This window comes from Sphaerodactylus townsendi, linkage group LG13 (assembly GCF_021028975.2).
Source record: "Sphaerodactylus townsendi isolate TG3544 linkage group LG13, MPM_Stown_v2.3, whole genome shotgun sequence".
Classification (NCBI taxonomy): Eukaryota; Metazoa; Chordata; class Lepidosauria; order Squamata; family Sphaerodactylidae; genus Sphaerodactylus; species Sphaerodactylus townsendi.
The window spans coordinates 2,391,276-2,676,632 of record NC_059437.1 but is presented as its reverse complement, the minus strand read 5'-3'; the positions used below and the strand labels follow the sequence as shown (position 1 = coordinate 2,676,632).

At 53.9% G+C, this 285,357-nt stretch overlaps 5 protein-coding genes and 1 non-coding gene across 7 annotated transcripts; 3 read left to right on the top strand and 3 right to left on the bottom strand.

The window, feature by feature from the left end:
- Window positions 1-13,809: 13,809 nt before the first annotated feature.
- Window positions 13,810-21,933, bottom strand: LOC125442804 (UDP-N-acetylglucosamine transferase subunit ALG13 homolog). Its single transcript, XM_048514519.1, has 4 exons — window positions 21,733-21,933; window positions 18,466-18,628; window positions 15,644-15,782; window positions 13,810-13,984 (listed from the first exon to the last, which is right to left on the bottom strand). The coding sequence occupies exons 1-4, from the start codon at window positions 21,811-21,813 to the stop codon at window positions 13,876-13,878; spliced, it is 492 nt and encodes a 163-aa protein (XP_048370476.1). The 5' UTR covers window positions 21,814-21,933; the 3' UTR covers window positions 13,810-13,875.
- Window positions 21,934-56,067: 34,134 nt separating this feature from the next.
- Window positions 56,068-118,718, top strand: MTMR8 (myotubularin related protein 8). Of its 2 annotated transcripts, XR_007246013.1 has the most exons (16): window positions 56,068-56,184; window positions 63,875-63,997; window positions 67,632-67,794; window positions 70,811-70,968; window positions 73,019-73,147; window positions 75,844-75,978; window positions 78,834-78,966; window positions 81,321-81,430; window positions 82,695-82,820; window positions 84,387-84,436; window positions 85,899-86,099; window positions 87,467-87,595; window positions 90,147-90,273; window positions 91,647-92,180; window positions 114,418-114,425; window positions 118,708-118,718. XR_007246013.1 is itself a non-coding variant. In XM_048513995.1 (14 exons), exons 1-14 carry the CDS (start codon window positions 56,161-56,163, stop codon window positions 91,935-91,937), a joined length of 1,899 nt encoding a protein of 632 aa, XP_048369952.1. In that variant the 5' UTR covers window positions 56,068-56,160; the 3' UTR covers window positions 91,938-92,784. The 2 variants fall into 2 exon arrangements, 1 of the variants encoding a protein (XP_048369952.1); XM_048513995.1 differs by lacking the exons at window positions 114,418-114,425; window positions 118,708-118,718 and having other exon boundaries at window positions 91,647-92,784.
- Window positions 115,698-185,598, bottom strand: ATP7A (ATPase copper transporting alpha). Its single transcript, XM_048513994.1, has 23 exons — window positions 185,470-185,598; window positions 168,150-168,290; window positions 156,281-156,770; window positions 152,572-153,309; window positions 150,216-150,440; window positions 139,648-139,811; window positions 138,178-138,339; window positions 137,223-137,299; window positions 136,705-136,930; window positions 135,115-135,348; window positions 134,225-134,316; window positions 133,753-133,880; window positions 131,737-131,891; window positions 131,267-131,401; window positions 127,688-127,882; window positions 126,914-127,096; window positions 126,012-126,222; window positions 124,499-124,645; window positions 123,427-123,569; window positions 121,140-121,343; window positions 120,155-120,272; window positions 119,259-119,361; window positions 115,698-116,978 (listed from the first exon to the last, which is right to left on the bottom strand). The coding sequence occupies exons 2-23, from the start codon at window positions 168,267-168,269 to the stop codon at window positions 116,702-116,704; spliced, it is 4,527 nt and encodes a 1,508-aa protein (XP_048369951.1). The 5' UTR covers window positions 168,270-168,290; window positions 185,470-185,598; the 3' UTR covers window positions 115,698-116,701.
- A 2,804-nt stretch (window positions 185,599-188,402) lies between these two features.
- On the bottom strand, window positions 188,403-195,873 carry LOC125443113 (cytochrome c oxidase subunit 7B, mitochondrial). The gene is made up of 3 exons (XM_048515027.1): window positions 195,715-195,873; window positions 188,948-189,072; window positions 188,403-188,621 (listed from the first exon to the last, which is right to left on the bottom strand). Exons 1-3 carry the CDS (start codon window positions 195,752-195,754, stop codon window positions 188,544-188,546), a joined length of 243 nt encoding a protein of 80 aa, XP_048370984.1. The 5' UTR covers window positions 195,755-195,873; the 3' UTR covers window positions 188,403-188,543.
- Window positions 195,874-196,077: 204 nt separating this feature from the next.
- On the top strand, window positions 196,078-196,194 carry TRNAL-CAA. The gene is made up of 2 exons: window positions 196,078-196,115; window positions 196,149-196,194. It is a non-coding gene; the product is annotated as a tRNA-Leu (tRNA).
- Window positions 196,195-201,126: 4,932 nt separating this feature from the next.
- Window positions 201,127-230,638, top strand: MAGT1 (magnesium transporter 1). Its single transcript, XM_048514807.1, has 11 exons — window positions 201,127-201,267; window positions 203,514-203,683; window positions 205,663-205,780; window positions 207,527-207,667; window positions 209,678-209,818; window positions 217,769-217,858; window positions 218,549-218,612; window positions 221,081-221,155; window positions 222,572-222,662; window positions 228,237-229,928; window positions 230,073-230,638. Exons 1-10 carry the CDS (start codon window positions 201,178-201,180, stop codon window positions 228,250-228,252), a joined length of 996 nt encoding a protein of 331 aa, XP_048370764.1. The 5' UTR covers window positions 201,127-201,177; the 3' UTR covers window positions 228,253-229,928; window positions 230,073-230,638.
- Window positions 230,639-285,357: the final 54,719 nt, after the last annotated feature.

The window sequence follows — 285,357 nt, the reverse complement described above, 5'->3', positions numbered from 1 at the left end:
CCTGGCATGTATGTCGTGCATCCCCCTATCCAGTGGTGGGATCCAAAAATTTTAGTAACAGGTTCCCATGGTGGTGGGATTCAAACAGTGGCGTAGCGCCAATGGGGCCGGGGGGCGTGGCCAGCATTCTGGGGGCGGGGCATTAATAATTTCTCTGTTACTGTAAAAAACTTACTGTAAAAAAAAAGTTCCTAATTTCCAGCTGGTATCTTTCTGTCCATAATTTAAACTCATTATAGCAAGTCCTATCGTCTACGGCCAACAGAAACAACTACTTCTCCTCTAATTGACTGCCTGTCAAATACTTACTATTTTCAAATACTGAATTTTGTTTCTAGAAATCAAGAGAAGGATACTTTCCTTAAACAAGGAACTCTACCATATTTCTAAAACATGTTTTTAAAACAGCCCTACAGGGAGAATTATCCCGTTTTCTACCTTCGCTAACCAGCCACATAGGAAACAGCAGGACTTGATGATTTTTGGACCAAATGGAATTTCTAATGGAAAAGCGGACCCAATTAGTAACCCCCTCTCGGCACACACAAATAATTAGAAACCCATCTCTTGGGAACTGGTGAGAACCTGCTGGATCCCACAGCTGCCCCGATCACTGTAATTGCAAAGAGAAATCAAGGAAAAGATCAAGAGGCTACAGGAATGCATCAAAGAACCAACACAGTTTATTTCTTGCCCAGGTGCCTGATTTCTGAGCCACAGCACAGCCGCTGGAGCATGCAAGCTCCACATCTGTATTGCTAGTTCAGTCCACAGTCACAGCGAATTGTTTTAAAACCCACATTCGAAAACAGCATTGCAGAAGATTTACCCAGAAGACCCACGTGGCTGCCTGCCCACTCTCTCTCATCAAGAGTAATACGCACGAAGGCTCACGGGACGCCCAAACTGGAGAAAACCTCGGCTTTCCCAGCATCCCCTGGCTTATGCAAACACAGTGGATAGAGCTCAGGTACAAACCATGCTAAAAAGGGTTCTCCAGGTAAGCCAGGCTGAGGGACAGTCACCTAGGACAGTGGTGGCGAACCTTTGGCACTCCAGATGTTATGGACTACAATTCCCATCAGCCCCTGCCAGCATGGCCAATTGGCCATGCTGGCAGGGGCTGATGGGAATTGTAGTCCATAACATCTGGAGTGCCAAAGGTTCGCCACCATGGACCTAGGAGGAAGTACATTCAAAGACAGCCCACGCAGCGTTCCAACAATACTTTCTCTTACATGGCAGATTTTTCAAAGTTGCCGGTACAATCTTTCGCCTGTTGATGAGTCAGAAGCAACACCACAGCCTGGAAGCAGCTCTGCCCATAAAGGAAAGGAATTGTGATTCAAAAATACTTTGGACACAACATCCAGCTCATCATTGTTTCTCCCACCACCAGTGTTCTGGACAAAACAGGTAACCCCACAGAGACGGCTTTCCTTTAAAGGCAGAGCTTTCATTTCAGGCCTAGTTTGAAAAAATAGATAAGCGTTCAACTTTCAGGCATTAGAAGTACTTGCAAATTGTCGTGACGGCAGGAAGCCGATTAAGGACAAGAAGCAGGCGTTTATCTTCCAGCCACCCAAGCCAGCTAATTTCCTTGGCGGGAGCAGAAGAAAAGAGTTGACACGAAGCATCCGCTGATGTCAGCTCTTTCCCCTTTAAGGTACAGGTAGCTTCAATTATATCCAGGTGGAATGGAGTTTCCGTCCCCTCTCAGACGCAGTATCAATGCGGGGGGGGGGGAGAGATCACTCAAATCCTCTGCACTAACAACAAAAGGCCATTTGCAAGAATTCTGGACAAGCACAGCACTAGAACTAGTGTGGATAAAAGACATCATTTTAAAAACAACCTAAAAAGTATAATCAAAAAGTTTTATTTATCTGGTTTTTTTAATCCTAAAAGCACCAGTCGTTCAGCCCGTAGGCCTGCCTGCCTCTCTCTGTTCAAGGTGGGCGTCCAATCAGATGGGATTATTGATAGTTTTTTGGCAAGGGAGTTGCCACGATGCCAGCAGAAGCAGCTTCCGGAGGCGACAAGACGACCACTTCATCCCCTGAACTGCTAACCCCTCTTCCGTGGGAAGATGCTGGGACATTTGTCGGTGGAAGAGAGAAGGTCTGGGGGGGTGGAGTGTCCTCTTCTGAAGACGGCACATCGTCGCCCTCAAAGGTACCGTAAGAAGCAGTTGGGGGGTTGGAAGCAAGTCTCAGAGAAAGCTTACTCAGCCGGTGCCTTGGAGGACGGGTGGACCTCCGGGGTGGAGGAAGATCTTGGCCAGAGGGCCTTGCAGAAGTGTCTGTGCCATCGAAATTGAGCCTGTGCTGTCGAGCTTCAGCACGATTGCGAAAGTACAAGATCAGGTGAATACAGAGAAGAAGATCCAGGACCATGATGAACATTATTGCAAACAGCAGCAGGAAAGCGATCAAGTTGGCTGAAAAGAAAGTAGAATGCTCTTGTCAACAATCGCCAGAGTCTACTGCAGAACATATCTCCTCCCTCCCTCCCTCCTGCCCTCCCTCCGCCCTGCCCTGCCCCACACCTGGCTCTCCAATCTTCCATTTTTCTCCTCCTGCCAAGCAACCCTTTCCACCCACCCCTCCCCAAGTCAAATGCACAGATGCAAGAAGGGTAGGTCAGATAGCGTTGCCAATCCTCTAGGTGAGCACAAGCCTACTATAGTTCCTCCTGGAATTTTTGTTAGCATTTGGCAAGCAACTGTCACACAGTTCAGATATGAAAGAGTTCAGGGGTGGCCAACCTACGGTGCTCCAGATGCAGTGGTGGGATCCAAAATTTTTAGTAACAGGTTCCCACGCCAGCCCCCCCTCAGCAAAGGGGGCAGAGGCGTACCTAGGCAAACCTGAGCCCTGGGCAAAACCTGAGTTGGAGATGCTCCCCATGCAAGCAGCCACCCCACCACGAAACCCCCAAAAATTTTTTTTTTTTTTTTTTTTTTTTGCGCCCGCAGGTCATTTCCTAAATCATCATCACATTATAGAAAATGCCCCAACTCAGAAATCTGAACACAGCAAATGGTGGAAACACACAGGTTCTTTGATAGAGACTGGTGAGGATAAAAGGTACGATGCAGGCTGAGAATCCATGAATTGCAGGGACTCTGAAAGGGGATTAACCCAGTTCAGGGAGTTACATTATTGAGAGTCGCGATATTGCTACATATGGAACCTTCACAAGTTCAAAGGCAGGATGTACTCTCTCCTTAGGAGGCGAAAGGGCTGGAGAAGCGGAAAAAGCAGACCCAATTAGTAACCCCCTCTCGGCACACACAAATAATTAGTAACCCACTCTCGGGAACTGGTGAGAACCTGCTGGATCCCACCTCTGTCCAGATGTTCATGGACTACAATTCCCAATTGGCCATGCTGACAGGGGCTGATGGGAATTGTAGTCCAGGAACATCTGGAGCACCATAGGCTGGCCACCCCTACAAATGTTCATGCTAATTAGTTAGTGAGGTCAGAGTGTTTGTAACCAGTTTATTGAGTAGCTATTGGAGGGCTGACTCTGCATTGTATACAAGCAGATAGTCACGCGGCTAGAAATATAAAAGGTTGTTTTTGTTAAGCTAGCAGCAGGAGCACAATAGCGGTAGTGATTATTGCAGTTGTTAGAGCAATGTCAGATTAGAGTAAGCTTACTCACAGCTAGCATAGATAGAAAACAGTTTCTTTGTTTTCCCCAAAGTCACTTTTTCTCCCTTTATACTGATTAAAGTTTTTTCTAGATAACAGTAACTGACTCTGCATTCTTTATTACTTACAACTCTGCTAATCTACTTCAGATTTCAACGGATCTCCAGATTACTGAGATCACTTCCCTGGGAGAAAGCAGCTGCTTTGGCGGGTGGATTCTTCAGCATTATTCCCTGCTGGGATCCAAAAATTTTAATAACAGGTTCCGATGGTGGTGGGATTCAAACAGTGGCGTTCGCCAAGCACCTGCTACACGCACCTCCAGTCCCTATTGGGCAGGGAGGTTGCTTTAGTAACCCCTTCTCGGCACTCAGAAAAAATTAGTAACCACTTCTAGAGAAGTGGTGAGAACTGGCTGGATCCCACCTCTGATGCCACCCCAAACCTTACCTTCAGATCTCCAGGAATTCCCTAATTCAAGGCTGACAATCCTGTAAGACATAGGTGTCAAACTGGCAAGGGATGATGGGAACTGTAGTCCATAACATCTGGAGGGCAGCGAGTTTGACACCTGTGCTGTAAGACCACACTAGTTCATCTGGAGCAGGGGTAGGGAACCTGCAGCTCTCCAGATGTTCAGGAACTACAATTCCCATCAGCCCCTACCAGCATGGCCAATTGGCCATGCTGGTAGGGGCTGATGGGAATTGTAGTTCCTGAACATCTGGAGAGCCGCAGGTTCCCTACCCCTGATCTGGAGTGTATCTCATGCCACGAATAGGCAATGAACACTCAAGTCATTCAGCTTTGAAATGCAAGTATGGAGAAGGTGCCCAGACAGGTACATTGAATGGACCAAGTGCTATAAAGCAGGTTGGCTAAAAAAAACTGCTGCATCAAGGTTTTATTTAGTGGTCAAAAAAGCAGACATTTGTAAGAGGGCCAAGCTGAGTCATCTAGCACTTGGCTGTCACGCCAAGCAGTTTTGCCCCCGACATCTCCTGAGTCCAGCAGCAGGACTGGGAAAGTGGGGCTGCCAACCTCCAGGTTGTACCTGGAGAGCACCTGTTATTACCGGGAGGAAATGGGTGGATTCTATGACATTATACCCTACTGCAGGGGTGGCCAACCTATGGTGCTCCAGATGTTCATGGACTACAATTCCCATCAGCCCCTGCCAACTGGCCATGCTGGCAGGGGCTGATGGGAATTGTAGTCCATGAACATCTGGAGCACCATAAGTAGGCCACCCCTCCCCTACTTGGTTCCCACCCCCTCCTTAGTCTCTACTGCTAGAATCTCCAGGTGTTTCCCAAGCTAAAGCTGGCAACCCTATAGAACATAGGTGTCAAACTCACGGCCCTCCAGATGTTGCGGACTACAGTTCCCATCACCCCTGCCAGCATCATGCTGGCAGGGGATGATGGGAACTGTAGTCCATAACATCTGGAGGGCCGCGAGTTTGACACCTATGCTATAGAATCTCAGCTCAAGACCTTGGAGAGATGCTGCTGCCAAAAGCAGACCATCTTGAGAAGCAGAGAGAAACCATTTTACTCCATGCAAGACAGCTTCGTGCATTTGCTTTGAAGGACTATCTGCTCCAAGGCTAGATAGTCAAAAAACCATAAGCAGATAGGAGAGGATCCAACTAGAACCCACTGGCTTGTTTTGGAGACTACAGTAGCTGAACAGTAATGGATTCCTGAAAATTAAATATTTCTACATGCAGGCTAGATGGAGTCTTAACACCCCACCCTGCACACATAAACAGGGCTCAGTGCATGTTAGTTTCAGCTGTAGCATTTGTACAAGCCCACATAAATTATTTTGCCTGCGCAGGCAGACTTCTACATATTGGTTCTAGCACAGAGAAAACACCAAATGAACTAACTAACTGGAGCATTTTCCTTATGAGGAGAGGCTGCAGCGTTTGGGACTCTTTAGTTTGGAGAGGAGACGTCTGAGGGGGGATATGATTGAAGTCTGTAAAATTATGCATGGGGTAGAAAATGTTGACAGAGAGAGATTTTTCTCTCTTTCACACAATACTAGAACCAGGGGGCATCCATTGAAAATGCGGGGGGGAAGAATTAGGACTAATAAAAGGAAACACTTCTTCACGCAACGTGTGATTGGTGTTTGGAATATGCTGCCACAGGAGGTGGTGATGGCCACTAGCCTGGATAGCTTTAAAAGGGGCTTGGACAGATTTATGGAGGAGAAGTCGATTTATCCTCTTTGATCTGAGATTGCAAATGCCTTAACAGACCAGGTGCTCGGGAGCAACAGCCGCAGAAGGCCATTGCTTTCACCTCCTGCATGTGAGCTCCCAAAGGCACCTGGTGGGCCACTGCGAGTAGCAGAGAGCTGGACTAGATGGACTCTGGTCTGATCCAGCTGGCTTGTTCTTATGTTCTTAACATTCAAGTTCTAAAACAGTAATTCAGGTAGAAATACCAAATGTAGATTAGCTAGTACTGGGACACAGTATATCCTGGGGCTCTCAATTTTGTTGAGCCAGCAGGCACTTCCAGATTTGTGTAGGAGGGGGGTGAGAACCAGATGGTGGGCATCACTTACCAAACCCTCCCCCTTTGTTTTTGACATCCAGCCTGATGAAGAGTTCTGGAGAACTCTCAAGCCTGTGCTGTTGTTTTGGTTGGTCTTTATCCAAGGAATTACAGGGCTTTTACTTTTCCCCCATAGATCAATAAGGTTACTTACTTTTTTGCAAGAACGTTCACAACACTTGGTTTCAAAGGTTACAGGTGAGTTCATTATGGCACTTCACACATCCAGTGGCATTCCTGCCTAGGGACAAGGGGTACCCTATGTCCCCAGGCGCCCCCCATTTGGTCACGTGGGGGGGCGCCAACATTTCAGGGTCGTTTGTGTGTTTTTTAAAAAATTAAGTGTTTTTTCACGTTCCGGCCTGCAGGGGGTGCATTTTAAGGCTAGCGGCACCAAACTTTCAGGGTACCATCCAGAGGCTGCCCTGATGATACCATCCAAATTTGGTGATGTTTGGTTCAGGGAAAGCAAAGTTATGGACCCCCAAAGGGGGTGCCCCCATCCCCATTGTTTTCAATGGGAGCTTTTCAACTGGATGATGGGGCCACTCTGCATTTGAGGGACCATAACTTTGGATCCCCCACTGAACATAATCTCTTCACCAAACTTAGGGTGGCATCATGATAATAGTTAACAGATACGATTTACCCTGAAATGTTGTGCTTGTCACTAGCTTTAAAATACACTCCTTCCAGGCACCCCTGTAAGAAATTTGCTTGCTAAGATTCTTTGTTTTGCAGTGACTTTGCTCCATTGTAGCCAATGTGGCCAAGGCAAGGCTGCACATTTTTTGAAGATAGAGGCAACCAGACTTTCAGGAGAATTGGCCTCCAGGAGTGGCCTCCTGGTAATAGGCCATCCAGGGTTTAGGAGACCTTTTAGCTTCTGGGGGGGTTCAATTTTATGTAAGGCCCCCAAAAGGCTTTATTACATTTGTTCCCCCCACGGAGTTCCTGCATCATGAGAAGCTCTTGGTGTGGGCTGAGTTCTCCTCAGAACTCTCCTCTAATCCCCACTACAGCATCCCAGCAAAAAACCTCTTCCCACACCCTCCTCTCCTCCAGAGCAGCCATTCTTGGGGGGTTAAAGTGTGCTCATGACCAAAGACACAGCTCGTTTCAGAAACCACCCACTCATGTATCAGAGGTCTTCAAACAGCGGTCTACCTTGGTACAGGTGGCTGGTAGACTCATGGCAGCAGAATGGATGTTTTGCCCTCCAGCTTTTGCAGATAGATTACTATTGACCTGGTCAAGGTAATTGCGGTCCTCCAGGCCAGTATCAGCATACCCTGGGAGGCAGCTGCTACTGTGTTTCCCCGAAAATAAGACAGTGTCTTATATTAATTTTTGCTCCCAAAGATGCGCTATGTCTTATTTTCAGGGGATGTCTTATTTTTCTGTGTTCTGTTCGTCAGGCATGCTTCCAAACAAAAACTTTGCTACGTCTTACTTTCGGGGGATGCCTTACTTTTCGCACTTTAGCAAAACCTCGACTACATCTTATTTTCAGGGGATGTCTTATATTTGGGGAAACAGGGTAGAGATCCCTACCCACACACTCCCCTATCACCTGTCTGTACTGGTGTTTCCAACTGCCTGGCCTCATTAAGGACAGGCACATGAGTGGCTCATAATTATAGCACGGATATTAGCATGCCCAGCTGCATATTCTGGTCAGGGCTGTCAAGGAAAGGGTGTGAGGCAGGAAATTAAACATAGCAGTGAGAGAATTTGCGACTCAATTATCACTTCCTATTATCAGTCCTTAATAACGCTCTTTCCCTCTCAACATGGGAGGGGGGGGAATCTCAAAAAAATTGTCCGTCACCCATTGGGAGTTTAATGTCCACCTTTTAGAATGCCCCTTTGGGACCCCCTCCCTCCCCTCCCTTGCATGCCCCCCTCCCCTCCCTACACTAGGGTGGGTGGGCCATGTCCAGATGCCGGACCCCTTCCCTTCCTTCCCTTGCATGCCACCCATAGTGTAGAGCAGCAGTGGCGTAGGAGGTTAAGAGCTCGGGAATCTAATCTGGAGGAACCGGGTTTGATTCCCAGCTCTGCCACCTGAGCTGTGGGGGCTTATCTGGGGAATTCAGATTAGCCTGTGCACTCCCACACACGCCAGCTGGGTGACCTTGGGCTAGTCACAGCTTCTCGGAGCTCTCTCAGCCCCACCCACCTCACAGGTTGTGTGTTGTGAGGAGGGAAGGGCAAGGAGTTTGTAAGCCCCTTTGAGTCTCCCGCAGGAGAGAAAGGGGGGATATAAATCCAAACTCTTCTTCTTCTTCTTCTTCTTCCTCCCTCCCCCTCCCTCCCTCCACTAGGGTTGGAAATTCTTGGAAATTTTGGAGGGTGGAGTTTGGAGAGAGAAGACACCTCGGTGGGAGATAATGCCACACAGGCCACTCTCCAGGGCAGCCATTTTCTTCAGAGGAATTGATATCTGTAGATAATGGCTGTGCCAACATATCTCCAGGATCCACCTGGGGATTGGCAACCTTAAGGGCAGAAAGGCATAAAATCCTACACTTCAAAGGGAAAGGGGGCTTTCACAAATTTTTCTCAAAAAAAGCATGCAGCCCATTAAGATAGTAGGAGAAACAACTAAGAAACCTAGCTGTATCCTTCAAATTCCTCCCAAGTTTCCTGCTCCTCCCAAGGAGCAGCAGTGGCGTAGGAAGTTAAGAGCTCGTGTATCTAATCTGGAGGAACCGGGTTTGATTCCCAGCTCTGCCGACTGAGCTGTGGAGGCTTATCTGGGGAATTCAGATTAGCCTGTACACTCCCACACACACCAGCTGGGTGACCTTGGGCTAGTCACAGCTTCTCGGAGCTCTCTCAGCCCCACCTACCTCACAGGGTGTTTGTTGTGAGGGAGGAAGGGCAAGGAGATTGTCAGCCCCTTTGAGTCTCCTGCAGGAGAGAAAGGGGGGATATAAATCCAAACTCTTCTTCTTCTTCTTCTTCCCCAGAAATGAATGGTTTGACTCTTACTTGGGGAAGTGTCCATCAGCAGGTCCTCGGTGATGTTGGTCAACAGCTGCAGGCCACCAACTTGCCACCGACTGCCTCCGGGGCACCGATCCTGATCGAGCCGGGCCTCTCCAGAGGAACAGCAGTAGGGGACGTAGCAGGTTCCACAGCAGAAGTTGCCGTGGACCTCCTCGTGTTGCAGGGGACAATAGAAGACTTCCGTGGGAGCCTCCCACCCCTCAGCCCATTTGTGACACAGTTCACCTGCCCAAGCAATCCTTGGAAGCGACAGCAGAAGAAGACACACACCTACTCGCTCCATAATACTAAAATGATCTTAGTGGCAGCTCCAACACGCCACCCCCCCACCAAATAAATCCCTCTAGCAAGAATCCCTGAAAAGGCTCAGCAGAATAGGAAAAAAGGAACCACTCCCGAGCAGCTCTTATATCTCCCCAAGAACCTCTCCTTAATGAGGACTGGAAACCTAACGCTTCTTGGGTGGGTCAGTCGTTAAGGGATCCCCCAACCATCCACACCTGCCCTTGCCAGCGGTTGGCTCAGGTGCTTCCAGAAATGCCAGGTCCAAAGAGAAAATGAGCAGCTCTGTTGCAGTGGTTGCCGCCCCCCCCCCCCCCGACCTTCCATGTTTGCATTTCATTTAATGGGACTGATTCCCAAGCAACAGTTTCAGCCAATGTATATTTATGCCCAAGTATCCCCTATGTCAGTGATGGCGAACCTTTTCGAGACCGAGTGCCCAAATTGCAACCCAAAACCCACTTATTTATCGCAAAGTGTCAACACGGCAATTTAACCTGAACACTGAGGTTTTAGTTTAGAAAAAACAGTTGGCTCTGAGGCGTGCATTACTCGGGAGTAAGCTTGGTGGTAGTCGGTGGCTTTGCTTTGAAGCAACCGTGCAAGTCTTTGAATGGGTGAATCATGACTCTAGGAGGATTTACTCAGAAGCAAGCCCCATTTCCAGCAACCGGGCTTACTCCCAGGTAAAGAATTGCACTTTAGTTCTTCGCATGAAAATCAGTGGGGTTTAACAGCGCTCAACAGGGTTACCTGCACTGCTTCCCCAAAACTAGTAGGTTTAATGCTAATAATCGAGCCCAGTGGCCTAAGCCAGCCTAGTTGTGTGTGGGGGGCGACTCTATTTGCGCGTGCCCACAGAGAAGGCTCTGAGTGCCACCTCTGGCACCCGTGCCATAGGTTCGCCACCACTGCACTAAAACATGTTGGGTGGAGGAAAATAGGGTAATCAACAACTTGAGGGTGTGGGAGTCTTGTTTCTTTAATAGAGGATTAATATATGGAAGTAGTTGACCAAAACTTTTCATGAGATGGGGTTGAGTAACATCACCTGGACAGAAGACAGTTTGGTCAGCCTCTATTAAAGAGACAGGATACTTCTTCTGCAGATTGGTAGCAACCCTCAAGGATACCAGTATCAGCCACTCAGGGTCCCAATGGACAGGAAAGATAAATAAATAAATCTTCCAGGACTTCCAGGACTTGTGTCATATTTCCAGGGAACATTTTGACTGGGTTTATCAGCATTCTGTTACAGCCTCTTTAGGCATTTCCTAGGAAGAGAAAGCAATTTCTTAAGTGAACTTTAGTATGAATCAGGCGCTCGTGGCTGTTTTAAATCAGACGTCTTATTCAGCTCAGTCATGACAACTAAAGAAACGAAAGCAACAGATTCAGACACAAAAGGCTGAGATGCCCGTGGGTTCATAAAAAGCTGGTAGCCTTCTCTGTTGATGTGGTGGCCAAAAGTGCGATCAAAGCCAACTTATGGTTGGTCTGGAGCTATTAAAAGTTACCAGGCAGCGCGGTAACAAAGGTCAGGGATCGATGAAGTAAGAACCAATACAGAACAGTGAGACTTTTATCAGTAGTAGCTGTAAAGATCCAATTTTGCGTAGGTGGTTGATGACCAAGTGATAAAAAAACTACTTTCAGTGTTAACATTCGGTGCAGAAGAAACTGGGGGTCCTTATAGACTGCGTACCTGATACTTTGGTGACGTTTTCTTTTGTGTGGCTTTGGTGATTGAAAGACTTTTAAGTACTAATAAAATGTTGGTGTTAAAAGGGGGGCTGTGGTCAGCAGAGGGAAGGGAGCCCTGGGGTCCCTGTGGCCTGGGAGCACCCTGGGTGGAATCTGGGTGTTCCTCCATGGTGAGAGGATGCCAGTCGCACTGGAGATGAGCCCATCCCTTCTCCCAAAGCGGTTCTGAAGAAGAGCAGAATTGGAAGCTGCTGAGGATTCTTTGGGATTCTGGAAGTCAGCCTGGAGTCCTGTGTTCAGTTCTGGTCGCCGCATCTCAAAAAAGATATTGAAGAGATAGAAAAAGTGCAGAGAAGGGCAACGAGGATGATTGAGGGACTGGAGCACCTTCCTTATGAGAGGCTGCAGCGTTTGGGACTCTTTAGTTTGGAGAGGAGACATCTGAGGGGGGACATGATTGAAGTCTATAAAATTATGCTTGGGGTAGAAAATGTTGACAGAGAGAAATTTTTCTCTCTTTCTCACAATACTAGAACCAGGGGGCATCCATTGAAAATGCTGGGGGGGAGAATTAGGACTAATAAAAGGAAACACTTCTTCACACAGCGTGCGATTGGTGTTTGGAATATGCTGCCACAGGAGGTGGTGATGGCCACTCACCTGGATAGCTTTAAAAGGGGCTTGGACAGATTTATGGAGGAGAAATCAATCTATGGCTACCAATCTTGATCCTCCTTGATCTCAGATTGCAAATGCCTTAACAGTCCAGGTGCTCGGGAGCAACAGCCACAGAAGGCTGTTGCTTTCACCTCCTGCCTGTGAGCTCCAAAAGGCACCTGGTGGGCCACTGCGATTAGCAGAGAGCTGGACTAGATGGACTCTGGTCTGATCCAGCAGGCTAGTTCTTATGTTCTTATGGCCCACTGAGCCAGATTTCCATACTCCGTAATCTACTTCCATTGGTGGAGTCCAACAGACTGTTGGAATGTAACATTCTGATCAATGGCCACAGCTGAGTTGCTCTGGCCTCCAGCTAATGAACTTATTCAGCTACTGCCTCGGAAGGCTACAGAGAACCCAAAACAACGTTTTAACATAAGAACCAAACTTTTCTAACATGTCTGCTGCTAGGCTAAATTAGGCCTTTCTCCACACCTTCCTCATGCGGTCGCCATTTTTCTGGTATATTGCTGCTGTTTTAATTATGCCATTAAAGGTTTATATATATACCTTCCTCATGCAGCAGTCCAACCCACACACTAGTAGCCCATACTAGTCCATTTGCCCGGGGCAACAAATTCTCCCAGGGTTGGAAAGGCTGCAGCCAGGAGGGGAAGATCTCAGACTCTCGGTGGCTTCTGGTGGCTGTTCACAGGATCCCGGCTATTACGTTTACTGCATGATTTTACCCACCCTTCCCACCTCAAGATCTCTGGGTGGCATTTATGGTTCTCCCCACCTCTGTTTTGTCCTTACCACAACCCTGTGAGGTAGATGAGGCTGAGTGGGAATGACTGGACCCCGGTTAAGGCTCCACGGTGAGTGGGGATTTCAACCCCGGTCTCCCAGTCCTACTCCATCCTCTACCCACTACATCCCACTGCTAGCATACACAGCACCAGAATCTGCAGCATGTCTGTAGAGAAGCAGAAGGGCAGGTAGATCTGAAAATGGTAGGGTTTGGCTATCTGAAAATGGCAATCGGCTTGCCTGCCTCACCCACACACAGTGACATATCTAGGCAAACTGGAGCCCTGGGCAAAAGCTGAGTTTGATGCCCCCCCATGGGCGGCCACCCTCCCCACCACGACCAACAATGATTTTTCCCACCAGGTCATTTCAAAGTCACCATCACATTATAGAACATGCCCCAACTCACAAATCTGAACACAGGGATGGTTCCTGCCACACAGTGGAAATAATTTTTTGACATTTTCGAAATGCTTTCAAAATGTTTTATTACTGCTGAGAATTTAAAAGGAGAATCTGGGGAAATTTAGGAGGTGCCTGCTGTCAGGGGTGCAATTATTAAGATAGCAGCACCAAAATTTCCGAGTATCTTCATGAGAACCTACTGATGATACCACCCAGGTTTGGTGACATTTGGTTCCAGGGGGTCCAAAGTAATGGACTATCAAAGGTGTAGCACCCATCTCCTATTAGCTCCCATTGGAAACAATGCAGGATGGGGCACCCCCTTTGGGAGTCCATAACTTTGGACTCCATAACCAAACCTTACCAAGCTTGGGTGATATCATCAGGAGAGTCTCCTGAAAAATCCCTGACATTTTGGTGCTGCTAGTCTAAAACTGCGCCCCCTGCAGGCCAAAAATGGAAAAAACACTGAAAATATCAAAACCCCACAAACGAACCTGCATTTTTGGTGCCCGCCACAAGGGGGCGCCCTGGGCAACTGCCCACCTTGTCCATAGGCAGAAACGCCACTGCCCGCACAGTTCTCCCACTTGCTCTCTGTCTCAAAAGACCGGGGGTCAATGATTGATGCTATCTTTTGCCATATTGCCAGAAACACCTATGATTCGATACTGCAAAGGCGAAAACATATATACTTCTTTTAAACCGTCTTTACAAGTAAAGCCAGTTCCAAATGCGGAAGCTTCCTTCTACAGTTCACTTGTTTAAATCCCAACTACTTTGTCCAAGAACGCAGCAAATTTCTCTGGTTGTCCGGGAGGGAGGGGCTTCAGTGTCGACACGTCCATTGACTGGAGAGTCTCGATGAGAGTTCTGCAGAAACAAAACAAAACAAAATCATATCCTGGTCATTTCGGTGTAAGAAGTTAATGAACAAAGTTCGTTTTTCCTGGCGATTCCACGCACGTGTTGCTTTGTCCTCTCTCTCTTTTTGTTTTGAATGAGATATTTTTGTAGCTACAAAGACACCATTGAAGAATTGCAGCCGATCGGAGGGCTGGTCTACCTACATTCCCAAACTGTAACCTCCAAACAGCATTCGTTACCATCCTTCTCAGTGGTACCTGTCACGGACATCCAGGGGAACATATGCTGATCTTGACAAAAAGTCATGGAGAATGCTTCTGCATACAAAGAAGGCCGGTCTGGTTTCTCAGCTACAGATGCCAAACAGCAATTCCAGAGACACCAAATAGCCCCAGGGAGGGGCACAGAACAAAGGAGTATCAGAATAACATGGCCTTTAGTAGATTAGAAATCGTACAATTCACATCAATTGATCAAATGTGCCTGGGTCCAGGCAGAGAAGTGTCTGAGACTGGGAAGAAAGTCCAACTACGTACAGAAGTGAAGATGTAATTCAACAATGAGTGCATTGACTGGGGTCCAACATGAAATGATTTGTATGAAAAACCTGTGTTCCCTGTTTTTAACTTTTTTTTTCATTTTTAACTTTTTTCTTTGTTTTTAACTTTTTGTCATGACATAAAGCAGTGAACACAAACTCATATGGCTCGTGTACCGCTGAAGAAGCTATTTGAATATAGATGATTTATGTGATGTTTAAAGCGATAATTTGGTAGCCACAAACATGAACCTTTGAAGTCGTCACGGGCGACGCAACGAAGAGACAAGACGCAGCGATATCGACGCAACGAAGAGACGAGACGTGCTCTGGTCCCTGGCACCTTTTATTAGGGTTTTCGGGAGGCGGGTTGGGAGGCGGGAGAATATTGGGCAATACATGAATCATAGGGGCTGTGTACGTGCGGGAGGTAACGCTCCTGTCTGGGCCTAATCCATACCTGGGGGTATGCACCTTTTGTCCCTTTGTCCAGGACACCTGGTGACCCGTGAGTCATGGGGGTCTTGTGATCGGTGAGCCTGCTTGCCCGGAGGGCAACAGATGGCGCAGGCATTCCTGTGCACTTTCTGAGACCCTACGAGGTTCGCTGGCTCACCCCAACAAACCTTAATGAACAGGACAGCCGGCCATTGTTAGAAAATAGTTTTGAAAACCTAAAAATATGGAAAACAGGACTGATCAGGGGCGTCCTCTTTGAAGATACTCCTTGTGTGTAACCTGATTAGTTTTGATAAGAAATAACGGTTCAAGTAATTGCTCTCCTTTAATTATCTGTGCACAATCAATCTCAAAGTTACTCAGTGTTAAAAGACACAAACAGTTGTGTTGCTACAAAGTAATAAAAAGGAAAGCAATGGTTGTCAAATAGTATTGTACTATACCCCAAACGAACTAAAAAAAACCCTCTGCTGAGGTGTACCTCTTGCCAAGAGATAAATGATCAGCTATAGAAAAGCTACCTAGATGCCCAGGACTTCTCAAGTGCACGCCTATACCTGAATCTCACACCCAACCAGCGTCATCCAGAACAGTCTGTATCAGGGGAAGCCGGCAGGAGTCTGTACACAGGTTGGTTACACCCAATGGTGCTCAGAGGAAAACTGTACCTGCATGTGCAGTAAAAGAGATGTCCATCCCGGTGTAGCTGTCTTGCCAACTCCAATTGATGATTGTCCATCAGCTTGTCATTTACAACTACCAGTAACGGCTTCCCTGCTTCCAGGACCTCCAGGCAGCTACCTGCACCTACAGGAATAAAACAGCACGGAAGAGGATTACCAGATCACTGCATTTGTTCTAGCAGCAAAAATAAACACACAAATCACCGAGCCTCAATCCTAAAAATGCAGCGCGTTACATCTTGTTTCCATCAAAGGCATCCTCCTTTAACCTGTTGTCAAAGAGCCATTCTCCTGTACCCAAAAAACCATGACTGGCTGTAAAGGATTCTCACCCTAAGCAGATCTACTCATAGAATCATAGGCTCATTCCGCACCTGCAGAATAATGCACTTTCAAACTGCTTTCAGTGCTCTTTGAAGCTGTGCGGAATGGCAAAATCCACTTGCAAACAGTTGTGAAAGTGGTTTGAAAATGCATTATTTTGTGTGTGCGGAAGGGGCCATAGAGTTGGAAGAGACCCCAAGGGCCATCAAGTCCAGCCCCTTGTCATGCAGGAACACAGAATCAAAGCACTCCTGACAGATGGCCATCCAGCCTCTCTTTAAAAACCTCCAAAGAAGGAGACTCCACCACTCTCTGAGTTAGTGCATTCCACTGTAGAACAGCCCTTACCGTCAGGAAGTTTTTAGGTGGAATCTCTTTTCCTTCAGCTTGAACCCATCATTCCTGGTCCTGGTCTCTGGAGCATCAGAAAACAAGTTTGCTCCCTCACCAACATGACATCCCTTCAGATATCTAAACTTGGCTATCATGTCACCTCTTAACCTTAACAGACCAGGTGATCGGGAGCAACAGCCGCAGAAGGCCATTGCGTTCACATCCTACATGTGAGCTTCCAAAGGCACCTGGTGGGCCACTGCGAGTAGCAGAGAGCTGGACTAGATGGACTTTGGTCTGATCCAGCTGGCTTGTTCTTATGTTCTTATGTTCTCTTCACCAAACTAAACATACCCAGTTCCCTAAGTCTCTCCTCATAGGGCATGGATTCCAGACCTTTTATGCCCTACTCAAAAGTAAGCCCCTTTTTATTCAATAGGAGATACTCCGAGGAAAGAGTTCAGCCTAAATGACTGATGTTTGACCTCAAAGGCAACCGTAAAAGGACTGTCAATTACCACTGTGTTCACGTTTAACAGACAAGAGTCAAGAGAAACGACGTGTCAGTCAAAACAACCCAACACCAGACTTTCTCCTTTGCATTGGGGTTCTACCAGAATCTATCCTCACAACTACGTGTTATGGGTAGAGACGTGGCTTTGTGGCTATGCAGGCCTTAATTCCCGCCTCCTCCCCCCCCCCCCCCCCATAATGTTCCTTCATCATTAAAAATGCATGACATGATGCCCTCATTGTGCATGACTTTGCCTTCTCATGGTGGTTAATGAAGTGGGACAAAGGGGGTGACATTTGCAGCTGGAAGACCCCACACATTTGGCAGGAGGGGGAGAAGGGGAAAACACAGGGCTGCCGCTCGTGCGCAAGATGCGTCCAGCTTACAGTTATCAGACAGGACTTGATGTCTGTGGCCATGCCGAAAATACACATTATTTGCCAAATGGCTATTTAACTCACCAACTCAACATTCTTTGTGCGCAACACACTATCTCCTTTGCACGCTAAAATGCTGGAATGAAATCTGGCAGAATGCTAACGTCTCATGTTTCAAATCTGAATCCCAGTTTCAAATCCTGCATCCATTTTCAAAGATGAGAGGAGAATACAAACAGGAAATCTACTGAGAGATCACAACCTTCCTGAGACGTTTGCACCATAAACAGATGTTACAAGGTAGAATTCCAGCTTGACCTTCCGCACACATTTTCAAGGGGAGTCAAGAAAGAGGTAAAATATACAATAATGGAACTACGTTGAATGATTCATGCTGTCATGAGTCTACAAGGTGCTCTGCACTTCTGTTTTATTACATACATTGATCACATCATTCTACGTTTGCATTTAAAACACTAGGAGCAGCCGTGGCGTAGGAGGTTAAGAGCTCGTGTATCTAATCTGGAGGAACCGGGTTTGATTCCCAGCTCTGCCGACTGAGCTGTGGAGGCTTATCTGGGGAATTCAGATTAGCCTGCGCACTCCCACACACGCCAGCTGGGTGACCTTGGGCTAGTCACAGTTTCTCGGAGCTCTCTCAGCCCCACCTACCTCACAGGGTGTTTGTTGTGAGGGGGGAAGGGCAAGGAGATTGTCAGCCCCTTGGAGTCTCCTGCAGGAGAGAAAGGGGGGATATAAATCCAAACTCTTCTTCTTCTAATCTAGGATGACCCATGGTTTATTTGTAATCTAGAGATAAGAGATGCAAATCGTAATGCTGGCATTTCCCTTAAAGATCAAAACAACAGAGTGCAAGATACTGAAATGTGCGTGCTTTGGGTGGATTTTTTTTTAATCCAGCACAGAACATCAGCTTGATCCCTGCTCCTGTCTTCAGGGAGAACTCAAAAAACCACTACAAAAAACAGAGTCTCCCTTGAGCTCCAAAAGATCGCAATGAAATTCTTTAGACACCAGTATAACCCCAGCAGCCATTTCATCTCTATTTGTGAATCAAGGTCGCCCAAACATTGTACTTTGTATTCATGGATGATGCTGGCAGCTCACCTGTGACATGCAGCACCCAACCAAAAACCGTCATGAGGTAAAACCGTGAGTTTGGTTCAACATGCCCACTGGGCGACCTGCTTGTTTGGGGGCAACCAGGAATCTGCTAATTCAAATGTGAGAACTGTTACCTGCATGACTTATGATGAGATCTGCTTCTTGCACATCTTGCAACAGCGAGTTCTTGTACCTGTATACTTCTTGGGTAAACGCAGGTGTGCAGACTGACTCTGGAGCTACTGTGCCCCTGCCAATCTGCAGGACAAGTCGGCTGTAGCCAAGATCCTGTAAAACCTGTCGACAGAGAGCAATTGACGTTCAGATTTGTTCTGCCGTCAGTTTGATGCAGAACACACATTTGCCGTTCCAAGGGAGCCTAGCCAGAGAGTGGATGCAGATAACTGTTTACTTGGTAATGGGTTCCAGTGAGTTCAGCGGGCCTTCTCCAAAGTAAGTGGGATCGCAGCCAAAGTGTGGCAAAAGTCTTGTTCTTCCTACAATTTCATTAGGGTGAGTTAACAGTGAAGCTGAGCGGCAGCAATCAAGACGGTAACTACACAGCGGTTTGTCTGGTAGGCTGGAATCCGCAAGTGGAGCATTAGCCAAAAAATGAGGTAAAAAAACCAGAAACAAAACTGAGACAAGGAAAAGAAAGACAGGCAAACGTGTTTCCAAAAAGTCAAAGTGGGGGCATGTTGTGGATTTGGGCTAAAGGAGCGTCTAGGTCTGAAGCAGAATATTCTGTATACCAAGTTAATTGCAATATAGTAAAAATACAGCCCTGATCTGCATGTCCCAGACTAGCCGGTCACATCACATCCCAGAAGAAGAGCCGGGTTGGCCCTATGCAGTACCGGAATGGGAGACCAACCAGGAAGTCCTGTTTGCTGTGCAGAAGAAGGAAAAAGCACCTCTGAACATCCCTTGCCTTGAAAACCCTGTGAAGGGGGACCACAAGTTGGCTGCAACTTCATGACATTTTCTACCACCACCCAAAAAATTCAGGCTGGTGGACGTGGTGACATGAACTAATGGAGAGTGTAGCAATTAGCATGTTGGACCAGGAGCAAATCTCCATCGAGCCATGAAGCTCTCTGGGGGAGTATTGTCGAAGGTTTTCACGGCCGGAATCACTGGGGTGCTGTGTAGTTTCCGGGCTGTATGGCCGTGTTCTAGCAGCATTGTCTCCTGACGTTTCGCCTGCAGCTGTGGCTGGCATCTTCAGAGGATCTGATGAAGATGCCAGCCACAGATCCTCTGAAGATGCCAGCCACAGATGCAGGCGAAACGTCAGGAGAGAATGCTGCTAGAACACGGCCATACAGCCGGAAACCACACAGCACTCTGGGGGAGGTTGGTTCGGTTACTGTCTACCACCGTAGCTGACCTTACACAACTGTTGTGAGAGCAGAGGGTGGAAGAGCCATGTATCCCAGCCTGAACTCCTTGGGAAGAAGGCAGGAGCAACAGGCAGAAGGAAAATAGCATATAAAGACTCCATTTTGTGTAATGGTACTTCATCGCTGGGAGCATGCAGAGGCGGAAAAAACTGACTGGGCAGAGCTGTTTCCTCACAAAGCATGTGTATGAGTGACATGCTGGAAGTGGGAGAAGTTAGACCTCAGTCAGAGGTGCTGACAGGTATGTAGAGGGTGAAACTCTTGGATCCAAGTGGTGGTCAAGTGTGTACAGACCTGTGGTGTTGGCAGGGAAAGAGAATTTGGGGAAAAGGACTCTACTCTAGCTGAAGAGGGGAACAAACTTCTAGGGAATGAGGAATTCCTGTCCCACGTTCTCAAAACAGAGCTTGCTCATCTTCTGAACTGTTGGGGTAGAAGTGAGGGAGCTGTCTGAGTGGTGTCAGAGAGGGAAAAAGCTCTAGCCAAGATGGGAGTTAAAACTTTCTGTGGGAGAAGAATTCCCATTCCCTGTTCTGAGGTGAACTTACTTCCAAAGCTGTGAAGCAATCCTACAGTATGGGAAGTCTGAAAGGGAAGAGGGGGTTGGGTGAATACTTCATTCCTTCTAGATTTGGGGCACCAGAGTTAACATATGAATGTATTGCCAAAGGGTTTCACAAGCAAGAATCCACTGGCTGTAGTGGGTTTTCTGGACCCTATGGTCTGATCTTGTAGTTTTTGCTGTTGTTTTGCCTGCATCTCTGACTGGCATCTTCAGAGGCATGTGGCCACTTCTTACCATGGCATGCCTCTGAAGATGCCAGCCACAGATGCGGGCAAAACATAAGCACCAAAAACTACCAGATAGTCAACATATGAACCTCTGAGTACAAGTCTGAGTCAATGCCGTATAACAAATACAAAGTCTATCTTATTTCAAAGGAAATGGAAATCTGTAACATACTGAGATCTTATCAGCCAAATGCCAACTGAGCTGATAACATTTAAATATTTGTATGCAAATCTGCTTCTTTCCGTCTTACCAATTTCCCCTCTTATCCTATTCCCCTAAGGAGTTTAATAACATTTTCACATTTTATTGTTGAACTTTGAAAAGTTTGTAGTGTGATCATGAGTGGGGTATAACAAAAGGCAGGGGGGGTGGGGTGTCACCTCAGATCCTTAAGCTGGTTCAGTTATACATTTACTTAAGTAAGCCACAGGATGGGACAATGGAAGGAAACCCCTAGAACGGTGGTGGTGAACCTCTGACACTCCAGATGTTATGGACTACAATTCCCATCAGCCCCTGCCAACATGGCCAATTGGCCATGCTGGCAGGGGCTGCTGGGAATTGTAGTCCATAACATCTGGAGTGCCAAAGGTTCACCACCACTGCCCTAGAAGGTTACATAAGTAAAGCTGACCAGCAAGAAGATCAGAAGCAAAACTCTGAAGACTCAGCTCATGGCCTTTGGGTCTAGGGGGAGGGGCCAGCAGGTAGACAGGCAGGTGCTTTTATCGTTACTATTATAAAGTTAAGCATCCCCTGGCAGATCAAGCCCTGAGGCGGCAGGTGCACAAGCAGGCACCTAGGAGGCCTCTTGCGAAGGCTGCCAGCTCTGGTTGGGGAATGCCTGGAGATGGGTGGGGGTGGGGGTGGGGGTGGGGGTGGGGGCGGGGGTGGGGGCGGGGGGCTTCGGTCTCTCCTGGCCTGCGGGATAAAGTCTGGGGGCGCCTTTCCTCCCGGGGGGGCTGATCTCGTCGTCCTTCCAGGAGATCTCCAGCCCCCGCCTGGAAGGTGGCAACCCCGACTCCTGGCCCACAAGGGTTCCGCCTGAGCAGCCGCGCCCGGAAGAGGCAGCCGCAGAAACCCCCACGGCGCGCGGCGGACGGAGCGAGGGGGCGGGCAGGAAATGGGACCCCCCGAGATTCCTGGCAGCGCCGGAAGTGGCGCCGGTTGCCCGGAGACGGAGGCCCGCCCACGCCCAGCCTCACCCGCAGCGCCTCCGGGGCCGTCACGGCGGCGACCAGGTCGTCGAAGCTGGTGGTGCCCACCGTCACGAAGGCCGCCCGCATGGCGGACGGAGCGGCCCGGGCGCCGGGGGTCCGCGAGCGCCCCCTGCGGGAGGGAGGAGCGAAAGTGCCGGCGGCGGCGCCTCTCCTCCCCCTCCTCGCTCTCCGCCCGCCCCCCGCGGAGGCTGCGCGGCCCAGTGGTTGGAGCGCGTGGGTGGGGAGGGGTGGGAGGAGCTCGGGCCCAGGGGGCGTCCCCCTCTGCTGTGCTCAGCCGGACCTAGTCCTGCAAGTCTGAACCTCCCAAGCAGGCCTGACGCCAGCCCTGGAAAGACTAGAAGGCGGACAGTGCTCATCTCACTGCTCATAAGTATTGCTACTCCGCCTCATGCTCGTCTCCAGGCGGCTCCCACGGGCTGAAAACCAGTGGAAACCATAATGAAAACCTATCCGTTAAAACAGCCATAAAACCAGCATTAAGGACATTGCAGCCTCCTGGGCTAGCAGCGACCGAGGGGGCTTCCAGGGAGGCCGGCCAAATGCTGGGCAAAGAGGGATGTCTTCGCCATGCACCGACACCCCTAAAGGGTAGGCCCACATGACAGTGACTATCTGAGGGGAGACGCCCACCGGTCACCACCACGCTATGTAGGCATGTGTGGAAGCACCATTCAGTCCCACATGGCTCATGGTGACCCAGCCAGACATTCAAGGCAAAAGACCAACGGAGGCAGTTGGCCATTGCCTGACCCTGCTCAGCCACCCTGCACTTCAGCGTCTCCCATCCCAGGATTAGCCAGGGCTGGCTCTGCTTAGCTTCCGAAGCCAGTCTGGGCCATCCAGAGCAGGACACCCCTGTGCCTACTCTTTTGCAACCACAGTTTTGGCACAGGGATGTGTGCTCAGGCTTGGGGAACTCCTGGAGATCCAGGGGGGTGTCGTGCCCTTGACTTTTCAGAGTCTGGGGGCATCTTTTGAATTCTGAGACAGAATGAAAGCCATGGCCAAAAAATGACTGCCATCTTAGAAGGCAGAGCCAGCCAAAAAATGGCTACTGCTGTTTACTTTCTGTCACTCAGCAAAGTTCTGTCACTCAGCTGCTGCCAAACATAAGAACATCAGAATGAGCCAGCTGGATCAGACCAGAGTCCATCTAGTCCAGCTCTCTGCTACTCGCAGTGGCCCACCAGGTGCCTTTGGGAGCTCACATGCAGGAGGTGAAAGCAATGGCCTTCTGCTGCTGCTGCTCCTGAGCACCTGGTCTGCTAAGGCATTTGCAATCTCAGATCAAAGAGGATCAAGATTGGTAGGCAAAGATCAACTTCTCCTCCATAAATCTACCCAAGCCCCTTTTAAAGCTATCCAGGTTAGTGGCCATCACCACCTCCTGTGGCAGCATATTCCAAACACCAATCACACGTTGCGTGAAGAAGTGTTTCCTTTTATTAGTCCTAATTCTTCCCCCCAGCATTTTCAATGGATGCCCCCTGGTTTTAGTATTGGGAGAGAGAAAAATTTCTCTCTGTCAACATTTTCTACCCCATTCATAATTTTATAGACTTCAATCATATCCCCCCTCAGCCGTCTCCTTTCCAAACGAAAGAGTCCCAAATGCTGCAGCCTCTCCTCATAAGGAAGGTGCTCCAATCCTTCAATCATCCTCGTTGCCCTTCTCTGCACTTTTTCTATCTCTTCGATATCCTTTTTGAGATGTGGCGACCAGAACTGAACACAGGACTCCAAGTGCGGTCGCACCACTGCTTTACTGGACACTGTTAGTGGTGGCAACTGTTCTGAGTGCTTTTTCTTTAAAAAGCACTGAAGAGTTTGTACGATTGAGTTGTGCTGTATATATATACTCACTATATGTTCACTATTATTTATCCTTAAATGATAGAAAGTTGGGTTAAGATTAAAAGTTGGTTAATTTGTTCAAGCAATTTCATATTTGTTTGTTAAGCCACAGGGTGCTGTCATATATTATTTCCTACGTCTCCAATGGAGACTGATGTGGCCAAGGATAAGTAGGTTACACATTCATTTAGAACATATCTGTTTCTCTGCAAATGTATTTTATGTGAGTGATTGTTTTATGGATATACATATTGTTAGTTGGATTGTATTTTTATAATAAATGAAAAAAAAGAGTCAACACTCTCTTTGGCCGGGCTTTCCAAAGCTCATCTCCCAAAGGCACCTGGTGGGCCACTGCGAGTAGCAGAGTGCTGGACTAGAGGGACTCTGGTCTGATCCAGCTGGCTAGTTCTTATGTTCTTATGTCTTGAAAAGCTTCATACTTAGAAGGTATAACATATATGTTATGTTATATTGCTGTTGTTATTGCATTATTGTGATTTCATTTGATATACTATGTTACTGTTATTATGTAATTATCATATTGTTATTGTTACGCAATGTTATATTAATGTTGTGAAATGCTATATAAATGTTGGGGATGTTATCATAAGTTGTTTAACTTGCTCTGAGTTGTTAACCTGTTAATTTGTGGATCCACTGAAATTGATATTGTCTTTATATGTAGCCTTATGGTTTTGTATTATCATGTTGTTGTTATTACTATTATGTTGTACACTGCCCTGAGCCCTCTGGGGGAGGGTGGTATATAAATTAAATATCCTATCCTATCTTTGCAATGTGGGCTGGAAGAAGCCGCAGCTCAGCCAGGTTCAGGCTGCATGTGAACCAAGAAGGGAGCCCCTGTTCCAGTGGCTCGATTCAGCAAATCCGCACCACTTTGGCAGCACCGGTTGTTAAAACTGATGCTTGTAAACAATCAGTTGTTAAATTATTTGAATTCCCACCACTGCCCTGTTCCCGCAATACCTTGAGTCTCATCAGTGCCCAAAGGCACAAGGAAAATCCACAAGCCTAAGCTAAGAGCTTGAACTTGGCCAAGGTAATTCTAGGTCAGTGATGGCGAACCTTTTTAAGACCGAGTGCCCAAATTGCAACCCAAACCCCATTTATTTATCGCAAAGTGCCAACCTGGCAATTTAACCTGAATGCTGAGATTTTAGTTTAGAAAAAAACGGTTGGCTCTCTCTTCCTCCACCCCACCCGCTCGAGCAGGGGCCAGCCTGCTGTAGCCTCCAGCAAGTCCCATGTGCACCACTCTGTGCCTCTCTAGCATCTCTGCCTCCTCTGCGCCCCCCACCCCTCGGGCAGAAGCCACCTGGAGCACAGGCACCAGGCCCGCCAGCCGAGTCCTCCCTGCTCACCACGGTGCGTGCATGTTGTGCTCAGTGACCCAGGCCAGCCTATATGTCTGTGGGGGGGAGGGGTTGATTCTCCACCCCCCATATGATGAACTCTACGTGTGCGTGCCCACAGAGAGGGCTCCGAGTGCCACCTCTGGCACCCATGCCATAGGTTCGCCATCACTGTTCTAGGTTCAAGTAAGTAGCCCTGTTGCCACCCATAGCAAAAAGGGTGGGAAAATTTCTGGAAATTTGGAGGACTCTATGAACGGATATGATGCCATAGAGTCCACCACCACCACCCCTCCCCTCTCAGAATCTGCCATTTTATCCAGGGAAATTGATCTCTGTAGTCTGCAGATGAGTTGTAATTCTGACAGATCTCTAGGTCCTGCCTGGAGGTTGGCAGCCCTCATAGTAAGCTGTTGAGCTTGAACTCACTGGCCAAGAATGCATTAACCCCCCCATTTCTGAGAAGGGGAGAATGCTAGAAACCAGCCTGGATCCCCATTGGGGGAAGGGGAGAATTGATATATAAAGGGAATCAATGGCCCCTTCCGCACATGCAGAATAATGCACTTTCAATACACTTTCAATACACTTTGCAGCTGTGCGGAATAGCAAAATCCACTTGCAAACCATTGTGAAAGTGGATTGAAAGTGCATTATTCTGCGTGCGGAAGGGATCAATGTTGCTTTCTCCAAGTACACCCAACTAGTGCCCACTCACTCAGTGACCCCTCCCTGGTACAACAGTCACCAGCATACTGCCAACAGAAGCACGGAGCTCCCCTGCCTGTAAACTGGAGCCCCCTCCAAGTCACCCAGCGACCCATTTGAGCAAAGCCTCATACCTCAAAGCAGCAAACGGGGTGGCCCAAACATGGCAGGGAGGAGGACCCTCTTGGGCACAGAATTCCACCCCTGGTCAGTGACCTCTCCAACCTCCCCAAACTAATCCCAGGCTGCTCATTGGCTGCTACCAAATCCCCAGCTAAGAACATAAGAACAAGCCAGCTGGGTCAGACCAGAGTCCATCTAGTCCAGCTCTCTGCTACTCGCAGTGGCCCACCAGGTGCCTTTGGGAGCTCACATGCAGGATGTGAAAGCAATGGCCTTCTGCGGCTGTTGCTCCCAAGCACCTGGTCTGTTAAGGCATTTGCAATCTCAGATCAAAGAGGATCAAGATTGGTAGCCATGAATCGACTTCTCCTTCATAAATCTGTCCAAGCCCCTTTTAAAGCTATCCAGGTTAGTGGCCATCACCATCTCCTGTGGCAGCATATTCCAAACACCAATCTAGAGCACAGTGCAGACTCACAAGGAAGACCAGGGTCACCAGCCAAGTGAAGAAGGAAACACACAACACTTTTATTGGTGATTTGATTCAGACAGATACAGAGTACAGTTTCGATGACAATACAAAACATTTCCTGCAGGGCACAGGCGTCCCTGAGCGTCCACTTGACCTCACCTATATTATTACACTGGAAAGTTCAATATTAATACACTGAAAACGCCTAAGTTGGCGAAATCCACTGTGCACCAAGCAGCCGATTTCTCCACAGCACCTAGGCAAGCTCGTGTGGCAGGATAAACATTAACACTCAAGAACAGATGGTTACGAACACAATTCTTTCCAAGTAAGCCAGCCCGACGCACGAATGCCAGGAAGGTAAATACATCAGGGCTTGGTCCACACAAGGTCCAACAATACTTCCTCTTACACAGATTTTTTTTTTTTTTAATTGCGGGTGCATTAACGCTCTGCCTACTCACGGCTCCAAATTGAAGCCACTGAACTGTCCACAGAAGCAATTCTGCCCATAAAGAGAAGGAACTGTAGTGAAACACCCCTTTGGAGAAAAAAAAACAAAGACACCCTCCAATCCACCCCTTTCCCCCCCCCCCGCCCCCCCACCCCACCACCTGTGTTTTGAATACAAAAAGTAGCCCCATGTAGAAGTGAATTCCCTTTAGAGACAGAGACATTGCTTCAGGTTTCCTTTTGAAGACAGAAAAGCAATAATTGAGCATTTAACCTTCTGGTAAAGCATTCCCAAATGATCGATGATGCCACCGGACACAGACGGCGGGTTCAGGGGCCACCAAAGGCCATTTACTTCCCTGCACTGTCAAGAGAAATGGCGTTAACATGAAGTACCTCCCTTTTGGAACTCTGTCCCCCTCGAAATACAGGCAGCTTCGTTGATGTCCAGATGGAATGGAGCTGTGGTGTCCGAGATCAGCTCCTCTCTAAGGTGCAACTCTTAACGTGGGGGGGGTGGGGTGGGCGGCACTGAAATACCTCTGTAGCCACCCTACAGTTGCAAGAAGACCAGCAACATGGGGCAAAGAACGTACTAAAACACATGAAGATAAAAGCCTACCTAATGAATGAACTTAAAAAGCATAATCAAGAAAAAAAACACCTTAATCCTAAAAGCAGAATCATGTTAAAAAAAATCTTATTTCTAAAAGCAGAATCAGTTTTTTTTCTCTAGTTTCTTGACCCTAAAAGCAAACCACAGTTTAGCAGCATGCATTTAATTAAAAGTGGGTCTGCAGACAATTACTGGCCAACTGATGGGTCAGGTGGTTCCAGGGGACCCCCAGAAGCAATGACCTCTGGCAGGTCTGTTGCCTCTGGAGTACTGCCAGGTGGAGCCTCCTCCATCTGGCCACCTGACTGAGGTAAAATAACCACCGCATCATCTTGCGACTGAGAACCTGAACGTCGGAACATCACCACAGGACTGATCGAATACGGAGGTGGCGGTGAGTGGCTTCCTATAGGGTCGTCCCGAGAGTAAGGCGGTGGAGCAGCCCGACCCACATTGCGGGGCGGAGGATTGGGAGGATAAACGTGCACTGGACGATCAGCAGGAGGGTCTCTGCGAGTCAGGAAGTTAAGGATGGAACGGATCCATTCCTCTTCTGCGGCGAGGTCCTCTTCGTCGTCGCTGGGGCACAGTCTCTCACACCATTTGCTAGGCAGGCACCAAAGGATAATGCCCACAACAACTAAAGTCATGACCACGGATACAATGGCAACAGAAAAAGCCCCCATTTCCTCTGGAAATAGAAAGAAAGCCCACATCAGTCATAATCACAAACACCCCGGCCCAGCCTGTGGCATCTTTCGCCACCATTTGAACCCACCCCCACCCACCCCGCCAGGATCTTTTGCCCTGTCAGCACGAATGCCAATTCCTCTCCTCCAAAAGCCGAATCCAGAGGTGGGATCCAGCAGGTTCTCACCAGTTCCCGAGAGTGGGTTACTAATTATTTGTGTGTGCCGAGAGGGGGTTACTAATTGGGTCCGCTTTTCCGTTAGAAATTCCATTAGGCCCAAAAATCATCAAGTCCTGTTGTTTCCTATGTGGCTGGTTAGCAAAGGTAGAAAACGGGATAATTCTCCCTCTTGGGCTGTTTTAAAAACATGTTTTAGAAATATGGTCAAGTTCCTTGTTTAAGGAAAGTCTCCTTCTTTTGATTTCTAGAAACAAAATTCAGTATTTGAAAGTATTAAGTATTTGACAGGCAGTCAATTAGAGGAGAAGTCGTTGTTTCTGTTGGCAGTAGACGATAGGACTTGCTATAATGAGTTTAAATTATGGACAGAAAGATATCAGCTGGAAATTAGGAACTTTTTTTTTACAGTAAGAGTTTTTTACAGTAACAGAGAAATTATTAATGCCCCGCCCCCGGAATGCCCGACCACGCCCCTGTCGTGCCCCGCCCAGCCCCATTGGCGCTACGCCACTGTTTGAATCCCACCACCATGGGAACCTGTTACTAAAACTTTTGGATCCCACCACTGGCCGAATCCCACCTGTGCAGAGAAGAATAGCATTTTCCACTTAAGGCTAGGTAGGAGAGGAAGGGAGCTGGGAGAGGCATCTCAATGATACACAATCCAGAACTGCTCGACAGCACAACCAGCATCTCCCGTGCAGGCACTCAGCAGAGTTACCTCGTCATGCCTCTCCCAAACATTGCCTGGGACACTGAGAGGCACCTCATTAGGGCTGAAGCGTCTAGGCAAGCAAGGATCCAACAAAAGTCTGCCACCAACTCCCTGTTTAGATCTCATGAATTCAGGTTGGGATGAGGGCAAAAAAGTCACGTGGCAAAATCACCCATTAGTAACCCCCTCTCGGCACACACAAATAATTAGTAACCTACTCTCGGGAACAGTGGCGTACCTAGGCAAACTGGAGCCCTGGGCAAAACCTGAGTTTCATGCCCCCCCCCCCCCACAACAACAACCTTTATTAGGCATCGAAAGAATAAAAGAAAGAAATAAAGAAAACAAGCATTGGCAGGAAGGGGGTGGATTTAAAAGGAGAATCTGGGGAAATTTAGGGTGTGCCTGCTGTCAGGGGTGCAATTATTAAGATAGCAGCACCAAAATTTCAGAGTATCTTCATGAGCCCCTACTGATGATACCAGCCATGTTTGGTGAAGTTTGGTTCAGGGGGTTCAAAGTTATGGACCCCCAAAGGTGTAGCACCCATCTCCTATTAGCTCCCATTTGAAACAATGGGGGATGGGGGACACTCCCTATGGGAGTCCATAACTTTGGACTCCCTAAACCAAACCTTACCAAACTTGGGTGATATCAACAGGATAGTCTCCTGAAAAATTCCTGAAATTTTGGTGCTGCTAGCCTAAAAACTGCGCCTCCTGCAGGCCAAAACCAGAAAAAACACTGAAAATTCAAAAAATCCCACCTGCATTTTTGGTGCCCCCCACAAGGGGGCGCCCTGGGCAACTGCCCACTTTGCCCAATGGGAGGAACGCCTCTGCTCGGGAACCTGTGAGAACCTGCTGGATCCCACCTCTGGCCTTACCCAACAAGTGTCTCATACCTGGAGTTCAGAACCCAATAAGGAAGAGAGGTCAAGCTGATGCATCAGAAGTTCAGTCGGGTCACAACAGAGGCAGGCCACTCAGTATGACTGAGGACCTCACAGTGGGGCAAACAGCTTTGAGCTCAAGAACCCAACTGGCCATGCTGGCAGGGGCTGATGGGAATTGTTGCGGATGCTCACTGGGTGTTTATGGACCAGTCACATACCTTCAGCCTAACCTACCTAACAGGGTGGGTGTGCCATGAAAAAGGAGGCGTCTAATATAAGCTGCTTTGGTCCCCGCTATGGAAAAAGACAGTAATTTTCCAAGGCAGAGGCTGCTGGAGGGCAGGGGTGGAAAACTTAAGTCAGAGGGGCAGATAACAGTAGGTTGGCTGTTGGACGGGAGGGAGGTGGAGTTGCCAACTGCAGGTTGGGACAATCCTGGAGGTTTGAGGCATGGAACCAGGACTGGGCGAGGTTGGAGGAGGTGCGAGATCTCAGGAGGGTTTGGTGCCACAGGCTACATTCTTCAAAGCAGGCATTTCTTCCAAGGGGATTCCTGTTGCCATTCTCCAGGTGAGGGCCAAAGATCACCTGGGATTACAATTGCTCTCACGTGGCAAAATCACCCATTAGTCACCCCCTCTCGGCACACACAAATAATTAGAGGGAGGAAGCATAAGATACGAATTGGGCGGGGGAGCCAAGGTGGGGGGAATGGGTTGCTGCTCCCTCAAGTTTCTTGCAGGTCCCCACTTGTATCGAATAAAAACGTTGCTGCCATCTTACGTTTCTTCTTTGGCGCAGCTGTGGGAACAGCAGGAGTTGCTACACGATCCAGGGAAGCTCTCGCCCTCTGGGTCTCCTGCGGACACTTGCTCTGATTCACCCGCGGCTTTCTGGGCTGGCAGCAGTTGGCACCGTAACAGATTCTGCAACAGAGCTTGGCGTCCGCACCATCAAGCTCCGCTGGGCATTGGAGAGGGCTCAGAGACACTTCCTTCCCTTTGACCCAACAGTGAGTCACATTGCTCTCGTTCCTTACGGAGATGACCCCAAACAGGCACAAAAGGACTAAAACAAGTACAGACCCCTGCCCCATGACTCACTGAGACACCCCCCCTCCCCTGACCAAAAATCCCCCCACCCCCCAAAAAAGCTGCGAACAGAGGAGCTCTGCTAGCCAGGTTTTATACAGCCCCCACAGCTACACTTAATTAGCCTAGACCAACCCCAAAGGTGTCTACCAACCATCTTCACCTGCCCCACTAGCCACTAGCCCACCAGGACAATTAACCCTTCCCAGATTCAGTGATCAGCCTGCTGGGAAGAGCCCCACACAGCCCATGCTTACTCCAAAGTAATTCAAGCCTGTGTGTGTTTGCTCAGTAGAAAGATGGAACTTACTGCTTATTAACAGCTTGCTCATGGGCAGAGTTACTAGGACAGTGATGGCGAACCTTTTCGAGACCGAGTGCCCAAACTGCAACCCAAAACCCACTTATTTATCACAAAGTGCCGACATGGCGATTTAACCTGAATACTGAGGTTTTAGTTTAGAAAAAACGGTTGGCTCCGAGGCGTGCGTTACTCGGGAGTAAGCTTGGTGGTAGTCATTAGCTTTGCTTTGAAGCAACCATGCTTCAAACCATGCTTCTTCGAACCGGTGAATCACAACCGTAGGAGGGTTTACTCAGAAGCAAGCCCCATTGCCAGCAACCGAGCTTACTCCCATGTAAAGGAGTAGTTCTTTGCATGAGAATCAGTGGGGATTAACAGCGCTTAACAGGGTTACTTACACTGATTCCCCAAAACTAGGTCTTAGGTTTAATGCCAATAATCGAGCCCAGTGGCCCAGGCCAGCCTAGATGTGTGGGGAGGGGGGCGATTTCCCCCCCACATGATGAACTCTGTTTGCGCGTGCCCACAGAGATGGCTTTGAGTGCCACCTCTGGCCCCCGTGCCATAGGTTCGCCACCACTGTACTAGGAAGTGTGCCCTGCTGGGTTTACTGGGACTTACCTCTGAGGAAACTTCATCGCTGCATCCAAAATCTGAAGTCGGTAACCAAGCCATGTATTTTACATTTACTTGGGATTAAGTCCCATTGGCAGCCGTCAGAGAGGCAGCCAAGGAAACACGTATGCAGTGGTGGCGAACCTTTGGCACTCCAGATGTTATGGACTACAATTCCCATCAGCCCCTGCCAGCATGGCCAATTGGCCATGCTGGAAGGGGCTGATGGGAATTGTAGTCCATAACATCTGGAGTGCCAAAGGTTCGCCACCACGGATGTATGGGGTCTGACTGTAAAGGCAGAGATCCTATTCCTCTTATTGGACCCTTTGAGCTTACCTCGGAAGAAATATATTAAGCATAATGCTTCAGCACTGATCTACTAATGTCCCAAACTGTTTTCCTGAGAAAGACAGATATTCAACTGGGAGAGTTTCACAAGGCTCACCCATCACAATGCACCTGTTGAATGGTTGCCTGTCACACCATTCTTAGCCAACCATTTCTATGGGTGGAGGGGGGGACCCTATTACCTCACTACGAGGTGAAAGCCAGCTAAAAGGGAATTAGTAACCCCTGTAGAGATAGTGGAAGAGAAGAGTAGGAAGGGAAGCCCTGCCAGCTCAGAAGCCCAGAAGAAAATCTGGTGGACAACCATCCAGTTAATGCAGAATTCAGAGTCCAAGAGCTCGTTCACATCTGCATCTTGTACAACAGGTGATTTCTCTACACCAGCGATGGCGAACCTTTTTGAGACCGAGTGCCCAAATTGCAACCCAAAACCCACTTATTTATCACAAAGTGCCAACACGGCAATTTAACCCGAATACCGAGGTTTTAGTTTAGGAAAAACGTGTGCGTTACTCGGCAGTAAGCTTGGTGGTAGTTGGTGACTCTGCTTTGAAGCAACTGTGCAGCACGACCTTCGGAGGGTTTACTCAGAAGCAAGCCCCATTGCCAGCAACCGAGCTTACTCCCAGGTAAAGGATCGTGCTTTAATTCTTCGCATGAAAATCAGTGGGGTTTAACAGCTCTTAACAGGGTTACCTACACTACTTCCCCAAAACCAGGTCTTAGGTTTAATGCTAATAATCAAACCCAGCGGCCCAGGCCAGCCTAGATGTGGGAGGGGGCGACTCTATTTGTGCATGCCCACAGAGAGGGCTCTGAGTGCCACCTCTGGCACCCGTGCCATAGGTTCGCCATCACTGCTCTACATTTTTTGTTGTATACTGAGGCCTGATTCTCTCTCTCTCTCTCTCTCTCTCTCTCTCTCACACACACACACACACACACACACACACACACACACACACTTCTCCCTTGACAACTGCAGTTGCCAGTGGTAGGACTTCTCTTCAAACAGTGGCAAAATGTAGTGGCCACTGTCTGCAGACTCAATAGCCAAAAGAAGAGGAGCAGGCAGGGACTTTTTGTGGTCCTTTGGTCAACCCAGTGAGTGATCATTTCCAAGTAGGAATGGCCATACCTGAACCCCCATAAATGACACCCCTTTCCTATAACCCCAAATGCAAGACTTTGCAATGTTGGCCGCCAACAACCTGGAGGGGATATGCTCTATCTCTTTAACAGAGCTTAATGGGATCTGATTTGCCTCCACAACCTTAAAAAAATCACCTGCCCATGTCCACCCCTTAAAGGGACAAGAACATTCCCTCCAGGCCTGGTGGTAACCCTATCACATACAAGTCACCATCACTAGCTTATGCTATTATCAAGAACTGAACATCTAGAGCATTTTGATCCTGCTCTCACCTCCCGGAACTTTGGAGTGAGGTACCAGGCTATTCCATTTTGCAGACACTTATGAAGGTGAGAGTATCCAAGTCTAGTGGAGGTTCAAAAGGATAGAATGGAATAACAGATTATGCATACCCCAAGGCATTGCTTTGAGGAAGAGGGGGAGTTTCCTGTGATTCAACTTCTAGCAGCAGTGGCGTAGGAGGTTAAGAGCTCGTGTATCAAATCTGGAGGAACCGGGTTTGATTCCCAGCTCTGCCGCCTGAGCTGTGGAGGCTTATCTGGGGAATTCAGATTAGCCTGTACACTCCCACACATGCCAGCTGGGTGACCTTGGGCTAGTCACAGCTTCTCGGAGCTCTCTCAGCCCCACCTACCTCACAGGGTGTTTGTTGTGAGGGGGGAAGGGCAAGGAGATTGTCAGCCCCTTTGAGTCTCCTGCAGAAGAGAAAGGGGGAATATAAATCCAAACTCTTTTTCTTCTTCTTCTTCTATGACTTATTCAGTTGTGCTAGAAAATGTCACTTCTCACATACATTCCATGGTCTAAAAGCCAACAATTCACATATTGGTATCAGCAAAGGTAGAAAAACTACTTCTTTGCGTTCTTTCTGAAAATGTGCACCTACGCATCATGTTTTGATGTGATGACCAGCTCTGATTGGCAGCTCAAGCTTTCTATGATGTAATTATGATAGCCAAAGCCAATTTTTCCGAACTTGAGTGATAGCACATGAACTGAGTGACCAATTTCAGATTTTAAAGCACTGTTAAGAAGCTGATTCTGGCTGTTGTGGATTTTCCGGGCTATGTGGCGGCGATCTGGCTTTGCTCTCAATGTTTCCTTATGTAAGATTTGTAAACAAAAACAAATGCATATTCAGCAGTTGCTGAGCCCACAAAATTAAAATATGTTTCTTTGCAATAAGTTAGCTATTATCCAGGTACATTGAATAAAAACAGCAACCTGTGGATCCATTCTCATGTATTTAACTGTGACACATAATAATCTTTTTTCATGGCTGGTTGGAAAGGCAAAAGGATAAGCTACAAATATCTAATATTCTTCAGGTGACTATCTAGATTAAATAAAGTGCTATATTCCATAAACCTTACAAAATATAGAAAATATTGACTTTTTCTTTAATTGATGTCTTCCAGAATGAAAGTGATAATGGATAGAGGCATTATTGGAATCAGTTATTTGTAGGTAGATGTATTAGCTTTTCAAAAGTTCTTTAAAATTTGAAATTTGTCATTGGGTTCATGAATTATTACCCAAATTAGAAATGGTTAGGAAAATTGTCTTTGGCCATTCTGATGACATCATAGAAAGCTTAAGCTACTGATAGCGGTGTCAGAAATAAAGAAATCCATTTCTGATCTTTTCCAAATAAAAATAAGAGCTGAAATCACACCAAAAGCATTAAAAGTTACCCAGGTAGCGCAGTAACACTACCAATCAGAATGGCTTATTCCAGTGATGGCGAACTTATGGCACGGGTGCCAGAGGTGGCACTCAGAGCCCTCTCTGTGGGCACGCACAAATAGAGTCGCCCCCCTCCCACATCTAGGCTGGCCTGGGCCGCTGGGCTTGATTATTAGCATTAAACCTAAGACCTAGTTTTGGGGAAGCAGTGTAGGTAACCCTGTTAAGAGCTGTTAAACCCCCTGATTTTCATGCGAAGAATTAGAGCACGATCCTTTACCTGAGAGTAAGCTCGGTTGCTGGCAATGGGGCTTGCTTCTGAGTAAACCCCCCTAAGGTTGTGATTCACCCGTTGGAAGAGCTGCACAGTTGCTTCAAAGCAAAGTCATCAACTACCACCAAGCTTACTCCCGAGTAATGCACACGTTTTTCCTAAACTAAAACCTCAGTATTCGGGTTAAATTGCCGTGTTGGCACTTTGTGATAAATAAGTGGGTTTTGGGTTGCAATTTGGGCACTCGGTCTCAAAAAGGTTTGCCATCACTGGCTTATTTCATCAAAACATGAAACTGTCAGGGTCTGTTGCTCCAGTGTCCAGCATGAAATAATTTCTTTTGGTGTTAGATTCCTCATTCACAACAACATAAGCTGAGCCTGAATCGTGTGATGCTGAATCAGTCAAGCTTCCTGCAGCTCATTCCTGAGGCCTGAACTGGAAGGAGCTCAAGAACCCAATAGTCAAACAGGTGATAGTTTCAGACAGCAGCATTCGTGGGGGCAGGAAAATGCCCCAGCATCGTCCAAAATCCTCACCTAAGTGCAAACATCAGGCCCAGTTTTGCACTTGAGGATCTTTGTTATCCAAAACACTTGCTCTGCCTTCTTCCCTCATCCAATCCATCCTTCAAGACACTTGACAATAGCGTTGCTAAACTCCAGGTGGCATCGGAGATCTCCTGCCATTACCATTAGAAGAAGAAGAAGAAGAAGAAGAAGAAGAAGAAGAAGAAGAAGAAGAAGAAGAAGAAGAGGAGGAGGAGGAGGAGGAGGAGGAGGAGGAGGAGGAGGAGTTTGGATTTATATCCCCCCCTTTCTCTCTTGCAGGGGCTTACAATCTCCTTGCCCTTCCCCCCTCACAACAAACACCCTGTGAGGTAGGTGGGGCTGAGAGAGCTCCGAGAAGCTGTGACTAGCCCAAGGTCACCCAGCTGGCGTGTGTGGGAGTGCACCGGCTAATCTGAATTTCCCCAGATAAGCCTCCACAGCTCAGGCGGCAGAGCTGGGAATCAAACCCGGTTCCTCCAGATTTGATACACGAGCTCTTAACCTCCTACGCCACTGCTGCTCCACCTGAGAGGTCCAGAGACTTCAAACAAAAATCTGCTCTACCTGATCCCAAACCTTTTGTTGTTATTTGCAAGTCTCTGTCACAACCAGTCATGAAAGGGTTAACATCTGTTTGTATGTTAATTTTTCTGACCTTGTTATTCTGTTTTTCTGCTTTCTTTAGAAACAGGGGAAAAAATCATCTAAATATTGCTTTAAAACTTTCCTTGGTCTCATTCCATTATTTTATAAATTATTTGCAGGTCAGGGTTTTGGGATCCTTCACACACATACACACAGTCCACAGACATTTCCCATAAACTATCCCAGCTATGCCTGCATGTTTCACAGGATATAATGCACAGTTGTATGCTTTAAGCTTGTATGTTTTCTCCACTCAACATAAGCGTGATTCATAGGGGTTGTTCTCATTTTTGCATAGCTGGTATATTCAGTATTTTCTCATGACTTTATACTGGTGACATCTCCTGAAGGCCAACTTCTCTTCTTCTTGATCTTATTGTATATTTACACAATAATGCATTGCCATCTTTAGGTATAATTGTCTGCAGTACTGTCACTGCTGTGATTGGTTTTCTTCAGTTAACAAGACTTTCTTCTACCTTACTTGTTTTGTGATCTATGTAACTTTGCAAGTCATTGTATTGTCGAGGGCTTTCATGGCCAGAATCACTGGGGTGCTGTGTGGTTTCCAGGCTGTATGGCCATGTTCTAGCAGCATTCTCTCCTGATGTTTCGCCTGCATCTGTGGCTGGCATCTTCAGATCCTCTGAAGATGCCAGTCACAGATGCAGGCGAAATGTCAGGAGAGAATGCTGCTAGAACATGGCCATACAGCCCGGAAACCACACAGCACCCCTTTGCAAGTCATTGTTTCTATATGCACAATGAATAATTGTTGTTTATATATGCACTATAAATGTTCGTAATTTGCTACTCTTGTAATGAAGGTATATTAACTTTATGCATAGGTGCATTGCAATTTATTGTTTATATGTGCCAGAACAGTGTGCTATATTTGTTCTGGTTGTTGTAATTTGTACTGTGCACCTTTTTGTACAGTGTCCAAAGCTATACAAACCCAGCATATCAAAATGCCTAAGTACTAGCATTATACTACAATACTATACTACTTGCAAATACTATACTACTTGCAAGACGGCTGAACGTTTCTCTGAATAGAGACACTTCGCCATAGAGGCCAATGTCAGAATCCCAAAAACTGAAACAGACTCATGTATAAGAACAGTAGTTTATTGAGTCTTGAGGATCTTCTCTGGTCATGCCAGAACTGAGGTTTGTCCCCGCAAAACCCAGTAGTTAAAGTAGCTTGCACCTCCCCATCCTGGGAAAGTGCGCCCAAAAGAAACTGTGAAAGAGATAACAGCAGAGATGGCCAGGCACTGACCTTGAGCAGCACCTGGTACAGTATAACATCACACAAAAGACAGTTGAAAGTCAGTTAGAAATGCAGGTGGTAGAGACCTTGGGGGGAAGTGACTATGTTCTCCTAGAATTTTATTAATTTTTTTGCAATAGGGGACCAAGGAAGATTACAGCTGGTTGGTATAAAATTACAGGCAGAAAGGTACTTGCTAGCCATTAGGAAGAAATATTTTATAGCAAGTGTAGTTCAGCATTGGAATCGGCTCTCTAGGGGGGTGGGAAGAGAGAGTTTGAATTTATACCCCATCTTTCTCTCCTGTAAGGAGACACAAGTTGGCCTACAAGCCCCTTTCCCTTCCTCTCCCCACAATAGACACCTTGTGAGGTAGGTGGGGCTGAGGGAGTTCTGAGAGAACTGTGACTTGCCCAAGGTCACCCAGCAGGAATGTAGGAGTGGAGAAACACCTCTGCTTCACCAGATAAGCCTCTGCCACTCAGGTGGAGGAGTGGGGAATCAAACCCTGTTCTCCAGATTAGAATCCACCTGCTCTTAACCACTACACCACGCTGCTGGTGGTGGGAGGTAGTCAGCTCCTCCTCTCCAGCAGTCTTCAAGCAGCAGCTGGACAGACACTTACCAGGGATGTACTAAGCAGGTCTTGCACTGAGCAGGGGGTTGGACTAAATGGCCTGTGTAGCCCCTTCCCACGCTATGATCCTATGTGTGGAAGGTCTATCAGTGGCTACTGCAGTGGTGGGATCCAAAAATGTTAGTAACAGGTTCCCATGGTGGTGGGATTCAAACTGTGGCGTAGCGCCAATGGGGCTGGGCGGGGCACAATGGGGGCTGGGCAGGGCATGACGGGGGCGGGGCATTGCTGGGCGGGGCTGTGGCAAGGACGCAGCCGCTGCGCCGGTCCTTGGGTGGGAAACGAATGCACGCAGGCGCAGGCTGCCACGCACACCAGTGCACCTCCTGCTAGACTGCCTCAAGTTCTGCGCGCTACTGCTGAGAGGAGGGGCGAAACGAAGGCAAAAATCACCTGGCAAAACCACCAATTAGTAACCCCCTCTCGGCACACACAAATAATGAGTAACCTACTCTCGGGAACCTGTGAGAACCTGCTGGATCCCACCTCTGGGCTACTGGGAATGGCGACTAAAGGGAACCTCCACATTCAGGGGCAGTAAATGTCTGAATACTACTGCCAGGAGGCAATATTAGGAGAAGGCCCTGTTCTTGGCCCTCCAGAGGAACTGGTTGGCCCCTTCCTGGGACAGGAAGAATGCTGAACTGGATGCACCACTGGTCTAATTCAGCAGGACTCTTGCTATGCTTTTATGCTGCCCATAGTTTGTGGGAAGATGTTTAGTGACCTGTGTAGCTACCTGCATTGGGGAGGTTTAAGTTAAAGTTAAAAGTCACCAGAGGCTAGAATGCTGCCAATCTGATAATCAAGCCAGGTAAGGGCCCCGTTAGGCACCTCTTGCCATTTCACCCCTGAATATAGCTACAAGAATGATAAGCCCTAATCCAAGGGGTCACAGTAGTCCAAAATAAAACAGTTTCTAAGATTACTAGTCCAGTTTTCAGCTAGCAGTGGTGGCGAACCTTTGGCACTCCATATGTTATGGACTACAATTCCCATCAGCCCCTGCCAGCATGGCCAATTTCTAAGATCACTAGTCCAGTTTTCAGCTAGCAGTGGTGGCAAACCTTTGGCACTCCAGATGTTATGGACTATGATTCCCATCAGCCCCCTGCCAGCATGGCCAATTTCTAAGATCACTAGTCCAGTTTTCAGCTAGCGGTGGTGGCAAACCTTTGGCACTCCAGATGTTATGGACTATGATTCCCATCAGCCCCCTGCCAGCATGGCCAATTTCTAAGATTACTAGTCCAGTTTTCAGCTAGCAGTGGTGGCAAACCTTTGGCACTCCAGATGTTATGGACTACGATTCCCATCAGCCCCTGCCAGCATGGCCAATTTCTAAGATTACTAGTCCAGTTTTCAGCTAGCAGTGGTGGCGAACCTTTGGCACTCCAGATGTTATGGACTACAATTCCCATCAGTCCCTGCTAGCATGGCCAAAGGTTCGCCACCACGGAGCTAAGGCATGATTTGAAAGAAGATCCTTAAATTTCAAAGCATTCGTTGTTTGTATCCACCTACTCCGGTTCTCTGCAAGCACTTCTTCTTTTTGCGTGATCATCCTCAAGTGGGAAAAGGAAACGTGGGGGGGGGGGGAGTATTGAGCTCTCCTCCAAACAGACTAATAAACCCCTGTCGACTTCTGCCCCCTCCCTGAAGCAGAGTCAGGCCGGACCAAGCAGTGGACACGAACACCTGGTGCATAAAATTACATCTCTCGAAACGGACATCTCCAGCCTCCCAAAATGGTCACAGGTCAGTGGTGGCGAACCTATGGCACGGGTGCCAGAGGTGGCACCCAGAGCCCTCTCTGTGGGCACACATGCACAGAGTTCGTCATGGTGGGGGGGTGGAAAATCGCCCCCCCCACACACACATCTAGGCTGACCTGGGCCACTGGGCATGACGTGTACGTAACCCTGTTAAGTGCTGTTAAACCCCACTGGTTTTCATGGGAAGAACTGAAGCGCAATCCTTTACCTGGGAGTAAGCTTGGCTGCTGACAATGGGGCTTGCTTCTAAACCCTCCTAGGTTCGTGATTCACCTATTTGAAGTGTTGCGCGGTTGCTTCAAACCAAAGCCACCGACTACCACCAAGCTTACTCCCGAGTAATGCGCCAACTGATTTTTCTAAACCAAAACATCAGTATTCAGGTTAAATTGCCGTGTTGGCACTTTGCAATAAATAAGTGGGTTTTGGGTTGCAGTTTGGGCACTTGGTCTCGAAAAGGGTCACCATCACTGTCATAGGTTATTAGATACCCTATTAAGATAAAAGGTGGCCACATGACAGAGACCAAGATCATAAGCCATTTAAAGAAGGAAAGACACTCTGTTTTATTGGTTTTGCAGCTGGGACAATTACAGATTCAGTAGGGGTATTAAGACAATTTAACGCTGTACCAGAAAACATTGCATTCAGGGAACAAACACTGAGAGGTTTCCATTTTACCAGGTCAAGATAATACACGGGCATCACACACAGAATGGTCAAGCTGGAGAAAGCCTCAAGGTGCCAAGGGGCAGACTGGCACACGCCGCTTCCCCGGCATCCCCAGTGGGGCAGACATTAATGTTCAAAAACAGACAATCAGAAAAACAATTCTTGCCAAGTAAGCCAGAGAAAGGACTGTTGCCCAGGAAGAACCACATCACTGCATGGCCCAAAGCAGTGGTGGCGAACCTTTGGCACTCCAGATGTTATGGACTACAATTCCCATCAGCCCAATTGGCCATGCTGGCAGGGGCTGATGGGAATTGTAGTCCATAACATCTGGAGTGCCAAAGGTTCTCCACCATGGGCCCAAGGGGTGGCAGCCCAACCATGCTTTCTCCGACACGGCAATGTTTAAAATGAGTGAACTGCAAATACAGCATCCCTTGGCCAACTCATGGCTTAAAAGCGACACCACAGATTTGTGCAGAAAGAGCGCTGCCCATAAAGGGAAGGAATTGTCTCCTCCTGGCCATTCCTCCCCACTTCATGTTTCCAATACAAACAGCACCTGTGTAGAAGTAGTTTTCCTGAAAAGGCCGAGCCTGCTGACTCAAAACGAGGCAAGTCACTCCAGGTTGCGTTTTGAGAAGAGGGAAACCTTCCCTGAAGACAAGTAAGGCAAAAAGGGTTTCATCCGATACTGTGCAGTCCCAAGGCAAGCCATATGCAGGGTCTATGGCCAGTCTATGACCAGTCCAGGGAAAAGGACTGACACGGATCCCCTTGTTTCGATTCAATCCTATTTAAAATTGTATAGTGCCATCCGATATGGAGTCACATCTTCCTAAAATGGGTGCCATCAATTAGAAGGTTCGGCCCTGTTTGGAATGGCACGGTTGAAGAATCTATTGATGGACTGATGGTTGAAGGATCTATTGATGGTTGAAGGATCTATTGAAGGATCTATTGAAGGATCTATTGATGGTTGAAGGATCTATTGATGGGTGCCGTCAATTAGAAGATTCAGCCCTGTTTGGAATGGCACGGTTGAAGGATCTATTGATGGACTGATGGTTGAAGGATCTATTGATGGTTGAAGGATCTAGTGAAGGATCTAGTGAAGGATCTATTGATGGTTGAAGGATCTATTGATGGGTGCCATCAATTAAAAGGTTCAGCCCTGTTTGGAATGGCACGGTTGAAGGATCTATTGATGGACTGATGGTTGAAGGATCTATTGATGGTTGAAGGATCTAGTGAAGGATCTAGTGAAGGATCTATTGATGGTTGAAGGATCTATTGATGGGTGCCATCAATTAAAAGGTTCAGCCCTGTTTGGAATGGCACGGTTGAAGGATCTATTGATGGACTGATGGTTGAAGGATCTATTGATGGTTGAAGGATCTAGTGAAGGATCTAGTGAAGGATCTATTGATGGTTGAAGGATCTATTGATGGGTGCCATCAATTAAAAGGTTCAGCCCTGTTTGGAATGGCACGGTTGAAGGATCTATTGATGGACGGACCTTCTCTTCTCAAGATAGCCCGTTCTTTGGGAAGGTATTGGGGAGGAGGGGAGTAGAAGACCTGTCCTCTCATCCTGATCACATCAATTGCAAGAATGTGAACAGGTTTGGATATGTAAAGTAATTTAAAAGTTTTTAAAAAGCCTAGTACATACTAAAAACTCTGTCATGAGATTAAACTCACCGATCCCTAAAAGTATAATCAATTTTTCCCTTTTTAAAATCTTAAAACTGGGCCCCACAGATCTGCCCGGCCTTTTGGTTGCAGATGATCTCCTAGTTAGGCTCACGGACTGTCTTGCTGGCTCTCCAGGGCGCTCCTGAGCACAGTCTTGTCCGGAAGGGTCGACTGAGAAGACAAGGAGGCCGCCCCGTCTTCCAGCAGGCCTGGGCGATGGAATTTCACCACAGGGTATCCGGGATAGGGCGGGGGCGCACTCGAGTCACTTGGGGCGTCTTCCTCAGAGTAAGGCAGCACAAACATCCCCCGGGAGGGATGAGGCAAAGAAACGTCAGGGTGAGCCGGTCTAGGAGGGCGCTCGACAGAGAACAGGGCAGCAATCGGAACAACAGGCGGCGGCGGCTCCCGTCTCTTGCAGAACCTCCTACAGTGCCGGAACGCGTTACAGTAGGCTAAGGCAAAAATCCCAGTGCCCATGATGACAATCAAAACAAGAGGGAGCACAGCGTACATCAACTCACCTGGAAAGAGAGGACAGCAGGTATCATTAATTGCCCGAGACAACCCAATGCGTTACCTTGTGTCTACACCACCCTTTTATGGCTACCCCGAGATTTCCATGCAGGGGGCAGAACTTCATGAAAGGATCCTGAAAGTTGCTTGGCTCCAGCTGTTCCCCACTCCCACCCTCTGCTGCTCCCTTTAGACCAGTAATGGCGAACCTTTTCGAGACCGAGTGCCCAAATTGCAACCCAAACCCCACTTATTTACTGCAAAGTGCCAACCCGGCAATTTAACCTGAATGCTGAGGTTTTAGTTTAGAAAAAAAACTGTTGGCTCCCTCTTCCTCCGCCCCACCTGCTCACCTGCTCGAGCAGGGCCCAGTCTGCTCTTGCCTCCAGCAAGTCCCACACGCACCACTCTGTGCTTCTCTAGCATCTCTGCCTCCTCTGCCCCCACCCCTTGGGCAGCAGCCACCCGGAGCACAGGCACCAGGCCCGCCAGCCGAGTCCTCCCTGCTCACCGTGGTGCACGCACGTCGTGCTCAGTGGCCCAGGCCAGCCTAGATGTGTGTGTGTGGTGGGGGTGATTTTCTGCCCCCACATGACAAACTCTGTGCGCTTGTGCCCACTGAGAGGGCTCCGAGTGCCACCTCTGGCACCCGTGCCATAGGTTCACCATCACCGCTTTAGACCGATTTACATTGCTTAGGACCCATTGCTGAACCAATATATAGATGTGTTTCTATAAGGCAGTCATTTATCAACTCAAGGTCCCCCAACATGCTCTCGAGCACCACAGTACCAACACCTTTTCTGGCGTGCAAGGGTGCCCAGACAGCCAGGGGCAAACTTTCTTATTTAAGTCTCAAGAATCTGGGCTCGGAGGACAGGAGATGCCACAGCCATTTTGGAGAAACCAATTTTTTGGACTACAAGTTCTCAGGTAACAGTAGGGTGGGGCAAGAGAGTGACTTCTGCCCAATGCGAGACTAGCAAAAGGAGAGTGCCATCAGATTGCAACTGCTTTCTATGGTGACCCCATAGGACCGTGGTGGCAAACCTTTGGCACTCCAGATGTTATGGACTACAATTCCCATCAGCCCCTGCCAATTGGCCATGCTGGTAGGGGCTGATGGGAATTGTAGTCCATAACATCTGGAGTGCCAAAGGTTCGCCACCACTGCTATAGGATTTTCAAGGCAAGAGACCAACAGGACTTCCTTGGTGGCCTCTACCCCAAGTACCAGTAGCCAGGCCCTGCTGAGCTTCCAAGATCTGGGGGAATCATTAATAGCAAATTTAAGAACATAAGAAAGAACATAAGAACTAGCCTGCTGGATCAGACCAGAGTCCATCTAGTCCAGCTCTCTGCTACTCGCAGTAGCCCACCAGGTGCCATTGGGAGCTCACATGCAGGATGTGAAAGCAATGGCCTTCTGCTGCTGCTCCTCCTGAGCACCTGGTAATTTAGCTGCCGGGGGGGGGGGGTCTGCTTTCCCCAATTCCCCAGAGGACTGGGGGAGGGGGGTCGAGCCCATTCCTCCGATGTTTCCACATCCCCACGGCTCTCGGTGGAGAAAACCATCTGCAAAATGGCCAAGTGTTCGGAAAGGGGGCCCACGCAGAGGAGACCACCTAGGCCAGCGATGGCGAACCTTTTCGAGACCGAGTGCCCAAACTGCAACCCCAAACCCACTTATTTATTGCAAAGTGCCAACACAGCAATTTAACCTGAATACTGAGGTTTTAGTTTAGGAAAAAACGGTTGGCTCCGAGGCGCGCATTACTTGGGAGTAAGCTTGGTGGTAGCCGGTGGCTTTGCTTTGAAGCAACCGTGCAACTCTTCCAACGGGTGAATCACTAGGAGGGTTTAGAAGCAAGCCCCATTGCCAGCAACCGAGCTTACTCCCAGGTAAAGGATTGCGCTTTAGTTCTTCCCATGAAAATCAGTGGGGTTTAACAGCACTTAACAGCGTTACCTACATGTCATGCCCAGCGGCCCAGGCCACCCTAGATGTGTGGGGGGGGGGGGCGATTTCCCCCCCACACACACACACACATGATGAACTCTGTGCCCACATGCCCACAGAGAGGGCTCTGGGTGCCACCTCTGGCACCCGTGCCATAGGTTCGTCACCACTGACCTAGGCAGAGCAGCTGAGCTTAGCGTGGCCCCACAACCCGTGCTCGGCGGAAAGCCTCAACCCAGAGCAGCTCAAAAGCTGCGAGCCCCCAAGGAAGGGAGGAAGGACGGGACGGGACGGGAGCCTGCGATGTTCTCACCCGGCCATTCCGAGGCGGCCGCGACGTCGGGGCTGGGCTGGGGCGCCCCCTGCCGGTCCTCGCGGAAACAGGGCCGCTGGTCGAGGCGCTCCCCCAGAGACGCGCAGCAGTAGGATCGGGCGCAGGTGCCGCAGCAGAAGAAGGCGCCCGCCCCGTCGCTCTCCTCCGGGCACAGGAACGTGTCCGCCGGCACCGTGTCGCCCTCCACCCACCGGCGGCACGTCTCGCCCTTCCAAGCAGAGGAGGCGCCCCAAGTGAGAAACCACGGCAGCAGCAGCGGCAGCGCCAGCAGCGCCAGGAGAGCGGGTGGACGACGGACGCAGCGAGCACAGACAGGGCCCATCCTCCCCCGCAGGAGCCACGCACGAGGCAGGCAGTGCGCCCGCCCGCCCGCCAGCCAACTTTTATATGAGCCCGAGCTCCTCTGCACGATGAGGACTGGAAACTTAACTAGTCCTCCGCTCGCTGAGCAGCATCAGGCCGAGAGAGCCCCCCCCCCCCGCCCCACTTTGGCCCAAGGGGGCAATCAGCCTTGCTCACGGCCGGGAGCCCTCGGAGACCCCCCCCCCGTGTGCATTTACTCATAAGTAAGCCTCCTTGAGCCACGAGGAACAGCGGGACAGAAATGTTTTAAGGCAGTGATGGCGAACCTTTTCGAGACCGAGTGCCCAGATCGCAACCTAGAACCCACTTATTTATCGCAAAGGGCCAACAGGGCAATTGAACCTGAATACTGAGGCCTTAGTTTAGAAAAAACGGTTGGCTCCGAGGCATTCGTTACTCCGGAGTAAGCTTGGTGTGTGTGGATACATGATACTTGCTTTGGTGGTTTAACACTATTGGAACTGTGGTGCTTCTACACTCTAAAGCAGTGATGGCGAACCTTTTCGAAGCCAAGTGCCCAAACTGCAACCCAAAACCCTGTTATTTATCACAAAGTGCCAACACGGCAATTTAACCTGAATACTGAAGTTTTAGTTTAGAAAAAACAGTTGGCTCCAAGGCGTGCGTTGCTCGGGAGTAAGCTTGGTGGTAGTCGGTGGCTTTGCTTTCAAGCAACTGTGCAACTCTTCCAATGGGTGAATCACGACCCTAAGAGGGTTTACTCAGAAGCAAGCCCCATTGCCAGCAACCGAGCTTACTCCCAGGTAAAGGATCACACTTTAGTTCTTCGCATGAAAATCAGTGGGGTTTAACAGCGTTTAACAGGGTTACCTACACTGCTTCCCCAAAACTAGGTCTTAGGTTTAATGCTAATAATCAATCCCAGTGGCCCAGACCAGCTTAGATGTGTGGGGGAGGGGAGGGTGACTCTGTTTGCGTGTGCCCACAGAGAGGGCTCTGAGTGCCACCTCTGGCACCCGTGCCATAGGTTCACCATCCCTGTTTTAAGGAATCTGTGCAGAAAAGGAAGCCAGGCCTATGTGTGACAAAGGAAGCCTGGGAATAATCAATGGAGAACATTGAAAATAGTTGCTTCTAGGTAGAGCTACCTGAAAGTAATCCCTGCAGAGTTTAGCAGGTCTGACTTCCAAGGAAACCTGCTATGGCTCTAACTTGGCCCTCTTGTTGAGAACAAGCAGCTGTGAATATTTCAAGAGAGAGATTGGCTCATTCCGCACATGCAGAATAATGCACTTTCAAAATGCACTTTCAAAATGGCGAAATCCACTTTGCAAACAGTTGTGAAAGTGGTTTGAAAATGCAATATTTTGCGTGTGCGGAAGGGGCCATTGTTACAAAGACGGTCCATAGGAGAATTTTTGACTGTAAACTCAAATAATAAGAATTATATTGAGGGGCCTAAGAAGGCGTTAGGACAGTGGTGGCAAACCTATGGCACGGGTGCCAGAGGTGGCACTCAGAGCCCTCTCTGTGGGCGCGTGCAGAGTCCCCCCCACACATATCTAGACTGGCCTGGGCTCGATTATTAGCATTAAACCTAAGAACTACTTTTGGGGAAGCAGTGTAGGTAACCCTGTTAAGCACTGTTAAATCCCACTGATTTTCATGGAAAGAACTGAAGCGCGATTCTTTACCTGGAAGTAAGCTCAGTTGCTGGCAATGGGGCTTGCTTCTGAGTAAACCCTCCTAGGGTCATGATTCACCCGTTGGAAGAGTTGCACGGTTGCTTCAAAGCAAAGCCACCGACTACCACCAAGCTTATTCCTGAGTAACGCACGCCTCGGAGCCAGCCGTTTTTTATAAACTGAAACCTCGGTATTCAGGTTAAATTGCCGTGTTGGCACTTTAAGATAAATAGGTGGGGTTGGGGTTGCAATTTGTGCACGGTCTTGAAAAGATTCGCCATCACTGCATTAAGAGGTTAACTAGCCCCACCTTTTGTGTTTATTTTGAGACAGCTACGGATACATAAAATGCTATTTTGTACATTTGTGTACTTATTTCAAAATTGATTATGAATGTATGAAATTCTGTATATTATTACGTAAACTTCTTTATTAAATTGTTTACGAAATGGTTTATTTCACATTGTGGTTAAAATTACCCACGTTGTTGTGGTTTAAGCCACTGGACAGACTGTATTATTATTGCTGTGCCTCCAGCACAAGCATATGGGTAGTCATGCTTGAATTTACTCAGAAGCAAGTCCCATTGACACCACTGGGAGCTGCTTGCAAGGAAAGGGCACGGGATCTGGGCACTCCTTGCCAGTAAGACCCACTGAGCCCTGACTGGGATGACCCAGGTTAACCTGATCTCTTCAGATTCTAGAAGCTCAGCAGGGTCCGCAGAGGTAGGCAATAGCGATAGGATTGCTGTGAGTCAGCTGTGACTTGGCAACAAATAAAATAAAAAGAACTGCTAGACTTAGATGCATTCGTACGCTGAGTGTTGCGCTCAGTGGTGGGATCCAAAAATTTTAGTAACAGGTTCCCATGGTTGTGGGATTCAAACTGTGGCGTAACGCCAACAGGGCTGGGCGGGGCACGACAGGGGTGTGGCCGGGCATTCCTGGGCGAGGGTGTGGCAAGGATGCAGCCGCTGCGCCGGTCCTTGGGCGGGAAACGAATGCACGCAGGCGCAGGCTGCCACGCACGCCGGTGCACCTCCTGCTAGACTGCTTCGAGTTCTGCGCGCTACTGCTGAGAGGAGGGGCATAACGAAGGCAAAAATCACGTGGCAAAATCACCCATTAGGAACCCCCTCTCGGCACACACAAATAACTAGTAACCTGCTCTCGGGAACCTGGGAGAACCTGCTGGATCCCACCTCTGGTTGCGCTCCAGCACATATCTAACTGCCTTCTCCCCCGTTTTCTTCTGAAAGACAGAAAATCAACAGGGAGCGTTTTACCCCAGGCTTCCCACAAAAAATGCACGCTCCGTGGTTATGTGTCACACGTTCTTAAGCAAACAATCTCTACCCGGAATAAAACAGCCACTTTGCTAAGGAAATAAAGCTAGCATTAGGGCATTTGTCACCCCTATGGAGTTAGTGGGAAAGCAGCGCATAAAGAGCGAGCCCTCTTTGGAAAGGAAGATGACCAGCATTTATGGCTGTCCCCTTAGGATCACCAGCTTTGGGCTGGGAAATTTCTGGACATTTGGGACACGCAGCAAAGCGGGGAGGGACCTTAAAGGATATAATACCATAGAGTCCACCTTCCCAAAGCAGCTGTTTCCTCCAGGGGCAATTGTAATTCCAGGAGGTCTCTAGGTCCTAACTTGAAGTTGGCAAGCCTAACCCCAGAGGTCAGAACTTGTCTTTTCTTGCAGGTGTACCCAGCTGATTTCTGTTGATTCCTCATCACTGGGGGCTCCTTCACACCCAGGTGTTTCTCCCCTGGTGCAAATAATACCTATGGTTGCCATATTTTCCATGGACCCCTGCTCATATGCTATTAATACAGCACTCTTTCCCAGCCACAGAGGGTGGTACATTTTCTCTTCAAGTAGTGGCAAGTGTCCGTGGCCCCTTTCTGCAGATTCAGTAGCCAAAGGCGTCTCTGGGAGCAGACTGGGATTTTGTGGCTGTGTGCAGCTGTTGAGGCCTCTCTACATGGCAGGGCTTCCTGCAGTTTTCTTACCCCAATCACCAAAACGTGCCTTCCTTCAGGCAACTGGGGGTTTTGCATTTTTTAAAATGGTACTGAAATATCCGTATACTTTTGTAATAATGGGCATATCCAGTTCTCTGAATTCCCAGCTTTCATTTTTTTAAAGAAGTATCCACCCTTGCAACAATATGCCTTTTCCCTTATATCTCTGTATGATAGTGGCAGACTTTCTCCTGGAAATTACCAAATGCCAGTAGATTTCCTTCGTCCTAACATGTATATCCTGTATTGTATATGCTTTTTAATCTGTTATTATTGTTGTACTGCTGTCTATGCCAATAAAGGCTTGCTTCTCACCCTTTCCCCTTATATCTCTGCAAGGAAATGGGTTAAAGACTTACCTGGTTTTTAAAAAAAATAATGCTGAGAATTCAGAGAAGCTGCTACAACTATTGTTATAGTGGCGTAACAACATTATAGTGTCATTTTTTAAAATAATAAAAAGCCCCTCAGTGGCTGGGGGGACAAATGGCTGCCACATGGGTGGAAAAAATCCACATTTTCCCACCTGCACACAGCCCACCTGTTCTTATGTTGCAATTTTTTATTTATTGTTATTACTTTATTTTATTTAATATCCCACTCTTTCCCTACAATAAAATGGCTTTAAGCTTAGTGGTTTTCTCTTTATTTTTGGTATTTTCCCTGAAACTTCCTCTGAAACTTCAGCGTAAGACAGGTATGAGAAAAACTGGAGAAACTTCAGGGAAACCCCCAGATGTACACAAATGTGCTATGACGTTATGGGAAAGCAGGGATACAACCCCACTTCCCCAAAACTTTGAATTTGGGACAGAAACCCACCTGGAAGACAGCAAAGACACAAGAGCAGTCTGAGACAATTTTATTTCTGGTTAGTTGGCAACTCTGCCTCCAGTGATAAACTTCCTTGTGTGAAAAGCTGTCTCTCATCTAATGCAGCCTTTCTTGGCATGTTAGGTTTAAGAACATCAGAACATCAGAACTAGCCTGCTGGATCAGACCAGAGTCCCTCTAGTCCAGCACTCTGCTACTCGCAGTGGCCCACCAGGTGCCTTTGGGAGCTCCCTTGCAGGAGGTGAAAGCAATGGCCTTCTGCGGCTGTTGCTCCTGAGCACCTGGTCTGCTAAGGCATTTGCAATCTCAGATCAAGGAGGATCAAGATTGGTAGCCATAGATCTACTTCTCCATAAATCTGTCCAAGCCCTTTTTAAAGCTATCCAGGTTAGTGGCCATCACCACCTCCTGTGGCAGCATGTTCCAAACACCAATCACACGTTGCGTGAAGAAGTGTTTCCTTTGATTAGTCCTAATTCTTCCCCCCAGCATTTTCAATGGATGCCCCCTGGTTCTAGTATTGTGAGAAAGAGAGAAAAATTTCTCTCTGTCAACATTTTCTACCCCATGCATAATTTTATAGACTTCAATCATATCCCCTCTCAGACGTCTCCTCTCCAAACTAAAGAGTCCCAAACGCTGCAGCCTCTCCTCATAAGGAAGGTGCTTCCTCATAAGGAAGGTGCAGCCTCTCCTCATAAGGAAGGTTTCTCAGCAGAATTAATCAATAACACTCTCTTGGCAGCCAAGTGCACAATAACCTGGTGGAATTAAATAATACACATGGATGTGTATTATATAAGTGAGAAGAAACTGAATGTGTGAAATGTACTCAACTTTGCTGGTGATGTTGACATTCAATAAAAATGGCAACATTATTTAGCACTTCTAGGAAGAACGCCTAAGGAGGTCTACTCAGAAGAAAGTTCTTTTCTTTTTTTTCCAAAGAGGGCTTACTCCCAGGAAACTAGGTTTTCAGATGTAGGCTGCCATCCTAAAAACACTTTCCTGGGAATAAGCCCCCACTGACTATAAAATGGGACTTCTGAATAGGATTGCTTCCTTGGTATCCCAGGCTCTTCCCACGCATCTGCTAGCTTCTTCCACTTTCTTTCAACCCTTACAACAATCCTTTGAAGTAGAACAACATTATTAACTCTTACAGCAAGCTGCGGGGTACAGCTAAGAAAAGTTTTGTTTGCTTAGTTGCTTCACTTATAGTCCTCCTTTCTCAGTGAGACTTTGGGGTTGATTATTATTATTATTATTATTATTATTATTATTATTATTATTATTATTATTATTATTATTATTATTACACATAACAACACAGCACAAGTGTCTGGAATTCATCTCTGAATGTCGAGTCCTTCCCAAGGACCTAGGATATTAGAGGTATTTGCGTAGAATATGTGCAGTTCCTAGAAGTGCTGCTTTCTGCAGCATGTGGACTGATGTTCTGTCCAAGTTTAGGCTTTCCAGATGTTTTTCACGATTTCTTGGGATTCCTCCTAGAGCACTGACTACTAGTGGGATTACTGTTGTTCTTTTTTGCCACAATCGTTCAACTTCAATTTGTAGGTCCTTGTATTTTGTGATCTTTTCCAGCTCTTTGTCCTCTACCCTGCTGTCAACTGGCACAGCAACATCGATGATCCAAACATGTTTTTTCTCTACCACTGTTATGTCTGGGGTGTTGTGTGCCAGGTGTCTGTCTGTCTGTATTCTAAAGTCCCAGAGTATTTTTGCTTCTTCATTTTCTGTGGTCTTCTCTGGCTTGTGCTTGTACCAGGTCTTGCTACAGGGCAGGTATTATCATTATCATTATCATTATCATTATTATAATATTTATAAACCGCCCTCCCCTGGAGGGCTCAGGGCGGTGAACAGAACATATAGATAGAGCACAAAATAAAATCAATAATATCAAAATTAATTAAATAAATCATTAAGTAGTGGCTCCATGCATGTTAAATCCAAACCCCATTAAAATGCAGCGTCCTAATATCAGATATACAGATGGCGTCCTACTAACAAATCCCCTAAGAAAAAAGAGAGGGGGGACAGCAGGATCCACAGATATTATAAAAAAGGGGGGGCCATCAGCGGCCGGTCTCCCCAAAGGCCCGGTGGAACAGCTCAGTCTTGCAGGCCCTGCGGAACTCATGAAGATATTGTTAGACACAATACAACAGGAACAGTATAATGCAAGAACAATGTAGTAAAGCTAGATTACACAGTTAGATTTAAGACCCCATTCAATTGCATTGTTCATTATGTTTAAGGCACCTTTATGAAAATTCGTTGAAGTGAGATTAGAGAACTGTGCAAAAAAGGCCCAGTAAAATAAACATAATTAACAATGCTGTTACAGGTGTCTTGAATTTTCCAATCTGCCCAGGCAAGCTTGATCATTTACAGATCTTGGAAGCTAAGCAGGGGGGGTCGGTCCTCGTTAATACTTGGATGGGAGATTACCAAGAAAATCCAGAGTCGCTCCACAGAAACAGGCAATGGCAAATTACCTTTGCTCGTCTCTTGCCTTCAAAACCCTATGAGATCATTAGCTGTTACTTGATGGCACATTACACTCACAATTGAGTCTCTGTTCCCTTGATAAAAAGACCCTGCTGAACTGTTCTGTTTGGTATATTCTGGAAAATGATAGATGCGTGGAACCTTCAATGTAAATGAAGCATTATTCTGAAAGATCCTTGTTGCAATCAGAGGTGTAGCTACCAGGGGCCCGGGGGGGGGGTCACGTTGCACCAGGCACTCAACTGGGGGGGAGGGTGCAAAAAATTTCAGATTCGTTTGTAGTTTTTTTGAAATTTGTAAGCATTTTTTCAGTTTTTAGCCTGCAGGGGTGCAGTTTTTAGGCTAGCAGCACCAAAATTTCGGGGAGTTTTTGGGAGACTCTCCTGATGATACCACCCAGGTTTGGTGAGGTTTGTCTCAGGGGGTACAAAGTTATGGACTTCCAAAGGGGGTGCCCCCATCCCCCATTGTTTCCAATGGGAGCGAATAGGCAATGGGGGCTACACCTTTGAGGGTCCATAACTTTGGACCCCCTGAACTAAACTTCACCAAACCTGGGTGGTATCATCAGGAGAGTCTCCTAAAGATGCCCTGAAATTTTGGTGCTGCTATCTTAACAATTGCACCCTTGACAGCAGGCACCCCCCAAATTTCCCCAGATTCTCCTTTTAAATGCACCCCCTTCGGCATGGATTTAAAGGGAAAATCTGAGGTCCCCAGTTTAAACATTGAAAGTGATGCTGTTTCAGGGTGGGGGATAATCCATCCCAAAACAGCATCACTTTCAATGTTGTTTTAACTGGAGACCCCAGATTCTCCCTTTAAGGTGGATTTAAAAGGAGAACCTGGGCTCCCTAGAAATCAGAAAGCTGAGTTGAACATCGCCTCCGCTGTGTGCATGCGCTGATCAATAGAATCGAATGAGACGGGCAGCAACAGTTACATCCAATCAGAGCACAGGCTGCAGTAAGATCCAATCAGAGAGCAGGAAAATTGGCATGGCTTTGAAGACTCAAATCATCATGGCTTCGAATCTATGCACGCGTATTTACACATACGTATTAAAAACGGGGGAGCGTTTTCTTTGTGGAGGAGCCAAAACATTTTATTTTCATAAGCTGAAATGATGTCAGACCGTTTAAAAATGCACAATGCGGACAAAAAGAAAGAAACTGCTTCTTTTCCAAACATTTGCGAAATGTTTTGCAAACCTTTTAAAGCCTTTGTGTGGAATCGGCCTCTATGGGTATGCACATTGTTGAGGACACAGTGCGGCCTGCTGCCTTTATAAAAGCGCTTTCCTAAACCATTCTATAATAATATTCCTCAATTACCTTAATAATTAAGTTAAATTAAAATAACACATCTAAGTAGTTAGCTGTTGACCCAAAAAAAAGACTGAAGCTGAGGTCAGGTTAAATGTGTATATGTTTGCGTTTTCTGGTGTCACCCAAAGGAATTATATATTACAAAAACACAGTCGTGGGTCTTTTTTCTTATATTTTCGTCTCAGGAACCGAACACAGAGAGGGAGAGAAAGAGGGAGAAATTTAACCTGCTCTTCTCACACAGCTTCAAACCTACCTACCATCAATCACACATCAGCATAATTTCTCATAAATTATGATAACGAGCAATTTGGCCCAATCAAGAAATTTGGGCCTGCAGTCATTTTGGGGTCCTTTAATCCAAACTGAACTCGACTTCAGATCTCTTTGCAGCCAGATTAACAGTTCACTACTTAGCAGTGGCATTTGATATTATTTTTACTTTTGATGCTAAAAATAGCCTCTTCCCACAACACAACCTAAGCTGGCATCAGAGATAACGAACTAAGCCTCTCCAGATTTTTAATGTTGAGCTTTTAAATTCTTTGGGAAAGCTCTAGGAAGGATTACTTTGGTCCATAAATCAACAATTTTTTTTTGGGGGGGGGGAGGCTTTAACAGATCTGTTTTGATGCAAAATAATCTGTGAACCCAAGAAAGAAAACAAGTTCCTAGGATATGAATTCACTACAACCCTCTAGCCTCATTTATCAGATGCTTTCTGAATCCAACCTTTCTAACTGATTAGCATCTGTTGAAAGAAAAATTAGTTCTACTGGTTTACACATGGATTAATTATAGTAGATTTCGGCTGCTGAGGCCTTTAAAGCAATCAAATTTAGATTCTTGGAATCAGTAGCACAAAATCTTCATACTACAGGTGGTTGTGGTGGGTTTTCCAGGCTGGGTGCGGCAACGAGCCCACCAGGATTTTCTGAATTGACTTTATCTGCTATCCTTCAGCACCATTGCAAGATCTCATGGGAAGACGTTTGACAGCGGGATTTCGTAATCCCATTCAAAAGTTGTAATTGTATCTTCTTTTTGTATTGTTGCTTTCTCATTGGTGTTTGGTAAGGGACTCGCCCCCTTACCTTCCCTTCTACCTGCCCCCTTTGATGTTTGAGAATAAAAGTTCTTGCGCTTGTTTGCAAGGCGTGATTTCTCCTGCCTGAGCTGTGACCAGCACCTCCAAATAAAATCCTTTGCTTTGAAGAACGCCGGCTTCCTGCGCCTCATTATGTTGCTGAGCTGAAATCACTTATTGTTACCTGAGCAACAGCGGTAACAAATGCAGTTCCATTTTTTATCAATTGGAATAACCACAGAAATGTTATCAATAGACGAGTCCACTTTATACAAGATTTAAGTAAAAAGCAATGACATTTTTCTCAGTTGAAATAACCAAAGCAAAGTGATTAACAGATCAGTCCATTTTATTTATGCAAGAAAATGTATGCCACATGGGATGGATTGAATCTGAAAAGGAAGCCACTGAGTCACGAAACAGTGACTGCCTAAAATAAGAAGGTGGACAAAGAAACAATCCAGCCATTCTGAGGCCATGAATTATACTCTTTCCCACAAAAAGATGACAGTAAATATGTATATTAATCCACCATTTGATGGACCTTTATAGTAGAATGCTCTGTGGGGGTCCTAGTGCCTACCTAGTGCTAGGTAAGCACTAGGACCTCCACGGAGCATTCTACTACAAAGAAGGTCCAGCAAATGGTGGATTAATGTACATATTTACTGTCAACTTTCTGTGAGAAAGAGTAGTCCATAGCTTGACTGACATGAGACTGACGGACTTGGGCGCGCACGCGCAATGCGAGGAAGGGCGACTTTCCACTCCGTGCCTTGCGTAAGGGCAGGTGCGCCCGCACACAAGATGGCGCTCGCAGCTTCCCGCCTAGTTCAGAGTCTCGCGATGTTACTGGAGAAAGGGGGTGGGCGGGAGAGCTGAGTCGTCTCGCTCAGGCGTGGGCCAGGGAAGACGAGGCCCGGGCGAGCGGCTCGCGGAGCTGGGGTGGCTCCCACGGGCGGCCATGGAGCACATCACGACGCCGAAGGTAAGGAAGGAGGCAGGCTCGCCTCAGCCAGGCGATGGAGTAGGCCGCGGGGGCCTCTGAGCATGCGCAGAGTGCGGGGACCGGGCAAGCTTTCCAAACCCGTCATGGAGGGTCTCTTGGTCGGGCGGTTTCCTCAACCTCGCCCGCCCTTCGCTCCACAGCCCAACTTCCTGAATGCTAGCTGGGGAAGGGTGATCCGAGAGGGTGCATGTGCAGAGTGCAGCCCCCCTCCCTCCCCCCCCCCCGCAGCGCCACTGGGGTGGTTGCAAAGATCCAAGCCGTGAACGCTTGTCGAAGAGCGCTGTGTGAACGTGAACTCTTCGGGGATAGGGCGGTATACTAAATTTTAATAATAATAATAATAATAATAATAATAATAATAATAATAATAATAAAAATAAACTCGAGTCCCGGATGCTTGTATTGCACGGCTTTTTTGCTATTTTTATCCCCCTGTGTGTGTTTCTGGGAGCCGAGGGTAGATCTAGCAAAAAATGGACCTGACAAAATTACAACAGCAGCAATAAAATCAGTGTGCATTTCTGCTCAGTCTTGAAGATGCCGCGGGTTAAATGCCAGTAGCACGGCTTCCATCATCTTATCTCTTTGCATACCCTCCCCTTCCTCTCTAAATAGAGAGCAGAAGGGAATCATGGATTTTTGACCGTGTCTAAGTTGATTTTTTCTGCACAATAGCATATTTCTATTTGTTGGCTTTGTGTGCTGTTTTTCCCCAACAGGCTCAAGGCGGCTCGTGACATTTCAGATGTTATGGACTACAATTCCCATCAGCCCCTGCCGGCATGGCCAATTGGCCATGCTGGCAAAGGCTGATGGGAATTGTAGTCCATAACATCTGGAGTGCCAAAGGTTCGCCACCACATTTGAAACATAACCAATATAACCATAACATCCTAGCATGCATGCTGCTTCGTGTGTGTGTTTTAAGCCTTCATCAAACAGGACAATGTATGTTTGTGGTTAGTTCCTTAACAGTGAGCGACTGCCTTCTCTCCATTGTGAACACACACAGGCAGATGTGAAATGTAGCTCCTCTAAACTCGGTTTGGATGTAAGGTCATGAATCAGCCTTGTGCACATGTAACCCCCATGCTCAGAATTAGTTGACCCAGAAAGGGTGGAGACTCAAAGCAGCAGGAAGCTGCAGAGCTCATGTAGTTTGGAGGAGATGAGGCTACCAGACTCGGACCTCGATTTGTATAAGCCAGTGATGGCGAACCTTTTTGAGATCAAATGCCCAAACTGCAACCCAAAACCCACTTATTTATCGCAAAATGCCAACAAGGCAATTTAACCTGAATACTGAGGTTTTAGTTAAGAAAAAAATGTGATTTGGCTCTGAAGGGTTCAATCGATTACTTTAGGGAGTAAGCTTGGTGGTAGTTGTTGGCTTTGCTTTGAAGAAACCATGCAACTCTTCGAACTGGTGAATCACAACCCTAGGAGGGTTTACTCAGAAGCAAGCCACATTGCCAGCAACCGAGCTTACTCCCAGGTAAAGGATCACGCTTTAGTTCTTTGCATGAAAATCAGTGGGGTTTAACAGCGCTTAACAGGGTTACCTATACTTCTTCCCCAAAACTAGATCTTAGGTTTAATGCTAATAATCGAGCCCAGTGGCCCAGGCCAACCTAGATTGGGGGGGGGGGGGCGATTCCCTCCCCCCCATGATGAACTCTGTGCGTGCCCACAGAGAGGGCTCTGAGTGCCACCTCTGGCACCCGTGCCATAGGTTCGCCTTCACTGGTATAAGCCCTTAACACCTTGCTAAGGGTTTTTGTGGTTGTAATGGGTGAGAGTTCTCCTGGAAACCTTCATCATGTTGAATCCTGTTCATCAAGCCCTTGGAGTCTTCCGGAGCCAACCCACTTGCAAAGAAGAATTGGACTTGGCAATATCAGTAGACTGTAAATATAAGGACTTGAAAATGCAACTTAACAGGACTGTAACGTGTTAAATGTTAAAAGTGTTATTTGTTAAGAAAGTAAACCATTTTGTTTTAAATTTAGTTTCTTTGCAACTCCTTCCAAGTACTGCCCCACAGAACTCACAAGCTGAGGTTACACACACAGAGACTCGGTTTCTCTGCTGCAAAAGCTCACGCTTCCCCTCCAAACCAGAATGGCAATTGGTGGTTTACAATCCTTGTTGGAGTGAAGATGTCAGTTAGTTCTAATTTACCAGTTAGTAGCTATGGTTTGTGCTAAAAATGGACCTGAGCGTGCAGTTGGGCTGAAAGGAGGGTGGGGCATCGGAAGGCAAGGAAGGGTTTTGATGTATCTGCCACAATTTGGCGTTGTGTTCTTTATTCACACGATCTTGCTCTTTCTGCTACACTTTGGTATGATGTTGTGCTGTCTCCATGAAGTTTCCATGTATTGAAAACATTGTTCAGATGCAAATGAAAAATAAAATTAATAGGTTTGTTAGTAGCGGTTTGTTGAGTTTCACCAGACATTCCTCCTCGTTGATGTGTGTGGCTTTTTAAGATATGTGGAATAATTTGCATGTCGAAAATTCCAACTCGGTGTTTCCTAACCTGTGGGCTGAGACCCAAAAGGCTCTGAAGGTGGGCCCTGGGCCAGCCCTCGCTAGTGACTGGACCTACACTTTCTATTGCTCCTTTTTGTATTTTGGCAAAAAAGAGCCTGACTCTGAAAGCCCCATATTTCCTGTCATGCATCAGTTTCTTTTTTTCTTTCCTGCATATTCATACATGTTGATCTAGTAAAATGCATCCTGTTGGTTACTAGAGTGAGATTCTTAGAACTTATGGGGGGTTTAAGAAGGAGTATTGGAGAAGGAGAGGCTAGAATCTAACCCAGTGGTGGCGAACCTATGGCACGGGTGCCAGAGGTGGCACTCAGAGCCCTCTCTGTGGGCACGCGCAAACAGAGTGCCCCCCACATCTAGGCTGGCCTGGGCTGTTGGGCTCGATAATTAGCATTAAACCTAAGACCTAGTTTTGGGGAAGCAGTGCAGGTAACCCTGTTAAGCACTGTTAAACCCCACTGATTTTCATGAGAAGAACTAAAGGACAATCCTTTACCTGGGAGTGAGCTTGGTTGCTGGCAATGGGGCTTGCTTCTGAGCAAACCCTCCTAGGGTCGTGATTCACCTGTTGGAAGAGTTGCACGGTTGCTTCAAAGTAAAGCCACCAACTACCACCAAGCTTACTCCTGGGTAACATACACTTCGGAGCCAACCATTTTTTAAAAACTAAAACCTCAGTATTCAGGTTAAATTGCCGCATTGGCACTTTGCGATAAATAAGTGGGTTTTGGGTTGCAATTTGGGCACTCGGTCTCGAAAAGGTTCGCCATCACTGATCTAACCTCTGTAGGCAAAGGTCGAATGCCGCTGGTTTTGTTGATAGTGGGGACAGCGGCACCCTTAGTGGTTAGTTGGTTTCTGTCAGGCCTGGCGTCCCATGGGCCGGCCTGGCCCCTGCTGGGTCTGGCATTTCCTGCACGGTGCCCAAGGCCACACCTGGCTCCTTATCAGCACTTAGGGCTCGGATGGCTTCTCTATTGCCACACCTTTGTAACTAGTGATTCAGGCACACATCCCCCCATATCTCCCATTTCCTGGGACCAGGAGGGAGTTTTTGCAGGCTACAATTCCATAACAGTGCTTTCTCTCACTATTTCTGGTCTTGTGCAAATTGTTTTGGGAATGGAGGGGAGGGGGGGGGTGACCGAATGAGTAAATGTTTTCTGATGGCCCCATACGTCCCAACTCGGCCCCTGTGCTCAGCAGAGGCCAACTTGTTGGAGATCCTTGGCCCCTCCATGATGCGGCTGGCTTCCACCCGGGCCAGGGCTTTTACGGCTCTGGCCCCTGCCTGGTGGAACGCTCTCCCTCCAGCTGTCCGGGCCCTGCGGGACCTTAAGGAGTTCCGCAGGGCCTGCAAGACTGAGCTGTTCCGCCGGGCTTTTGGGGATGCCAGCCGCTGATCTGTGCACCCCTTTAAACATCGAGGCCCCTGTTGTCCCTCCTTTAGGGGAATTTTAAATTACGGGACGCCATCTGTATTTTTATCTATATTTTACTGTATTTAATGGAAAGGTTAAAATTTGAGCGCTGCTTTTAAATTAAGGACCAGTACTATAAGTTCGGAATTATTATATGTTTTATTGTTTGTATTTCTGTTGTGAACCGCCCTGAGCCCTCCGGGGGAGGGCGGTATATAAATTGAATAAATAAATAAATATATATATACCAGGGGAAGAAGGCAGAACTCCCAGCTCTGGCTTCTGGGACCTGGGGTACTGACACAATTCAATAAAAGCTCCTGAATCCTTCATGGGTCTCAATTATTGACTGGAGTAACAGGTCCTTACATTTTCTGTGAAACATCTGGTTAGCCACTGTAGAAAACGGAGTGCTGAATTAGGTGGGGCTAAGGTCATAGTTTGTCTTGGGGGGTTAAAAGCCCTTGCGTCAGCTCTGGAGGAGTCCTTCGGCCAAGTCAGTTTGGACTTGTGAGTCACCCTACCACAAAGGTTAGGAATTGTTTCTCTAATCAAAGATAAAGCCGTGGCTTTTTTTAGACAATGGAACTCCTGTCGCAGTTCAGCACAAGTTGTGTTCAGGCTAACAACTCCTTGTTGTGAAAGTTAGTTTAGTCTAGTATTGCCTTTAGTCTACTGAGAATATGGTACGTAATCAGCTGTTGGTACTACTGATGAGTGTTTCAGGGTTAGATGAACTACCCAGTTTGGGGCTTGTAATACCTGCATTTTTCTTGTTATCTTTTGCCATATTTAACCCTTTATTACAGCTGCTGAAGCGTATGGTGTGGACAGACTTCAAACCGGGAACGTTCTCATTCGTAGCCCAACCACTGCACTACTTCTTGAAAGCTTGGACTGAATTCTATGATAGGAATTTGTTCATGAACAAATTCCTATCATAGAATTGGCCATGCTGGCAGGGGCTGATGGGCATTGTAGTCCATAACATCTGGAGTGCCAAAAGTTCGCCACCACTGATCTAGACCATGCTGGCAGGGGCTGATGGGAATTGTAGTCCAAGAACATCTGGAGAGCCACAGGTTGCAGACCCCTGACCTAGACCACCGGTCAATATTATCAGGGCATGCACATGAAATAATTTTCCCTCATATATGGTGCCTGAGTAAAGATAAGTTCCTTTGTGTGCAGCTGCATTTTAGAACTCATGAGATATAAAAGCCACTATCTTATCAGACAGTGAAGGAATCCCAAAGCCGTTTTTCTTCAACCTCATGGCTTCTTATCTGCACAATGTAGATAAGAAAACCTAGCACTGTGTGAATGATTAATAGCTAGGCATTTGGCGATGAGGAACTCTGGGATTTAATCTTACTACAACCATGATATTCTGTGGCTTCCAGTTCTGCTGTCTCTTGGTTGGTAAAAGACCCTTTCGTTGATGACATCTGTTGATAATACTGGGAAGAAACTCTGGCCCCTTCTGCACACGCAAAAGAATGCATTTTCAAACCACTTTCACAACTGTTTGCAAGTGGATTTTGCTATTCCGCACAGCTTCAAAGAGCACTGAAAGCAGTTTGAAAGTGCATTATTCTGCATGTGCATAATGACCCTCAGTGTTAGTACTCTTCGGTACTGTTGTTATAGCAGTCTTGTAGTTCTTCATGGTTTATTCTAGCTAGCTGCTAGGCAGTTGGTCTGGCTTTTTTAATTCATTTGCAGCCTGCCCTTTCCCACATACTCTGGGGGGAAACAACAAAACCTCCCCATCCCCTCTGCAAAGCAGCATAAAATTTTAAGAAAGCATAACTGGCACTTCTTTCCCCTTTGCTGACTAAAAAATGTCCCCTAAAAGTTAGTCTGTGTGACTACCGTATATACTGGCGTATAAGACTACTTTTGAACCCTGGGAAATCATCTGTAAAGTGTGGGGTCGTCTTATACGCCGGGTACGTAGTCTTATATGGCGAGTATAACCCAAACTCTATATTTTTTTTTTAGAACTGGGAAGTGGAGATGAGTCTTATACGCCAGATGCGTCTTATCTGGCATTATATCATGGGGTACATGTATCTAGAAAGCCTAGGATATTCTCCAGCTGGAGGTATTGTGTACATTGAGCAAAAGCATCAGGAAAGAGTTGATCACAATCATGGCACACCCTATTAGATAACGTTTATGGTGCAGAGAAGATATTTTCACTGCCTGCCTGCCAATACATAGGACAGCCAGTCACTGGTGACACGTCGATGATTCTTTCATCTTTTGGAGGTGGCTCTTCCTTACCAAAGATGACTAGTTCAGCGGCTATTTAGCAGCCTGAACTAATGGGACCACTACCCCAGCAGGGCCATCAGAGGATGAAATACTTACTTGATTTGCCAGAAGATAAACATTATTTTCACATGCCCAGGAAACAGCTCTTCTGATTCCCAAGTGGCGCAAAGGAGGAAGTCAAAAGCATCTTCTCCACTCTGGCTTAGCCTGCTTCAGTGGTTGCTTTCCTCTGGAATCAGTTCCCTGGGAAAGTTTGTGCCCTCCCAGATCTTTCAGCATTCTTTTGGGCGTGTCAGGCTGCTTTGTATTGGGGGGCTATTGGCTAGTGTTGCTAGCTGAGGAACTGGCCAGTTATTTTATTTTCCAAATAAGTTTTGTAGCTGATATTTTTTAACTGGCTTTATTAATTGATTATTATTATTATCATTGTTATTGTTATATTGATACAAAAACAGTTATACACAGCAAACAAGATCAATATTCTGGATTTTGTATTACATCACATGTCGGACACTTCCCAAGCACCTAGAACTGTGTGATGTATTGCGGCCGAATAATCGTGCAGAGCGAGTAGGGTGGCCTTTTGCCGCTGACATATGGTGATTTTGTCAGCGCCCATTTTTTTTAAGTGCCGTCCAAGGTCTTTAGGCACTGCACCCAGTGTGCCGATCACCACTGGGACCACCTTTACTGGTTTGTGCCAGAGTCTTTGTAGTTCAATCCTTAAATCCTCGTGTCATGTAAGTTTTTCCGATTGCTTCTCATCAATCCTGCTGTCACCGGGAATTGCACCTTCAACAAATCAAGCTAGCTGCTGCTGCTGCTGCTTAGTTTATTTGTTGTTATTGTTAATTGTTATTGTTGTTTATTTGTTTGTTGTTATTTGTTATTATTATTATTATTATTATTATTATTATTATTATTATTATTATTATTATTATGTGTATTGAATGGGCCGTAGCCCACTCCCCAGAGGGCTCAGAGTGATGCGCAACAAATTAACAGATAGAAGCGCGGTTAAAATAGAACAACAACCATAAATAAATATATAAGGCTCTATTCACATTAAAATGCACTAAGAACCCCATTAAAAGCAAGCGATATCAATATACAGCAGATGTCATCAACAGTTTCAAAACCTTCCGAGAGGGAACAGCAGGAATCCATCGATGATGTTATGATGGAAGTGCGCGATCGTGGCCAGCCTCTCCAAAAGCCCGGTGGAACAACTCAGTCTTACAGTTTATTGGTTTTACTTCCATTTTATTTTTATTTAATCGACTTTTAAATGTCATAAGCCCCCTCAAGTCCCACGTGGGGAGAGGGTGCAGGGTATGAATGAATTAATTAAATATATTGTGTGTGTGCAACTCTGCTAGGTGACATATTCTAATTGGGGTTTGTCTACCCTTCAGGTGGAAAACGTCAAGTTACTAGATCGTTATACCCATCGAAAGCCAGCCAATGGGACGCTGTACCTGACTGCAACACATCTGATCTATGTAGATGCTTCGGCTGAAGTTCGGAAGGAGACCTGGGTAATGTTGGATGGGGGAGGGGGCTAGGGTGTTAAGCAACCCAAGCACTAATCCCTTCTTTACCTGCGTGCCCCAAAGTATCTGGTGTTCACAAGTGCTCTTGCCTTTTATTTCTTTTATTTATATTATTTACATATTGGATTTTACATATTGGATTATTTACATATTTATATTATTTGCATATAGGATTTTAAGGAGCAGCAGTGGCGTAGGAGGTTAAGAGCTCGTGTATCTAATCTGGAGGAACCGGGTTTGATTCCCCGCTCTGCCGCCTGAGCTGTGGAGAGGCTTATCTGGGAATTCAGATTAGCCTGTGCACTCCACACATGCCAAGCTGGGTGACCTTGGAGGCTAGTCACAGCTTCTCGGAGCTCTCTCAGCCCCACCTACCTCACAGGGTGTTTGTGGTGAGGGGGGAAGGGCAAGGAGATTGTAAGCCGCTTTGAGTCTCTTGCAGGAGAGAAAGGGGGGATATAAATCCAAACTACTCCTCCTCCTCTTCCTCTCCTTCTCCCTGCTCCTCCTCCTCCTCCTCCTCCTTCTTCTAAAACCATCTATTCCCAAAGGGCTCTGGGCGATGTACAGCAAACCAGAATCAACAATACACACAATAAATAAATCAAGGCAGATTAAAATCATTTCACAGACCCTATAAAAACATAGCAGCATTACAGATACAGTGCAATCAAAAGACAACAATAATGCAATAGTGGTGGTGCCCGATCTCAAGGCTGGGAGGGGACAGGCAGTTCTAATCAGATGTTATATCGGGTGTGCCAATGGTGGGATAGCACGCAGCACAGGGGCATCCTGGAGGGGGAATCCGCAGCCAGCCTCCCCAAAGGCCTGGTGGAACAATACAGTTTTACAGGCCCTGCGGAATTCCCCAAGGTCCCGCAGGGCCCGCACATCTGATGGAATGGTGTTCCACCAGGCAGGGGCCAGGGCCGTAAAAGCCCTGGCCTGGGTAGAGGCCAGCCGCATCATGGAGGGGCCAGGGGACCACCGGTAAGTTGGCCTCCACCGATCGCAGAGGCCTACCCGGTCACAAAGGTATGAGGGACCCGAGCCGCAAAGGGCCTTAAAGGTCAATCATGTTTGAATCACGTTGTTTCTCTAATGCTCTTGATGTGCTTTGGAGTGTGAATTAAACTCCTCTGCATGCTTTAAAGATGATTAATATCAATTTAAAGAGTAGGGGTAGGAAGTCATGCGAGCTCGAGAGCGCATCGCGGCTCTTCTGCTCCCGCGCTGTGGCTCCCACGAAGGCGAAAGCAGCTGACCCCATCCTTGCCCAGCCCTGCAGTGGCAGCAAGGCGGGCGCACCAGCTGCTGCTCAGCAGTCGGCTGGGCGGCTGCTTGGGCTTCCTCGCCTGCCCCAGTTGGAAAGCGGGGCATGTTTCCTGGCGCTCTAGCGGCGGCAAAGGCCGAGGCGCTGGCCCCATTCTGCCCTTTGCACTGCCCTGCACAGGCAGCAGGGCAGGACGATTTTATCCATGCTCTTCTCAAGAATGAGCGGAGTAAAAGGTAAAAAACCCAACATATACAGTGTTATCTTTTATTTTAAATGTCAAAAAATTATTTTTGCGGCTCCAAGTGTTTTCTTTTCTTATGGAAAATGGGTCCAAATGGCTCTTTGAGTGTTAAAGGTTCCCTACCCCTGACTTAAAGGTTGTACTTACAAAGGGTCAGTAATAATTACTGGCAAAACAACGTCTCCCAATTGATACCGACGCATTAGGATATTGATTAATTCAGTCACATCTTCTTGGAAGACAAATGATAGCATAGAGTCACTGTCTCAGGAAACCAGGATGGTTGTCTAAAGAACTGTCAATTGAGCTAAGGTTCAAAAAGGCCATGTACAAGAGATGGAAAGGGGGGGAAATCACCAAAGAGGAATTCAAACAAATAAGCAGGATGTGTAGGGAGGAAATCGGAAAAGCTAAAGCTCACAATGAGCTGAGGCTTGCCAGAGAGGTTAAAAACAACAACGAAAAAGGCTTTTTTGGTTATGTCTGCAACAAAAGGAAGAAAGATGATAGGATGGAGTCACTGCATGGAGGAGATGGCAAAATACTAACGGGGGGTGCAGAAAAGGCAGAACTACTCAACCCCTTCTTTGCCTCAGTCTTTTACCAAAAAGGAAATGGTGCTCATCCAGGAGAAAATAAAACAGAAGATACAGTAGGAGAAATTAGCCCAAAATAAATAAAGAGGTAGTGCAGGGATACCTGGCTACTTTAAATGAATTCAATTCTCCAGGGCCTGATGAACTACATCCCAGGATATTAAAAGATCTGGCAGAAGTAATCTCAGAACCACTTGCTATAATCTTTGAGAAGTCCTGGAAAACAGGAGAAGTCCCAGTGGACTGGAAGGGAGCTAATGTTATCCCCATCTTCAAAAAGGGTAAAAAGGAGGACCCTAATAATTACTGTCCTGTCAGCCTGACATCAATACCAGGGAAGATTCTGGAGCAGATAATTAGACAGACGATCTGCCAGCACTTAGAAGGGAATACTGTGATCACAAAAAGTCAGCATGGGTTTCTGAAAAACAAGTCATTCCAGACCAATCTTATCTCTTTTGTTTTAATAAAGTGACAAGCTTGGTAGTTGAAGGGAATGCTGTGGACATATTAAGTAAAGCTTTTGATTGTGTGTTCCTGCGTGGCAGGGGGTTGGACTTGATGGCCCCTGAGGTCTCTTCCCACTCTGTGATTCTATGATTCATTCTGGCGTTTTAATTTCTCTCAGCTTAATTTCATAAAAAAGAAAACTGGGGTGAAAAGCATCCTAGCTAGTCAGTTCTCCAAATTAACATAGACTCCCATCTGCCCTTCCATTCCTGTGGCTTCAGAGAAGCAGAATTAATTTTGCTTCCTTGGCTAAACAATTCTCACTGGCCTCTGGGAAGAGATTATTTAGAAGAAGAAGAAGAGGAGGAGGAGGAGGAGGAGGAGGAGGAGTAGTTTGGATTTATATCCCCCCTTTCTCTCCTGCAGGAGACTCCAAAGGGGGCTTTACATATCTCCTTGCCCTTCCTCCCTCCCAACAACCAAACCACCCTGTAGAGGTGTGGTGGGAGCTAGGAGAGCTCGAGGAGACTATGAGCTAGCCCAAGGTCCCCCAGCTTCAAGCGTGTGTTAGAAGTGCATTGCAGGCTAATCCTGAATTCCCCAGATCAGCCTCACATTAGCTCAGGCCTGGCAGAGCACAGGAATCAAGCCACAGTTTCCTCCCCAGATTGGAGATACTACGAGCTCTTAAACCTCCCTGCGCCACTGCTTGCTGGATTGAGGAAGTGTGGACATCAGGGCTGTTTCACGCTTCTATGGGAAACAAATGATCTTAGTGGAACACAATGATGTAAAGTAGCAACTTGAGCTGGCTAACACAGTGGAAATTAAACGTCTTGAGTGAAGTTAACTTTCCAGGCTGCCCGACCTCTTTTGGTTGTACATGCTACCTTTTGGGAGTTGTTAAAATATGAACGGTCACTGCTTGTATTTAGCACCGCGGGTTGATTCTGTTCCAGTTCCTGCCGCCTGGCCTCAGTGCCCGTGAGATGTGATTTGCAGGAAGTGGCTGAGGCCTTGCTCCTTTAACTTCCCTTCCTGTTGTTTCTGCAGATCCTTCACCACCACATTGAAGCTGTGGAGAAGCTGCCACTGACTCCATCTGGATGTCCACTGCTTATCCACTGCAAGAACTTCCGCGTGGCGCGCTTTCTTATTGGGCACGAGCGGGACTGTCATGAAGTCTACACCTCCTTGCTGAAACTTTCACAGCCAGGTATTCGGGGAGCGCAGTCTTCACCCAGATCTTGGTCATGCACTTGCAGGGGGCTGTGTGGGAGAGGAACTCTGGTTACGGGCTGGGTGGTTTCTCTTGAACTGGACAGGAAGAAGCACACTCTTTGTCTTTTCCTGGCTCTGCAGAAAAGGCCTTTATCTTCTTCTGCAGATTTTTGGCAGTGTTCCGGCAAAGCAGCTTTTCTGGAGGTTAAAGTGCTGTTGTTTTTGTGGCGGTGGCCGCTTGAAACCAAAACCCTGTCTAGAACTTCTGATGAGCTCAGCTGAACTCTGCAGTAGTGCTGGAAACAAAGTTTGGGAGCAAGTTGAGGTGATGCTGATAGCCCTCAGTAACTATAAGCCTGGAATAAAATGTTGACCTTAGCCAGACAGCAAAGCTGCACAACTGCCGTGGCCAGGGTTCAGTTCCCAGAGGGCGAGTTCATACTTTTTCTGTTCAGGTCCCAGAGGGCATAACCATAACTCTTCAGTCAAGCATTCTGTATCAGTCTGGAGCTGAGCTTTTTGAACAATTTGCTGCATGAATGCCATATTAGAAGGTTCTGTATTATTTTGTTGCAGGAAAGATACAAGGGCATCCATTGAAAATGCTGGGGGGAAGAATTAGGACTAATAAAGGAAACACTTCTTCCATGGCGTGTGATTGAGGTGTTTAACTTGGAATAATGCTGCCACAGGAAGTGGTGATGGCCACTAACCTGGATAGCTTTAAAAAAAAAAGGGAGGCTTGGACAGATTTGTGGAGGTAGAGTCCGATTTATGGCTACCAATCTTGATCCTCCTTGATCTCCAGATTACCGCATCAAAATGCCTTAGCAGACCAGGTGCTCCGGGGAGCAGCAGCATGAGAAGGCCAGCCCTTACTTTCACCCTCCTGCATGTGAGGCTCCTTTCAAAGGCACCTGGTGGGCCACTGCGAGTAGCAGCTGGACTAGATGGACTCTGCATCTAGCAGCTGGACTAGATGGACTCTGGTCTGATCCAGCTGGCTTGTTCTTATGTTCTTATGTTCATAAGCTGGAAATGAGCAGTTACTGGGACTTACTTGATGGCTTTATTCTTTTGTCTTTAGTATGCCCTCCCCACTATCCCATTTGGGGTTGTAGGTCTGTGCGCTGAACACCTAAGTTTCCAGATGCTCACTCACAAGTGAATATTGTCTCCGTGCTTTAGTGTATCATGACTCTTTCTCTTCCCATAGTTTAGTTTGGGTTTAGTTCCCTGCGTAAAATCTTTTCTATGCAGAGCACACAATTACTCATTATTTGCTGGAGGATGTCTGAAAGGTAGAGATTACCTGTTCGGCACATTGACTGCTTTATCAGATGCTGGCAGGGCCAGTTCACCCTCTGGACAGCCTGTTGCCGTGAGAGTCTGCAGGAAGTGTTATTGATTGGATCTCTGTTTTGGGAGAGAAAGAAGGGCCAGTGGGCATGCAGGGAAGCTAAAAGAAGGACAGAGGGATACCAATCCTAGCTCTGGGTTGACCACAAGGCTTGGAATAAGCACCTGTTTTTCCTGCACATGTTTGAAGTCTATTGAATCAGGAAATTCTAGGACAGTGGTGGCGAACCTATGGCATGGGTGCCAGAGGTGGCACACAGAGCCCTCTATGTGGGCACACTAGCTGTCGCCACAGTTTGGGCACTTGGCAGTGGCATAGCATTTTCAATGGATGCCCCCTGGTTCTAGTATTGTGAGGAGAGAGGAATTTCTCTCTGTCAACATTTTTCTACCACCCATGCATAATTTTATAGACTTCAATCATATATCCCCCCTCAGGCGCTCTCTCCCTCTCTCCCAAACTAGAAAGAGTCCCTGTAAACTAAAGAGAGAGTTTCATGCATTAACACCTCATTTTACAAGTCCTGAGTGCGGTTCCTAGTTTAGGTGTGTCTCATCTTTTTCCCAGCGCAGTCAAAATGACGTGTCTCTCTCTTCTTCCTGCCCTGTCCACCAGCAGGCTGGCAGCCATTTTTTTTCATTCTTCTTACTGATTGATGTTATGCTAATACTGAGGTGAGGTCACTTTGGAGGTAACTTCTCGGGTGGCATGCACCTGGGGAACTGAGTGAGTGAGTGTGAGTTGTCTCCCAGGAAGGCATAGTGGCATAGGCTGGCGTAAGAGCTGTGGCTAGAGCAGGTGCGCAATTCTGATCTGGAGGAACCCGGGTTTGATTCCCAGCCTCTGCCACTTGAAGTTAGCGCTCTTGAAGGCTTCTCTGGGAAATTCAGATTAGCCTTTATACTCCCCACACACACGCCAGCTGGCAGTGACCTTACTTGGGCGGCTAGATCCAGGAGTAGGAACCTGCGGCTCTCCAGATGTTCAGGAACTACGAGATTCCCATCAGCCTCTGTCAGCATGGCCAATTGGCCATGCTGGTAAAACTTCGATGGGATTGAACCGTTCCTGAGTATCTGGAGAGAGCTGCAGGTTCCCTACTCAGGTTCCTGGGCTAGTCACAGCCTACTGAGGAACTCTCTCCCAGCTCCCACCCACCTCACCTGCAGGGTGTTTTTGTTGTGGCCGAGGGGAAGGGCAGAGAAGTTAATGAAAGCCTTTTGAGGAGTCTCCTACAGAGAGAGGTAAGGGGAAATATATAAAATCAGAACTCAGGAGGGAGTGGAAAGCGTGGCTTGCAGAGGCTTCTTCTCCTCCTCCTCCTCCTCCTCCTCCTCCTCCTCCTCCTCCTCCTCCTCCTCCTTCTCCTTCTCCTTCTTCTTCTTCTTCTTCTTCTTCTTCTTCTTCTTCTTCTTCTTCTTCTTCTTCTGCCACCGTTGACAGAGAGAGATGAGTCTGTGTTATGTGGGGGAATAAACACTAGTAGCTTGATAATCCCTATTGGGAAAGGGGAGGAATGGTTAAAAGCCAAACTAACAAAGTCTGAAAATCTAAGGATGCCGTGAATATCTTTTTAGAGCGTGCTTTTCTGTGGTTTGAGCTGTGAGACAGGAACATTGATTTTTTTTTGCCTTTGATCTTGACATTCTAGTGAAACCAGAGGAACTTTATGCTTTCTCCTACAATCCGAAAATGCCCAAAGATACCCGGGAAATAGGCTGGAAGCTGATAGACGTTGCAGTGGACTACCAGCGAATGGGAATTCCCAATGACTACTGGGAAAGAACGGATGCTAACGAAGACTATGAGGTAATTCTTGCCTAGACTAGCTATTTGCAGCAATGTGTTGATGTTCTTTGGTAAATAATCTCAGGTGTGGCCTGTTTAAGGCTGACCTACATAAAGAAGCAGATTGTGTGGCAAAACCTCCTGGGTTTCACAGTTTCAGTTTCTAAGTGCAATGTCTGAATGCTCCCCTTGCGAAAAAACAAAGAAGCATTGTCATGTAGAAAGGCAGTATGCCGGGGAAAAGTTCACCCTACAACTGTTATCCTTGACCTTTAGCTTTCTGCATTCATTGATATTCTCTGTAATTCTCTTCCCCATTCAAAGCAGTAAAGTATAGTGACAGATTTATAAGTATGATGTGTTGTTTATCTGGACAGGTTATTTTTGCAAACCTTCTCTCAGCTTATTCATGAACATAAGAACAAGCCTGCTGGATCAGACCAGAGTCCATCTAGTCCAGCTCTCTGCTACTCGCAGTGGCCCACCAGGTGCCTTTGGGAGCTCACAGGCAGGAGGTGAAAGCAATGGCCTTCTGCTGCTGCTGCTCCTGAGCACTCTGAGATACTTAACTAAGAGGCATTTGCAATCTCAGATCAAGGAGGATCAAGATTGGTAGCCAGTGATCGACTTCTCCTCCATAAATCTGTCCAAGCCCTTTATAAGAACATAAGAACTAGCCTGCTGGATCAGTATTGCAGTGGGGAAAAAATGGGGGAAGGAGAGCCTGGTATCTACCCTGAGATAGACTCTTCACATGGAAACGTGCTGGATCAGTGCCACAGTTCATCTGTTCCATTGTCCTGTTTTCCAAAGTGACCAGCTGCCCTGGAAGGCCAGTAAACAGGGAGTTAGAGGTCAAAGCTTTTCTTGTCTTCCCCCCGTCTATCCGCATTTGTAACATGGATCATCCATTATAGTTAACATCTGGCATTGGACATGTGTTATGGCCACTATCCCTCCCCTGCATAATGAGGTTCCCCATGAAATTGCTCCAAGAAGCTCTTCCTTTTGCCTGTCCTGAATCCTGCTTTCCATAGTGAACCTTACTATTTCCTGTGAATAATGCTTGCTGCTGCAGAAGGAGGTGGTGATGGCCCACTAACCTGGATAGCTTTAAAAGGGCTTGGACAGATTTTATGGAGGAGAAGTCGATCTATGGCTACCAATCTTGATCTTCCCTTGATCTCCAGATTGCAAATGCCTTAGCAAATCAGGTGTTAACTCAGGAACAGCAGCAGCAGAAGGCCATTGCTTTCACCTCCTGCGTGTGAGTCTTCCCAAAGGCGTACGGTGGGCCACTGCGAGTAGCAGAGAGCTGAACTAGATAGACTCTGGTCTGATCCAGCAGGCTAGTTCTTATGTTCTTGTGTTCTTAACCTCATTGAGTCCCCCTGCATTCTGCTATGCTGTGGAAATGTGCACTCAACCCTTCCCCCCATCCCCACGACTCTATCCCTATACTCAGGGAATATTACTCTGTCCTTTCCCCCATATCATATCGATCTTTAATTGGGTTCTCAGTCTCCAAGGGTGAACTTAGTAAATTCCCAAGTTGTGTTCAATTGTGTTCAGGAAGCAGCAGTGATGTGGTGATTAAGAGCAGATGCATTCTAATCTGGAGGAACTGGGTTTGATTCCCCACTCTGCCGCTTGAGCTGTGGAGGCTTATCTGGGGAATTCAGATTAGCCTGTGCACTCCAATGCGTGCCAGCTGGGTGACCTTGGGCTAGTCACAGCTCTACGGAGCTCTCTCAGCCCCACCCACGTGTTTGTTGTGAGGGGGGAAAGGAAAGGAGTTTGTTAGCCCCTTTGAGTCTCCTACAGGAAAGGGGGGATATAAATCCAACTCTTCTTCTTCTTCCTCTTCTTGTTTGGACTAATGGTATCTTGCTGCTGCTGATTCTGAGCAGCTCTGTCTTAATGTTCCTCAGCTCTTACAGTAAATTTTGTTTTCATCTGAGCTAAGGGTTATTATCATCAGCAAGTGCTAAGTTGCAAATCTGTAATAAATGCTCCGGCAAGTTAATATTGCACCAATGAATAATTTAAGATGCCGCTCCTCTTTCCTTAGGTCTGCAGCACGTACCCTCGGGAGCTGGTGGTGCCCAAAGCTGCTACGAGGATGATGGTGCTGGGCAGCTCCAAGTTCAGAAGCCGAGGTCGGATACCCGTGCTTTCCTACTTCTACAAAGAGAATAATGTTAGTCATGCATGTTCTGCTCTCTATGGGGTTTTGTCTGTCCATCTGTGCCAACGGTCTGCAACCTGCGGCTCTCCAGATGTTCATGAACTACAATTCCCATCATCCCCAATTGGCCATGCTGGCAGGGGCTGATGGGAATTGTAGTCTATGAACATCTGGAGAGCCACAGGTTGCAGACCCCTGATCTGCCAGCAGCTCCATGCTTTGGAGTGGGAAACTGGGCGTCTCATGAACCTTGTTCTTGGGGCTGATCTGCACACGCAACATAATGAATCGGTGGAGTCCTGAGGCTGTCAAAGGAGCACGGCCAGAGGTGGGATCCAGCAGGTTCTCACAGGTTCCCGAGAGTAGGTTACTCATTATTTGTGTGTGCCGAGAGGGGGTGACTAATGGGTGATTTTGCCACGTGATTATTGCCTTGAATTCGCCCCTCCTCTCTGCAATGTAGCGCCAGAACTTGAAGCTTAGATCTAGCAGGAGGTGCACCTTGCGTGCATGGCAGCCTGCGCCCTACGTGCATTAGATTGCCGCCGAAGGACGGCATAGCGGCACCAGCGTCCTTGCTACAGCAGCCCAGAGATACCCCACCTGCGGAATGCCGGCCATGCCCGTCGTGCCCAGCCCAGCCCCATTGGCTCTGCGCCACACGTTTGAATCCACCACCATGGGAACCTGTTACTAAAATTTTTGGATCCCACCACTGAGCACGGCCATTTTTGAATGGCATTCGTTCTTCTGGAGAGTTCTCTTCCAGAGTAGGAGCTGGTGCCTTTGGGCAGTCCACATTGCTCAGGGCAGCGTAAGAGGTTTACTCTACTGTGGAGACCTGGACTGTGCAGGTTTTGGTCAAAAGCAAGTCTCAAAGAATTCTGCACCAAAGGTCCACACAGATCAGCATCCTGTTTTTTCACAAACACTTCTGAGAAGATGTCTTGTCGAAGGCTTTCACGGCCGGAATCACTGGGGTGCTGTGTGGTTTCAGACTGTCTGGACGTGTTCTAGCAGCATTCTCTCCTGATCTCCAGCCTGCATCTGTGGCTGGCATCTTCAGAGGAGATGCAGGCGAAATGTCAGGAGAGAATGCTGCTAGAACACGGCCACAAAGCCCGGAAACCACAAAGCACCCAAACTTCTGAGAAGCTTGCAAGCATGAAAGCAGCACCTGGCCTCTGTTGCCTGCCTCCAAAACCACTTCTGAAACTGGCAGTAAGACGCAGCTGTTGTGTCCAGTCCTTGCCATGTGCCTCTATAAAAATGTCTAATTGCTTGTTGAAGCCGTTTCAGATAACAATCACTGCCACCTACCCGCAAAGGATATGGCAGCGGATTCTGTAAGTGAATTATGCATCATGGGAAGAATGACCTGGATTGCCCAGGCTAGCTCAATCGCACCAGATCGTGGCTAGTAACAAGGATCAGCCCTGGTTATTATTTGGATGGTAGACCACCAAGGAGCAGCAGGGTTGCCGCACATCAGCGGGGCATGGCAAACCACCTCTGAACATCCTTTGATGCTTTGAAAACCATCATCATTTAGCCTTTATTTGGCATAAACAGTATAAAATCACATCTAAATCGCATCAAAATACAAACTTGCAACATATAACAAATGAAGTTGATTCATCCATACTGTTGCTTATGGGATATTTCCAGCAGAAAGTTCAGCATCATTTTACAAGAATGTAGCATCAGGAATTATTTAATAAAGAACACTAGTCTGCTTGGTTCATCGTCAGCTCGCTAGAGTATCATAGAAAGCAACCTAGAGTGTTTGACTCTAATACTTGCCGATTTAGGACAACGGAATAATTGGTGAGTTAAGGTTTCTAATTGATTTGCACCACATGAATACACCCTTTTGCACATTTCTAGATTGTTATATCTACCTCGCAGTATGGCAGAAGGGAAACATTGAAGCTGGCGAGTGAAAAAAAAAAGCTTCTCTGATCTGGATTGGCCCAGATGATTAGCGGATAGGAGATGCCATTCTGTTATGTTGTAAAGGGGAGTTGATAGATGTAAGGTGAACAAAGTTTTCCACCAAGCTGCCAGAGTTAAATAGTTCCATTCTCTCACCAGCAACAATTTTTTGTTTAATAATTTATCACGATTCTGAACAGAGTTAAAGGTAGAAGGGAGTCAAAGGGGTATACCAATTGATTTGATCTTCCTCTCTATCAGTGAGAACCATGAATTACTCTGGGTATCTGATAGTATTAGGTGAACCAGAGAGTGCTTATTATGTGTATAATGCAAGTGCAGCCAAAATTTAAAGGCCCTCAACCAAGCCCACCAACAGTACCAATGAATTTTTGGCCTAGTTCACAAGCAAGAGGCAGCATAGCATCTCACTTGAATTTGGAAGCTTTGAAAACCATGCAGGATCTCTTTTCAGCATGGGGAGAAAGGCTTTCTGTTTGTTAGGTTTTGGTGTGATTCTTGTCTGGCATTCTGGCCCTGGATGTGTCTTGGCAAGGAGTGTTCCTGGACATCTCCTGTATGAGCACGGAGGGTCAGAAAAGTGGCTGCATTGTGCGTCTGTTGCCCCTGCTGTGCCCCCACCCCATTTGTTTGTCTTTGTGACATTGTCACGTTTATCCACTGATAGACTGTGGAGCTGATATGTAGATGTGTCGGCAGAGCTGTCTGTATTGGGGATCCGTTGCTGCACTGTTGACCCTTGTGTCTTTCAGGCTGCCATTTGCCGGTGTAGCCAGCCCTTGTCTGGGTTCAGTGCTCGTTGCCTGGAGGATGAGCAGCTGCTGCAAGCTATACGGGAAGCCAACCCGGGGAGCCCGTTCATGTATGTCGTGGACACGAGGCCAAAGGTACGGCTGCCTGGGATCTGTGGGCGCTCTCCTGGTTTGCATCTCTGGTGCTCCTTCCAAGGGACAGCGTCTTTAACACAATCAGTGTGTGCGTTGCCTGCATTGATTCATTTGTATTCCAATTCTCTACCCAGTTGGGACTCAAAGCGATTATTAGAACGTTGGTTTCCCCTTCTGCATTTTCCAATTCCAATTCCAAAGCCTTTATTGGCATTATAAATTACAGAGTTAGTAAAAAGGGGCATTTATCTACTGAGACATTAAAACATTAAAATACATTAAAACAACGTTGAGCATTCACAACCACGCCTTGTAAACCGCACATATAAAATAATTTAGCCGTTACTACTATGTAGGCAATGATTGCACCTGACCAACTAGTGCCTCAAAAAACTTGCAACATTCTCACATACAAGATCACAGGAACCGTTGAGTAGAAAGTTCATAACAGATGGTAGCCTGACAGCGTTTGAGCTCTCTATCAATGGACAGATGTACACAGAGCGTAACGACTCGTATATTGGACATTCCAATAGTACATGTTGAACAGTCTCCGCAACGGCATTTTCTCAGAATGACCCTCTCCCTTCTGCGAGGTAGGCCAGCCTGAGAGTTTGTGATGTGCCCAAGGTCACCCCAAGTGAGCTTTGATGGTAGAAATGGGGATTCAAACCTGGGTTACCCAGGATCCTAGTTCGTTTTTCCGTCCCCTGGCTCACACATCGTCTGCCCTTCAGATGCTGGATTTTAAGAATGTAACAGGGAGGGAAGCTCTGACTGGGCTCCCTTTAATCAAAGCAACAGAGACTGGACCCAGTCTCTTGTGGTCAGTATTTGCTATTCAGTTAGTGTTCCTCTTAGATCACTGTCCTGTGCCAAATTAAAACACTTTCCCTGGGATTTTCCTTGGAAGCCTTGCAAATGCTGCCTGCTTCTGAAATCTTCCCTCAATTAAAAAGGCGACTGCTAGATCAAGAGTTTCAAGTTCTGCAGGACAAGGCGAGAAGCAATTGCTCCCCCTTCTTTTTTTAACATCAAATTTAAAATCAATCACATGGCAGATTATTTGAGTTTACTTCAGGAGCCCAAGCATAGATGGATAATCACTAGGGCTCGATGTAACTCCTTCTCTTGCTCTGTGCTACAAAGGAAGGTTCGAAGAAATGCGATACCTGCAGAAGCGGAAGTGTCCTCATTGTATCATAGAAAATCAAACCATGGAACCTTATATTGCTTGAGCTGCTCCACATCTGAGGATCTAGGACCTGACTTTTTGCTCTTTGTCCTGTAATCTGTAATAAAGATATACTCTGCTGTGGGGAAGATTGCGATTTCTACTAAACAATTCCGGTAAAGATTTTTGCTTTGTAGCTAGGTTCCTTATAGAAACATTGAAATGATTACCTGCGATGGTTCTCATGTATGGGATACTTGTTTGGACAATGTTGGCTGTTATATGGAAGGTTTACACACACACACACAACACACAACACACACACACACACACTCTCTCTCTCTCTCTCTCTCTCTCCCTCTCTCTCTCTCCCTCTCTCTCTCCCTCTCTCTCTCCCTCTCTCTCCCCTCTCTCCCCTCTCTCCCCCTTTCTCTCTCCCCCTCTCTCCCCCCTCTCTCCCTCTCTCCCCCCTCTCTCCCCCTCTCTCTCCTCCCTCTCCCCTCTCCCCCCCCTCTCTCTCTCTCTCTCCCCTCTCCCCCCTCCCCCCCCTCCTGTGCCTGGTTTGCACTCCATCTACCGCGAAGATTCACCTTGCCCTAGTTGCTGCGGGAAGGGTGAGAGCTATCCTGGCCGCCCGCCTGATCTGCCTGTTGCCATGTCGGCTGACCTTGATGCAATTGCCTGTTTGCCCCCCCCTGGGGTAAGCAAGCCCAGCCCAGGGCTAGGAAGATTGCTGCTTTAAAAGCGGAAGCAGAGATTAAGTGGATAAGTCTGGGACTTCTGCGGTGTGATTATGCAATGCGTACAATGAAGTCATGACCTTAGCGTCTGCCCTGATCAGTTGCTGCTGAACAGACTTGGAAATGATTTCCCAGTGGGCTGTGGTGGAAGAGGGCGTGGCTCAGGGACAGGGCATCTTTTAAGGAAACAACAACTGAATGGAAAACTCCTGGTGTCCTTTTACCGCTGTGCTATAGAGAGTGTCTTAACCTACTGCATCTGTGTATGGTTCTCCAGTTGCACAGTGGCAGATGAAGAGGAAGAAGCTCCAAAGGAGGTGATCACTACTGCCCAAGAGGATTATCGGCTGCCCTCTCCCCTCCTTGGAAGAACTCTATAATTCCGAAGCCTAAAGAAAGCCCAAAATATTCTGAGAGACCCGTCTCATCCAATGCACACTCTCTTTTGAACTGTGACCATCTAGGCAGGAGCGATTCAGGTCTATGAAAACCAGGACAAAGAGGCTTAGAGACGGCTTCTACTCTAGAGCTGTGGCGATGCTGAACTCGGCGGCTTAGATGTTGATGTGTTTGGGGCTGTGTAGGGATGATGGGTGGAGGAAGAAGAGGAAAATGAGGATGGGAGTATGAGTCTGTAGGGAGAATTATTGTGCATCGAGGAATGCTTAACAGCATGTAAAATTTCGTTGTGTGTGCACAATGACAATAAAATGCTTATGGTTATGGGGCTCCAGACTCTGTTCTCGGCTCTTTCGCTAAAGGATTGTAGGTAGCATGCTTGGAATACAAGCTAGATGGAAGTCTAGTTCCACCTTTGCGCCCAGCAGGATTTTGAGGGTATGTAAGAAGAAGTGTTTTATCGAAGGCGTTTTCAAATAATAGAGCAGCTCTGAAACTTTAGGAGCGTGCTGTTACTCACGTTTCCCCTGTAATTCTTCCAGTTAAATGCGATGGCTAATCGAGCTGCTGGGAAGGGTTACGAGAACGTGGACAATTACGACAACATCCGTTTTAAATTCATAGGCATCGAAAACATCCACGTCATGAGGAGCAGCTTGCAGAAGCTCTTGGAAGGTATGTTGGCCGTGTTGGGCAGCTGGCCCTCGCGGTTGTGGTTAGCGCCTGCTGATCTCACTGGCATGTAGAACGAGCCAATCCCACGGACGCAAGCCTGTGTGCTCTGGGGGTGTGGGAGAGGGAAGAGATTAGGAATGTCAACAGCTATTGTGTTCTTTGCTTGCTCAAGTGGCTTGAAGCTGGTGTTAAGTACGGGTAGGGAAGAACCACCCTGGCCTGGGATTGGCCAGGCTAGTCTGATCTCATCAGATCTCAGAAGCTCAACAGAGTTGACCCTGGTTGGTATTTGGACGGGAGACCACCAAGGAAGTCTGGGGTTGCTATGCAGAGGCAGGCAACAGCCAAACCAGCTGGGGACATCTGTTCCCTTGAAGACCTATGGCCGTGGTGGCGAACCTTTGGCACTCCAGATGTTATGGACTACAATTCCCATCAGCCCCTGCCAGCATGGCCAATTGGGGCTGATGGGAATTGTAGTTCATGAACATCTGGAGAGCCGCAGGTTGCAGACCGTTGGCACAGATGGACAGACAAACCCCATAGAGAGCAGAACATGCATGACTAACATTATTCTCTTTGTAGAAGTAGGAAAGCACGGGTATCCGACCTCGGCTTCTGAACTTGGAGCTGCCCAGCACCATCATCCTTGTAGCAGCTTTGGGCATGCTGGCAGGGGCTGATGGGAATTGTAGTCCATAACATCTGGAGCGCCAAAGGTTCGCCACCACTGACCTATGGGGTTGCTGTGAATCAGCTGGGACTTGGCGGCACTTTATGCATGCACGCACGCACACGGTGAAGAACCAGCTAAGAAAGACACTTAGAGCTTTACTACTAAAAGAGACCACAGTCAGGAAAAGCATGCTAAATAATCTGTACAAACCTAAAGGGGCGGGTTTTGAATTAATAGAGCTGCAGAATTTGGGGTGACCTTTCTATATCCAAAATGGCCAAGTTCTTCCGCAGGGGGAAGAGAAGCCTGCCTGGCTAAGCCGCTCGGAGGGAGATCCCTCTCTAGCTGCGAAGTTCAAGGAGAATCTGGACATGCACTGTGAAGAAACTGCCTTTCTGTGACTCCCGTCTAGGCCAGTGATGGCGAACCTATGGCACGGGTGCCAGAGGTGGCACTCGGAGCCCTCTTTATGGGCACACGCACACAGAGTTCAGCATCATGTAGGGGGCGGAAAATCACACACACACACACACACACACACACACACACACACACACACACACACACACACACACACACACACACACACACCCTAGGCTGGCCTGGGCCACTGGAAAAGCCGCGATATTGTGCACACGCGGGAAGCAGGGAGGACTTCGGCTGGCCGGGCCTGGTGCCTGTGTTCGAGTGGCTGCTGTCGGTAGCGCAGAAACAGAGATGCTAGAGAGGCACAGAGCGGTGCGCGAGGGACTTGCTGGAGACTACAGCAGGCTGGCCCCTGCTCGAGTGGGTGGGGCGGAGGAAGAAGGAGCCAACCGTTTTTTTCTAAACTAAAACCTCAGCATTCAGGTTAAATTGCCAGGTTGGCACTTTGCGATAAATAAGTGGAGTTTGGGTTGCAATTTGGGCACTCGGTCTCAAAAAGGTTTGCCATTACTGGTCTAGGCTGAGCTGGAACTGCTCCTGTTTGGTGCTTTGTTGTCTCTGGGGGTGCTTCATGGATGCCTTGTGGGACAGGGCAGGATTCTTCCAGATGCCTCCAGAAGCAACCTTCTCAGCTGTAGCAGTTCCAGTTCTCGGAGAAACACATTGTGTGACTCAGTTGGCAAACCTGCAGAGCCAAGATGTTTTCATGGGGTCTGAAACGATCCCCAGAGTAATCTGAGGTCCTGATTAGCAGACTTGGGCGCTAGAAGAGTCTTTTGGGAGCGTGGGGGCAGAGCTGGCCCCTCCCATCTTCCTCTTCTGTTGGGGTGAGCCAGCCTTACCCAGCAGAGCTTCAGACAGAGCACAGGGATGCCTGCGCCATCTGTCGCCCTCTGGGCAGGTGAGCTCACCTGTCACAAGACCCCCATGATTCACGGTCATGGGTTGCCCTGGACAAAGGGACAAAAGGTGCATACCCCCAGGTATGGATTAGGCCCACACAGGAACGCTTCCTCCCGCACGTACGCAGCCCCTATGACTCATGTATTGCCCAGGATTCTCCCACTCTCCCACCTCCGAACCCGCCTCCCGAAAACCCTAATAAAAGGTGCCAGGGACCGCTAGCTCGGCAGATTAGCCGCAGGCTTCTCTCCACCGGATCCTGATATCGCTGTGTCTCGCCTCTTCCTTGCGACCCATGCGGGCCGACTTCACTCTTCACCTGTTTCCTCTTCTGCTTGTGTTCCTTCAGTGTGCGAAATGAAATCTCCTTCCATGAGTGACTTCCTCACTGGCCTGGAGAGCTCCGGTTGGTTGCGACACATCAAAGCGGTGATGGATGCCGGCGTCTTCCTGGCCAAGGTAAAGCCTCCCTCCCTCTGTGGGGCCGTGCATTGCCAGTGAATGGCTGGAAGCGTTTTCTGGAACCTTGTGGCTTGGGATGGGCTTCTGTTGTGTGCTGGGAACATGGCTGACCCACAAGTTTCCCATCCTCTCCTAAGTAAGTGATTTTGGTACTGGATAGAGCAGTGATGGTGAACCTTTTCGAGACCGAGTGCCCAAACTGCAACCCCAAACCCACTTATTTATCGCAAAGTGCCAACAAGGCAATTTAACCGGAATACTGAGGTTTTCGTTTAGAAAAATCGGTTGGCTCCAAGGCGCGCGTTACTCTGGAGTAAGCTTGGTGAAGCAACCATGCAACACTTCGAATGGGTGAATCACGACCCTAGGAGGGTTTACTCAGAAGCAAGCCCCATTGCCAGCAGCCGAGCTTACCCCCAGGTAACGGATCATGCCCAGGCCAGCCTAGATGTGTGTGTGTGAGGGGGGGGTGATTTTCTGCCCCCCCCCCACACATGACGAACTCTGTGCACGCGTGCCCACAAAAAGAGCTCTGAGTGCCACCTCTGGCACCCGTGCCATAGGTTCGCCACCACTGGGATAGAGAGTGCCGTTGTGGTGCAGCGATTAGGTTTTTGCATCAGGATCTGGGCTTGAGTTCCTGCTCTGTCGAGGAAGCTTTAGCCAGTCACATGCTCACAGAGCCAAATTTACCATATAGGGATGTTGTGAGAATCAAATGGAGAAGAGTACAGTGGAAGCCTCTTTGAGTCCCCATTGGCAAGAAAGGCAGGATATAGCAGACATCAATAAATAATAGACACTTTGCTACACTTGAGCAAAGACTGCTCTCCTGTGGTTAGATTTTGGGCAGCAGAATGGAACACAAATTTTTAACATCCCATAGAATCATAAGTGGTCTTATTGGCAGGCAGAGGTTGTTGAGGGAAGGCTCTTGAGGATTTTCTAGGCCAGTGGTGGCGAACCTTTGGCACTCCAGATGTTATGGACTATAATTCCCATCAGCCCCTGCCAGCGTGGCCAATTGGCCACACTGGCAGGGGCTGATGGGAATTATAGTCCATAACATCTGGAGTGCCAAAGGTTCGCCACCACGGTTCTAGGCCCTCCTGTAACTTTGCTTCACACACTGTGGCTCAATTTTCCTTTTGGCCAAGTGGTCATGCTTCTAAATTCACAATCACTTAAACCGGTGGGGTTTTTTTTGTGTGTCGTCGCAACGAATCATATTGATGCATGCATGCCACTCTCCTTTTGGTAGGCTGTGAAAGAGGAGCGCGCCAGCGTCTTGGTCCACTGTTCTGATGGCTGGGATCGCACTGCCCAAGTCTGCTCACTGGCTTGCCTCCTCCTAGATCCATTTTACCGGACACTGAAAGGATTTATGGTAAGAGCCGGGAGCATATGGGGTTTCTAAACAAAACACTGGGTTGCTCTCCTGCCTGTTCCTTGGGAACCAGAACCTAAGCAAGCCCCAAATACATGTCTCAGATGGCTTCCCTAAAGAAGGTAACTGTACGTGTGTAGCAGGGTTTTATTATAACTGCCTGAACTGGTTCATATGTGGTATTGTATATCAGGGGAATTATCCCCTCTGTCAGTAGTTCGTTCTTCGATCTTGGGGGTGAGCAGAGTTGTCCTCAGTGTCTTTTTGTCCCTCAATCATACTCGTTTTAATATTCTGGCGGAGTTAACCTTTTCTTGCGAGCTGGTACATCAGTATCTCAACCTGTCTGTGAAAGTTAACATCTGTCTGGCAATTCCTTTTTCATCTTAATAATTGGGAATATGGTTTCTTTTTAAATTATACGAATGGAAACTACCTCCTGCGAAATAGGAATTAGCATGTGTGGACTTTCTAACCACACGGTTCTGATTTCCACATCCAAAAAATGCACCTTACATATATCAAAAGTCATTGTAAATTTGTTTTGTCCTATATATAGTATTAAAGAGCTGGTCAAAATTAATAAAATTAGTTCCCACCGAAATCATGAAGATATCAACCAGGAATCTTTTCTAAAAGATCATAAATTTTCTGTAGGTGTTATTATCTTGGAGGATGTCTGTGTTCTTCAGTCGATCCATGAATTCACAGGTGCAAATTTGCTCCCCATGGCTGTGCCTGAAATTTGCAAAAAAAAGACAATGCTTGGAATTTGAAAAAAAAAATTGCTTTCGGCATAACTCAGTGCTGTGGCAAAGATATTGAGGGATTGGGAGTGGGGTTGATCTGTTTTTCCACTGACACCTTCCAAAGAACCCCCAAGGCCTCAGCTTGTGGAGCATTAGTCATTTATAATGAGTTTATGATCAGCTTTGTTTGAGAACTTTGTAACAGTTTATACCGATTTTTTTTAAACTTGTGGCCTGTATTCCAGGCCCTGCTGCTTGGAAGTTTACAGAGGCTACCCTTGGTTTCCCAATGACTACCCAATGGTAAGGTGACCAGATGGTCACCTTTGTGAACCGGGACAAGGGGGAGTAGGCGGCTGCGCGCATGCGGCCGCAGGAGCACACTGCCTTCTGGGGCTTGCCGTTTGCCGCCCTGTGACAGGGCAGGAAACGGCAAGCCCCAGAAGACAGTGCGCTCCTGCGGCTGCGTGCCCATGCGCCCATGCAGAAGGCTGTGCTCCTGCGGCCGCGCGTATGCGGGAGGCTGCCGCACTGCCTTGCGTCCCAGAAGGCAGTGCAGCGGCCTCCCAAAACCCGGGATATTGGAAAAAACCCGCGGGACGCGGGATAAATTGTTTAAAGGCAGGACTGTCCCGCCAAAAGCAGGACGTCTAGTCAGCCTACCCAGTGGTGTACATGTTTACTCAGAAGTAAGTCTTGCTGTGTTCTTCCCCCAAGAGGTCAGCATTTGGAGGTATTTGTGCTGACGTGGTGTCCCTTAGCTTCCATTTGTAAAGCCGGCTCGTAATTGTGGATTTTTTCTCTCCTCTTTTTAAAGGTTCTGGTAGAAAAGGAATGGATTGCCATGGGTCACAAGTTCTCACACAGGTAAAAACAGAGCATGGATTAAGATCAGCTGGGGGGGGGGGGTGGCGGCAGGCCTTTGCCATGACAGGCCTGGCAGTTCGCACATACAATCCCCCCAGCTGCAGATGGCTTATATATCATGTAGAACATGGATTAAAAATGTAGCAACTGCTTCAGAAATTTCTACATGAGGGCTGTTCAATAGCTTAGACATTTTTTGTTTGTCTGAGAGAAACATAAATTCTAGAGGTAGTAAAGCTCCCAGATCGGTTCTAATATTATTATACCTCGAACAGTAAAGCAGGATATGAGGGATTGAGTCCATAGCGTTGGGACAGTGCCGACAGCAACGCTCACTTTGTGGGATGCTAAGGAAACGACCTTGAAGATAGACAGAGGGGAATGAGTTGCACCTTGCTCTTGTCATGACCCATCTGCACTTATTATTAACAAGCTGTTCTAAGTGTACAGCAGGGCTAGATTTCGGGGTGTGTGATCCCAAAGCAGTGTTTCCCAACCTTTTCGAGGTCAGGGTACCCTTGACCTCACTCTTCATATCTCACAGTACCCCTGCCGCCACCCTCCACCTTCCCCTCCCATTGCCCCTGCTTGCCACACCCCCCACCTTCCCCTCCCAGGGTGAAGGGAAGCACTGGGGGTGGTGGTGGCTGCTGACCTTGTGGCAGGCCCTGCCCCATGGGCCAGCTCCATGTCCTTGCTGGCGCCGGTGGGAGACACCACAAAAATGAGGGGGGGGGGGGCGGTAGTGTTGCCGTGGTACCCCTGGGACATGCTCATGGCACCCCAGGGTACCAGGGAACCCTGGTTGAGAATGGCTGTCCCAAAGTATAGAGGGGAACAGGAGCTTTGAGCAGCACTCAGGAGAGATTGGTATTCCTGGTTGGACAGTCTGATCTTTAGATGATGGTAAATTTCCGTGGCGGTAAGCATATGAAGAGACTCCCATGAGAAACCCAATATAAGGCCATAAAATCCACTCTCCAAAGCAGGCATTTTTTTCAGGGGAACTGTTGTGGCCTGGTGATAAGTTGTAATTCTGGGAAGTCTCTAGACCCTACCTGGAAATTGGCAATCCTCGGTGGGTGTAATTCTGGAAAAACTTCAGCCTCATTTGAAGGTGGGCAACTCTTCTTGGGCATGAAGCACACTTTGTCCTGCTTTGATTCAGGAAGGCCACTGCATCCAATTGGCCATGCTGGCAGGGGCTGATGGGAATTGTAGTCCATAACATCTGGAGTGCCAAAGGTTCGCCACCACTGCCCTAGAATAACAGCAAGGGCCGACTGGTTTGGAACAACTTTTCCGAAGCATTTTCCCCCCACTACAGTCTTCCCTCTAGTTATAGTGAAGGTTACAAGGCAAGGGATAATAGATTTTCTTCATTTGGGGCCAAACTGGTAAAGGCTGCGAATGACTTGGACAGTGATGCACGGTCACAGCAGTCCGCCTTCTCCCTCTCCAGGTGTGGCTACCTGGAAGGCGATCCCAAGGAGGTGTCTCCCGTCTTCACTCAGTTTATGGACTGCACCTGGCAACTCATGCAGCAGTTTCCCTGTTCTTTTGCTTTTAACGAACGGCTTCTGCTGGAGATCCACGATCACATCTATTCTTGCCAGTTTGGCAATTTCCTGGGGACCTGTCAGAAGGATCGGGAAGACCTGAGGTGAGTTGGTATTCCAGAAGATGGACCATCATACTTGCTTTATTCTGGTTATTGGAGTGTTTCGTTTTCTGAAGATCAAGGACTGAAGGATTGGAGCACCATCCTTATGAGGAGAGGCTGCAGCGTTTGGGACTCTTTAGTTTGGAGAGGAGACGTGTGAGGGGGGATATGATTGAAGTCTATAAAATTATGCATGGGGTAGAAAATGTTGACAGAGAGAATTTTTTCTCTCTCTCTCACAATACTAGAACCAGGGGGCATCCATTGAAAATGCTGGGGGGAAGAATTAGGACTAATAAAAGGAAACACTTCTTCACGCAACGTGTGATTGGTGTTTGGAATATGCTGCCACAGGAATAGTTCTAAAAATAGAACTTGCCCAGATCTTATACTCGTTTTAAGACTAAAGGAGCCTCTTGCTGAAATATGTCAGGAAATTTGAGGATTTTAGCTCAGAAAGAAAATATAATTTTACCTTATTTTGCACCATCAGCCTTTGCCTTGTTTTTTGTCTCCTAGTGGCCAGTGTGGCCCTTTTGTTTCTTCCCATAGATCAGGGGTGGTCAACCTATGGCGCTCCAGATCTTCATGGACTACAATTCCCATCAGCCCCTGCCAGCATGGCCAATTCCACCATCTGGCAGGGGCTGGTGGGAATTGTAGTTCATGAACATCTGGAGCACCATAGTTTGGCCACCCGCCATAGATGGTGGAAAGCTGGGAGAGTAAGAGTCACCTTGACTTCCTTAGGCAGATCAGATGGTTCCTATCGCATCATAAATTCCTCCACCCCACCACGCACACACCTGCTGCACGCATCCTCTTGTCAGGGCCCTTGGTAACTTGGCATAGGCGTTGTTGGGAGCCGGGGGGGGGGGGGGGGCTTGACTTGAGGCTGGTGTTTTGGAAGCAACCCTCTTTCTAGCTCAGACCTGGGCATTATACGGCCCGCGGGCCACATTCGGCCCGCCGGATGACCCTGACTGGCCCCCCTGCCGTGCTGGGGAGCGAGGTGTCTTTGAAACTCCCGCAGAAGCCGGTTGCCTTGGCTGCCGGCTTCTGCGGGGCTTTCAAAAGCGCCTCTCCCCCCTGCCTTTTGGCCCGGCCCTCCACAATATTTTCTGTTTCTTATGCAGCCCCATGGAAAAAATAATTGCCCACCCCTGTTCTAGCTGAATCACAGCTATTTTGAATTTTTTAGAAATGAATTTCTAGCACTGTAATAGAGAAATTATTTATTGTATTTATGTGCCGCCCTGAACCTGCAAGGGGACGACCCTTTGACTGAGACTGCATTCGTGAGCCCTGTTGGTTCTTTACTAACCCCACTGAAAGCATTTCTTTTCTTTTCTCTTTTTTTGTGGCAGGATTTTTGAGAAGACCCATTCCTTGTGGCCTTTCCTACTGCACAGGAAGCAAGAGTTCAGGAACCCGTTGTATAAGGGATTCTCAGCTTATAAGAGACTCCAGCCCAACACTCTGCCTTTCAGTTTCCAGTGAGTCACTGACTGGGGGAAAAAAAACTTCAAAATGAGAACAAAGTGTTGCCATTGTGGTTTTGTTTCGTAATTGGGCAAGAAAAAAGATTACTGGGTGTCAGATCTCAAAAGATAAGAAAAGTTGGCATGTAAATTTAAACTCTCTGTAGGGTTCTTCAGTACCAAATACCCAAATATTTTTAGATTTGAAGCCCACTTTGTTCCTCTTTTTGAGAAATCCAAGTTCTGAGCCAGGAAGAGCAGGATTCTCCAACCTGCATAAAAGAAACACATACCCTGTGTCCCCGAATATAAGACATCCCCTGAGAATAAGGCGTAGTAGAGGTTTTTCTGAAGTGCGAAATATAAGGCATCTCCCGAAAGTAAGACGTAGCAAAGTTTTTGTTTGGAAGCATGCCCGTCAAACAGAACACCAGAGCATGCAGCTGTGGAGCAGAAAAATAAGACATCCCCTGAAAATAAGACATCGCGCATCTTTGGGAGCACAAATTAATATAAGACACTGTCTTATTTTCGGGGAAACACGGTAGTAAGGAGAGATGCAGGGTGCTGAAACTCCACCCTTGCCTGCCTGCCTGGCGTTTTGTTCTGAACATGTGCTGATGACTCTCCCTCTGAGTGTGTCTGTCTCTATCAATTTTGGCTTGTTCTGTGATTGTAACAAAGATTGGTTGATTCAGCAGCCCTCCCCAGATCTCTGGAGGCTGAATAATCACAGTTTCAATCACCAGAACATGCTAACCCTTACTGAGACATTTGCCCTCATCAAAGAACGGCTACTAGCAATGGATTATCAACAACTGCAGAGCTTGGCCAACAAATCCTGCTCGCCAATGAACGTGGCAATTCCATTTGTGCAGGGAAAACCAGCCTACTATATTGCAGCGCTTACCAACCCTATATATAGGAGAGCCTACATGCTGGCTAGATTCAACACTATGCCATCCCCGCTCCATAGAGGAAGACTCAAGGGTCTACCAAACGATAAGAGGCTCTGCCCCTGCAGTCCAGGGCAGTTGGATTCCATTGCGCACATCCTCCTCCACTGCCCACTTTACCAGAATCCAAGATCCAGCTTATTATTACAAATCATTGATGCTATGAAAACCCTGACAGAGCTTGATAAAGTAAACATGCTTTTAAACTGTAATGACCTTGACTGTTGTCTCGCAGTGGCAAAGTTTCTGGCTGAGGTTTGCGAACTGAACGTATGATCCAGTGTGAAGTTTTATCTAGTAATTTTAGCTGTATTTATATTGTATGTTCTGTATGCCAATAAAAGGCTTATTGAAATTGACAAGTATTGGAAAAGGCCCTGCATGAGACCTCGGGGAGCATCTCGGAGTCAGAAGAGGTTTGTTCTTTTTAGCAAGGTCCCAGTTTTTAGCCATATACTATTTCCAAGCCCTTTGCAAGGGAGAGGCACCCTGGAAATGTTCCTGGGCCTTCTGGGCCTCGCCAGCTGGTCTGTGCTGGCCCCAAAACCTCTTCAGAATTCCACTCTACCCTGTTTCCCCGAATATAAGACATCCCCGGAAAATAAGTCATAGTAAAGGTTTTGCTAAAGTGCGAAATATAAGGCATCACCCAAAAGTAAGACGTAGCAAAGTTTTTGTTTGGAAGCATGCCCGACGAACAGAACACAGAAAAATAAGACATCCCCTGAAATTAAGACATAGCGCATCTTTGGGAGCAAAAATTAATATAAGGAGATGGGTAAGCAATGACCTTGACGCCACCTGGCATCCCTATACATTCTACAGCAACAAAGAAAAGACAGTTAGAAATACAGTTAACCCTTACCAACCTTCCCCCAATGGAATGAAACAGCAGCATAAGCATAGTCCCAAATACAGGCCTCCTGACAACACTGTCTTATTTTCGGGGAAACACGGTATGTCTTGGCTAACGGCAGGTATAAGAGACAAGAATATGGACAGTTTCCTGAAAGACTGGAAACCTTTTGCAGACTGCCTACTGGAAAAATATACAAATGGCACAACTTCAGATTTAAATGAAAACAGCAGATTGGGCTAAAATTGTTTTATAAAACAGACTAAAAGGAAATGCTGATACCAACTATCAGCACAAAACTAGATTTGAGTTTGGATCCATAACGAGGTAGACGGAAGTCACCATGTGTGTAGTATTGAAATGGTTTGTTTAAATTCTAGTGGGGGAGGGGGGATTGGATTTGTTTTCTTTTTTCTTTTTGTTGTCTGCTTGTATAAAGTAATTTTTAAACATTCCTAAAAATACGCTCTGTCTTTTCCATTTCTATGCTGTGATCAGTCTTGTTCTTACAGATTATTTGGTTTTTAATTGCAGCATTTTTTTGCAGCAGTCAAACAAACGGGCAAAGAAGTTAAGTTTTCAGTTGCATTTGTTCTTGCCTGGATTTTTAAATCCATTTTTAATTGTATCATGAAAGCCTTTTTTCTCCTCCTTCCTTCAGAAAGACAGATCACTGATCCTTGCAGTTTCCCCTGTCCTCCTACAACTATTGTGTGAGAAGTCTTTGAATCTTCTCTCTCCTTTCTCTCTCCAGGTTCTGGTGCGGCATGTATAACCGGTTCGATAAAGGGATGCATCCGAAGCAGTGCGTGTTGGATTATCTCCTCAGCTGCGTCACCCAGAAACTGGAGTTGGAAGACACTGCAAATGAGCTAGAAAATGTGAGTAAGACACAGCAGTGAAGAAGAAGAAGAGTTGGATGTATATCCCCTCTTTCTCTCCTACAGGAGACTCAAAGGGGCTTACAATCTCCTTGCCCTTCCCCCCTCACAACAAACACCTTGTGAGGTGGGTGGGGCTGAGAGAGCTCAGAGGAACTGTGACTAGCCCAAGGTCACCCAGCTGGTGTGTGTGGGAGTGTACAGGCTAATCTGAATTCCCCAGATAAGCCTCCACAGCTGAGGTGGCAGAGCGGGGAATCAAACCCAGTTCCTCCAGATTAGAGTACACCTGCTCTTAACCACTACGCCACTGCTGCTCACTAAAGAAATGATGTTTCTTTAGGAAAAGGCAGTCTGTTGCCTGGAGATGGGGTGATGGAGTCTTGTCCTGGAAAGTGGATGCTGGATTATCCCATACTAGGGAACAGTTGAGAACTGGTATCGCCAGATAGAAGAGGAGTAGTAGTTTGGATTTATACCCCACCTTTCTCTCCTGTAAGGAGACTCAAGGCGGCTTACAAGCTCCTTTCCCTTCCTCTCCCCACAACAGACACCTTGTGAGGTAGGTTGGGCTGAGTGAGTTCCGAAGAACTGTTGACTAGCCCAAGGTCACCCAGCAGGAATGTAGGAGTGCGGAAACACATCTGGTTCACCAGATAAGCCTCTGCCACTCAGGTGGAGGAGTGGGGAATCACCCCAGTTCTCCAGATTATTGTGTTATTGTGATTTCCTGTATTCCTGCAGACGTCAGCAAAAGAAGCTTGTGGGGTTGATTTCAGAACAAGGCAGATTGCAGTAATAGCTTGTACTGATCCAGTGATCCCAAATTTCTGAGTTTCCACATTTCTATCAAGGAGCTGGAATTTTTTTTACTAATTTTCCCTGTTCGTGACATGGAACAGATTTGCTTTATATTGTAGCATGCTTGCTTGAAGATAAGCACAGATCTGCATTCGGTATCATTGTCCTCTGCACTGAAAAAGAGGTTTAACTGCTCTTTACTTCCCAACTATCCTCTCCCATGCTATGTCTTGCTTACCTGGCTTCATGCCGCTGAGAACCGAGTACTCTCCCATCCAAGTACTAGTTAGGACCGACCCTGCCAAGCTACCAAGAGCTGAAGAGATCCGGCTAGCCTGGTTCCACCAATTTAACTGAGGTAAAGTCAGGTTAAGTTGATGGGTTTTCCAAGAAGTGGACAATATGAGTTCAAACCACATTGATTCAGGTTTAGTTCTTGCTGTCTAGTTTTTGTCTGTCTGCCTTCAGTAAGGAGATATGCCAGGTTGCCCCAGGTTTTCAGAAATGATCCTTGTGAAGTCACTACTGTCCAACTTTTGGTTGTAATAGTTAATTCCTTTGGACCATTACAGAAACTGCCCCTCTTAGATGGACCCCTGCCAGATGAGATTTCCACCGTATCCAAAATGGTAACTGTCCCAACCGGCTGTTCGAAATCTCCAATGCTCAACACTCCCCAGGACTATGAGGATGAGCCTTATGCCCTGGTGGCCAATGGCACCGTCCCTGTGGAAGGCAGCAGACTCGACCCACTAAACAGTAAAGAGGCTCTTGTCGATCCCCTTGCCGTTCCGGATGGCGACAGGAGCACCAGCAGGAGTGTCCAGGCTGCCGTTAATGCAGGAAATCTCCAAAACCACTGAACTGATTTGCTCATTTGCTTTGTGCCACTGAAAGTGGCAATAAAGCAGGTAGGACCTCTGGCCCTGTGCTGGGGTGGCCACCTTCACCGTGTTACCACAAAGTGTTGTGTTCTTCTGTGTTGTGAAGGTGGGGGCAAGGGGGTTGTTGCTCGGGGCTCACAGGAGCAACCCAGCAATCGGGCTTAGAGCTGGAGCTGAGCGGTCTTTGCAAGAGTCTGAAAATCCCAAGGAAGGGACTCGCTTGTCCTTCCCTGTATCCCCTCTCACGTCCGACCCGCGTTTTTTCCATCGAAAGTCCAGGTGCTCCTGCCAAGACCAATGAAATTAGATCCATTCCTGGTTTACAAGGAAGGTTGGCTCTTTGAATCCAGGGCGGGGAAGTGTAACCAACAGTATTTAATACATGGAATCAAAAGCTAGTAGTGAGGTCTGTAAATGTCAGTCACTTTAGCAGCTTTTGCCGGCTGTCTTTTAGCGCCCTGTGTTGGAATTCCACTGGTGCATTTTTGTTACCCTGTCCTTGTTTGGTAAGCAGGCGTATGTTTTTGTTTTTTGTAAAGCAGTGAGATTATTGTCTCGCTCAACCATTTTTTATCACTGTGATACCCAAGTGGCTGTAATGTGTATGTGCTCTTTTGTGATATCCTTAACAAAGAAAAAACTTGTGCTTTGAACCTTGTAACTGCTGTTTCGCTAAGGCGAATTCCGCACGTCATATTAATAACGATTGCAACTCATTATAAATGTGCCGTGCGGAATCCACTTAGTAATTCTCTCTTTATATTGACCTGCTGTAGCCTTGAAATTGGCTGTAAAGTCTGTGAATGTAGATCTGAGCCTGTCTATGGCCCTCCTGTCATTTATAATAATACATAAGCCTTTATTGGCATAGTCAGAAAAAAGTTACATGAATCGGGAACAATTGCATGGATACATGATAGATAAAAGGCCCCACGGGGAGCAAAACAAATACGTTCTACTGGGAACTCTCAACTACTCCTGTCATTTAGCTCCCTGTTGGTTCAGATGCCCAGCTCAGACACTTCCCGGCTGCCAAGCATCTCCCCGTGGTCAACGAATGCTTCCGTGGCATGCGTGGCACACGGAAACTCCGTTCTCACAACTTTCCCATCACCTCCTCTTCCAAGGGGAAGGATTCACAAGGATCATGCATCTCCATGTCTCTCTGCATAAGAACATAAGAACAAGCCAGCTGGATCAGACCAGAGTCCATCTAGTCCAGCTCTCTGCTACTCGCAGTGGCCCACCAGGTGCCTTTGGGAGCTCACATGCAGGGTGTGAAAGCAATGGCCTTCTGCGGCTGTTGCTCCCGAGCACCTGGACTGTTAAGGCATATGCAATCTCAGATCAAAGAGGATCAAGATTGGTAGCCATAAATCGACTTCTCCTCCATCAATCTACCCAAGCCCCTTTTAAAGCTATCCAGGTTAGTGGCCATCACCACCTCCTGTGGCAGCATATTCCAAACACCAATCACACGTTGCGTGAAGAAGTGTTTCCTTTTATTAGACCTAATTCTCACCTCGCCAAGACATTTTCAATGGATGCCCCCTGGTCCTAGTATTGTGAGAAAGAGAGAAAAATTTCTCTCCGTTAACATTTTCTACCCCATGCATAATTTTATAGACTTCAATCATATCCCCCCTCAGCCGTCTCCTCTCCAAACTAAAGAGTCCCCAACGCTGCAGCCTCTCCTCATAGGGAAGGTGCTCCAGTCCCTCAATCATCCTCGTTGCCCTTCATGTTTAACCACAGGTGTGAATGGTGACCACCCCTCCAGTTCTCCACCATTTAAAACATTGTGTTGGCTTAGAAATAATGAACCAGAGGGTTTCCTTTGGCCCCAAAGGAGCCTGGCTTTCCCAAAGTCCACACCACCTCGAGGAGTCCTTTGCACTCGTCTCAAGTGCTGCAGAGGGCCTGGGACTCGTGTTGTACGGTGTGTCATGGTTAAGCAGCTCTTGAGAAGAGTGAGCCACAGCCTCACGGGGCCCACGTTGTGCTCCTTCTCGTAGGGATTTTTTAAACTCGACAAATGTTGCATTACTTCGGCCTGTAAGAAGTCTGTTCTTTACTGGAAAAGCAAAGACTCGGCAGTTTCTCACGGTGGACTGTTTTGTTAGTCACCTCTGGCTCCCTCTCCTTCCTCTTAGTTCTGCTGATCACAAGTGCGTTAAAGATCACTGACAGAGAAAACGTAGAATGTTCCTGGTGTACTTTTCACCGCGAGTCCGATAACGTGTGCACGGCACCCGAGGCTCTTCTTGGGAATGATTTTCCTCACTTGCCTGCTAATTAAAAAAAAATCAATTTGGAAAATATGACGGGATGGGGACCCTTAAGACTTAAAACACTGTTAATAGTTGGTCTTACTGGAGAGTCGAAATGGACCATATGCGCACTTCTATCTGCTGCTAATTGTATGACCAAAAGCATTGGTGCCAGGTCCTGTACCCTGAAAAGCTTGTTCACTCTTTTGCTGTTGATGTAAGCTATCCTTTTATGTCTTCATGTCATTTCTAAAGACACGCCTCTTTCTGCAACACTCATGGTATTGCAATCTATAAATAAGACATTCTAGACCAGTGATGGCGAACCTTTTCGAGACCGAGTGCCCAAACTGCAACCCAACACCCACTTATTTATCGCAAAGTGCCAACACGGCAATTTAACCCGAATACTGAGGTTTCAGATTAGAAAACGGTTGGCTCCGAGGCATATGTTACTTGGGAGTAAGCTTGATGGTAGTCGGTGGCTTTGCTTTGAAGCAACCGTGCAACTCTTCCAACAGGTGAATCATGACCCTAGGAGGGTTTACTCAGAAGCAAGCCCCATTGCCAGCAACTGAGCTTACTCCCAGGTAAAGGATTGCGCTTTAGTTCTTCACATGGAAATCAGTGGGGTTTAACAGCACTTAACAGGGTTACCTACACTGCCTCCCCAAAACTAGGTCTTAGGTTTAATGCTAATAATCGAGCCCAGCGGCCCAGGCCAGCCTAGATGTGTGTGTGTGGGGCCCCACTCTGTTTGCGCGTGCCCACAGAGAGGGCTCTGAGTGCCACCTCTGGCACCCGTGCCATAGGTTCGCCATCACTGTTCTAGCCTGACAAAGTGTAGGGATGATAAAAACACATTCTTTCAAAGCTATTTGCCAACTGGCCGTCAGAATCTTCTGTCCCAACTCATGCCGCAGACACCACGCTTGATATTTGAAGTACTGAGGTTCTCGGTCAGGTCCAGTCAGAGCCAGAGGCGTAGCTAGGAAAAATGGGAGCCCGGGGCAAAATCTGGGTTTTCCGCCGCCCTGCGGGGGGCCCCCCCAGTATGGGCAGCCGCACACACACACACCCCCCCACGACTATACGATCTACTAGCAGCAAAGCAAATTGCTGGGGAGATGCAGTGGGCCCTAGAAAACCGTGGAAGAGGAAGGATCTCCCCAGCAGTGGCCTTTAGTTGGGCTGTAGCAGCCCCCACTCCACCCTTCCTCAAGGTGTGACACTTACCTGGGTGTGCATCTGTGGCTCGGGGGTGGGCCAGGTTGAAGAGTGTGGCTTGAGGTAGGAAAAAAGGTGAGGATAGGTGTAGGGTGGAGAGGGGTGGGGGAGGGGAGGGTGGCAAAGTGAGGGCTGGAGTGGAGGAGGACGGAACGGAGTGGCTTTGGGTGGGGGGGTTGAAAGGGCCTGCTTGGAGTGGCAGATTGGGAGAGGGTGGAATGGGAGGCTTCAGGTGGGGGAGGTCAGAAAAGTGAGGGTTCTGGTGGAGCAGGGTGGCAAGGTGAGGCAAGGGGGAGGGTTGAAAGGTAAGGCTTAGGGTGGTGGGGGCAGGTGTGGCTGGGGTGGGGTGTGGGAGAGTTAAAGGTAAGGCTTTGGGTGGTGGGAGGGCTGGAAGGTGTGACTAGGGGTGGGAGAGGGTGGCAATTGGCTGGGGGTTGGTAGATGAGTATGAAGGTGGGGAGGGTTGGGAGTTAGTATTGGGGTGAGGGAGGGAGGCAAAGTGAGGGTGGGGGAAGGTTAGAAAAAAAGCCATGGGTGCAGCACGAGGCCAAAGCCTCTAGGTTAGCTGTGGCTCAAGTGGTGCAGGGAAGAGCCCGCAAAGCTGCTCCATGTTCCTGGGCTTCCTCGCGGGGGTGGTGAGGGAGGCAGGGAAGGGCCTGCGGACTTGCAGGGTGTGGGGGTAGGCTTTAGTGGAGGCAGAGGGACAGTGATATGCATCAGCAGCCGTGGAGCTGGTGGGGAGAAGGAGCTGGGACCCAACACATTTGCCACAGCTAACGCCAGGAATCCTGCGAGGCAGAATCGAATGTAGGGCAGAGTAGACCTCTAGAACAGGAGGGAGGTTCCATTCATCCCTAACATCAAAGCAGTTAACCCGTCACAAAATTGACTGGGTTAACAGCAGAGATTTTGCCGGATGGCTACCATAACGTAGATGCATCCTTGCTTGTCTTCGAGTAATGTTTGTTTTGGAAGTGTCTTTCTAAAGAGAGATTGTGTGGGGATCCCCGAGCAGCTGTGGCTCTTGAGAAAGGCCGGTGGCCGCCTCTGAGAGACATTCACAAGGGACCAGTTCAAATTCTTTCAGATTATCTTCTTTTGAATGAGACCAGTGGGTGGAGCTTCACTCTCCCCCCTCCACTGCTTAAGACAGTGATGGCGAACCTATGGCACGGGTGCCAGAGGTGGCACCCTCTCTGTGGGCACGCACACCCAAAGTTCATCATGTGGGGGGGCAGAAAATCACCCCCTCACACACACACATCTAGGCTGTCCGGGGCACGATCCTTTACCTGGGAGTAAGCTCGGTTGCTGGCTATGGGGTTTGCTTTTGAGTAAACCCTCCTAGGGTCGTGATTCACCCATTTGAAATGTGGCACGGTTGCTTCACCAAGCTTACTCCTGAGTAACGGGCACCTCAAAGCCAACCGTATTGTCTAAACTAAAACCTCAGTATTCAGGTTAAATTGCCGTGTTGGCACTTTGCAATAAATAAGTGAGTTTGGGGCTGCAATTTGGGCACTCGGTCTCGAAAAGGTTCGTCATCACTGGCTTAAGAAGTGATTCTTGGGTTACTAACCTGATGTTTTGTTGCCAATATGTTTTTTTGCTTAAGTCATTTTGCATCAATGCAGGAAAATATTTATTTTTCAAAACTGAAGTTATTCCCAGGGGCGTACCAGCCCTGAGGACATGTGGGGACACATATCTCCGGGCGCTCAAAAATTAGTCACGTGGGGGCGTAAAATCAGCCCCTATGCTTCTAGTGGTGCGGTTGCAGCTGGAATGAAGGTGCTTTCTGCAGTGGCCATGTGCAAGGCAAGGCGCTCCTCCTGGACAGGCGGGGCACTACAGCCCCAACCCCCAGCAGCCAGCCATCTATCTGCACTGCCGCCGCCCTACATGAGCCCCCGTTGCTGCTGCCTCGCCTGGGCTGGTCTCAGCCACACTGGGAAGAAGGTGGAGCGGGAGGTGGAGCAGGAGGACGGGTGTACCAGGCAGGAAGTGTGGTACCTCTGGCTTATTGTTCATTGGGCGCAGAGGTGAATAGGCGCTCTGCACATACCCGTGGCAGGCTCCCATGCTGCTGCCCCCTCTATCGGGTGCCACAAGTAGGCATGGCCTCTGATGGGGGGGGGGGGGAGTGGCAGCAGTCAATGCTGGGCTGGGAGCCTGCCGCAGCCAAGGCCTTGTTTTTATGCCTTCCAGCCCAGCAGCTGCTGCGCCCGTGTGAGTTTCTCCAGCCGCTCTTCCTAGTCCAGCGGCCAGGGCGCGAGAGAAAGTTGTGCTGCTGCTGCTGGGCCAGGAAGAGGGGCTGGAGCCTGACTTGTGAGTGGGACTCCGCAAAGGGGGGGCCACCCGGAGGGGTTTTTGCCCATGGGCGCCACATGACCCCCATACGCTTCTGATGCTGAGGCTGTTGTATTTTAGTCACATAATGAGTCAGGGTTGCCATTAGTCACAGGCAACTTGACAGCGCTTAACTCACACAGGGAACTCAACCTTTTTTGGATGGTAGATTTTGGGAAAGCATCACAGTGTTACGCGTGGGAGCAAAGTTTGTCTGTATACCTTTCTCAGTATGTGCTAGATTTAAGTCCAGTACTCCTTCGAGACCCACAAGGTTTATGGAGGGAGGTTTGATGAAGGGAACTTCTCCAAATCTTATAGCTTGAAAATCTCGCTGTCCTCTAAGGTGCTTCTGAATTCAACCCTAGCTGTTTTGCTGCAGACCAGCACACCAACCTGCTGAAGCTATTTTTTACTCTAGTGAAGCGGTGTGCCTTGAGACCCTTCGGAGCAGCTGGTGTTCAAACTCTCTTTCTTTGGGGAATCCCTTTCAATATGGACATGCCTGCTACCAAATCTCCTGGCCCAGGCTTATTAGGGATTGGTGGTGGCCCTCATTGACCGAGAACAGAATGCCCCAGAATGCGTGGGAAGGTGGGCAGAGTCAGGCTTGCTGTGTTTTGGAGATGCATGTCTGGCACTACTCCTAGGGGTTTGGTGCGAGTCTTTCAGAAATTCATGGACTATAATTCCCCATCAGCCAACTGGCCAGTACGTAAAATGATGGGGATTGTAGTCCATGAACATCTGGAGAGCCGCAGGTTGCAGACCCCTGGTCTACCCTATTAATCTCTTTGCATGGCTTCTGGAACCCCAAGATTGAGTGCTGTGGTTTTCATACTAAAACTGTGGGCCTGAGAGCTCTGGTGTTGTTGGCAATCCCTTGGCGTCATTGAAGCAATCCCTTGGCGTCATTGAAGCAATGCAGGAAGAGAACAGGAGAGTCAGTCCTGCGGCCTGCTCTGCCAGCATTAACCTGTATTCACATCTGTGTCAATACGTGGAGATGGAACAATACCGATGTGGGTGGTTTCCGCAGCCCTGGGCCGGCAGCCGAAGGAGAACGCACATCCCGTCTCAAACCGTACCTGGGTTTTCTTTTGTGGGGAACTTAAATTGTCTCTGAAATACTTTGCGGTTCCTGTCAGCTGGCTGAGACTGTTATTAATATATCGTTGTCTGAAACTGTGTGATCGGTGGTCCTATATGCCCCTTTCCAGATGGATATATCATTAAAGTCTGATTTTTGGATGCACTGCTAAAAATGTAATGTTATTGGCACTTAAAGGAGCACTGTGTTCTCATAATGTCAGTCTCATGAGAAGTTTGATTTGTATTACTGTTTTTATTATTAAAAGAATATATACCATGCATTTTTAATTCAAAAAGACTTGATGTTGATGTCTGTTGGGTCTCATTTTTTTAATAATAATAATAAGAGTTGGATTTATATCCCCTCTTTCTCTCCTGCAAGGAGATTCAAAGGGGCTCACAAACTCCTTTCCCTTCCCCCCTCACAACAAACACCGTGTGTGGCAGGTGGGGCTGAGAGAGCTCCGAGAAGCTGTGACTAGCCCATGGTCACCCAGCTGGCGTGTGTTGGAGTGCACAGATTCATAAGCCAGTGTTAAAGAGGACCATATTTCAAAGGAATACATAAATTGGACTCTGTGTGTGCTGACAGCGGAGGGCAGATGTTGGGTCAACATGACAACATTTTGAACATCTGAAGCTGCCGTGTACTCAGTTGGAACACTCTGCGGCACAGAGGAGTCCTTCCCATCATTTGTTCCATTTCTATAACATTTTTAAAGGTTTGCTCTGATTCTGTAGCTAAAAATAAACATACCTCTCCCGCCAGGTTTTCTGAATTATACTAATTCCAGAGGTGCAAGTAATACAGAATTCCAGAGGTGCAAGTAATTATACTAATTCCAGAGGTGCAAGTAATACAGAAATCAAGTATACAGCTGACTTGCTGTAGCCAACGAGAGATCCTAGTCAAGCATTCCATTTCCAGCAGAGGCCGGCCGAGCAATGGCATACCTGAGGGGGCGGGGAGACATGCGGGGGCTCCAGACCCAGGCAGCCCTTGCCTGGGTCACGTGGGTGCATTTGGCCACCTGCCCCATTTGCCCGCCAAACTTGCCACTGCACGGCCACCTCAGTTGTGTGTGTGTGTGGGGGGGGTCAATTTTGTGGGGAGGGCATGCAATCAGTATTTCCCCCCAGGTGCCATTTCCTTCAGGTACACCACTGCTGCCATGTTTCTCTAGGACAGGGGTCTTCAAACTATGCCCCCCCAGATGTTCATGAACTACAGTTCCCATCAGCCCTGCCACTTGGCCATGCTGGCAGGGGCTGGCGGGAATTGTAGTCCATGAACATCTGGAGGGCCATAGTTTGAAGACCCCTGCTCTAGGAGTTCGCAAGAAGAACATGACTGTTATGGCTGTTAGCGTTTCGTTGCACAGAGAAGTGGCTTATGTACTGATTAAAAGGGTAAAAGGGGGACTCCATTTAGGATATGAAAAGGGGGAAAGGCAGCATGCTGCTACCTTGCTGGCTACGAAGAGTCTCTCACCCTAACTTCCAAGAAGCAGGATATTAGACCTCAGCAGAGGCATAGCTGGGCCATACTGTGCTCGGTGCGCAGCCTGTATCCCCCCCCCCCACACACACACCCCTTAATTCAGCCTGAAAGTGCAGGCTGGAAAGAGCGGCTTGTTCAGTTGAGGCTGAAAATGGCCTGGTGGGAACTACACTTCCCAGGAGACCTTGGGGCTCCCAGTGCCCCCCAGGAAAGTGCAGTTCCCACCAGGCCGTTTTCAGCCTCAAGCGAACAGGCCTTTTTCCAGCCTCCACTTTCAGGCTGAACTAAGGTGTGGGAAGGTGGGGCAAGGGGCGATCCCCCCCCCCCAGGCACGCTCCCGGTGCAATGTACACACCCCGCCCCTTGTAGCTCCGCCTCTGGACCTCAAAGTATCAATCAAAAGTGAAGTCGACCCGCGAGGGTTGCAAGGAAGAGGTGTGACGCAGCGATATCATCCGGTGGAGAGAAGCCAAGCTAATCTGGCAAGCTAGCGGTCCCTGGCACCTTTTATTAGGGTTTTCGGAAGGCAGGTTCGGAGGCGGGAGAGCAGGAGAATCCTGGGCGATACATGAGTCATAGGGAGTGCGTACGTGCGGGAGGAAGAGTTCCTGTCCGGGCCTAATCCATACCTGGGGGTATGCACCTTTTGTCCCTTTGTCCAGGGCATCCCATGACCGTGAGTCATGGGGGTCTTGTGACAGGTGAGCTCACCTGCCCAGAGGGCAACAGATGGCGCAACCATTCCTTTTTTTTACATTTGTTACATTTAATATTTTTCTTTCATCTATACATTTTTTCCCCCCCCCCCCCCCCCCCCCCTCGACCCCCCCCCCCCCCCCCCCCCCCCCCCCCCCCCCCTCCCTCCCCCCCCCCCCCCCCCACCCCCCCCCCCCCCCCCCCCCCCCCTCCCCCACCCCCCCACCACCCGCCCCGCCCCCCCCCCTCCCCCCCCTTTCCCCCCCCCCCACCCTCTTTTCTTGCCCCCCCCCCCCCCTCCCCCCCCCCCCCCCCCCCCCCCCCCCCCCCCCCCCCCCCCCCCCCCCCCCCCCAACCCCCCACCCCCCCCCCCCCCCACCCCCCCCCCCCCCCCCCCCCCCCCCCCCCCACCCCCCCCCCCCCCCACCCCCCCCCCCCCCCACCCCCCCCCCCCCCCACCCCCCCCCCCCCCCACCCCCCCCCCCCCCCACCCCCCCCCCCCCCCACCCCCCCCCCCCCCCACCCCCCCCCCCCCCCACCCCCCCCCCCCCCCACCCCCCCCCCCCCCCACCCCCCCCCCCCCCCACCCCCCCCCCCCCCCACCCCCCCCCCCCCCCACCCCCCCCCCCCCCCACCCCCCCCCCCCCCCACCCCCCCCCCCCCCCACCCCCCCCCCCCCCCACCCCCCCCCCCCCCCACCCCCCCCCCCCCCCACCCCCCCCCCCCCCCACCCCCCCCCCCCCCCACCCCCCCCCCCCCCCACCCCCCCCCCCCCCCACCCCCCCCCCCCCCCACCCCCCCCCCCCCCCACCCCCCCCCCCCCCCACCCCCCCCCCCCCCCACCCCCCCCCCCCCCCACCCCCCCCCCCCCCCACCCCCCCCCCCCCCCACCCCCCCCCCCCCCCACCCCCCCCCCCCCCCACCCCCCCCCCCCCCCACCCCCCCCCCCCCCCACCCCCCCCCCCCCCCACCCCCCCCCCCCCCCACCCCCCCCCCCCCCCACCCCCCCCCCCCCCCACCCCCCCCCCCCCCCACCCCCCCCCCCCCCCACCCCCCCCCCCCCCCACCCCCCCCCCCCCCCACCCCCCCCCCCCCCCACCCCCCCCCCCCCCCACCCCCCCCCCCCCCCACCCCCCCCCCCCCCCACCCCCCCCCCCCCCCACCCCCCCCCCCCCCCACCCCCCCCCCCCCCCACCCCCCCCCCCCCCCACCCCCCCCCCCCCCCACCCCCCCCCCCCCCCACCCCCCCCCCCCCCCACCCCCCCCCCCCCCCACCCCCCCCCCCCCCCACCCCCCCCCCCCCCCACCCCCCCCCCCCCCCACCCCCCCCCCCCCCCACCCCCCCCCCCCCCCACCCCCCCCCCCCCCCACCCCCCCCCCCCCCCACCCCCCCCCCCCCCCACCCCCCCCCCCCCCCACCCCCCCCCCCCCCCACCCCCCCCCCCCCCCACCCCCCCCCCCCCCCACCCCCCCCCCCCCCCACCCCCCCCCCCCCCCACCCCCCCCCCCCCCCACCCCCCCCCCCCCCCACCCCCCCCCCCCCCCACCCCCCCCCCCCCCCACCCCCCCCCCCCCCCACCCCCCCCCCCCCCCACCCCCCCCCCCCCCCACCCCCCCCCCCCCCCACCCCCCCCCCCCCCCACCCCCCCCCCCCCCCACCCCCCCCCCCCCCCACCCCCCCCCCCCCCCACCCCCCCCCCCCCCCACCCCCCCCCCCCCCCACCCCCCCCCCCCCCCACCCCCCCCCCCCCCCACCCCCCCCCCCCCCCACCCCCCCCCCCCCCCACCCCCCCCCCCCCCCACCCCCCCCCCCCCCCACCCCCCCCCCCCCCCACCCCCCCCCCCCCCCACCCCCCCCCCCCCCCACCCCCCCCCCCCCCCACCCCCCCCCCCCCCCACCCCCCCCCCCCCCCACCCCCCCCCCCCCCCACCCCCCCCCCCCCCCACCCCCCCCCCCCCCCACCCCCCCCCCCCCCCACCCCCCCCCCCCCCCACCCCCCCCCCCCCCCACCCCCCCCCCCCCCCACCCCCCCCCCCCCCCACCCCCCCCCCCCCCCACCCCCCCCCCCCCCCACCCCCCCCCCCCCCCACCCCCCCCCCCCCCCACCCCCCCCCCCCCCCACCCCCCCCCCCCCCCACCCCCCCCCCCCCCCACCCCCCCCCCCCCCCACCCCCCCCCCCCCCCACCCCCCCCCCCCCCCACCCCCCCCCCCCCCCACCCCCCCCCCCCCCCACCCCCCCCCCCCCCCACCCCCCCCCCCCCCCACCCCCCCCCCCCCCCACCCCCCCCCCCCCCCACCCCCCCCCCCCCCCACCCCCCCCCCCCCCCACCCCCCCCCCCCCCCACCCCCCCCCCCCCCCACCCCCCCCCCCCCCCACCCCCCCCCCCCCCCACCCCCCCCCCCCCCCACCCCCCCCCCCCCCCACCCCCCCCCCCCCCCACCCCCCCCCCCCCCCACCCCCCCCCCCCCCCACCCCCCCCCCCCCCCACCCCCCCCCCCCCCCACCCCCCCCCCCCCCCACCCCCCCCCCCCCCCACCCCCCCCCCCCCCCACCCCCCCCCCCCCCCACCCCCCCCCCCCCCCACCCCCCCCCCCCCCCACCCCCCCCCCCCCCCACCCCCCCCCCCCCCCACCCCCCCCCCCCCCCACCCCCCCCCCCCCCCACCCCCCCCCCCCCCCACCCCCCCCCCCCCCCACCCCCCCCCCCCCCCACCCCCCCCCCCCCCCACCCCCCCCCCCCCCCACCCCCCCCCCCCCCCACCCCCCCCCCCCCCCACCCCCCCCCCCCCCCACCCCCCCCCCCCCCCACCCCCCCCCCCCCCCACCCCCCCCCCCCCCCACCCCCCCCCCCCCCCACCCCCCCCCCCCCCCACCCCCCCCCCCCCCCACCCCCCCCCCCCCCCACCCCCCCCCCCCCCCACCCCCCCCCCCCCCCACCCCCCCCCCCCCCCACCCCCCCCCCCCCCCACCCCCCCCCCCCCCCACCCCCCCCCCCCCCCACCCCCCCCCCCCCCCACCCCCCCCCCCCCCCACCCCCCCCCCCCCCCACCCCCCCCCCCCCCCACCCCCCCCCCCCCCCACCCCCCCCCCCCCCCACCCCCCCCCCCCCCCACCCCCCCCCCCCCCCACCCCCCCCCCCCCCCACCCCCCCCCCCCCCCACCCCCCCCCCCCCCCACCCCCCCCCCCCCCCACCCCCCCCCCCCCCCACCCCCCCCCCCCCCCACCCCCCCCCCCCCCCACCCCCCCCCCCCCCCACCCCCCCCCCCCCCCACCCCCCCCCCCCCCCACCCCCCCCCCCCCCCACCCCCCCCCCCCCCCACCCCCCCCCCCCCCCACCCCCCCCCCCCCCCACCCCCCCCCCCCCCCACCCCCCCCCCCCCCCACCCCCCCCCCCCCCCACCCCCCCCCCCCCCCACCCCCCCCCCCCCCCACCCCCCCCCCCCCCCACCCCCCCCCCCCCCCACCCCCCCCCCCCCCCACCCCCCCCCCCCCCCACCCCCCCCCCCCCCCACCCCCCCCCCCCCCCACCCCCCCCCCCCCCCACCCCCCCCCCCCCCCACCCCCCCCCCCCCCCACCCCCCCCCCCCCCCACCCCCCCCCCCCCCCACCCCCCCCCCCCCCCACCCCCCCCCCCCCCCACCCCCCCCCCCCCCCACCCCCCCCCCCCCCCACCCCCCCCCCCCCCCACCCCCCCCCCCCCCCACCCCCCCCCCCCCCCACCCCCCCCCCCCCCCACCCCCCCCCCCCCCCACCCCCCCCCCCCCCCACCCCCCCCCCCCCCCACCCCCCCCCCCCCCCACCCCCCCCCCCCCCCACCCCCCCCCCCCCCCACCCCCCCCCCCCCCCACCCCCCCCCCCCCCCACCCCCCCCCCCCCCCACCCCCCCCCCCCCCCACCCCCCCCCCCCCCCACCCCCCCCCCCCCCCACCCCCCCCCCCCCCCACCCCCCCCCCCCCCCACCCCCCCCCCCCCCCACCCCCCCCCCCCCCCACCCCCCCCCCCCCCCACCCCCCCCCCCCCCCACCCCCCCCCCCCCCCACCCCCCCCCCCCCCCACCCCCCCCCCCCCCCACCCCCCCCCCCCCCCACCCCCCCCCCCCCCCACCCCCCCCCCCCCCCACCCCCCCCCCCCCCCACCCCCCCCCCCCCCCACCCCCCCCCCCCCCCACCCCCCCCCCCCCCCACCCCCCCCCCCCCCCACCCCCCCCCCCCCCCACCCCCCCCCCCCCCCACCCCCCCCCCCCCCCACCCCCCCCCCCCCCCACCCCCCCCCCCCCCCACCCCCCCCCCCCCCCACCCCCCCCCCCCCCCACCCCCCCCCCCCCCCACCCCCCCCCCCCCCCACCCCCCCCCCCCCCCACCCCCCCCCCCCCCCACCCCCCCCCCCCCCCACCCCCCCCCCCCCCCACCCCCCCCCCCCCCCACCCCCCCCCCCCCCCACCCCCCCCCCCCCCCACCCCCCCCCCCCCCCACCCCCCCCCCCCCCCACCCCCCCCCCCCCCCACCCCCCCCCCCCCCCACCCCCCCCCCCCCCCACCCCCCCCCCCCCCCACCCCCCCCCCCCCCCACCCCCCCCCCCCCCCACCCCCCCCCCCCCCCACCCCCCCCCCCCCCCACCCCCCCCCCCCCCCACCCCCCCCCCCCCCCACCCCCCCCCCCCCCCACCCCCCCCCCCCCCCACCCCCCCCCCCCCCCACCCCCCCCCCCCCCCACCCCCCCCCCCCCCCACCCCCCCCCCCCCCCACCCCCCCCCCCCCCCACCCCCCCCCCCCCCCACCCCCCCCCCCCCCCACCCCCCCCCCCCCCCACCCCCCCCCCCCCCCACCCCCCCCCCCCCCCACCCCCCCCCCCCCCCACCCCCCCCCCCCCCCACCCCCCCCCCCCCCCACCCCCCCCCCCCCCCACCCCCCCCCCCCCCCACCCCCCCCCCCCCCCACCCCCCCCCCCCCCCACCCCCCCCCCCCCCCACCCCCCCCCCCCCCCACCCCCCCCCCCCCCCACCCCCCCCCCCCCCCACCCCCCCCCCCCCCCACCCCCCCCCCCCCCCACCCCCCCCCCCCCCCACCCCCCCCCCCCCCCACCCCCCCCCCCCCCCACCCCCCCCCCCCCCCACCCCCCCCCCCCCCCACCCCCCCCCCCCCCCACCCCCCCCCCCCCCCACCCCCCCCCCCCCCCACCCCCCCCCCCCCCCACCCCCCCCCCCCCCCACCCCCCCCCCCCCCCACCCCCCCCCCCCCCCACCCCCCCCCCCCCCCACCCCCCCCCCCCCCCACCCCCCCCCCCCCCCACCCCCCCCCCCCCCCACCCCCCCCCCCCCCCACCCCCCCCCCCCCCCACCCCCCCCCCCCCCCACCCCCCCCCCCCCCCACCCCCCCCCCCCCCCACCCCCCCCCCCCCCCACCCCCCCCCCCCCCCACCCCCCCCCCCCCCCACCCCCCCCCCCCCCCACCCCCCCCCCCCCCCACCCCCCCCCCCCCCCACCCCCCCCCCCCCCCACCCCCCCCCCCCCCCACCCCCCCCCCCCCCCACCCCCCCCCCCCCCCACCCCCCCCCCCCCCCACCCCCCCCCCCCCCCACCCCCCCCCCCCCCCACCCCCCCCCCCCCCCACCCCCCCCCCCCCCCACCCCCCCCCCCCCCCACCCCCCCCCCCCCCCACCCCCCCCCCCCCCCACCCCCCCCCCCCCCCACCCCCCCCCCCCCCCACCCCCCCCCCCCCCCACCCCCCCCCCCCCCCACCCCCCCCCCCCCCCACCCCCCCCCCCCCCCACCCCCCCCCCCCCCCACCCCCCCCCCCCCCCACCCCCCCCCCCCCCCACCCCCCCCCCCCCCCACCCCCCCCCCCCCCCACCCCCCCCCCCCCCCACCCCCCCCCCCCCCCACCCCCCCCCCCCCCCACCCCCCCCCCCCCCCACCCCCCCCCCCCCCCACCCCCCCCCCCCCCCACCCCCCCCCCCCCCCACCCCCCCCCCCCCCCACCCCCCCCCCCCCCCACCCCCCCCCCCCCCCACCCCCCCCCCCCCCCACCCCCCCCCCCCCCCACCCCCCCCCCCCCCCACCCCCCCCCCCCCCCACCCCCCCCCCCCCCCACCCCCCCCCCCCCCCACCCCCCCCCCCCCCCACCCCCCCCCCCCCCCACCCCCCCCCCCCCCCACCCCCCCCCCCCCCCACCCCCCCCCCCCCCCACCCCCCCCCCCCCCCACCCCCCCCCCCCCCCACCCCCCCCCCCCCCCACCCCCCCCCCCCCCCACCCCCCCCCCCCCCCACCCCCCCCCCCCCCCACCCCCCCCCCCCCCCACCCCCCCCCCCCCCCACCCCCCCCCCCCCCCACCCCCCCCCCCCCCCACCCCCCCCCCCCCCCACCCCCCCCCCCCCCCACCCCCCCCCCCCCCCACCCCCCCCCCCCCCCACCCCCCCCCCCCCCCACCCCCCCCCCCCCCCACCCCCCCCCCCCCCCACCCCCCCCCCCCCCCACCCCCCCCCCCCCCCACCCCCCCCCCCCCCCACCCCCCCCCCCCCCCACCCCCCCCCCCCCCCACCCCCCCCCCCCCCCACCCCCCCCCCCCCCCACCCCCCCCCCCCCCCACCCCCCCCCCCCCCCACCCCCCCCCCCCCCCACCCCCCCCCCCCCCCACCCCCCCCCCCCCCCACCCCCCCCCCCCCCCACCCCCCCCCCCCCCCACCCCCCCCCCCCCCCACCCCCCCCCCCCCCCACCCCCCCCCCCCCCCACCCCCCCCCCCCCCCACCCCCCCCCCCCCCCACCCCCCCCCCCCCCCACCCCCCCCCCCCCCCACCCCCCCCCCCCCCCACCCCCCCCCCCCCCCACCCCCCCCCCCCCCCACCCCCCCCCCCCCCCACCCCCCCCCCCCCCCACCCCCCCCCCCCCCCACCCCCCCCCCCCCCCACCCCCCCCCCCCCCCACCCCCCCCCCCCCCCACCCCCCCCCCCCCCCACCCCCCCCCCCCCCCACCCCCCCCCCCCCCCACCCCCCCCCCCCCCCACCCCCCCCCCCCCCCACCCCCCCCCCCCCCCACCCCCCCCCCCCCCCACCCCCCCCCCCCCCCACCCCCCCCCCCCCCCACCCCCCCCCCCCCCCACCCCCCCCCCCCCCCACCCCCCCCCCCCCCCACCCCCCCCCCCCCCCACCCCCCCCCCCCCCCACCCCCCCCCCCCCCCACCCCCCCCCCCCCCCACCCCCCCCCCCCCCCACCCCCCCCCCCCCCCACCCCCCCCCCCCCCCACCCCCCCCCCCCCCCACCCCCCCCCCCCCCCACCCCCCCCCCCCCCCACCCCCCCCCCCCCCCACCCCCCCCCCCCCCCACCCCCCCCCCCCCCCACCCCCCCCCCCCCCCACCCCCCCCCCCCCCCACCCCCCCCCCCCCCCACCCCCCCCCCCCCCCACCCCCCCCCCCCCCCACCCCCCCCCCCCCCCACCCCCCCCCCCCCCCACCCCCCCCCCCCCCCACCCCCCCCCCCCCCCACCCCCCCCCCCCCCCACCCCCCCCCCCCCCCACCCCCCCCCCCCCCCACCCCCCCCCCCCCCCACCCCCCCCCCCCCCCACCCCCCCCCCCCCCCACCCCCCCCCCCCCCCACCCCCCCCCCCCCCCACCCCCCCCCCCCCCCACCCCCCCCCCCCCCCACCCCCCCCCCCCCCCACCCCCCCCCCCCCCCACCCCCCCCCCCCCCCACCCCCCCCCCCCCCCACCCCCCCCCCCCCCCACCCCCCCCCCCCCCCACCCCCCCCCCCCCCCACCCCCCCCCCCCCCCACCCCCCCCCCCCCCCACCCCCCCCCCCCCCCACCCCCCCCCCCCCCCACCCCCCCCCCCCCCCACCCCCCCCCCCCCCCACCCCCCCCCCCCCCCACCCCCCCCCCCCCCCACCCCCCCCCCCCCCCACCCCCCCCCCCCCCCACCCCCCCCCCCCCCCACCCCCCCCCCCCCCCACCCCCCCCCCCCCCCACCCCCCCCCCCCCCCACCCCCCCCCCCCCCCACCCCCCCCCCCCCCCACCCCCCCCCCCCCCCACCCCCCCCCCCCCCCACCCCCCCCCCCCCCCACCCCCCCCCCCCCCCACCCCCCCCCCCCCCCACCCCCCCCCCCCCCCACCCCCCCCCCCCCCCACCCCCCCCCCCCCCCACCCCCCCCCCCCCCCACCCCCCCCCCCCCCCACCCCCCCCCCCCCCCACCCCCCCCCCCCCCCACCCCCCCCCCCCCCCACCCCCCCCCCCCCCCACCCCCCCCCCCCCCCACCCCCCCCCCCCCCCACCCCCCCCCCCCCCCACCCCCCCCCCCCCCCACCCCCCCCCCCCCCCACCCCCCCCCCCCCCCACCCCCCCCCCCCCCCACCCCCCCCCCCCCCCACCCCCCCCCCCCCCCACCCCCCCCCCCCCCCACCCCCCCCCCCCCCCACCCCCCCCCCCCCCCACCCCCCCCCCCCCCCACCCCCCCCCCCCCCCACCCCCCCCCCCCCCCACCCCCCCCCCCCCCCACCCCCCCCCCCCCCCACCCCCCCCCCCCCCCACCCCCCCCCCCCCCCACCCCCCCCCCCCCCCACCCCCCCCCCCCCCCACCCCCCCCCCCCCCCACCCCCCCCCCCCCCCACCCCCCCCCCCCCCCACCCCCCCCCCCCCCCACCCCCCCCCCCCCCCACCCCCCCCCCCCCCCACCCCCCCCCCCCCCCACCCCCCCCCCCCCCCACCCCCCCCCCCCCCCACCCCCCCCCCCCCCCACCCCCCCCCCCCCCCACCCCCCCCCCCCCCCACCCCCCCCCCCCCCCACCCCCCCCCCCCCCCACCCCCCCCCCCCCCCACCCCCCCCCCCCCCCACCCCCCCCCCCCCCCACCCCCCCCCCCCCCCACCCCCCCCCCCCCCCACCCCCCCCCCCCCCCACCCCCCCCCCCCCCCACCCCCCCCCCCCCCCACCCCCCCCCCCCCCCACCCCCCCCCCCCCCCACCCCCCCCCCCCCCCACCCCCCCCCCCCCCCACCCCCCCCCCCCCCCACCCCCCCCCCCCCCCACCCCCCCCCCCCCCCACCCCCCCCCCCCCCCACCCCCCCCCCCCCCCACCCCCCCCCCCCCCCACCCCCCCCCCCCCCCACCCCCCCCCCCCCCCACCCCCCCCCCCCCCCACCCCCCCCCCCCCCCACCCCCCCCCCCCCCCACCCCCCCCCCCCCCCACCCCCCCCCCCCCCCACCCCCCCCCCCCCCCACCCCCCCCCCCCCCCACCCCCCCCCCCCCCCACCCCCCCCCCCCCCCACCCCCCCCCCCCCCCACCCCCCCCCCCCCCCACCCCCCCCCCCCCCCACCCCCCCCCCCCCCCACCCCCCCCCCCCCCCACCCCCCCCCCCCCCCACCCCCCCCCCCCCCCACCCCCCCCCCCCCCCACCCCCCCCCCCCCCCACCCCCCCCCCCCCCCACCCCCCCCCCCCCCCACCCCCCCCCCCCCCCACCCCCCCCCCCCCCCACCCCCCCCCCCCCCCACCCCCCCCCCCCCCCACCCCCCCCCCCCCCCACCCCCCCCCCCCCCCACCCCCCCCCCCCCCCACCCCCCCCCCCCCCCACCCCCCCCCCCCCCCACCCCCCCCCCCCCCCACCCCCCCCCCCCCCCACCCCCCCCCCCCCCCACCCCCCCCCCCCCCCACCCCCCCCCCCCCCCACCCCCCCCCCCCCCCACCCCCCCCCCCCCCCACCCCCCCCCCCCCCCACCCCCCCCCCCCCCCACCCCCCCCCCCCCCCACCCCCCCCCCCCCCCACCCCCCCCCCCCCCCACCCCCCCCCCCCCCCACCCCCCCCCCCCCCCACCCCCCCCCCCCCCCACCCCCCCCCCCCCCCACCCCCCCCCCCCCCCACCCCCCCCCCCCCCCACCCCCCCCCCCCCCCACCCCCCCCCCCCCCCACCCCCCCCCCCCCCCACCCCCCCCCCCCCCCACCCCCCCCCCCCCCCACCCCCCCCCCCCCCCACCCCCCCCCCCCCCCACCCCCCCCCCCCCCCACCCCCCCCCCCCCCCACCCCCCCCCCCCCCCACCCCCCCCCCCCCCCACCCCCCCCCCCCCCCACCCCCCCCCCCCCCCACCCCCCCCCCCCCCCACCCCCCCCCCCCCCCACCCCCCCCCCCCCCCACAGGGAATTGTAGTCCATAACATCTGGAGTGCCAAAGGTTCGCCACCACTGACATAACACTTCTTATTTTCCCCAGGCAATTGGGCAACTGACTGTTTGTTTTGGTATGTATCCAAAAAACTAAAGGGGGAATGTGGTGAATGCACTCCCAGACACAGACACCTTACAGTTCCCGTCTGGTAGCACACACATGTGGCTGCTGTGTCACATGTAAAGAAGCCTGTCATCCAGCAGGCCACAACGTCCCACATGTGGCAAAGTATGTCAGCGAACCATTTCCTAAATGAACATGCCCATGTTTTACATGTCAAGACAAATAGGAAAGGTCAATATGATTTATTGCCAAGTGATGAGCGCACACAGACACCGCTGTCATTTTCCCCCTATCATTCCTGCAAGGATCAGGGCAACGCCAGCTGTTTCGTCTTCCACCATTCAATATTCGCACTGTGAACCTGCCATGTAAGTGAAACTCGGCAGGATGGCTAAGTGTACCCTTCCCTCTCAATAAGAAACCGCTCAGAGGAACCAGTTTCTGCCTAAAATAGGGGTGGACAACCTATGGTGCTCCAGATGTTCATGGACTACAATTCCCATCAGCCAATTGGCCATGTGGGCAGGGGCTGATGGGAATTGTAGTCCATGAACATCTGGAGCACCATAGATTGGCCACCCCTGGCCCAAAGCAAAAACTGGCTGTATACCCAGTTCATTCCCCAAGTAGCCTGCCATTTTTTTAAAAGCAAGTATGTGTGTTTTTAAAAGAGGGAGAACTGTATATTTAATTGAGATACCTGCAGTATTTTAAAGATGGCCAAGCTAGGAGGCGAGACAAGATATGCTACCAAGTTATTTGCCAAATGTGTTGTAAAATGGGCAGGGGGTGGAGAACAGGTAAGAATTGTGGAAGATAACAGTGCAGCAAGTTCTGAGTCACGTTCCTGCCCATACAGAAGTTCAGCAATTTAAATAAAATCAGAATGCAGAAATCTTGCTGGGATCTAAACAGAAAACAACAAATATAAATACAACTAACATAATGCACAGGGGTGTTTTTTCCCAGAGCTGGACTTTTAAATTGTTTTAAAACATGATAACTTAATTTCTCACTAACAAAGTATGTTCAAGAGTGGAAACAAATCTATTTACAGGCAGAGCGTATTTACATTTTCTCTCAGCACAGTACATTCAAGACAGGAAAGCAAACTTTGGTGTATTAACTTAAAGCCAAGTACAAAGCAGTACTCACAAATATTAAGATGGCTGTTCTAAGAAAGTTAGCAAAATGTACAACTGGAGAGGAAAAAGTTCCCAGTGAGACAGATTTTTCTGCAGCCGGAAAACAAGAGCTAATAAGGGCCACTCCTTTGGCTCCATGCTTTGTAGTCCATTTGGACTAGTATTGCATGCAGTGGCCCATATTCCATAGCTGCAGCAGGGACTGGTCTTTAGGGAAACACACATAAAACATTCCCAAAGGGTTTCATGAATCAGCAACATGATTTCCATCAATTTTTTTCCCTTGCCTCCAAAGCATATCCATACGTCCACTGACGGACAGAATTGGCCCCTGTGGCTCTCTAAGTTCCAGAAATTATCAAAAATCTATCTGATTTCAACTCAGAATTTTGTTCAGATGTCCACAATTTTCAAGCAACTTAGTTCTTTGTATTGTCGAAGGCTTTCACGGCCGGAATCACTGGGGTGCTGTGTGGTTTCCGGGCTGTATGGCCGTGTTCTAGCAGCATTCGCTCCCACAGCGTTTAAGCCTCTGAAGATGCCAACCACAGATGCAGAAGTGAGGCGTCAGGAAGAAAATACTACTAGAATACCGACTTTCAGCCTTCTTCAACCACACAGCACCCAAATTAGTTCTTGTATTGTTGAAGGCTTTTGTTGCTGGAATCAACTGGATGTCGTGGAAAACCTACAACAATTAACTCAGTTTTTGCTTCCCTATGGAAAACAGCTACAATATGGCTTCGAGTAATTCCAGTCATGATATAACCACGACTTAAAACCTGCTACCTCGTCATTCTAACTTCTCTGAGTCCGTTGTTAAGTCAATGCATTCTAGTGGTTGCTCACTTTCTGATCTCCGTCTTTCAGCCTAACTTGCCTCAGAGAAATGTTGTGAAGATAAAATGGAGAAGAAGAGAATCTTGCCGTCTACCCTACCTCCCTTCGCAGAAAGGCTGGATTAAAAAAAAAACATTAGTTGAACCTCTATAAAAAAAGGATGACTGTAAAGCACAGGAAGAAGCCCCATGCCATCTTCAAAAAGACCCCCCCCCCCTCCCGCAATTTAAGTGCTTGGGAAGATACCTTAAAAATTAGTATAGAAAAATAAGTACAGAAGAAAAACTGGATTCCTTTACTGGGGATACTTTTAACAGTTGTTTTGTAGGCTCTGATTATGCTTCAAACCAAAAAATACTGGAGCTGGATCCCAGACGCCCTTCTGCTGAGCGGGAAGTCTTCCTCCCCTTTTAACAGAAGGGAACCCTCCCCACTTTGCAGAAGGGGTAATCCTTGGAATCAACCAATACGCTGCAAGACCATTCAAAAAGCTTTCTTACCCACTCTGTCCAGCTGCCAGGGTTTCATGACCAAATTGCGCTCACAGCAGCAGCCCAAGTTTTAGACATGGAATATCTAGTGCAAAGGCTGTACGGTTTTCTTTAAGAGGTGCAGGGCATTAACTACATGTCATAAGACAAAGCATGACACGCAAGCTGACAATCCAGCCGACATGGGATTCCAATCCCATGTTTGCCTCCAACGTGCCAAGAGGGCCTGGGGCACCACTCAGCGAGGCAAAGCAGCTCACCGATTCTTCCTATGAGACAAGGAAACCAGTCCCACGTGAAGGCTCAGGAGCGAGCAGCCAGGGCAGGCGTCGCAAAAGAAAAAGGAAAGAAATGGAGTAGAGAAGTAGAGAGTAGTAGAAAACTTTCCCATTGAAACATTCAGTTAAGTTCCAGGAAGGAGCAGGCTCCTGAGGTGGTCTCTTCAGACTCCGTGGGGACGACCAACCTCAATGCCTTCCCCTCCCATTGTGACCTGGGTAGAACAGTGTTCAGAAATGGCAGCTACTTTATTCTTATATTTCCCTGCCCTGTGATTTAGAGGGGCCACCATGGGGCTGTTTCCTTCAATCCCAGGTCCTCACGTGCAGCAGTAGAATGCATGCAAAGCCTAGTCTACCTAGTCTTGGGGGAGGGAAGAGTCTGACTTCAGCGAGTTTGAAAAACACATAATTATCTGCTACTTATTTGTTCCACATGCCCCAACTCTATCCCTGCTTTGTGCGATGAAGACAACTTTCCTTACAGGCCACTTATTCCAAAGTCATCAATGAAATCCACAAGACAGAACACACTTCAAATTTGCTGGACTGAGTCTGTGACTTTCTGTTAATTCTCACTTCAGCCAAAGTTCCCTGAACTTTGGACTTCCCTCATCAATGGGCTGCTCCTTGTATTGTTGAAGGCTTTCATGGCTGGAATCAACTGGCTGTTGTGGGTTGGCTGTGGGCAGTGGAGCTGTGGTCTGGTAGTTTTTGCTCCTAACAGTTCCCTCACATCTACAGTTGGCATCTTCAGAGGCATGTCACGGTAAGATGTGATTCTCTCTGTGGCATAGTGCAGATACCAGCCATAGATGCAGGTGAAATGTTAAGAGCTAAAACGACCAGACCACGGCTACACAGTCTGGAAAATCCACAACTGCCAGAAATCTCTCGTTCACAGCACCCAGCCACTATTTGGCTATCGGTTAGGAAGCCTTCCTAGTACAGCATTAGTGCACAGCATCCGCTAATCTGCAAAAACGTGGTGGGAACTGCAGAATACTAAGCACTAATTTCACTTCTTGGTCAGAAGAGTCATGCTATTATTATTATTTTTTTATTATTTATTAGGCTTGATAAACCGCACAACCCCCGAAGGGCTCTGGGGCCTTAAAGATCATAATCTAGCCAGAAAACGAGAAAACCATCAGAATGGTTTAGATTGTTTACTTTGACTTAGCACAGTCCGGGGGGTGCTGACATTACAGCACTGGCCATGCCTAGAATTGAAGGCAACAACACTCTGCCAGTTAGGATAATTTGAGACTATTACATTGAGGGCAAAGGGCACTAATAGTTTGATCCAGACAGTTCTTCTGCTCAGTTCCCCTCCTCGCTATAGTCCTCGCCCCGTGACTTCTGTCCCTCCAGGTCCCATGGTTTTTTTGGGTGGTCAGAGGGGTACACTTCCTCCTTTTTCTTCACCAATGGAAAAAATGCTCAGAGCCATCCCTTAAGCCCGTGGTGGCGAACCTTTGGCACTCCAGATGTTATGGACTACAATTCCCATCAGCCCCTTCCAGCATGGCCAATCTGGAGTGCCAAAGGTTCGCCACCACTGCCTTAAGCTTTTATCCCCTTTAGCGGCAACAGAAGATACACAGATGGCCCCCATGTCCCACCCACCCACCCACCCACGGTTGCTTTGACCCTGGAAGGATTGCTCCTGAGGCTACAGGACTCGTGTGGCCAAACAGCGGAATGGACTGGGGAGCTGGCAGAAGGAAGGTGGAATCAGCCCCGTCATCCATCGCTCAGAGAAAAAAGAAGGCAGGAGGTTTGATGCCTGCCGTGTTTGAGTGTGCTCAAGATGCAGGAAGGGAAGCAACCCGAAGGAGCAGGGGGAGGGGGCTCTCCTTGTAACGTCCAAACAGTCTCTGATAACGTCTGCCTGGTCACAAACTACAGAACTAAGCAACATCCCATTGTCTTGATTCCCTTCCTCTTTCAAGTCACACGAATGGAAAAGGAGGATGGGGAACAGCCTTCATAGCTTACTTTCTGATAAGGCAGAGGCTGAGCCGGGAGCAGAAACCCCAGACTCCCCGCCTGCACGTGGAGTGCCCTCGGGAGGAGTGCAAAATGGGAGAGAACCCAAACAGGGATTCTCTTTTTTCTGTCCATGCCAAGGACAAACCTTTCTTCTGACTCCCTTTCACAAGGTGAGGAAGAGGAATCCTGAATGTTCTGCAATAAGGCACATCTGTCTACTAAAAAGTGTCCACTAATTGTAGGCATCGTCATCGACACTCTAAATGCCAAGCAACATGCCAAGAAACAGCCAAGAGCCACGTGCCGGCAGCACCACGGCCACACCCCCAAATGGTGGTGTCTTCATCAGACAATAATTTGAGTGACAGCTCAGCGTAGGAGCCCAGCTTTGACTTCCGGGACATGCGGCTGCATTCTGTTTTTGCTCTGAAGGGTAATACTGGCAAAGCAGTGCAGATACGGTCTATGTTCTGAGTTAGATGTGTGCATGTTGAAAACCAACGTCCCCGTCCAAGTGGGCAATTAATCCCCAAGAAAATGTGTGAGTTTTAAAAAGCACTTAAAAATACAGCTGGGCCAACCTTCACGAGAGATTGGTCAGCACACAAAGGGAGGCTCCGCCCACTCCACAGAGAGTGTCTTTTCAGACAACGGTGTCATCTTCTTCCTGGGAGTCCCCAATGAGAAGCGAATGCTTGTCTGGCTCACTGAGGACTATGTTGCTGAGAGATCGCTTGTCGGAGAGGAGAGAGTTTATCGAGGCTCGGCTGTAGTTGAGGATACGGTCCATCAGACTCAATTTGGGCGACCCCGGAGCAGTTTCATCGATTCCAATGTGGACGCTGATTTCTGAAGGGCTTTTCAGCCGTGTCTGACCACGGGCACGCAGTTCATAATTCTCAAAGGTAGGCTTCTTGTAGCTGATGAAGAGGGGAAAAGAAAGCTCGCCTTTACCAACTGAAAAAATACGCACTGAACAAAACAATCGGTCAAGGAAAAGACTTAGTGCCCTATCTGGCGGGGGGACACACACAAATACTCTGATGGAGGGGTAATTGATAAACCAGGGGGCATCCATTGAAAATGCTGGGGGGAAGAATTAGGACTAATAGAAGGAAACACTTCTTCATGCAACGTGTGATTGGTGTTTGGAATATGCTGCCACAGGAGGTGGTGATGGCCACTCACCTGGATAGCTTTAAAAGGGGCTTGGACAGATTTATGGAGGAGAAGTCGATTTATGGCTACCAATCTTGATCCTCTTTGATCTGAGATTGCATATGCCTAAACAGACCAGGTGCTTGGGAGCAACAGCCGCAGAAGGCCATTGCTTTCACATCCTGCATGTGAGCTCCCAAAGGCACCTGGTGGGCCACTGCGAGTAGCAGAGAGCTGGACTAGATGGACTCTGGTCTGATCCAGCTGGCTTGTTCTTATGTTCTTAATTCTGGGAGCCACCTCCCCTCACCCCCAGTGCTGGGACCCAGTGCCGAAGGTGGCACCAGAGTCCCAGCTGCTAGCAGAGTTAAGAAATTTTTAGCTGAGAAATTCTTACAGGAGGCCCTGCCCTACTGAACTGGTAAATATGGCTGGTGGGGGAGTTGCTGCAGTTACTGGCAACAGCTGCGGGATGTCTGTTTTGTTGCCGGAGGCTGTGTGGAGCTACACCTGCAGCAAGTTAAGTTGGTTGCTCTCTTAGAGGAGAAAGTCCAGCAGCTTGAGGCGGAAATATCTACGCTTCAAGACATTAGGAAAAAGGAAGATTTCATCGACACAGTGGAGCTGACGGTACCGGGTGAGGAACGCATCGGGGATCTCTCAGAGGAAGATGGCAGCTCTCAAACGCTGGAGGTGGGCAATTGGAAAAATGTGACTCAAAGGAATTCAATAGAGCAGTGGTGGCGAACCTATGGCACAGAGTTCATCATGTGGGAGAGGAGTGGAAAATCACCCCCCACAAACACATATCTAGGCTGGCCTGGGCATGATCCTTTACCTGGGAGTAAGCTCGGTTGCTGACAATGGGGCTTGCTTCTGAGTAAACCCTCCTAGGATCGTGATTCACGCATGGTTGCTTCACTAAGCTAACTCCTGAGGAACGGATGCCTTGGAGCCAACCGTTTTTTCTAAACTAAAACCTCAGTATTCAGGTTAAATTCCGTGTTGGCACTTTGAGATAAATAAGTGGGTTTTGGGTTGCAATTTGGGCACTTGGTCTTGAAAAGGTTCGCCATCACTGCAATAGAGGGACTAGGGAGCATTCTTTGAGCTTAAACCTACAAAATCGATTTGAAGTTCTCTCCCTTCTCAGCGAGGATAAGGAAGACGCACAGGAGCAACCGAGCCAGACTTCAGAGAATGTGCAAGTGACAGAAGGTTCAGGCTAGTCGTGGTTGGGGACTCCCTGCTGAAGGGAACAGGAGCAGCGATTTGCAGGCCTGATAAGATGGCACGAGAGGTCTGCCGTCTCCCTGGCCATAAAAGCTTCTTCCTCGAGTCACTGAAAGTTGGTTGCGACTTACCAGCACTTCACACACACATCATGCCATCCATACAGGTTTCCATTTCTGTTGGCTGCCTTTAAAAGATGCTGGGTGGGGTGGGGGTGTTGGTTCAGACAAAGGATCCACTCAGACATAGGAAGGGAAGTCCTACCTCGGTGGTGGCGAACCTATGGCATGGGTGCCAGAGGTGGCACTCAGAGTCCTCTCTGTGGGCACGTGCACACAGAGTTCGTCATTTGTGGGGGGGGGGGGGAATTGCCCCCCCACATCTAGGCAGGCCTGGGCCGCTGGACTTGATGTGCGTGCACCTCAGCGAGCAGGGAGGACTCAGCTGGCAGGCCTGGTGCCTGTGCTCCAAGTGGCTGCTGCCGGGGGGGGGGGGGGCGAGGCAGCAGAGATGCTGGAGAGGCGCAGAGCGGTGCAAGTGGGACTTGCTGGAGGCTATGGCAGGCTGGCCCCTGCTCGAGGGGATTATTCAGGTTAAATTGCCGCGTTGGCACTTTGCGATAAATAAGTGTGTTTGGGGTTGCAATCTGGGCACTCGGTCTCGAAAAGGTTCGCCATCACTGTCCTACCTGCTTTCTTCTAAAAGGTATGAATGCCTCCCTTTTGGAAGGACAGAGCTTTCCTTAAAACGCAGTCATTAAAGGTCGCGTGTCGCCAAGAAAGTGAGAAATTCAGGGGTGCCCCACGTACAATTTCAGCAGAAGAGAGGACACCACAACGGAGACGGAGGAGGCTGCCATGGCTGCAGAGCCCATCCACGGCTGCAGAACCAAACCGACGGGGAGGAAGACGCCTATGAAAGAGAAGCAACTGAGTGTCAAATGGTGTGAACACAAAAAGGAATAAAGCACGCTGAGGGAAACTGGGCAGGGCAAGCGTGTAGCGCTCCATGCAGGAAAGCGGGAGAGGGAACCAGCCCGAAGACAAGGCAGGGAACACTCATCGTGTGGGGCAGATGTGGGACAGAATGTGACAGAGTAGAACCGAGTAAGGATCAGTGGTGTAGTGCTGTGGCGCAAGTGCGTGGAGTGAACTAGGCAGGGAGCAGCAGTGACACAGAGCAGGCGCGCTCTAATCTGGAGGAATGGGTTTGATTCCCCGCTCTGCCACCTGAGCTGCGGAGGCTTATCTGGGGAATTCAGATTAGCCTGTGCACTCCACAACACATGCCAGCTGGGTGACCTTGGGCTAGTCACAGTTCTTCGGCGACCTCTCAGCCCCACCTACCTCACAGGGTGTTTGTTGTGGGGGGCGGGGAGGGAAAGGAGTTTGTAAGCCCCTTTGAGTCTCCTTACAGGAGAGAAAGGGGGGATATAAATCCAACTCTTCTCCTTCTCCTTTTTGCAATGCTTAAATGAGAAGCCCGCTCTCCCCTCAACCCAAGATTGCTTCAAGCAGCATCTAAGCAAGAACTCAGCCACCAGTTCAGGCTTCTGGTGTTTTTTTTGAAGGGGTTATTTTGAAGGCAGCTCCCAGGTACTTCACACAGTTGCCTCCTAAGGAACTCGCTATTGATACCTACTCAGAAATAACAGGCCAAGGAAAAATGGGCACAGTAAGGCAGATGGCCAATGGGAGCTACGTACCAGCCGCTACAGGAACTCCAATGAGATTGTAAATGAGAGCAAAGACAAAGTTGATCCGTATCCTTTTAACAGTCTTCCTTGATAAATCTATACTCGCCACCACGTCCAGCAAATCGTTCTGCCAATTAAGCATTTACAAGGAAAGCTTAGTCAGAGATGGGGCCCTCTTACACTACAGGCTAAACATAAGCATAAGCATAAGCATTTATTGTCATTGTGCACGCACAACGAAATTTACAGCAGCTTTCCTTGATGCACACCATTTCAGACTCATGCCCCATCTTCACTTCCCCCTTCCTCCACCCATCCCTACACAGCCCCAAACACATCAACACGAAGCCATGGAGTTTAGCATAGCCACAGCTCTAGAGTAGAAGCTGTCTCTAAGCCTCTTTGTCCTAGTTTTGATAGACCCGTATCGTCTGCCAGATGGTAGCAGTTCAAAAAGAGAGTGTGCTGGAGGAGATGGGTCCCTCAGAATATTTTGGGCTTGTTTTAGGCTTCGGGAATTATAGAGTTCTTGCAAGGAGGGGAGAGGGCAGCCGATAATCCTTTGTGCAATAGTGATCACCCTTTGGAGCGCCTTCCTATCTGCCACTGTGCAACTGGAGAACCATACACAGATGCAGTAGGTTAAGATGCAGTAGGCAAATGAAACACAAACGTGGCAAATGAAACATACAAAGTGCCTCCCAAGTATTAACGCAATAGGAACATTCGATGCCACACCTGCTTCCTTCCCGCCATGCGCACAACATGGTCACCTGCTACGAGAGAAATCAGGATCTTCCAGCACTGTCCTCTGTGTCTAAGTCCTAAATATATGCATGTAAAAGCTGCCGGGCATCTAAATCATTCCTTTCCCCACTAACGGAAACAACAGGCCAAATCTTCTCCCGGTGTTGCTTCATGATTATTTTGAAGGGAAAAAGAAGCAATTTCCTCACCTGCTGCATGAGACCCCGAGCTCAAATCTGTGACTCACCCTAATCAAAACCACATCAGCTGCCTCAATGGCCACATCAGTGCCGGTGCCGATGGCAATCCCAACGTTGGCCATGGCAAGGGCAGGGGAGTCGTTGATGCCATCCCCCACCATCGCTACCCGCTTCCCTTCTTCCTGCAGCTGCTTCACTTTAGCTACTTTGTGGGAAGGAAGCACTTCTGCAAACACCTTCGTGATGCCAACCTAGAAAAGAAAAGAGCCAAACCTCATCAGAAAGTCGCTGAGGCACAAGAGAGCCCTGATGACACAGTTTGGAGTGGCCACTGGGCTTGATGAAAGGCCTGGACTCAAAAGCCACGGCCAAAGCTGCTCAGAAAGCATCTGGCAGCTTGCCTCTTCGGCAACTGGACAGTTCTTGTACAGCCATGTCAGATAAAAATGCATTGTTTTGCTATAGGACAGTGATGGTGAACCTTTTTGAGACCGGGTGCCCAAATTGCAACCCAAAACCCATTTATTTATCGCAAAGTGCCGGCAACTTAACCTGAATACTGAGGTTTAAGTTTAGAAAAAATGGTTGGGTCTGAGGCGTGCGTAACTCAGGAGTAAGTTTGGTGGTAGTCAGTGGCTTTGCTTTGAAGCAACCGTGCAACTCTTCCAACGGGTGAACAACAACCCGAGGGTTTACTCAGAAGTAAGCCCCATTGCCAGCAACCAAGCATACTTCCAGGTAAAGGATCGCGCTTTAGTTCTTTGCATGAAAATCAGTGGGGTTTAACAGCGCTTATCAGGGTTACCTACACTTCTTCCCCAAAACTAGGTCTCAGGTTTAATGCTAATAAGAGCTCAGTGGCCCAGGCCAGCCTAGATGTGGGGCGGGGGGGGGGGGGAGTCTGTGCATGCCCACAGAGAGGGCTCTGAGTGCCACCTCTGGCACCCGTGCCATAGGTTTGCCACCACTGCTATAGGACATTCCCAGATACACACTGTATGGATTCTGAGCAGAAGGAAATTGACTGGAATCTGACTCAGGAGGAAATTGGCTGGAAAAAAACCCTAAATAGATCTAAAATAGATCTCAACTGGGAAACAATAATCTCTTTCTAAAAAGCGGCTTAAAAATTTGGATACTTTGATAGGAAATGTGGGTATTAATAAATGATAAAGAAATTATTTGAGCTTTGTCCAGGCAACAAAGCACTATTTAACATACACCGGCAATAACCAAACAATTGTACAATTCTATTGCATTTTGAAAGCTGAAAGTTATTTGACTGAAGCAGCTGAGACCCATCCCCACAATGCCATGTTGCCCGTCGGCTTCCTTATGTAGCACTGCATGCTCCTAGATCAGCCACTCTCAACCAGGGTTCCGTGGTACCCTGGGGTGCCGTGAGCATGTCCCAGGGGTACCGCGGCAACACTACCGCCCCACCCTCATTTTTGTGGTGTCTCCCACCGGCGCCAGCAAGGACATGGAGCTGGCCCATGGGGCAGGGCCTGCCACAAGGTCAGCAGCCACCCCCCCCCAGTGCTACCCTTCACCCTGGGAGGGGAAGGTAGGGGGTGTGGCAAGCAGGGGCAGTGGGAGGGGAAGGTGGAGGGTGGCGGCAGGGGTACCGTGAGATATGAAGAGTGAGGTCAAGGGTACCCTGACCTCGAAAAGGTTGGGAAACACAGTCCTAGATCATGCATCTGCTATTCCCCCCCCCCTCGCTTTTTAAGTTAAGAATTAACAAAACAGAAAAAAACCCATAATCATAGTTAACAATCAGTTCTAGAGGCTAAGAGAGGAAACAAAATTATACATATATTATATAAAAATTAAATGTTATGACAATTTTTTTAATTACTGCTAGTTGGCCATTATTGATATAAATTTCAATAATCCAAAATAGGTTAAAAAACCCCCACTGATAAGTGGTTACCATTGTACATTTCTAGACTTTTTTCTTGCAAAATAAAAGTTATATTGGCATATTATCTTTCACAGCGTGATTAGCTGCTTTAACCATTTCCCTTTGATCTCCTTTTCAGCAGAATATATGGTTTACTGTACATCTGCTAATCTGAGCTGCAGTACTTAACGCCTAGGTCAGTGGTGGCGAACCTTTGGCACTCCAGATGTTATGGAATACAATTCCCATCAGCCCCTGCCAGCAAGGCCAATTGACCACGCTGGCAGGGGCTGATGGGAATTGTAGTCCATAATATCTGGAGTGCCAAAGGTTTGCCACCACGGGCCTAGGTTTCGTAGGTTTCCGAGAAGACAATTATCACACTGCCGGCCTACGTGACCAGGCAGGCCAGAGATCTCACAGCCTACCTGGGAAGCAATAGACCGGGCTGTTCTGCTGTTGTCGCCGGTCATGAGAACGACCTCTAAGCCCATTGTCTTCAAAGTGTGGACGGCCAGCTCCGCTTCTGGTTTCACAGTATCCGCAATCACCACCAAGCCACAAAGCTCCCCTAGACAGACATCGTCAACAGTGCCGTTAATTGCCAGCACCATTAATTGCCAGCATGGCATAGTGGTTAAGAGCAGGTGGACTCTAATCTGGAGAACTGGGTTTGATTCCCCCCTCCTCCACATGAGCCAGCAGAGTCTTATCTGGTGAATCAGATTGGCTTCTGCACGCCTATGGGTGACAGCGGGCTGGTCAGTTCTCTCAGAACTCTCTCAGCCCCACCTGCCTCACAAGGTATCTGTTGCAGGGAAAGGAGTTTGTAAGTCCCTTTGTGTCTCCTTCTAGGAGAAAGACGTGTGTGTGTGTGTGTGTATAAAAAAAAATTCAAACTCCTCTTCTTCTAATTCACTTTTGGAGGAACACAGAAAACTTCTCAGTTTAGAACAATACTTGACTTCCTTTGGTTACTCTGTACTCCTCTCTAGTGGCGTGTCCCACATTAAAGCATCATCACCACAGTTGTCTACTGGTATAACTGCTTCATCTGGCCGCAGAAGGCCATTGCTTTCACATCCTGCATGTGAGCTCCCAAAGGCACCTGGTGGGCCACTGTGAGTAGCAGAGAGCTGGACTAGATGGACTCTGGTCTGATCCAGCTGGCTTGTTCTTATGTTCTGGTAGGCCACTGAGAGCGGCAGAGTGCTGGACTAGATCCGTGGTGGCGAACCTATGACACTCCAGATGTTCATGGACTACAATCCCCATCAGCCCCTGCCAGCATGGCCAATTGGCCATGCTAGCAGGGGCTGATGGGAATTGTAGTCCATGAACATCTGGAGTGCCATAGGTTCGCCACCAGTGGACTAGATGGACTCTGGTCTGACCCAGCAGGCTCTTTCTTATGTACAGGTACGCAAGTCAACTACTTTTCTCATCCTCTTTTCAATTATAAAGCTCAAAACCAGCCCAGAGACCAAGCGGCAAACTTACCATCCACAGCTACAAGAACAGCAGTTCGGCCTCTGCGTTCATGCTCAGTCATAGCATTATCCACTTCACTTTTTAGAAGAAGACCATTCCTCGCCATCCATTCCCGATTGCCAATGAGAACAGAATACTTATGGGAATTCCATGTGGCTGAAAGCAAAACAGTAACTCACAAGAGGTCTACTCAATAACATGCACAATTTCGCATGAATACTAAACATCTGAGAACCTTTACTTGGGTCAAACACTATGCTGTCAAATTTGCACAGTTGGCATATAAATGCACTTAGAACAAAACTATATGAGTGTAAAACCTGTACAGTGTATCTTCAGCCTACTGTATCACCTCAAGCTGAAGGAAACAGTATCCACAGGTTTGAAACCATCGGCAAACATTTTACCCTCCTCTTCAACCAGGAAATATAGCTTTCCATGTGCAGAGGAACGGCTTGACTTGAGTCCAATAGCACCTTAGAGACCAATCGAATTTTTGGAGCATAAGCTCCCAAGAGTCAAAGCTTCCTTAGTCAAATGCAATCTAGCTGTTCTACTGCAGACCAACACTTGCCTCATATGAAGAGAGCTTCCGTGAGAAGCAATCATGTGTCCCCTCCCCCCACCTACAACATGAATGGTCTCCTCACGTGGTTCTATGGTTTGAGAACCTGGGTCTTAATTTGCATAAAATCTTTAACTTCAAAGGAACCTCTAAAATAATAGTCCTTTTCTGAGAAAGGATCATCTCTCTGATACCTGCTTTCAGTTCTGGGGTGCAAGATGTCTGATGTTTCATTAGTTTTAATGCTAAACTCTGCATACTGAAGAAAGCACTGTGTGCATAATGTGCAATGGGAACGCTCTCGTCCTTGTGAGTCTGTTGTGAGTCTGTTGCCAGGTTTTACTTCATGTATCCAGTGAACTGAAAAGTGTATACTACAGTAATTTGATCAGGCGTTTAGGACGCTATATCTAACAGAGAATGCTGATGGGAATTCTTCTGTATGTGAATATTTCAGGACATGAGCATCATGAACAATTTGAGCCTCCCAGGAAGAAAAGGTCTTCTATATTATTATTATTATTATTATTATTATTATTATTATTATTATTATTAATTTATGTATGTATGTATGTATGTATGTATGTATGTATGTATGTATGTATGTATGTATGTATGTATTTAACTTAATATACCGCCCCATCCCCGAAGGGCTCTGGGCGGTATACAACATAAAACCACAGATAAAAACATCATAACAGACTGCCAGAATTATAATAAAACAACGGTTGTGTCCTAAGATGGCCTCTCACTTAAAACCTAATCCTCCTAGGAGGGGGGGTGGGAGAGGTAGCGGGTCCTGATAGTAGTGAGGACCCATATATCCCAATAACGGGTCCCAATGGTATAGGAATACTTATACCACCACTATTCTTCTACACCACTATACTTCTACCACCACTAAAACCAAAGCCAAACATTTGCCTGGCTCTAATCTGTGCATGCTTAACCACTTACTTGGCAGCTCTTCGTCAATAATCAAGGCAGGCTGCATTGATTCCTCCACCTTCTCCTCCATTTTCACAAAAGCTGCATTTCTGACGTTGTTTTCTTCAATGCTCTCACTTCTGTGTATTAAGGCATCAATATTGGTGACTTTGCAATGAATGCCACAGCCTGGGACCACCTGGAAATCAGTACAAGTGCCAAGGACATCTGTGTCCAATTCCTAAAAAGAAATAGTTGTCAGATCCTGCTGGGGATTCAGAGACCTTAACCAGACTAAAACAAAGCTATCCTGCAGAATAAATACAGACACGCCCTAAAACGTCTTTGCAAATTGAAGGAATAAAATTCAACAATGTACGAGGCTGAAGGAGGACACAGACTCTGCAAATGAAGGAACACTACAGCAAGGCATACTGGGTTGGATCCAAGTTTGAGGCAGGGTAGATCAGGTGTGGGCACACTATTTCCTCGAGGAAACCCCCACCCCCTCTAGATTCATCCCTCACGTTGCTTGTGGATAGCATTTTGCCACGGGCCTGAGGTATCAGGCTGACGCGGCCCCAAAATAGTTGAAGGGCCACTGAGAGCAATCAAGTGGGAGAAAGGGTAACTTCTGGATATCCACCCAGTTTGGAGGGCTCTGACTTGTGTGCTGGTGCTGGAAATAGAATGTCAACTCTTCCAACTTACAGCCCTCAAAAGTGGACACAGATCCAGACGGCTTTCAGGTCAAAAGATCCACTCATTCCTGGACTAGATCCAAAGATATCCTTCCATGAATCCAGCGGAACCACACAGAGATCTAAGTCTTCTTGCAATTATATGGCTCACCACAGTAAGTTATCACTTGGCAAGCTGTCTTCCTCACCCGCCCTCAAAACCTTAAGGATGTAAAACATTCACCCATCTACCTGTTTGCAGTATTTCGTTACAGCTGTTCCCAGCGGGTGCTCACTGTTGCTCTCTGCAGTCCCGATTAATGCCAAAAGCTTAGTGCGTGGCATCCGGTTACTCTCCACAAGTATCCTGACCTGCATAACCACCGGAGTCCCATGAGTGATGGTCCCCGTCTTATCAAAAACCACCACTTTCACCTGCAACAAGGGACAACACATAAGAACATAAGAACAAGCCAGCTGGATCAGACCAGAGTCCATCTAGTCCAGCACTCTGCTACTCGCAGTGGCCCACCAGGTGCCTTTGGGAGCTCACATGCAGGAGGTGAAAGCAATGGCCTTCTGCAGCTGTTGCTCCTGAGCACCTGGACTGTTAAGGCATTTGCAATCTCAGATCAAAGAGGATCAAGATTGGTAGCCATAAATCGACTTCTCCTCCATAAATTTGTCCAAGCCCCTTTTAAAGCTATCCAGGTTAGTGGCCATCACCACCTCCTGTGGCAGCATATTCCAAACACCAATCACACGTTGCGTGAAGAAGTGTTTCCTTTTATTAGTCCTAATTCTTCCCCCCAGCATTTTCAATGAATCCCCCCTGGTTCTAGTATTGTGGGAAAGAGAGAAAAATTTCTCTCTGTTAACATTTTCTACCCCATGCATAATTTTATAGACTTCGATCATATCCCCCCTCAGTAATTCCTTAAAGGTCACACCCATTTTCAGAGCATGCCCACGTTTCTGAACAGACCATGTTTTTGGCTCAACTAAAAAACCCACCCGATCGCTTACCTTGTGTGCCATCTCTAACGGCTCCCCACCTTTGATCAAGATGCCATTTTGGGCTCCGACACCAGTGCCCACCATTACAGCTGTTGGGGTTGCTAATCCCAGTGAACAAGGGCAGGCAATGCACAGCACGGTAATGGAGGCTTGGAAAGCAAAACGGATGATCACTTCTGTCCTGGAAATGCTCTTATTGTATCCCTGTTGATAAAGGAGGAAGAGAAGCAGCTCAGGAATGCGGCAGGAACCTGTTCAGTTCACTTGGGCTCAATGGACAAGACCACACACACTTGGGCTTAATATACAAAGAAATTCTGGTCAATAATAAACAGGACAAACTATCTCCAGGGACCACCTAGGGCAGTGATGGCGAACCTTTTCGAGACTGAGTGCCCACATTGCAACCCAAAACCCACTTATTTATCGCAAAGTGCCAACACGGCAATTTAACCTGAATACTGAGGTTTTAGTTTAGAAAAAATGGTTGGCTCCGAGGTGTGCGTTACTCAGGAGTAGGCTTAGTGGTAGTTGGTGGCTTTGCTTTGAAGCAACCGTGCAACTCTTCCAATGGGTGAATCATGACCCTAGGAGGGTTTACTCAGAAGCAAACCCCATTGCCAGCAACTGAGCTTACTCCCAGGTAATGGATCGCGCTTTAGTTCTTCGCAAGAAAATCAGTGGGGTTTAACAGTGTTCAACAGGGTTACCTATACTGCTTCCCCAAAACTAGGTCTTAGGTTTAATGCTAATAATCGAGCCCAGCGGCCCAGGCCAGCCTAGATCCGTGGTGGCAAACCTTTGGCACTCCAGATGTTATGGACCAATTGGCCATGCTGGCAGGGGCTGATGGGAATTGTAGTCCATATCATCTGGAGAGCTAAAGGTTCGCCACCACTGGCCTAGATCATGTGTGGGGGGGGGCACTCTGTTTGCGCGTGCCCACAGAGAGGGCTCTGAGTGCCACCTCTGGCACCCGTGCCATAGGTTCGCCACCACTGACCTAGGGCAGATATCACCTTAGAGAGATGGGGTGAGTACTTCTCAAAAGTGTTTGCCGAAACCAACTCCATCCAAGCAAATGGCGACAGCGAAATCCCAGTGGGTCCAAGCTGGGATCCGGTAAATTGTCAAGAGATCATCCCCTTGATACAGAACTTAAAGTCAAACAAGGCGCCAGGCAGAAATGCCATTATCCCCGAAATATTGAAAGCAAACCCACAATGGTGGGCAGACTTGCTTGCAAATCTCTTTACAAGGATCAACGAAAAGGGGATAATGCCGAAGGCATGGACTTCCTCTGTGCTGGTCCCAATATTCAAAAAAGGTGACCAAAACGATCCAGCAAATGATCGACTTTGGCTTAATTGAGTCATCATGCCAAGCCACGGACATAAGGAAGATCACCTACGGCTCTGCACAGCAGAGACCAAGTCTGGTGACTGGCTGGCAAGCTAGAGCAAGAAACTATTGTCTGGCACAGCACCTGGTCATGAAAGCTCCTACTCCATGGTGGGGGAAAAATGAACTTATGGCACAGAGTACAGCGAGGAAGAAAATAAAAAGCAGCCAAGCCAGTCTAAACCATGTTTTGCCTGCTGTATTTTTATTGGACTCTTGCTCTTCCAGAAGCTGCCTAAGATATTTCATTCCAGCTGTTTTTGAGGCAACAACAGAGTAATTAGCACACTGCTGCCCACGAAGAAGAAGAAGAAGAAGAAGAAGAAGAAGAAGAAGAAGAAGAAGGAGGAGGAGGAGGAGGAGGAGGAGGAGGAGTTTGGATTTATATACCCCCTTTCTCTCCTGCAGGAGACTCAAAGGGGCTTACAATCTCCTTGCCCTTCCCCCCTCACAACAAACACCCTGTGAAGTAGGTGGGGCTGAGAGAGCTCTGAGAAGCTGTGACTAGCCCAAGGTCACCCAGCTGGCATGTGTGGGAGTGTACAAGCTAATCTGAATTCCCCAGATAAGCCTCCACAGCTCAGGAGACAGAGCTGGGAATCAAACCTGGTTCCTCCAGATTAGATACACGAGCTCTTAACCTCCTACGCCACTGCTGCTCTCTGTGATGAAGATGGGGTGCAGCATAAGAAAAAGGGTAAGACGTGTCAGGGCTGAGCACTCCAAAATGTGAAGTCAGAATGTACATCATCTCTGAAAAAAACATACCCACTACTTTGTGCATGTAGCAATCATGTTGTTTCCCATTAGAATTAGTGCTTGGCATTTTCTAAGTCATGTTCCCATAAAGACAGAAACTGCATATAAGGTTAATGTGTATACACATACACACCTACCTTATGCATTCATGGAAAATAACTGTACAGGACCTATGCTTATGAAATCCTGGTGAAGAGCAGAAATGAAGTGCAACAACTAAGAAAATCACTTCTTGTACAGACACCTTTTTTGCTTTGTTAAATACAGAACAGGCTCTGTTATCTAGGACTCATGAGGAAGGGGGGGTGCTATTAATCAAATGTGTTGGATGTTCAAGCTTGTTGCACTGTCCTGCCCCCTATCTGATGGGAGACCTTAACAACCAAACTCCACCCCACAGGGAACCCCCCAGTGACAGCTCTCGTGCCTGGCAGGACACTCCCCTTTATCCAAGCCACATGCAGACATGGGAACCAGCTGTTTAGGAGCACTCTGGCACAGCTGGCTCCCAAAAGTTTGAGGCAGGATAAAGGAAATGAGGAGCAGCAGTGGCATAGTGGTTAATAGCAGGTGTACTCTAATCTGGAGGAACCGGGTTTGAATCCTGCCGCTTGAGCTGTAGAGGATTATCTGGGGAATTCAGATTAGCCTGTGCACTCCAACAGACGCCAGCTGGGTATCCTTGGGCTGGTCACAGTTCTTCTGAACTCTCTTAGCCCCACCTACCTCACAGGGTGTTTGTTGTGAGGGGGGAAGGGGAAGGAGATTGTAAGCCCCTTTGAGTCTCCTACAAGGAGAGAAAGTGGGGATATAACTCTTCTGCCCCCTACCCCTATACCACTACCACCCCCATGTTGCAAGAGAGGGAAGTGCATGCACACCTGAAGGCACAGAATACCTGAAGGCGAAGATCTTGACCAATGGAGAATGCGTTATCTGAGCATTCTGAATAATCAATTGCTGGGTAAGAAAGTTTGTGAGTGTGTGAGTGTGAATTGTCATTCACTCACAGTTGACTTGCAACAAACCTGTAGGGTTTTCAAGGCCAGAGATTAACAGAGGTGGTTTGCCATTGCCTGCCTCCAGGTCACAGCCCCAATCCTGACCAGATCAGGCTAGCCTGGGCCATCAAGGTCAGAGTTAAGAAAGTTTCTACAGTATTTTTTCCCAGGAAACTGGATCACTGCCTGATAGTAAAGGTGAGACTGTCCATTTTCATAAAAGCACAGTTAGAAAAAAGGAGAAGTTCTACTTCCTGCATCTAAATATTATCTCACATGTTCAGTGAAATTAGCTATTGCTATAATGCAGAAGTTTAACTAATGAAGGCATACAAAGACTGTACAATAGATTCCAAATAGGTCTGCGGTTAACTAGTTCTCTCACAAAAATCTCAGCATTTCAGAAGAATAATTAATAGTCGCTTACAGGGAAATAGGTTTCCACAATTTCAAAATCCACGAATCCAATCACTATCCAGGCAAAAAGCGTGACCACAGAAACACCAACAATAAAAGGAACGAAGTAGCCACTAAGTTTGTCTGCAAACTGCTGAATTGGGGCCTGAAAGGAAGAGAGAAAAAGACATAATCCATTGTTGTCAGTCTTCTTCGTAGTGTGAGGAATCTCTTTCTGCAGATGAGTGATTTCTATTTACATTTTATGAAGTATTGCTGTAAGCAGGACTTGACGCACCTTATCTGAACTGATTTGCTGCCAGAATATCAAACAGTGGGTTCAGGGAACAAGCCACCCATCCCATAGTACTTAGGTGTGGACTGATACCCGTGGGAATTCTACACAGAGTTAAAATTTAACCCACATATTTATTGTACTGAATCAAGGCAGAAAATGAGATGGACACTTCCTCATTCATTACTGTCATTTGTTGAAAATACCTTTGAGGTCTGTGCTTCTTCCACCAGTTTGACGATCTGGGAAAGAGTTGTATCAGCTCCGACGTGAGTTGCGGAGATCAGGAGGGACCCATTCTGATTAATGGAACCTGTAATGACTGTACTCCCGGGTTTTTTAGTCACAGGCATCGCTTCACCTGCACAAAACAGGAGGCCAGCAAAATATAAGCAGAAAGACATGACCAGTTAGGGTCCATCCAGCCCAGCATCCTGTAACAGACAGGAGCCAATGAGCTCCCTGGAAGTCCAGCAAGAGGCTCTTCCCCAAATGTAGGCTCCTGGCACAATTGCTCAAAGATAGACTGCCTCTGAATGTGGGAGTTCCCTTCAATCGCAATGGCTAATAGCCACTGACAGACCTCTCTTCTATGAACCTGTTTAATCCCCCTCTGAATGCTTGCAGCCGTCACCACGCTCTCTGCCAATGAATTCCACAAGCTGTAGTCAAAGCTCTGCTCAGGACCTGCATTCGATCTTGACTGAAGTCAGTTTCTTGACTGAAGTCAGTTTCTGGCAGCCAGCTCAAAATTGACTCAGCCTTCCATCCTTCTGAGGTTGGTAAAATAAGTATTTAACTTGCAGGGGATAAAGCTTGGATAACTGGGGAAGGCAATGGCAAACTGCTCCGTTAACACAGCCTGCCTAGTAAGCGTCATCCCACGGATCAGTCATCGACCAGAGCTTGCACACTTTACTTTTACTGTGTATTTCCTTTTGCTCATCCTGAATCAACTGCCCATCAACTTCACAGGTTGCCCCCGAGTTCTAGTATTTTGGCAGATGGGAGAAAAAGTTCTCTGTTCACTCTGTCTGCCCAGCGCATAATTTTATAAACCTCTATCGGGTCCATATGACTAGACAATTTTTAAAATGCATGTATTTTCCTGTCTCTCCCAAATCCTCAGTTTTAGCTATTAATACACGAATACTCATGCAAGCAAGAACTCTTTAGTTCTTGGGTCTCTTTAGTTTGGAGAGGAGACGTCTGAGGGGGGATATGATTGAAGTCTATAAAATTATGCATGGGGTAGAAAATGTTGACAGAGAGAAATTTTTCTGTCTTTCTCAGAATGTCACAATCTGCACTTATCCCATTTCTGTATAACAATCTAACTGATGCTCTTAAGATACCTATGCTTTTGAACAACATGGATCCCACAGTGTGTGAGAATGTAGCAAAATTTCTGCTAACAATAATAGGCGTGAAGTCTAGATGAATAAATTACAACCAATGTCACAATATTACATGACTCACATATAGCCAGCAGTAATTTTTCTAGCTTCTGTCAGTATCCGATGACGTTTAAGTGAGTTAACTTAGCTGAAGGAATGTCCTATAGTTACAGAAGGACCATGTATATATTTTAGTATTTAGTATTTTAGTACCAGTGTCTATAATTGTGAGCAATAATGGGCAAATTTTGTATGCTGATTTTGTATGTTTATTTTATGCCAATAAAGGCTTGTGACTGACTATAAAATTATGCATGGGGTAGAAAATGTTGACAGAGAGAAATTTTTCTGTCTTTCTCACAATACTAGAACCAGGGGGCATTCATTGAAAATGCTGGGGGGAAGAATTAGGACTAATAAAAGGAAACACTTCTTCTACATAACGCGTGTGATCGATTGTTTAGAATATGCTGCCACAGGGAGGTGGTGGATGGCCACTCTCAACCTGGATAGCTTTAAAAGGGGCTTAGGCAGATTCATGGAGGAGAAATTCGATTCATCGCTACCAATCTTGATCTTCTTGAGCTGAGATTGCAAATGCTCTTAACAGTCCAGGTGCTTTCGGGAGCAACAGCATGAAGGTCATTATTGCTTTCACCTCTCCTGCATGTGGAGCTTCTCCAAAAGCACCTGTGGTGGAGCTACTGCGAAAAGTGCAGCAGAGTGCTGGACTAGATGGACTCTGGTCTGATCCAGCTGGCTTGTTCTTATGTTCTTAAGCAAGCCAGCCATTTTCCCAGAGCCGCTGGAAATAATTCAGCTTGCCTGTGATGAGCGATTCATCCACCATAGAATGTCCTTCGATAACACGACCGTCTACTGGAAACTTGCCTCCCGGGACCACTTTGACAATGTCACCACGCTGAACTAGTTCAACATCAACTTGCTCTTCACTGATAAGACATAAAAACAGAATTCAGCTAATAATTGAAGGCCTCGTTTTTTTCACATCATGTTACACTACCCGTTTCTACCATCAAACCTTTGGTAACCGCTAATTTGTTAGTCCTGGTTAGTCAACTGAAATGAAGCCTATAAAGACATCCTTGTTACCCTTTCCCCCTCCCTTATCCCTCCCCATAATTTAGACCGCAAGCTAATCAAGACAGATCTGCCTCCTGAGTTACCCCACAAAGAACCAGGTGCTGTATAGAAAACAAATAAGCACAGAATATTATGTTGCAGTAGCCTTGCCTTCATCCCTTAACTAAAAAATTAAGAAGTCAGTGTATGGTACCTCACAAGGCTTTTGTCTGGGCCTAAGGTAACAATAGTGGCTTCTGTCGCCTGCAGTGAAATTAATTTTGCGAGGGCTTCTGACGTTTTACCCTGTTAAAAAAAAAAGCGACATTTTGCATTTAAGTAGTATTTGGGAGTCACTGCAAGCTATGAAGTTACACATAACTAGCCAAGAAAGAGACTTCACAGATTTTAATTAAGTAAATACGCCCTCACCTGGACAGCCCAGGCTAGTCTGGCCTCAGAGCTCAGGAGCTAAGAATGGCCCTGGCAAGCATTTGGATGGGAGAACTCCAAGGAATAACAGGGTCCGGAGGCAGCCCTCAGAATATCTCTTGCCTTGAAAACCCGACGGGGTGACTGCCAGTCAGCTGGGACTTACAACTAATTTTTTTTTAAAAAAACAACCTCGCAGCACCAAAAACACAAACCCAGTCTTCTTTCTGTTACTATTTGGGGGTAGAGACAGGCCTGCCCTCTCAGGTTTGAGAGGGCATGATCTGGAGCTGGGTCAGGGAATGAGGGTGGTGGACTGATTTTAGCCACCAATTCCCAGCTGTTAGTGGCAATTAATTTGTCATTTACAGTCTTCAGCTTGACCAGCATCTGCTGTTGGCTACACGCATCATTTAACTGACTGAATTGCTAGGGCCGTGGTGGCGAACCTTTGGCACTCCAGATGTTATTGACTACAATTCCCATCAGCCCCTGCCAGCATGGTCAATTGGCCATGCTGGCAGGGACTGATGGGAATTGTAGTCAATAACATCTGGAGTGCCAAAGGTTCGCCACCACTGTGCTAGGGGGAAGAATGGCTGCAAGTTGTCGGGAAAGATTTTAGCTCTTTCCCCCCCATGAGATATGCAAGCAGCTGCCTCTCCTGCTTACCTTGGCCACGTGCTCCAGCCACCTCCCCAGCGCAATGAAGACAAAGAGCATTGGCGGTGTATCAAAGAACGTAACTGGATTGACCTTCGCCTTCTCAAACACGGCAACCACAAGAACCACCAAGGAGTAGGCAAAGGCAATGCTGGTTGCCAAGACGATCAGGACATCCATATTGGCAGCCCGATGCTTCAGAGCTTTGTATGCTTGGATGTAGAAATGCCAGCCTCCAAACAACTGCAAGGAGAACAGCAACAACCATTAGCCTGCACTGCCAAATACAGAGTATCGCGTCCTTGCAACTTGTCAAAGGTGTTCTTCTTATGAAAGACACTGCAAATTTGTGAAAGGCGTTTCTCCTACTGGGCTCAACCACCAGAGGCTGCTAGGAGGCTTGTCTCTTACTCAGTTAATTGGTGGCACAGCGAGAAGGAAATCACCCTGCAGCCCAGCCTCAAGAAAGCAAACACACTGCAAGAGACAACCCAACCCAAGGTTAACCGTCCAACCCAGGGGTATGGAACCTGCGGCTCTCCAGATGTTCAGGAACTACAATTCCCATCAGCCCCTACCAGCATAGCCAATTGGCCATGCTGGTAGGGGCTGATGGGAATTGTAGTTCCTGAACATCTGGAGAGCCGCAGGTTCCCTACCCCTGGTCCAACCATATGAAGTTGTGCAGCCTAAAGCCACAGGAATCAAGGAGCTTAGAGTGCTGGATCTCTGCAGGGGGGGTCCTGAAAATGCAGACCCTGTATGCCTGCCCTTTCTTTTACTACGAGGAGAAAACCAGATTCCTTCCACCAGCTTATCTGGCCCTGCTCAAACTACCAGCTATGCTGCTGAAAGAGAGGGGTAGAAAGAGGCCCCTTGTCAGAATCCCCAAAACTGAAACAAACTCATGTATAAGAACAGTAGTTTATTGAGTATCGAGGATCTTCTCTGGTCATGCCAGAACTGAGGTTTGCCCGCGCAAAACCCAGTAGTTAAAGTAGCTTGCACCGCCCCCCTCCTCATCCTGGGAAAGCGTGTCCAAAAGGAACTGTGAAAGAGATAACAGTCGAGATGGCCAGGCACTGACCTTGAGCAGCACCTGGTACAGTATAACATCATACAGAAGACAGTTGAAAGTCAGTTAGAAATGCAATTAACCCATTCCACCACCCCCAGCATACAGACAGCAGCAATAGCAAAATCCCCATAATAACAGGCCTCCCGACACCCCTTTCATTCAGAAACAGCCACTCAGACTGCAGTAGGCCACTGTTGTTGCTAATCTGTTATCTGGAAACAAACATGTGTTGCTATGTGCAGTTTTCTATGGGGAAGGAAAGAATGTGGGGTTAGTACTCACTGCCATATTCTAGGAAGGGGAATGATATAATGTATACCAGCGCATAACTAAGCATTTTGATTCAAACGCTATTATTGGCAAGCATAGGCAATGTAGATTCCAAGAGGAATCTATAGATGGATGGATGCTCGGTAAACAACCTTTCAGCAATACCATTCAAAAGACATTCTGATTTTTTAAACAGAGCACAATCTGCAAACAGGATATTTAAGTGCTGCCATTGAACCAACGGTACTTGCCTGTACAGGGACACACAGTAAAAAGGAGAGCAAATTCATCACTGACAATCCGGGATAGATCTGGCGCTCCAGGAACATCGATGAGTGATAAGCTTCTATTTCCTCGTGGGTCACGTTTGGTTGTTTGTGCATTGCTGACAAGTGGCTGTCCATAACCATCATGTAAATCATGAGCCCCATTACAGGGATGCAGAAGATCAAGCTGATGACAAAAGACCGCTTCCATCTTGTGACATGAAAGAAGATGCGCAAAAAAAGTCAGCATATCATGAGAAATTATGAAGTGTTTGGCAGGCAAGACTGCAGCTGCTGGGCCAAATCAGGCTATCTAGGCCACCTAGAAACTCACTGCCAGAGAAGAGCAAACCAAAATAACTGCTGCCCCGATAAGGACATCAGATCTTGAGCAGCATCTACTACAAAACAGGTCTTGAGCAGCATCTACTACAAAACATTTTTAAAATAAACTTCACATTTCATTCTTGTGGGATCAAAAGAAGGATTAAAATGATACTTACTGTCTTATTTCTTGCTTGTGGTCTAAGTGACTGGCAGATCTGTCCTTTTTTACTAGGGAAGCATTAAACCCTACATTCTAGAAGAAGATCAATAAAGTATTTTAGAACACCAGAGTTACGCAGTCACCTTGTCTTGAAAGTTGGGGTGGCATACAAGATGGGTATAGGGCGGGGTGGGTGGGGGAGAGAAGTTCCTTTAGAAAATAAATGCAAGTATTTAGGTATTTGGAAAAAGAGCTGCAAGCATCCAAGTTAAAATATTAGAGCAGTGATGGTGAACCTATGGCTCGAGTGCCAGAGGTGGCACTCAGAGCCCTCTCTGTGGGGACGCACGCACAGGGTTCATCTTGCGGGGAGGGGCAGAAAATCACCCCCCCCACACACACACCCAGGCTGGCTTGGGCCACTGGGCATGACACCCCATGGAGAGCAGGGAGGACTCAGCTGGCGGGCCTGGTACCAGTGCTCCGGATGGCTGCTGCCCGAGGGGGAGCAGAGGCAGAGGAGCTGGAGATGCTAGAGAGGTGCAGAGCAGTGTACGCGGGACTTGGTTGGCCCCTGCTCCGGGTGGGGTGGAGGCACTGGAGCAATGCAGGGCAGAGCGGTAGGTGCACGCAGGATAAAACCTCAGTATTCAGGTTAAATTGCTATGTTGGCACTTTGCGATACATAACTGGGTTTTGGGTTGAAATTTGGGCACTTGGTTTTGAAAAGGTTCGCCATCACTGTATTAGAGATACTTTGCCTTTTACTGGAGCCTCTACATATTAGCACCTCAAAGGGCTCTTTTTGTCTTTATAATGTACCTCCCTATCCACAATGGACCCAACCAGCTGCAAGCTTGCTGCTCAAGATATTCCCCAAAGTGGCATTTTTTTCCTGGGGAGTTCAACACCCCCCAGTTAATTTTTTAAAAAAACAAAAGCTTTCTAAATCCACTCCCAAGAAGACTCACCTGTATGATCTGTATTATATCCCGCGGGCCAACAATCTCAGGGTCATACTTGATGTGGGCTTTGTTGGTTGCAAGAGCCACCGAGACATACAAAACCCCTTTCTTTTTCATAAGCGTGGATTCTATTTTGTGAACACACGAGGCACATGTCATTCCTCTCACCTGTGAACAACACAAACCTTCGCTGCTGAACAGAGTGTCTCGATCAATCATTCTTCAAGCATTGTTAGTAAAGCTAAGAAAACAGAGATGGCCACTGTCCAAAATACAGACCGCTTCTACTGGATTGACTGTTCTGATTGTACGATTGCTTTGTTATAAATGTTCTGATTCCTACGCTGCCTCATGCGCTGAGGTAGAAGAGTGGCATATAGGTAAGGAACACAGACATTTCAACAGATGCCTGCTTTAAGAATGTACACAACTCTGGCCAGCAGAGAGAACTGTCAATCTTCTATTCAATCTAAACTGCATGAATAGTACAGGGAAAGATCTACTTTCATAGCTGACATAGCTAGGCTAGCTGGCACACCTATTGTGTATGCACTTCCTATGGCCAAGCTGGAGGGCGCATTTCTGCTTCTACATTACTACTCCAGTATCACTGATGCTAATATTTCCCACAGTCTCGCTAGAGAAAAAGCAAGGCTCAAGTCCTGCGGGCCAAATGAGATGTGACGGCTTCCTCGTGCCTGATGCAGGAATGCTGCCATCGTTTTTAAGCCTAAAACGAGCTTTTAAAAAATGCAGCCAGGGCACAGTGCCGAGGGATGAGGCCCTCCCTGCTCCGCCACCAAACGACTGTCAGGCACCAGATATGATGCCTTATTAACTGAACTTCCACATGGTGGCAAAGGGTTGTTCGCTCTGTAAACTGCAGATAAAACTCTGGCAAGAAAAAGAGGCACTGACGAAAAAAGATGTGGGAGAGTAAAGGGAGATTTTGTATTAGCAGTAGAAAAAAAAAAGGACTGCGTGTACACTTGGCGTTCCTACCAAACGGTTCTAACAGTCTTGGAAATAGAAGCATCAAAAATATTATCTGTGATTCAGAGGGGCTGTACTGCAAACCAAGTGAGGCCATCATGCTATTTACAACAAAGTGAAATGGATCGTGGCCACGCTTGAGCGCAAGTGCCATGAAAGCCAATGGGACTTGGTTCTGAGCAAACATGCCGAAAAGCACAGGTGTCAAACTCGCGGCCCTCCAGATGGTATGGACTACATTTCCCATCATCCCCTGCCAGTGGCATGCTGCGAGGGCCGCGAGTTTGACACCTATGCCCAAAAGCATACTCTGCATCCCTTCGCCACAGGCTTCCACTCTAACAACAAAGGGATCTGAACAAGAACTTATGTGCCCACCAAGGTTACCTGTGTGTGCACAAAAAAGCTTGCTAGAAATTTCAATTACCAACAGCGAAATGCCAACTGGCAATGGATTTATTTTGGTTAAAATAATCTGCTTACAACAAGTTCCAGAATGCCATCTCCTTCGCCGTAGTTCTCCAAAACTGTAGCACCGAATCCTAGTTCTCGAATCAATTCCGCAACAGATGACGGCTGGATGACAGAAGCATCGTACCGCACTTCTGCTTTGCCAGCCATCAGTGCGACAAGTACAGAGTATATTCCTAGAAACAAACACACACCGTGCAAACTTTAGCGAACAACTGATGATGGCAGTGTGCAAAGGACAAAGTAAACCAGATGAATATGTTTAGAGCTATTTACAGGTCGTCTACCATGTCACAAACTCTTGCAGAGGTTCTGCTCTTCCCCGCAGATCTGTGTCTCCTTGCAGTCAGTCAGAAATGCCGACAGGTTGTTTGTGCCCCCCCCCCCCCATGGAACAGATTTACAGGACAGTCTGGTAGGAAAACATCTACCAGATTAGTTTTTATGAAGATGTAAGAGGCCACGTTTTAGGAGAGCAAATCGGGGGAAATTAATAAAAAGACCGGCTGCTTATTCTTCATCTGGCTATTTTGGAAATGTACGGTTTTGATGTATTAAAATTCATTTGGTTTTAAATCTTTCTGAAAGCTGCAATAAGTATATTGTAGAAGAAAAAGTGAGATAACATCTTTCCAAATAAATAAATACAGTAGCAACAGCGACCATCAAAATCGATATATGGCATCAAATGGACAAGCAAGGCCTTTCTGCAAATCAAAAAAAAGGGGGGGAAATACATGGTATAACAGATCCTTCTGCCATCTCAGGAAAACAGCCCAGATTTGCAGAAAAAAATATCAACTGTTTAATGGGGTAGAAAACAAAATGACACAGATTGTACGCCTGTGCAATGACAGACATCCCAATCACGAGGCATATACTGCACAGTCGGAAAAGATAAAAGCTTCCAGGATGGAAGAAGATTGTATAATGAAAAGTTGTATAAAAATATATGAGTAGAGGAAAGGACAAATGTTAGGAGTTTTATATAAATACATGATAGAAGATCAAAAATTTATGGTAAGAGCTATAATGGAAAAATGGCAACAAGATGGAGTGAAAGACATAGATCTTATTAGGCGGACCATAGATAATATAAACAAGATAAATATAAATATGCAGAACTGGAGAAGAAACTAATATTAAAATGGTATAGAACACCGAAACAGTTGGCATATATGATAAGTGGACTCAGTCCGAAATGTTGGCATTGTGGGGATAAAAATTCAATATATACTCATATGTGGTTAGAATGTACAGAAGTAAAAAATATACTGCACAGCCAAAATTTGCCAAGGAAGCCGACCACAACAATCAGAGGTATTCACTTTTGAAAGGCGTTGCTCTGCCAAGCCAGAAAGACCTGGCAGCGGTGATTTACAACGCTTGGGGATACAAAATGGGGAGAGTGAGGAACGGGGCGGGAAAAGAAATAATCCATAGGCAGTAGGCAACAAGGAGCACAAAGAAGATGAAAAGGAGGGAGCGCTGTGAAGAAGAGGAGAAGAAACAGAAGGGGGCAGCACAAGTAAGTGGGTGAGATTCCCATTCCTTTTATGACCGCTTCAATTCTCCTCTGACAGATGCTAAGTGCTGATGGGGCCAGATTATCCTCTTTCCGGATATAGAGTGCCATTCTCTGGATATAGAGTTTGTTGCTCAGCCTCCTGGCACGCTTCAGACAGAGGAAGAAGAGGCAGCAAAGCCTCCAAGGAATACCTTATAGGACAGCTTCCTATGGCTGAAGGAAGATAACTTGGCACTAGATTACTTATGATTTCAAAGGTCAAAACCAGCATACTGAATGACAGGCACCACCTAACTGGCAATTAGATCAGTGGTGGCGAACCTATGGCACGGGTGCCAGAGGTGGCACTCAGAGCCCTCTCTGTGGGCACGCGTGCACAGAGTTCATCATGTGATAATAGTGTAATTATTTCAGGGAGATTATTAGCATTAAGCCTAAGACCTAGTTTTGGGGAAGCAGTGTAGATAACCCTGTTAAGCGCTGTTAAACCCCACTAATTTTCACGGGAAGAACTAAAGCACAATCCTTTACCTGGGAGTAAGCTCAGTTGCTGGCAATGGGGTTTGCTTCTGAGTAAACCCTCCTAAGGTCGGGATTCACCCGTTCGAAGCGTTGCACAGTTGCTTCAAAGCAAAGCCACCAACTACCACCAAGCTTACTCCTGAGTAATGCATGCCTCGGAGCCAACCTTTTTTTCTATACTAAAACCTCAGTATTCAAATTAAATTGCCGTGTTGGCACTTTGTGATAAATAAGTGGGTTTTGGGTTGCAGTTCGGGCACTCTGTCTCGAAAAGGTTCGCCATCACTGAATTAGATCATCTGCAGTTAGATGGGTGACAATCCAAGAACAGGGCTTTTTTTGTTGTGGCACCAAAACTGAAAAATATTCTCTCCTCAGGGAGGTTCATCCATCCCCCTTACTATTACCTTCCACCAGTAGGTGTAGAACTTAGTTTTGTTTGGCATTCCCTCAGTAACCCTTCCTTCCTCTTTTCAATGGTTGTTTAGCTATAGGGTGGAAAAGCAGGATAAGCATGTTGTAAATAAATAAAATGACATTGGCATAAAATTGGAGAAGCCAGAGTGGTGCAGTGGTTAAGAACAGTGGACTCTAATCAGGAGAATAGTGTTTGTTTCCCTGCTCTTGCTCGCAAAGTCTGCTGAGTGACCTTGGGCTAGTCACAGTTCAGAACTCTCTGCCCATGTAACGACGGCTCAGTTGAATCTCTGGCCCACCAATTACCACACTGTCTCAGATTCAAGGAAATCAGATCCAAGTATGTGAATCTTACTCCTTTACATTTACCCCATCTCCCCGATCTAATTAGATTACACTACTTGTTGGACAACCCTGATCCTTCTCTCTGTATCATAGTGGCAGACTTTCTCCTGGAAATTACCAAACGCCAGTAGATTTCCTCCGACCTAACATTTATTTCCTGTATTGTATATGCTTTTTAATCCGTTTTTTTATTACTGTTGTACTGTTGTCTATGCCAATAAAGGCTTGCTTCTGAGTTGGTTCAGAACTCTCTCAGCCCCACCTACCACACAAGGTGCCTGTTGTAGGGAGGGGAAGAGAAAGTGGTGGCAGAGGCATATGGGTAGGAAATGGCGCCCGGAGACAACTCCTTCTCCGGGCGCCTCCCCAGCGCACATGTGGTAATTTGCATATTTAGCAAAGGCTCATGGATATGTTGTTGAAATGACCTCCATGCAGGGGGTAGGGCTCAGGGGCAGAGGGCTCCAGCTTGCCTGCACGGAGGGGTGTGTGGGATGCTGCCCCCAATCCCACCCCCTGGCCTGCACAGAGGTCAGGGGTGTGGCCCCACCCCCCTTCGCCTCTGTGCTTTCAAAAGCTACGGCTTTGAGACAGGGCTGGACTTGGTGGCTGCGGTGCATGCCTGGCACCCCTCCCCCCATGTGACCAAAAGGCGTGCGCCCGGGGACATGGATGACCCCATGTCCCAGGCAGATACACCACTGAGTGATGGCAAGCTGCTTTGAGACTCCTGGCAGGAGAGAAAAGCAGGATATTAAAAAACTACTCTTCTTCTGGGGTGCTGTGTGGTTTCTGGGCTGCATGGCCGTGTTCTAGCAGCATTCTCTTCTGACGTTTCGCCTGCATCTGTGGCTGGCATCTTCAGAGGATCTGATGGTAGGAATAGAAAGCAAGTGGAGTATATATACAGTGAGGTCAAAAGGTGAGGACATCTGACCTCACAGTATATATACTCCACTTGCTGTCCATTCCTACCATCAGATCCTCTGAAGATGCCAGCCACAGATGCAGGTGAAACGTCAGGAGAGAATGCTGCTAGAATACGGCCATGCAGCCTGGAAACCACACAGCACCCCAGTGATTCCGGCCGTGAAAGCCTTTGACAATACATTACTCTTCTTCTTCTGAGAACTTTCCCTTTACAGAAAAGGCCCTGCCCCCTCAATTACAAGTCTTACTTCTGAGATTGGGCAGAGGAATAGTTGACTCTGTGATGTATATCTTAATCTTTGGCAGGCTCACTTGGGAAAAGGTGGCACTTAAGGTGTCAGAGACCATTTAGGACTTTAAAGCTAAGTACCAGCACACTGGATTTCAAAAGTGAATTGTTTATTTCATTGGCAACCCACTGTTTTATCCTCATAAACCTGTGAGGTAAGTCAGGCTGAGAGGGCATGACTGGTCCAAGGTCAACCAATAAGCTTCCATGGCAGGGGTGGGGGGTGTGGGATTTGGACCTGGGTCTCCCAGAACCTAGTTCAAAACTTGAATCATCCCATCAACTCTCAAAACCACAATGCCCTTCTAGCCGGAAACAAATCAGCATCTTAAGAATTGTGCTCAGAACTGAACTGATAGCCAGTGAAACAACTTTTAAAAGTAGCAAGTGAGGTTCTCGTGAACAGGTACTACTTCGCAACCTTGCCAGAGACTGTGCCTGAACAGCCACGATAATCTTATTACTTTAATTATTCATCAACCTACTTTCCATTTGTAAAATGCAGAGTCAACTGCCATTAGCATCAACATGTGCAACATGTTTTGCTTCCGAGATAATTAGCCTTCTGCAAAGGAATGTCAGTACAATCATGATACCTGACCTATACGAGAACACATCCCACACAAACACTTGGCCTAATATGGCCACACAATCTGCTGCTTAAAGGAGAAACAACCTTCAAACAAGCAGACAAGTGGTACACAGCATCTGCCATCTCTGCTGCCACAGACTCCTCAAAGACCCGCCCAGTCCTTTATTACCAGGATTCTTGGCCATTATAACGTTACACTAGATTCCTCTACCAGAATCTCAATTGCTAGTCTTTTTAAGAGAGAGAGAAACAAGGCAGGCAGCAGCTGAGAAGTAGATCACAGCACTATGAAAGATGCCACACCCTTTTTCAATCTCTGGAGAAGCTGAATCAAGAGAACTATAGCCCAATACAGACCAAAAAATCACGTGACGTACGTGTGCTGCACAGTAGCTTGTGTATATTACAATTATTTTTACAGTGTATAAACATACATAAAATGCAACTGCTATTAATAATCTCTACTCTCATTACAGATTTTTTACAGTGTATAAACATACATAAAATGCAACTGCTGTTAATAATCTCTACTCTCATTACAGATATCTCCGATACCTGTAATGAGAATAGAGATTATTAATAGCAGTTGCATTTTATGTATGTTTATACACTGTAAAAAATACCGTATATACTCATGTATAAGTCGACCCGCATATAAGTCGAGGCACCTAATTTTACCACAAAAAACTGGGAAAACTTATTGACTCGCGTATAAGTCGAGGGTGGGAAATGCAGCAGCTGCTGGTAAATTTCAAAAATAAAAATAGATACCAATAAAATTACCTCAATTGAGGCATCAGTAGATTAAATGTTTTTGAATATTTATTTCAAAGAAAATCAGTAAACTGGCTCTGTAAGTGGAAAAGAGGGTCAACAAGAACAATATGGTATCAACAATAACTTTAAAAGTACAAAAACCTTAGCTCAACCAGCAACCAAGCTAAAACACAAAAGTTAAAATCCTTCAAAACTGGATTCCTCATCATCATCTGTATGTCCAAATGTAACCCAACTTAGATTTTAAGAGGGATATTATCAGAAATGGAAAATCTACTATTAGCTTCCATTGTAAACAATGGGGGATGGGGCACCCTTTGGGGGTCAATAACTTTGGATCCCCTGACCCAAACTTCACCAAACATGGCTGGTATCATGAAAAGACTCTCCTGATGAGACCAGCCAAGTTTGGTGAAGTTTGGTTCAGAGGGTCCAAAGTTATGGACCCTCAAAAGGGTAGCCCCATCTACTAATAGCTCCCTTTGAAAACAATGGGGAATGGGGGCACCTCCTTTGGGGGTCCATAACTTTGGACCCCCTGAACCAAATTTTACCAAACTTGGCTGGTATCGTAAGGAGTGTCTTTTGAGGGTACCCTGAAATTTTGGTGCCACTAGCATAAACACAGCGCCCCCTGCTGGCCGGCAAAGTAAAAACACAAAAAAAATTTAATGACCCGCATATAAGTCGAGGGGAGCTTTTTCAGCATTAAAAATGTGCTGAAAAATTCGACTTATACATGAGTATATACGGTAATTGTAATATCCACAAGCCACTGTGCAGCACACGTGCGTAACTTGATTTTTTGGTCTGTATTTGGTGAATGCTGTTAGAGGCGCACTTACTCTATTCACTATAGCCCAATCCCAGTTGCCTGCACATGTTCATCTCTTCACCAGAGAAGAGACAAAGATGTGCAGGCAGTGCTGGCACTGTGAGCAGGTAAGGAAAAGGTAGGCTGCTCCTTCCTGGAGACTGATATACAAGGCTATTCTCACAGGTATATATGTCAGTGTGTGAAAAGCAGGACCCGAAGCATGCTGAGGAATCCATTGAAAACAGAAAATTTGCAGGCTTCAGGGGAAGTGGAAGCAGTGTGTACCAGAAAAAAAACCAGATAGCAGTTTAAGCAGATCCCACCAAGTTCTAAATCCTAATTGGGGTCCATTCTTTCCAAGAGCTCTGCAGATATTCTTCTGTCTAACTGCACAGGACTTCCACGATGAAAGAGAATGCTCTTCTCATTTTCCTGGAGTCCATGAAGACCTCAAACACTAGTTATTCTAAAGACCCCTGGGTATGCTCTCCCACAAGGACTGTGGGAAAATACACCCATGTGTTACAGAATAAGAACAACAAAACAACTGCAACTCTAAGTCTGTGAAGCACAGAAAACAAAAAATGCCCAAACAGAAATTCCTTCAAGACAAGCTGTGACGTTTCTCTAGTATTCCACAAAATGAGCGTTGCTGTCGATTTTGTCCTGATACAACTGATACACTTCCTCATATTCTGCTTCACTGTTCAAAATACAACAACATCAGAACTGATTTGAGAACTGTATTACCAACAGGATTTATGCTCCTTTCTGATAAAATAAAAATGGCTAAGCTTCTAAATAACTCTGATGTTGAAATCTCTGAAGCTGTTGCTATATTTTTACTCTGCGTACTGCAAGTTGCGCAATAATGATCTTCTTATTGTATTTGGAATTCTTGACACACACCGGTTTTATGCCTAATAAAGGTTTTGGATTTGGATTTGACAAGCTGTGATGGTTCCAGGATTTTGCTAAAGTGTAACTAAGCAAAGCCAACTTAAATATAAAAAGTGAACTATGTTGCTTCTGATAAACTGGCACTCTCCCCTCCGGCCAGTCAGTGGGTGGTTAATTTGAACAGAAAAGACAGTTGGAGAAGAGTTTTTGGAGAGGCAGAGGTTAAGTGAACAACTCTGTACTCTTGGCTGAAAGTTTTGGCTTTCTGAGAGAATTGTCAGACAGACATGGCTGGTCTGATCTGTGTTCCCTGATAGAAGTTTAACACAGACTTACACGAAGATATTGGTTATCTTTGGGATATATACAACTAAGGGGAGAGGTAGGCTCATTCCGCACATGCAGAATAATGCACTTTCAAACTGCTTTCAGTGCTCTTTGAAGCTGTGCGGAATAGCAAAATCCACTTGCAAACAGTTGTGAAAGTGGTTTGAAAACGCATTATTTTGCGTGTGTGGAAGGGGCTGTAGTGAGGCTTCTAATTCAGTCCCCAAAGGGGAAAGGGATTCAGCCTTAGATTGGCTGGTCTCCTTTCTCCAAGACCAGGGATTGCAGGTGGCATTGGGGGGAGAGATCTCCAGGTGTTCACCCCTTTGATTGTGGAGTGCCACAGGGGGCGATTCTCCCTCCGATGCTCTTTACATGCACCCCCTGGCGGGGCTGGTCTGTAGTTTCGGGCTATGGTGCCACCAATTTGCTGATAACACCTAGCTCATGTTCACGATGGAGGACCACCCATCTTTGGTCCCTGGTGCTCTCATTGCTGGTTGGTTGACAGCGAGTCGGCTGAAGCTAAATCCAGCTAAGATGGAGGTCCTGTGGATGGTCCGGGGAGAGAGGCCAGCAAACTTTTCCCTGCTTACGTTGGATGACGAGGCCTTACATCTAGCCTTGTCTGTCCGTAGTCTGGGAGTCATCTTGGACCTGGTGCTGGTCACCCAGACGGCCCAAGTGACTTTTTACCATCTGCGACAGGCATGGCAACTGGACCCATACCTCTCCCACGCTGATATGGCCTCAGTGATCCATGCAACAATCACCTCCAGGCTGGATTACTGTAACTCGCTATACGTTGGCCTACCCTTGGCTGTGATCTGGAAGCTTAAACTTGTGCAGCAGCCAGGCTCCTTACCAGAGCATCCAGCCGGGACCGGATTACACCTGTACCATCTTTACTAGCTGCCTATCAAGTTCCGGATCATGTTCAAGGCTTTGGTCCTGACCTTTAAGGCCGTGAGCAGTCTCAGACCTACATACCTGCGGGACCTCATCTCCCCATATTGCCCCTCCAGGGCCCTCGGTTCTTCGGAGGAGTACTTGCTAGAGGTCCCCGGCCCCAGAACTATCTGGCTGGCCACTACGGGGGCCAGGGCATTTACGGCCTTGGCCCCCATTTGGTGGAACAGGCTGCCAAGGGAGGTTAGGGCCCTGCGGGATCACAGGGATTTCACGGAACCTGTAAGACAGCCTTGTTCCATCAATCATTTCCACCTGGCCAGCCGGGAAAATAAATAAAACCAGCTCAGCTTCCTATGATGGTATGGAGGGGTGGGGATGGATTGGGTTGCCATCTGTTTTATCTGCTGGAATGTTTTACTGGTTTTAAATATATAGGATTTTATGTTATTTTATGATGTTGTGTGCCGCCCTGAGCCCTTTGGGGGAGGGCAGCTTATAAATGTAAAGAAATAAAATAAGAAATTAAAAAATTATTCTGAGGGACAGAAAGGAACATCCTGATCACAGTCCATGTGAAGAAGGAGTAATCATATGGTAGACTGTCTTTAATGTGGTGCTGCAATTTTACCTCAGGGTAAATGTATGACCTCAAGGTATCTAGAGCAGAAGGAATTCTAATAACTCTAGTGTCAGCAGGCGTACACACCTAAGTAGAAGTATAAATTGCTAAGAAAAACTTAACATTATTTAAAGTTTTCTGTAAATTAAATTATTTAAACCTCTTCCCAAGGATTGAGAACCGTGTCCAAATCTGGAAACAGCATCTAAACTGAAACAGCCACATCACGCTGTAAATAACCGCCTGATTTTGAAATGCATCTCTCTGCTGCCACAGGAGGTGGTGATGGCCACTAACCTGGATAGCTTTAAAAGGGGCTTGGACAGATTTATGGAGGAGAAGTCGATTTATGGCTACCAATCTTGATCCTCCTTGATCTGAGATTGCAAATGCCTTAGCAGACCAGGTGCTCGGGAGCAACAGCCGCAGAAGGCCATTGCTTTCACATCCTGCATGTGAGCTCCCAAAGGCACCTGGTGGGCCACTGCGAGTAGCAGAGTGCTGGACTAGATGGACTCTGGTCTGATCCAGCTGGCTTGTTCTTATGTTCTTATGTTCTCTTTGTGGCAATCCTAGACAACTCAGTTTTAATACTTTTTTCTAGTTCCTTTTTTAAAACTGTTCAATACCCTCTGCCAAATTGTTTCTGACAAGGAATAGAGTGTGGAAATATAGTGACACTCTACAGCTTTCGGTGAAGGTTCTTAGGACTGAGGTGGAAAAGCCCAATTTATTGAATATATATACTTTAGTTAAGGGTGGGACAATATTTGTATGCCTATATATCATCACTTACAGTCTATATTCATAAAGTAAAGGCTACTCAGTTCCAGCGGAGACCAACTGATTATCTTTTGGAGGGAAAAATTTCCTCAGTGTGTGTGAAAGTGTAGGGCCAACGCACAAGCTTTTATTGAGACCCCCCCCCCCCAAATGTGGGAAAATTAAAATACTTTCTGATGCCAAGAAGACATGCATTTATGTATAAAGGGTTTATTTATATTACAGTATTGATTGTATGTTTTCCTGTGTACTATTTGTGCCATTCCTGAATCATATGGGACTCGATTTGCATGCAGAAAATTCTAAATGTATCTTCTCGTAAAGGATCAGGTAGCAGGTGACGTGCCTGTCTGAGGCCCTGGAGAGTTGCAGTCACAAGACATAATTTCAGCTGGAGACCAGAAGTCTGACTCCGTGTAAAGCAAATTCATGTTTACTTGTAAGCAATTAAAATACAAAACAAAAACTTGATGGTCACAGTTTCCAAGTCACCACAGAAAAAAATGGGGAAGAAAACCAAAAGTACAAACTTCCCTCAGACACTTACTGGGTCTCTCATAGTTCCAGTTTTGATCCTAAGAGCAGGTTAAAAGCATATCTGGTCAGGTTAAACGCACAGCAGCCACACATGCAACCTGCGTGGTTTGTCCCGTACTCTGGATTTGGGGTTTGATGTCTGAGTTTATATGTTCATCTAATTTCCCCTAAACCACCATTAACAGCTTGTAAATGGTTTTTAATTATATTTTACGCCCATACGTTAAACCGTCTTCAGCAACATTCTTTTGGCGAGGGCAAATAAACTGGGAAACATTTTCTCACCATTTTCTCTCTTCAGATTCCTTTCAATGTTTGCTACACATGAAGCGCACGTCATGCCGGTGACTTGAATGTAACACTTGGACGGCTCCTTTGATTCCTGCTTGTGGTGAGCGGGTGACAGTTTGGAGTGAAGTTCCACGCTGGAGAATTTGTTATCCTGAGTCTCTGCCAGCTTTTCCTGTGAGGGTTGAGTCTGAAAAGTGACAGGGTCTGAACTCGCTGGCACTGGGAACAGAAAAGAACTTTCAGCCTGACGGTTACTGTAGCTGCAAGCAGCATTAAATACAACAGGTTCATGAACAATGATAACAAAAGGACTCCAGTAATTCTGTCAGAAACATTCCAGTCATTTATATATGAAGCCTATAAAAAAGAAAAAATCCACACACACTTCTGAGAAGAATTAATGCAGTAAAAATTATCTGAAGGCACTTCCGGATTAGATGAATGGAGCTGAAAAGATGGCCCTTCACACACACTCAGGGAAGGCAAAATTGATATTCTGACAGCCCACTAGCCCCTCTGCTCCTTGTCCAATCCTTGTGTGATGTCCCATTCATCTCAGTAAGATTTGTGCAAAAGAGCCACTTGCTAGATCAGTGGTTGTCAACCTTCCCAATGCCGCAATCCCTTTAATACAGTTTCTCATGTTGTGGTGACCCCCAACCCTAACATTTATCCATTTTACATATGGAGAACACTGATGCAGAGAATCTTAGGCGACCCCTGTGAAAGGGTCGTTCAACCCCCAAAGGGGTCCCGACCCCCAGGTTGAAAACCACTGTGCTAGATTGTGGCCCAGAGCTCAGACACACCTGTCTGTCTCTCACTGACGGCCTGGAGAGCACACCAAATTGTTCTCCAAAGGTGCCGGCTCTACCTTGTCTCATAGCAGAACTGCCTCCGTTCAGGGTTAAAGGGATAGTACTGCACTCAACGGCTCAGCAGAGAGTGTGTGTGTTAAGTGCCACCAACTTGCTTCCAACTTAAGGGAACCCTATGAATTAATGACCTCCAAAACACCCTATCATTAACAGTCTGGCTCAGGTCTAGCAGACCAAGGTCTGTGACTTCCTTGATGGAGTCAAACCATCTCACGTTGGGTCTTCCTCTTTTTTTCTGCTGCATTGTTATCTTTTTCCAGTGACTACCCTCCAGAAAACACTCACTGAGGCAGCGGCATTTGCCCTTTACCCCCAATGCAAAATACTTAGGTTGGTATTGGAGATGTGTAGATTCCTGCAGATGTGGCCCATTTGGGGTGTGTTCCTTCGCCATTCCTGGGGACTGAATCTAATGATCTTCCATCAATATTCGTATCTTCGAGACCGCATCACCCCAAATGTCCCTGCACGGCCTCTCTGTTCAGTGGAGGCCAACTTATTAGTGGTTCCTGGCCCCTCAATGATGCGGCTAGCCTCCACGCGGGCCAGGGCCTTTACGGCTCTGGCCCCGGCCTGGTGGAACACCCTTCCTCCGGCTGTCCGGGCCCTGCGGGACCTTAACGAGTTCCGCAGGGCCTGTAAAACACAGTTGTTCCGCCGGGCCTTTGGAGGGACCAGCCACTGAAATGGTGCCCCCACCCCCCCGAGCTGGCCCTTTCATCTGGGCCTATCATCCAATGTGACTCGCCGCCCTCCCCCCGCTCTCCCGGGGAGAATTTTAAAAGTGGGGTTGGTCGGACGCCTCTATTATTACTATTGTTATTGTTATCGCTGTTTTAAAGGTTTTAGTAATGTATTTATATTTATACTTTATGTTGTACACCGCCCAGAGCCTCTTGGGGATGGGGCGGTATAAAAGTCCAAACAATCAATCAATCAATCAATCAATCAGTCAATCAATCAATAAAATATTCACAAACATTAGAAGAAAAATCTGAAAAGCAGAAAGAGAATACTCCCCCCCCCCAACCTCCTTTCACCCATGCTCCTACAGTATCTGCATTGTGTAGACCCGTGGTGGCAAACCTTTGGCACTCCAGATGTTATGGACTACAATTCCCATCAGCCCCTGCCAGCATGGCAATTGGCCATGCTGGCAGGGGCTGATGGGAATTGTAGTCCATAACATCTGGAGTGCCAAAGGTTCGCCACCACTGGTGTAGACTCTTCATCATCCAGTCTAGGCACTTACAGGCAATTCCGTGTCAGAACAGAGCAAATGCGTTTCTGGAGGCTCTACAAAGAAACCCTGGCATTAATATTGCCAACTCTAAGTGCCAGAACGGAGTCTCAAACTTGGCCAGACGGTTCATCAGAACTCCCGTGGAACGGGATTCAATCAGAGGACCAGTCTGAAGGAGCAAGAACACTAATTTATTTGCAAAACTGAACTAATCCTCAGGTGGTCTTACCTGTTAAGGATGCATCGAAACCCATGTCCTCAATCGCGTTTTTCAAGTCATCTGGCGAGGTCAGCATAGGGTCATATTCTATTGTCCCATTACGATGCAGAAGTGAGACACATATTGACTTCACACCTGGTTTCTGGGAAATTACACCCTCGATAGACTGCACACAAGAATTGCAGGTCATTCCCTCTATATTTATCACAGTGGTGGTCATCAGGGGATGCAGGGTGCTACTGACATCTTGCAGAGGAGACTTCAGTGGAGACTGAGGTGTGTTCAAGAGTTCAGTGTTTTCGGCCGTATCAGGAAGGCTGACCTTAAAAGTCCCTGGAGATACGGATTCTATGGCTCTTCTCAGTGCACTGATGCTGATTAGGCTGGGATTATACTTTACACCTGCAGATTTGTCCTCTAAAGAAACTATTATACTGGTTACAGCGGGGAGCGCTGATATGGCACTCTGAATATTGAGGACGCACGAATTACAGTGCATGCCATCGACCCTGAATTCCACAGAATTTAAGCAGTGCACGTGTTCTGGGCTTTCTGGCGGAGCTCTTTCCGAGCCTTTGGTATTAATGTTCTTCAGTCGCTCTACATCAATAGCACCTAGTTTGAGGGCCCTGGGCTGTTTTTTAATAGATGCCTTAAAACCTGCAGCTTCAATTTGGTTTTTTATTTCCTCTGCCGTGATGAGATGAGGCTGAAATACCACCACAGCTTCCTGAGAGTCCAGGGAAACTGGGGAAAAAAATTGGAAAGGAGTGTTAGCGTTGCTGCCACGTAATATCCAGCTTAACATGTCTGGTTTTAAAAAGGGTTCCCTTCAGGTAGGTTTCCCTCCAGCTTAAGGTTTCATACAACATCATCTTCAAGGCGTTGGTGTTGACCTTTAAGGCCTTATGTGGCCTGGGACCGTCGTATCTTCGAGACCGCATCACCCCATATGTCCCTGTACGGCCTCTCCGATCAACTGAGGCCAATCTACTAGTGGTCCCTGGCCCTTTGGCGATGCGGCTGGCCTCCATGCGGGCCAGGGCCTTCACGGCTCTGACCCCAGCCTGGTGGAACACTCTCCCTCCAGCTGTCCGGGCCCTGCGGGACCTTAGCGAGTTCCGCAGGGCCTGCAAGATGGAGCTGTTCCACTGGGCCTTTGGAGAAACCAGCCACTGATTGTGCCCCCCCCTCCCCCGGCCCTTGACATCTGGGCTGTTTGCCATCCAAGGGGACCTACCATGCCTCCCCCCACCTTTTTTCTTTCTGGGGAAGAGGGAAGTTTAACATTGGAATACTGGACGCCACTTATATTCCATCATATTGCGATTTGTTGCATAATTATCGGATTCATTACTATGGTTTACCGCTGCTTTTAATGTTTTAATGTTTTAACTGTCTTATATTGTTTTCTTACATGCTGTACATCGCCCAGAGCCCTTCGGGGATGGGGCGATACAGAAATCGAATAAATAAATAAATAAATAAATAAATATAAATAAACAGTAACAGCAAACATGAGAAAAATAATCCATGCACATTGTGTGTCATGTGGATAAATAACAATAGACAACAGTGCAAAATGAAGCCTATGGCCCAAACCTGGTGAAGTTACATAACTGAGTAACATATCATCAAAGGGGAAGCTTAGGCTACCAGTGTGGGAGAAACCCGTGAAGGAATTTTTCCCTAGCTGGCAGGCAATGCAGTTGAGTCATATGGTGTGGGCAGGAATACTACCCAGCTGGAATGAGCCCCTACTACTTCTTAGCTCAGGCCCAAGGAACCTCCACTAGATTTTGTTTCTTGGGCCATTTCTGCACAGCAGCAGAAACGGCTGTCCACTGACATATTTAATGCCGGTGGAGCTTCAGGACTGCTAGCTCGGTAGCATATGAGTGGCCCCGAAGCTGCTGTGAATCGCAGAGGCGACTCCACATGGAGCCGCCCGCGGTTCGTCCCGTTCACCTACCTCTCCACCCTGTGCAGCTTGGGACAGCTGGAGGGACATGCGCACGCTACCCTCCGACCAGACGCTGCGCAGGAAGCAGAGGCAGGTGAACGGAACACCGGAAGGGCCAAAAGCGGTGCCCTCACAACGATAAGCTTCGCACCGTGCCAGCGGGAAGACATCACTTTTCAAAAAACTCACTCAGGGAGTGAGTTTCAAAAGCACCATTTTCCCGCCATTTTGGGGGGGTTGGCACGGCGCTGCTTTGTGCGAACAGCACCCCAGGGATGGTGTTTTTACCATTCCTGGGATGCTATTTTCGGGCCGTGCAGAAACAGCCTTGGTCTTGTTAGAACAACAGAAAGCTCAAGATGTTTTTATGCACAGAGATGAGGGAAGGGCCTTAGCCAAGGTCATAGGTAAAGGGGGGGGGGGTTTTCTCGGGTTTGTGGGTTTTTTGTATTTTTAGTGGGTTTTTTGGTTTTTGGCCTGCAGGGGACACATTTTTAGGCTAGCAACACCAACATTTCAGGGATTTGTTGGGAGAATCTCCTGATGATACTACACAGGTTTGGTGAGGTTTGGTTCAGGGGGTCCAAAGTTATGGACTCCCAAAGGGGGTGCCTCATCCCCCATTGTTTCCAATGGGAGCTAATAGAAGATGGGAGCTACACCTTTGAGGGTCCATAACTTTGGACCCCCTGAACCAAACTTCACCAAACCTGGGTGATATCATCAGGAGAGTCTATTACTGATACCACCCAGATTTTGTGAAGTTTTGACCAGGGGGTCCAAAGCTATGGACTCCCAAAGGTGGTGCCCCATCCCCCATTGTTTCCAATGGGAGCTAATAAAAGATGGGGCTACACCTTTGAGGGTCCATATCTTTGGACCCACTGAACCAAACTTCACCAAACCTGGGTGGTGTCATTAGGAGAGTCTCCTAAAGATACCCTGAACGTTTGGTGCTGCTAGCTTAACAATTGCACCCCTGAGAACAGGCACTCCCAAATTTCCCCATATTCTCCTTTTAAATCCACCCCCTTCGGCATGGATTTAAAGGGAGAATCTGAAGTCCCCAGTTTAAACATTGAAAGTGATGCTGTTTCAGGGTGGGGGATAATCCATCCCAAAAGAGCATCACTTTAAATGCTGTTTTAATGGGGGACCCCAGATTCTCCCTTTAAGATGGATTCAAAAGGAGAACCTGGGCTTCCCAGTTTAAACACCATTGAAAATGATGCTGCTTGGGGGTGGATTCCAGCATCACAGTGGGCACCCATTGGGGGGGGGGCACATGCAAAACTCAGATTTTGCACCGGGCTCCATTTTTTCTAGCTATCTCTGCCCAGAGGGGGGGCAGAAGGGGCTGCTAGCTGCCAGCTGGGAGCCTAGTGGGGGGGCGGGGGAGGGCAGGGCAGGGGAGTTTGCCGTCCCTGGCCTCGGAGAGCTGCTTTTATAAGAACTGGGGCTGGGGGCAGGGCTTGGGGAGGCGTGGCCATGCTCCCTGAACCCCCCCTCCCATAAAAATCTATACCTACGTCCCTGGCCTTAGCTCAGAGGCAGAAGACATGCTTTGCAGGCAAAGGACCCCCGTTCATTCCTCAGCCCCTCCAATTAGCACAGTATCCGTGGGTGGTAAAGATGGGAGGGGACACCGAAGAGTAGCTGCCAGTTTGTTGTAGTACTGAACTAGATGGACTGTCTGTACAGGATAGCTTCAGATGTTCACAGACTATGGGTGGTTTAAAAAAGATCTTTAATTACCTTTAATTCGGGTAACTCCTTGTAATTTGCCAATCTTTCCTTCAATGGTACTAGTGCAGGAATGACACGTCATTCCCTCTATTTTCATCCTGAGCGCAACATCACTGGGCTGGGGCAAGCTCAAATCTTCGTGCCTTTCTGGATTACTCTCATTGGCTGTGTTAGCTGAACATACGTCTTGTACTCTTCGACTGACCTGCTCGCTGTTTATAACTGAAGACACAAACGTTACAACCAGAGATTTTTTGTCAAAAGAGGTTTTCACATCCAAGATGCCTTTGGTCTTCAGGAGGTTGGTATGGATCTGTTCACATGTTAAAGAGGATTGAGTTGGAATTGTAAGAAAAAGAGTGTCCGGTAAAATGGGCTGGGGGTTCGTATCAGCAACAGCAGCAGAAAATCCCATGTCATCTATAACTTCCTTTAGTGCCTCTGGAGTTTGCAGTTTAGGATTGTAAATAATGGCTGCATTCTTATCTCCCAGCGAAACCTTGTCAGGAAAGAAAGAAAAAACCACACTTGACAACTTGGCCAACCCAAGATTAAGAACAGGTGGCATTAACATATCATGCAGCTTTGTCCTATTATTATGACAATTTGAACAGGAGTTTTGCTCACATGAGGAGGAAGTATAAGATTGTACCTATGAAACCACAAATTAACTTGGATTTACCTGTAAGACGAGATGACTAACTTCAAGATGAACCACAACAAAAACTACCAGACTATTTCAGAATCCCATACACAATAGTACAGTATTAATTTCTTACACAGTACGTTCTGCAATGTCTTTAGTAGCAATCCACATATAGCTCCAACAGCCAGGAACATACTAAGCACTGTTACACAAAGAAATTCAAATAGCTTGGCTCAGGCAAAACACTCAGGCCCCTTCCGCACACGCAAAATAATGCATTTTCAAACCACTTTCACAACTGTTTGCAAGTGGATTTTGCCATTCTGCACAGCTTCAAAGAGCACTGAAAGCAGTTTGAAAGTGCATTATTCTGCATGTGCAGAATGAGCCTCAGATACATTTCATACTTAGAGCAGAAAGAAATCAAGAAACTGTTTTTCAAGGGCTTTTTGAGGCACATAACTGGTGGGCAGCTCATAGGAGTAAGAAAAACAAGAACAGGTTTGAAATTCCAATTTATGAGAAAAAAAGGAATGGAATTATTAAAGGGTTGGGTTAAAAGACAAAGGACTAAACCTTACAGGAGAAAACAGTTTTTGACACCTACAAATCTCATAGTAACGATCTAAGAATCAGCACACCCATCAAAGAAAAAAACTTCTGCCATGTCATCTTTTAACCTGAATTAGTGATTGCAGTTTTATTCTGTGTTTGAACTTATATTCTGTACTTCGGATGCATTATTTGTTCGAAGCTTTATTTGTTCAAAAAAGATAAAATAAAAATAAACCAATTCTGGTAGCTATGGTGAAAAAGCGTGTGCCTAATCTTCCCTGTTTCTAACTGCCATCCGCATTCTGCCTTTTATTCTATCTGCTGAAAAAAAACTTTTGGTAGTGTGAACCTTAAAAGCAGACCAATAGAAAACAAGCAACGATCCTAATTGGGCTCAAATTGTGCATTTGCTTGAATTCAAACTCCTGGGGAGACAGGAAGACGGATTTGTTGCAAAGGGCACATGCCATCCCTTCTGCAGGCACTATAAGAGTCGATTGTGTAGAATAAGGAAGAAAAGTGACTCTGTGAGAAGGATCCATTGGATACTCACCGTGAAGGGTCTTTCTACTGTAGGTAAGTGGGGCATCTTGTGTGGGTGTGATCTCGACCAATTGCAGAGAGGCAGGAAATGATGAAATTCTTCCATGTACTTCCTGTGAGGTCTTGGGGTCACCTTCTTCAGTACCCCCGCCTGGCATAGTAGTATAGCACTTAAGTAACAGGAACATATAACCAAAAACACGGAAGGAAAAACAACGGCTCGGCAATAACTAGGATCACTAGAACAGTGACAACAACAACGACAACCCTAAACGTTGAACAGTCTGAAAACATGAATTTAGTTGATAACTGAGAGAGTAACATTGGGAAACAAATGGAACTAGGGAGGGCCAAGATGCCCCACTTACCTACAGTAGAAAGACCCTTCACGGTGAGTATCCAATGGATCCTTCTACTGTAGGAGTGGGGCATCTTGTGTGGGACCTCCCCGAGCAGTGTCCCGAATTCGGGTGGGTTTCATTAGTCCCCGATGATACTTTCCAGTACCCTTTTGCCAAAGGCTGATTCTGCCGAGGCCAGGGACCGAATTTTATAATGACGTATGAAGGTGGAAATGGAAGACCAGGTGGCAGCTTTGCAGATGTCTTCCACCCGATGCATGATTTCGGAAGGCTCGTTGGTAGCAGCATTGCGAACTGAGTGAAACTGTGACTCCCTGAGGGACGGTAAGTCAGAAGCTTTGTATGCTTCGCGCATATACAGGCTTTCAGGGTACTACTGATTGCTGCCTTGGACATTTGCGCTCCCAAGTTGGGCATGGCTAATGGTGATGAACATACTCTCTGATTTGCGTAACTCCTCCATTCTTATTATGTATGCTTTTAAGGCCCGTCAGCATCGTCCAATGTGTGCCCACGATTTCTCTTTGGGATGAGAGGGGTTTGGCATGAAGTTGGGAACGGCGATCTCCTGGCTGCGTGGAAAGGGGAGTTAACCTTCGGAATGAAAGTTGGATCTGTACGAAGACATAAGCTATCGTTATGGAACACGCAGAATTTTGAGTTTATTGAAAGGGCGCGAAGTTCAGCCACTCTTCTGGCGATGTTATTGCAATTAAGAATAACGTTTTCATTCTTACCCATTTGATGTGTACAGTTTGAATGGGTTCGAGCGGGGACCTAGTGAGTGCCGACAGGACAGCGTTCGGCGCCAAGAGGGGAACCTGTGGACTACGCGGGTTGGGACAATTTACCCCTCTTAGGAAGTTCAGAGCGTCCGGATGTCTGGTGATGGGGTGTCGCCCACACAGGGATGACGGTAGCAAGAGCTGCCAATTGTCTGCGTGGGTGGAACACTTGAGTCCCATTGAGTAGCCCTGTTGCAGGAACTCCAAGATAACGGTGATGGATGGTTCCGTGGGGTCAAGTCGTTTTCGCGATGGCACCACCTGACGTAGGCCTTCCATGAACAGTTGTAGATATTGACCGTCGACCTGCGTCTGGCTGTTAAGATTGTAGATGTGACTTCTTCCGAGTACCCCCTTTATCCTGAGGTTTGCCCGTTCAAGAGCCATGCGGTCAGCTTGAACCAAGCGGGATCGGGATGTATGATGGGGCCCTGCGTCAGGAAGTCGGAAGTGTTTGGCAGAGACAGTGGTTCTCGCGATGGCCAGTTCCAGGATGGTGGTGAACCAGGGTCTCCTGGAGCCATCTAGGGCTACAAGGATCACCAAAGAAACCTTCGGATATGATCCTGCGCAGGAGCCGAGGGATCAGGGGAAAAGGAGGGAATGCATAGAGAAGATTTGGAGGCCATATCGCGTTCAGGGCGTCCGTTGCTACTGCCTGTGGATGGTAGTGTCGGGTCATGAACTTTGGAAGTTGATGGTCCTTCTGAGAGGCGAACAGGTCTACCTCGGTGCCGAAGGTGTTGCATATCTTGAAGAAGACCCGTGGATCGAGTTAAGCCATTTGGTTTCGCACGAATTCTGTCTGCTGAGCCAATCCGCCTCTAGATTCTGGACTCCTCTGATGTGTAGGGCTTCTAAGCGATACCAAGTTCTCCTTGGCCCATCCCGGAGGATTTTTGTTGCTGCCGAGTGGAGCCTTGCTTATCGGGAGCCGCCCGGGTTGTGGATGTACATCTTAGCGGCAACATTGTCTGTTCTTATGATGACATGTTGGTGGCGAATTTGTGGCGGAAATGTTGAAGGGCAAGGAAGATCGCTCGAGTTTCCAACACATTGATGTGGAGCGAGATTCTTCCGGAGACCAAGTTCCCTGGACATACATTTGACTGAGTGTGGCCCCAGCCCTGAAGGCTGGCGTCTGTGAAGACTTGAGCTCGATGAGCATGTAGATAGCGTTTTCTTTCCCGTCTGAGGTTGGAAGCGGTTCGTCCACCAGAAGAAGGCTGAGACGGACTCTTGGGGGTATGGTCAATTTTCTGTCTTTCTTGGCAATAATGTCCAGCTGGTATGCACGGAGGAATGCGTTGGGCGGTCTCGCGTGGCGATGCCCACTGGGTCAGGTCGATTACTGAGATGAAGGTTCCCAGCAGACTTGCCAGTTTTAGCAAGGATGATCTTCTGTTGGACATGACTAGTAATGTCGTTTTCCTGATTCTTTCTACCTTCTCTTCTGGTATGAAAAGGGAGTCTTGTACCGTGTCCAGCACTACGCCTAGGTGTTCTAGCCATGTGGAGGGAATGAAAGAGCTTTTTTCTTTGTTTACGATAAAGCCATGCTGTGCTAGGGTTTCTTGAACTACCTCGATGTCGGCGATGGCCTTGGGGACGGAGCGTGAACGAATCAGCAGATTGTCGAGGTAGGGGTAGACATGTATCCCCTGTTCCCTCAACATGATGACTGGAGCCAATAGTATCTTGGAGAAGGTTCTTGGGGCCGTGGCTAGTCCGAATGGCAACGTCTTGAATTGATAATGTTGATCCTGTATGGCGAATCTCAGGTACTTTCTGTGAGAGTTGTGAATAGGGATGTGCAAATAGGCTTCGGTCAGATCTAACGAAGTCAGCAGATCTTGATGGCGAAGAGTTGCCGTGATAGACTGAAGGGTTTCCATCCTGAATTTGGGGACCCGAATGAATTTGTTGATGCGCTTCAGGTTGAGGATTGCTCTCCAGTCCCCATTTCTTTTGGGGACTGTAATGAAATGTGAATATGTCCCTGAGAAGCGTTCCGCTGTCGGTACAGGTTCGATGGCTTGGATCTTGGTTAGGTGGGAAACCGCCTCCAGAGTTCTGCTGGCTTTGGCCGGATCCTTTGAGAGCGGCGAAATGAACAGGTGGTGATGTGGAATAACGTTGAATTCTATCACATAACCTGTGGAGATGACTTCCTTTGTCCACCTGTCCACGTGGTTTCCCTGCCAACGGTGCTGAAAGTGTTGGAGACGGCCTCCCACCGGGATGCTTTGATCGTCATTGCTTGTTCTTATTGGAGTTGAAGGACTTGCCCAGCTTGTTGTATTGTTTGAAGGACTGCTTGTAGTTCCGAAAGGAATGTTGATTCTGCCAGTGTGGTCTTTGCCTGTCTCGTTGCGTGCGGGGTAAGGATTTGTGGGACCGGAAGGTAAACTTGCTGTTGGTAGAGGACCTGTCGGGTGCCCGGACAGATTTTGGCATCGTCTTTTTGTTGTCCTTGGTTTGGACAAGGACTTCGTCCAATTCTTTGCCAAATAGGGCCCCTCCATAGTATGAATAACCAGCTACTACGTGTTTAGATTGTATGTCCGCTTGCCATGGGCGAATCCAGGCGTTGCGTCTTGCTATCATGTTAGAGGCTAAGGATCTCGCTACCAGTGACATGGCGTCGAAGGTGGCATCTGCTATGAAGGAATTGGCAGAAAGGACCCTTTCGATGCCTTCTCTGATGCCTAGCCCGACTGGAATCATCTCCAGGAGACGTTTGAGCCACACCATGGAGGCTCTGGCCACTGTGGAGGAGGGCGTAAGAGTTTTGATGGCTGCCGCCAACCACTCATGGGATCTACAAAGCGCTGCTTCAGACCTCCTATCAAAGCGGGTCCTTGATATTGCCCTCCCCTCTTTGGCTACCAGTGCCCCGGAATGTAGGATGGACACAGGGGCATCAACTGGAGAGATTCTGGAGGAGGGCGTGAAACTGCTGAGGCATCAGATATTTTTTCTTAAAATTAGGGGGCAAGCCCTTGTGGGCAGTGGGAGTGAGCTATTCGATATGAATCCTTTTAACAAAGCATTCAGGAACAGGGAAATACTTGTAGCCCTCACTATCAGCGGGGAAGGAGGATGATGTGCCTTTTGGATAGCCCTTGCTTGGCTTGTTGGATGCGTTAATGGAAGGCTGGGAATTTGTTCTTCCAGCGTCCTCAGGGTCGCGTAAATCCAGAGCGAGGAGATAGTTTTAGAAATTAAGGATTGGATTTCTTCCAGTTTAAAGAACTGTATGGATTGCTCCGCAGCTGGCTCAGGGGTTTCCTCTGTGTCAGAATTTTTCTCCCATCAGAGTCGTCTAAACTGGATAATTCTTCCTCCTCCTCATTAGGTAGAGCTAAGGGGTCCCTTCTGTAGGAGCCGGAGCCCTCTCGATGGGGACTCACCGGGATCTATGGGACCGAGTAGAGAAGCGAGCTTTAGCTGTTCTTTGATCTCTTGCATCAAGAGCTTTGTCTATCCCCCTTCTAAGGAACTCAGAAAAAACTCCAGGGGGCGCGTTCATCCAGGAGGAGGCTGGAGTTAGCTGCCCAGTGTTAGAATCTCCCCGTTCAGGATCCTGTGGGTCTTGCCTGTTAAGGTCACAGGGAAGAGCCAACTGATTGGAGGGCCCGCTTGAAGAATAGCTCGACTGCTCCGAGACCCTGGGAAGGCTGGAGGAGTCAGCTGTGGAGTCTCCAGTTAAGGGCGCGCCCTGGGAAGGCGCTAGACTCCCGGCCGTTTTAGCTTTTTTCTTCTTCTTGGCGGGTTGAGACGGCTGCGCATGCTCGGAGGCGCCCGATTTTCCTGCGCGCTGCGTTGCGGCGTCTGTTTGAGTGGAGCTTCTCCCCTTCTTTATGGCCGCCCTGACTTTGCGGGCGTGTGCGCTCCTTGTGAGCCAACAAAGGTTTCGCGTTCAGGCGAAAAGGACCTCACGTCCATGATTAACTGTCTATTTGCCAACGTTCTATTTGCCAAGGGGTGGGGGAGGGGTGGGTGGGAAGGAAAGCGGTTGCTTTCAGCGGCGGCTAGACTACTCTTCCCCAAGCCGGATCGCGCTTACTCACCCCTCTAAGGACTTCAGACAAATACAGACTGACACAAACAGACTACGAATAGGGTTTTTTGCCAGAGCCAAAAAACGCGTCTGCTCTCTGCAGAGGCAGGAAAATACTGAAGAAGGTGACCCCAAGACCTCACAGGAAGTACATGGAAGAATTTCATCATTTCCTGCCTCTCTGCAATTGGTCGAAATCACACCCACACAAGATGCCCCACTCCTACAGTAGAAAAGAAGGAATGTGAGGATGGTGGAAGTTCACAATTCCCAACTGATGGGCAGGAGACAAGAAGAAGAAGAAGAAGAAGAAGAAGAAGAAGAAGAAGAAGAAGAAGAAGAAGAAGAAGAAGAAGAAGAAGAAGAAGAAGAAGAAGAAGAAGAAGAAGAAGAAGAAGAAGAAGAAGAAGAAGAAGAAGAAGAAGAAGAAGAAGAAGAAGAAGAAGAAGAAGAAGAAGAAGAAGAAGAAGAAGAAGAAGAGTTGTGAAAGTGGTTTGAAAATGCATTATTTTGCGTGTGTGGAAGGGGCCTGAGTGTTTTGCCTGAGCCAAGCTATTTGAATTTCTTTGTGTAACAGTGCTTAGTGTAACAGTGCTGCATTTTAACTAATATAAATTTTAACATTTTATTCTATTTATCCACTTGTATTATGTTGTAAACCGCCCTGAGCCCCTTGGGGGAGGGCGGTATAAAAGTGGAACTAAAATTAAAAATTAAAAAAAGAAGAAGAAGAAGAAGAAGAAGAAGAAGAAGAAGAAGAAGAAGAAGAAGAAGAAGAAGAAGAAGAAGAGGAGGAGGAGGAGGAGGAGGAGGAGGAGGAGGAGTAGTTTGGATTTATATCCCCCCTTTCTCTCCTGCAGGAGACTCAAAGGGGCTTACAATCTCCTTGCCCTTCCCCCCTCACAACAAACACCCTGTGAGGTAGGTGGGGCTGAGAGAGCTCCCAGAAGCTGTGACTAGCCCAAGGTCACCCAGCTGGCGTGTGTGGGAGCGTACAGGCTAATCTGAATTCCCCAGATAAGCCTCCACAGCTCAGGTGGCAGAGCTGGGAATCAAACCCAGTTCCTCCAGATTAGATACATGAGCTCTTAACCTCCTACGCCACTGCTGCTCCTGAGAAGCAAAGACTAGAGTGGCTGCAGGTCCAGAGGAGCTGAAGTGCTTATCACTGCCAAAGTAAGCAGGAGTCCAGCAGCATCTTAAGGACTAGCAATGTTTATTCCAGGACAGACATCTGTGAGCCAGAACTTATGTGAACAAACCCACAAAGTGTATAATTGACTGGCATATGTTTGCAGCTTCTAACCGTTACAACAACAACAACAAACAGAACAACAACAACAAACAGAAGTATTCTGGGAACTGGACTAGCAGCCCAAGAAGCTGGTTTGTCAAAGCTGGCTTCATTGGTGTAAGGGATCGAAAGATTTCACAGAGTAAGATATACAGCAAACTGCAGTGGTTTACTACGCAAACTTTTAGGACCATATGGTCTGGCTAATGACACTAGTCTTTCAAACCAGACAGGGCAAATGTCTCAAATTGGATGTACTGAAAGGACAAATCAATACCATTCAAGCATCCATTACATTAACTTCAAATTTTATGTTTGCCTCAGGCAAGACACAGCCACAGTGATCTAATCAAACAAGGGCAATCTCTTTAAGCACCACTGCTTCTCTGTTCTGCTTCTGTTTCAGAGAAAGCCGACTGTCTTGCATGGATTTATCTGCAATTAAATCCAAGTGCGGGCTCTGAAAACAACACCGACCTCAGATCAGGTCAGCCACCCTTAAGGGGATATGGGAACCCAAAGGACAGTTTGAAAAAGATAAGATGCCCATGAGCTGCTAGCAAAACCAGAACTCTTCAGGTGAAGGAGAAAGAAGACGCCTCCTTCTACTGGTCGGCTGGTGCTTCCCTTTATAAGTAGGCAGCTGTCCAGCACAAAAAGATGGCAGAGCAAGGTCCCTGCTGTCAGCCGGACTGGTGCTCACCGGGAGGAGAAGCCACTTCAAAGCATGATGGTCCACATACAAATTGCTGAGCAGGAACCAGTGAGTCTCTTGCAATAAATGCATGCAGGAGTCTTGCAGGCACCTGATAGACTAAGTCAGGAAAAAAAGCAAAGGCAAGAATGAAACTAGGAATGGAAAGAACCGGGTCAGCCAAAACCCCAAAATTACTTGCCAAAACAAGAGGAAACATTACAATAAATGTATTGTGTTAATTGCTCATATACTAGTCAGCAATCAATGAACAGAAAGTCATGTCAAATACACAAAAAATGTTTCTCACACACAGTCCATTTCTACTCATTCATAGTCCATTGAGAAAATGAGTCAAAGCGCGATGGGACCATAGTCCACTCACTGCGTTACCAAAGTACGTAAAAGCCGGAAAAAACCAGCTGGGCAGGTTGAAGACGCGGAGCAGCGAAGATGGTCTTCTAACGCAGCATGCAATTTCACAAGCAGCAAGCAGCAAAACGCCTATCTGCAGGTCTTCTTCAGTGCAAAACTGTTGTAATAATACTAGTTTCCATTCACTCATACATAATTGCTACCAGTCTGTGCTACGAATCCTTCACTGTATTATTAGTATTATTACAACAGTTTTCTCAATGGACTATGAATGAGTAGAAATGGATTGTGTGTGAGAAACATTTTTTGTGTATTTGACATGAATTTCTGTTTATTGATTGCTGACTAGTATATGAGCAATTAACACAATGCGTTTATTGTAACACTTCCTCTTGTTTTGGCAAGTAATTTTGGGGTTTTGGCTGACCCGGTTCTTTCCATTACTTGATAAACTAACCCATTCTTATTCCAGCAGAAGCTTTCACTGAGTGGAACACACTCTCTCAGATGTTTAGGGGAATCCTTCAACTGCACAGCACTTACTCATGAGTCACCAAAAAAGGGAAGAAAGAAAATTGCAAGTCACAGTCAGGACCTTACAAAATGCAAGACGCTCAGGATCCCCCACTGTTCAAAAATCAAAAGACAGAAAAAGAAGTGGCGGCTCAACTTTCCCCTTTTCAACTCCCACCTTAAACCTGCTAAATGCATCACTAATGATCTGCAGCCCAATCGGGAGAGGAATTCTCCAAATAAATAAGACCCCTGTCCTCTCATCCAATAAATAAGAGCCCTGTCCTCTCATCCAATCAGGCAACGCTGCAAAAGGATCTACTGTATGATTAGAGACTCAATGATATGTTAATCCTCTAACATACCAGACAAATAATCTGACCACAATGCCCTTCTTTGGTCAAAACAGGGATTAAAGGTCAACTTTGATGCAAAACAAAAATCATATATAAACATGGCAATATTCATAAAACCACAGCTGAACATTTCAGTTTCCTAAGACAATCTGCTGTTACCCTAAAAATCACTATTCAAAACAAACACGCACAAATTTAAAAAGAAGGTTCCAGTATGAAACTGCTGAACTAGAATTAATTGAAAAGTCCAACTGCATTTCTTGAGACCTGAACAAAGCGAGGGGATTTCTCAGCCTTTGGAGATGTTAGTTAGGAACATTGCACTATCACAAATTGCTAAATGAATTTTGCATAATAGTGTCAAAACCTGGGTTTGCTAAACGTTAGGGCTGTCTTTGCAACCTCATTATTTACAACTGTTTTCTGCATACTGTGCACGCACATACACACATGCCCGCCAACGGAAGATCTATCCCGTGCAGCTGAGAAAGTGGAATCTAGTGTACAAAGGTTATGTGAGGCCCCTTGCATACATGCAGAATGCACATTCAATCCAATTTCACAATTGTTTGAAAGGGAATTTTGCTATTCCACACAGTAAAATCCAGCTTCAAAGTGGATTGAAAGTGGATTGAAAGTACATTATTCTGCACGTGCGGAAGGGGCCTTTGGAATTGTATAAGGTGCATATATTCTAGTAATTTCCTGGGAGCAAAATTATGAAAAGAACAATTTTTTCAGAATTCCCTTTTGCATCTTATGCAAAGCAAAGCAAAGCCTTTATTGGCATACATACAACAACAGCAACAAAACACAACAAACATAAAAATTTTAAAAGGCAAAAAGGATAACTTCAGATAAATACATATTATTACTGGCTCTGGATTATTTCCATAACAAAGCTTGCAACCTCTTCACAAAAAACAGAATCAGAGTTATTCAACAAGAGAAATAATCTAATCAAATCTGTTAACTCAGATCGGAAGAGAGAATGTAGATTGACATATTTAGATCTAATTTTAGCAAATTTAGTGCAATGTAATAGCTGGTGGGCCAATGTTTCAACTACTTATTATTTTTACTTATTAGTCGCCCTCTCCCAAAGGGCTCAGGGCGATGTACAACATTTAAAAATATAAACAGTATCAAAATATAAACAGTAATTAAAAACTTCCTGTACAATAGTTTAAAACAAATACAAATGGCAATAAAAACCCTCCTCCCAACATACACACCCATAGCCCACTGGAGGCCAGGATGATGGATCACACCTCAGCCCGACTGGGCAAATGCCTGGTGGAACAGATCCGTTTTGCAGATCCTGCAAAAACTCATCAAGTCTCGCAGGGCCCTGACCTCTTTGGAGAGCCTGTTCCACCAGAAAGGGTCCCTGGCCATAGTGGCGGCCAGCAGGACATAATTCCAGCCAGGGACCACCAATAGGAACTCCTCCAAGGATCGGAGAGCCCTAACAGGACACTATGGGGAGATGCGTCTGTAGGCCCAAGGCCATGTATAGCCTTAAAGGCTAAAACCAGCACACTGAACAGCCAACCAAGATGGTACAGGACCAGAGTGATCCAGTCCCGGCTAGACACCCCCGTAGGGCTCTGGCTGCCGCATTTTGTACGAGTTTTAGCTTCCGGATCCCATTAAAAGGCAGGCCAGCATACAGCGAGGTTAAATTCTTACTTTAATATCATGAACTCCATTCAGTTTTCCAACATGCTTCTCAATGGTCTGCACACAAGAACTGCACGTCATCCCTTCCACACAGACAACAACTGATTCGGCTCCTGATGGCAGGTCCATTGCGTTGACAGCTTTGCATTTCTGAAACATGAAAAAGAAAAATGTCACAGATGACAAAACACACAAATGCAAGAGTGGAATTTTATGATCTGTGCAAAATCTCTGGGCACATCAAATACTAAACTATTGTCATTGAATGTAACATGGGGTGCTGTGTGGTTTCTGGGCTGTATGGCCATGTTCTAGCACAGTGATGGCAAACCTTTTCGAGGCCAAGTGCCCAAATTGCAACCCAAAACCCACTTATTTTATCGCAAAGTGCCAACATGGCAATTTAACCCGAATACTGAGGTTTTAGTTTAGAAAAAACAGGTGGCTCAAAGGCGTGCGTTACTCAGGAGTAAGCTTGGTAGTAGTCGGTGGCTTTGCTTTGAAGCAACTGTGCAACTTTTCTAACGGGTGAATCATGACCCTAGGAGGGTTTAGTCAGAATCAAGCCCCATTGCCAGCATCCAAGCTTACTCCCAGATAAAGGATTGTGCTTTAGTTCTTCGCATGAAAATCAGTGGGGTTTAACAGCACTTAACAGGGTTACCTACACTGCTTCCACAAAACTAGGTCTTAAGTCAACAATCAAGCCCAGCGGCCCAGGTTAGCCTAGATGTTTGTGGGGGGCACGCTGTTTGCGCGTGCCCACAGAGAGGGCTCTGAGTGCCATCTCTGGCACCCGTGCCATAGGTTCGCCACCACTGTTCTAGCAGCATTCTCTCCTGACGTTTCGCCTGCATCTGTGGCTGGCATCTTCAGAGGACAAAGGATAACTTAGGTGACATGTTAATAAGAACAGTGTGTGGGGAGGGGGGGCAGGAGAATTCATGCTCAGGCTCTTACTGTACTTTCATTTAGTGTCCTGTAAAATCTGCTGCAGATGCAAGCTTCGCAAGTTTTTCAAGAGTCTCTTACCGAAGCATAATTCAACCTATTTATTAGATATGTTCATCTTAAAACTGGATTTCTAATAATGGAATTAGCTGAACAACCCAGGTAAGATACCAGTTATTTACTGAATCAAAGAGAAAATATACATTGAGTTGACAAGCAGTTTTTTACTATAATTCTAAGAACAAAAACTAAAACTTCAAATAAAAACTAGGTAGAATAAAAGAGACTTGGAATGCTCTACTGAACATTCCAACTACACTCACCTTTTCTGTGAAATATCTTAACCTTAAACCCAAAACCTAAGTAATACTGAGCTGCATCTGCTCACCTTCCTCACATGCTACTTCTGTTTCACCCTCCCCATCATTTGAAGAACAAGAATTGTTTTTATATGCTACTTTTCTTTACCTTTAAGGAGTCTCAAAGCAGCTTACAATTGCCTTCCCTTCCCCTCCCTACAACAAACACCTTGTGAGGTAGGTGGGACTGAGAGAGTTCTGAGAGAATTGTGATTGGCCCAAGATCACTCAGCAGACTTCATGTGGAGGAGCAGAGAAATCAAACCTAGTTCATCAGATTGCTGACTTCCCAGTGCAAACATCTAGATTGTAAGCTCTGGGTGTAGTCGACCCACGTGGTCAGCGTAAGAACGAGACGAGACGCGGAGATAACATCTGGTGGAGATCGCCAGCAGCGGGAGCGCGGAGCTCCGTGTTCCTAGCGAGTCTCCCGCGTGCTGGTTCCTGGCACCTTTTATTGTCATTCTATCGGGGGCGTGTAGGGGGGAGGGACGGAGGGAGTTCCGGGAGAGCGGGAGGTCGGGAGATCATCATGTGATGCATGATCTCACCTGGCTACGTGCGGAGAGGAGCGTAAGCGTCTGAGCCTAATCCTCACCTGGGGGCAAGACCATTGTCCCTGCGCCCGGTGACTGAGCCAGACAGTTCATGACCCGTGACTCATAGGGGGATGAGGAGTGGGGGTGCGATGCGACCAGAAGGCCGTAGGAGCGTAGGTGTTCCAGCGCTTCGACCACGGTGCTGCTGGGTCAGCGGTGCACTACTACACTGGGAAACAAGGACCTACCCTTTTTGTGCACTGGAAACTCTTGTAAATCACCATGGGACACAAAATACAGTCAATACCTGCTCCTGTAAGAGCCCACCCAATCTTTAAGATTATCTACGCAGGTCCTTCTTTAGGTGCACAACTTTCTAAATTAGACTATAAAGGCTATTCAGTGGTAGCACCAAAGCTGTGAGTGGTTGCAACTGTGTTGTATCATCTTATTCTTGCACTCCACCTCAGATGCTCCTTAAGGTAATTAAACAGCAGGGTGGAAATATTTTCAACAAATCACTGTACACACAGCATCTATTCCTACGAAGACATTATGGCTGCACAGTTAAAGGATAACACAAATTCGAAGCATACACATTTGTTACCAATAGAAGCCAGCACAAAGTTCTTTTACGTATGCACCTGTCCCGTTCCCCCTGCAGGGCACCCTCTGGGGCCCCTGTTGCCTTCCCTCCGTCCCTTACCCGGATGCTGGTAACCCCAGCCTCACTCCCGGTCTCAGGGGAGTGGCTCCCTAGCACCAGTTTCAGCACAGGCTGGCTAGGGAAGCACCTCTTTAAGGCCTCCCTCCTCTCTTTGCTCCTCCTCCTCCAACACACCACACTTCCCTTCCTCCTCTTCTCTTTCTCTCTACTTCCCATGTTTTCCCTTTTCCCCTCCTCCTCCACCTCCCAACCACAGCCAACAACCACCAACACCTCCCCTGTGCTTCCTCCTTCCAGCATTTTATCCTCCTCCCTGCCCCTGGCATTCCTATCCCCTGCCCTCATCCAGGATCAGTTATGCCCCCCTCTTCTGGCCAGGCTTGGCCTCCTCCCGTGCCGGTCCAGTGGGGGTGAACCTCACCGAGACCTTCCGAACAATTGGTAAGTCATGAGGTATCAGGTGTTCCCAGATCATAGAGACCGAACTGCTGCTATCTAGCAATGCAATAAGGGCACGCCCCCCACAAAGCCACCTTCAGGAGATAAAGCTGAGGCTATGGCCCCAGGGCCTTGACCCGGAGATTGTCACCCCAATCCAGGTCACACTCCATCAAGGGGCACTCCCATTGGAAGTGGTCTCACTTGCCACAACGGAAACATGGACCCCACCCGCTGTTGGTTCCTCGGACCTCGGGTGTTCCCTGTAAGGACGGGGGTCCCTGGCCCAAATTCTGGGCGGATGTGCTGGGGGTTTTTGGGCCCCGGCTCATTGACCGAGTCCACCCACCTTCCACCAACCGGGGGGGGGGGGATCCATTTAAAAGTCTCAAGAAAGCTGTCTATATCGTCTTCCAGAGTTAACTTAGTCATAGGAAGACACCCAGCCTGTAGGTGCACTGCCGGCTCCGTTGTCAGCTGGGGAGGCTGGTGATAGCCTGTGGAGGCTCCCTGTGCCAGCTGGCACGCTGCCAGCTCTGTCGTCGGTTGGGGACAAAACAAAAAAGATTTCCATTTTCACCAGCTGCTTATTTCTCACCTGATAGTCCAACAACTGTTAGTTAAACAACATCTTCAATAAAGATTATTTCCACACAACAACCACAGAGCTAGAATAAGAACTTTAGGTAATAATTAAGCAGCAGGTGCAAATAAACTCTAACAACACAAGATGGCTTTCCTGTAAATAGGCCTAAATAATAGAAAGAGGAACTGCCAGGTTGTGATGCATTAGACCATAATGCATTTCCCACATAATATCTTTATCCCACGTCATTTGGGCAGGCATAATTTTTGATAAAAATTAATTCTGTCAGATATATTCCTCTTGTCAGGGTGAATGATAACTGGCATATTTCAGAAGTAGTAGTAGTAATAGTAATAAATCGTAGTAATAATAATAAACCATAAAGTCTAGCCTGGGGGTAGGGAACCTTTAACACTCAAAGAGCCATTTGGACCCATTTTCCATGGGAAAAGAAAACACTTGGAGCCGCAAATAATTTTTGACATTTAAAATAAAGATAACACTGTATATATTGGGGTTTTTTTACCTTTTACTCCGCTCATTCTGAGAAGCGCATGGATGTGTCCGCCCTGCTGCCTGCAGGGCAGACAAGGATGGGGCCAGCGGCTCAGCCTCACCGGCTGCCAGGAAAGCGCCTGCCCCGCTCCAACGGGGCAGGCGAGAGGGGAAGCCCGCAGCGTGGCCCAGCCGGCTGCTGGCAGTTGGTGCACCCACCCTGCTGCCTGCAGGGCGGGCAAGGATGGGGCCAGTGGCTTGGCTCGTGGAGCCGCAGTGCAAGGGCAGAAGAGCCACATGCGGCTCTGAAGCCGCAGGTTCCCTACCCCTGGTCTAGCCTGAAGCTTCCCTACTGTCTTATCTTGTGCTGAATTGCTGCTGAAAAGTAGTCAGTGGGTGCCCAAGTCAACATGTCTGCACCTCAGCTTCACTGGATTTAGTACTCTGAACTTCCCTTCTTGGAAAATTCTAAATCTCACTCATCACTAGCTAGCCCCCATTGCATTAGAAAACCAAGCAGAGTACAAGTTATTGTTTACAAGATGCAAAGACACGGCCAGAATGGGCACGCACAGAGATGGCAAGAGAAGATTTCTTTTCTTACAAAGCAAACCTCATGTCAGGTACTACTTCTGAAGCGCCCCTCCCAGAACTATTACTCTACTGAGATGGAAAAGGACCCTGACAAATAATAGAGGGGGCAACAGGTTATGAAATAAAAGTGCAGCCTTCCCCACACCAGCTACAACAACTACTTCTATCCTGGCAAATGTATCCCCAGAAGCAAAAGTATATTTTGCTAGGACGTTTACTGAAGAAGAAGAAGGAGGAGGAGGAGGAGGAGGAGTTTGGATTTATATCCCCCCTTTCTCTCCTGCAGGAGGCTCAAAGGGGCTTACAATCTCCTTGCCCTTCCCCCCTCACAACAAACACCCTGTGAGGTGGGTGGGGCTGAGAGAGCTCAGAAGAACTCCTTAATAAAGGCATAATGAACGAGTGCTTCATGCAACATAAAGAGTAGATTTTTTCAGCCAAGACATGCTCCATCAAGGGCTTCATCGTCTTCCTGTTTCTGCCATCCCTTGGAACACCAAACAGACCACAGATATAGCTCACATACCTCTCATCGGGTCCCAGGTTCACTCTAGACAACTTGTGGGGAAACCAACACATCACACAATCTTTGGCACTCAATGGCTAGTTTTGTTAGATCTCTCACATCATTTCACATCTCACATCAAGCGGCATCTTTGTAGCACTAACTGGGTTAATAATGCAATATTAGCTGCAAAAGCAATGCTCTGAAACCAACCATTTTGTTAATTGATGAAACCGACTGCATTACTGCAACATAAATTTACATGACTGTGAGGTTTGTACTGCCTCAAGCAAAGTTAAACTAAACATCTGACCACAAAAAGAATTAAGCTAAGCATATGGTGCCTACATATATTAAAATTTCAATCTCAGTTACAAAGGACCTTTATAATACACACCCAGCTTAGATGTCTCACAAAGTGGCAGTTCTGGCCAACAACCTCTTGTTGGCATAGGAGGTTAAGAGCTCGTGTATCTAATCTGGAGGAACCAGGTTTGATTCCCAGCTCTGCTGCTTGAGCTGTGGAGATTTATCTGGGGAATTCAGATTAGCCTGTGCACTCCCACACACGCCAGCTGGGTGACCTTGGGCTAGTCACAGCTTCTCGGAGCTCTCTCAGCCCCACCTACCTCACAGGGTGTTTGTTGTGAGGGGGGAAGGGTAAGGAGATTGTAAGCCCCTTTGAGTCTCCTGCAGGAGAGAAAGGGGGGATATAAATCCAAACTCTTCTTCTTCTTCATGTTAAGCAGTTGGGGAAACAGCACAGTCCAGAAAGGCTGTGAGGATGAAAAGAGTCCAATGCTCCTATTATTGCTGCTATGAATACTCAGCCTTCAGGAGGCATTTTCCAGCAAGATCACAAATAATGGACAAACCATGGATCTCAAATCAGTTTTATACTGGTTTGAAAGGCAGAAAACAAACTACAGTTTACGATTCAGAGTAAGACATTTACTTTTTCTAGCTATTTCATTGATTCACTTCACTTGCACCCCAGCGTGGTGTACTGGTTAAAAGTGGTGGACTCTAATCCGGAGAACCAGGTTTGATTCCTCACTCCTCTAAATGAAGCCTGCTGGGTGACCTTGGGTCAGTCACAGTTCTCTTCGAACTCTCTCAGCCTCACCTATACCATAAAGTGCCTATTTAGGGGAGGGGAAGGAAAGGTGATTGTAAGCCACTTTGAGACTACTTTAAGGTAGAGAAAAAGCAGAATACAAAAACAAACTCTTCTTTCTCCCCAAGGGGTGGTGGCAACATGGCTTGCTTTGATGTCCTTGCTTCCATTTTGTCCTCACAAGAACCCTGTAAAGTAGGTTAAGCTGAGAAAATGTGACTGACTCAGGGAGGTTGGCTGCTTGCCCATTCCTCCACCTTGCCAACCATAAGGGCATGCCCACCCTGCCTTCCACTGAGGAAGGGCATGCCCACTTTCTAGAGACGTGGGGTAGATGCCACACTGTGGGACGGTGTACGGCAAGTGGCATGTCAAAGAGCTACATGCGGCTCCTCAGGCACTGGTATAAAGAAATTCCCCAGCCACCCATTAAGGTGTGATCTACTTGCTATCACAGTTGCGGCATAAGCTTCCTCTTTCCCCTAGCTGCTGACCCGAAGGACAAGATCAGGTGTATAGTTTCATTACGTAGTCTATCAGCCTTTGCCTTTATTACGCATTTTCTAGATAACTAAGGAGTACTTCCTTGTCTTTATGCCGAAGTCCAACTTACAAAGCTCCTACCAGGCGGGGTGCACAGAACCTGACTTCCAAACAGCACATACAAAAAGCAACATGACCATTCAATCCCCAGTTCTGGCTGCCACCTCCAGGAGACTAGTGTTATGCTCTAGTTCTACAGCAGCTGCACAAGAGAGCACAGAATCCAACTTTTAAATTACTAAGTACTTTCCTCTGTTAAATATCTCTGAATGGAAAACTGAACTATCCAGAACTAGAGAACCGAAACACCAGAAGGTGCCCAAGAAACAATATAATTTACTAAGGCCTCGTGTATTTCACACTGAAAGCTCTTCTTGTGAGGCTAACTCCTGAAATAAAAAGCATGAGGCAAATAACACATTCTGTTTCCTGAAGTGACTCACAAGAGAACACACAGATAACTATACTTCTGGGACAAAAGCTCTGGTGCCCAGAGGCACAAATAAATGCCTTTATCTTTTACAACCTGAAGGCATAAGAAGAGCACCACTGTAGCAGATCAGTGGTTCTGTTTCACTCAGTGGCTGACCAGTTGCCCTGGAGGGCCATTAAAGAAGACAAAGAGGCCGAGGTCTTCCCATGTTGCCTCCTAGCACTGGGGCTCAGAGGTTTCGTCATCGAATATGGACATTCTCTTTAGTTACCATGACTAGTAGCCACTGTTAGACCTCTCCTCCATTAATCTGCCTAAACCACTTTTAAAGCTACCTGTGATGGTGGCTACCACTACACACACACACACCCATTTTAATCACCTGCTGGGCAAAGAAGTATTTCTTTGGGCAAAGGAGTATTTCATCCTGAATCTATTGCCCATCAATGACACCGAATGCTCTCAAGTTGTAGTTTTTGGGGAGAAGGAGAAAAAGTTCTCTTGGTCGACTCTCTTTATCCCATGGATGATTTTATAAACTTCTATCGTGTCACCTCTTTTCTAAACTGAAAAGGCATTCCTGGTAGGAAAAGTGAACCAATCCTTTGCTCTTCTTGGCTGCTCTTTTCTATACTTTTTCCACCTCTGCAATATCCTTTTGTAGAGAGTCAGTGTAGTATAGTGCTTGGGCTGGTGGACTAGGACACGGGAAACCCAGGCCTGAATCCCCATTCGTGCCATGGAAGCCAGTCACATACATGCAGCCCTGACCCTGGCTAGTATATGGATGGGAGACCTCCAAAAATACCAGGGGCGTGACACAGATGCAGGCGATGGCAAACCACCTCTGAAAGTCTCTTGCCCTTGAAAACCCTACCAGGGGTTGCCATAAGTTGGCTTTAACTTGACAGCAAAAACCAAAACCAAAAAACACGATACCTTTTTGAGGTACGGTGACCAGAATTGTGCACTATTCCAAATAAGGCTGAACCATGCCTGTATACGAGGGTACTACAGTATGTCTCATTTTATTCTCAATCATTGTCCTGATAAACCACATAGTGTTTGCCTTTTCACCACTGCTGCCTGCTGAATCAACGTTTTCATCGAGAGTTCTACTAGAACCCCAGGATTCCTTTGAATCTTGGGCTCATTCCGCACATGCAGAATAATGCACTTTCAATGCTCTTTGAAGCTGTGCGGAATGGCAAAATCCACTTGCAAACAGTTGTGAAAGTGGTTTGAAAATGCATTATTTCGCGTGTGCAGAAGGGGCCTTGGTTTCAGCCACTTCAGAACCCATCAGCATTAATTTCAGTAGGATTTTTTTTGTTCCAGTGTGCAATATCTTACAGTTATCTACACTGAACTTCAACTAGCACAATTTGAAGTTGCCTCTAAGGAATATATTTAAGCTGCAATCTTATGCATATATCCATAGGAATAACTCTACTGCATAGACTGAAATTGGCTTCTGAGAAAATATGAAAGAGACAGCACTGTTGCTCACAAGGAAGTCTTGGACTTAAAATATATTTGGCCTTACTAAACTGTTTAGTTTTGAAAACAGCTTTTTTCTCCCATCATATCAGAACTCTAGGCCACACAATTATACTTATAGGCAATATGTTCAGGACAGTGAAAAGGAAATACTTGTTCATACAACACATAATTAGCATATGGAATTTGCTGCCACAAGGTGTAGAGGTGACCATTAACCTAGATAACTTTAGAACAGGATTATACAAATGCATTGAGGCTGTGATAGCTGAATGCAACCTTCAGAGGTGCCCTTTCTCTGAACATCTGTTGACGGAGAATAACAGCAGCGGCAGTTGACTGAAATGGCTATTACAGAAGAAAAGAAACAGGTCACTTGGATGATTATGCAGGAAAAATGCAGCAGTTATATTGATGGGGGGGAGATGGAAAGTGATGTTAAGAACCAGCTGACCTGTGCAACCTCATAGGGTTCACTGAGAGGTTCTCTGTGAGAGAGCGGTGACTGCCTGAAGATCACCCAGCAAGCTACGTGCGGAGGAGTGGAACTCAAACCCGCTTCTCCAGATTAGAGTCTGTCACTCTTAACTATTACAACATAATGGCTCTCTTATACTGACAGTACTGTAGATTAATTTCAGACGATACACTAAATAACTACGCTCCTTCTCTGCTCTCAGCCTTTTAGGGGATCTGTGAACTCCTTTTGGTGCAAGACAGACATTAGAACAACCACACTGTCAGTTCATACTTTCAACTGCAGGCACTATACCTCCTTCCTAGAAGGTCAAAGGTAAACCCCAATAACAGCTCCATCTGGTGCCACTTTATCTATTCAAACCTGCTTGGAATTCTACCTAGAATGCAAACAAGAGGCTTTTAAGACCAAAGCTTGAAATCTCTCCCACCTGCCACCTTTTGTATTTAACAACCATCCTGATGTGTGTACTGCTGTGTCTGATTTTGCTCGTTTTTAACAAAGTTACATGGCTTTTGTTTCTGGATTTCTCTTTGGACCAGTGCAGTCACCTGTAACAGCACGTATCCAGGAGTGGTCAGCCCAAGGCAACTCCTGCTGCCAGTCACAAAGTTCATGCCAAGTATTTTTAGAAATTCCTGTATAGATGGTGACATTTAATACACATTGTCGATTCACAGAGATAATAAAAACTGATCGAGAAAAAAGCACAATTCACAGCAAATGGAATGAAAGGTTAGATGGCAACCTATGTACCTTGTTAAATGACTGCAGATGGGAGGCCTTACCGCAGAAACAATCTGGATTATTCAAAAAGTACTTAATTGAACTTTGGGCGTGTGTCTACTGTAAGGTGCTTACATGCCAAATGCTCAACTTATTTCCTGGGATGGAACAAGAAGTGCAAGAATTAAAGGTGCAAAGAACGGCCACCACACCCTTGATAAGTCTAAAGAATTCTAACACCTTCAGTGAGATTCCTCACTGGTTCTGCTGCGTATTTAGCACAAGTTCAATAATGAAAGCATGCACAGAAATCAGACAAGGAGGGAGCCAAAAAGTTACACATGCCTCGGTGACATCCCCATTAAATTACTGTTAACACTCCACATGGGCAGCGGCATAGCACCAACGGGGCAGGGGAGGTGCACAACTCCCCAGGCAGAGCAACGGCGGAGGCGTGGCTGGGCCGTGGGTGTTCCGGGGGTGGGCGTCGCCGCAGCAAGGGTGCAGGGCGCACGCCCGGGGCACAGTTTCCCCTCGCTCTGCCTCTGCACGTGGGGCTGCCCTTGAAGATTGTTTGAAAATTGCAACTGGCACAAAATGTAGCTGAAGAAGTCTCTGCTGAGATGTGCTGGAATGGCCTGAACTGGAGCAGCTACTCTGGCTCTCTGTTTGTTTGTGGGCTCTATTCAAGGTGCTGCTTTTGACTTTTAAAGTCTTAAACCACTTCAGTCCGGAGTAGCTGGGAAAACTCTACAACTGTACCCACACACCCAGGTTTTGAGATTTATGCATAATACCTTCATATGGGATCCATATTAAAATAGGTTAGCTAGAACCTCTGTGAACATTTTTATTTTTGGACACTATTAGACTGTAGAATTCCCTCGCCAGGGGTTGACTGATGCGATTCTCTTAGGCCTTTCTGACTGGACTTTTCTACAATGTCTTTGGACTGAAGTGAAACAGGACACAGGCTGCTGTTTTATATCCCTGAGTGTATTTGGTGATCTTAGTGACTTTATTTCATTTCTACCCCACCTTTCTCCCTACTTGGAACCCCAAATGGTTTACATCATTCTCCTCTCCTCCATTTTATCCTGACAACAACCCTGTGAGATAGGTCAGGCTGAGAGTATATGACTGGCCAAAGGTCAGTAAGACCCGATGGCAGGGTAGGGATTCAAACCCGATTCTCTTAGATCCTCGTCTGACACTCTAACTACTGCACCACCCTATCTTTATTTATTTTATTTATTTATTTTTCAGATTTTTAGACCGCCCCATCCCCTAAGGCAGGGGTCCCCAAACTTTTTAAGCAGGGGGCCAGTTCACTGTCCCTCAGACTGTTGGAGGGCCGGACTAAAAAAAACTATGAACAAATTCCTATGCACAAATGATTGTAAAATGTTTGATTTCACCTTTCAGCCTTTCTGTCATGGTCTATTTTTAGAACAGTGACCAAAGTATGTCAAGTACAGGGTGGGCTCCAAATATTGTTGGGGAGGCTGTGGAATACCTTCCCCTGTAAAAAAAAAAAAAAGCAGAACTTTCCCAATGAAGCATTCCATCTAACCCAGGATCAGGTATCTTCCTGGGTTCTTTCCTCCCTAGCAGCCAGCGAGCGATTCGCCAGCCTGGCTGATGCCAATGGGAGTGAGGTGGAACAGAAAGCCTGAGAGCAACACATGGAGTAGCTGAGAAGGAAGGGCGGAGCAGGCGTTGCCACATGTAAGGTTTCCAACTTTGGGTCAGAAAATTCGTGGAGATTTGGGGGTGCCATCATGTAACTGCAGTCAACAGCCGTAGGGGCCAGTTCCTCCTCTCCCTCGAGCCCCCACTGCACATGAATGGAGCCATCGCCGCCATGCCTGGCGGGCCGGATAAATGCCTTCAGGGGGCCACATTTGGCCCCCGGGCCGTAGTTTGGGGACCCGTGCCCTAAGGGCTCTGGGGGTGTACAACATAATAACCATCGTGTACAGATAAAAACAGCTAAAACCTTTAAAAGCAGCAGTAAAAATAAGAGACTAAATATAATAATTAAATTAATTTGTAAAATGGCATCCGACAATCTCAGTTTCAAACCCTCTTTCAGAGAGGGAAGGGCAGCAAATCCCAAGATAACAAAGGCACAGATGTAAAGGCCATAGGAGGGGGGGGGGGCACCATCAACGGCTGGTACCTCCAAAGGCCCGGCGGAACAGCTCCGTCTTACAGGCCCTGCGGAATTCTGCAAGGTCCCGCAGGGCCCGGGCAGCTGGTGGAAGAGCGTTCCACCAGGCTGGGGCCAGGGCTGTAAAGGCCCTGGCCCGCATGGAGGCCAGCCATATCATCTTTAAAATGCAAGCATCTTCTAAAATTGTCATAATCTACATGTCAGCTGCTTTAACAAGCCATTGGGTAGAAAGGCAGTTTTAAAATATTCTAGATGTTCTAAAAAGCAAGTTACCACAAAGGCCATCCTACACATACCTAATTGGGACATTATCTCAATAAAAGAAGCAAAACTTACTTTATTTCAGGTAACCATGATTAGGATTGGACTCTAAATTTGTCTCCTTGCTTATTATGTGCATCCCAAACTATTGCAAAAAGCACAATAATCCAGCAACCTCAACACTTCAACATCCAGAAAAAAAACATACTTAAGATTACAAGGCATAACTTTATGGTTTAATAAAAGTGTTCGGAAAAGTGATAGACTGCCATGGGGGCTAACTGACCTTTGGCGAATCATATACTCTCAGCCTAACGTCTCTCAGGAACTAGCCTGAGGGTTTAGTCACAACTTCTTCCATCCTTTCCTGGGACTTCTATCCCAGTGGGTGCAGTGCGAGACCAGTTTGGATGTGAGCAGGCGCATGCCTCAAGCCAACCTGCCATCTTCCCCACCAGCTTCTGAACCGCAGACCCAACTTCTGCCAATCAAAATGGAACCAGTACACCATACCAGCGTGTACCAACAAGATAGAAGGTATTAAAAGCCCATGGCACAGAGAGGGCAGCTGCCGTGCTGCAGTCAAAGCTCTGTTCTCAACCAGAGTTCAATCCCAATGGAATCTGGTTTCTGGTAACGGGTTCAAGGTTGATTCAGCCCTGCACCCTTCTGAAGTTGGTAAAATGAGTACCCAGCTTCCTGGGGGTAAAATATAATGACTGGGGAAGGCAATGGCAAACCACCCTGTGAACATTGCCTGCCTAGTAAATGTTGCAATGCGATGTTACCCCATGGACCAGTAATCACCCTCTCCCACAAGATATCTTAGAAAAAAATGCCAGAAATCATTTCTTAAGTACCCATGGAATTTAAGAAATTATTTATACGCTTTTGTCCTCAGGTTTCAATGGCATTTCTGCATTCATCCACACTGAACCCAGTGACTCAGCAACGCCAAGTGAAGGACAGAATGCAACTTAAGCACCTTAATTATGGTGCAGAAAAAGAGCTCTTTAGCACTTCCATTATCCTCAAGAATTTAACTACATAAAACAGCACATTACACAATATGCTACCTTTCATTTTGCCTAACTGAAGGCACTCACAGAGTCGCACTCTACTAAATTTATTAAAATCAAGGACCTGAGAAAGACATAACTCTTCTTAGGACCGGGTAGTAGGAACTCAAACATAGGTGTTCCCAGATCCTAGTTCAATATTATAACCCGGTGGTATTTGCTCCATGACTCAGAGAGCCACATTCACAGTTGCTATCAACCAAAGGAGTCATATGACCACTGTATATCTCCCCTGCACACAACAAGATATAATTAATTTTAAATATATAGCTATAACATTTTAATTACCAGAGAACTTCTGCACATATAGGGTTGTTCCGCTCACCAGCGTTGAGCCTTTGCTAGCTCCGATACACCTGAAGTGATGGGAAGGACTTTGTAGTCTGCTCCCCTATTCTCCTCCTAGTGGCTTGCCCAGGTACCAAGATAAGAATGTGGTCAAAAAAGAGGGCGAGGGGCGTTTGGGAGGATGGGCTCTATCAGGTAATAACCTTGCCCATGTTCCTGGAACATGGGATGGTTGCCATGCTAGGGGACAATGCTCAGAAGAACCACGGGGTATCACTGCTCTAACCACTACATCACACTGGGGAAGACATGCCTCAGTTATGCGGAAGCCACCAAAAACAATTCTTTCTGTCTCTATATGTGGTGCAACCAGGAGGGCACTCTCAGTATAATTTAGAAGCTGCAATAAAGGAGAAGAGGATCTCTGAGGTAGACAGAACCTGATCAGTTATGGGTTTTATACAATAAGCACCCCACATTGTACACAACGTGTGTTCTGTCATCTCTGCTAGGATCTGAGAGATCCAGGTTCCAATCCACACTCTGCCATGCTCAACAGTCAGTTTCTCTCATCCCCATAGGGGATGAGGATAAAATGAAAGAGGAAAAATGATGTACTAATCCACTTTGGCTGGGTCCCCAGTTGGGAGAAAAAGAACTCATGAATATCCAATAAACTTATTCAACAGAAAAGACATTTACTGTTTCATATATTTCAATTTGGTAATTCTAATGGTGTAAATATTTTACATATGCTTAGATAGCTGGGAGTTGTATTCCATTAATCTGGATCTTGGTCAGCTCAGCTATCTTAGGCCGTTCTGCGATCGTGGAAGCGCCTCCACGGCAAGAATTCCCGGCGCGGAGGCGGAGGCCGCTCGCGATGCAGCATGTGGGCGGCCTCTGGAAAGAGGCCGGCAGACGCCAGCCTCTTCATCCGTCCGACTCACCTTCGTACGACATTAGGTAAGCCGCCTGCTGGCCGTCGACACGCCACACTGCCCTCCGACCTCCAGGGGTCGGAGGACAGCGTATGAAGCGGGCTTCGACGGCCAGCAGGCTGGCGACGCATTACAAGGTGAGTCGGACGGGGAAGGGAAACAGCGTGTTCCCAGCGGTGCTGTTCGCACCGCGCCGCCAGGAACACGCTGTTGAAGGAAAAACAACCCTTTAAAGGGTTGTTTTTCAGGGCGGCTTGGCGCCGCCCTGGGGGAGAGGGAGCAGAGTCAGGTCGGCGCTGCTGCGTTGCAGCAGCGCCGCCTGTGCGAATGGCTCCCTGGGGACAGCGTATTTCCCGTCCCCAGGGCGCCATTAATGGGCCGTGCGGAAACGGCCTTAGGGAACGGATGCCGTCTCAAAAACATTAACAACTATTTTAAGACTCTCCCACGTAGAAGGAAGAACTTATATATTACACACTTTAAGGATGTTCAACGGCAAAGTGATCGTACAACCTATCTACAGAATTGAGATGTACCTAAACAAAATCCATCCAAAATTCAAAGTAGTTCTATCAAAATCCTGAGTTACATTCAGAGTGCTTCAATGTTTACCCAATGCTTTACTCATGCTAAAAGCGAAGATCGTCTTGCTAGAGACACACTGAAAACACTGTAGAGCATTCACTCTTGCTCAATTCAATACTCTTCCATCAATTCTGTTTGACAGAATCACACTCTGCATGCCCATGCCAGTTTATGCCCATGCCAGTTGGGTGCCTATGGTAGAAACCAGAGAGCATTTGCTCCCACACTGTGACTTCTATCAAACAGAACAGACCGCTTGTGCGTATCACTGCTTCTTGGTGACAATGAAATTGCATGCAAACTGGCAAGATCCTGTGTGGTTGCTTGTCTGATAAGACAGAGAAATGTGGGACAAACTCCATACATAATTTTATTTTTTTTAAAATCCAAATTGCTGTATTTTAAATTAACTGCCATCTTAAGATAATCGATTATGTTCAACTGATTTTTTTTTGCTGATCTTTGATTGCAATGAAAATGAATATAGATACTATTTGGTAACTCTTAATTGTGTAAATATTTTACATATATCCTGCATATTCTAAAAGAAAGGAAATTTTATTCAGAAGAATAGTGTCTCTGCCTAGAAAGCAGGAGAGCCTGTTCGTCCCTTATTGCGTAAAATTTCCTTCTTAATTATCACTGTCTCATTACTGGAACTCACTGGCGTTCTCAACCACTAAAATTTGTAAACAAACAGTATAATAAGTCTACTGAACTCTGCTATTAGAGAGAATGACACAGATGACCATAAATACCTAATTGTAAAAGATGCAAAACATTGTTCCTATAATTAGCTTTAATGAGATTCAGCACTCTTGTTTGCTTGGCAGAATTTTGTCCCAGCCAACAGTTGAAAGGAAATGAAAACTACATTCTGCGTCCCTTTCAAGGACACACATATGGAAGAGAAAAAACAGGAACAATCGCTTTCCTATGCATGTTCTACTTTATATTTGTACTCCCTACCCCTGCCCTACCCTAATAACTAGTACCTAGTTTAACTTGCATATATTCTTTCAATAAAAGGCAAGTTTAATCAAAAATACATTGTTGAAGGCTTTCATGGCCAGAATTAACTGGCTGAACTGGGCTTTCCAGGCTGCGTGGCTGTGGTCTGGTCGTTTCAGCTGTCCCTGCTGGTATGGCTGGTTTCTCCAGAGGCATGTCCATGGTCATCCGTGCCAGTCAGAGATGCGGGTGAAACATTAGCAGCTAAAACTACATGGCAACAGTCTGGAAAACCCACAACAGCCAGTTAATCCTGGTCATGAAAGCCTTCAGCGATGTATTTATGATTAAACTTGCCTTTTATTGAAAGAATATATGCAGGTTAAAATATGTACTCGTTATCAGAGTAGAGAGTGCAAGACAAACAGAAAGTGGAACATGTATAAGAAAGCATGTATAGAAGCAACGATTCCTGTTTCTCCTGTCCATGTGTGTTCCTGGAAGGGGCTCAGAATATAGTGTTCATTTCCTTGCGACTGTTGGCTGAGACAAAGACAAACAACCATAAAAATCTGTTGGCTGGGTTTCGTCACATCCAAGGGGTTTCCGAAAAAGGGAATCCCGAATCAAACTCTGTGTAAAAAAAGATGTTGGGATAATTTTAACAAGCAGGAAGCAAGGAGAGTGCCAGGGAGAGAGAGAAGCGGGAACGACAAACAGGGGCAAAGTCATCTCAGTGTGACTGCCCAGATCCCAAGAGGAGCTTCGGGCACAACCACCTGCGCAGCCCCTGCAAACCCCTCACTGCTGCCCCTCTCCCCAAAAGACCCCCACCTCTCTCTCTCTCTCTCTCTCACACACACACACACACACGCACTGTGGAGGCCAGTCCCATGCAAGCAGGCGGGCGCCCAAGGCCGCGTTGAGGGGCGCTTGCTTCCTTCCTTCCAGGCGGGGAGCGGCCAAGTGCCGAGAATCCCTCGACAGGTCCCCCCAACCCACCAGGCCCGCCCTCCTTCCTCACAGCCGCGAGGGGTATATGGGCAAGGGAGAGTGCCTCTGAGCGTGCGCAGAGTGCCTTCCCCCTCACGCAGCCCCGCCGTAAGGCGCCACTTACCTCGGCCGGCCGCTTCTCGACTGGCCCTTCCCGCCCCTCAGCAGCAGCAGCAGCCGGGCACGGGGTGGGGAGGGAGGAGCGCCGCCCCAGAGGATCTGGCCGCGCCCCCTCCCAGCGACGGTTGCTACCCGCTCTGCGCCGCCGGATCACATGACGCAGAAAGACGGCGCCGCGACCTCCTGGGCGACAGGCAAAGCGCCACGTGACCCCCACCGGGACGGGCGCGGAGGTTGCGGGAGGCTCTCATGGCCAGGATCAGCCGGCTGTGGTGGGTTTTCCGGGCTGTGTGACCGAGGTCTGGTACTTTCAGCTGCTAACGCTCCACCTGCATCTGTGGCTGGCACGGATTACCGTGACATGCCTGTGGAGATACCAGCCATAGATGCGGGCGCAGCTGAAACTACCAGACCACTGCCACGCAGCCTGGAAAACCCAGTACAGCCAGTTAATTCTGGCCATGAAAGCCTTCAACAATGTATTTTTGATTAAACTTGCCTTTTATTGAAAGAATATATGCAAGTTAAAATAGGTACTAGTTATTAGGGTAGGGAGTACAAATATAAAGTAGAACATGTATAGGAAAGGCAAAGCTAATTGTGGCTGTGAAAGTCTTCGACGATGCATTCATGTTTAAACTTGACTTTTATTGAAAGAATAAATGCAAGCTAAGAGGGACACTCTTTGGCTTCAGGAGGCTGCAGTGGTGGCTTCGGCAGCAACAGGTTCCTAAAAGACTGGGCTGGGCAGACATGGCATTACGCCAGTTGACCATCTGGCCATTAAATAAATCCAGCAACTGACCAAAACTATCTCACCAAGAACTATGGTTTCTTTGCAGGGGTTGGGGAAACCACAAACCACAGTAGCATTTGCTTACGACCACATTAGCCCAACTGAAGCAAATGGGCAATGTCAGATTTTGGCTGGTCGCATTCAAAGTGAATGTTGATTTTGTGGGGTATAACTTAAGATACCATTAGTCCATTGGAAACTGTGCTGTGTTTCGATGAGAATATTTATTGATTTTATTGTGTCGCTTATCATTGGAAGCTGCCCTGAGCCTACAAGGGGACTGCCGGCCTATAAATAAATTTAATAAAACAAAGTCAATAAATACTGTAATACCATTTTACATAGCTGTTCAATAAAATAAACACTAGCTTAATTACCATTGACGTAAATATAGACAACTACATTGGAAAGGCCTACATTATTCCCAAACATTAAAATGACAATTTACTAGGGCCGTTTCCGCATGGACAAAAGGAGCGACGCGATGACGTCGTAAATAGCAACGCATCCGCGAAAAAGCATTCGCACAGACAGGCGGAGCTGCGTGCGTCAGGAGCCCCGCAGAAATGTGACGGTTCGCACGGAAGCGCTGCGGAAGCGGCGTCTCGCCACGCTCCGTTGCGGCTGCGCACTCGCAAAGCAGCGCGATTGGCTGACGTGACTGCCCTGATGTCCTGCCCGTCCCCCATCTGTCATTGCCTCCCCTCCCAGCTACTGTCAGTCCCAGTTCATGTTACCTGTGAGACCAGAGTGTGTATGGGCAGCCACCATCTGCACAGGCGACATGGATCTGGGAAAGGTGCTTGACCATGCAGGGAAATCACCAGGGACAAATGTGTGTGTGTGTGGGGGGGGGACGGTGACCAAGCTTGGCCTTTTGGCAGTCACCATTGTTGAGAACGGCTCCATGGCGGCGGTTCGCACGACTGCGGCGGCGGTGCGTCACATGTGGAAAAAGAGCGCTTTGAAGCGTTTTTTGAATACGGCGTCTTCGCGCCGATTAAGCGTTTTCGCGATGGCGCAACTGCGCACCTCCGCCGCTATGCGTGCGAACGCTCTCGCTCTGACGTTTCTTTTCCCGTTTCCACGACGTCATATTTCGCCCGTGCGGAAACGGCCTAAGTGAAATCACTTGCTGATACACATCATAGTCATGGCAACATGCATGTTCCTGCAAACCCACTTCCTATGTATAGAAGAGTTTTGATTTATACCCCACCTTTCTCTACCACAAAGAGTCTCAAAGCAGCTTACAAACACTTTTCCCTTCCTCTCCCCACAACAGACACCTTTTGAGGTAGGTGGAGCTGAGAGAGTTCTGAAAGAACTGTGACTAGCTCAAGGTCACCCAGCAGCCATCATGTGGAAGAGCAGGGAAACAAATCCAGTTCACCAGTTAAAAGAGTCTGGCGCTCTTATGGAGGAGAGGGGAATCAAAGCTTCAGATTAGAGTCCTCCTGCTCTTAACCACTATACCACGCTGTCATTGAGTGATACCATGCTACATGAAACACAATACCTGGAAAACTGCCAAGCACAGACCATTTTAGGTCAACCCAAAAAAAAACCAAGTTCATCCTATTTAGACTCCAAATGTAGTTTGCATTTGTAAAAAACTGACATTCATCCTCTTGGATTAAAAATTGGGTTTAGCAAATATGTAAAAAGATGCAATGTAAAGCTTAGTTGTGACAAGATACTGAGCAATGCATAAAAGGACCAGCTCCTTACATTGATATCCCTTCTCTCCTCCAAAAAGCTCTGTCCAGAAAACTTTAACTCGTCCAAATATTGATATGCAGTTGTGGGGGAGGGGGGCTTGAGGCTCATTTTATTTCTGTTACTTATCTCAAGTACAATGCTTCTTTGTGCCATAACAACAATTTCCCTTGAATTTCAAAGTGTAACCAAGTGTAACTTAGATGACTAAGTGATACCACTGGGTGAGACTGAATGAACTCTATCAATTCCAAAGAGAACACAATGTTATTCAAATAAAACTACGCACTTAACTTTCATTTGTTCCTTGGTTTTCATAAAAATAACTGAGATAATGCAGTATCAACAATCCATGTTAACAGTTTGTACAGTACGTCAACATTACACTATAAAAGAAAAAATAAATCTGATTGAAGAAAAAATGTTTTAAATATATTTATTACATCTTAGGTGAAAATACATGGAACTGTGCCATTTTAGGTATGGCAGAAATGTGTTCCAGTGAAAGCTCAGATCAATTCATGGTTGCTCCCAACATTTCAAAGACATGGATGAAGACATCTCTATTTCTCTCTCCATTCTTTTGGGGTTACTCGGCCAACAGGAGACAAATTCCACTCAATCCCAGTTTGTGTTACAACCTATAAATTACACAACAACAAAGTATAACCAGTCAAACACAATAAATTGAATTTTCTAATAGTCACAATAACAAAATCATTAGTTTTTGTCTATCTAAATAATCATTTGGTTTATCTAAATCATTAGGTAGATAGCTATATTAGATAGTTCTTGACAGATGAAATATGATGTAGCACATTTCGAATAAGTACTTCCTTAATACTTCCTATTGCTTATATCTGCTGTCACGAGGCAGTCAAACAACAGACCTCGCAAGCTATTTTCCCCCTGAAGTAACTGTCATTTGCAATGGGTAGGAGCTAACTAGAGAAGTGAAATAACTTACGTAAGTCCAAATAGAAGCACAAAACACAGCTCCACCAAGAAGAATCATGGTGCCGTATTTGTCATGAAAATCAGCTTCATGTTTATGATGAGCTTGTCTTGCTACTGTACGTTGAATGCTACGGGCTAAAGAGAACATAGCCACCGGTCAGCAAGTCATTTTGCCATATTTGCCTTGTACGTTAACCAACACAATCTTATTACAAATATTCAAAATCTAATTAAAAATAGTCAAAATGCTATATCACCCATTTCCCCAGAAGAAATTTTAATGAGCCAAGAGAAAGGGGGAAACTGCTTGGCACTTATCTAAAATATACTAAATCAAAACACAGGGGAAATGGAAAATAGCAACTAAACAATCAACCCCATATAGTCAGATCAGCAGAAACTCCAAGAAAACAATGTTTTTACATTTTAAAACCATTTTACATTAAAAAGAAACATTTTATTAGAACCAACCAAAATGACAAAAAACAATGTGCAACCATGTGAGTTCTCCAGAACTCTTTTTCAGACTGGATATTTGAAGTGGGGGGAGTTAAAAATATTTCATACCATGGTATTAGGGCCTTTTTGCATCTCTTAAGACAGACATGAGATCCTAGAAAATTCATTGAAGTGTTTAGCATTTTCAGCAATGATTTTATTATAGCATCTATTATTCGTTTTTTTCCTTCTTGTCCTTTTAACGATGGCTTTGAAGAATTCTTTGAATTCTGGCATTAATGTATAAAATGGTTGCTTGTCAAATTTTGTCTCTCTCGCTTTTGTGCGGTTTTAAAAAAGATTTCATTTTTTGCCCTGCAATATCTGCTGTAGGACTGCTGCTTCAGTGGAATGCTCTGTCAAGTGAGACCAGGGCCCTGTGAGCCTTATTACAATTCTGCAGTGCCTTTAAGACAGAGTTGTTCTACCAGGCCTAGGGCTGAGTGCAGCTCTGGTTTCTTCAACTTAGTTGGCCTCCCTCCCCTCCTTTTCTTGTTATCGAGTTGTTAATACACGGGGATATGGGGAGAATGGTGTAATATTGAAAATTGATATTCTAATTGTTTCCCCTAGTGGGAGTTAGTTTTAAGCTGTCAGGTTTTATTGCTATGTTTTTTATGTGTGATATGTGTTTCATGATAACTATGACATTGATATTTGCCACTCTGAGCCTGCCATAACAAGAGAGCGGAATAAAAACCGGGGGGGGGGGGGGGGTGTCCATCAAGGGAGTGTCTTTTGGAGAGGGAGGAAGCGAGGGGGTAGCTTTTCTTGAGAGATTCTGACAGTCTCAGACAGAAGGAGGTAGTGTGGCAAGAAATGGGTAGGCCAGGTCAGACAAAAGGGATCAAAGACTTCTCTGCTGTCAGATCTTTCTCTCAGTTAAGATGTTCTAGGTATCATATCAAGAGCCAGCGCAGTCTAGTGGTTAAAGTGTCAGACTAGGGCTCATTCCGCACATGCAGAATAATGCACTTTCAAACTGCTTTCAGTGCTCTTTAAAGCTGTGCGGAATAGCAAAATCCAGTGAAAGTGGTTTGAAAGCGCATTATTTTGCGTGTGCTTTGAACTTTTCAAGTTTGACTGTTTCATTGTCAATGCAGGGGAGTCCTAACAAAGCTTGGGAAATAAAGTCAGTAGATCATTCAGCCTAGGATTTGAGAAACCAAGGTTTGTATTTTCACTCTGCCATGGAAACTTGCTATGTGACCTTGAGATGGTCACAGGACTTTTCTACACAATTCATTTAAAATGTTTTGAGGCAGGACATAAAACGTTTCCTCCATGGAGGTTCTCCATTGTTTTTACCTCAAAATGTTTATTTCCAGCCTCATAACATTTTAAATGGATCTCCTTTTAAAACGATTCTCTAGCTGAAACATTTTGAAAGCGTCTTCAGTTGCTGAATGATCTACTGACTTTATTTCCCAAGCTTTGTCAGGACTCCCCTGCACTGACAATGAAACAGTCAAACTTGAAAAGTTCAAAGCTTTATTGCAAGTGACAGGAAAGAAACAGAAGCCTGTTCTGAGGCTCAAGCTCTCAAAGCAGTGCTATTATAGATTGTACTTTTCATTCCCCCACATGTGAAACCCTCAGCGGAACATTTCCCTAAAACACGTCCAGATCGTCAAGGTTACTTGCTAAGCCAGCTGTGGAAAAAGACAGAGTAGCAAAAGCATTACACAGAAGAAAGCCACAGTTCCCCAGGCAGCCCAACCCCCATAGATGCCACCATGACCCATTTCTTTGCTTCTCTGAACTTCCTCCTTGTTACTATTTCCTGAGCTCACTCAGTTCCCCCTTTGCCTGTTTATTCGAAGCATTTCTCTGTTTGTTCTTTTGTTTTTACGAGGCTGTGAAGCACTGGAACATCAATTCTACACCAAACTTTAAAAAAAGGTGAGGGGACACAAATTGTTTCGAGGGGGTTAGAGAGAAGAAAAGCGGGGGGGGGGGGGAATGCTTTACACACGTTTTAGGATATTTCTATAGAAAGGACCATAAACTCTCACCCTCAACCTTGAACGTATTTGAATGGGACATTTTCAAGAAACCCCAGGACCGTGATGCAGAGGCAGCCCAAGGCAAACCGCCTCTGAACATCTCTTGCCTTGAAAACCTTATGGGGTCACCTCCCCCCTCCCAAAAAAAAGGTACCATATCAGCAAAGCAGTGGGTCATAAGGTCCTGATGCTAATTAGGAGGTCAATAAACAGAAAGGCAACAGATGAATGGCCCAGTCTGCCACACAACACTAAAACCTGAGAAGAGTTTAGTTATTACAAATATTTTCACCAAGTTTCTCAGCACAACAGCAACCACCTGGACCAGACTGGCCAGGATGTTTGGTTACCACAGTTGCAATGCGCAAACCAAAGTATCACAACTAAAATCCAATTTGTTATCACTCTGGGATGTGCATTTTGAGGCGATTCCATGACGTGGAAACACCCTACAGAACTGCACTAAACACTGCAGTCAGCCACTGCAGTGGCTTCTAAGGTTTTGGTATTATATGCCAAACTGGCCCATTCAACCAAGGTTGGGGCGTTCTCTTCACTGCTCCTTCACAGACTTTCCAATGTGTTTCGAACTGCACTCTGTCAGACTCGGCTGCACACCCTGCCAGAGCATATCAGCTGCATCGGCTACCAGTTTATTTCCAGGCTCAGTTCAAGGGGCAGGCCAGTCCTTCCTGAAAGTTTGAATTCCAAATCCCTAGCAAACCAACCTGCTCCATCTCTGAGATCCAGAAATGCCTTCCTGTGGAACTGACCTCATTTGAAGCGAGACTTACCGGGATTCACGAGAAAGCCTTTTCAGCTGCTCAAAATCTGGAATTCCCTCTCTCAGAAGGACAACACTATATGTACAGATCTGCTGGGTTAAGTTACAGGCATTTCTCTTCCAGAAGGTCACTGAGCTGAATTGACTGGTTGTCCAACAACTCCTGTTTTTAATGTATCTAATGTTTTAATCAGTTTTTAAAATAATTTAATTACTGAAGATTTTTTTGGTTTTATCATTGCCTGCCTTCCATGCTATTTTGCCTAAAAGACACCATATGCAGGCAAAATGGATTTGGCACACTAAAATATGCTCCTTCACCAAGGAGTGCTAGCAGGACACGTAACATGCATGTTAAGGAAGTTTGACACAAACAGAAACTTGAGGGCTGTGCAGGGATCAGATCATCAGTCAAACACCAGAACTAACTGACTCGGCTGATAACCACATGTCCCAGTAACGTAATGGCCACATATTCAGTTGCTGCAAAATGCATTTCAGATTATACTAATTCAACCAAGGAAATTGGCTAGATCCCAAGGGAAAGATCTATACACGTGTATGGTGGGTGAGGGAGAAGAAGAAGAAGAAGAGTTTGGATTTATATCCCCCCTTTATCTCCTGTAGGAGACTCAAAGGGGCTTACAATCTCCTTGCCCTTCCCCCCTCACAACAAACACCCTGTGAGGTAGGTGGGGCTGAGAGAGCTCCGAGAAGCTGTGACTAGCCCAAGGTCACCCAGCTGGCGTGTGTGGGAGTGCACAGGGTAATCTGAATTCCCCAGATAAGCCTCCACAGCTCAGGCGGCAGAGCTGGGAATCAAACCCGGTTCCTCCAGATCAGAGTGCACCTGCTCTTAGCCACTGCTCTTAGCCACTACGCCACTGCTGGAGGGGGGTGATTTTTCCTTCCCTTTCTTGGTACAGCAGCCCTTCAACAATACCTTCTGTTACTTCTGGTGGGTCCCTTATCCCCGCAGACAAGCATTTCAGGCTGCTGTAGGAGGAGGCATACTTCCATGCCCAGAATTTCGAAGGGATTCAACTTATTATCTTTAAGATGGTATTCTTTCGATCCTTCAACAAATAAAATATTCCTGTATACTCTGCAGACAGGTGCAACCATATAAAAAGCAACATATTCTGTGCTGGAGTACATCTGCTCAGGTGAACAGGATCTTTCAAAGTGTTACCCGCAAGCAGTCAAGCTTGATGGTTACCCATGCCAAATGTTCTCTGGTGGCTCTACCTGGTGGAAATTATGAGGACTTGCATACTATTATTACGCAGCAGAATGTGCAAGACAACTTTTCGGAAAGAGTATTTAATACGGGGATGCTTTTTTTGCAGGGTAAATAAAAATTAATGATTTTTTAATTGGATTTTTCATTGAAATCAGATTTTTTAAATAACATGTGTTTAGAGGAAAAATCTCTCTAAACATAGTTTATAATAAATTCATCATGAAATACGGATTCATTTTTAATTTTCATGCGATGTTTACATTCTTTAGTAAATTACTCCATTCACAATGTCATGCTGTTCCAGAGGTTTCTGTAAGACTAGTAAGACGGTTTCTGTAAGACTAGTTTTCCATCTAGAATATATTATCACAGATGCTTGGTTGCAGTTCTCGAAATTGTGAATTTGTGGCTGCAGAGATAACATGCCTCTTCTTCACAGTAAAAGTGTAACAAAATAAACATATTGTCAGGCAGGAGGCTGGCATCAAGCAGAGAAGCACCGGAGGGTGGGAGGGGGGGTGCTTCAGATGCTAGCAAAATACTTTCATTTTCCCTAGGTAATCAAGTAGAGGCTCCCAGGGCCAGGAGACATTATCTCAGCTTTCTGACCTTGAGTCCATCCTGCATTTTTGTCTTTTGCGCCTTCTGTGGGTTAGTATTATGGGCTAGGGAGCGGGGAGGAGGAGCAGGGTTTGATATACTGGGATTGTTTGAATGTTCTGGCAGAACCAGCTTTTTCCCTCTAGCCCCGTGTCTACATGGATCATAGATTGGGGTTTGACATTAAGCTGGTTCTGTCATCAACCGGCACTGGCTTCCATGTACTCTAGCAGTGGAGCTACAGGCGGGATCAATGGGGCCGGGGATCAGGATCAGACCCCTGGCACCCCAACGGGGAAAGGATTCGGTGATGAGCCCGTTGATCCCAACAATGACAGGGATGGTAGGAACGATTATGGGCAAGGCGTGTCGACCAAGCCCCTCCAGTCAGGGAGGGAGGTGAAGACCCTGGATAGCCTCCTCAACCCCATCCTGTTCCAACGTATCTCCGATTCCCCGCTCCATGTTTCCACATATCCGACTTTTTAATTTGGGGTGAGAAAGAAAGTGCCACACAGGACCCAAGAAGAGAGGCGGGACTCCTCCTGGTTTCGGCATGCAGTGGACCAGGAGGAATACTACTCTGATGAGGATGTGGATTGAAGCCACTACCAGGGATGGGCCCTGAGGCGAGGGGCAGATGTCTGGAGGTGGGAGCAGCGTGCAATGCGACAGGAGATCTACCTTCTCAAGAAACAAGTGGGACGGCTTATGGTCTGACCCAACTCCCCCAGTGGGAGTTGAGGGAGTACCGCAGAACCCCCCAGAGGGGTTACCGGTTGGAGGTGCGGGTGCCAGGGATGGGACGGGTCCCAATGGAGCAGCCAGGCAACCAAAACTGCAGCAACCCCAGCTGCTGAACCACCAGCAGCAACCGGTGCCCAACCAACCAGGACTGGACTCAACACCAGTGGAGGAGCTAGCATCTGGGCCCATATGCTGGGGGTGCCCTGATGGTGTAAACTGAAAGCCAAGTTTGACGGCAACCAATTCTGTCTTACTTTCTTGCGCAAGTGGAAACCTTGTAATAAGCAGTAATAAAAGTATTTGAAACAGGCAGTGTTTCATGCTGAAAATTAATAATACCCTATAGGGCACAGGTGTCAAACTCGCGGCCCTCCAGATGTTATGGACTACAGTCCCCATCATCCCCTGCCAGCATCATTCTCCGGAACTGTAGTCCATAACATCTGGAGGGCCGCGAGTTTGACACCTGTGCCCTATAGCAAGGATGTCAAGCTTATTTGTCACCAGGAATGGATATTATTATTCGGTTATTGCAAGCCGCCCTGAGCTCGTCAAGTCAAGAGCGGCCTATAAAACTAATGACATAAAATGAATGACCACTCCGGGAGGTCTCCCGGCCACACCTGGAGGTTGGCATGCGCGGGGGAAAGGCGGGCGTGGCAAGCCTTCGCCCTCGCCTCAGGCAGCCTCGGCCAGGGACCGGCTCTACTCGCCCGCGCGCCTCTCCGCGGACCCCCCCCCCCGGAAGCCCACTCCCCTGCCCGAAAGGCCTAACTGCCTGCCTGCCTGCCTGCCTGCCTGCCTGCCTTCCCGGCTGCAACGGGAGGCTTCGGCTTCCCTCCCGGCCCGCTCAGGCTGCGGCCCACCAGGAGTAGCTCCGGCCCCCGCGATAAGCTCACCGGTGAGGCCCAAGGCGCTCCTGGCGACGGGCGTGAGCATTTCTCCGGGGCGGAATCCGGTCAGCGGTACCCTTGGAGAGCGGAGAAAAACAAAATGGCTACTGCGCGGGGCCTCGTCCCCGGGCGCATGCGTGTTGGGGACGAGGAATCCTGGGAAATGTAGTCCCTTCGCCAAGGGGGCGCTCTAGGCGAGCCCCTCAAAGCGGAGGCGCCCCTTGGCTTTCAGGCGCTGCGGCTGTTCTTCCTCTTCTCCGGCTCCGTTCGCCCCCGGGAAAGTCGGGAGGACGGCTGGGAACGGTCCTCAGCACAGGCGGGCCTCGGCGACGAGCTCAAAAGGCTCCATGCAAGCACGGCACACACGGTGTCAGGATGGCCGAGTGGTCTAAGGCGCCAGACTCAAGGCAGAAAAGCCTTCCCGTTAATGGGGCTGGGTGTTCTGGTCTCCGTATGGAGGCGTGGGTTCGAATCCCACTTCTGACACATTTTTTTTCCCCTCCAAGAATACTTTTTTCCTTGACATTTAAAGAGCAAAAATGCCAGAGGTGTAGAGAGCAACACCGGCTGGCTGCGGCAGGCTGCGGCACTTTATTTGTGGCATCCCGATCCCGCAGGGAGAAAATGGCTGTCCGTTGAGCATGGCTTGCATTAGCAAGAATCTTAATAGCCAGAAACTAGAACGCTCCAACATCTGAAGACTGGCTGAAGAAATTGCTGAAATATGCTTCTGTATGGACATTGTTAAATGTAAAAGGGATTTTTTTTAAAGGATTGGAACGTCCTTGTGAATTATTCTAAACAAAGAAATGCCCTCAATATTTGTCAACGCACAACATTAAGATACTAAACTGATTATACATATTATATATATTATATAATATATGTATATTATATATATATGTATATATATATATATATAATACTAAAACTATATTATATATATATAATACTAAACTGATTGTATATATTATATATATATATATTAGTGGAATTCTATGGTACAGTAGCTGTAGTCTAAATATTAGGAATAGTGTACATGCAGTGGTGGGATTTAGCCTATTCGTACCAGTTTCGGAAGAACCAGTAGCTAATTTTTTGTCTAGTTCGGAGAACTGGTTTTAATTCCACCGCTGAGTCCTTTCAGAACCGGTTGTTAAATTATTTTAATTTCACTCCTGTATACATATCACATTAAAAGACTATATTTATCAGAATCCAGACTAAAGATTGGTAGAAATTGTTCTAAGGCAGTGGTGGCGAACCTATGGCACGGGTGCCAGAAGTGGCACTCAGAACCCTCTCTGGGCACGTGCAAACAGAGTTCATCAGGGTGGGGGGGAATCACGCCCCCCCCCCCCACATCTAGGCTGGCCTGGGCAGCTGGGCTCAATTATTAGCATTAAACCTAAGACCTAGTTTTGGGGAAGCAGTGTAGGTAACCCTGTTAAGTGCTGTTAAACCCCACTGATTTTCATGCAAAGAACTAAAGAGTAATCCTTTTTCCTGGGAGTAAGCTCGGTTGCTGGCAATGTGGCTTGCTTCTGAGTAAACCCTCCTAGGGTCATGATTTACCTGTTCGAAGAGTTGCACAGTTGCTTCAAAGCCAAGGCACCGACTACCACCAAGTTTACTCCCAAGTAATGCATGCCTCGGCGCCAACCATTTTCTCTAAACTAAAACCTCAGTATTCAGGTTAAATTGCCGTGTTGGCACTTTGTGATAAATAAATGGGTTTTGGGTTGCAATTTGGGCACTCGGTCTCGAAAAGGTTCGCTATCACTGTTCTAGGGTAAAAATGTGAGTCTAGTGGGAAAGGAACTGGATATATCTTCCTTCCTTTCTTTTGTTTTCTGTTGTTTACAGACTTGTATCAATGTTATACATGGGATTTATCTGATGTTTGTTGTATTGGAGTTGATTTGTGATGCTTTGTTGATAAAATTTAATAAAGAAACATTACACTGCAAAAAAAGAAACTGAGAAAGAACAGCATGCATCAATGGCCAAGCACAGATCAAGAACTGCTGCCCATCCAAAATCGAAAACCCAACAGAAGCCACAATCCACTTCCCAACTTTTTATTAGAACATACCAAAATGACACAAGGCAACCTGCCCAGTTCTCTCCCTGGCTGCATGCCCCAAAATAAATAATAATAAATATCAAATAATAAAGAAAGCCACTGTGGTTTAGTGGTTAAGAGCAGGTGCACTCTAATTTGGAGAACCAGGTTTGATTCCTTGCTCTGCCACTTGAGCTATTGAGACTTATCTGGGGAACTAGATTAGCCTATGCACTCCCACACACCCCAGCTGGGTGACCTTGGGCGAGTCACAGCTCTTCGGAGCTCTCTCAGCCCCACCTACCTCACAGGGTGTTTGTTGTGAGCGGGGAAGGAAAAGGAGATTGTAAGCCCCTTTGAGTCTCCTTACAGGAGAGAAAGGGGGGTATAAAGCCAAACTCTTCTTCTTGTAGTAACAGAAGTAAAATACAGTCCAGAAGCTCTTGCAGCTGGCCAAAGTTTTCTGGTTTTAACGTAGGCCAGGCAAGACATACACACACCATAATTAAAGAACCCAGTTGATGTACACCCCTTTGTTTCTGTCTAATTTCTCTAAGGGAAGGAGACGAAAATATCAGGGGCAAGCTGTTAGCTTGTGTTAACAAGGTCTGATGTAATGTTTAAGGAAGTTTATGAATTTTGCTGAAAGTGTAAAAAGTTTGTTTAAATAGGTTATATATATTAGGATTAAAACAATTTTAGAAAATTGCTACTCTATGTACAGTTTAATAAATATATTAATGGAATTTATATAATATATTCTTGCTTATGAATGAATAGAAAAAACTATGTTCTTTGTGCTTTTAAAAGTTGAGAAGCCTCTGCTTCACACAGTGTTTTAGAAAAAGCCCAGTTGTCCAGGAAGAATTGGAAACCTGCCTGAACTCCCACAGAGATTTAGCCACACTCTGCAAACTTGATATATTACATAAGGTTAAGATGCCCAGAATGGAAGAGAACTCTTAGATGGTTAATTGGAAGTGCTATATTGAAGTGTAAAGTTCCGTCATGACGTACGTGAAATTTATGGTTTTGTTTTGAACACTGATGTATTCTTTCTTATAAAACACTTTCTTATAAAACACTTTCTTATAAAAAAGGACTGACTTTCTTTGTCCAGTCCTCTCCTGTTTGCCACTAGAATCTCTGACGAATAAAATTTATTATCTCAAGCCTCCTGTCTCCTGGCAATCCTCGCCTTCCCCTGCCGGGAGTAAAAGGTAGACTGCATGTAGCTTCTCAGAGCAACATTCTCGCCAGCATTCCTGTACCTGATGCCCACAGCCAGTGGCCATGGGTGAGCAAATATAAGGTGGTTCCCTTCGGGCCACATTGCACCCTACTTTTTGAAAACAGGAGTGCCTTCGTTATTTAGAAAAAGACGAAAAGAATAGGTGGGTGTAAGTTGTAACCAACTGCATTTTAAAAATGGAGTCATACAGCTATGTTGGTCTGTAATAGGAAGACTAAATTAAGCCCTGTAGCAATTTAGATACTACAAGATATTTGGGGTAAACCTTTTGAGAGGCAAAACTTCCATTGGTGGAAACTTGGCTTTCATATAGATAGCTTTATTACAGATCTAACAAAGCTCTGGTTCCTTATTTCACTCGGGAACACACTAACACAAACCACCACCCTGCATTTTTTTAAAAAATTGTATAGTTTATTTGTGTGTGTGTAAAATTTAAAAAAAGATATGCCCATTTGTCGAAGGCTTTCACGTCCGGAAACACTGGGGGGTTGTGTGGTTTCCGGGCTGTATGGTCATGTTCTAGTACAGGGGTAGGGAACCTGCGGCTCTCCAGATGTTCAGGAACTACAATTCCCATCAGCCTCTGTCAGCATGGCCAACTGTCCAATTGGCCAATAGTAGCATTTTATATGCCCATTTGTCGGGATTTTGCAAGTGTCTGACACAACTCAGTTATAAAAGTGTTAAGTGTTTGTATGTAAACAACTTGCTGAAGTCACTGTTTATGATCCGATCTATATGATTAGCTAATGGTCAGTCAGATAGCCATTGCTTACATCATGTTGGTGAGCATGTACATCTGAAGTTATAAAGTTAACTCTGTTTCTTTGTTTCCACACCAGCACTACTACACCACAAGCACAAGAAAGCAGATAGGTACCAAAATATAATCATACAGTAATGCAGATGTGTAACAGGAAATAAAGGATTTCTTATTTTTGCTCCATCCCTTTATAGTTTGTAAACTCATATATAAAAAGCAACTGAGAATCTGTCTCTTCTGTTCTTTTTATATATGAGTTGCTTTTTATATATGAGTTTACTAACTATAAAGGGATGGAGCAAAAATAAGAAATCCTTTATTTCCTGTTACACACACACACACACACACACACACACACACACACACACACACAAACACACACGATTATATTATATATACCCAACAATATCGCATATTAAATCCTAAAACTTGTAATGTAGAAATCCTGAATGCTTTACATGAATGAGAGCAGTATTCTAAAAGTCTTTGATCAAGCAGATCGCGTAGTGCGAGGACCCAGTCAAGAGGCGAAGGAAATCACCTTCCCAGAATTGGTCTGTGAGCCACCTGCTGTATCCAGAATCCAGCTGGAGGATACCCAGCCAAAAGGGGCGGCAGAACAGTCCAGGCCAAATGAAGGAGAGACCTCATCTACTTTGAGAAAGTCAGAGAGAGCTAACAAGGGAGCTAACATGACTCTGTTATACAAATTTGCAAACTGAGACTGAGCCCATGAGCTGGGAGTTATGGCAACATGAAAGATTAAAACCAAATCTTCTATCTCTTCAATCTTCTAAAAATGCAGCTGTTATATACTGCAATCAGTAAGCAGATGTAAGTGACTGTTTAAGACACAGGTGTCAAACTCGCGGCCCTCCAGATGTTATGGACTACAGTTCCCATCATCCCCTGCCAGCATGATGCTAGCAGGGGATGATGGGAACTGTAGTCCATAACATCTGGAGGGCCGCGAGTTTGACGCCTATGGTTTAGAGTTATAATTTCTCGATGGGTTCAAATTCCGCGCTTTTGCGTGACGCATGCGCTGTGCTAATCCCCAGCGACAAGGCGCTTCCCTATTTTGACGCGTCCCTTAGGGACTCTAAGCCCCGCCTCCAACGTCGCGACAGTCGGTCCTCTCGCAACCACTTGCTCCTTTTTGATTCGCTCAGTAGAGCCCTTACTCCCGCCCACTTCCAGTCAAAAAAGTAAAAGATCGGGGAAACAGGAATTAGGAGGGGCCAATGGGGAGCCGGGGAAGTGCTGCACAGCCAATCGGATCCTGACGTCGCACATCTCTCGGCCAATGAGCGCCGAGCGGCCGGTGTGCGTGAATTTGTGCGGGGAGCGTCTCTCTGGAAGGAAGCCCTCCGCCTGTCCGCTGCCATGGCGCTGTGGAGGGCCCTGGCGCTGGGCTGCGTGGCCTTGTTTGTGGCCTGGACGGGCACCGGCGTCGGCGGGCAGAAGAAGAAGGAGGTGAGGGGGACCGCTCGGGTGGTGCCTCGAGGTCATCTGTCCGGACCCTGGAGTCCGCTGAGACTTGTGCAGGACCGGACTGCCTGGCGAGCGTGTCGTAGAGCGTGTGCCGAGTGCTTTTTGTCCGCCACGGCTTGGGGGAGCAGCTGCTGCTGCTGGCTGGCCCACATCAGACCGTGGTCCTCCCAAACTGCCCCAGCCGGTTGGGGAGCTGGCAGCCGCGCTCTGGTGCCTTTGAACAGGTGCTGAGCAAAGGGCCCTTTATCACCCTGCTGGGAAAAGGTGCTGCGGCATCAGGCAGGAGGGCTCCCAGCATCTGTCGGAGGGGGTGTCAGTCCAGGGAAGCGCTTCTGAGCAGGGAGGTAAAGTAATGGACAAAATCTGGGAAGCTCAGCAGAGTCAGCCCTCGTGAGGATTTGGATGGGGCACCCCTGAGGAAGTCCAAGGTTGCTACCCGGAAGCAGATGGGGGATCTTGAAAGCCCCATGGGGTTGTCATCACTGGCTGTGACTTGATGGGGGGAAAGCCACATCCCATTCCCAAGACATGTGTTGTAGGGACTATATGACTGCATTCTGGGTCCAAAGCAAGGGGCCGTTATTGTCCTTTAAAGCCATACCGAATACAGCCAGGGTTTGGTCTTCTCCCACATAGAGCTACCTGAATGCTATGGTTGTCTTCTGAGCTCTTTCTTCAGAATTCCTTACTTTCTGAGGTTAGGAGGGTAGCAACTGAGAAAGGACTTGCTTAGTTGTGGCGCCAAAAGTGTAGGACTCCCAGACCAGTGATATTCACCTGTCCTTGGTGCCAAAAAGAAACTTGCTTTAAGCTCTGAAACCATCAGTCTTCAAGAAACAATTATGCTGTGCAGGACTTCAGTAAATAGTAAGTTACCGGCCGAACTGCCATTACCGAACTGAATTTGTTCTTATTTTAAGCATCTTTCTAATTTTTCGTTAATAAAACTCTATATTGCTTCTTAAACGATATAAGTTTACTCGCCAAACCCAGAAGCGCTTGATTGCATTACTGTACAGCAGCGGTAGGAATCTTTGCAGGCCAAATCTTTGCCAGTATTGCAATCCCATTTCTGTCGCAACTCACACAAGAGAGGGCAGGCTGTAATACCTGTATCCGAACAAAGGTAGCCCTTCTCAAAGACTGTTCCTTTCTCTGTTATCATTGCCAAATGCAACTGGTTCTTTCATCAATATTCAGAATGTTCAACCCATGTCCTGACTGCCAGTCATGAAGTCATTTTTCATTGAACTGTTCATCTGTTCATTGGCCGGTTTGTGGCTGTTTACCAAGTCTCTTCATACTATTTTTTCCTAGACAAGGGTTGTTTGGGGTTTTTTTTGAATATTTAGGAACAGTTATGATGTATTGAAATTGATAAGCTCTCTTAGGCATCTGCCTTTATTTCAATAGGAACAAAAAGCCTCATTTGTCTTTTGGCTTGAAAACAAAAAGAGGAAAGAAAGAAAGAAAAAGAAAGAATCACGAACGAGGAAAAAAACAGTGAAAAGAGATAGGCTTGTTTCCAAGAGCTTAACAGCTCACTTACACTACTGATTCTGGATTTTTTTTCCAGAACTGTTGGGTCTAAAATCCAGACCCTTCCAGTTCACCTGTCAAATATCTGGAAGGTGAGAGCTAAGAAAAACTTAGCTAAGCAAAACAGCCCCTGTCAGCAGTGTGTAGTCTGGGAGCAATCAGAGGCTCAGAGTGAAACTCCATTCCAACGCAAGTCCCCTGTCGTTGTGGCCCTTGTGAGGGCAGAAGGGCAAGTTGTAAATTTTGTAAATAAGTAATACAGGGCTTGACAAACTAGTTTCTGTGCAGAAAATAAATGAAATACATTTGAATGAGGTAGAGGCCAATTACTTGGCGCTGGAACTGGAAATCTTGTCCAACACACTATTTGCAGCTTGCTGAGAGAGGAGGCACTTCAGGGCAAGATTTATTGTCTTGACACCCTGCACGTGAGAGCACTCCTGGCATGACTTTTCGCTCCAGATGGGGTGAGGGTGAGGAACAGCTGGCAGTGGATAATTGGTCATAGAGTAGATCAGAATTAACATTGTGTCAGGTGACACTCCAGAAAGGCCAGTCTTGTTTGTTTGTTTATTATTTATTTATATTTATATACCGCCCTTCCCCGAAGCTCAGGGCGGAGTCCATCAACACTAAAACAATTAAAACATCAATTGTTTAGAACCTCACTTCTTGTGTTTCTATTCTAGATGGTGCTTTCAGAAAAAGTTGGTCAACTGATGGAGTGGGCCAGCAAAAGATCTGTCATTCGACTAAATGGTGACAAATTTCGCCGTCTTGTAAAAGCCCCGCCGAGAAACTACTCTGTGATTGTTATGTTCACCGCTCTTCAGCCTCACAGACAATGTGTTGTGTGCAAGTATGGACTTCCATTACTTAGAAAGACATAAGTACAAAAAAAACTCCTTAAGATTTCTGGGGTGTTAATGATGTTTAGCTTTTCAATATTATGTCAAGTTATACTCTGATATTAAAAAATTAGGCCTGACAAATGTACATTTGAAATACTTTACTCAGGCTCATTCCGCACATGCAGAATAATGCACTTTCAAATTGCTTTCAGTGCTCTTTGAAGCTGTGCGGAATAGCAAAATCCACTTGCAAACAGTTGTGAAAGTGGTTTGAAAATGCATTATTTTGCATGTGCGGAAAGGGCCTCATATACAGGAGTTAGCCTTTGTGTTTGAAGATACCGTAGTTGAATGGTATGAAACTCCTCTGAGGATGAAAAAAAATAGGTTCCAGTCTTGATCCATATCAATATGTAAACACAAAAGCTGTGTAATAGATTTCATTCAGGTGATCCAAAATAATGCAACACTTGTTTTGGGGTGACCGTACTTCAGGTGATTATGGGGCTGTGTTTTTGATGTTCATGTTAAAACTTCATGGTCCCTACATTTTTATTAATTGCCTAAGTTGAACCATACTTTTTTCTAATTCTAATTTAATACAATATCAGGTTTTGCCCATCTGTTCCTGGAGTGATGCTTGTTCTGAAATAGATTTGTAAGAATATTCTCAAAGAGGTATAGCGTTGACATTAGTTTTCCTCAAACATTTTTGGTGGCACGAGAGGCATTCACATGGAGGTGGCCCTCCACTCAGGTCACTAATATATGAAATGTGCTTCAGTAATGTGATTAGCTGAATGCTATCATATGAAGAGTCACCTTAGAATGTAGCCAAATGGCAACTTGAAGATATTCTCAGGGTGCACCAGTATCTGAGGAAGTCAGTACCTCTCTGTGGTTATGTAGATTCAACTTCTGTCAGAGTAGCAGTATGATGACCCAAATACTGTATATACTCGTGTATAAGTCGACCCGCATATAAGTCGAGGCACCTAATTTTACCACAAAAAACTGGGAAAACTTATTGACTCGCGTATAAGTCGAGGGTGGGAAATGCAGCAGCTGCTGGTAAATTTCAAAAATAAAAATAGATACCAATAAAATTACATTAATTGAGGCATCAGTAGGTTAAATGTTTTTGAATATTTATTTCAAAGAAAAACAGTAAACTGGCTCTGTAAGTGGAAAGGAGGGTCAACAAGAATAATATGGTCTCAACAATAACTTTAAAAGTACAAAAACCTTAGCTCAATCAGCAACCAAGCTAAAACACAAGAGTTAAAATCCTTCAAAACTGGATTCCTTCTCATCACCTGTATGTCCAAATGTAACCCAACTTAGATGTTAAGAGGGAAAATTTACTATTAGCTTCCATTGTAAACAATGGGGTATGGGGCACCCTCTTTGGGGGTCAATAACTTTGGATCCCCTGACCCAAACTTCACCAAACCTGGCTGGTATCATAAAGAGACTTTCCTGATGATACCAGCCAGGTTTTGTGAAGTTTGGTTCAGAGGGTCCAAAGTTATGGACCCTCAAAAGGGTAGCCCCATCTACAATTAGCTCCCATTGAAAACAATGGGGAATGGGGACACCTCCTTTGAGGGTCCATAACTTTGGACCCCCTGAACCAAACTTTACCAAACTTGGCTGGTACCATCAGGAGTGCTTTCTGAGGGTGCCCTGAAATTTTGGCGCTGCTAGCCTAAAAACTGCACCCCCTGCTGGCTGGCAAAGTAAAAACACACAAAAAATGTTAATGACCCGCATATAAGTCGAGGGGAGCTTTTTCAGCATTAAAAATGTGCTGAAAAATTCGACTTATACATGAGTATATATGGTATATACTGCTCAGGAGTCTTGGGATTAATAAAACATCATGGGCATACTTTCTTCAAACTTCTGTCTATTGGGTTTGGACTGGTGATGCTACATCCATTTGACTTGATTAGGTACCAAATAGAATCTTCTTATGTTTACATAGACAAGCCGATGAAGAATATCAGATCCTAGCAAACTCCTGGCGATATTCAACCGCATTTACCAACAGAGTCTTTTTTGCGACGGTGGATTTTGATGAAGGTTCTGATGTATTTCAGATGGTAATATGTTTTCTGTAAAGGAATATATCAGGCTTAGAAACAGAAACATCTGTTACTTTTAGCAAGAATTATTAACCAGTCTGGAAGTAATAACTGCCTACTTGGAAGCTGTGATAAAGATTTGGGCATAAGGAAAGTTTGTGTCATTTGTTACTCTAGCACAGGGGTAGGGAACCTGCGGCTCTCCCGATGTTCAGGAACTACAATTCCCATCAGCCCCTGTCAGCATGGCCAATTGGCCATGCTGGCAGGGGCTGATGGGAATTGTAGTTCCTGAACATCGGGAGAGCCACAGGTTCCCTACCCCTGCTCTAGCATATTCTAAATCTTCACTGTCTACTTTAGAATACTCTAAAATGAAATAGGGTCAGGGGAGAGAAGAAATCGGTTTTTTTTTCTAGTAGCAGAGTCACTAGGGTTCATGTAACACACAACCAATATTTTTAGTTTTCAGGTTGTAAAACGAATGCTGCCATGCTAGCAAGGAATCTGATTGCCCTGACTGGTTCTGAATGATTCTAGAATCTACATTAAACTGAGAACCAGCATGATGTAGTGGTTAAGTCTGGAAGATTTCTAATCTGGAGAACCGGGTTTGATTCCCCTCTTCTCCACATGAGTGACAGAGTCTGATCTGGAGAACTAGATTTGTTTCCCTGCTGCTGGCAGAGGCATAGCTAGGGAAACTGGAGCCCGGGACAAACTAATTTTTTTGCCCCCGCCCCGGCTGCTGGTTTGCCACCCTTTCCCTCGCCAGGTTGGACTGGGAGAAGCTCTCCAGTCCAACTGGGCAAGGGAAATTGCCGGTGGGGGTGGAGGGAGGGACGCAGGCAGGGGAGCCTGCCTAGCTGCCCCGGCCACTCCCTTCCCTCGCAAATGCCCCCCCCCGCCGCCGCCGTGGCGGCTGTGGGGCAGTCTTGACTGCTCTGCCACCTGCCTAGCTCCCTATGTCCTGCAGCCGTTGTCTGTCCCTGGGTGCAGGGCAGGCTTCGGGCTCCTGCAGCACTTGTTGGGTGGCTTCAGATGAGGGGTGGTGGGTGCCAAAAGGCGGCTCGCTCCTCCTCCCTCCTGTGCTGCTGCTAGCCTTTTCTGGCCTCCAGGTTCCAGGGGGTGCCTGCGCAAACTGTGCGCCCGCCCCTCTACCTCCAAACTCTTCAGCAGTGGCGTAGGAGGTTAAGAGCTCGTGCGTAGGAGCAGCAGTGGCGTAGGAGGTTAAGAGCTCGTGTATCTAATCTGGAGGAACCGGGTTTGATTCCCAGCTCTGCCGCCTGAGCTGTGGAGGCTTATCTGGGGAATTCAGATTAGCCTGTACACTCCCACACACGCCAGCTGGGTGACCTTGGGCTAGTCACAGCTTCTCGGAGCTCTCTCAGCCACACCCACCTCACAGGGTGTTTGTTGTGAGGGGGGAAGGGCAAGGAGATTGTCAGCCCCTTTGAGTCTCCTGCAGGAGAGAAAGGGGGGATATAAATCCAAAACTTTCTTCTTCTTCTTCTTCTTCTTCTTCTTCTTCTTCTTCTTCTTCTTCTTCTTCTTCTTCTTCTTCTTCTTCTTCTTCCTCTTCTTCCTCTTCTTCCTCTTCTTCCTCTTCTTCTTCTTCCTCTTCCTCCTCCTCTTCTTCCTCTTCTTCTTCCTCTTCTTCTTCCTGTTCTTCTTCCTCTTCTTCTTCTTCCTCAGAAATATGAAATATTTGCAATTGAATTCATTTTAATGAGCGACTGTTTTCTCTGTGGTTCTTAAATGCAGCTAAACATGAATTCAGCCCCGACATTCATTAACTTCCCACCCAAAGGGAAACCAAGAAGAGGGGACACCTACGAACTTCAGGTGCGGGGATTTGCTGCTGAACAGCTGGCCCGCTGGGTGGCCGATAGGACCGACGTCAATGTAAGTAACGGCTTCTGAGAAGAATTCTAGAACAGCTCTTGCTCCAGTGCCCTAGATGAGACTTGGTTGCCATGCGCATCAGCAAGAATGCTCCTGAGCCCAGGCTTTGGCCAGCATGTCTGGCATTATTCAGGTAGCAAAGCCCAGCACTAAGGCGGATTCCGCACGGGCCAAAAACAGCGCCCCTGGAATGGCAAAAACATTGTTCAAGGGGCACTGTTCGCATGGCTGCCATCTCTGCATCGAGGCAGCGTCGTGCTTCCCCCTCCCTGCCCTCCACGGGCCTCAATAAGTGAGGCTTTTCATTTCCCAGCCACTGTTATGCAAACGGAACTGGGTTGGAGGCGCTGCTTTTTGGCGCCTCCGTTTTCCCTCACACTTACCTTCTCTCCCTGCAGGGCTCCGAGGGACGGGGAGGCACACCCACGCTGACCTGCGACCCCCAGGGGTCGGGAGCAGCGTGGGCATGTCTCCCTGTTCCTGTAGTGCTCCGCAGGGAGAGAAGATAGATGTGGGGAACGGAAACGGAGGCGCCTCTGTGGGCTGCAGCCACTTTGATGCCGCTTGCGTCTCAGTGTGCGAGTAGCCCCGGGGCTCCACCGGCGTCATATATGTTGGTGGGAAGCTGCTGTAGTGGCCCGTGCGGAATCCGGCGAAGAGAGGAAAAATTCAGCCTTCCAGTTGTTTTAAGCGCTGTTGCAAAATAATAGGTCATAATGGCATCTTTTTCAAAATCTTGTTTATAACGTGGAGTTACATGAGTAAACGTTCTCTTCAGTAAAATCTTTTTAAAAATCCCATATTGGTCTTTTATGCATAATTCCCTTTTAAAGCCGCCAGTGCTATACAGAGAGAGCCTACAAGTCAGTGGTGTTTTGTTAGGATGTCTTTTATTTTGCTTGAGAGCCAGTGAGGTGTGGTGGTTAAGAGCAGCGGACTCTAATCTGAAGAACTGGGTTTGATTCCCCACTCCTCCATGTTAGTGGTGGACTCTTTTATGCTGAACTGGTTTTATTTCCCTGCTCTTCCACGTGAAGCCTGCTGGGTGACCTTGGGCCAGTCCCAGTTCTCTCAGAACTCTCTCAGCCCCACGTATCTCACAGGGTGTCTGTTGTGGGGAGGGGAAAGGAGTTTGTAAGCTGGGGTGCTGTGTGGTTTACGGGGTGCATGGCCATGTTCTAGCAGCGTTCTCTCCTGACGTTTTGCCTGCATCTGTGGCTGGCATCTTCAGAAGATCCTCTGAAGATGCCAGCCACAGATGCAGGCAAAACCTCAGGAGAGAATGCTGCTAGAACACGGCCATACAGCCCGGAAACCACACAGCACCTCAGTGATTCCGGCCGTGAAAGCCTTCGACAGTTTGTAAGCTGCTTTGAGACTCCTTACACGAGAGAAAGGCAGGGTATAAATCCAAACCCTTCTTGACTGGAATCTGGTGTTCATCATCTTAATTGGGCACCCACAAGTTCTGGTCCTTTGGGACAGGGAGAAAAGTTCCCCTTTTCACCATGTATGCATAAAATTCTGCTGACCTCTTTTACTCTGGGAACTCCCACTCCTCCTTCCAGCAACCATGCTTGGTGGTAACACCTTTGTAGACTGACTAGAAATGTAAACTGTTTAGACTAGGGATGGCCAACCTATGATGCTCCAGATGTTCATGGACTGATGGGAATTGTAGTCCCTGAACATCTGGAGCACCTTAGGTTGGCCGCCCTTGGTTTAGACCAGGGGTCTTCAAACTCTGGCCTCTCCAGATGTTCATAGACTACAATTCCCATGAGCCCTACCACTTGGCCATGTTGGCAGGGTCTGATGGGAATTGTAGTCCATGAACATCTGGAGGGCCATAGTTTGAAGACCCCTGGTTTAGACATTTTGAAGTCTTGAAAGAAGAACAAAGCCTTGATTGCATGTCAAGGTCCTTTTATGAACTTTTCAGATCTATTGATATTGGAAGCAGAAGTGCGGAATCCGCTTTAGTTTGTAAACTGTGTTGGGCTATTTCAGATCCGGGTAATAAGGCCTCCAAACTACGCTGGGCCCTTGATGTTGGGACTGCTGCTGGCTGTGATCGGTGGCCTGGTTTACTTGAGAAGAAGCAACCTGGATTTTCTGCATAACAAAACAGGCTGGTCTTTTGTGGCACTGGTAAGCAGATCATCTCTCGAAAGTTGAAAAGACTGTAAAACTGCTACACTCCTTTTTGGATGTTTTTCCCTTGCAGAAACATGAAAAACAGGATTGGGTTTGTTTACTTGACATAAAGCCAATGTTGGTGTTAACATTTTGACAAAGTTCTCCTGGTCATCTTGAAGGACTGTGCAACATGTGATCAATTCAGTATAATGTGAACTGTGGAAAACAGGTTCATTCATTCATTTCAGCTAGTTTGGTACCCAGACTGAAAATAGCTCTGAAATGTAAAATGTTTGAAAATTGGTGTGTGAGGGCCTTCTTGGTCGTGGCACCAAAACTGGGACTCTCTTCCCCTCCATATTCACCTGCCTGTTCTTGCGTTCTCCAACAGGATGAAGACTTGTTTGGTTTCCTCGTTGATCTCTCCTTTCTACTTTATGTTTTAATGTTTGTTTCCTAGGGGCGGGTGTGGGGGGGGGGAGAATTAGGACTAATAAAAGGAAACATTTCTTCACGCAACGCGTGATTGGTGTTTGGAATATGTAGTCGACCCACGTGGTCAGCGCAAGAACGAGACGAGACGCGGAGATAACATCTGGTGGAGATCGCCAGCAGCGGGAGCGCGGAGGTCCGTGTTCCTAGCGAATCTCCCCCGTGCTGGTTCCTGGCACCTTTTATTATGATTCTAATGGGGGCGTGTAGAGGGGCGGGATGGGAGAGTCCGGGAGAGCGGGAGAGCGGGAGATCATCATGTGATGCATGATCTCACCTGGCTGCTACGTGCGGAGAAGAGCTGCGAAGCGCCTGGGCCTAATCCTCACCTGGGGCAGATCATTGTCCCTTTGTCTGGGACGCCCGTGACTGAGCCAGATAGTTCATGACCCGTGACTCATACGGGGTTGAGGAGTGGGGGTGCGGTGCGACCAGAAGGTCAGAGGTCCGCTGGTGTGCCAACGTTTCTACCACGGTGCTGCTGGGTCAGCAGTGCATTACTACATCTCCTCCTTACATTTTAGAAGGGGACCCAAATGCTAGGTGATTTAAAGGACGCTTGTCTCCTCCGCCCGTCTGGTCAAGCTGACCCGAAAGGCTGCTTGTGTAACATTAGAACTTGGTTGCGGGTAAGGGAAACCGAGGGGCTTCTTACACACGCTAAGCAGGCAATATTAGACACACACTGAAATCCAAACAAGATCCGATAACGCAGGCATACAATTAAACCAATGCAGAGCTGCACAATAGCACTCAACCATCCTCCCCGCAGCCAGCTCCAGAGGGCTGACCACCAATGGGGCAAAACATCATATTTCAGATTAGATCCAACTTCTTGCAGCTCACGATACTTTCATATGAATCAATTGGGAATTGTCAGAGAGGTTAAAGCAACACATATTATGTACATTTTCACAACCTTGGTGATGCAACAACAGCAAGTAATCAATAGCTGCACGATTATCTAAGGTCGCTTGATCGAAGTTCCTGCTGCTCGGAGGCCAGGGCATCCAGAGCGGTGGAAATAGAGTTGATAGACTGCATAGGCAAGAGCCAGCTTGCCGATAGTCTTAGCGTTGTTAGCCAAGGCGTCCGGGGACTCCCACTAAGGAAGTCGCAAGGGAGACAAACTCCGCTTTGGAGAGGGCGATAAGCTCCGACAGGAGGATCGAAAGGCAGAGCGGCGGCGGGCGGCCCGGGCTCCTAAGGGTGGAGCCTGGGGTAGGACGATGGTGAGGCGACTGAGGCAACAAAGAGTCCCGCAGAGACAGGCGGAAATGCAGCAACAACAAATAACATAACTTCTAAAATTAAGGCATGCAATAAATTTAAACAGTAAAACATGGCTAAATGATACATAGGCTGGATGATGTACGGAAGGAAGGCAACCCGTGGTTGCATAGTTGTCCAATGCATGGCTCTTTGCTGTTTGACTACCAAAACTACAGAGCGATGGCGTTAGAGTCCATGGATTTCTCAAGATCGTAGGGAGAGCTACTGATAGTCTTTAGCATTGCAGGTTCAGTGATTCTCACGAGCAAGGTTGTGAGAGAGAGGCGTGTTCCAACAATATTCAAGCGGCTGAAAACAGTGGAGAGTTCCAAGGGTTAACCTTTCAGGGATGTTCCCGGCTGTAAATTCAAATTCCAGCCGGGGAGTGAGGAGGAAGAGAGGATGGCGGATGTAGATGAAGATCCTGCAGGGGTGACCCGATTGTCACCGGTGGGGAGGTAGTTGTGTGAGTAGCTGCTGATGGCTGTGAAATCCGCACTTGGCGATAGCTGCAGAGGTTGCAGCTTTGGGATTCTTAGGTTATCTTGAGGGCGGGCGGCTGCTGCGGGAGCACAGTTGAAGCTGATCGTGGCTCTGGCGCCTTTGCGGATCCTCTGATCTTGAATTGATAGGTATTTGGTGTAAGTCTGCTGAAGCTATGGACGGGTAATTCGGGGACCTGCTCCATCTTCGGTGTGGCCTGGCTTCGTTAGGCATCGCCTCGAGCTGGTCAGACATGTCGGGCTGGAATCCATAGAGGACCTGTGGGAAGAAGGACTGAAGCATACCCCCTTCCCCAGGTTATGAGGGGGCCGGTCCCCGCCAGGTTCGATCTGGGGAGCTGGCGGTAGTAGACTCTGGCGTGGGGAGGGTCTGACTGCCTGGAAGTGTCTTTCACGGGGGGGTGATCTGTTGCCCTGATGGTAGGGCGAGCAGATTTAAATGATTGATGGTGAAGAGTACTTTTGATACTGTCTGTTGTATGTGGCCTAAAATGGGGCTACCTCCCTTTCTTTAGTTTGTTTGGCTAGAATTTCTTTGAAGTTCGCGATTTGCTCTCTCGATTGCTTGGTTCGGTGCTGTTGTAGGAATTCGTGTTAGCATGATTCCCCAGTTGGTGCAGAACTGGAGCATGGCTCTGTGAAGGAAGAATATCTTGGCCGTTAATCGCTTTTAGGCCGAGGGGCCCATGCCGGTTATACATGCAAAGAGGTGCTGGGTGACGTGATTGGTTGTTTAGCCTCAGTGGGAATTGTGGCCCAGATGTATCCCGGTAGGTATCTATAGTTACATGTAGGTGCTTCCAGGGGCTAGGGCAGGACCAGGAGTTACGTCCATTTGCCACAAGTCATTTGCCAGACCCCCCTCGGGTTTACCCGGGGTCTGGCGAGGCCAAAGGCGTGAGCATTGAGCACAAGATTTAACGATGGATTGTGCCTGGTTGAGGGGATGCTACAGGATCGGGCGAAAGCTTTTGCCCCTGGTGGAAGAAATCGTAATGACTGGAAGGGTCGGAGAAGAGGGTGGAGATGTGGTGGCGTTGTCTGCAGCGCTGGTTCCCGTAGGGGCCTGGGGCGTGTGGCTGCGCATATGGCCTACAGCATTGAGAGGTTCTGGATGCTAGTAGGTTCCGTAATGTCAGGAAAGAGACTCGTGAGATTTAAATCGATTGAGGCGGCGTAGGCTCGGGTAGGTGGGCGTCACGCGTCGCCTACGTATTGGGCTCGACCAAAAGGTTGAAAAGGTTGGGGAAGGTTTGAAAGGCCAGAATGGCTGCGGCGAAGCCCGCTCCGTTGAGCCGGAGGCTTGGGGTGGCGTGTAAGCGGTCACCGCCATTGACCATTTTGTTGAAATGCAATGGCGCTGACGATCTGCCCCGTCGGCGAAAGAATGGTGGGGCCTCGGAGTGGGACAGAGGCTGCTAAAGGCCGAGCGGGACAGGGGTAGAGTATGGAGGAGAAGTGGCGAGGATCCGGGGAGGTGGAAGAGGATCTCCCCAATCCTCCAGGGCCAGCTGGAAGGGTGAAGCGTTCAAGAGATGCTGGAATTCTGCTCTGCTTAGAGGCATGACGATTTTTAGGGGTCCCACTTACACCGATTACTTCATAGTCGCTGGCACGCCTTGGTTGATGAGATCTGCATCAAACTGGCCCGGGTGGAGAGATTTTTTTCGCGGGTACATGAGGTAGGGTAGAGCCATTCACCAGAAAGGTTTGTGGCGAAAGTGTACCCTAAGTTCGGTTGGGAGAGGGGGGGGTGTTCAAGAGGAAGAGGGAGAGAGGTTGATCCTGAGGGGACCCGATCCACCCATCGGGCGGTTAGGACCTCCCTTACTGCCGAAAAGTCTTTGTGCCTTTGGGTGAGTTGGATCCTGTCCCCTGGGTTTTGGCGGGCGGATGGCGAGAACAGGGAAGGCTGAGCAAGGAAGTGGTGAGGGCAAAGAAGGGACGGACCCAGTTGAGGGTTCGAGCAGCCGCTGCAGCTGGAGGAGTGTGGGCGTGTCTGGGATTTGCATCTCTGGTATGACAGGGGCGGAGTAAGTGGAGGAGTTTATGCCCCAGATACAAGAATGGCTCGTTCTTTTGCACCTTTTCGAGGCGATGTATAGGCCTGACTGTTTTAATGTGCCACGCCAGCAGCGTTATCCACTGCCGGGGAGATGGTGCGGTCGCGGCTACTAGGATATCATCCATGTAGTGGATGATTATGGCTCCGGCGCTTTGGCGCCAACGGCTAGAAGCGTGATGGACAAAAAAAACTGACACAAGGTGGGGCTGTTGAGCATTCCCTGGGGCAATACTTTCCATTGGTATCTGGCCGTGGGCTGCTGATGATTAAGCACCGCACCGTGAAAGCCGTAAATGTACCTTCGGTCTTGGGAGAGAGGGGAATACAAAAGAAACAATCCTTCAGGTCAACAACCAGGACCTGGTAGTCCGAGGGGATAAGGTTGGGGTTGGGTAAACCGCATTGAAGAGGGCCCATGGGTTGGATGCAGGCATTTACTGCTCTGAGATCCTGTAGCAATGCGCCATCGGCCACTCTTCTTTTATCACAAAGACAGGCGTGTTCCATGGTGATGTTGAGGTCTCAATGTGGCCCGCAGCCAGCTGTTCCTCCGCGAAGTTGGTGCATGGCAGTCAATTTTCTCTGGGCAGTGGCCACTGTTCTACCCATACTGGGGTCTTCGTGGTCCATGTGAGGGGAGGGCAGTGGGGCGAGGCTTATTTGCCTCGAGCTCTCCCATGGCAAATGGGGAGGGCGAATGAGCTGCCGCCCGAGTTCTGGGGCTTCGGTGTGGCCTGCTCCCCTTCCTCTTCCCAGGTGCGCCATGTGCCCCAGCCGCCACTGGATCAGGCCGCCCGGTCACTAGCCGATGGCACGTGCCGGAGCTCTCTGCACCCTGGGGTTTTACCTGGGCCTCTGAACTGTGTGAAGTGGGCGGATGCTGTTAGGTAGGAGCCGGCGTCGCCCGGCTGCCCTCTGGTGAGGCCGTTCCTGCAGGATACCGCCCACATTGGGGTGTCTGCTTGGCTCCGGGCAAGCGAGGTCAGTGGCCCCTGCAATAAGGGATAGTTCTTGTTTAAAGGTGGAGAAGGCCGAGGGGGGACGGGCCTCCCACCAGGGTCTCCTTGGGGAGACTCCCCGTGCTGGTTGCAGGTCCCCTACTGGGTAGCCTGCAATCTCTGGAAGTGTCCGGACTGGTGGCAATTGAAACATCTGCCTCGGGCTGTTTTTTAGCAATGGAGAGGGCTGCGCCAGGAGGTCCGCGTGAGTGGGGCGGCGACCCGATATTCTGGCAAGCCTTTAAGCATGTCGGCCAGTTCAGGGTTCCTACCTAGACCTGTGATTGCTTTGCGGCACTCAGCGGAGGCGTTCTCCTTGGCAAAGGCGGCTTTAAGGAGTTAGCCCTGGGCCTCCTCGTTGTCAACCTGCCTTTTGAGAGCTTCCTGGAGCCTGCTCACAAACTCGGCATAGGGTTCTTGGGGTTTTGCCGGATGGTGGAGAAGCTCTGGGTGGGCTGGCGGCATTGGGAACCTTGACAAAGCGCCTTGTGTAGGCACTCGGAGGCGCATCGTAAGGGTGGCCTCAGGTAGGACAATCTGATTGTTAGGGGTTGCTGAAGGCATCCGGCCGTAAAGCTGTGCGGCGGTGTAGAAGCGCCAGAGGCGGCTGCCTTGCTGAAGCGCACTGCTGGCGGAACTCGCTTCCCAGAACACAAATTGTGCAGGGCTCAGGAGCATCGCGGAAGGTGGTCTTCCAGTCAGTCCGGGAACCATTAAGTGATTCCTCATGACTGCCTCTAGCATGCCCTCTCACATAGGGCTGGTGACTCCCTCGTCCCGCACCGCTGGCGGAGCTCAGTGAGGATGTTATAGCCTAAGAGGCGATTACTTCGACAACCCATGAACAACGCCATCTCCCCCTCGGTATCTGTGAAATGGGCCGGGAGGCACAATGCGAGGAGATATCGGCATCGCTCTTCCGCCAGGGTTTCTTTCTCCTTTGCAGATCGTGGCTAATACGGCTCTGCAGTTTTGAAAACCAGCCATACGATAGTGCTAGCCGGAGGTCGCGGTGGCCCGGAAAATGAAGGTGGAGCAAGGGGAGGCTGAGCCGTGGGAGAATTTGAAATGGGCTAAGGAGCAAAGGGGGGCAGAAGGAGGACAGGCGTCCAATTTAGCCGGATAGAGAAAATTCGAGGTTGAAATTGAAGGTGAAAGATCGAAGGAGGGCTGCTCTACAGCAAGGGGAGCCATAGGTCTGCAGGCTGATGGCGACATAACATTGTTCTCCATCGCCAGTAGCAGTGACATCGGGCGCCAGCGAGGCTCTGTCGCGAAGAGTACCGATGTTTTCCCAGTCCTTAAGATTCAATGTCCCCCTCTGGGTACCATGGACACTGAGCTTCAATCTCCTCAACCAATTTAGCGCGAGCTCCCTTCTCTTTGCGGACCCTGCCGCATTTCGCTTAACGCTTTCAGTTCGTCAAGCGTGCTTGTCATAAGCCCTGCTTTTGCAAGCTCCCATACCTCACCGGTGTTCCGTCCGGACGAGAGAGTGTCCTAGGACGCCAGAAGTCTCTGGATGCTCGGATCCAGAGGACAGGCGAGCACCAAACGGTGGTCCCTGGATGCTACCGATCCAGCCGGACTTCGTATCGCTGCCCTTTCCCAGGCGACGGTGAGCAGGGTGGAGGTTCGAGGATTCCCAGGTTCGGCACCAGCTTGTAGTCGACCCGTCGGTCAGCGCAAGAACGAAGAGCGAGACGCTGGAGATAACATCTGGTGGAGATCGCCAGCAGCTGGAGCCGGAGGTCCGTGTTCCTAGCGAATCTCCCGTGCTGGTTCCTGGCACCTTTTATTATGATTCTAATGGGAAGTGTAGAGGGGCGATGGGAGAGTCCGAGAGGCGGAGCGGAGATCATCATGTGATGCATGATCTCACCTGGCTGCTACGCCGCGGCGGAGAAGAGCCGTGGCGTCTGGGCCTAATCCTCACCTGGGGGCAGATCATTGTCCCTTTGTCTGGGACGCCCGGTGACTGAGCCAGATAGTTCATGACCCGTGACTCATACGGGGTTGAGGAGTGGGGGTGCGGTGCGACCAGAAGGCCGTAGGTCCGTTGGTGTGCCAACGTTCTACCACGGTGCTGCTGGGTCAGCAGTGCATTACTACAGGAATATGCTGCCACAGGAGGTGGTGGTGGCCACTAACCTGGATAGCTTTAAAAGGGGGTTGGATAGATTATGAAGGAGAAGTCGATCTATGGCTACCAATCTTGATCCTCCTTGATCTCAGATTGCAAATGCCTTAGCAGACCAGGTGCTCAGGAGGAGCAGCAGCAGCAGAAGGCCATTGCTTTCACATCCTGCACGTGAGCTCCCAAAGGCATCTGGTGGGCCACTGCAAGTAGCAGAGTGCAGGACTAGATGGACTCTGGTCTGATCCAGCAGGCTCTTTCTTATGTTTTTAATATGTATTTTAGCAGTTTTAAGTGTTCGTATGATGTCTTTTTATAATGCTTGTTTTAACTGTTAGCCGCCTTGGGAGCCATGGGCAGGAAAGATGGAGCAAGCAGTTCTTATAACTACCATTGTCTTGAAGTCAGCTGTCATTGGTCAGTTTTGCTTCAAAGCTGTCTAGTTCTGTGTCCTGTTCTTTCATGTTTACTGATTCATAATTGGTTGGTTTCCAGTGTTTTGTCCTTGCAATGACATCAGGCCAAATGTGGAATCACATCAGAGGACCCCCATACGCTCATAAGAATCCTCACAGTGGTCAAGTGGTAAGTCTTCAGCACAGTTCAGAAACTCTCTCTTTCTCTTGTAACCAACTGTAAGGAATCAGCAAGGTCCAGCCCAAAAGCAACCTTAATAGTTCTTTATTGAGCTGGCTTTCATGATCGTCTACAGGCAATGCAGATTCTAAACACACACACCCTTGTCGAGCAGCCGCTTTTACGGGCCTCTATTCCCGCCAAGAGCTGAACATAAACAATTAGCAGTTCCCACCTAACAAACCAAAAGCAGTTTCACACAGGGCTATATCACATAGCCAGAAAGCAAGGTTAAGCAAGTGATAACAGATGTATTGGGCAGGCAGCCCAACGCAGCGAAGGAATCTTCCTCAAGGCCAAACTACCAACTATAACAAAGTCACAACCTTACACCAACACCTGACCGCTGTAGGAATTGCCCACTAAGAGGGTCAGCCCCCACCCAAGCTTCCGAGTGTTTATTGAAAAGAAATTGTTTACAAGCATACTTTTAGGTTGACTAAGGGACCCAAAAGATTTGAGAGAAACACAATGCCTCTGTCCCTCTTTTTCTGCATGCCCTATCACCGTGGTGGTGAACCTATGGCACTCTAGATGTTCATGGACTACAATTCCCATCAGCCCCTGCCAGCATGGCCAATTGGCTGCAAAATAAAAATAATCACACCTGCCTAACTTTTTAAAATGTTTCCTTTGCAGAACTACATCCATGGAAGCAGTCAAGCTCAGTTTGTTGCCGAAACTCACATTGTTCTTCTGTTTAGTATCCTTACTGATTAAAGTCATGCTCACCTGTAACATTTTATTCATCTGTTTCATTTACACCCCACCTTTCTGTCCAGTGGGGACCCAAAGAGGCGTACAGTGGTTTCCTCTCCTCCCTTTTATCCTCACAGCAACCCTGTGAGGTAGGTTTGGTCGAGTGTATATGACTGGCCTGAGATCACCAAGCAAACTTCCATGGCAGAGGGAGGATTTGAACCTTCGGCTCCCAGATCCTAGTTTGACACTCTAGTCGACGGCCTTGCAGAGCTGCACCAAGGTTCTGTTGCAAGAATGATCCCACATCTACCTTTACTGCTTACGTCGATGACTGGAAACTGGGGAAGGGCATTATTGTTACCCTGATTACTGTGTCTTATGCTACATTCTTCTCTCTCCCCCTCCCTCCTCCCCTGTCTCTAATTGCATAAAACAAAAGCTAACCTTTGCTCCTTTGATTAGTGAACACATGGCTTTTAGAATGTAGAGCAGGGGTGGGCAATTATTTTTTCCATGGGGCCGCATAAGAAACAGAAAATATTGTGGAGGGCCGGGCCAAAAGGCAGGGGGGCGAGGCACTTTTGAAAGCCCCGCAGAAGCCGGCAGCCAAGGCAACCCGCTTCTGCGGGGCTTTCAAAGGCGCCTCGCTCCCCAGCACGGCAGGGGGGGCAGTCAGGGTCATCCGGCGGGCCGTATGTGGCCCGCGGGCCGTATAATGCCCAGGTCTGGTGTAGCCACATTCTAGTCGGCTGGGCCAGAGGTGGTGGGCATGGGGTATGCCCTGGGTGGAGGAGATCTCCCTGGGCAGATTTGGACTGAGCCAGGAAGGGAGGCTCATCGAACACATACCCAGGCTTGGGTGAGCTTTCCAGGAGTGGATGGGGTGGGTTTTGGAGCAGGAGCCTGCATGTGGGGTGCTGTGTGGTTTCCGGGCTGTATGGCCGTGTTCTAGCAGCATTCTCTCCTGACATTTCGCTTGCATCTGTGGCTGGCATCTTCAGAGGATCTGATGGTAGGAATGGAAAGCAAGTGGAGTGAGGTGAAAAGGCGAGGCCATCTGAATAGAGTAGCCTGGCATGTGAGTCACAGAGAAGTCTGTAGCATGGGAGTAACAATGAAGCTAGCAAGGTCAATAGTTGAATGGATCTGAATAGAAGTATCCTGGTCTTTGTTACCTTTGAGTGCTATAGTCTATAGTTGTCCTGTGTTTGTGTGGAGCTGATCAGTCACTGTCTTGATTCTAGAGTTTTTCAACACTGGCAGCCAAATTCTGTTCATTTTCATGGTTTCTTCCTTCCTGTTGAAGTTGTCCATGTGCTTGTGAATTTCAATGGCTTCTCTGTGTAGTCTGACATAGTGGTTGTCAGAGTGGTCCAGAATTTCTGTGTTTTCAAATAATATTCTGTGTCCAGGTTGGTTTATCAAGCGTTCTGCTATTGCTGATTTTTCTGGCTGAAATAGTCTGCAGTGCCTTTCGTGTTCTTTGATTCGTGTCTGAGCGCTGCGTTTGGTGGTTCCTATGTAGACTTGTCCACAGTCTGCATATGTTTGCCAACATTATGCAGAAGTTTTCTGTTGCAGCTGTTCCTGCCTGTGGTGAGCTGCTTTGTGGGCCCATTTAAGTGATGGGCCCTAAACACATGAACTGGGTCAGACCAGACTTGTATGCTTAGACTGGCAGCAGCTCTCCAGGGCAACAGGCCGAGGTCTTTCACAGCACCTCCCCCTTGATCCTTTTAGCTGGAGATTCTGGGGACTGAACCTGGCACCTCCTGCATGACAAGCAGATGTTCTCCTGGATGGTGTAGGCCATCTTGTTTGGGTTGTTCTCTTCCGTCAATCAAGGAGGCAGGAAATATACTTTGGTCACTTCCTGTAGGCGGGTTGTAGCCATCTTGCCCCAGTGTCTTCCTGCCTCGTCAGGGAGTGCAGCAAATTCAACAGTCTCTTTGCTTATTGATGGGCTTCGTGTCCTTTGGATCCCAAAAACTCCTTTCTGTGTCTGTGAGAGCTTGTAGTCTTTTTTCCTTGTAACTCTGTGTCTGGGGTCCCTGCCCTCCTTGTGTTTCCCTCTTCCCGCCAAAAAAGCCTTCCCTTCAGCGGCTATGGCGTCGGCGCCATTTTCTCCTCACAAGGAGGGATTCTGCCGCTCAGCAGCGGGGAACACGGAGGGCAGTGACCAGGTCTGCCAGTCGAGCCTCTCGCTCTCCCCCGCGCAGCACAAAATGTGGGGCTAGCCAGCGGGCCTCTTCTACATCGCCCTTTTTAATCTAATGCTGAATACAGCTACGTTTATGTCTTTCCATCCTGGGTGTTGGCGAAGCCCCTTAAAACTCTTGGCTGGAACAGAACTTGGCTAGAACCGGCATCCTCGCTGATCTGTGCCGTTAGGAACGGGAGAGCAAAAGTGTCTTTGTTCTGTGCGCTCAAATTTGCCTCCTGTGGTTTGGCCTTAAGCTCCTGTTCCAGATGCAGGCGTGACCCTCGGCATGGTGCTTCTGCACGAAGCTGCTACCTGTGACATGGAAGTGGGGAAAAGAAAACGTAAGTCCCAGTTTGACGCCTCACCTCCTTGGCGGGTGCTCTTCGTGGTGTGTTTTTGGTGGTTGGCTGAATCATTGATACGTGGCTAAAAAAAAATCAAAATGGAACTCCACAGCGAGAAGGGGGCAGAGGATGCCGCTGAGCGTTTTCTCATTGATTTGGTTCTGGTCGCCACATCTCAAAAAGGATATTGAGGAGATAGAAAAAGTGCAGAGAAGGGCAACGAGAATGATTGAGGGACTGGAGCACCTTCCTTATGAGGAGAGGCTGCAGCGTTTGGGACTCTTTAGTTTGGAGAGGAGACGTCTGAGGGGGGATATGATTGAAGTCTATAAAATTATACATGGGGTAGAAAATGTGGACAGAGAGACATTTTTCTCTCTTTCTCACAATACTAGAACCAGGGGGCATTCATTGAAAATGCTGGGGGGAAGAATTAGGACTAACAAAAGGAAAACGCTTCTTCACGCAACGTGTGATTGGTGTTTGGAATATGCTGCCACAGGAGGTGGTGATGGCCACTAACCTGGATAGCTTTAAAAGGGGCTTGGACAGATTGATGGAGGAGAAGTCGATTTATGGCTACCAATCTTGATCCTCCTTGATCTGAGATTGCAAATGCCTAAGCAGACCAGGTGCTCGGGAGCAACAGCCGCAGAAGGCCATTGCTTTCACCTCCTGCAGGTGAGCTCCCAAAGGCACCTGGTGGGCCACTGCGAGTAGCAGAGAGCTGGACTAGATGGACTCTGGTCTGATCCAGCTGGCTTGTTCTTATGTTCTTATTTGACTTGGTTGGGAAAACAGTGTTAATAGAATGGTGTGCTGTCAAGTCCCAACTCGTGATGATCGCAGGATCATGCGGTTTTCAAAGCAAGTCTTCCTCTGCAGAACAACTCCCTTCTTTCCTGGTGGTCTCCAGTTTCAACGGTGGCTAACCCTCCACAGAGGCATAGCTGGGCCAAACTCCCCCCCAACATGGTCCATTCTCCTGCCCCCCACCCCACCCCCCGGCCGCTTACCTTGTTCTTAGTTTCAGGCTTAGTTTCAGGCTGAAAAGCGGCCAGGTGGGAACTACACTACCCAGGAGACCTTGGGGCTCTCAAGGTCTCCTGGGTAATGTAGTTCCACCAGGCTCCATTTCAGCCTGAATGGAACAGGCCGCTTTTCAGCCTGAAACGAAGAACTAAGGTAAGGGGGGAGGGAGCGATTTTACACCACCAAGGCTTGCGCCCGGTGCGCGGCGCACGCACCCCTTGTAGCTTCGCCTATGACCCTGTGTAGCTTCTAAGCTCAGACGAGATCAAGTTAGTCGGGGCTGTTGAGGCTGCTGAAACAGTGTTCGCGTTTTCCCCCGGTTCTGCCATGTATGAAGCTGGTTTGTTAAGCTGACTTTATTCTGTGTTTTGTTTTGAACAGTCATGTGCGTGGCTGGCATTGGCCTGGTGGTCTTGTTCTTCAGCTGGCTGCTCTCAATATTTAGGTCGAAATACCACGGCTATCCCTACAGGTATGCATATGTCAGTTGTTAAAATAATGCTGGTCAAGCCCATTGGTTTTTGATATGCTTCTGTGTGTCTCAAAAATGATTATCCAATGCCTTGAAAGGGCAGTGGTGGCGAACCTATGGCACGGGTGCCAGAGGTGGCACTCAGAGCCCTTTCCGTGGGCACGCGCCAATAGAGTCGCCCCCCTCCCCCACACATCTAAGCTGGCTTGGGCCACTGGGATCGATTATTAGCATTAAACCTAAGACCTAGTTTTGGGGAAGCAGTGTAGGTAACCCTGTTAAGCGCTGTTAAACCCCACTGATTTCCATGTGAAGAACTAAAGCACGATCCTTTACCTGAAAGTAAGCTTGGTTGCTGACAACAGGGCTTGCTTCTGAGTAAACCCTCCTAGGGTAGTGATTCACCCATTGGAAGAGTTGCACAGTTGCTTCAAAGCAAAGCCACCGACTACCACCAAGCTTACTCCTGAGTAACCCACGCCTCGGAGCCAACTGTTTTTTCTAAACGAAAACCTCAGTATTAAATTGCCATGTTGGCACTTTGCAATAAATAAGTGGGTTTTGGGTTGCAATTTGGGCACTCGGTCTCGAAAAGGTTCGCCATCACTGAAGTAGGGTGTTCCAGGGATTGCTCATTCCCATTTAATCAAAGCAGGTTACCAAAAATACTTTGTTCTGGTGTTGACGTGATTTCACTGCTCGAAATCCTGCTGAGAACAAAAGGCTAGCAGAAGATTAAAGTATGAAGTGGTTGACAAGAAGTGGGAGCGAGAACAGACTGAGACCAGGTGAGTCCCGGGGGTCTGCAACCTGCGGCTCTCCAGATGTTCATGGACTACAATTCCCACCAGCCCTTGCCACCATGGCCAATTGGGAATTGTAGTCCATGAACATCTGGAGAGCTGCAGTTTGCAGACCCCCGCTGTAGACAAACTGCTCAAGCATTTTATACAATAGGTCAGCCATTCTCAACCAGGGTTCCGTGGTACCCTAGGGTGCCGTGAGCATGTCCCAGGGGTACTGCGGCAACACTACTGCCCCCAACCCTGCAACTCTTCCTACGGGTGAATCATGACCCTAGGAGGGTTTACTCAGAAGCAAGCCACATTGCCAGCAACCGAGCTTACACCCAGGTAAAGGATCGCACTTTAGTTCTTTGCATGGAAATCAGTGGGGTTTAACAGCGCTTAACAGGGTTACCTACACTGCTTCCCCAAAACAAGGTCTTAAGTTTAATGCTAATAATCGAGCCCAGCGGCCCAGGCCAGCCTAGATATGGGGGGGGGATTTCCCCCCCACATGATGAACTCTGTGCGTGCCCACAGACAGGGCTCTGAGTGCCACCTCTGGCATCCGTGCCATAGGTTCGCCACCACTGGTATAGATCCTTCTGGGTGATACTGTAGCTCCGAGCATACTACTTAATCTTGCATGGTGATTGCTTGTCATGCAAGAGTAGGGCAGCAGCCCTTTTAATCACCGAAAACAGTCGAGGCACCGTTTGTGAGCTCCCCATCTGAAAAAATGAGGTAAAGGAAGGAGGGACAGAGAAGGAGCTGAAGGCCGCCCAGCAGCCGCTGTGCCTGTTGACTGGAAGTTCTGCAAAGAGAGCTTCATGGCCACTGTGCCCTTGACAATCAAGCTGAAGAGACGTTTGCGTCCGCAACGTACACACCGTGTGAAGGCTGCAGTCCCAAACTCTGTGTATGTTTTTCAAGAACTTCCCTCTCAAAAAGTGGTTCCTGAACTTGTTTTTTGGGGACTTGTAAATTCCAAAAGCAGCTTGAAGGCTCCAGAAAGCTCCCAGGAGGTGCAGGTGAACACAGCAATTGTGTGGCAAGACCTGCACAGCCAGGTAAGTCGTTGAAAACCCAGGAACGAGCCTCACGCTGAGCTCCTGGGTCTCTGGGCCCTGTTTGCCCAGACTTTTTAGTTTGGAGAGGAGGCGGCTGAGGGGAAATATGATTGAAGTCTACAAAATTATGCACGGGGTAGAAAATGTGGACAGAGAGAAATTTTTCTCTCTTTCTCACAATACTAGAACCAGGGGGCATTCATTGAAATGCTGGGGGGAAGAATTAGGACTAATAAAAGGAAACACTTCTTCACGCAACGTGTGATTGGTGTTTGGAATATGCTGCCACAGGAGGTGGTGATGGCCACTCACCTGGATAGCTTTAAAAGGGGCTTGGACAGATTGATGGAGGAGAAGTCGATCTCTGGCTACCAATCTTGATCCTCCTTGATCTCAGATTGCAAATGCCTTAGCAGACCAGGTGCTCAGGAGCAGCAGCAGCAGCAGGCCATTGCTTTCACCTCCTGCACGTGAGCTCCCAAAGGCACCTGGTGGGCCACTGCGAGTAGCAGAGTGCTGGACTAGATGGACTCTGGTCTGATCCAGCTGGCTTGTTCTTATGTTCTTAAAATGTTGACAGAGAGAAATTTTTCTCTCTTTCTTACAATACTAGAACCAGGGGGCATTCATTGAAAATGCTGGGGGGAAGAATTAGGACTAATAAAAGGAAACATTTCTTCACGCAACGTGTGATTGGTGTTTGGAATATGCTGCCACAGGAGGTGGTGATGGCCACTAACCTTGATAGCTTTAAAAGGGGCTTGGACAGATTCATGGAGGAGAAGTCGATTTATGGCTACCAATCTTAATCCTCCTTGATCTGAGATTGCAAATGCCTTAGCAGTCCAGGTGCTCGGGAGCAGCAGCCGCAGAAGGCCATTGCTTTCACCTCCTGCATGTGAGCTCCCAAAGGCACCTGGTGGGCCACTGCGAGTAGCAGAGTGCTGGACTAGATGGACTCTGGTCTGATCCAGCTGGCTTCTTCTTATGTTCTTATGTTCTTATGACGTTCACTTGGTGGTTGGTCTCAAAGGTCAGCCAGGGATCTTTTCACAACCTTGTTATCTGCAGTTCTTTAAACTGGAGGTGTTGAGACCAGTGACGCACGGCCCTAGGGACAGGGTTGCCACTAGTATGGTCCGGGGGGGGGGAGCGCAAAATCGGGCCCCCACATGACCAGAAAGATGGCAAGGCATCAGGAAGTCCTGCTACCTTGTAGTCTTCGGGCGCTCTTGGCCCCGCCCATGTCAAAATTAACATGGGTGGGGCCAAGGAAACCCGAGGACACTACCCCCCCAAGCCTCGCCCTCCCCTCCTGGCTCCCAGGTGGCAGCCAGCAGTCCCTTCTGCCCTCCCCTCTGGAGAGAGCAGAAGCAACTGAGGCTCCGACCTCATCTCCTTTGCTTTTGTAAGCACAGGGGCAGGGCTTGGGGGCGTGTGATCAGTCAGCTGTGATTTCTCTCCAACTGCGGAACACTAAACAAATGTTCTCCTGTCTCGTATTTTAAGGCACTGTTGGGTGACTCAATTGTGTTCTCCCGTCATGCTTTTCCTGCACAGCACTCTAATCAAACAGGGAGTTGTTGCCAACTGGCTTGAGTGGTTACTACGCTGTACATTTTGACGTGAGGAAAAAACACCTAATGTTGTAAAGACGCTGATGTGTCCCTGGTTCATCCGATAATCAGACTCAATTGATAATGAAATATTTTTTATTGAAAGACAGGTTCCAGGTATAATGAGTGGTAAAGATGGGGTGTTGTGTGTTTTCCAGGCTGTCTGGCCGTGTTCCAGTAGCATTTTCTCCTGACATTTTGCCTGCATCTGTGGCTGCTGGCATCTTCAGATCCTCTGAAGGTGCCAGCCACAGATGCAGGCAAAACATCAGGCGAGAATGCTACTAGAACACGGCTATGAAAGCCTTCGACAATACAGTGGTAAAGATCTTTTGACAAGATTACTTTTTGGCCCTCAAATTTCCCGAGATATACATCTCCGCCCACCTGTTGCTAAGCTCTCCAGTTCCCCTTAGCCCAGGGGTGGGCAATTATTTTTTCCATGGGGCCGCATAAGAAACAGAAAATATTGAGGAGGGCCGGGCCAAAAGGCTGAACTCAATTCTGCATAATAGGGGCTGATAAGTGACAGACAGGTGCACAGATCAACTTGGAATCAGTGGCAACAGTTCTGCATACAACACTATTTGGCACAAAGAATCACAGGCTTAACCTACCTGCATAGTTGTCCACTGTGACAATCAAGCAAGTGGGGAGACTTAAGTCCCTTTTCATCGACTGGTGCTTTTGAAAGCCCCGCAGAAGCCGGTTGCCTTGGTTGCCAGCTTCTGCGGGGCTTTCAAAGGCGCCTGGCTCCCCAGCAAGGCAGGGGGGCCAGTCAGGGTCATCCGGCGGGCCGGATGTGGCCCACGGGCCGTATAATGCCCAGGTCTGCCTTAGCCACTTCTCAGGTTTTGCAAGGTTCCCAGACAGAGCATCTGTCTTCCCCCTCTGAGAATCTCTGTCCTTTAAAGTGCGCCTGCAAGCAAAGCAGCGGTTCAGCAGAAAGTGAAAGTAACCAAGAGAGAGAGCAGTTAACAGTTACCATAACAATCCAGAGACCCAGATGCCAGATCCCATCCTGGAAACGTGGCAAAACGTGGCAAGAACAGACCAGGGCTTGATGAGCACATAAATTGGGCTGGTTCGTGAAGAGTGGTGGGGAGTATGTCTTGCATGGTAAACAAAACCCCAGAGGGAGCTGGGATACTATCCTCACCCGTCTTCTGTTGTTGCCTCCTGGCTGGGGAAGAGCAAGGTGAAGGACGACAAAGAACACTTTTAACCCATTCAAAATCACCAGTACTTCATCCCCATCATTAGGCAGGGCAGCAGTGGCATAGTGGTTAAGAGCAGGTGTCCTCTAATCTGGAGGAACCGGGTTTGATTCCCCGCTCTGCCGCCTGTGCTGCGGAGGCTTCTCTGGGGAATTCAGATTAGCCTGTACGCTCCCACACACGCCAGCTGGGTGACCTTGGGCTAGCCACAGTTCTTCGGAGCTCTCTCAGCCCCACCTACCTCATGGGGTGTTTGTTGTGAGGGGGGAAGGTCAAGGAGATTGTAAGCCCCTTTGAGTCTTCTGCAGGAGAGAAAGGGGGGATATAAATCCAAACTCTTCTTCTTCATCATCATCATCATTAGGAAGGACAGCAGTAGCATAGTGGTTAAGAGCAGGTGTCCTCTAATCTGGAGGAACTGGGTTTGATTCCCCGCTCTGCTGCTTGAGCTGTGGAGGTTTATCTGGGGAATTCAGATTAGCCTGTGCACTCCCAACACACACCAACTGGGTGACCTTGGGCTAGTCACAGTTCTTCTGAGCGCTCTCAGCCCCACCTACCTCACAGGGTGTTTGTTGTGGGGGTGGGGGGAAGGAATTTGTAAGCCTCTTTGAGTCTCCTTGCAGGAGAGAAAGGGGGTTATAAAACTCTTCTCCTCCTCCTCCTCCTGGGGCTTGTAGTGCTTGTACTGATCTGTCTTCTGGGTACCTGTTTGCACTCTTTCAGCACATTCTTTAACATGCTCCAAACAATGCTGAAATGATGATGAACTGTTGAATACTGTGATTTTCTCTGAAATCAGAAAGTGTATGAAAATCAGGAAATGAGAGGAAGTTTGCTTATTTACATTTTGTGTTGATCTGAAAAACCGCTTCCTGTCTTCCAGCTTCCTACTGAGTTAAGGAATGTTACGACTTGGCTGTCTATGCGGAACGGAACTGACGTGTTCAGCGTGCCTGGTTCATGCTACCTCTCTTTGAAAAGAACAAGATGGTTGCACGCCAAACCAAAGATGCTGAGTGCCTTCACACGACAAATAATTTGCCCTGATTTTCGTGGGGGGATTGTGAAGGCAACATTAATGCTCTCTATTTACCTTTGTTAAGCCTATTGTAATTGGGAATTGAGAAACTGGGCTTTGTTTCTAATTTGTTAAAGCAATAAAACTTAGAACACAATTCAGAAACCCCCGTTAGGTATGCTCTGTACAGGAGTAGAGGATACTAACATCCCCCCCACCCCACTCCCACCTGCAGCTCTTTGCATAGCATCATGGGGTATTTCCCAATCTCTTCCTGAGATTTTAGAGGAGCTTTCAGGGCACTGGCTTGGTGGGCGTTGTCATGTGCTCTTAGGTGGTTGCTCTCATTTTTCAAAAGGTCATTTTTCCAGTACTTGTTAAGATTTATCTTCAAACCAAATTCTCTTTCCTGTTGTGGAGGAGTCCACAAAGTATTTACCTCCTTCCGTCCTACCGTATTCTGTCCCAATGTTGCTGAAATGGGGGAGGTATCTACCATGTTTCTGTCCTACAAGGAGGAGTCCACAAAGTATTTATCCTTCTGTCCTAACGTATTCTGTCCTTATGCCGCTGAAATGGGGAAGGGGTGCCTACCATTTTTCTGTGCTACAGTGTAAAGTGGCAAGTGGTCCTTTGGGAAGAGAGTAGTGGGCTCTGAATGCCATTAAAAGTGACACCACCGAAAGTAACTTGGATGGCTTCCCTGAGTGTTAGCACTTTCCCTCTTAAAAGAGAGAGACTAGATCCCCCGCTCTGCTGACCTGCACTGGCAATCTGCTTGAGAGAACGCTTTCAGGACGACGACGCCTCCATTCCTGCAACTAAACTCTCACAGGCTGATTCCGCATGGGCCAAAAACAGCAGTGTGAAAACGGTGTGAAAACAGTATAAACCCTTTTACACCATTTTAAACCCTTTTACACCCTTTTCACACCATTTTCACACTGCTGTTTTTGGCCCATGCGGAATCAGCCACAGCTCCAGAAAACACCTTGGGTGTCAACATTGTTTTGAAGGCCTGTAGCAAAAGTTTCTCTCATTCAGGGGCTTCTGTATAATTCATGATTTAATTGTTTGTCTCTGAAGGATGCAAAGCCAGGATCTGTGTTTATCGTGTACAGAAGCCTGCTGAACATACTCTGATCTTCCAGCGACGGTTGGTGTGCTCAGATTTGATGATTCCAATTATCTGTTTTTTGGGGGAGCAGGAAAGAGATTCAGTTCCCACCCCTCCAAAGTGAGTGGCGGGTTCTTTTAAAGCAGGTTGTGCCGTCAGTCTGTTCGATTCTGCGTAGACAGTGGCCATGCCTGCTGCTTTAAGCACTAGATGCTGGATTAATTTTTTTTTACCCCACCTAGGATCCTTCTGGCACGTGGGACCCAATCCACGTGGACGTATGATATTGTGTCATCGTATTCATGCCTTTGTTTGACTGGGACAATAAACATCCAAGATGTGTGCATCTCACTTTCAGAATTCAGGCTGAGTGGCAAACCTGCTGGCCTTCTGCTGCTGTGGACTTTGAATGGCGACTATTTCTAAATGCAGAGAGGTGTGTGTGTGTGGCCCCTTCCGCACATGCAGAATAATGCATTTTCCATTCAGTTTCACAACGTTTTGCAAGTGGATTTTGCTATTCCGCACTGCTACGAAGAGCATTGAAAGTGGATTGAAAGAGCATTATTCTGCATGTGCGGAAGGGGCCTGTGTGTGTGTAGCTCCTTATTTTGAGATCAGAAGTTTAGTGGGAGAGGGACATATTCTGCTTTAGCTGTGGATTTTGTTTTGGTGCCCTGATAAGAATTAGGATTCAAACGGCACATTTTTCCATCTGTCCCACTCCCGTAAAAGGTGCTTTGCTTAGTTTTCATAGTGATGCCCAGGTGCCTTGAGGAAATCGTTTAAGGGTTGTAGGGGCCGTATTGAATATGGAAAGCTGGCTGCTTAGCTTGATCACCGTCTCCTGCAAGGCAGCGGAATCGTAGACGCGCAGGAACAATCTACTGTTTCTCCTCAGCGGGAGGGGGAAACATTGTTTTTAAAAATCAAGAAGTCGCTGCTCCTCAGCTCTGTAATTCTCTCTTATGCAAGTTTGCTGTGTTTAATTACACATTTCAAGTGCCTTAATTCAGTCTGTTTTTTGGTATTAACTCCTGAATGTTTCCAGACATGTTTTTATACCATTCAAAGCAACCAGTTGTAGCTCAGACACTGAAATAACTGATTTAGGTCTTGGATGGCTTTCAATAAATACTTTACAGCCTTCTCTGTACTGTTGTCTTTGGGGCTCTACTGTTGTTTTTAGTACAGTTTTAATGGTGAGGGTGACTGTGCTTGCTGTGAAATTGAGACCAAGGGTTCCCTGTTGACTGTTGTTACCATTGAGGTACCCCATGAAAACATCTAGACTAACCAATTGAGAAGGTATGCTTCTATTGCAGTACTAGACACACAACAAAGTTACAGGGTGAAAATCTTGGAAAATACTTTATAGCAAACCATGTAACACAGTGATGGCGAACCTATGGCACAGGTGCCAAAGGTGGCACTCGGAGCCCTCTCTGTGGGCACGCACGCATAGAGTTTGTCATGTGGGGGTGGAAAATCACCCCTCACACACACACCCATCTAGGCTGGCCTGGGCCACTGAGCACGATGTGTGCACACCGCGGTGACCAGGGAGGACTTGGCTGGCGGGCCTGGTGCCTGTGCTCTGGGTGGCTGCTGCCTGGGGGGGTGGGCACAGAGGGGGCAGAGATGCTAGAGAGGCACAGAGCGGTGTGCATGGGACTTGCTGGATCCTACAGCAGGCTGGCCCCTGCTTGAGTGGGTGGGGTGAAGGAAGAGAGAGCCAACCGTTTTTTTCTAAACTAAAACCTCAGCATTCAGGTTAAATTGCCGGGTTGGCACTTAGCAATAAATAACTGGGGTTTGGGCACTCGGTCTTGAAAAGGTTCACCATCACTGATGTAACATGTGCCAACTAGCATGCAGGGAAGAGCTTAAGAACATCTCAGAGAAATGGATCATACTAATAAGGGGGGGAAAGCCTTTATAAAAGGCACCTGGAGCAGACTGTTGACAGCGGAGGTCCGAGGTTTCCCTTCCCACTTAAATCAGAAGAACGGCGATTACCTGAGACTGGCCGGGGAATTTTACTTTGCCTTTCCTTTTCCTTTCTTCTGTCCACTTTTGGGTTTTTTTGAAACCTGGTATGAAACCTGCCGACCCACCCCCCCGCTCCATATGGGCTGCTAGGAGCACAGCTGAGGACGCCGAAGCCGCTACCTGCCCCTGCCCTGCAACTGATCCAGGGAAAGCGGTGGAGCAGAGCCAACTCGGCTGGCGAGACGAGCAGCTATCAGGACAGGTTGAGCTCTCATGAGGCTTTCCCCCACTTTTTAAGGAGCAGCAGTGGCGTAGGAGGCTAAGAGCTCGTGTATCTAATCTGGAGGAACTGGGTTTGATTCCCAGCTCTGCCGCCTGAGCTGTGGAGGCTTCTCTGGGGAATTCAAATTGGCCTGTACACTCCCACACACGCCAGCTGGGTGACCTTGGGCTAGTCACAGCTTCTCGGAGCTCTCTCAGCCCCACCTACCTCACAGGGTGTTTGTTGTGAGGGGGGAAGGGCAAGGAGATTGTAAGCCCCTTTGAGTCTCCTGCAGGAGAGAAAGGGGGGATATAAATCCAAACTCTTCTTCTTCTTCTTAAGGAGAAAAAAGGAAATGTTGAGAGAATTGAAATCTATGTCATAACTTGCTTCACAACACAAAGTGCATGAGTTATAATTTAGTTAGGTATACAATTGTACTGTTTGGGATATTTATAAAACATTAAAGTATAAATCTTTGTTTCCAAAAGAAATTGCAAATGTTCACAATGCTTAAAATAACTGAATGAGTATCAAGCTGTTGCAACCCAGTGCTAGCTTAGTATATGTTTTTTAAATTTTTGCCATCTGAGCAGGAAACATAACATGTTGGAAGGTAGAAAACAAATTCCCTTTAGTAAAGGGAAAACAAATTCCCTTTAGTAAAACAAATTCCCTTTAGTAAAGGGGAGCCTATTATTTGAACAGAAACTCTCAGAGTCACAATAGGTGGGACTGCCGACACATTTTCATAATATACTAAACTTAATAATGTTGAAAACACTGTCGTACAGGTATAGATCAAACCACTTCAGTGCTAAAACTGAGCCCTGTTGATCACCTTCACCAAGGTAGAGAGTGCAACATCTTCATGAGAAACAGCAACCTATCAGGGATATTCCAACATTTCTATTTACTCCATAGAGAAGGGTGAGGGATTGATTTAAAAGCTGCATGTAAATCGAGAAATGCTGAATATAGCTTTCTTTTAGGTGAAGATACCCTGTTTCCCCGAATATAAGACCTCCCCGGAAAATAAGACGTAGTAGAGGTTTTGCTGAAGTGCGAAATATAAGGCATCCCCCAAAAGTAAGACGTAGCAAAGTTTTTGTTTGGAAGCATGCCCGACAAACAGAACACAGGGAAATAAGACATCCCCTGAAAATAAGACATAGCGCATCTTTGGGAGCAAAAATTAATATAAGACACTCTTATATTCGGGGAAACACGGTATATATTTATTTTTAGCAAGGAAAGAGTAAATGGTCCCACAGATTCATCGGCCTCGGTCCATTTAGGGATTTAAAGTAGGGGTGGCAAACCAATGGTGCTCCAGATGTTCATGGATCACAATTCCCATTGACCATGCTGGCAGCAGCTGATGGGAATTGTAGTCCATAAACATCTGGAGCACCATAGTTTGGCCACCCCTGCTTTAAAGGTTAATACCAACACCTTGAACCTGATGCAATACTCTACCTGGAGCCATTGCAGTCGATCAAGCACTGGATGGATGTGAGCTCTTTATGATGTCCCTTGTGAGGCTTCATGCAGCTGAATTTTGAATCAGTTGGAGCTTCTGGATCAGTCTCAAAGGTTACAGAAGCGAGTTACAGACATCTCGTTTGGAGACGACCATTGCATGGACCACCGTAGCAAGGTCAAGTGAGACGATAAGGTGCTAATTGCCTAGCCTGACATAGATGAAAAAATGGCAATCTGGCTGCATGTGAGACCTGAGCTTTCACAGAGATGGGATTTTTTCGTCCCAATGCACATCACCTCACACCTTGAGCTTCACTTGTCGTGCTGTTGCCCAATTTGTGGAGATCCTCCTGAAGCTCTTCAATCAGCCTTGGACAATCCTAAACAACTTCGTCCTCTGTAAAAGTAGCCTCTAAACGACCTTTTCAACTCTGCCCGAGGCTGGTGGAGTGCTCTGCTCAATGGACCAGGGCCCTGCAGGATCTATCACAGTTCTGCAAGTGTTGTTCCTCCAAGCCACAGGTGTCAAACTTGCGGCCCTCCAGATGTTATGGACTACAGTTCCCATCATCCCCTACCAGCATGATCCATAACATCTGGAGGGCCGCGAGTTTGACACCTATGCTCCAAGCCTATGGTTGAGGGCAGCAATGGCATTCCAACTTAGCTGGCCTCTCCTCTCTTTTTCTCTTGTGATGGTTAGGTTACTAGGTTATTGCTGCTATTCCAGCCTTTGCTGTAATATGTACGGATGGGTACTATTGTATAGGAATTTATGCTGTTGAGTTTTAATTGTTTAATTTATTGACGTTCACTGCTCTGAGCCTTTCTGATGGGGAGAGAAGTTTACAAGTAGAATAAATAAGTATATGTTAATACAGAATAGAATAGAATAGAATCTTTATTGGCCAAGTGTGATTGGACACACAAGGAATTTGTCTCCGGTGCATATGCTCTCAGTGTACATAAAAGAAAAATACATTTGTCAAGAATCATAAGGTACAGCACTTAATGATTGTCATATAGGTCTAGTAAGCAATCAGGAAACAATCAGTAGTAATGAAAACATAAAATGTAAAATCATAAAATAAAATAAAATAAAATGTAAAATAAAATGCCAGCACAGGCTATAGTCATACAGTCATAAGTGGGAGGAGATGGGTAATAGGAATGATGAAAAAAGTAGTGCAGTAATTATATAATAAGTATATAATAAATAGTTTAACATTTATAATAAATGGTTTAACATTTCACAGTGTGAACTTGCTGGGACTGAGAAGGAAAATGACCTTAAGACAGCGATGGCGAACCTTTTCGAGACCGAGTGCCCAAATTGCAACCCAAAACCTACAAAACCGAATGCCAACATAGCAATTTAACCTGAATACTGAGGTTTTAGTTTAGAAAAAAACGGTTGGCTCTGAGACAAGCATTACTGAGGAGTAAGCTTGGTGGTAGTCGGTGGCTTTGCTTTGAAGCAACCGTGCAACTCTTCAAACAGGTGACTCACGACCCTAGGAGGGTTTACTCAGAAGCAAGCCGCATTGCCAGCAACCGAGCTTACTCCCAGGTAAAGGATCACACTTTAGTTCTTCCCATGAAAATCAGTGGGGTTTAACAGCGCTTAACAGGGTTACCTACACTGCTTCCCCAAAACAAGGTTTTAGGTTTAATGCTAATAATCGAGCCCAGCGGCCCAGGCCAGCCTAGATGTGTGTGGGGGAGGGGCGATTCCCCCCCCCCACACACACACACACGATGATCTCAGAGAGGACTCTGAGTGCCATCTCTGGCACCCGTGCCATAGGTTCGCCACCACTGATCTAGGTCAACTCCCTGCTCAATGCACAATCAGCTTAGAGAAGTGGTTCTCAGCCTTTTTTCACTCATGCACCCCCAACAACCCATTTTCCTGACATTGTACCCCCATATTAGTAAAAGATTTGGAATTAATACAGTTGCTGCTTTTTCAAATGTATATGTTGCAACTGCAAATAAACAGCCCAATAATGGATGCCCTTGTGTTGCGTGCCATCATTGGCACGCCTGATATACTATCTAATCAGCACTGTTCCCTCCCGGCCTTGGGATCGGGCGCCATATATTATTGCTGCTGCTGTGTTCTATGGTTACAGATTTGTAAATTGTTTTAAATTACCTTAGTTTTTATGTGTAAAATGTTGTTTTTAGCCTGCTGTGTTTAATGTTATTATGTATTGTTGTTGCAGGCCTGCCGTACGCCGCCCAGAGCCCTTTGGGGATGGGCGGCTTAAAATCTAATAAATAAATAAATAATTGAGAAAGAGAGAGAAGGGGGGGAAGAGAGAAAGGAGGGAGTGGGAAAAGGGGAGAGGGAGAGAAGCAGGGGAAAAGAAAGAAATGGAGAGGGAGAGAAAGGAGGAAAGGGAGATAAGGGGAAGAGAGAAAGAGGAGAGAGAAGGGGGAAGGAGAGAAAGGGAAAGAGTTGTGGGAGTGGAGGGGAAACTTTGCTTACGTTCTCCCCCTGCTCCACTGCAAAAAAAAAACCCTTTCAGGTTTTTTTGCTTTTTTAAAGCTTAACTACCTTTCAGGTGAGTGGCAGGTGAGTGGCACTGCTGTCGTAAAGAGACTGAAGGTGGGGACAGGCCTGGAAGGGATTTTAGTCCCAGCCCTAAAATTTTAATTTTAATGCAACCACCGGCTGGGATTGCCAGTTAGGGGGAGCTCATCACCTCCCTGGGCAGGCAGTTCCATTGGTCAGCAACTCTTAATTTTTTCCCAGATATCCGGTTGGTACCTTTCCACCGGTAACTTAAACACATTCTTGTGAGTCCTATCCTCTTCTGACAACAGGAACATCTACCTACCCTTCTCCACATGACAGCCCTTCAGATACTTACAGAGAGCAATCATGTCCTCCCTCAACCTCTTCTCCAGACTAAACACCAATTCTGTCTCCAGGGACTGTCGTTCCACCCTCGAGGACATGATTCCAGCCCCAGAACAGTCTTATATCCATTCATTCAAAACCCATTCAGCATTTTCATTGCAATGTTTATGTGCTGTAGTGTATTTTAGTGGAGTCCATGCATGTTAGTTGGCATTCCTGGCTCCCATTATACCCAATATGCCTTCAAGCCTCTCCCATTGATCCCAGTGGACAACCCATCATTCTCTTAGGCCCCTTCTGCACACGCAAAATAATGCGTTTTCAAACCACTTTCACAACTGTTTGCAAGTGGATTTTGCTGTTCCGCACAGCTTCAAAGAGCACTGAAAGCAGTTTGAAAGTGCATTATTCTGCATATGCAGAGTGAGCCTTAGTATATCCCAGATAGGCAGCTGACTATTAGAAGAACTCCTCTGATCAATACACTCTTCAAGGGGCTAGCTTTAAGGAGCATTCTCAGCCAATTTTTAAAAAATCTTTTTTTTAAAGGTTTAAAAGAGATACACAAGCTTCTAATGATATTTTTTGAGACTGATGTGGCTTGCAGCCAGCAAAACTCCTTGGTAGTCCATCCTGACCTTAGAGTTGGCTAATGGGATTGCCAGCTTCACACCTGCCTCCTCAGTTAGGACCTTATCCACCTCTAATCTAGGGCTGCCAGACTCCGGGGGGTGGGGTGGGGGGTGCTGGAGATCTCCTGGAATTTATAGCAATTCTCTGGACAAGAAGAATTTCAATGTATACCCTGCTTTTCTCTCCTGTAAGGAGTCTCTTTTCTCTTCCTCTCCCCACAACAGACACCTTGTGAGGTAGGTGGAGCTGAGAGAGTTTTGAGAACGGCACCTAGCCTAAGGTCACCCAACAGGCTTCATGTGGAGGAGTAGGGAATCAAACCCACTTCACCAGATTAACGTCCAGCAGTGGACTTCAATTTGGAGAACTGGGTTTGATTCCCTACTCTTAACCAGTATACAACAATACAACAACCTTTATTAGGCATATTAAAATAGGCTCCAGAGCATTACAGACATTTCTGAAGTACAAATCAAAAGTACATTCAAAACACAGACAGATAAACTGTATCTAGCATCGGACATTACTTAGAAAATTCTGTCACTTGTAAAAGAAATTTTGTTACTAACCAGTATACCATACCAGCTCTCAACACAGATCAATTCCCTTGGGGTGTGGACTTTATGGCATTAGACTGCACTGCAGGGGCGTAACGAGGCAGCCCTGGGCAAACTGTAGCCCTGGGCAAAACCTGAGTTGGATGCCCCCCCCTCCCCCATGGGCGGCCACTCCACCACGATCAAATTTCTTTTTGCACCAGGACATTGGTGCATGCAGGGGGTGCATTTTTAGACATATTAGCACCAAAATTTCAGCATATCATCAGGAGACTGTCCTTATGCTACTCCCCAAGTTTGGTGAGGTTTGGTTCAAGGAGTCCAAGGTTATGGACTCCCAAAGGGGGTGCCCCATCCCCCATTGTTTCCAATGGGAGCTAATAGGAGATGGGGGCTACAGTTTTGAGGGTCCATAACTTTGGCCCCCCTGAACCAAACTGCACCAAACTTGGGGGGTGCCATCATCTCCAGATGATACCCTGAAATTTTGGTGCCATCTATCAAAATGCACCCCTGCAAAACACCAGAAATTTGCCCAAGAATCTTTGTTCTGCATTGAGTTTTCTGCATTGCTGTCAATGGGGGTTGCAGGCTGTGGGGGGCACATTTCTGAAGGCAGTCTCAAAACTTTCAGGGTCTCATCAGGAGGCTGCCCTAATGATACCCCCCAGGTTTGGTGCAGTTTGGTTCAGGGGGGCCAAAGTTATGGACCCTCAAATCTGTAGCCCCATCTCCTATTAGCTCCCATTGGAAACAATGGGTGATAGGGGCACCCCCTTTGGGAGTACATAACTTTGGATTCCCTAAACCAAACCTCACCAAACTTGGGGGGTAGCATAAGGACAGTCTCCTGATGATACCCTGAAATTTTGGTGCCACTAGCCTAAAAACTGCGCCCCCTGCAGGCCATAAATGGAAAACCACTAAAATACCCAAAAACGAACCCAGCATTTTGATCCCCCCCATAAGGTGATGCCCTGGGCAGCTGCCCACCTTGCCCAATGGGCATTACGCCAGTGCTGCACTGAGACCTCATGTGGAGCACTGTGTCCAGTTCTGGGTACTGCAATTCAAGAAGGATATTGTCAAGCTGGAACAGGTCCAGAGGAGGGAGACTAAAATGGTAAAAGGTCTGGAGTCCATGCCCTACGAGGAGAGACTTAGGGAGCTGGGTATGTTTAGTGTGATGAAGAAAAGGTTAATAGGTGACATGATAGCCATGTTTAGATATTTGAAGGGATGTCATGTTGAAGAGGGAGCAAGCTTGTTTTCTTCAGCTCCAGAGTCTAGGACAGTGTTTACCAACCTTTTCGATGTCACGGAACCCTTGGCCTCACTCTTAATATCTCACGGTACCCCTGCCATCCCCCCCACCTTCCCCTCCCAGTGCCCCTGCTTGCACCACCCCCACCTTCCCCTCCCAGGGTGAAGGGAAGAACTGGGGGGGCGGGGGCGGCAGGAAGTGGCTGCTGACCTTGTGGCAGGCCCTGCCCCGAGACACAAAAGTGAGGGCGGGGGGGTAGCATTGCCATGGTACCCCTGGGACATGCTCACGGTACCCCAGGGTACCACGGAACCCTGGTTGAAAATCACTGGACTAGGATAAGGAGTAATGGATTCAAGGTGCAGGAAAAGAGTTTCCACCTAAACATTAGGAAGAGCTTCCTGATAGTAAAGACTATATGATGTTTCAGAGGTGGATGAGTCTCCTCCTTTGGAGGTTTTTAAACAGAGGCTGGATGGCCATCTGTCAGGAGTGATTTGACTGTATCTTCCAGCATGGAAGGGGGTTGGACTGGATGGCTCTTGTGGTCTCTTCCAGCTCTATGATATATGCCCCCCTCCCCAGTCTCCACCCTCAAAATCTCCAGGAATTCCCCAACCAGAAACTGGCATGCCTTGTCCTCACCAACCAGGTGCATTTCAGTAAGTTTAGTGTTCCTTTGGGAAAAAAAGTGGGACCCTCTCCCTATCAGTTAGAGACACCTCTCCTACCCTCTATCAGGAATCACCTATAATTTCTTTCCACACAACAGTTGGAAGGTGTTTCTAGTGACTCCAATAATTGTGCAATTGCAGACCTGGGCCAGGAATCCCCCAAAGGGCTTCTCCAAATTAGAAGTGGCCACAGCGCCTCCTAAAGGGTCAAGCTGTTCCCCCAACGCGATGACGTCATGAACAGACGTGCATGATGTCGAGCAACGCAATCCCGCCTCTAGCCAATCAGGGCAGGCGACGGTAGCCGAGTGACGTAACGGCCCCTAGTAACATTCCTGGCCGGCGTGGGCCAATGAAAAAAAAGACCGGGCCGGGTAAGGCCCAATAGGGCTTGCTGGAGCGGGCGAGGGAAGGCGGCCGGAGGTTGGTCTTCTTCATCCTCTTGCCGACAAGATGGCGGCGGTGGCGGCGGCGCCGACGGCTTTGTTTCCCCTCAGCGCCTGAAGCCCGGGCCCCGTCGACCCCACCCGGCTGCCCTCGGCGGAGACATGACCGCGGAGCCCGTGAGGTACATCGCACTGCTGGCGCCTGTGCGGGGAAGTAGGGAGCGGGAGAGGAGGAGGGCGGCGCCTCAGTCGCGGGTGAGGGGCGCAACCCCCCGGTACCCTGCGCAGAGAGGCTCGTTGCTGAGGCAGGTGCAGTGTCCCTCGGCCGGCCGGCCTGCGCGGCCCGCCCGCCGTCCCTTTCCCTCAGCGGCGCCTTAGGGAGAGCGAGGGGGGAGGGGTCGGGGCCGCCATCCCCGCCCGCTTCTGCGCATGCCCGGCCGCAGGGGCTCCGCTGAGTTTCCCCCGCCGCTCAGCGACGCCCCCTGCAGGAAGGAACCGGCAGTCGTCTCGGTCGCTCTCGCGGCCACGTGACTCTGCAGAGGCCCCTGTATTTACTCGCGTTTGTCGGCGCCGAGTGGGCGGGGCCAATGCAGTGGGTGGCCCAGGAGGGGGGAGGGGCCCCTTCCTCCCCATGCAGGACCAGGGGCGGGGTAGCTTCGCAGGGGCAAAGGACAAGTGTTGCCAACTGAGAATGGACCTCTCCCCCCGTTTGTCTCCCCCAAGCGAGTGGGGCCACGTGCTATGTTGGAGGATGGGGGGGGGGCGTGCCCCTCTCCTCCTTGCAGGCCAGGTACAATCTGTATGCTGCAGTATGTTGGAAAACGTTAACAAGGTTTTAAAATATGTAACAAAAATATTGCCTGTGTTTCGTAGATTTTCTTGGCCCTACGAACGTGGTTGGTTCAATTTGCCTTTGTTGTGCGTTTCAAGGTAGTGGGAGTGTCTCTTTTGCACCAGCGGCAGATCTTCTCCCCACATTCCTTTTTTCTAGGAAGCTCCTTTCCGAACTTTTGCTATCTACCTCTTGGCGAGGGCTGCTCTGTAATGTGCATGCACACACACACCCTTCTTGCTCAGAGAGATGAACCTCCTTTAAAAATCAGGGCAGTCTGGGGAACATTTAAAACTCCCTGGAAAATAAATAACATTCACAGAAGTTTAATGAATGGTTCAAAGTAGAATTTCTGTAAGTAAATGTGAAAGTGCTACTTCAGACTGTTGCTGTATGTCAGCGACTCTCAGTTTATAGCCAAGGGGAAGAGATTCCTCTCAGTTGGCTGTTCGTCAGGTCCTCTGACTCCTAAAGGTAAATGGCACTAAATGTTGCTAGTTTGCAGAGATCAATTACAGAACTTGGCAGCAATCTTCTGTTATGTTAATTAGTACTATGCCATGGTGCTTTTTGGGGGTGGGGTGGGTGCATGCAGTATAAATCTCTGCATGTTTGCTCAGAATTTAGTGTCACTGAATTCTGGGGTTGTCACTCACGAGTAAATGTGCATAGTCCTGCAAATATTAAAGAACAAAGAAACACATGGTAATTTCAACCTTCAAAATCCTGGAAATTTATTACTTGTGTTTACAGTCCACAATTTCAGTGTAGTCCTGATCCTTTTACCCCCTCTCAACATAATTTCCCATTGCAGTAACAGCAAATAGAGTTGCGAATGGTCTGGTGCAACTCAAGATGCCACTTTTTGCCCTGGATACTTATCAGGGTGCAATAGAAGTTGCTATCTGAGCAACTGGTTTGTGCCACTCCATAAAAGAGCTGATGTGTGTAAATTCTTACTGCTGTTGCTTCTTCCTCCTGTCTAATGCTCAGCAATTTGTTCTGTGGCAGATTAGTAATTGCTGTCTTTAGCTTCCCATTGACATCCATAATCAAGGTCAGTTCTTCTATTCTTGAATAGGGTAACCTTCACTGCAGGTCACGAGGTCATGTAAACTGAAAGGAGTAAGCAGAAAGAAAAGAGTTCTGTGCACATTTGTAGGGTTCCTGATGACCTGTGTTCTGAATTCCACTGTTGCCCTCTCAATCTTCCTAATTTCTGGTTCTGCTATTTTTGCTTCCAGACTTGATTTTCGAGTAACCAAAAGCAGCCCTGGGTGGTTTTTTTTAAAGTTATGGTCTGCATGGAGGAATGTTGCTTGCTTTGCTGTAAGCTTGACTTCATTAAAATGGCTAATGAAAATACTTTTCTGGTATAACATTATTTGTTTCTATAACAATCTTCCCAGGAATATTATCTGTATTTGGCTCTTGTTGAATTAGTGATTGTATTGGAGTGGTATATTGCACAGTAAATCCAATTGCAAAGCAACCATAACTAGCATTTAATAGCATATCTAGAAGTATGGTTGACCTTTTAATGCCAGTTTAATAAATATTAGCCTTTCATAGCGTCATTTGATACCGAAATGTATCACATGGGTTTCTCAAGATGCTTGTTGCCATCACTAACCAACATTATATACAGGTACCCACAAGGTAGTATGATTGCTCTTGTTCATTTCTGTGCGTTCATTTCTGTGTGTTTGTCCTTAAATATTAAATGGATTGTTAGATATTTTTCTGGAAATCCAGCACTGTTGCACCATTGCCTTTAGTGAAGTCTCTTTTTAGATGCTGCATTTCCTTTTGGGACAATAGGCACATCAAGTTTCTGCACTGGACGTCAGACTTGTCCCTTTTGGGGTGCTAGTCATGGTAGGATCTAGGGTGACAGAGGGTGATTCCACACAGGCCAAATATAATGGGTTCAGGCCTTTTTTTAAAGGGCTATGTGGGAGAAGTTCCCACAGAACTTGCTCCCCAAGTGCTTCTAGCCCAGTGATGGCGAACCTTTTTGAGACCGAGTGCCCAAACTGCAACCCACAACCCACTTATTTATCGCAAAGTGCCAAGACGGCAATTCAACCTGAATACTGAGGTTTTAGTTTAGAAAAAACGGTTGGCTCCGAGGCGTGCGTTACTCAGGAGTAAGCTTGGTGGTAGTCGGTGGGTTTGCTTTGAAGCAACCGTGCAACTCTTCCAACTGGTGAATCACGACCCTAGGAGGGTTTACTCAGAAGCAAGCCCCATTGCCAGCAACCGAGCTTACTCCCAGGTAAAGGATTGCACTTTAGTTCTTCGCATGAATATCAGTGCAGTTTAACAGCGCTTAACAGGGTTACCTACACTGCTGCCCCAAAACTTGGTCTTAGGTTTAATGCTAATAATTGAGCCCAGTGGCCCAGGCCAACCTAGATGTGTGGGGTGGGGGCACTCTGTTTGCGCGTGCCCACAAAGAGGGCTCTGAGTGCCACCTCTGGCACCCGTGCCATAGGTTCGCCACCACTGTTCTAGCCCATTATATTTGCCTGAACCTGAGTTAAATGAAAGTCGCTGAATTAGTTACTTTTTTCTTCAACTTGGGTATCAGGTGCTTCCTGCTTGCCTGTGTGAACTGCATCAAGGAGGAAGTGTTATAGTTCCCCCCCACACACACACACACACACCTCCTGTCCACCATTATGATGGATTACCCAGGCAGCTGCCATTAGAGCGGATTGTCTATGCAGCTGCTGTGTTGTGCTGGTAAGTGGGGAGGATTCTTGGTTGGGGGTGGGTTCACAGTTTGCAGGGATACCAGTGCTTCCTGTGTGAACTGTGCCGCCTCCTGCTGCCAGGATCCCAGCGATCCTGGCTGGCCCCTGCACCAGCCATGCAAACGGCAGCACAGGTCACACAGGTTCATTTAACCTGTTAGTGTTGCCTGTGCAGCATCAGCCATGGAAACTATCCAGTTACCTTTCTTGATTGCCTTTTTCCACCAGAAGAAGGGGAAAAAATCAGTAAAAGTGTTCTTCAAACTGTGAGTGAGAAACAGAGATGCACAGTGTCTCTTGCGCATACTGTCCTTAGTACAAGTTTCTTGTGTTCCATAACACAATATAGGTTTTCCATCATCTGAGGCCTGTGCTGAGGATTGCATATTATGACTGTTACAAACTAACTGGGCAGGGAACTGTAAATGAAAATGTCTGGAAATTGTTTGCAACAGGTATTTTATGTAGTATCCCTGACAAGGCGGAGAAAAAAATGGAATGCCAAATCATAGTTCTTACTTTACAGACTGAGATGTTAGATTTGGTTTCTCGCCATCTCTGTAGGATGCCCTGTTGTCACAAAGTTGTTGTGTGGGGGGGTAGGATCCTCAGGGTGCACATAAAAAATGATGCGGAAAGCTACAACTAGGGAAGGTCTTGAAACTGCTCTGGGGAACTCACAGATTTGCTGAAAGATTTGAAAACTTTTTTTAAAAGGTAAATGGGATTTAGCATCCTCCAAATGTAAAAGAAGAGGAGTTCTGTGGTCTTGGGAGTTGCTAGGCTACACCCAGGCTGAACAGGGATTAAAGACTAGAGCCAAGGAGATTTCAAGTGTGTGTGTGTGGGGAGTTCATATTCCAAAACGCAGCCGTCACTGCTTCTTTTCTCTCCCACTAAGGCTGTGACTGGCCAAGTCTGCAACAACCCCCATTTACTTCCAAATACTAAGCACCTTTCTGTTTCAGCCTCTTTCTCACACAAGACAAAGTAGCAGACTCGCCAGTGTGGATAGTGAAAAACAGAGAACATTCTTCTGTTTTTGTGTTACTAACAAAACTAACATCCCAAACCTATCACAGCTTGCTCCTACCAACTTTTTATTATGTGGAAAAAACCCTTCTTTGTTCAGTATGTCATCTACTTTTCAGTTAGGGTGCAAAGAGGTAATGGAGAGGAGGGTTTAGAAGGAAATGAAAGGGCTTTTTTCAGTTTATAAAATGCTCTGGAAGATGTAGATTTATTTGTTTATTTACTTCCTTTTATACTTTATCCTTTCCCACAGTGGGGTCCAAGCAGCTTCTCTCTACCATTCTGCCCTCAGAACATTTTGCTGTGAAGTAGATTAGGGTGAAAGCGTGACCTATATTCTCATTCTACTATAAAAAAGGTTCGGGAGATGGATGATTACTATACAGATTTACTGTCATCTTTTCGTAGAAAAGAGCATAGCAAGTTTCCATGGCAGACTGTTGATCTAACCATCATACCATGCTAGCTTTCATGTGTAGTGAGCCCTTCTTGGTGAGGTTTAAGGTAGATTACAGCTGTCAGTGGTTTGCTGAGCTGTTTCAGAAGCTTGCAGCAGAAAGAAGTTCTTGAGCTGCCATTGGTTGTTCTGTTCTGATCCTATACAAGGACAGTAGGAGCACCTAGTGAGGTATGAGGCATTAATATTGCATTCCTGGCCACCTTATTTAGTGCCTTCCCCTGTGTGGGCTATATTCAATCTGACCTCTGTGAAGACCAGTCCATCCTTTACATATTTACCTCCAGTGATGCTTGGTAGCATGCTTCCAAGATATTTGTGGATGCAGTTGTTCTCTCTGGACTTACATGCATTCCCATGTTTGTTGCTAGCTGCCTTGGGGAAACGTTGATGAGAAAGGTGGTAGATAATGCAAGTATCAGTGGAGAGTGGTAGAGTTGGGAAAAGGAACATGGAGAGGAGGGAAATAGGGCCTAAAAGGCAACAGGTAAATTAAGGTTGGAAGAAGAAGAAGAGTTTGGATTTATATCCCCCCTTTCTCTCCTGTAGGAGACTCAAAGGGGCTTACAATCTCCTTGCCCTTCCCCCCTCACAACAAACACCCTGTGAGGTAGGTGGGGCTGAGAGAGCTCCGAGAAGCTGTGACTAGCCCAAGGTCACCCAGCTGGCATGTTTGGGAGTGTACAGGCTAATCTGAATTCCCCAGATAAGCCTCCACAGCTCAGGCGGCAGAGCGGAGAATCGAACCCGGTTCCTCCAGATTAGATAGACGAGCTCTTAACCTCCTATGCCACTGCTGCTCCTGGAGCAGAGATGTTACATAAAGAAATGGGGGCAAGAGTCGGGCAAAAGGATAGGCTTGTGAGCAGAAGGTGGCTGACCTGGAAACTGAATGAGCAGAGAAATTCAGATTTCTAGAGAGGAAGAGTAGGTCACATATTGATTTGACATTTGATGTAGAATTTTCTGTAACAAATTCCCATTAGTATATTTTTCTGCAGAAAATTTTCCATTTTTAAAAACGGTTTCATAAAATGAATTAGTACCATAACGACATGGTTGGCCCACTAGTCACTTAACTGCTGGTCTGATCATGGTCAGATGTTTCTCAAAGTCAAGAATACCCCTCGGTAGGAGGCACCTTTCCGCTTGTATTTTCAGCAGAGACAAGGGTGTGAGGGTTGTTTGTCCCTAATACTTCTTCAGTTAGGGCAAATCTAGCAGATTGTTCTACCAGCTGCGTGCTATAATGGCACCTCCATTCAGAAACAGTCAGTCATAAGTAGTAAAGGTTGCTGTCCGTGTATTGTTGTAGTTCATTACAGTTTAACAAAGCTAATGCTTGACACTCCTTGCCAGAAAGTCAGGGGAACATGAACAGCAAAATGTTATCTATCTTTTGCCCCTCAGTTCCTCATGTATTCTAAATCAGCTGCCTTGTGGTTAAACCCTTTTCCTATGTTGTGCATTGCCAGGACTGCTTCTGTTGCTGGGGCCGCAGTTGCATTGAATGGGAAACTGAAATGAGAAGATCATCAGTTTCATCCTGTTACGTTTTCTCCCTCCTAACTCTGCTGCTGTGCCCCTCCTGGGCTGCCAAAGGGAAGCACTTAATAAAGAGTAGTTTATCCTCCCTTTTGCAGTTAGTGTCATGCTCTAAGGCAGTGATGGCAAACCTTTTCGAGATCAAGTGCCCAAACTGCAACCCAAAACCCACTTATTTATCACAAAGTGCCAACATGGCAATTAAATCTGAATACTGAGGTTTTAATATAGAAAAAACGGTTGGCTCCAAGGCACACGTCACTCGGGAGTAAGCTTGGTGGTAGTCGGTGGCTTTGCTTTGAAGCAACTGTGCAATGCTTCGAACGGGTGAATCATGACCTTAGGAGGGTTTACTCAGAAGCAAACCCCACTGCCAGCAACTGAGCTTACTCCCAGGTAAAGGATCGCGCTTTCGTTCTTCCCATGAATATCAGTAGGGTTTAACAGCGCTTAACAGAGTTACCTACACTGCTTCCCCAAAACTAGGTCTTAGGTTTAATGCTAATCATCTCCCTGAAATAATTACACTATTATCACATGATGAACTCTGTGCACGCGTGCCCACAGAGAGGGCTCTGAGTGCCACCTCTGGCACCTGTGCCATAGGTTCGCCACCACTGCTCTAAGGATTTTGTCATTATGGCTTGCTTTGCGATCTCTTCAATTCCCCACCCCAGATTACAATGCTAAATTTTCACTTGATAGACATCAAACATATGTGTCTACACATTTGACCATAACATGGATATCAGGTCAGTTAGACTGGGGGGGTTTCGAGGTTGCAACTTGAATAAACCCTTGTGATAATTGATGGTGGAAAGTGCCATCAAGTTACGGCAGATTTACAGTGTAAGGTTTTTAAGGCAAGAGAGAAATGGTAGTGGTGTGGTATTGCCTACTTCCACATAGGAACCGTGGATTTCTTGGTGTCTCCAATCTAAGTACTGATCAGGGCCGTAAGTTCAAGATTTGACCAGATTGGCCTAGCCAGGCTGTTCAGTTCTGATAGCTAGATCTCTGGAAATTGCTTTTTCTCCAGGCAGCCTGAATACTGTTCTTAGTAGCTTAGGCTAGTAGGATGGCTTTGCTCAAGGCTGCCTTTAGAGTAGGGGTCAGTATGTAACCTTGACTTCCTGTGATTGATTTACTTCACAAAATGTGAATCTGTCTTCTTTCACTGCCATGGCCGGCTCTCTACCTGGTGCAACATTCTGACTTTCAGCTGTGAATGCTGTAGGCCCACTGTCAAAGATATCTATTGAAGGAATGCATGTTCAACTTAGGTAGCAATCTAGGCTTCCATTTAAGCCATTATATTTATTTCAGTCAACAATTTTCTTTTTTGTATAATTTGATGTCCCTCTTTGCATACTGATGTTTCATTATTTGATTGTTTTCTACTTAAACAACTGTGTTCAAAATTAATAAAAAATAAATAAAACCATAATAGCTCATTAAAAAACAGGATATGGTAGAAACATATGCAGCGCAATGTAAAACAACTGTCAAAATGAACTCTATCACTTAACTTATTTCCTTGGTGTGACTAGGAATTGAATTCCATGTTCCAGTCGTTGTCTTGGTACCAGGACACTGAGACCTTTTAAGATCAAAACCAACACCTCAGGTATGACCTAGAACAATCTGGGCTGCATATACACACAATACTTTTGCCAGATATTTTTGTGGTAATGAAAGTACTGTGCCTTCTCTAGCAGTAATACACAAAGCACTGGTTTAAATCTTTCTTATTTATGGAGGATGTAGCAACATACATATTGCTGTGCTGAATATGACCAAAGTTTGACAAGTACAGAATACAGATTTTAAACCAGCGGTTCTCAACCTGTGGGTTGCAACCCCTTTGGGGGTCGAACGACCCTTTCACAGGGGTTGCCTAAGACCATCGGAAAACATATTTCCGATGGTCTTCGGAACCGAGACACAAATAATTTTATGGTTGGTGGTCACCACAACATGAGGAACTGTATTAAAGGGTCACGGCATTAGGAAGGTTGAGAACCACTGTTTTAAACGCGGTTGGGAGTTGTGTTTGCAGCTGGTTCTAAAATTTTGTTTTATTTATGTATTAAAACATACCCCGTTTTTCCTCATGGTTTGAGGTGGCTTTTAATAATAGATCAGCAGTTCTCAACCTGTGGGTGGCGACCCCTTTGGGGATCGAACGACCCTTTCATAGGGGTCACCTGAGACTCTCTGCATCAGTGTTCTCCATCTGTAAAATGGATAAATGTTACAGTTGGGGGTCATCACAACATGAGGAACTGTATTAAAGGGTTGCGGCATTAGGAAGGTTGAGAACCACTGCAATAGATAAAATATTTTTAGTTACAACAAAATAAAAGAATAATTCCCGCAGAGATACCTACCAATTCGAACCCCCTCACAGCCCTGGGAAACAAGAAGGCCTTGCAGCACCCCTTAAAAATCTCCCAGGAGCGGGTCCCTTTCAGTTCTTTAGGGATCCCATTCCACAAAGCTGGAGCCTCAATGAAAAAAAGCCCAGGTTCTGGTTCATGCCGGACAGACCACTCTCAAGTAGTGGGATAGTCACGAAGTGACTGCCTGAAGACGTTATGTGATAGTATATATAGAAGGGCTGGATTCGAGGGCAGAAGTTCAGCCTTTGCCAGGATAGATAAACATGGATAACTTTTGATTTTTGGAGTTTAGCTATAATGGAATTCTTAAATAACCTAGTTTAAAGTGAAATCTTAATAATGAATGTGTATACTCTTTTTAATTGTGTGAGTCATGAAACGATAGGTTTCTTTGTAGAGAGAAAACTGCTGTACAGCCAACGGTTGTCATACAGCACAATTATTCATGCACCTGTATCATGGGTTGATACTGGGGGCCAGGGACAGGCAAGTCATCTTGGGTTGGTGTGTCATATACTGATTCACTGAGTGTTCTTTTATACTTTTTTATGCCTGGTAACTACTTGGTCTCTGCAGTTGGCTCAGAAAATATCTACAGAAGAAAACAAACACTTACACCACAGAGAACACTGATCTGCCCTGAAATTTCTACCCAATGCTGCTCCTAGTTGAAATGTACTTTTGGGGGGTTGGGGTTGACTTGGGGTAATTATGACAGAGCGGGAAGGGTTAGACTTAAGAAGAAAGGAACACTAGATGGGGGGGTCACATTGTATTCAAATGAGGGCTTCTTTGCAGAAACTTTAAATGGTTTCAGGTTGTAAAAGAAACCTCATTTGGGGTTATAACAATGCGATTGTATTTAGACGTGCATTGTATGTACTTTTCTGAAACGGTAAACTAATTTAGATATTTAATATATTTATAGTGTACCTTCTGAGGTTGTGCAAATGCTTTATTTTTTTTAAAGCAATATTTTTTTTGTTCATATAATGAACTAGTATGCACTTTCATTTAAGTATTGATGGAAAATCTTAATTTAAATTACTATGCTTAAGTTGAGATATTGTTTTTGGTAATTTAAACCATGACATGAATTGCCAAGAAGGAAAGACCAGTTTGAATAAGTGACTTCAGTCAGTCCAACCTTATCTGTGCATCACCGTCAAGCTGTGGCTGAAGCGGGAAGCCAGGAAAACATCTTGTCTATGTTTAGAAATGCCATCAATGCAGACCCCGTATTGTATGGATGAAAAGAGGCTCAATACAAGGTCAGAGTGCCTGAATATCTGCCGATGATCTGTGTGCCTTGATCTTCTTGGTTTTTATGTGGACACAAAGGGCAGTGAAATGGGCACCAGTTACTTCATTAATAGCTTTCACCCAATAGCTTGGATCAAAATAATAGATCATGTACAATGCCAGAAAAAAATAAAGCATAATCTGCAACTCGCTCTACGCAGGCTTGCCTTTGGCCATGATCCGGAAATTAAAACTCATTCCGAATGCAGCAGCTGGCAGTTCGAGCAGGGATCAAATTACACCGATCCTATAACATCTGCACTGGCTGCCGATTGAGTTCCGGGTTATGTTTAAAGTGTTGGTTTTGACCTTCAAAGCTGTTCGCGGTCTCGGACCTGCAAACCTGAGGGACCGCCTCTCCCCATATTGCCCCAGTAGGCCCCTCCGGACCTACTCGTGATCCCTGGCCCAAAAATGATCAGGCTGGCCTCGACGAGGGGCAGGGCCTTTTCAGCCCTGGCCCCTACCTGGTGGAACAGACTCCCTAGGGAGATCAGGGCCCTGCGGGACTTACAGAGTTTCCGCAGGGCCTGCAAGACAGACCTGTTCCACCAGACATTTGACCAGCCTGGTTAAAAAACAACAACAACATCTACCATGTCATCTGGCCTCCTGGGGCCACAAGGGGGGGGAGGGGAGTAGTCAGACGCCATCCACATTTTAAAATGGGTTCTGTTTTTATATAATTGATATTTAAATTATGTTTTAATGTTTGTTTTAACCTGTTGTGAACCACCCTGAGCCCTCAGGGGGAGGGCGGTATATAAAACTAATAATAAATAAATAAATAAATAATCAGAATCAGTGACTTGGGCCAAATAACACTTTTTGATACAAATTAATTAGACAAGTGTAACATAGGTTTCCTAAAAGGACTCTTCCAGATGCTGACCAGACCCAAACTCTTTCAGCGTGCATCCTGTGTTTTCAAGACAATACTCTGGATCAGTTTGAAGGGAAAGGGGCAAGCCGTAGCAGGGGATGGCACCAGCCTAGTGAGATTACATCTCTGATTTATTGCTTGAGAATAACTCAACATCCATCCTCCATAGAATGTCCATTTAGGATGGGACCTCTGTGGTCTCCTGATGGCCTGTGTCTGCAACCTCTTGTGCTCTTGTTGGACACCTGACAAGATTGCTTAGAAGTATGGGTCAAGATGGCCTGATTAAAGTCCAGTGATCCATTTCTGGTTCCAGATTACCACTGGAAAGAACTTGAGGAAAACAATTTCCTTACCATAGAAAACGGTGTAGCAGGCAATTCGAGTAGCTGGAACTAAGTGGGAATATGAAGGTTTGGGAAGGAAGACTTGAGAAATTTTGTTTTTCCACAACAATTTATTTCATAGAGGGCTGTCAGGGGAAAATGAAATATTTTCTCCCTTAAAATTCAAATGAATATGAAGATTACATTTTAAAAAATCTAAAGGATTAGTGGTATATACTGTTGGCATACACAATATTTTGAAGGATGTATTATTTAAGCGTGTTTGATTTTTCTGAGGTGGCTTGTACCCTATTGCTCTGGTTAGCAATGTCCAATGCCTACATCCAGTTTACTGAGTCACTTCCATTGGATGAAAGCTGGAACTTTTCTGGGCAGAGTGGTAGGATACAGGTCCATTTGTGTGAAATTTGCTGTTGGATTTGCTAATCGTGTTGAAACTGTATAAGATTATTTCTATCCCGATAGCATATTTTAAGAACATAAGAATAACCTAAGAATAACTATGCTGTATCAGACCCAGGGCCCACCTAGTCCAGCATTCTGTTTGTACAGTGGCCAACCAGCTGCCTCTAGGATGCCCACAGGCAGGTAGACTGCACCAGCATGCTCTTGTGCTTCCTAGCAACTGATTATCCATCATGATTAGTAGCCATTGCTAGCCCAGTCCTCCATAAATTTGTCCACTCCCCTTTCAGAGCTTTGGGGTGGGAGCTATGACTACATCCTGTTTCAGCAAGTTCCACAATTTAACTGTATGCTGTGTGACAGACTACTTCCTTTGTCTACTCTGAATCTCCCACCATTCAGCTTCAGTGGATGCCCTCGTGTTCTAATATGGGAGAGGGAGGAATGTTTCTCCCTGTCCATTCTCTCTATGCCAGGCGTAATTTTATAAACCTCTGTCATGTCTCCTCTTGCTTACCTTTTCTAGGGCAAACTGTCAAAAGCATTTTAACTGATCCTCTTAGGGCAGCTGCTGATACCCCAGATTATTAGTTGCTTTTTATTTGCAGTTTTCTTTTGTTTGCAACAAAGTTTGTGAGCACTGCTTTTACATTTTATTTTTTTCTTAATTCTCAGATAGCAAAAGCCTAAGTCCAAAGGTAGCATCCGGTGCAACAGTTGGCAGTTCTTTCTGTCTCTCACATATTGGATGTATTGCAGTATACATGCATGTGCATATTCCACTTGGATATATGCTTGTAGAAAAGTATTTATTTATATATTTATACCCTGCTTAGCAACCCTGAGGGACCCAAAGCAACTTGACAGACAGCCCTGTTAAGCTGAGGGAGTGGGGCTTGTTCAAGGTCAACCAATGGTCTTCCATGGCAGAGTGATCATCTGAACCTGGATCTCCCAGATCCTAGTCTAGCATTTTATCTACTGCAACATGCTGGTCAATAAAGTATTGTACTTTAAAATTCCGTAAACATGCCAGATTGTAGGCAGGTTTGCTTACACACATGCTCACAAACAGCCAAGTACCTGGTACAGTGAGTCCTTCCCCCAGCCTCTGGTACCTGTTCAATTTCTGGAAATTTTACATCTCTAGTACTTGGTGCAGTTGAACAAGGGAAGTCTCTTGCCCAGGATACCAGGTCTACGATTGGAACCATCACATGATTAGCATTTCATGACAAGCGATGCATTCAAACTCTGCATCTGTTTTTAATAGTGAAAGCAAGCTGAATGTGTTGGTGCAGAAGCTTCATGAGTTCTTGGCTCATTCGTCTGAAGAATCTGAGGATGCCAATTCCCCTCCAAGAGTATCGGTGAGCAAAAATACAGGTAAAGACTTTCTATCTATAAAGTTTTGTGGCTTTTGTGATTAGTCCCTAGTTCTGTTGTGCATCATAACGCATTCGTTTAGACAAGGAGGCATGACCTATTGCCGTGGTGGCGAACCTTTGGCACTCCAGATATTATGGACTACAATTCCCATCAGCCCCTGCCAGCATGGCCAATTGGCCATGCTGGCCGAGAACTGATAAGGAAACCAGCAGTCCCACAACATCTAGAGTGCCAAAGGTTCGCCACCACTGACCTATTCCCCCCCCCCCCCCACCCCCCCCCACCCCCCCCCCCCCCCCCCCCCCCCCCCCCCCCCCCCCCCACCCACCCCCCCCCCCACCACGCCCCCCCCCCACCCCCCCCCCCCCCCCCCCCCCCCCCCCCCCGCCCCCCCCACCCCGCCCCCCCCACCCCCCCCACCCCCCCCCGCCCTCTCCCCCCCCCCCCCCCACCCCCCCCCCCCCCCACCCCCCCCCCCCCCCACCCCCCCCCCCCCCCACCCCCCCCCCCCCCCACCCCCCCCCCCCCCCACCCCCCCCCCCCCCCACCCCCCCCCCCCCCCACCCCCCCCCCCCCCCACCCCCCCCCCCCCCCACCCCCCCCCCCCCCCACCCCCCCCCCCCCCCACCCCCCCCCCCCCCCACCCCCCCCCCCCCCCACCCCCCCCCCCCCCCACCCCCCCCCCCCCCCACCCCCCCCCCCCCCCACCCCCCCCCCCCCCCACCCCCCCCCCCCCCCACCCCCCCCCCCCCCCACCCCCCCCCCCCCCCACCCCCCCCCCCCCCCACCCCCCCCCCCCCCCACCCCCCCCCCCCCCCACCCCCCCCCCCCCCCACCCCCCCCCCCCCCCACCCCCCCCCCCCCCCACCCCCCCCCCCCCCCACCCCCCCCCCCCCCCACCCCCCCCCCCCCCCACCCCCCCCCCCCCCCACCCCCCCCCCCCCCCACCCCCCCCCCCCCCCACCCCCCCCCCCCCCCACCCCCCCCCCCCCCCACCCCCCCCCCCCCCCACCCCCCCCCCCCCCCACCCCCCCCCCCCCCCACCCCCCCCCCCCCCCACCCCCCCCCCCCCCCACCCCCCCCCCCCCCCACCCCCCCCCCCCCCCACCCCCCCCCCCCCCCACCCCCCCCCCCCCCCACCCCCCCCCCCCCCCACCCCCCCCCCCCCCCACCCCCCCCCCCCCCCACCCCCCCCCCCCCCCACCCCCCCCCCCCCCCACCCCCCCCCCCCCCCACCCCCCCCCCCCCCCACCCCCCCCCCCCCCCACCCCCCCCCCCCCCCACCCCCCCCCCCCCCCACCCCCCCCCCCCCCCACCCCCCCCCCCCCCCACCCCCCCCCCCCCCCACCCCCCCCCCCCCCCACCCCCCCCCCCCCCCACCCCCCCCCCCCCCCACCCCCCCCCCCCCCCACCCCCCCCCCCCCCCACCCCCCCCCCCCCCCACCCCCCCCCCCCCCCACCCCCCCCCCCCCCCACCCCCCCCCCCCCCCACCCCCCCCCCCCCCCACCCCCCCCCCCCCCCACCCCCCCCCCCCCCCACCCCCCCCCCCCCCCACCCCCCCCCCCCCCCACCCCCCCCCCCCCCCACCCCCCCCCCCCCCCACCCCCCCCCCCCCCCACCCCCCCCCCCCCCCACCCCCCCCCCCCCCCACCCCCCCCCCCCCCCACCCCCCCCCCCCCCCACCCCCCCCCCCCCCCACCCCCCCCCCCCCCCACCCCCCCCCCCCCCCACCCCCCCCCCCCCCCACCCCCCCCCCCCCCCACCCCCCCCCCCCCCCACCCCCCCCCCCCCCCACCCCCCCCCCCCCCCACCCCCCCCCCCCCCCACCCCCCCCCCCCCCCACCCCCCCCCCCCCCCACCCCCCCCCCCCCCCACCCCCCCCCCCCCCCACCCCCCCCCCCCCCCACCCCCCCCCCCCCCCACCCCCCCCCCCCCCCACCCCCCCCCCCCCCCACCCCCCCCCCCCCCCACCCCCCCCCCCCCCCACCCCCCCCCCCCCCCACCCCCCCCCCCCCCCACCCCCCCCCCCCCCCACCCCCCCCCCCCCCCACCCCCCCCCCCCCCCACCCCCCCCCCCCCCCACCCCCCCCCCCCCCCACCCCCCCCCCCCCCCACCCCCCCCCCCCCCCACCCCCCCCCCCCCCCACCCCCCCCCCCCCCCACCCCCCCCCCCCCCCACCCCCCCCCCCCCCCACCCCCCCCCCCCCCCACCCCCCCCCCCCCCCACCCCCCCCCCCCCCCACCCCCCCCCCCCCCCACCCCCCCCCCCCCCCACCCCCCCCCCCCCCCACCCCCCCCCCCCCCCACCCCCCCCCCCCCCCACCCCCCCCCCCCCCCACCCCCCCCCCCCCCCACCCCCCCCCCCCCCCACCCCCCCCCCCCCCCACCCCCCCCCCCCCCCACCCCCCCCCCCCCCCACCCCCCCCCCCCCCCACCCCCCCCCCCCCCCACCCCCCCCCCCCCCCACCCCCCCCCCCCCCCACCCCCCCCCCCCCCCACCCCCCCCCCCCCCCACCCCCCCCCCCCCCCACCCCCCCCCCCCCCCACCCCCCCCCCCCCCCACCCCCCCCCCCCCCCACCCCCCCCCCCCCCCACCCCCCCCCCCCCCCACCCCCCCCCCCCCCCACCCCCCCCCCCCCCCACCCCCCCCCCCCCCCACCCCCCCCCCCCCCCACCCCCCCCCCCCCCCACCCCCCCCCCCCCCCACCCCCCCCCCCCCCCACCCCCCCCCCCCCCCACCCCCCCCCCCCCCCACCCCCCCCCCCCCCCACCCCCCCCCCCCCCCACCCCCCCCCCCCCCCACCCCCCCCCCCCCCCACCCCCCCCCCCCCCCACCCCCCCCCCCCCCCACCCCCCCCCCCCCCCACCCCCCCCCCCCCCCACCCCCCCCCCCCCCCACCCCCCCCCCCCCCCACCCCCCCCCCCCCCCACCCCCCCCCCCCCCCACCCCCCCCCCCCCCCACCCCCCCCCCCCCCCACCCCCCCCCCCCCCCACCCCCCCCCCCCCCCACCCCCCCCCCCCCCCACCCCCCCCCCCCCCCACCCCCCCCCCCCCCCACCCCCCCCCCCCCCCACCCCCCCCCCCCCCCACCCCCCCCCCCCCCCACCCCCCCCCCCCCCCACCCCCCCCCCCCCCCACCCCCCCCCCCCCCCACCCCCCCCCCCCCCCACCCCCCCCCCCCCCCACCCCCCCCCCCCCCCACCCCCCCCCCCCCCCACCCCCCCCCCCCCCCACCCCCCCCCCCCCCCACCCCCCCCCCCCCCCACCCCCCCCCCCCCCCACCCCCCCCCCCCCCCACCCCCCCCCCCCCCCACCCCCCCCCCCCCCCACCCCCCCCCCCCCCCACCCCCCCCCCCCCCCACCCCCCCCCCCCCCCACCCCCCCCCCCCCCCACCCCCCCCCCCCCCCACCCCCCCCCCCCCCCACCCCCCCCCCCCCCCACCCCCCCCCCCCCCCACCCCCCCCCCCCCCCACCCCCCCCCCCCCCCACCCCCCCCCCCCCCCACCCCCCCCCCCCCCCACCCCCCCCCCCCCCCACCCCCCCCCCCCCCCACCCCCCCCCCCCCCCACCCCCCCCCCCCCCCACCCCCCCCCCCCCCCACCCCCCCCCCCCCCCACCCCCCCCCCCCCCCACCCCCCCCCCCCCCCACCCCCCCCCCCCCCCACCCCCCCCCCCCCCCACCCCCCCCCCCCCCCACCCCCCCCCCCCCCCACCCCCCCCCCCCCCCACCCCCCCCCCCCCCCACCCCCCCCCCCCCCCACCCCCCCCCCCCCCCACCCCCCCCCCCCCCCACCCCCCCCCCCCCCCACCCCCCCCCCCCCCCACCCCCCCCCCCCCCCACCCCCCCCCCCCCCCACCCCCCCCCCCCCCCACCCCCCCCCCCCCCCACCCCCCCCCCCCCCCACCCCCCCCCCCCCCCACCCCCCCCCCCCCCCACCCCCCCCCCCCCCCACCCCCCCCCCCCCCCACCCCCCCCCCCCCCCACCCCCCCCCCCCCCCACCCCCCCCCCCCCCCACCCCCCCCCCCCCCCACCCCCCCCCCCCCCCACCCCCCCCCCCCCCCACCCCCCCCCCCCCCCACCCCCCCCCCCCCCCACCCCCCCCCCCCCCCACCCCCCCCCCCCCCCACCCCCCCCCCCCCCCACCCCCCCCCCCCCCCACCCCCCCCCCCCCCCACCCCCCCCCCCCCCCACCCCCCCCCCCCCCCACCCCCCCCCCCCCCCACCCCCCCCCCCCCCCACCCCCCCCCCCCCCCACCCCCCCCCCCCCCCACCCCCCCCCCCCCCCACCCCCCCCCCCCCCCACCCCCCCCCCCCCCCACCCCCCCCCCCCCCCACCCCCCCCCCCCCCCACCCCCCCCCCCCCCCACCCCCCCCCCCCCCCACCCCCCCCCCCCCCCACCCCCCCCCCCCCCCACCCCCCCCCCCCCCCACCCCCCCCCCCCCCCACCCCCCCCCCCCCCCACCCCCCCCCCCCCCCACCCCCCCCCCCCCCCACCCCCCCCCCCCCCCACCCCCCCCCCCCCCCACCCCCCCCCCCCCCCACCCCCCCCCCCCCCCACCCCCCCCCCCCCCCACCCCCCCCCCCCCCCACCCCCCCCCCCCCCCACCCCCCCCCCCCCCCACCCCCCCCCCCCCCCACCCCCCCCCCCCCCCACCCCCCCCCCCCCCCACCCCCCCCCCCCCCCACCCCCCCCCCCCCCCACCCCCCCCCCCCCCCACCCCCCCCCCCCCCCACCCCCCCCCCCCCCCACCCCCCCCCCCCCCCACCCCCCCCCCCCCCCACCCCCCCCCCCCCCCACCCCCCCCCCCCCCCACCCCCCCCCCCCCCCACCCCCCCCCCCCCCCACCCCCCCCCCCCCCCACCCCCCCCCCCCCCCACCCCCCCCCCCCCCCACCCCCCCCCCCCCCCACCCCCCCCCCCCCCCACCCCCCCCCCCCCCCACCCCCCCCCCCCCCCACCCCCCCCCCCCCCCACCCCCCCCCCCCCCCACCCCCCCCCCCCCCCACCCCCCCCCCCCCCCACCCCCCCCCCCCCCCACCCCCCCCCCCCCCCACCCCCCCCCCCCCCCACCCCCCCCCCCCCCCACCCCCCCCCCCCCCCACCCCCCCCCCCCCCCACCCCCCCCCCCCCCCACCCCCCCCCCCCCCCACCCCCCCCCCCCCCCACCCCCCCCCCCCCCCACCCCCCCCCCCCCCCACCCCCCCCCCCCCCCACCCCCCCCCCCCCCCACCCCCCCCCCCCCCCACCCCCCCCCCCCCCCACCCCCCCCCCCCCCCACCCCCCCCCCCCCCCACCCCCCCCCCCCCCCACCCCCCCCCCCCCCCACCCCCCCCCCCCCCCACCCCCCCCCCCCCCCACCCCCCCCCCCCCCCACCCCCCCCCCCCCCCACCCCCCCCCCCCCCCACCCCCCCCCCCCCCCACCCCCCCCCCCCCCCACCCCCCCCCCCCCCCACCCCCCCCCCCCCCCACCCCCCCCCCCCCCCACCCCCCCCCCCCCCCACCCCCCCCCCCCCCCACCCCCCCCCCCCCCCACCCCCCCCCCCCCCCACCCCCCCCCCCCCCCACCCCCCCCCCCCCCCACCCCCCCCCCCCCCCACCCCCCCCCCCCCCCACCCCCCCCCCCCCCCACCCCCCCCCCCCCCCACCCCCCCCCCCCCCCACCCCCCCCCCCCCCCACCCCCCCCCCCCCCCACCCCCCCCCCCCCCCACCCCCCCCCCCCCCCACCCCCCCCCCCCCCCACCCCCCCCCCCCCCCACCCCCCCCCCCCCCCACCCCCCCCCCCCCCCACCCCCCCCCCCCCCCACCCCCCCCCCCCCCCACCCCCCCCCCCCCCCACCCCCCCCCCCCCCCACCCCCCCCCCCCCCCACCCCCCCCCCCCCCCACCCCCCCCCCCCCCCACCCCCCCCCCCCCCCACCCCCCCCCCCCCCCACCCCCCCCCCCCCCCACCCCCCCCCCCCCCCACCCCCCCCCCCCCCCACCCCCCCCCCCCCCCACCCCCCCCCCCCCCCACCCCCCCCCCCCCCCACCCCCCCCCCCCCCCACCCCCCCCCCCCCCCACCCCCCCCCCCCCCCACCCCCCCCCCCCCCCACCCCCCCCCCCCCCCACCCCCCCCCCCCCCCACCCCCCCCCCCCCCCACCCCCCCCCCCCCCCACCCCCCCCCCCCCCCACCCCCCCCCCCCCCCACCCCCCCCCCCCCCCACCCCCCCCCCCCCCCACCCCCCCCCCCCCCCACCCCCCCCCCCCCCCACCCCCCCCCCCCCCCACCCCCCCCCCCCCCCACCCCCCCCCCCCCCCACCCCCCCCCCCCCCCACCCCCCCCCCCCCCCACCCCCCCCCCCCCCCACCCCCCCCCCCCCCCACCCCCCCCCCCCCCCACCCCCCCCCCCCCCCACCCCCCCCCCCCCCCACCCCCCCCCCCCCCCACCCCCCCCCCCCCCCACCCCCCCCCCCCCCCACCCCCCCCCCCCCCCACCCCCCCCCCCCCCCACCCCCCCCCCCCCCCACCCCCCCCCCCCCCCACCCCCCCCCCCCCCCACCCCCCCCCCCCCCCACCCCCCCCCCCCCCCACCCCCCCCCCCCCCCACCCCCCCCCCCCCCCACCCCCCCCCCCCCCCACCCCCCCCCCCCCCCACCCCCCCCCCCCCCCACCCCCCCCCCCCCCCACCCCCCCCCCCCCCCACCCCCCCCCCCCCCCACCCCCCCCCCCCCCCACCCCCCCCCCCCCCCACCCCCCCCCCCCCCCACCCCCCCCCCCCCCCACCCCCCCCCCCCCCCACCCCCCCCCCCCCCCACCCCCCCCCCCCCCCACCCCCCCCCCCCCCCACCCCCCCCCCCCCCCACCCCCCCCCCCCCCCACCCCCCCCCCCCCCCACCCCCCCCCCCCCCCACCCCCCCCCCCCCCCACCCCCCCCCCCCCCCACCCCCCCCCCCCCCCACCCCCCCCCCCCCCCACCCCCCCCCCCCCCCACCCCCCCCCCCCCCCACCCCCCCCCCCCCCCACCCCCCCCCCCCCCCACCCCCCCCCCCCCCCACCCCCCCCCCCCCCCACCCCCCCCCCCCCCCACCCCCCCCCCCCCCCACCCCCCCCCCCCCCCACCCCCCCCCCCCCCCACCCCCCCCCCCCCCCACCCCCCCCCCCCCCCACCCCCCCCCCCCCCCACCCCCCCCCCCCCCCACCCCCCCCCCCCCCCACCCCCCCCCCCCCCCACCCCCCCCCCCCCCCACCCCCCCCCCCCCCCACCCCCCCCCCCCCCCACCCCCCCCCCCCCCCACCCCCCCCCCCCCCCACCCCCCCCCCCCCCCACCCCCCCCCCCCCCCACCCCCCCCCCCCCCCACCCCCCCCCCCCCCCACCCCCCCCCCCCCCCACCCCCCCCCCCCCCCACCCCCCCCCCCCCCCACCCCCCCCCCCCCCCACCCCCCCCCCCCCCCACCCCCCCCCCCCCCCACCCCCCCCCCCCCCCACCCCCCCCCCCCCCCACCCCCCCCCCCCCCCACCCCCCCCCCCCCCCACCCCCCCCCCCCCCCACCCCCCCCCCCCCCCACCCCCCCCCCCCCCCACCCCCCCCCCCCCCCACCCCCCCCCCCCCCCACCCCCCCCCCCCCCCACCCCCCCCCCCCCCCACCCCCCCCCCCCCCCACCCCCCCCCCCCCCCACCCCCCCCCCCCCCCACCCCCCCCCCCCCCCACCCCCCCCCCCCCCCACCCCCCCCCCCCCCCACCCCCCCCCCCCCCCACCCCCCCCCCCCCCCACCCCCCCCCCCCCCCACCCCCCCCCCCCCCCACCCCCCCCCCCCCCCACCCCCCCCCCCCCCCACCCCCCCCCCCCCCCACCCCCCCCCCCCCCCACCCCCCCCCCCCCCCACCCCCCCCCCCCCCCACCCCCCCCCCCCCCCACCCCCCCCCCCCCCCACCCCCCCCCCCCCCCACCCCCCCCCCCCCCCACCCCCCCCCCCCCCCACCCCCCCCCCCCCCCACCCCCCCCCCCCCCCACCCCCCCCCCCCCCCACCCCCCCCCCCCCCCACCCCCCCCCCCCCCCACCCCCCCCCCCCCCCACCCCCCCCCCCCCCCACCCCCCCCCCCCCCCACCCCCCCCCCCCCCCACCCCCCCCCCCCCCCACCCCCCCCCCCCCCCACCCCCCCCCCCCCCCACCCCCCCCCCCCCCCACCCCCCCCCCCCCCCACCCCCCCCCCCCCCCACCCCCCCCCCCCCCCACCCCCCCCCCCCCCCACCCCCCCCCCCCCCCACCCCCCCCCCCCCCCACCCCCCCCCCCCCCCACCCCCCCCCCCCCCCACCCCCCCCCCCCCCCACCCCCCCCCCCCCCCACCCCCCCCCCCCCCCACCCCCCCCCCCCCCCACCCCCCCCCCCCCCCACCCCCCCCCCCCCCCACCCCCCCCCCCCCCCACCCCCCCCCCCCCCCACCCCCCCCCCCCCCCACCCCCCCCCCCCCCCACCCCCCCCCCCCCCCACCCCCCCCCCCCCCCACCCCCCCCCCCCCCCACCCCCCCCCCCCCCCACCCCCCCCCCCCCCCACCCCCCCCCCCCCCCACCCCCCCCCCCCCCCACCCCCCCCCCCCCCCACCCCCCCCCCCCCCCACCCCCCCCCCCCCCCACCCCCCCCCCCCCCCACCCCCCCCCCCCCCCACCCCCCCCCCCCCCCACCCCCCCCCCCCCCCACCCCCCCCCCCCCCCACCCCCCCCCCCCCCCACCCCCCCCCCCCCCCACCCCCCCCCCCCCCCACCCCCCCCCCCCCCCACCCCCCCCCCCCCCCACCCCCCCCCCCCCCCACCCCCCCCCCCCCCCACCCCCCCCCCCCCCCACCCCCCCCCCCCCCCACCCCCCCCCCCCCCCACCCCCCCCCCCCCCCACCCCCCCCCCCCCCCACCCCCCCCCCCCCCCACCCCCCCCCCCCCCCACCCCCCCCCCCCCCCACCCCCCCCCCCCCCCACCCCCCCCCCCCCCCACCCCCCCCCCCCCCCACCCCCCCCCCCCCCCACCCCCCCCCCCCCCCACCCCCCCCCCCCCCCACCCCCCCCCCCCCCCACCCCCCCCCCCCCCCACCCCCCCCCCCCCCCACCCCCCCCCCCCCCCACCCCCCCCCCCCCCCACCCCCCCCCCCCCCCACCCCCCCCCCCCCCCACCCCCCCCCCCCCCCACCCCCCCCCCCCCCCACCCCCCCCCCCCCCCACCCCCCCCCCCCCCCACCCCCCCCCCCCCCCACCCCCCCCCCCCCCCACCCCCCCCCCCCCCCACCCCCCCCCCCCCCCACCCCCCCCCCCCCCCACCCCCCCCCCCCCCCACCCCCCCCCCCCCCCACCCCCCCCCCCCCCCACCCCCCCCCCCCCCCACCCCCCCCCCCCCCCACCCCCCCCCCCCCCCACCCCCCCCCCCCCCCACCCCCCCCCCCCCCCACCCCCCCCCCCCCCCACCCCCCCCCCCCCCCACCCCCCCCCCCCCCCACCCCCCCCCCCCCCCACCCCCCCCCCCCCCCACCCCCCCCCCCCCCCACCCCCCCCCCCCCCCACCCCCCCCCCCCCCCACCCCCCCCCCCCCCCACCCCCCCCCCCCCCCACCCCCCCCCCCCCCCACCCCCCCCCCCCCCCACCCCCCCCCCCCCCCACCCCCCCCCCCCCCCACCCCCCCCCCCCCCCACCCCCCCCCCCCCCCACCCCCCCCCCCCCCCACCCCCCCCCCCCCCCACCCCCCCCCCCCCCCACCCCCCCCCCCCCCCACCCCCCCCCCCCCCCACCCCCCCCCCCCCCCACCCCCCCCCCCCCCCACCCCCCCCCCCCCCCACCCCCCCCCCCCCCCACCCCCCCCCCCCCCCACCCCCCCCCCCCCCCACCCCCCCCCCCCCCCACCCCCCCCCCCCCCCACCCCCCCCCCCCCCCACCCCCCCCCCCCCCCACCCCCCCCCCCCCCCACCCCCCCCCCCCCCCACCCCCCCCCCCCCCCACCCCCCCCCCCCCCCACCCCCCCCCCCCCCCACCCCCCCCCCCCCCCACCCCCCCCCCCCCCCACCCCCCCCCCCCCCCACCCCCCCCCCCCCCCACCCCCCCCCCCCCCCACCCCCCCCCCCCCCCACCCCCCCCCCCCCCCACCCCCCCCCCCCCCCACCCCCCCCCCCCCCCACCCCCCCCCCCCCCCACCCCCCCCCCCCCCCACCCCCCCCCCCCCCCACCCCCCCCCCCCCCCACCCCCCCCCCCCCCCACCCCCCCCCCCCCCCACCCCCCCCCCCCCCCACCCCCCCCCCCCCCCACCCCCCCCCCCCCCCACCCCCCCCCCCCCCCACCCCCCCCCCCCCCCACCCCCCCCCCCCCCCACCCCCCCCCCCCCCCACCCCCCCCCCCCCCCACCCCCCCCCCCCCCCACCCCCCCCCCCCCCCACCCCCCCCCCCCCCCACCCCCCCCCCCCCCCACCCCCCCCCCCCCCCACCCCCCCCCCCCCCCACCCCCCCCCCCCCCCACCCCCCCCCCCCCCCACCCCCCCCCCCCCCCACCCCCCCCCCCCCCCACCCCCCCCCCCCCCCACCCCCCCCCCCCCCCACCCCCCCCCCCCCCCACCCCCCCCCCCCCCCACCCCCCCCCCCCCCCACCCCCCCCCCCCCCCACCCCCCCCCCCCCCCACCCCCCCCCCCCCCCACCCCCCCCCCCCCCCACCCCCCCCCCCCCCCACCCCCCCCCCCCCCCACCCCCCCCCCCCCCCACCCCCCCCCCCCCCCACCCCCCCCCCCCCCCACCCCCCCCCCCCCCCACCCCCCCCCCCCCCCACCCCCCCCCCCCCCCACCCCCCCCCCCCCCCACCCCCCCCCCCCCCCACCCCCCCCCCCCCCCACCCCCCCCCCCCCCCACCCCCCCCCCCCCCCACCCCCCCCCCCCCCCACCCCCCCCCCCCCCCACCCCCCCCCCCCCCCACCCCCCCCCCCCCCCACCCCCCCCCCCCCCCACCCCCCCCCCCCCCCACCCCCCCCCCCCCCCACCCCCCCCCCCCCCCACCCCCCCCCCCCCCCACCCCCCCCCCCCCCCACCCCCCCCCCCCCCCACCCCCCCCCCCCCCCACCCCCCCCCCCCCCCACCCCCCCCCCCCCCCACCCCCCCCCCCCCCCACCCCCCCCCCCCCCCACCCCCCCCCCCCCCCACCCCCCCCCCCCCCCACCCCCCCCCCCCCCCACCCCCCCCCCCCCCCACCCCCCCCCCCCCCCACCCCCCCCCCCCCCCACCCCCCCCCCCCCCCACCCCCCCCCCCCCCCACCCCCCCCCCCCCCCACCCCCCCCCCCCCCCACCCCCCCCCCCCCCCACCCCCCCCCCCCCCCACCCCCCCCCCCCCCCACCCCCCCCCCCCCCCACCCCCCCCCCCCCCCACCCCCCCCCCCCCCCACCCCCCCCCCCCCCCACCCCCCCCCCCCCCCACCCCCCCCCCCCCCCACCCCCCCCCCCCCCCACCCCCCCCCCCCCCCACCCCCCCCCCCCCCCACCCCCCCCCCCCCCCACCCCCCCCCCCCCCCACCCCCCCCCCCCCCCACCCCCCCCCCCCCCCACCCCCCCCCCCCCCCACCCCCCCCCCCCCCCACCCCCCCCCCCCCCCACCCCCCCCCCCCCCCACCCCCCCCCCCCCCCACCCCCCCCCCCCCCCACCCCCCCCCCCCCCCACCCCCCCCCCCCCCCACCCCCCCCCCCCCCCACCCCCCCCCCCCCCCACCCCCCCCCCCCCCCACCCCCCCCCCCCCCCACCCCCCCCCCCCCCCACCCCCCCCCCCCCCCACCCCCCCCCCCCCCCACCCCCCCCCCCCCCCACCCCCCCCCCCCCCCACCCCCCCCCCCCCCCACCCCCCCCCCCCCCCACCCCCCCCCCCCCCCACCCCCCCCCCCCCCCACCCCCCCCCCCCCCCACCCCCCCCCCCCCCCACCCCCCCCCCCCCCCACCCCCCCCCCCCCCCACCCCCCCCCCCCCCCACCCCCCCCCCCCCCCACCCCCCCCCCCCCCCACCCCCCCCCCCCCCCACCCCCCCCCCCCCCCACCCCCCCCCCCCCCCACCCCCCCCCCCCCCCACCCCCCCCCCCCCCCACCCCCCCCCCCCCCCACCCCCCCCCCCCCCCACCCCCCCCCCCCCCCACCCCCCCCCCCCCCCACCCCCCCCCCCCCCCACCCCCCCCCCCCCCCACCCCCCCCCCCCCCCACCCCCCCCCCCCCCCACCCCCCCCCCCCCCCACCCCCCCCCCCCCCCACCCCCCCCCCCCCCCACCCCCCCCCCCCCCCACCCCCCCCCCCCCCCACCCCCCCCCCCCCCCACCCCCCCCCCCCCCCACCCCCCCCCCCCCCCACCCCCCCCCCCCCCCACCCCCCCCCCCCCCCACCCCCCCCCCCCCCCACCCCCCCCCCCCCCCACCCCCCCCCCCCCCCACCCCCCCCCCCCCCCACCCCCCCCCCCCCCCACCCCCCCCCCCCCCCACCCCCCCCCCCCCCCACCCCCCCCCCCCCCCACCCCCCCCCCCCCCCACCCCCCCCCCCCCCCACCCCCCCCCCCCCCCACCCCCCCCCCCCCCCACCCCCCCCCCCCCCCACCCCCCCCCCCCCCCACCCCCCCCCCCCCCCACCCCCCCCCCCCCCCACCCCCCCCCCCCCCCACCCCCCCCCCCCCCCACCCCCCCCCCCCCCCACCCCCCCCCCCCCCCACCCCCCCCCCCCCCCACCCCCCCCCCCCCCCACCCCCCCCCCCCCCCACCCCCCCCCCCCCCCACCCCCCCCCCCCCCCACCCCCCCCCCCCCCCACCCCCCCCCCCCCCCACCCCCCCCCCCCCCCACCCCCCCCCCCCCCCACCCCCCCCCCCCCCCACCCCCCCCCCCCCCCACCCCCCCCCCCCCCCACCCCCCCCCCCCCCCACCCCCCCCCCCCCCCACCCCCCCCCCCCCCCACCCCCCCCCCCCCCCACCCCCCCCCCCCCCCACCCCCCCCCCCCCCCACCCCCCCCCCCCCCCACCCCCCCCCCCCCCCACCCCCCCCCCCCCCCACCCCCCCCCCCCCCCACCCCCCCCCCCCCCCACCCCCCCCCCCCCCCACCCCCCCCCCCCCCCACCCCCCCCCCCCCCCACCCCCCCCCCCCCCCACCCCCCCCCCCCCCCACCCCCCCCCCCCCCCACCCCCCCCCCCCCCCACCCCCCCCCCCCCCCACCCCCCCCCCCCCCCACCCCCCCCCCCCCCCACCCCCCCCCCCCCCCACCCCCCCCCCCCCCCACCCCCCCCCCCCCCCACCCCCCCCCCCCCCCACCCCCCCCCCCCCCCACCCCCCCCCCCCCCCACCCCCCCCCCCCCCCACCCCCCCCCCCCCCCACCCCCCCCCCCCCCCACCCCCCCCCCCCCCCACCCCCCCCCCCCCCCACCCCCCCCCCCCCCCACCCCCCCCCCCCCCCACCCCCCCCCCCCCCCACCCCCCCCCCCCCCCACCCCCCCCCCCCCCCACCCCCCCCCCCCCCCACCCCCCCCCCCCCCCACCCCCCCCCCCCCCCACCCCCCCCCCCCCCCACCCCCCCCCCCCCCCACCCCCCCCCCCCCCCACCCCCCCCCCCCCCCACCCCCCCCCCCCCCCACCCCCCCCCCCCCCCACCCCCCCCCCCCCCCACCCCCCCCCCCCCCCACCCCCCCCCCCCCCCACCCCCCCCCCCCCCCACCCCCCCCCCCCCCCACCCCCCCCCCCCCCCACCCCCCCCCCCCCCCACCCCCCCCCCCCCCCACCCCCCCCCCCCCCCACCCCCCCCCCCCCCCACCCCCCCCCCCCCCCACCCCCCCCCCCCCCCACCCCCCCCCCCCCCCACCCCCCCCCCCCCCCACCCCCCCCCCCCCCCACCCCCCCCCCCCCCCACCCCCCCCCCCCCCCACCCCCCCCCCCCCCCACCCCCCCCCCCCCCCACCCCCCCCCCCCCCCACCCCCCCCCCCCCCCACCCCCCCCCCCCCCCACCCCCCCCCCCCCCCACCCCCCCCCCCCCCCACCCCCCCCCCCCCCCACCCCCCCCCCCCCCCACCCCCCCCCCCCCCCACCCCCCCCCCCCCCCACCCCCCCCCCCCCCCACCCCCCCCCCCCCCCACCCCCCCCCCCCCCCACCCCCCCCCCCCCCCACCCCCCCCCCCCCCCACCCCCCCCCCCCCCCACCCCCCCCCCCCCCCACCCCCCCCCCCCCCCACCCCCCCCCCCCCCCACCCCCCCCCCCCCCCACCCCCCCCCCCCCCCACCCCCCCCCCCCCCCACCCCCCCCCCCCCCCACCCCCCCCCCCCCCCACCCCCCCCCCCCCCCACCCCCCCCCCCCCCCACCCCCCCCCCCCCCCACCCCCCCCCCCCCCCACCCCCCCCCCCCCCCACCCCCCCCCCCCCCCACCCCCCCCCCCCCCCACCCCCCCCCCCCCCCACCCCCCCCCCCCCCCACCCCCCCCCCCCCCCACCCCCCCCCCCCCCCACCCCCCCCCCCCCCCACCCCCCCCCCCCCCCACCCCCCCCCCCCCCCACCCCCCCCCCCCCCCACCCCCCCCCCCCCCCACCCCCCCCCCCCCCCACCCCCCCCCCCCCCCACCCCCCCCCCCCCCCACCCCCCCCCCCCCCCACCCCCCCCCCCCCCCACCCCCCCCCCCCCCCACCCCCCCCCCCCCCCACCCCCCCCCCCCCCCACCCCCCCCCCCCCCCACCCCCCCCCCCCCCCACCCCCCCCCCCCCCCACCCCCCCCCCCCCCCACCCCCCCCCCCCCCCACCCCCCCCCCCCCCCACCCCCCCCCCCCCCCACCCCCCCCCCCCCCCACCCCCCCCCCCCCCCACCCCCCCCCCCCCCCACCCCCCCCCCCCCCCACCCCCCCCCCCCCCCACCCCCCCCCCCCCCCACCCCCCCCCCCCCCCACCCCCCCCCCCCCCCACCCCCCCCCCCCCCCACCCCCCCCCCCCCCCACCCCCCCCCCCCCCCACCCCCCCCCCCCCCCACCCCCCCCCCCCCCCACCCCCCCCCCCCCCCACCCCCCCCCCCCCCCACCCCCCCCCCCCCCCACCCCCCCCCCCCCCCACCCCCCCCCCCCCCCACCCCCCCCCCCCCCCACCCCCCCCCCCCCCCACCCCCCCCCCCCCCCACCCCCCCCCCCCCCCACCCCCCCCCCCCCCCACCCCCCCCCCCCCCCACCCCCCCCCCCCCCCACCCCCCCCCCCCCCCACCCCCCCCCCCCCCCACCCCCCCCCCCCCCCACCCCCCCCCCCCCCCACCCCCCCCCCCCCCCACCCCCCCCCCCCCCCACCCCCCCCCCCCCCCACCCCCCCCCCCCCCCACCCCCCCCCCCCCCCACCCCCCCCCCCCCCCACCCCCCCCCCCCCCCACCCCCCCCCCCCCCCACCCCCCCCCCCCCCCACCCCCCCCCCCCCCCACCCCCCCCCCCCCCCACCCCCCCCCCCCCCCACCCCCCCCCCCCCCCACCCCCCCCCCCCCCCACCCCCCCCCCCCCCCACCCCCCCCCCCCCCCACCCCCCCCCCCCCCCACCCCCCCCCCCCCCCACCCCCCCCCCCCCCCACCCCCCCCCCCCCCCACCCCCCCCCCCCCCCACCCCCCCCCCCCCCCACCCCCCCCCCCCCCCACCCCCCCCCCCCCCCACCCCCCCCCCCCCCCACCCCCCCCCCCCCCCACCCCCCCCCCCCCCCACCCCCCCCCCCCCCCACCCCCCCCCCCCCCCACCCCCCCCCCCCCCCACCCCCCCCCCCCCCCACCCCCCCCCCCCCCCACCCCCCCCCCCCCCCACCCCCCCCCCCCCCCACCCCCCCCCCCCCCCACCCCCCCCCCCCCCCACCCCCCCCCCCCCCCACCCCCCCCCCCCCCCACCCCCCCCCCCCCCCACCCCCCCCCCCCCCCACCCCCCCCCCCCCCCACCCCCCCCCCCCCCCACCCCCCCCCCCCCCCACCCCCCCCCCCCCCCACCCCCCCCCCCCCCCACCCCCCCCCCCCCCCACCCCCCCCCCCCCCCACCCCCCCCCCCCCCCACCCCCCCCCCCCCCCACCCCCCCCCCCCCCCACCCCCCCCCCCCCCCACCCCCCCCCCCCCCCACCCCCCCCCCCCCCCACCCCCCCCCCCCCCCACCCCCCCCCCCCCCCACCCCCCCCCCCCCCCACCCCCCCCCCCCCCCACCCCCCCCCCCCCCCACCCCCCCCCCCCCCCACCCCCCCCCCCCCCCACCCCCCCCCCCCCCCACCCCCCCCCCCCCCCACCCCCCCCCCCCCCCACCCCCCCCCCCCCCCACCCCCCCCCCCCCCCACCCCCCCCCCCCCCCACCCCCCCCCCCCCCCACCCCCCCCCCCCCCCACCCCCCCCCCCCCCCACCCCCCCCCCCCCCCACCCCCCCCCCCCCCCACCCCCCCCCCCCCCCACCCCCCCCCCCCCCCACCCCCCCCCCCCCCCACCCCCCCCCCCCCCCACCCCCCCCCCCCCCCACCCCCCCCCCCCCCCACCCCCCCCCCCCCCCACCCCCCCCCCCCCCCACCCCCCCCCCCCCCCACCCCCCCCCCCCCCCACCCCCCCCCCCCCCCACCCCCCCCCCCCCCCACCCCCCCCCCCCCCCACCCCCCCCCCCCCCCACCCCCCCCCCCCCCCACCCCCCCCCCCCCCCACCCCCCCCCCCCCCCACCCCCCCCCCCCCCCACCCCCCCCCCCCCCCACCCCCCCCCCCCCCCACCCCCCCCCCCCCCCACCCCCCCCCCCCCCCACCCCCCCCCCCCCCCACCCCCCCCCCCCCCCACCCCCCCCCCCCCCCACCCCCCCCCCCCCCCACCCCCCCCCCCCCCCACCCCCCCCCCCCCCCACCCCCCCCCCCCCCCACCCCCCCCCCCCCCCACCCCCCCCCCCCCCCACCCCCCCCCCCCCCCACCCCCCCCCCCCCCCACCCCCCCCCCCCCCCACCCCCCCCCCCCCCCACCCCCCCCCCCCCCCACCCCCCCCCCCCCCCACCCCCCCCCCCCCCCACCCCCCCCCCCCCCCACCCCCCCCCCCCCCCACCCCCCCCCCCCCCCACCCCCCCCCCCCCCCACCCCCCCCCCCCCCCACCCCCCCCCCCCCCCACCCCCCCCCCCCCCCACCCCCCCCCCCCCCCACCCCCCCCCCCCCCCACCCCCCCCCCCCCCCACCCCCCCCCCCCCCCACCCCCCCCCCCCCCCACCCCCCCCCCCCCCCACCCCCCCCCCCCCCCACCCCCCCCCCCCCCCACCCCCCCCCCCCCCCACCCCCCCCCCCCCCCACCCCCCCCCCCCCCCACCCCCCCCCCCCCCCACCCCCCCCCCCCCCCACCCCCCCCCCCCCCCACCCCCCCCCCCCCCCACCCCCCCCCCCCCCCACCCCCCCCCCCCCCCACCCCCCCCCCCCCCCACCCCCCCCCCCCCCCACCCCCCCCCCCCCCCACCCCCCCCCCCCCCCACCCCCCCCCCCCCCCACCCCCCCCCCCCCCCACCCCCCCCCCCCCCCACCCCCCCCCCCCCCCACCCCCCCCCCCCCCCACCCCCCCCCCCCCCCACCCCCCCCCCCCCCCACCCCCCCCCCCCCCCACCCCCCCCCCCCCCCACCCCCCCCCCCCCCCACCCCCCCCCCCCCCCACCCCCCCCCCCCCCCACCCCCCCCCCCCCCCACCCCCCCCCCCCCCCACCCCCCCCCCCCCCCACCCCCCCCCCCCCCCACCCCCCCCCCCCCCCACCCCCCCCCCCCCCCACCCCCCCCCCCCCCCACCCCCCCCCCCCCCCACCCCCCCCCCCCCCCACCCCCCCCCCCCCCCACCCCCCCCCCCCCCCACCCCCCCCCCCCCCCACCCCCCCCCCCCCCCACCCCCCCCCCCCCCCACCCCCCCCCCCCCCCACCCCCCCCCCCCCCCACCCCCCCCCCCCCCCACCCCCCCCCCCCCCCACCCCCCCCCCCCCCCACCCCCCCCCCCCCCCACCCCCCCCCCCCCCCACCCCCCCCCCCCCCCACCCCCCCCCCCCCCCACCCCCCCCCCCCCCCACCCCCCCCCCCCCCCACCCCCCCCCCCCCCCACCCCCCCCCCCCCCCACCCCCCCCCCCCCCCACCCCCCCCCCCCCCCACCCCCCCCCCCCCCCACCCCCCCCCCCCCCCACCCCCCCCCCCCCCCACCCCCCCCCCCCCCCACCCCCCCCCCCCCCCACCCCCCCCCCCCCCCACCCCCCCCCCCCCCCACCCCCCCCCCCCCCCACCCCCCCCCCCCCCCACCCCCCCCCCCCCCCACCCCCCCCCCCCCCCACCCCCCCCCCCCCCCACCCCCCCCCCCCCCCACCCCCCCCCCCCCCCACCCCCCCCCCCCCCCACCCCCCCCCCCCCCCACCCCCCCCCCCCCCCACCCCCCCCCCCCCCCACCCCCCCCCCCCCCCACCCCCCCCCCCCCCCACCCCCCCCCCCCCCCACCCCCCCCCCCCCCCACCCCCCCCCCCCCCCACCCCCCCCCCCCCCCACCCCCCCCCCCCCCCACCCCCCCCCCCCCCCACCCCCCCCCCCCCCCACCCCCCCCCCCCCCCACCCCCCCCCCCCCCCACCCCCCCCCCCCCCCACCCCCCCCCCCCCCCACCCCCCCCCCCCCCCACCCCCCCCCCCCCCCACCCCCCCCCCCCCCCACCCCCCCCCCCCCCCACCCCCCCCCCCCCCCACCCCCCCCCCCCCCCACCCCCCCCCCCCCCCACCCCCCCCCCCCCCCACCCCCCCCCCCCCCCACCCCCCCCCCCCCCCACCCCCCCCCCCCCCCACCCCCCCCCCCCCCCACCCCCCCCCCCCCCCACCCCCCCCCCCCCCCACCCCCCCCCCCCCCCACCCCCCCCCCCCCCCACCCCCCCCCCCCCCCACCCCCCCCCCCCCCCACCCCCCCCCCCCCCCACCCCCCCCCCCCCCCACCCCCCCCCCCCCCCACCCCCCCCCCCCCCCACCCCCCCCCCCCCCCACCCCCCCCCCCCCCCACCCCCCCCCCCCCCCACCCCCCCCCCCCCCCACCCCCCCCCCCCCCCACCCCCCCCCCCCCCCACCCCCCCCCCCCCCCACCCCCCCCCCCCCCCACCCCCCCCCCCCCCCACCCCCCCCCCCCCCCACCCCCCCCCCCCCCCACCCCCCCCCCCCCCCACCCCCCCCCCCCCCCACCCCCCCCCCCCCCCACCCCCCCCCCCCCCCACCCCCCCCCCCCCCCACCCCCCCCCCCCCCCACCCCCCCCCCCCCCCACCCCCCCCCCCCCCCACCCCCCCCCCCCCCCACCCCCCCCCCCCCCCACCCCCCCCCCCCCCCACCCCCCCCCCCCCCCACCCCCCCCCCCCCCCACCCCCCCCCCCCCCCACCCCCCCCCCCCCCCACCCCCCCCCCCCCCCACCCCCCCCCCCCCCCACCCCCCCCCCCCCCCACCCCCCCCCCCCCCCACCCCCCCCCCCCCCCACCCCCCCCCCCCCCCACCCCCCCCCCCCCCCACCCCCCCCCCCCCCCACCCCCCCCCCCCCCCACCCCCCCCCCCCCCCACCCCCCCCCCCCCCCACCCCCCCCCCCCCCCACCCCCCCCCCCCCCCACCCCCCCCCCCCCCCACCCCCCCCCCCCCCCACCCCCCCCCCCCCCCACCCCCCCCCCCCCCCACCCCCCCCCCCCCCCACCCCCCCCCCCCCCCACCCCCCCCCCCCCCCACCCCCCCCCCCCCCCACCCCCCCCCCCCCCCACCCCCCCCCCCCCCCACCCCCCCCCCCCCCCACCCCCCCCCCCCCCCACCCCCCCCCCCCCCCACCCCCCCCCCCCCCCACCCCCCCCCCCCCCCACCCCCCCCCCCCCCCACCCCCCCCCCCCCCCACCCCCCCCCCCCCCCACCCCCCCCCCCCCCCACCCCCCCCCCCCCCCACCCCCCCCCCCCCCCACCCCCCCCCCCCCCCACCCCCCCCCCCCCCCACCCCCCCCCCCCCCCACCCCCCCCCCCCCCCACCCCCCCCCCCCCCCACCCCCCCCCCCCCCCACCCCCCCCCCCCCCCACCCCCCCCCCCCCCCACCCCCCCCCCCCCCCACCCCCCCCCCCCCCCACCCCCCCCCCCCCCCACCCCCCCCCCCCCCCACCCCCCCCCCCCCCCACCCCCCCCCCCCCCCACCCCCCCCCCCCCCCACCCCCCCCCCCCCCCACCCCCCCCCCCCCCCACCCCCCCCCCCCCCCACCCCCCCCCCCCCCCACCCCCCCCCCCCCCCACCCCCCCCCCCCCCCACCCCCCCCCCCCCCCACCCCCCCCCCCCCCCACCCCCCCCCCCCCCCACCCCCCCCCCCCCCCACCCCCCCCCCCCCCCACCCCCCCCCCCCCCCACCCCCCCCCCCCCCCACCCCCCCCCCCCCCCACCCCCCCCCCCCCCCACCCCCCCCCCCCCCCACCCCCCCCCCCCCCCACCCCCCCCCCCCCCCACCCCCCCCCCCCCCCACCCCCCCCCCCCCCCACCCCCCCCCCCCCCCACCCCCCCCCCCCCCCACCCCCCCCCCCCCCCACCCCCCCCCCCCCCCACCCCCCCCCCCCCCCACCCCCCCCCCCCCCCACCCCCCCCCCCCCCCACCCCCCCCCCCCCCCACCCCCCCCCCCCCCCACCCCCCCCCCCCCCCACCCCCCCCCCCCCCCACCCCCCCCCCCCCCCACCCCCCCCCCCCCCCACCCCCCCCCCCCCCCACCCCCCCCCCCCCCCACCCCCCCCCCCCCCCACCCCCCCCCCCCCCCACCCCCCCCCCCCCCCACCCCCCCCCCCCCCCACCCCCCCCCCCCCCCACCCCCCCCCCCCCCCACCCCCCCCCCCCCCCACCCCCCCCCCCCCCCACCCCCCCCCCCCCCCACCCCCCCCCCCCCCCACCCCCCCCCCCCCCCACCCCCCCCCCCCCCCACCCCCCCCCCCCCCCACCCCCCCCCCCCCCCACCCCCCCCCCCCCCCACCCCCCCCCCCCCCCACCCCCCCCCCCCCCCACCCCCCCCCCCCCCCACCCCCCCCCCCCCCCACCCCCCCCCCCCCCCACCCCCCCCCCCCCCCACCCCCCCCCCCCCCCACCCCCCCCCCCCCCCACCCCCCCCCCCCCCCACCCCCCCCCCCCCCCACCCCCCCCCCCCCCCACCCCCCCCCCCCCCCACCCCCCCCCCCCCCCACCCCCCCCCCCCCCCACCCCCCCCCCCCCCCACCCCCCCCCCCCCCCACCCCCCCCCCCCCCCACCCCCCCCCCCCCCCACCCCCCCCCCCCCCCACCCCCCCCCCCCCCCACCCCCCCCCCCCCCCACCCCCCCCCCCCCCCACCCCCCCCCCCCCCCACCCCCCCCCCCCCCCACCCCCCCCCCCCCCCACCCCCCCCCCCCCCCACCCCCCCCCCCCCCCACCCCCCCCCCCCCCCACCCCCCCCCCCCCCCACCCCCCCCCCCCCCCACCCCCCCCCCCCCCCACCCCCCCCCCCCCCCACCCCCCCCCCCCCCCACCCCCCCCCCCCCCCACCCCCCCCCCCCCCCACCCCCCCCCCCCCCCACCCCCCCCCCCCCCCACCCCCCCCCCCCCCCACCCCCCCCCCCCCCCACCCCCCCCCCCCCCCACCCCCCCCCCCCCCCACCCCCCCCCCCCCCCACCCCCCCCCCCCCCCACCCCCCCCCCCCCCCACCCCCCCCCCCCCCCACCCCCCCCCCCCCCCACCCCCCCCCCCCCCCACCCCCCCCCCCCCCCACCCCCCCCCCCCCCCACCCCCCCCCCCCCCCACCCCCCCCCCCCCCCACCCCCCCCCCCCCCCACCCCCCCCCCCCCCCACCCCCCCCCCCCCCCACCCCCCCCCCCCCCCACCCCCCCCCCCCCCCACCCCCCCCCCCCCCCACCCCCCCCCCCCCCCACCCCCCCCCCCCCCCACCCCCCCCCCCCCCCACCCCCCCCCCCCCCCACCCCCCCCCCCCCCCACCCCCCCCCCCCCCCACCCCCCCCCCCCCCCACCCCCCCCCCCCCCCACCCCCCCCCCCCCCCACCCCCCCCCCCCCCCACCCCCCCCCCCCCCCACCCCCCCCCCCCCCCACCCCCCCCCCCCCCCACCCCCCCCCCCCCCCACCCCCCCCCCCCCCCACCCCCCCCCCCCCCCACCCCCCCCCCCCCCCACCCCCCCCCCCCCCCACCCCCCCCCCCCCCCACCCCCCCCCCCCCCCACCCCCCCCCCCCCCCACCCCCCCCCCCCCCCACCCCCCCCCCCCCCCACCCCCCCCCCCCCCCACCCCCCCCCCCCCCCACCCCCCCCCCCCCCCACCCCCCCCCCCCCCCACCCCCCCCCCCCCCCACCCCCCCCCCCCCCCACCCCCCCCCCCCCCCACCCCCCCCCCCCCCCACCCCCCCCCCCCCCCACCCCCCCCCCCCCCCACCCCCCCCCCCCCCCACCCCCCCCCCCCCCCACCCCCCCCCCCCCCCACCCCCCCCCCCCCCCACCCCCCCCCCCCCCCACCCCCCCCCCCCCCCACCCCCCCCCCCCCCCACCCCCCCCCCCCCCCACCCCCCCCCCCCCCCACCCCCCCCCCCCCCCACCCCCCCCCCCCCCCACCCCCCCCCCCCCCCACCCCCCCCCCCCCCCACCCCCCCCCCCCCCCACCCCCCCCCCCCCCCACCCCCCCCCCCCCCCACCCCCCCCCCCCCCCACCCCCCCCCCCCCCCACCCCCCCCCCCCCCCACCCCCCCCCCCCCCCACCCCCCCCCCCCCCCACCCCCCCCCCCCCCCACCCCCCCCCCCCCCCACCCCCCCCCCCCCCCACCCCCCCCCCCCCCCACCCCCCCCCCCCCCCACCCCCCCCCCCCCCCACCCCCCCCCCCCCCCACCCCCCCCCCCCCCCACCCCCCCCCCCCCCCACCCCCCCCCCCCCCCACCCCCCCCCCCCCCCACCCCCCCCCCCCCCCACCCCCCCCCCCCCCCACCCCCCCCCCCCCCCACCCCCCCCCCCCCCCACCCCCCCCCCCCCCCACCCCCCCCCCCCCCCACCCCCCCCCCCCCCCACCCCCCCCCCCCCCCACCCCCCCCCCCCCCCACCCCCCCCCCCCCCCACCCCCCCCCCCCCCCACCCCCCCCCCCCCCCACCCCCCCCCCCCCCCACCCCCCCCCCCCCCCACCCCCCCCCCCCCCCACCCCCCCCCCCCCCCACCCCCCCCCCCCCCCACCCCCCCCCCCCCCCACCCCCCCCCCCCCCCACCCCCCCCCCCCCCCACCCCCCCCCCCCCCCACCCCCCCCCCCCCCCACCCCCCCCCCCCCCCACCCCCCCCCCCCCCCACCCCCCCCCCCCCCCACCCCCCCCCCCCCCCACCCCCCCCCCCCCCCACCCCCCCCCCCCCCCACCCCCCCCCCCCCCCACCCCCCCCCCCCCCCACCCCCCCCCCCCCCCACCCCCCCCCCCCCCCACCCCCCCCCCCCCCCACCCCCCCCCCCCCCCACCCCCCCCCCCCCCCACCCCCCCCCCCCCCCACCCCCCCCCCCCCCCACCCCCCCCCCCCCCCACCCCCCCCCCCCCCCACCCCCCCCCCCCCCCACCCCCCCCCCCCCCCACCCCCCCCCCCCCCCACCCCCCCCCCCCCCCACCCCCCCCCCCCCCCACCCCCCCCCCCCCCCACCCCCCCCCCCCCCCACCCCCCCCCCCCCCCACCCCCCCCCCCCCCCACCCCCCCCCCCCCCCACCCCCCCCCCCCCCCACCCCCCCCCCCCCCCACCCCCCCCCCCCCCCACCCCCCCCCCCCCCCACCCCCCCCCCCCCCCACCCCCCCCCCCCCCCACCCCCCCCCCCCCCCACCCCCCCCCCCCCCCACCCCCCCCCCCCCCCACCCCCCCCCCCCCCCACCCCCCCCCCCCCCCACCCCCCCCCCCCCCCACCCCCCCCCCCCCCCACCCCCCCCCCCCCCCACCCCCCCCCCCCCCCACCCCCCCCCCCCCCCACCCCCCCCCCCCCCCACCCCCCCCCCCCCCCACCCCCCCCCCCCCCCACCCCCCCCCCCCCCCACCCCCCCCCCCCCCCACCCCCCCCCCCCCCCACCCCCCCCCCCCCCCACCCCCCCCCCCCCCCACCCCCCCCCCCCCCCACCCCCCCCCCCCCCCACCCCCCCCCCCCCCCACCCCCCCCCCCCCCCACCCCCCCCCCCCCCCACCCCCCCCCCCCCCCACCCCCCCCCCCCCCCACCCCCCCCCCCCCCCACCCCCCCCCCCCCCCACCCCCCCCCCCCCCCACCCCCCCCCCCCCCCACCCCCCCCCCCCCCCACCCCCCCCCCCCCCCACCCCCCCCCCCCCCCACCCCCCCCCCCCCCCACCCCCCCCCCCCCCCACCCCCCCCCCCCCCCACCCCCCCCCCCCCCCACCCCCCCCCCCCCCCACCCCCCCCCCCCCCCACCCCCCCCCCCCCCCACCCCCCCCCCCCCCCACCCCCCCCCCCCCCCACCCCCCCCCCCCCCCACCCCCCCCCCCCCCCACCCCCCCCCCCCCCCACCCCCCCCCCCCCCCACCCCCCCCCCCCCCCACCCCCCCCCCCCCCCACCCCCCCCCCCCCCCACCCCCCCCCCCCCCCACCCCCCCCCCCCCCCACCCCCCCCCCCCCCCACCCCCCCCCCCCCCCACCCCCCCCCCCCCCCACCCCCCCCCCCCCCCACCCCCCCCCCCCCCCACCCCCCCCCCCCCCCACCCCCCCCCCCCCCCACCCCCCCCCCCCCCCACCCCCCCCCCCCCCCACCCCCCCCCCCCCCCACCCCCCCCCCCCCCCACCCCCCCCCCCCCCCACCCCCCCCCCCCCCCACCCCCCCCCCCCCCCACCCCCCCCCCCCCCCACCCCCCCCCCCCCCCACCCCCCCCCCCCCCCACCCCCCCCCCCCCCCACCCCCCCCCCCCCCCACCCCCCCCCCCCCCCACCCCCCCCCCCCCCCACCCCCCCCCCCCCCCACCCCCCCCCCCCCCCACCCCCCCCCCCCCCCACCCCCCCCCCCCCCCACCCCCCCCCCCCCCCACCCCCCCCCCCCCCCACCCCCCCCCCCCCCCACCCCCCCCCCCCCCCACCCCCCCCCCCCCCCACCCCCCCCCCCCCCCACCCCCCCCCCCCCCCACCCCCCCCCCCCCCCACCCCCCCCCCCCCCCACCCCCCCCCCCCCCCACCCCCCCCCCCCCCCACCCCCCCCCCCCCCCACCCCCCCCCCCCCCCACCCCCCCCCCCCCCCACCCCCCCCCCCCCCCACCCCCCCCCCCCCCCACCCCCCCCCCCCCCCACCCCCCCCCCCCCCCACCCCCCCCCCCCCCCACCCCCCCCCCCCCCCACCCCCCCCCCCCCCCACCCCCCCCCCCCCCCACCCCCCCCCCCCCCCACCCCCCCCCCCCCCCACCCCCCCCCCCCCCCACCCCCCCCCCCCCCCACCCCCCCCCCCCCCCACCCCCCCCCCCCCCCACCCCCCCCCCCCCCCACCCCCCCCCCCCCCCACCCCCCCCCCCCCCCACCCCCCCCCCCCCCCACCCCCCCCCCCCCCCACCCCCCCCCCCCCCCACCCCCCCCCCCCCCCACCCCCCCCCCCCCCCACCCCCCCCCCCCCCCACCCCCCCCCCCCCCCACCCCCCCCCCCCCCCACCCCCCCCCCCCCCCACCCCCCCCCCCCCCCACCCCCCCCCCCCCCCACCCCCCCCCCCCCCCACCCCCCCCCCCCCCCACCCCCCCCCCCCCCCACCCCCCCCCCCCCCCACCCCCCCCCCCCCCCACCCCCCCCCCCCCCCACCCCCCCCCCCCCCCACCCCCCCCCCCCCCCACCCCCCCCCCCCCCCACCCCCCCCCCCCCCCACCCCCCCCCCCCCCCACCCCCCCCCCCCCCCACCCCCCCCCCCCCCCACCCCCCCCCCCCCCCACCCCCCCCCCCCCCCACCCCCCCCCCCCCCCACCCCCCCCCCCCCCCACCCCCCCCCCCCCCCACCCCCCCCCCCCCCCACCCCCCCCCCCCCCCACCCCCCCCCCCCCCCACCCCCCCCCCCCCCCACCCCCCCCCCCCCCCACCCCCCCCCCCCCCCACCCCCCCCCCCCCCCACCCCCCCCCCCCCCCACCCCCCCCCCCCCCCACCCCCCCCCCCCCCCACCCCCCCCCCCCCCCACCCCCCCCCCCCCCCACCCCCCCCCCCCCCCACCCCCCCCCCCCCCCACCCCCCCCCCCCCCCACCCCCCCCCCCCCCCACCCCCCCCCCCCCCCACCCCCCCCCCCCCCCACCCCCCCCCCCCCCCACCCCCCCCCCCCCCCACCCCCCCCCCCCCCCACCCCCCCCCCCCCCCACCCCCCCCCCCCCCCACCCCCCCCCCCCCCCACCCCCCCCCCCCCCCACCCCCCCCCCCCCCCACCCCCCCCCCCCCCCACCCCCCCCCCCCCCCACCCCCCCCCCCCCCCACCCCCCCCCCCCCCCACCCCCCCCCCCCCCCACCCCCCCCCCCCCCCACCCCCCCCCCCCCCCACCCCCCCCCCCCCCCACCCCCCCCCCCCCCCACCCCCCCCCCCCCCCACCCCCCCCCCCCCCCACCCCCCCCCCCCCCCACCCCCCCCCCCCCCCACCCCCCCCCCCCCCCACCCCCCCCCCCCCCCACCCCCCCCCCCCCCCACCCCCCCCCCCCCCCACCCCCCCCCCCCCCCACCCCCCCCCCCCCCCACCCCCCCCCCCCCCCACCCCCCCCCCCCCCCACCCCCCCCCCCCCCCACCCCCCCCCCCCCCCACCCCCCCCCCCCCCCACCCCCCCCCCCCCCCACCCCCCCCCCCCCCCACCCCCCCCCCCCCCCACCCCCCCCCCCCCCCACCCCCCCCCCCCCCCACCCCCCCCCCCCCCCACCCCCCCCCCCCCCCACCCCCCCCCCCCCCCACCCCCCCCCCCCCCCACCCCCCCCCCCCCCCACCCCCCCCCCCCCCCACCCCCCCCCCCCCCCACCCCCCCCCCCCCCCACCCCCCCCCCCCCCCACCCCCCCCCCCCCCCACCCCCCCCCCCCCCCACCCCCCCCCCCCCCCACCCCCCCCCCCCCCCACCCCCCCCCCCCCCCACCCCCCCCCCCCCCCACCCCCCCCCCCCCCCACCCCCCCCCCCCCCCACCCCCCCCCCCCCCCACCCCCCCCCCCCCCCACCCCCCCCCCCCCCCACCCCCCCCCCCCCCCACCCCCCCCCCCCCCCACCCCCCCCCCCCCCCACCCCCCCCCCCCCCCACCCCCCCCCCCCCCCACCCCCCCCCCCCCCCACCCCCCCCCCCCCCCACCCCCCCCCCCCCCCACCCCCCCCCCCCCCCACCCCCCCCCCCCCCCACCCCCCCCCCCCCCCACCCCCCCCCCCCCCCACCCCCCCCCCCCCCCACCCCCCCCCCCCCCCACCCCCCCCCCCCCCCACCCCCCCCCCCCCCCACCCCCCCCCCCCCCCACCCCCCCCCCCCCCCACCCCCCCCCCCCCCCACCCCCCCCCCCCCCCACCCCCCCCCCCCCCCACCCCCCCCCCCCCCCACCCCCCCCCCCCCCCACCCCCCCCCCCCCCCACCCCCCCCCCCCCCCACCCCCCCCCCCCCCCACCCCCCCCCCCCCCCACCCCCCCCCCCCCCCACCCCCCCCCCCCCCCACCCCCCCCCCCCCCCACCCCCCCCCCCCCCCACCCCCCCCCCCCCCCACCCCCCCCCCCCCCCACCCCCCCCCCCCCCCACCCCCCCCCCCCCCCACCCCCCCCCCCCCCCACCCCCCCCCCCCCCCACCCCCCCCCCCCCCCACCCCCCCCCCCCCCCACCCCCCCCCCCCCCCACCCCCCCCCCCCCCCACCCCCCCCCCCCCCCACCCCCCCCCCCCCCCACCCCCCCCCCCCCCCACCCCCCCCCCCCCCCACCCCCCCCCCCCCCCACCCCCCCCCCCCCCCACCCCCCCCCCCCCCCACCCCCCCCCCCCCCCACCCCCCCCCCCCCCCACCCCCCCCCCCCCCCACCCCCCCCCCCCCCCACCCCCCCCCCCCCCCACCCCCCCCCCCCCCCACCCCCCCCCCCCCCCACCCCCCCCCCCCCCCACCCCCCCCCCCCCCCACCCCCCCCCCCCCCCACCCCCCCCCCCCCCCACCCCCCCCCCCCCCCACCCCCCCCCCCCCCCACCCCCCCCCCCCCCCACCCCCCCCCCCCCCCACCCCCCCCCCCCCCCACCCCCCCCCCCCCCCACCCCCCCCCCCCCCCACCCCCCCCCCCCCCCACCCCCCCCCCCCCCCACCCCCCCCCCCCCCCACCCCCCCCCCCCCCCACCCCCCCCCCCCCCCACCCCCCCCCCCCCCCACCCCCCCCCCCCCCCACCCCCCCCCCCCCCCACCCCCCCCCCCCCCCACCCCCCCCCCCCCCCACCCCCCCCCCCCCCCACCCCCCCCCCCCCCCACCCCCCCCCCCCCCCACCCCCCCCCCCCCCCACCCCCCCCCCCCCCCACCCCCCCCCCCCCCCACCCCCCCCCCCCCCCACCCCCCCCCCCCCCCACCCCCCCCCCCCCCCACCCCCCCCCCCCCCCACCCCCCCCCCCCCCCACCCCCCCCCCCCCCCACCCCCCCCCCCCCCCACCCCCCCCCCCCCCCACCCCCCCCCCCCCCCACCCCCCCCCCCCCCCACCCCCCCCCCCCCCCACCCCCCCCCCCCCCCACCCCCCCCCCCCCCCACCCCCCCCCCCCCCCACCCCCCCCCCCCCCCACCCCCCCCCCCCCCCACCCCCCCCCCCCCCCACCCCCCCCCCCCCCCACCCCCCCCCCCCCCCACCCCCCCCCCCCCCCACCCCCCCCCCCCCCCACCCCCCCCCCCCCCCACCCCCCCCCCCCCCCACCCCCCCCCCCCCCCACCCCCCCCCCCCCCCACCCCCCCCCCCCCCCACCCCCCCCCCCCCCCACCCCCCCCCCCCCCCACCCCCCCCCCCCCCCACCCCCCCCCCCCCCCACCCCCCCCCCCCCCCACCCCCCCCCCCCCCCACCCCCCCCCCCCCCCACCCCCCCCCCCCCCCACCCCCCCCCCCCCCCACCCCCCCCCCCCCCCACCCCCCCCCCCCCCCACCCCCCCCCCCCCCCACCCCCCCCCCCCCCCACCCCCCCCCCCCCCCACCCCCCCCCCCCCCCACCCCCCCCCCCCCCCACCCCCCCCCCCCCCCACCCCCCCCCCCCCCCACCCCCCCCCCCCCCCACCCCCCCCCCCCCCCACCCCCCCCCCCCCCCACCCCCCCCCCCCCCCACCCCCCCCCCCCCCCACCCCCCCCCCCCCCCACCCCCCCCCCCCCCCACCCCCCCCCCCCCCCACCCCCCCCCCCCCCCACCCCCCCCCCCCCCCACCCCCCCCCCCCCCCACCCCCCCCCCCCCCCACCCCCCCCCCCCCCCACCCCCCCCCCCCCCCACCCCCCCCCCCCCCCACCCCCCCCCCCCCCCACCCCCCCCCCCCCCCACCCCCCCCCCCCCCCACCCCCCCCCCCCCCCACCCCCCCCCCCCCCCACCCCCCCCCCCCCCCACCCCCCCCCCCCCCCACCCCCCCCCCCCCCCACCCCCCCCCCCCCCCACCCCCCCCCCCCCCCACCCCCCCCCCCCCCCACCCCCCCCCCCCCCCACCCCCCCCCCCCCCCACCCCCCCCCCCCCCCACCCCCCCCCCCCCCCACCCCCCCCCCCCCCCACCCCCCCCCCCCCCCACCCCCCCCCCCCCCCACCCCCCCCCCCCCCCACCCCCCCCCCCCCCCACCCCCCCCCCCCCCCACCCCCCCCCCCCCCCACCCCCCCCCCCCCCCACCCCCCCCCCCCCCCACCCCCCCCCCCCCCCACCCCCCCCCCCCCCCACCCCCCCCCCCCCCCACCCCCCCCCCCCCCCACCCCCCCCCCCCCCCACCCCCCCCCCCCCCCACCCCCCCCCCCCCCCACCCCCCCCCCCCCCCACCCCCCCCCCCCCCCACCCCCCCCCCCCCCCACCCCCCCCCCCCCCCACCCCCCCCCCCCCCCACCCCCCCCCCCCCCCACCCCCCCCCCCCCCCACCCCCCCCCCCCCCCACCCCCCCCCCCCCCCACCCCCCCCCCCCCCCACCCCCCCCCCCCCCCACCCCCCCCCCCCCCCACCCCCCCCCCCCCCCACCCCCCCCCCCCCCCACCCCCCCCCCCCCCCACCCCCCCCCCCCCCCACCCCCCCCCCCCCCCACCCCCCCCCCCCCCCACCCCCCCCCCCCCCCACCCCCCCCCCCCCCCACCCCCCCCCCCCCCCACCCCCCCCCCCCCCCACCCCCCCCCCCCCCCACCCCCCCCCCCCCCCACCCCCCCCCCCCCCCACCCCCCCCCCCCCCCACCCCCCCCCCCCCCCACCCCCCCCCCCCCCCACCCCCCCCCCCCCCCACCCCCCCCCCCCCCCACCCCCCCCCCCCCCCACCCCCCCCCCCCCCCACCCCCCCCCCCCCCCACCCCCCCCCCCCCCCACCCCCCCCCCCCCCCACCCCCCCCCCCCCCCACCCCCCCCCCCCCCCACCCCCCCCCCCCCCCACCCCCCCCCCCCCCCACCCCCCCCCCCCCCCACCCCCCCCCCCCCCCACCCCCCCCCCCCCCCACCCCCCCCCCCCCCCACCCCCCCCCCCCCCCACCCCCCCCCCCCCCCACCCCCCCCCCCCCCCACCCCCCCCCCCCCCCACCCCCCCCCCCCCCCACCCCCCCCCCCCCCCACCCCCCCCCCCCCCCACCCCCCCCCCCCCCCACCCCCCCCCCCCCCCACCCCCCCCCCCCCCCACCCCCCCCCCCCCCCACCCCCCCCCCCCCCCACCCCCCCCCCCCCCCACCCCCCCCCCCCCCCACCCCCCCCCCCCCCCACCCCCCCCCCCCCCCACCCCCCCCCCCCCCCACCCCCCCCCCCCCCCACCCCCCCCCCCCCCCACCCCCCCCCCCCCCCACCCCCCCCCCCCCCCACCCCCCCCCCCCCCCACCCCCCCCCCCCCCCACCCCCCCCCCCCCCCACCCCCCCCCCCCCCCACCCCCCCCCCCCCCCACCCCCCCCCCCCCCCACCCCCCCCCCCCCCCACCCCCCCCCCCCCCCACCCCCCCCCCCCCCCACCCCCCCCCCCCCCCACCCCCCCCCCCCCCCACCCCCCCCCCCCCCCACCCCCCCCCCCCCCCACCCCCCCCCCCCCCCACCCCCCCCCCCCCCCACCCCCCCCCCCCCCCACCCCCCCCCCCCCCCACCCCCCCCCCCCCCCACCCCCCCCCCCCCCCACCCCCCCCCCCCCCCACCCCCCCCCCCCCCCACCCCCCCCCCCCCCCACCCCCCCCCCCCCCCACCCCCCCCCCCCCCCACCCCCCCCCCCCCCCACCCCCCCCCCCCCCCACCCCCCCCCCCCCCCACCCCCCCCCCCCCCCACCCCCCCCCCCCCCCACCCCCCCCCCCCCCCACCCCCCCCCCCCCCCACCCCCCCCCCCCCCCACCCCCCCCCCCCCCCACCCCCCCCCCCCCCCACCCCCCCCCCCCCCCACCCCCCCCCCCCCCCACCCCCCCCCCCCCCCACCCCCCCCCCCCCCCACCCCCCCCCCCCCCCACCCCCCCCCCCCCCCACCCCCCCCCCCCCCCACCCCCCCCCCCCCCCACCCCCCCCCCCCCCCACCCCCCCCCCCCCCCACCCCCCCCCCCCCCCACCCCCCCCCCCCCCCACCCCCCCCCCCCCCCACCCCCCCCCCCCCCCACCCCCCCCCCCCCCCACCCCCCCCCCCCCCCACCCCCCCCCCCCCCCACCCCCCCCCCCCCCCACCCCCCCCCCCCCCCACCCCCCCCCCCCCCCACCCCCCCCCCCCCCCACCCCCCCCCCCCCCCACCCCCCCCCCCCCCCACCCCCCCCCCCCCCCACCCCCCCCCCCCCCCACCCCCCCCCCCCCCCACCCCCCCCCCCCCCCACCCCCCCCCCCCCCCACCCCCCCCCCCCCCCACCCCCCCCCCCCCCCACCCCCCCCCCCCCCCACCCCCCCCCCCCCCCACCCCCCCCCCCCCCCACCCCCCCCCCCCCCCACCCCCCCCCCCCCCCACCCCCCCCCCCCCCCACCCCCCCCCCCCCCCACCCCCCCCCCCCCCCACCCCCCCCCCCCCCCACCCCCCCCCCCCCCCACCCCCCCCCCCCCCCACCCCCCCCCCCCCCCACCCCCCCCCCCCCCCACCCCCCCCCCCCCCCACCCCCCCCCCCCCCCACCCCCCCCCCCCCCCACCCCCCCCCCCCCCCACCCCCCCCCCCCCCCACCCCCCCCCCCCCCCACCCCCCCCCCCCCCCACCCCCCCCCCCCCCCACCCCCCCCCCCCCCCACCCCCCCCCCCCCCCACCCCCCCCCCCCCCCACCCCCCCCCCCCCCCACCCCCCCCCCCCCCCACCCCCCCCCCCCCCCACCCCCCCCCCCCCCCACCCCCCC

Excerpts from the sequence above, each read along its gene's own strand:
- LOC125442804 (XM_048514519.1), bottom strand. The coding sequence starts at position 21,813 with ATGCGGGCGGCCTTCGTGACGGTGGGCACCACCAGCTTCGACGACCTG. Across the intron at positions 18,629-21,732 it reads CGGCCCCGGAGGCGCTGCGG|GTTTTACAGGATCTTGGCTA; the intron begins GTGAGGCTGGGC and ends CTCTGTCGACAG. Across the intron at positions 13,985-15,643 it reads CTCTTTTACTGCACATGCAG|AACTCTCATCGAGACTCTCC; the intron begins GTACAGTTTTCC and ends TTGTTTCTGCAG.
- MTMR8 (XM_048513995.1), top strand. The coding sequence starts at position 56,161 with ATGGAGCACATCACGACGCCGAAG. Across the intron at positions 82,821-84,386 it reads GGACACTGAAAGGATTTATG|GTTCTGGTAGAAAAGGAATG; the intron begins GTAAGAGCCGGG and ends CTCTTTTTAAAG. Across the intron at positions 90,274-91,646 it reads CTGCAAATGAGCTAGAAAAT|AAACTGCCCCTCTTAGATGG; the intron begins GTGAGTAAGACA and ends GGACCATTACAG.
- ATP7A (XM_048513994.1), bottom strand. The coding sequence starts at position 168,269 with ATGGACCTGCCATCAGGAGCCGAATCAGTTGTTGTCTGTGTGGAAGGG. Across the intron at positions 137,300-138,177 it reads ATATAATACAGATCATACAG|AATGTAGGGTTTAATGCTTC; the intron begins GTGAGTCTTCTT and ends ATCTTCTTCTAG. Across the intron at positions 120,273-121,139 it reads CTGATGTGGTTTTGATTAGG|AACGATTTGCTGGACGTGGT; the intron begins GTGAGTCACAGA and ends CTTAATTGGCAG.
- LOC125443113 (XM_048515027.1), bottom strand. The coding sequence starts at position 195,754 with ATGCTCACGCCCGTCGCCAGGAGCGCCTTGGGCCTCACCG. Across the intron at positions 189,073-195,714 it reads GAGCGCCTTGGGCCTCACCG|CCCGTAGCATTCAACGTACA; the intron begins GTGAGCTTATCG and ends TGTTCTCTTTAG. Across the intron at positions 188,622-188,947 it reads GTGCTTCTATTTGGACTTAC|GTTGTAACACAAACTGGGAT; the intron begins GTAAGTTATTTC and ends TGTAATTTATAG.
- MAGT1 (XM_048514807.1), top strand. The coding sequence starts at position 201,178 with ATGGCGCTGTGGAGGGCCCTGGCGCTGGGCTGCGTGGCCTTGTTTGTG. Across the intron at positions 209,819-217,768 it reads GCTGGTCTTTTGTGGCACTG|TGTTTTGTCCTTGCAATGAC; the intron begins GTAAGCAGATCA and ends GTTGGTTTCCAG. Across the intron at positions 218,613-221,080 it reads TCACATTGTTCTTCTGTTTA|ATGCAGGCGTGACCCTCGGC; the intron begins GTATCCTTACTG and ends CTCCTGTTCCAG.